Below are 232464 nucleotides of genomic sequence, written 5' to 3' on the forward strand. Positions count from 1 at the left end.
CCTTAAGGATTAAAAAAGTTTCTATAGGTAGAAACCTGTATAATTGTAGGATAATGAAGCTCCAAATACACATAATTTGTTTCTTCCTCTTTTTTTTTTTTTTTTTTTCTTTTTCTCTCAAAGGAAATATGTATCCTCATCCAGTGCTTTGCCTGTCTTCTAAATTATAAATGATAATTACCTTTTGGTTAGGTTTTTTACCTGCATATATGCCCATGCACATGTTCACATCTATACATAAACACACATACCAGAGATACCAGCTCCTGTTTGTTTTTACATCTCATGCTTTCACAGAAAGCCATACCTTCTTCATGTGCAATGCAGTGACTCAGCAGTGGTCCCATCCTTTGCTGTGCTGGTCCAGCATGTCTTAGGAAGACTTCCAGGATGCATTCTCAATGAGAGAGTGAACTTACACAGGACTACAATGCCTGCTCCACAGGGGCAGTCCTTAGAGTCCTCCCCTGTTGTATGGGTGGCTTTGCTCTGTATACCAGGGACAGCCCTATCACACTGAAAACTTCTGTGTGGCAAAAGTGCCAAAATGTGAGAGGACGTGGGAGTCACACAGCTTGCTATGCCTTCTCTTAGTGCTAGCTTTTGGGTTCATTTTGCAAGGAAGAGATTAATACTGAGAAGGCAAGAAGTCAGGAGTCTGAAGTTCTTTTAGCTCTGCCGCAGATTCACTTTCCAATCCTCAGTTGGCTACTTCATATCCCACATCTCAGCTCCAGCATAGATAAGAGGGGCAATTATAGCCACATCACAGCAGAAGCTTTGGGACTTCACATCTACAGAGGTCTTTGCAAATGTAAACTGCACAAAAATGCAAGTTCCTTTCTGTAACCCTTCAAAATAAAATATACAGAAACTGGTAATTCCTCCGTTTCTCTGCTGTCAGGGAGTAGCTTCAGTGGCACAACGTTGAGTCTATGATTTATGGTCTCAGCCAAGCAAAATTCAGCAGTTTAATGAGATACTGCAAGTTAGTGAACCATTTCATTGCTTTTGGCTCCTCAGAAGTGTCTAGGCATTGATAACAATCACATAGTGTAAATAATTCTTGTTTGTAACTCCTCGTGTGTTTGAACTCTGATGCTGGCATTCCCATGCCATACCGTGTTAGACATTCAGACAACTGTGCTGATCACATTATTTCCTCTTACTTTAATAGGCCTTTCAGGAATGAACAAGCATTCCCTTGTATACTACTATGGTTCCCATCACTTGATGGTCACACTTAATTAAGCACTATTTTAGCAGAGAGCTGGTTACACTTCATTTCATTAAGTGATTTCATGATCACCAGAGGTACACTGACAGCTCTTTTAGCTGCAGCTATATGAAAAGGGGCAGCAGAGACAACAGTAACATTTTGGAGCACTTCCTGATGAGTGATTTTCTAGGCACTACTCTTGCAGAGCACAGCTACATTGCCATTAGCATTTAAATTTTTGGCTCAAGGCTATCTGAGCCTTGAGGTATGATAGACCATATCATATTACCATATCAAATTACCAGACCAACCTTTAGCAATGTTGGTCCCTGAATCCTTAAAGTTATCATTTTTATATAAAGTAGATAGAAAGTAATTTCTTCATCTGTCTTCCCTCCTTTAGGTTTTTCTGTTCATAGTCAGCAAATAAATGTGATTAAAGGACAAAATCCTGTTTATAAAATGTAAGAAGGAGTCAGTTGTAAAACAATGTTGAAAGGTTCTCCAGTGTGATAAACCAGGCAGTTTAAAAACACTGGACAATTAACTCTAAAGTGTGTAAGTGTCACATGACAGGAAAAACATGACCAATGTTACATAATGGATATTGCATATACCTGTAAAACCATACGTTGAAGCCACATGCTAGAAAAAACTTTTCACAACAGTTTATGTTCTCTTATAGGGATATGTAATGCATGGATGGTTTAGTGTTTCTATTATGAAGGCAATTTTCGTAATTGAATTGAGAATTTTGCACAACTGTACTTCAGTCCTAGATCTAAAGTTCGGTCTGCCTGTGCATAAGACACATTTAAGAGGGAAAGAATGGTTAGGAAAACATCATCGTCATGGAGAGCGAGATGAAAGATACAGATACGTAGTAAAAGCCAGGAATAATGCCAAAGACTTGAATTCTGTTATGAAGCCATTTGTCACAGAAGTTTGGGTTAAAAAATGTGAAAATTGATAAACTGTATCTTATATAAAATAGCATCTTTACTCTAGCTAGTCTTTAGTTCAAAATATGTGAAGAAATAGCTGAACATTCACTGTACACTAAAGCAGACAAAAAGAAAAAAGTATCTTGTGCTTGAGTCAAATGATATGGCTACTTGTTACTGTGATTCCTTAGAGACCTGTTCTATATAGGGATCATGAGAATGACATATCAATGACAAATTAATTGCTACCAATTTAATCTGTTCATACTTTCCTGTATGTATTAGGCTATAATAAATTGTGATGAGTTTGTCACTGAAGTCCAGAATATAAAGGAGCCACTCCTTTCAGTCCTGGGAGGAATTCTCTTTTGTGTGTCTTCACAAACACATATACATATATACATTACAAAAAAACAAAACAAAAACCAAACCAAACCAACCAAACCAAACCAAAGAAACCATCATCTAGCAATGAAACTAGATACATAATAATGTATGGAAAAATGCAGCTTGCTATGCCCCACCCAGTTCACAACACAGTTATGAGAAGTTCCATGTAAATTGTGTGAACTTTTGCTTAGAAATTACACTTTACTAAAAGAGAAAAAAGTAAAAAAAAAAAAAAAACAACCCCACTATGATTTTTACAACAGGACAGCCCAAAATATTATTATAAATAGTTTCTATTCCTATAATATCTTTCACACATATACTCTTCACGGTACTTATGGTGGATTCACATCACTGTTCCAAATTTAAAGGCAGAGGAAATGATATGCCAAGCATTTAAGTGACCGGTTCAAAGTTGTGCAACAAGTTACTGTTATCCTGGCTGTCTCAAGCTCTCATACGCTGCAAACTACACCCCAACTACAATTTGCACTGAGTCATTTAGCCACAGACTTGCTAAGCAAAAAAAAATTACATTACTCAGGTCTTAGAAAGGTGATACTCTGTGTACTCAATAAATCAAGGAAAAGGAAATCAGCAATGGGCTTTGAACCAAAAATGCAAATTCATGACAAGGTTACTCAGATTTCAGAATCCCAGAGTCACACAGAATAAGCTCAGTTGGAAGGGACCCACAAAGATCATCAAGTCCAGCTCCCGGCCCCGCACTGCACCATACCCAAGGGTCACATCATGTTCCCAAGAGTAGTTTTGGTTATCAAGAAAAGATAGTCTCACTGTTTTAAGAGGAAATCACCAGGGGTTTCTTGATAGTTCTGCTATCACACAAACCCTAATTCCTTCAAAAAGAACTTGGCATTTTCCAGGTAGGTGAGGCGTGGCTCAGTAATGACAATGACTCTGCTACTAATGAGCAAAAGATTATGAACTGTAACAGGATCTAAATAAACATCCATGTCCATTGTCTCTTAGATGGATGATTTGCAGAGCATTTCTCATCCTGCTTCTGACATATTTTAAATGGCCATTTAAAAAGCCTGTCTCATGTGACTTTGAGCATTTTTGGGCTGCCAGTTATATGCTTTAACTGGACTCTTCCGTTTTAAAGCGCTGTGCATTTTCTGTGGTGCTACAAAAACAACATTATAATAAAGACAAATTCCTAAAGGGAAAACTAGAGAACATCCAACAAATCTTTGATTTATAGGAGAGTCAGAGCTGCATGATTCAAATACCAGAAATTCACTTTCAGGAATTTTGGCAAGTTTTTATAACCAATAAATTATAACTAGTTTTCCTTGGTATTCAATATAACATTAATAGTGTGGATTCCTTCATACATGTTTGGTTTTAATGTCCAAATATGTGGGAATCCCTCTGGTATTTAACAGAACAAAATTTAACATCAAAATCATAAGAGGAAATCTAAAACATTTTCATTTTTAATAGGCAGATACTCAGAGATTGAAGATTTAGTCTTCACTGAAAAACTTCTTGTCTCACAAGCATTTATATTAATGAATTTTGCAGTCACCAAGCAGCTGAAGGAACACATCTCTGGAGCTACAATCTCTCATGTCAAGATACTACACCTTTTAAGCATGTTTTCTCTGGAAGGAATCAAGTGGAAAAGCTCTGATTATGTTTTCCTGAAGAACATGGGCTTGAAAACAAGTGACAAGTCCTAAGAAAGCATGCATGGCCTTGAATCGGGCTGTTCACTGGTATCAGGCCTCTGTGGTGCCAGCTGGAGCCTGAGCCTCCCCTCCAGTAGGAAATGCATCAAGTCTTTCCTGCTGATCACCCCAAGCACTTGGTTCTGCAGGTTCTACAGGATCCAGTAAGAACATGGATTCTCTCCCTGCTCCACATCCTCAATTATACCTAAAACATCAGGAAATACCATAGTAAAAGAACAACTTAAGTTTTTTGGTAAACCATAAGGTTCAGTCTAAGTAAACTATTATGACTGGAATGTACTCAAATTTTAAAGACTGGAAAAGCAAAGTTGAGGTCCACTTTCTAAATCTAAGACTTTTCTGGTCTAAGATTTTACTTGAGAATAGTCAGTAACCCCAATGTTTATTAAGTTTTAAAATTTTTATTGCTGCTATCTCATTACACAACCATTTATGACATTCTATAATATTTTGTAGTACATGCTTATAAAAATCAATTCACGTAGAAACATAGGCTTCAAGGAAGAGAAACAATCACATGGGTGTGAGAAGAGGGCCTAACAGTAGTAAACTCTGTTGACTGAAAATTATGAGGTCTTTAATGTTTTCTTGATAGCAACAGAGCTAAAGATCACTTTGTTGCCAACCAAGCTGGTCTTTATAGAGCATGTAGTTGTTTACTAAGACTTTATTTTTCCCATAATTCTACAGCATTATTCCTGTGACTTGGCCAGTTCTGCCAAAGAAGGTGTATTGTGCTTCCCAATTGTATGCTTCCCCAGACAGAGGAAGATTGAAACAAAGACATGATAAAACAACTTAAATAAATGCACAGCATAGAAGGGCACATCTCTTTTCCATCTCTCATTTACAGAACATACAAGACATTCAAAGACATAAGGAGGAAAACAAAAGTAAAGAGGTTTCCTCTTTCTATACCACATATAATTTTGCTGTGAAAATCACCAACATGGGAAATCCTTGTACCCAGGAAATTCACAATGGCTATTTATGTGGATATCAGAAACTGAGCTTTCATGAGTGGTAATAACAATTTGTTGAAAGGAATACAGAACTTGTTGCTTTGGGGATCACATCAGGTACCAATATGAAATGTAATTAAGTTCCATAATAGGATTCCACAATAAAAAAGTTGTGTGGCCCAATGGCACAAGCATTGGACTGGGCCTCAGCTTGAGCTGGCTTCTACTTCTATGTATGACCTCCTCTTGAACTTTGGAAAGCCATTTGTCCTCTCTTCACCGCAGTTTCTCATCTATTAAAAGGAAACTCTTAAACCAAACTAGATAATGTATATTAGGAGTATTGTGGGTTTTGTAAATCTTCCCTCCTTCTAGCTATTCTCAAAGCAAGGGATTTAGACCAGATGGATATCAAATGAAGTGTCATCATCTTTACACATGAATAAAGGAGAGCAGATTTTTTATCTTTTTAAAGAAAACCCGACTAAATTAGGCCTCTGACCTGGACTTCTCAGTGTCACCCATCTCAGTTTCAATGACTGGAAATTCACTGAGGCAGAAACCGCATTTATTTTGTTTATAATATATTTATTTTAGGCTTACTCTGTATACCAAACTTATTATTGCTTTTGGACACAGTATTTTAGTACAGTATTTAGGAAATAAATGTGGCGATGTCATAGCAGGGATTTTAAAAAAAAAGGAAAGGAAAAGAAATATAGTTTTATTTATAAGTTGATGTATAGGCACTGTACTGTAATGGAGTCTAAATCTCAAAAGTGTTGCTTTATATTTGCTTTATAGGACTATAAGAGCCAAATAATGACATTTAAATGATCTATTCCATTAACATTGTATCATTTTGTCAATCTGGAATGTATTTTAATCAAAAGCCCCCTTGAAATGGTCTCCTTTGTTGTATTTTCTTTTTGGCTCATTTTATCAACATCTGTTATGTTTATACAATATGAATTAAAACTTCGGAATGCTGTTTGTACTCAGCTACTTTTGTTGAGAATGTAACGTCCCAGGATTGGCAGTGTTTATGTAAATCAGTGCAGCTGACACAGCCATCATAAACAAATGAGAAAATATAACAAACACATTGTTCATGGAGGAAATGTTTGTTTTTAGAGTTGGCTTCAGTCTTACCAGATTGATGAAGAGTTGCTGATACCAGGGATCTGTAGTGCAGCAATTCAGCAGCATGGTTGGGTGCGACAGATTGGGCAGCTTCTCCACTGTTATCTGGAAAAGGCAAGAACTCATTTCTCTTTACTTCTATGCAGCATATTAGAACCCAAGGTTCAGAAGATTCCCGGTTTGACTCCTAACAAAAAGACTCTTAGCAGAGCTGCAGCGGCAGAACTTGTCCAAACTTTATAAATGCTTTTGCCAGTAAGACTTAAATTAGCAGCTGAAATTAGAGCACTCTTTAGTTTCAAAATTTTGTTTTCCTTTACTGTAACTCTATCTCTTTTAAGACAATGTCAGTTGTATTGGCTCAGGGGTGAGGTTTTTAATGCTGTTAAAATTCATGCACTAAATGGTAATTACATGATAGCATAGTGCAGAAAAATGCAGCAGAACTGGTATCAGCCATCAGCTGAGCTTCAGCCATTTTCCACAGGAATACCTATTTGTATAAATAAATATAAAAATGAGTGTACACTATTTATGTACTGCCACCTCATCACACATAACTGCCCTGCTCCTTCTTAACATTATTTTGCCAGCCACATTCCCATGTGCAGACCAAATTTCAGTAATACATGATGACTTTCCAGTTGGGCCTGTATAAACTCCTAAAACTGCATTACTAATCTTTCCTTAGTAACTCACAATTTTCTTCCACTATGCTTAATGTTTACTATTCCTAAAAAATCTTTTGGTCATCTATCAAGAGGAAGATTGCTACATACTTTTCAAGTTTGAAAGCTTTTATAAATAATCATCATTCAGAGAGGTGCTATCTCAAACTGAATTAAATATTATAACAATTCTGCTATCTGTAGAGAATTTGAGAGAGAACTGGAATGGCCTATCTGAACAAAGAAATTCTTTACCAGCAGTCTTGCACAACTTCCAGACTCTGAGTGGCATTATATTTTATGAGATCTGTCCCTGTAAGGTCTCTGGTCATCCTTAAATTTAAATTGCACCTGATCACTTCTTTATCTCAACCACATATGTTACATAATCTCTTCATTCATGGTGTACTCATCCTAAATCACCCAAATATGCTTATTAAACAAGGAAAGAACTGAAAGAAAAGAGGTTACCTTCTCATAGGAGAGCAGATGAGACGGGGAGAAAGACTCACCATTTGTCTCCTGTTCAAAGATGTGCTTATTCTCCAGGAGCATGCACAGTCTTAACCCAAAGTTAGAGCAGATGGACTACATTTATTATAATGGGAAAATTTTAAACAGCAAATACACAATGCTTTAGCATCAGAGATATGATGACACCACCAGTACTATGTGAAGGTTTGGTTCCTTGATGTAAGAAGGACATCAAACTATTGGACTGTGTCCAGGGGAGGGCAACCAGTATGGTAAAAGGCCTCAAGGATAAGATGTAGGACAGTGGCTGAGGCTGCTTGTTTTGTTTAGCTTGGAGAAAAGAAGGCTGAGGGGTGGACCCATTATAGTCTACAACTTCCCTAAGGACAGCAGCGGAGCAGGAGGTGCTGATCTGCTCTCTGATGGCCAGCAGTAGGACATGAGGAAATGGAATGAAGCTGCATCAGGAGAGTTAGGAAAAGATTCTTCCCTGAAAAAGTGTTTGGTCACTGGAACAGGCTGCCAAGGGAAGTGGTCATGGCAGAGTTCAAGAGCATTTGGAAGTTGCACTTAACCATATTGTTCATTTTTAGGTAGCCCTGAGAGGAACAGGGAATTGGACTTGATAATCCTTATGGGTCCCTTCCAACTTGAGATATTCTCTGATACTAAAGTATTAGTGGGCTGACCACACATTTGACTTCCCTAAATATCCAGCAGCAGCAGCAGCATCACACTGATGTTTTCTGATTTAGGTTTGGCATGTTAGATTAAAAAAAGCATCTGTCCTACATTCCTAACTTCTCCTTGACCTTGTCCTTAGCATGACCAGCTCATGAAGTGTCTAGTTTGCACCCAACAAGACAATACCTGTAATAAGTAAATACAATTATCTACATGTATGTAGACTGTTGTTGCTTCCCTCATCCTTCCTAACATCTACATTAAAACAAGATCTGCCAAAAAATTATGTCTTATTTTAAATCCTCAGTGAAACCTTTGTTCACAGTACTGTACTCTAGAATTAACATCTAATATTATTGCTAACTTAGTAATGTTAAAATGGAAATCTTTATAAGTTATATAATTTCAAACCTCTCTTCAGAGTTCTATCTTTCTACATAACACAGATAAAGCCTTGACAAGCAATATATTTAAAATTGCCATTTTTATCTTAGTATTTACTGCACTCACACGCATGCACACACTCTATTCATACTATCCAATTCTCAGCTTTGTCTTATATTTTGATTATAGACACCTTGGAGACCTCCATGAAACTTTTTGGTTTGTAGCATACTTAACATTGTGCTAGCCCTATTCTGTGATTACAACTAGGAGCTAGGAGTTAATTCAGAAGTACAAAGTTGTGCAACACACTGCTAAATTAGTGCTTGATGAACTCAGATGAGAATAGACACCTAATCTTCATTAGGGCATCAGAAAAAATATAAATGACATACTAAGTGGCTTTTGTGACTGGATCACCAAGTATAAGCTGGGAATTTTTCAACTGAATTTTTCTGTGTCCAAAAATATTGTCTTATTCAAACCAAAATATGTGATAGGGATTTAGTAGTTTTAACATAAATGTCTCCTAGGAAAGATTAGTCTGCTTCAAGATGTTGTAAGCACTCCACAGCAGAAAATTTACATGGAGGTCTTTAGGAACTTTAATGATTCCATGACTCTATGATTTTAAGAAAACATGCCTGCCTGATCCAAAAGAACCTAAGGACTGGATATGGAAGAACTAGGTTCAAGTGGTTTATTATGAAATGCCATTTAAAGAAAGATATTCTGTGAGAATCTACCTCTGCATTTTTGTACAGATTTGGAACACACATTTGAAGAAAACTATCACCTCCACCTCCCCCGAGTTAACATTGGAGAGAAGACCCCTTTTTCCTGAAATGGTCAGCTGTTTTACTATGCAGTCTTAAAATCTGCATTTTTTCAATGACTTTGGACTCTCATCTAAGGTTCTGTAGGGGATTTTTTTAAATAAGTATGCCTGTGCAACAATAAGCTGTGGAAAAACATTAATTCTGAAGGAAATTTGTGGCACAGCCAGAAACTCGAGGAGTCTGTCACCTGCTCCCAACTTTAAAGCACATCCCATTCACAGGACAAAAAATGAACTGGGTATTCTTCCTAACTATTGAAATTTTAGTTGTCTCAATTTAATATCTGGCTGGCTTTGGTTTTAATAGAATCTCTTTCACATTACTAAGATGAGTGCAACACTGCAGCAGAGCTGATGGCTGAGCAAACACTTTGCTCTGGGCTCACATCTCCCCTCCTGGGAAAGTCACTGATCTTCCCTAAGCCTCCCACCACATGCATGCCAGTACATGGGCATGTAGCATAGACAATTAATGGACTTGGTTTTGAGGACAATGGTGAGAACACACTAAAAAGACATGCTACTACAGGCAAAACCTATTCCATTCAGACTACATTTGGAGGAGGAAACAGAGAAAAACACGATATATTCAGTATGTGTTCACTGCAGCAGGAGGGTGTAGAGAAGAAACTAATTCAGTCATTCCCTATGAATTGCCTTTTACACGTCACACACACATTACACATTTACACACTTTGTTTTGTGGGACTCTAAAGGTTCATATCTACAGTCTTTCACAAAAAAGGTCTGTAATCATTCTAAGAGACATAAATACACAGTTCTAAATTCTGCTCCGAGATCATCGTGGACAGTTCCAAGAAGTCTACTTCAAGAATGATCACTGGGCCAGGAATACTCCCAAGACTTTAATCCTAACATATATAGACAGCAAGTGTGAAAGTTATGATCCACCCTGATCCTCAGCCAGACTCTGTATGCTCAGGTCCAAAACACTGTTCAGGTCTGTCTGTAGTCCAGACTTCACCATTTTCCACTTGAACATGATGCTGGAATTGAGAAAACAGTAACATTCACCATGAGCTGAAAGAGCAGAAACATTTGCTCATCACTGGTGGTTTGTTGGCTGGTTTTGGCAGCTTGCAGTTTGCTCGGCACCGCTCTTAACTAAACCCAGCAGGGAGTCACTTAACAAAACTTTGAAAAGTGTGAGAGAAATTTGGATAGTCAAAAAAAAGCACACACAAACACAATGAAGGAAATCGTTGGAACATTTCTGATAAGATTCCAAGCCTATTAAAAACTGCCATATTCTGGAGAAAAATGAACATACATTATTTCACTTGGACTTCCAGAAGTCAGGCTTCAGAGGTATAACAACATCATTCTTTGATGTTACATACAACATCCTTTCTATCACATCATCAAGCCTTAGAAAGCAGACCAAACATGTTTCTTGCACTATTTTGTGAGGTTTAACAGGAAGTGCTAGGATTCAGACTTGGACTCTGTGATTGTTCGTTTACTCTTTATTTATTTAAGAAGGAGGAAAACTCTTAAGTAGGGAATCTCATTTCAAAGATACCCTGGCAAGGAATTGCAGTAGTTTCATATGCTCTATCTGTTATAAAGCATGCATCATGAAGATACACCTAATTAAGATAACACATTATTATCCCAATATCCACATGTCAGTTTTGGCATGGAAGTCAGGAATGAAAAGTATCTGACAGGTGATTGTGTCACTCTTCTTGTCAAGATGGCCAATTATCTGAGGAAACTACAAATTCTAAATATTGGGTGAGTGACATAAAAGGAACTACAGCTCCAAAGTAGTTGCAAATGTACAGAAGGAACATTAAAAGGTGATGCAACTGGCAAAAGCATTCAGGGCAGGACACTCCTAAACTGAATGGATAAAACGGTATACAAAGGGACAAGGGGAGGAAGGAGGATTAAAGAGCATAAAGGATAATTTTTTGTTTACTTTTAGAAAACTTTAGGCTTATTTCTCCCATATTAATCCACCAAAAGTACTTGCTTTTTTTTTTCTTTTCTTTTTTTTCTTTTTTCTTTTTTAGCTGATTTTATCTGTTGTTTTGGCCAATATCCAAAGCAATCATTTGCCTGACTTCAAATAGTGTTATGCTTTTTTAAACTTGTAAAAAAGAATATTCTGCATATGGTGAGCTAGACAGTAGATAAGGACTAGGTCATCACATATCAGGAACTGTTTTAAATTAACCAAGTCTTCATCTTACACAATAAAATTTCAGGGTTGCAGGGTTGTTTCAGGTTAGGCAGACTAAATCATTACTGTTCACTTAATATTCTGTTCTTCAAATGAAGAGGGAGCATTGCATGAATTTTTGGCATTTTACCTAAAAGATAATAAAAAGGTCACTATCAAGTACTAGGCTGAGGTTTTCCAGAGCAGAGGTCAAATTCTGTCTATGCTACAGCTTTTAAAAGGACACTGAACAAATATTTAATATCTGCACCTCAGTTTTCAAATGTACAATACAGAGATTTCTTCTATGTCAGAGCTATGTTTTGAAGTTAATACTCATTATTACTTAAGTTGCCAGTTGTCAAGTTTTATAGGCAATGTCATCAGTGTGAATGAGCAGACAGCAAGACCACAGCCTCAACATGAAAATGCAAAGGCAGCTGATAATAAATTGCAAATGCTAACTATTTTTCAGACCTGCAGAAGGGCTAGATTTTAGAAATGTATGAAGACTCAAAATCAGATTTGTATTTCCCTACAAGCTGGCTTGCTACTAGGCAGATTTTCAATTTCAGAGGAGCCTACCACACATTTAAATGGCAGGACAAGTATGTGATCAGTCTTTCCATTCACACACCAGTTTTCTCCATGCCTATATTTGATTTCGACATTTAACAACGCTCTGCACTTGCCTAAAAGCCACCCACATGCTGCAGTGCGGCTGCATACGTTTTTAATTTGGCTTTTTGGGTTAGCACACAGCCTCTGCAACACTCCAGTTTTCCCTGCAAAGGGCTCCATCACAAAATTCCTACAGCACCTGCACTATTATTTGTAAGGCCAAACAGACCTACTTACTTAAAAGTATCAAATAATGTTGTTCTTTGGAAGAAACTTTTCGCACTTCGGATATGAAATAAAACCACTGCCACAGACTCTATAAACCTTCCTCCATCTGTGTTATTCATGAGCTACAGTGCCCCAGGACCCTGACAATGCATGGGAGGATCATAACATCCCGGGCTTTTGTTGAAAGTACTGAATTCCATTTATTTAAATAGGCAAGATTTCTGTATAGTGTACCATTGAAATTAACTAGAGCAGCTCTTCAAAAGCAGGAGGCTGGACAGTAAAAACAATCAATGGGCTGACAGACTCTACCCTCTAACATGAAAACCAAGTAATTACAAAGGCACTTTGGTATTGCTGTCAGATATTGCTGTCAGCTCCCTAGTCTGCACACCTAAAAATAGTTTTCAAGTCCTTAATGTGCTTCCCCTCTCCTTTTTTCTTCATTGCTTGCTGAGTTCAGACAAAACCTTCAAACCACTGCCAAAGGTGTTTCTAGCTTTGATCAGACCTGATAGAATCACCCAGAGCTTACAGCAAAGGCACATTGAAAAGGAAGGGGGGAAGTTGACCGTGATCCTCTGGTAAGAGACAAAACTCCATTTTTATCTCCATTTATTGAATGAACATAGCAGACTTCTGTGTTTGATTGAGTAACTTTGCATTCTTGTGATCTAAACTTAGCGATGTCTCCACAACAGTGCCAGAAGGAGAAGGCTCTCCAACAATCTCTCAAACCCATATCAGTTATTTTGAAAGTGCCAGCACCAAGGCTCTCACAATATTAAGGTAGATATCACTAGTTCAGTAATCAATTTATGAATTAAATATTTTGGGTCTCCATTCATTTTTAACTTTCATTTCTCTAAGCTGTTGCGCCACATCACTACTGAAGGCAAGTACCTTTCCTCTTGCTAAGGAAAATAAAAGTATTACCTTATTAAAACAGTGTGTGAGGACTCTCTGAGCACATGTGCACACACACGCCTTGAGAGCAGTGTTTCATTAGTCCCAGCTGGGAGTGCAGATTAAAGAAAAATGCCAGAAACCATACCTACAGTCTGACATATCTATGATATGTTGCAATGCCTGATATGTTCTGTGGGAAAGGAGATCTATATGCTATACTCTGTTTCACTGAAGTACTTGGCAGAAAGCATTCCTGACTCACAACAGTGTCTGTGCACTGGACTGGCCAGAGGGGAGTCGTACCTAATAAACTGCCATAAAATACACATACACACTCCACTCTGGATCATTGATTTCACTGCTAAAGGATGTTACTGTGTATTACAGCTTTAAGTTTTCAACTTTGTCATATTTTCTAAACTCTGATCTCTTCAATTTACTTTCAGTTATGTGACATTCCCCTTTAGCAGAGCGAAAGCATGCATTAGCTAAACAATGTGGTTTGGATTTAGCGTTCCCATGCATCATTGTGAAAATGTTTGTCTCAGCAATAGTGTCATAATTGTTACTGGGAACAGCTGCTCTACTATGTCTTCTGATTGAGGAGAGCAGAGTATCTCCCTTCCCGTATCACCTCACAAGCAGGGAATCTAAAGCAGGACCATTGAGTAGAAGTAGTTCATGAGCGCACACTATTCTGTACCTGGCTTCCTCCTACCACAAAGGGAGCAGAAAGTTCAGGAGCACAGCAAAACATCAGCAAAATAAATATTGCCAACAGAAATGAAGTTTGGCTCCCTCCTCTGGCAGTTCCTCTGGATCTGCACCAGGGACTAACCTGAGGCAGAAATCCTCCTCGCTCAGGTGCAGCTTTCTGGCAGTTCAGCTCCATTAGACATGACATCCTTTGAGCGAGAATTGGAGCAGGGAGTTTGCTGCTGATCAAGCGGATGTTTAATATCTCCCTTGAGTTTCTGAAGTGGAAAGATGTAACTCTCAGCATTCTTGCCAGCGCTCCCAGCCCCACTGAAGTCAGTTTCCACATCCAGATCTACAAGAGTTCTGGAGTCCCGCTGGGTTCGCTGGGAGCATCCCGGCGGCAATGCTGTGCTCTGCAGGCCTGTGCAGCTTGGCTCAGGCCAGCTGGACATTTTTAAGGAAAGCTTACAAAACACATTTGTGTGATTACACAGAATAGCAAGCTTTAACTCACCTTTCAGAACAAGACCTTCAGAGGTAATTAGGTTTTATTTTAAGATGGATTGAATCTGTTTTCCAGGGTATTAGACCTTTTGAAATTCTTTGGATGGGAAGCCATGTTTTCAGTCAATACAGTCTTGCATATAAGATGTACATACATAACGAACAATCATAAAACCATAGCATGGTTTGGACTGCAAGAGACTTTAAACATAATCTAATTCCAGCCCTGCATAGGCACGGATATCTCCCATCTTTGGGAGATTTGGTCCAAGACCCATCCATCCTAGCCTTAAATGTTTCTAGGGATGGGGCATCCAACCATGATTAAATAGTTTGAACAAACATGGTAAAATACAAGGATTTTTGACAACTTTACCTTCAATATTTTATTTAAATTTCTTTTTGGCTTCAAAGTACCTATTTCAATCAACCACAAATGCTGAAGTTTCAGTAAAATTGATGGGTGGGAAAAGATGGGGTTTCCTAGGTGAAAAAATACACAAAAAATGCAAGCACAATGCCAAAAATGTCACATCCCCTACAGAAGTAGCATAAAACCAAGTTTTATCCATTTATGCTTAGACAGTTTTATTCCATACAGTCTGCTTACCATCAGAGATATTGTGGTTTCTGCATAATTACTTTATCCTAGTCAAATTAAATCAAGGAAAAAAAAAGTTTTCTTTCAGCTAAAAGATAGACAAACAGAATGCAGAGTAATGGCTAACAGCTGTGTAGGTAAGAGTACAGAGGCAAGCACAGGGAATCCAACCCTCAGCCTGACAGGAGGAGAGATACGTATGGTACAGACCTGAGAGCCTCAGGCGTGAACAAAATGGCTTATTTGTTATGGTAAAATTCCCAAACAGGCTACTCAGTGGTATTTGTCAGCCTAGTAGTTTCTCCAGGAAAATTGTCTCCCAGCTGTGTTCAAGGCAGAAATTAAGATTGCTGGGCAGCATTCCAGCTTTTGACTCTCTTCACCATTTTTCCTCAAAGGACATAGAGGGGACAGATCCTGGTCTAACAGGACACCAGTGTGCACCTGTTTTACTTCAATGGACACCAGGAGGATTGAACCACAGTACGGAAAAGCTGCTCCCTAATTTTCCTTGGCAAAAGTGAAGGCAAAGACAAAAAATGGCCACCAACACCAGAACAATCCCTGGGAGGAACATGGTATTCATCAGTCACAAATATGCAGGAAAAATACTTGAAACAAGGAATAAACAGCATCCCAGAAAAAAAGCACCTAGGTAGAGAGCACATTGTCATCCATTACACATGCCTGTAGAGGGAAGCAATCAGAGGATGCAAAGCATGGCAACAAAGATGTTGCTGCTGACCATGGAGTATCATCACCCTCCTGTTATGTCCCAGACGTGTCCACAGACAGGGAAAAGAAATTCATTACCTACAGTTTTTCTCCTCAAATCCTCCACGTCTTCTGGTTTTACTGTGCTTTACATTATGAAGTAAACCTCTGGCAAAGAAGATGGAGAAGCAAAACACAAGTGATGATATGTTTAATCTCTTCATCATGTCAGAGAACCACTTCATTGCCCCACAATGGCCCTGCACCAGTACATTGTAACATATGTGGAAATGAAAAAATAGCTCTTTTTTTCAGATTTGGTCTCATAGAAATTAGGCAGAAGCATAACTCTTATCTTTTCCCACTGGAGGAGGATCTGGAGCCACAGTCTAGAGCAGCCAAGACAAAAGAGAGCCAAGGGACCTCCCGACAACTCCTCAATATGCATTTACAGCCTCATACTGTTTCTCTGGCAGAAACGGCCTGGGAAGGGAGGCAGTGGTCCTATCCTCAGGTCACTCTGAAGAATGAATTCCACCTAGCCAGGAGGGCATGTCATTGAAGGCATGACATTTATAGCTCTCAGCAGACTCAGGGCTAACACATTCATAACAGCTCAGCTCAGCTGCAGTCACTGGGGGGCAACAGGGGAGGCATTTCAGCTGCAGTGCAAAAGAATAGCCTGTTTTGTTCTGATGTGCAAGTATCATTACTACTGTGGGAGAAATGAAGGGGGCCAGCCAGTCCCTCAACCCACTGCACTGCACACAGTAAGTTGATCATCCCCATCAATGCATCAAGTTCAACAGCCACACGTTCCTCAAACTGAACTCTGCAAGGGTTTCCCAGGCATGCACAGACCTCTGACTGTGGCAAAGTGTCAAATGTATTACTCTAAGGAGATCTTTGTTTTGGAAACTTGCTTCTCAGCTACAGATTGCTTCCTCTTTAACAATTTTAAAGCCAAGAAGTTTTCTTTAGTAGTTGATTTTGTTCTTATTTTCTACTGCTTGCTCAGCTGGGGAAGATAACAGCTTCAGATTTAGGTCACCCATGGAAAAATGTGTTTGGTGATCTCATTTTGATCTCCAGTGGGTAAACATCCAGATCACAAAGAGCAGGAGAAAAATCTAGCCCCACTAGGCAGATCTGGAAGAGAGGGGGAGGCATGTCTGTGATTTTATTAATAAAATTGGAAAATCTGTGTGCTACAGGCCAACACTAAGGTGCATTTGTAGGCCCATGCAAATTCCAGCCAACATCACTTGGCCACCGTCCTTGCTTTTGTAAGAACTGGCACTGACCTTTTCTTTTCAAAGGGTCAGAATCATTCATATGTGTTATGAAACATAACAACGATTCATCCATGTGCAGCAACTTTCATTGTTACCAAGTGTGGCCAGGTACTGAATAACTTCTACATTTGGACCAAATTTACAGCGTTTTATCCATTCTTATTTCATGAGAAAAAAATGGTACAAAAGAACATAAAAATGAGAATCATTAAAAAATTATGAGCTGCCACTGCCTTCATGCAAGCTTAGCAGATTGTTTCTTTCCCTTCATTAACTTGTTACTCCATTCTTTTTAATAACAATATTTTAGTTCCAGAGGGAAAAAAAAATCCAGCAACCGTATTTGAGAATCAATAATTACATCCAAGGCAACTCTCAACAAAAACATCAAGGCAATTAATTTTTACATCTTCCCCAAGACACCCTTTTAAGATATGTCAGGCAAACCACATATACTCCACTTTAACATTATTGATGTACAAAATGGGTAAATAACTTGCCATTTTCATGCTGTGGTCATGTCATGCCCGTATGGGATTTCCTTGGGTCTCATAGGGTAAGAGGTTGAACAGCACCCTTCTCCTTAAAGGAGTTCACAGCATTTGTCATCGTGGTCTTAAGAGTTACGTGCTGCAAGAGCTGTAATTTTATGAGTAAGATGGAAAACCTAAACCCTAACTGCTTCTGGTCATGAATACACAAATTCCATGACACATTACTGGAGATTTGTTTCAGAGGATGACTGCAGGGCATTCCATTCCCAGTGTTGGTGAGAACAGCAGAACAGCAAAGTCACCTGTGGTCCCTGCTGGGGACGAGGCAGTCAGAATTCATCATGAAAGTCCTCAAGCCACTAGGCAAACACTGGAGCAAGAAGGGGTGTTGTCAGAGCGCCCCAGAACACAATCCTTGCTCCCAGACAACCTCTTCGTATGTGTTTCACTGGAGTGAGGTACCAACTAGCCAAAAAAGCTGTTTGATTCTTCTTTGTCAACCATTTATAATACTATCTTGGTTTTATTCAAAACAGTCTAACAACAGCTCATTTATGCTGTGACAGGGAAACAAACTTCTTCCTTCATCTCTTTAAAATGCTCCAGCAGAATGTATCATGGAAGAGCTCTGAGGCTTGAGAAAACCACAAGCCTAACAGAATTTTCAGGGAGCATCAGCATTTCTCTACAGGCATCTCTCTTTGGAGTGTCCTAGTATCAGCCTTCCTTTCCCCCTTTCTGCTTCCTCCAACACCAATTTGCTCTGCATTATAAAGCACAACAGTATTTACATGAACTCTGCATATGCCTCAGCAGCCTGGGCCTGTAAAGTGAATTTTAAAGGAACTTTAGCTGTAGCTGTTGCTAGTGTGCTTTCTAGTTTTATTGCTGTGAACAGCTGAGAACTAAAAAATCACACTAGTTTATGCTCTGTAATATCTTCAGACTGGTACACACTGCAGACTATCACTCAGAAATTTAGGTTTTAGGGCCTTAGCACATTTTGTATTCATTATGTTTATGATAACATCACTGTGAGGAAACAAGTATAATGCATCATACACAAGTATACAATACTGCACTTACTGATGTCATTACTCCTCCAGGCCACTGAAACCCGAACAATTCCCACTGTACAATTCTCATTGCAAGCAGATATTTGTCTTCCTAAAAGGTTTATACAAACTGTTTCACTTGTCACTGAAGCAAGTTCACAGTTTTTGTTAAATATTCACTCAGCTGCTGTTAGTTCATCCTTGAAAATTTGTTAAAAAGTAGGCAAATGGGCAAGTCCTAATCAAATCTCCACCAATGATGCACAGGTAGTTTTTTCCACCATCCACAATGACAGAAAAAAATACTTTTATCCTTATTTGCTGACAGGTAGGTCCAAGTGTCATGCAGTTAAGGTGATAAAACAAGTGGATAAAAAAAGAACTCTGTACAAGAAAAGATGTAGAATACTACAGCCATTCAGGACAAATGAAACCATGAAAATTATGGAAAATTATAATATTACAAAACAAAACTGTCCATGTGTTTTTACTACATGTGTCCAGTTTTATTGTTGTTGGAAGCTGAATTCATAGGACTTTGCTGTATGAACTCCAATGCAGTAGGAGGTGCATATGCATCTTCTCTTTTCCTCTAGGATACTCAAGGTGGAAATTAAGTCACTGCCTCTCCCACTCATGACCCACCATTCAAAGGACAGTCTTAATATCCCTTCCTAAAAGGATGAATTCACTCTTGCTGTCATATGAAATATAGTACTACAAATACTTCATTTATCAGGAGATTTTATATGCCTTTTGAGTGTGCCCCATATGGCAAGGATTCCTTTAGTCTGATTCTTGTTTACCCTAGCATGTTACTTCCAGTGACTTTGTTGCTTATCTTGTCTGTAATATGATTTATGTTAACTCATTTCCTGTAAAAGCATACACTAATAAAATGAAAAAAAAAAAATGTGGAGAAAGAGCTGGCCAGCTTTGAATTGGCATGGGAAATGTCATGAGTAACTGGATTCAAATCCTTTTAAATTACTGTTTCAGTGAACCTTTAAGGCTCTGAAGGGCATTTTTCCCTTTTTCTGCTGTTCCCAGAAGATCATTTCATAGTTGCTGCTTCCATAAATTTCTGATGCAATAGATGACCTTGTGCTAGAAAGGATCTGGGTCCTTTCTTTAAAGGACACCTGCTTTTCATGCTAAAGGAAAAAAAAGTTTTGTATATATCTCAAATAATCTTCACAAATAGATGCTTAAAGAAAAAAGAAAAGTTGATAAATAGACAGAAGCATCACATGACATCAATTTGCTAGCATTTTTACCTTTTAATAGCTCCCTGGAACACCTCTGCATGTTCTAGCTTGGGCCTGCAAACCACTGGGAGACGGCCATGACTTGTATTTGCAAGAAGTCAAGGTAAGGAGGCAATGTTTTCCTTCAGGTGGAGGGCTCTGACAGCAGGCTCCATGACATCCCTGGCAGAGGACAATTCCAGGTTCAACCTGAAAGACACAAAGCAGACAGCTAAAAGTTTACTTAGTAAACAGGAAATGGCATACTGCGCCACGTTAGCATTTGACGAGTTTATAATGTGTTAGTAAATTACTTCAAGATGGAAATCAATCTGCTTTATTTGCAAATGTAAAAAAAAAAAAAATTAATTACCCAATAAAAGTGCTTATCAAGCACTGCCTTGCTTTGTGTGACATACGTGATAAACTCTACCATATGCATGACTTGGTCATCCTAGGCAGGATGTTGTAAGACCCATTTATCAATTTGCATGACTGTTCATGTTAAAAAAGGGTTTTTAATCTGAGCTGAAATCCTCTGGAATTCTGGATGATATCAAATAGATTAAAGTTAATCACTTTGGAGAAATTCAGGCGTATGCTTATCATTGCAATAGGGTTGGTTTTTTGCAGCGGTAGCAACTAGAAAAATTTCCCTTTCAAAGATAGCTGACAAATCATATACAAATTCTTTCTAACAATTTTCAGGTTCTAGACAAAGTTTCAGGAAATATGAACATACACAACTGAAAAACGTGTACCCACTATTTCTGATACCTGGGTGAAATGGAAAATAAAGATACTTTCTGCAAGATTTAAGAGTAATTTCTATGGAATTATAGTAGGCCAGAATCTTACAACTGAAATCAATGAACTGCTCTAGTTATAAGCTTGTTTTATAGTTTATATTTTTTTAAAAAGCCCATTAATTATTCTGACTATCATCTGGACATACCATAAGCCAGAACCTCCTGGTCAGACACAGGCTGACACAAACCACAGGCAGAGACAACTGGAGCATACATTTGCCCACATCCTGTTTTACCATGGTACCTTTCATCCCTGTGGTAAAAGTAACTCTTTCCATATGTTATTAATTATTGTCCTCCCTCCTGACAGACACGAGGTTGTTTTTTCAAGCCAATTATTCTGATGATTTGTTATATGAGCACCTGCCTAAGAGTAAATGAGCTGAGAAGACAATGCACTTCACACATGGCACCTACAAAACTGAGACAAGCTTCTTCTTCTAAACTGGGATGGATTTAAATGAATCCCAAAAGAGAATAGTCTTATGTGCATCAAAACACGTCATACCCATCCCCAATTATATGAGACAGACTGCAAGCAATGAACATTTGGAACATCTTATTACAGAGCCGGGACCAAGAACACCAATTTATGGAAAAAATGAACCTCTCTGAACTGCATTTTGTTTCTGAGTTAAAATGAGCAAATTACCTTGCAAATCAAAGTGTCTGGGTGCAGAATTTAGTATCAACTACTGAAAATGAAATTTTAAAATCCCCAAGAGATGAGTATTTTTCATTCTTAACCTCACTGAATGCTAACAATTAATGAAGCACAAGTGCTGAAACTCAAAGGGAACCATAGATGCTGACAAGCTGCTGTCAGAACTGTGCCACTGTGGCTGCTTGTTATATAAAACACTCCACCAAAGGAATTTCATTGTTCCTAAATGAGTAGATTCCTGTTCATCCTCTGCCTTTCCATTTCCATAGGCCAGATAAAAATCTGTGTTTGCCTGCCTTAAGCTTTGTCTAGAAATATGATAGACCTAGCATAGTGAACACAATGTGAAAACATGATTAATGATAATAGCTACTTCCTGAGTCACGTGAACTATGTACAAACCCCAAATGGTTTTTAAATAAAAGTAATGTGAGTACTGTTTAATTCCAGCAATTTCTAGAGTGTATTTCTTAGCAGAGTGTAGATTTTCAGTCTTCACAGCTTCACAGTTTTTCTCTATTGCATGGAAAGTAAATATTCTAAGTTACTGCAGGAACTTATGAAATATCCTTATGTTTTGTCAAATCAGCCACTTAAAAAATGTAAGGGATATATCATTATATGCTTCTGTGACCTTGGTTTTGTCTAGGATTATAGAGTGTGTGTATTGCCTACATCCACTATCCACCTTGCATTATCATCAGTGAGCTTTTGCAGAGGTAAGAGCACACTAAGGGCTGTGCTGATTCACTGCTCATCATCAGGGACATTTCTTTCATAAAGTCTTCTGTCTGTCGGTGTCAAGAATAACTTTGCTTTGGGGGTGTAGGAAGCAAGCAGGCGAAAGAGTTGTTTTATGAAAGACTGTTACAAGGGCAAGGAATCTTTAAAAAGAATTGGCTAAAGAAAGCTTTTATCAATATATTGCTTCTCAGGTAAACACCAAGCCAAACTGTAGTTGCACCTATAGGATCATAGGAATCAAGGATTGTTCAAGTCAGAAGGGATCTCAGCAATTCTCTGGACCAGCCTGCTACTGAAGGTGGACTCAACCATGAGCTCAGACAATGTGCTTGGCTGGTTCTGTCAGGTCTCAAAGACTCGCAAAGGATGAAGGCTGTGCAACCACCCCAGGCAGCCAGTGCCACTGTCCTCATGGTGGGAAGGTATTTCCTCATATCCAGTATGAACATCTCATTTCAACTTGTGCCATTTTTCCTTGTCCACCATGCCCCATTGTGGAGACCGTGGCTCCATGTCCTCAGTGATCTCCAGTAGTTATGGGGGTGAGGAGGAGGGGACACACTGTTGGGGGCCTCCAAAGCCACCTCATCTCCACGGTGAGCAAGCCCCAGTTGTGCATCCTCACAGCATGAGTGGTCCTGACCATTCCAGTTTGTCACCATCTACAGTTCTGTTGAAAGCACTCTCCACTGTCTCCTCCAAGTCATTTATGGAAATGTGAAACAGGCCAGTTCTAGTGATAGACCCTGCAGTGTTCCTCTAGTTAGGCCTCCAGACAGTGCACAACCCATTAATCAGCACCCTCTAAAGCAAACCACCCCAACAGGTATTTTACCATCTGGTTGTTCAGCCTCTAGACTGAACACATTGGATACAAGGATATGGTGCAAAACAGTGTCAAAAACCTTGCTAACCTTCACAGTCGCAAGCTTTGACCAAATGCCTCCCAAAGGACACTTTGCTCAGCTGGTGAGTGCCACTGATGCTGCATGCTTGTGTTGATGCAACAAAGCCTTGGTTTCAAAACACAGTTTCAAGCAAGGATATTTCATTTACCATGCTGAAAATGCCTTTGTATGGAATAATGAAGGGTACTTACATTTGGATTTTATCAAGTAGGTCTGTCTTACTTTAATAAATTTACCTCAAACAGAGAACTGTAGCCACACTACAGAAATAGATCCTGTGTAAATTTTTCTTTTATAGGACATGTGAGAACATTTTCTCCCAAAACATAATTCACTATCATAGCATAATGTGTTAAGGTATTAAGGCTATTTCACCAAAGTTATGATACCCAGGTTTCAGGTTGCTTTCAAGACCACATCCATGGGGCTGGATATAACATGGAACAAAGGCAATCTGCCTTATGATCTAACTAAAAGAGTCATTTGGTAAGAAGCCAATATCCCTGAATGGCAAACTGTCTTGAAATGATTCATGAAAATGTAGTTCAGACCCTGCTGCTATTAAATCCAATGGAAGTTTTCCCACTGAAATAAATTGTTAAGGATCTAACCATAACAGATCTAATCATAACATGGAGGTTTCCTTAGACAATCTGCAGTACAAGAGAACTTTTCTTCAAATAGATTTATTCCATATTTTATGTAAGTTTCTAATGAATAAAAGGACTTAAAGGTGGGTGGGAGAGAAGCATAATCCTAATTCAAACACATGACAAGGATTAAGGTACATGAGAACACAGGCAATGCTGCTTGCTTGGAATTATTCACAGACTTGCCTTCATCTGCTTTAGGCTGTTTCTCCCCTTTTTTTCTTTCTGCTCTGAGAATGTTTACCCATTGACTCGCCACAGGCCATCCTGCTCAGGACAGCCCTAGGCTTTATTTGGGCTTCTTGTAAACCACTGTTTTACTGCCCTGACTGACCACTGCATCTTGTATAAATAGTTCTCAGGAGGATGTTTTGGGGGTTGCTTAATACTTGTGGTTTTTTGTCTGAGTATGGTCAGAAGTTTGAGCAATAAAGAGGACTGGCTCATTAGCTAGGGGGAACATCTCAGGTTGGAGGACGGTAAAATTGCTAATCTGTGTTATGAACATTGGCAAGTATTAGAGTTATTCTGTTCTAGTCTCCACTATTCATGCATTTTCTGAGACTAGAAAGTTGTTTGTTTTTTAATACATTTCATTTTGCTGGAAAAATGGAGAATTCATTCTAATATTGAACAAGCCACACTGCTATGATGACCTGTAGCTGCTACTACATTATAAATATAGTTTATTTATTTATATTAGCTTTCTTACTATCTATCACCTTTAAGGTTACCCCACTGTGAACAAACTCACATCACAGGAAATTGCTTACATTTAAATACAAATTCTTTTCTTCCTTGCCTAAAAGTCATAAAAAAGATTTCTACATACTTGTCACAGGCCCTCCAATTTTCTTTTCAACGGGACATTTAGTGAAAACAAACTATGAAAAAGCTTATCCAAAAATTACATGCCAGTATGGATCTTGCTGTGTTACAGAATAGTACATATGTACTGCAAAAATGTTAATCATGTGCAGATGACTGAATTCAGTATTTTTGCAAGTAAGTTGTGTGAAAAAAAAAAAAAAGGGTTTTTTAACATGTTCATAGAATACCACTGAGATCAATAACGGGAAACAGAAAGGCCTATACATTTTCCTTACATTGGAAAAGAACACCACTTTAATTAAATTTAAAATTGATTTACTCCACTCAGTGCTAGCCCATGAAATGGACACATTTAAGCTGATTTAAAGTTAAATTAAGCCTATAAAATCTCTGTGTGCTTTGATGTAAGTGCATGCATGCTACTGATGCGCTTTTGTTTAATTAGCTCTATTGAAAATCACTCTTCACTGGAACTTTGCACGGCAGACCAAGCCTATGACTCCTTGCTGTCTGTATTTCAGTTGAACACTAAACTAAGTGAGAAATCCTTATGGTTAATTCAGGAGCCAGAAGTTTTGCAGGGTTCAGACTCCCTTCAGAATATCTACAAATATTTACATTGACTGTAAGACAACAAGCTTCCCAGCATCCCCTGATGCTGGCTCCCTCAATATCCTTAAATGAGGGGACATTTAGCTATTCAGTCTAAAGGCCTTTTGGTTTAACAGCACTTACTGTGAAATGTGTTGTTTGGGTTAGCTGAATGTCTCCCTGACACTTACTTCCCAGAGAGGATTTGAAAGTTATATATGTCTAGCAACTACCGTACACTAAAGAAAAATGGATTTCCACCAGGTCTCATAATCTGCTGGTAAATTGTCTATTTCTAATGCTTAAAAAATAGCAGAACAAAACAGAAACAGAAGTCAGAGATAAAAAGGTCTTTGTGTTTTGGAAAAAGAGATGCACTGGGGCAAGGAGGGGTGAGGGGTGGGAAAGATGGGGAAAATATTGAATGTTTGGAGATTTTCTTCCAAGAGTTTGCTTTTCTGTTCCTTTACCTCTTTTATCCTTCATTCTTATCGTTTTTTCCACCAGCACCATCAGTATAAAATTCTATTAAGTCAAAAGAACAGCAGCTTCTACCTACCTTGTATAGATGCAGTTGTTTATACCAGGGCATTTAGCTACAAATAAATGAATTAGGATGTGCATGTGGCCTTGGGATAAACACACAAAGGATCATGGAAGTGGATCCACATGCTTGCAGCAACTTAACCACTACAGCATCAACTCATCACATGCAAAACCCTAGGTAAAAAAACATAAAAGTCATAGTTCTTGAATCAGTTTTCACACTACAAGTCCAAAAACAAATCACAAATTGTAATTAGCAGCCTTCATTAGCCATGTCAGTATTTAAGGAAGTACAGGCATCTAGGTATTCAGAGCTATCAACAGTGCCTGCTCACTGCTTCCACCCAAACCTGAATGCATCTAAACTCAGTTGGCGTTTCTGTCCAGAACTGGCATTTCTCTGTGTGATTAGTAGCAGGTGTGGAAACATCTCATTTGCAACAAGCAGCTGTCTGGCACACATCTGGTCTCACCAGCTCTGCAAGTCTGATACAAGGAGCTGCACCACGGCCGTTGAAGTGTGGCATCCAGCAGACATCACCTGAAAAAGCCCACTTTTGGACTTCTACACTTTTGGTAGAAACATCAGAGAATCCAAGATGGGTTCTCACTTCAGCTGTGGGGATTATGAGCCCTCACCTTGGATCTCCAAGACAGAGGGGATGATGCAGCACCCAGGCTCTCAGGGGGCCAGGAGCAACCACCCTCCTGCCAAGGCTGCTCAGCTGAATGGTCAGGAGAGAAGGACCCCTGCAAGTAACGCAGAGCCAGCTCAAGAGAAAACACACATGAATGTGTATAAGTGTACACAGAAAGATCCAACGTCAGATTACCTATCTCAATGTCTAATGGGCTAACCCTGGAACACATTACTCGTTATTAATGTATTAAGAATGGCAGCAATTGCATACTATCCTTGTATTTTCCAAGTTATTATCTAAGCCTGTACTAATCCTTTCCAGAAACAAAAGGGTTAAGCTTGTGTTAAATCCATCTGCCCCAGCATTATAATCAGCCAGAGGCAAAGAAAGTAATTTCTCAATATTACGAGCTATCTAAATTCAAAGAAATATTTCAAACAAACTTCCATAGGAATGGAAAAGAGAGAAGTGAGAGAAGCGAGTAAATTGAGTGCTAAAATAAATGCCTCGTGATCTTGCTTATAACCAAACAAACAGGGAAATGCATCTTCTCTGGATGGAGCACTGCAGAGCAATTTTCAAGGGAAACTCACAAAGTACTAAGCTGGTTTGTGCAGTTTGAATGCAAAGACACGATGAGTTTCTTGCATATGTATGCCAAAAAACCTAGTCCAAACTGGAAAGAAGAGAGGAAATCTCCTATGAGACAGTTTTTATAAAGGCTTCATTCAGGGCCTCCACCCTCATGTACTGCACCAGCCACCTTAGATTTTCCACTCTCCCTGGTCCAAGAAAGCACCAACTAGTATATTAAAAGTTCTGGCTTGAAAATGTTTGGGAATGGACAGAGACAGCTGTATAAGTTTTAATAATCAGGCACAGATTATCAGTTGATGTTTTAGTCAAAATGGGTATTGAGATTTAGGTCTAATAGATTACAAAAGAAGTAAACTAAAGTAACACAGATGAAAAAAAATTATGAAAAAAATTTCAAATTTTTCAGTCCCACTGAGAATCAGACACTTTGTAGTGGAAAAGTATAGTCAGGTTATTAAAACACATCATTAGTTACCTAGAGATACAGATTACACCCTGTTTCCAGTCCAGTATATAGAGAGTTTTGACATTTTTAACTAGAATTTCAAGCAAAAGCACTTCTTGCAGCTGTAGAATCAACTTCCTTGGGAAAGGCATTTAATCCCTCAAACTTGAGCATTCCCTTTTCTAAAAGAAATAAATCCCTGTTGTATCTCTTTCACATTAGAAACTATAATTAACTTTTCATAAAAATACTTTGAGCTACAAATTTCTACAAACATTTTTAAAAAGGTCCCTTTAACTAACCCCCCTGCTTTCTACATATCATTCACATGCAGCACATGTGTTTTCCTCAGTTATGACTTAGAGCAAGGACCCTCCACTACAAGTGCAAAATGTGTTAAAAAAATTACCCTGGATGCTGCTGTTACTTTCTGCTCTTCCAGGAAATAAGTGGCTGTCTCTCTGCACCTGATAGTGTATTTATGGTGAGACATGGTCGATATATGCACCCACAATTCTGGGAACAGATTTTTTGTGTGTGTGACTTGCTTTCTCTTTCTCCTTCCTTCTTTCTCCCCAGCACTAGGATTCAGCTTCTTCAGGCTTTTTCTGTCTGATGTGGCTTTTGTGTCCCATTCACCTACTGTCAGAACTCCGTGTATTGAATGGCAGCAGCTAATTAAACTGCACTCATCTCTTTATGGCTTTTCATAAAATTACTCCACTCTGTGGTTTGTTTTTTTTGCCTTATTTCTCTTGTTGCTCTGTGTGCACACGGTGTAGTGAATAAAAAACCTGCCTTGTGATTGTGTGAAATAGCATTTAACACCTTCACAAAACTGGTATTTCTAAAAAGGGTATTTCATTTCTCAAACATGCTGAAATTCCTTGAACTTTTTTGTGCCATCTGTTTTCTTCTTTTTAAATAAATAACTCTTTTCATCATGGCAACCATTATGACAAGCTACCAAAATTTATGAGGACGTAGTAACACTCACAGGAGCAGAAAAAGTGACATATATATGTGAACAGCAAAGAGATTCTATTTCAGTTTAAGGTGAACTTGGAAGGAGTCCCCTGTGCCAGAATGAAGATGATATCCTTACATGCAACTCAGGAACACTGAGGTGTAACTATTACGTCAATGGATGTCTGTATTCCCACATCCAGCAAAGACCCCCAGGGGATTCCCAGCCTGCCTTGAACCAGACCCACCATTTCTTGAAGGAGTTCAAAGGGTTGTTCAATGACATCTTCATGAGATCAGCCGCACAGCTGGCTTTCTGGTGAGGTTGGCCAGCTCTAAGTGGAAACTGTCAGTATCTGCCAAATGGTGGCCAGACACCAGAACAGACTTTCCAATTAGTGGAATACCCCCATTTGATGGCTGGATGTGATTTTCCTGCGTGCGTATGTGCACGCTCCACCTGCGTGCTACCACATCTGAGGGCTGTGGTGATGCCCTTGCAGGGAGCCTGCAGTCCCAGGTGAACCAAAAGGGAGTCAGGCAGTCTCCTCCTCGCTGGGCCAGCAGAAGCCGTTTCAAGTTTCCCACAGCTGAAAATCACTGTGTGCAGGTTTTACGTAAGGGCCTGTTGGAGCCGGAGCGGCTCCCTTGCTGCCCACCAGTGAGCTGTGAAACACAGGTTATTAGTTCCAGATGCTGCTTCAGCGCCTTTCCTTCTGCAGAAAGTGCGCAGAAGTCACTTCTTTTGGTTTCTCAGGACTCCCCAGAAATAGAAAACACCACCAAAAGTCACTGTGGATTTGTTATCCCTCCCTCAACATCAGGCAGAAAGTCTTGTCCGTGAGCCAAAAGGGATCTGTGTTACACTCACCATGGACCTTACAGCCGATTCACAATGGACCTCACAGCAAGAGCCAGAGCCTCACATTAAGTACCAATCCATTGTCACTGCCTGTCTAATACATGCAGCAGGTGTGCCAGCTCCATGACAGTCCCATTCACACTCTAGCAGGAACCTTGTTTTGGACAGAAAAGAGAAGCGCCTCGTGACAGAAACCAGAGGAACACGTCAGCTGCTTCAAAATTCACTATACTTGACCTATGTCTTCATGCCTCCAAACTTCCACCCTAAGGCTTTAAAGAACTGCCTCAAGCCTTACAAACTTCTTATAAGTTGGTTTCTCTCAAAAATCTCTCTACAAAAAAGTAATTTTCTGTCATAGTCATGTCATAGTCATTTTCTATCACTTTTTAATTATAATAGAGGCAAATACTGTAGATGCAGCTTTTTGCCAGTTTATGGTATAACATTCCCTTGTAAATTCAAACCATTCTCTTCTTACCACACTGTGATCATAATCAATACATAATTTTGGTAGAACTCACCATTGACATTCTGCATATTTGGGGGTAAACAGGAATCCAGCTTTAATTGTTCAGGAAAAAAAAATGGGCCAATAGAGAAGCTGAGCCTGCAGTTTTCAGACATATCAGAGAATATAACTTCTTAAAGCCTTCTTAAAAACATTCCAGTGCAAAACATTTTGGGCTCATGGAAAGGTAATTGTGAAAATATACAGGCCCTGTGTAAATATTAAAGTATTTACGAGGTCCTTCAAGGATTTCAATCTGACAGATTGTTGGCTCATCTTCACTATCCCTGTATTCGTAACTTCTATTTTATATCCTTGGTTATGAGGACTGCAGTAAGTACCAGTGCACCTCCAAGGGCAGGAGGTCAGCAGTGTGCTGTAACTCAGCCTCCAGCCCTTCCAGTCAAAGGAGGGTGCTGCTGGCCAGGCCTCCAGCATCCCTGACCTCAGCCAGCTCCACACTTGCTCCTCACCCACCACTCTGTGGAAGCCTGCAGCTCCAAACCTGGAGGGCACAGCGCCAGCTCTCATCCTGGACACTTTAGGAAAGGGAATGGGTAAGATTGGGAAAGGTTTATTTTAGACTGGAGAAAGAGTTATATCTGTTAGTATTTACTCTAGCATGGGAAAGGCAATTTGTTTTATTTGTTCAGAGTCTGCTCTAAAAATAAACAGTAATGCAACTAGAATCTTGGGCTTCTTTTTATGGTTTCACCAATCTAAATAAATAAAATCGTTTTGATTCGTGTCCATACTGCCTTTAGGTAGTAGCTTCATTAAATAGTCAACATGAGAGCAGGTAAAAAACCATCTTCTAGAATTCACAAGAAATTTTTCCTTTACATAAGGCCTTTTGTTTAAGAAATTGACAATACTTGGCAAAGACAACAGACGCTGAGAGCCACATGAGACATGGAGGCATTGTTTTCCCTTTTGTAACTGAGAATATTGAAAAATGAATTGGTTTGGCCAAAGCAATGTGAGAAAATGAGGCAGGCCTGAGAACAGAACTCCTCCTGTTTTCCTCCTTATAGCTTTCCTCTCCCTGTCTTCTTTGAATATTCACAATACTACCATTAAACTGTTTGCATGTGACTTTTTTTCCTAATAGATTTGGACACTGAAATCACTTAATGAAAACTTTGAAATTTGGGGTGAAATTTAACAGTAGAAAACAGTGTATCTGTTCTCTGAGGATTAAAGCTAAAAAGAAAGGCCTGTTAGTTCATCTCTGTAGCTCATTCAGTGTCACTGAGTTTTGGGTTTTTTTTCCAAAACTCCTATAAAGAGAGACAATCAGGCCTGAAAACTACAGAGCTAAGCAGCCTTGTTTACCACCACCTATCAGAAAAGCATGCCTCCATAACATAAATATTTGGGTTTATACCCAGCAGTAACTCTGCCCAGCTGGAAATTTGCCTTCCATTCACATTCAGATTAACCTTCTTCACACAGATTCATGTGCACCAACTCTTCATGTTGTTGCTTTTAGGAGCAGATCTGGATAACCTGGTTGCAAGCACAGTCTGAAAGCTGGTGTCCAGTGAAGCAAGCTGGCATCAGCCCCTGGCCAGGTTAGGATGGTCACTGGACTGTCCCACAGAGAGCTGCTGTAGGCACAGGAGGGAGCAGGGTATCCTTTCACCCATCCCACATGGGCACCACCAACGGCACCGCACTGAAACCGAGCAAGGCTGCACTGCTGCTCTTCTGTGCACATAAAGCAGCACCTGGATATAGTGTACTTGCCACAGTATTTTTGTCAGGGGCTCAATTCCACTGTTCATGGCTCATACAGCTGCTTCTCGGATAATGGGATCACACCAAACTCAAAACCCAGCACAGGAGAATAAGCAAAAAAAAAAAAAAAAAAAAAAGAATTAAAATGGTTCTCTGCCATGTTTTCTTAAACCTGACATGGGCTTAAAGCCCAAATGTAATTTTAACAAATCTCACCCACATCTCAACACCTTCTCCCCATCTTTTCTGTGGTAGCCAGGATTCTCCTGAGACAAAGCATGGCCTTGTTACAGCAGCTCCCTTTTTCCTTTGTGCAGACAGAAAAGGATCCAGCTTCCCCCACAAACACTCTAGAAAAGACGGGCTGGATGCCCTCTGATGCAAAAACTTTGCCAAGTCCACCACCTAATGATGTCTGTCAGTAAGAAAGCACCGAGCAATCATAAAACACACAGCTTCTCAAAGAGGCAAGACAGGATGCAACACATGTTGCACCATGTTGGCAAGCTGTTTTTGAGTGAATACTTGTGTCAGCAAGATGAGAAAGGAATCTTTCTGAGTAGTAGTTGCTAGTGCAGGCTCAAACCAAAAGCATCCTCCCAAAAGTCTAGTGATTTTCAAAATCCAAGGTATCATTTTAAAAAAAAATCACTAATTACCCAAATTTTATTAGAGGCCAAACCAAGACCTTGGATCTCAAATAACCCACAAACATGGGTTGGCTCAAATTCTGGATCCAGTGTCTGCGGTGTGGGCTAAGGCAAAACTAGAAGGGAGAAAGAAAAAAAATCAGCCTTGCTCCATGGATCTTTAATATAGGGCCACCTCTGATATACTTTCAAAAAATATAATGAGACCACTATAATATATATTCCAGCCAAAATTCTTGGCTCCCAAAACCAGCTTTATATGGTATGCAATACAGAAACACCCAGGAGACGCTATAAGAACTTTGACAAGGCTAATATTAAGCTAGAACAAAACAGAACTACTGGCACCAACTCCACTCAGCTCTTAAGTAAACTTGTCCCATTAAAAAGTAGCCTCTAAGATATTTTCTCTCTGAAGTGTATAGTAGCTTATAAAAAGCAGGAAGGGTTGCCAAGTCATAGATGTGTTCAAGTACTCCTTACCCTCATTAAGGAGCATTCCCTGGCAGCCAGCAGCTTTGAGTGTTCCAGTGAACCAGATTTTATAAGGGGGGTGTTTACAGTGGTGAGCAATGTAGCTGGAAATCATAGTGCACTGTAGCAGCCCTGTACTAGATACAGCTGTGCTTGGAGCCTTATCACCCAGAGCACAGAATAAAACAGGCAGAGTGATCAATGAGGTTCCAAAAATATAATGAGTATTAAGAAAACAAATCTTAAGCTTCCCTGCTCCATAGGAAGCAGAGCATCCAGAGATGACAGTGCCTAAATACAAATTAGGCAGTGAAATACCACTGAAGAGCCAGGTCTCACTTCCACCAGTCTTGCATATACCAGTATTTACAGAGATGTCTTCACAGTCAGCATGTAGATAACATAGCTTCTCAGTGTACCCACTGACTTCTGCAGCAGTTAGGAGTCACATTCTTTTGTGGAGCTGGACCTTAATGCTGCCCCCACTCGGTTCACTGAAGGGCTGTTCTCACTTCTCCATTCAGTGTGTAACACATTTTCTGCCTAGGGATATTATCCAGACTTGTAAGAGGAATCAACAAGATGATCAAACACAGAAGGTTATATCATCCTTAACACTGAGGAAGAACTAAGAGAAGGTCCACACTTTGACTGTACCAGTGCTGAGGACCTAAAATCACGTGTTCTCTTGAGTCTGTTACTTTTCCTCTCTGCTACTAAGCAGGTGCTGTTTACCAAAGGTTTTTCAGTTTCCACTGAAGAAGGATCCAAATTTATGTGGCATTTAAGCAAGCTGTTAGTTATCTGAATCTTTCACTTTGCATACACAAATATAATTTATCACCTGTTTATAAATACATGCTTGCTACCAGTTCCTACATAGCTGACCTCTGTCCCTGTTTTGAATTTGGGAATCCAGCAATGCAAAGTTTATACATTTTGTGATCTTTCAGAATAATGTTGAACAAATAATATGCAGAACCAGGCACAAATGTAACTGTGTCACTCACACTTCCCCAGAGCAGCAAACCCTCAACCAAGCTGACACAACCAGAGGAAGAGGACAGTCTCTGCAAAATGACATCTGGGTGTAGGCATTTGAAGATAAAAATACTACTGAAGTGTAGCAAATAAGTAGAACTTAAAAACAGCAGAGCTTTACATAAACTGTGGTCACTGAGATAAAAGACTAAAGAAGCAAATAGGCAGGCTCCCACAGCAGCTTGTTAGTTGCAGGATCAGCCAGAGAGAAAAAAAAAGAGAAACCTTGGTCCACGGGGAAAACACATAGGAAGAAAAGTTCATTGCCAGACACCCTTCTGTGGAATATCTGCTCAAGAACTTCTAAAGTTTCAAGGATGCTCAGAAGCAATGAGGAAAGAGAGATAAGGTAACATGTAAAGAAACTGATTTTTTTTGCTATCTTGTCTAAATCTGAGTATTTCCCGTGCTGGGTGAAGTAACAAGATCTAGGGCTTGGAATTCTTACAAAGACTTCATATTAGGCCTCATAATTTGTTTCAATTATTGTATTTTTACTTTAAGAGGCAGACCAGAAATCCCTTGAGTCACTATTCAGAGTTTGGGATGCCCACGCTATAAGAGAGCTGGGGACCAGTCCAAATTCCAGAGGTCTAAGGTGGCTGAATGGTGAAGCTTCATTTGTTTGAGAGGATAACAAAATAATCCAAGAAGTATGCTGGAGAGATGGTACCTGTAGAATGGTCTGGCCAGAACAGCCCTTAAAGATCATCTTCTAGTGGAAGGGTCCCATGGGAAGGACACCTTCCACTAGACCAGGTAGCTCCATCCAACCTGGCCTTGAGCACTGCTAGGGATGAGGCAGTCTTATCATAATAAATATCTTTCTTATGTCCAATCTAAACCTATTCTCTTTTAGTTTAACTGTTGACCTTTACCATATCACTACAGGCCCTGATAAAAAGTCTCTCCCCATCTTTCCTATAAGCCTCTTTAAGTATTAAAAAGCTGAAACAAGGTGTCCCCAGAGCATTCTTTTTTCCAGGCTGAACAACCACAACTCTTTCAGCCTTTCTTCACAGGAGAGGTGTACCAGCCATCTGATCATTTTTGTGGACCTGCTCCAAGAGATCCATGTGTTGAGGGATCCAGAACTGGATGCAGTGTGCCAGCTGGGGTCTCACAAGAGCAGAGTAAACCTGCTGGTCACACTTCTTTTTACGCAGTACAGGATACAACTGGATTTCTGGGCTGCAATTGCACATTGCTAGCTCATATCTGCTTTTTTGTCAACCAGCATCCCCAAGTCTGCAGGGCTGCTCTCAGTCCATTCATTACCTTGTCTTTACTGGTGCCAGAGATTGCCCCAGCACAGGTGCAGGACTTGAATGAATGTCATGAGTTCCATGGCCCACTCCTCCTGCCAAGGCCCCCATGATGACATCCTTTCCTTCAAGCAGATGAACAGCACAACTCAGATTTTCATCATCCACAAACTTGCTGAGTCCCACTGTCTGTGATAGTTTCTGGGGTCTGCCTTTTTATCCTTCTTAAAAACAGTTATGAAGTTTCCCTTTTTCCAGGCACTGAAGACTTCACCTAACTGTCATGACTTTTTGAATATGATAGAGAGCAGCTTAGTAACTACATCTGCTCTTTGAGATATATATCAACCTATTCAGGCTATGTCTAAGAGGATTTAGGCTAAAACTTGGCAGTCTGTAAAGTGTCTAGCTATAAAATCCTTACCAAGTTGTGTTGCTATGTATTTTGATTTAGAGTATTGGTATAGTCTGTGATCAGGTTATCCAGAAAATTTCTTTAATGTGCTTGGAGAGAAAAAAAGGAGTGGGAGGAAAATGAAATTTTATATATATATATATATATATAAATGTATATATATATATGTCCTTCAAGTGAATAGGACCTCACTCTGAACCAAGAAAGCAGTTATAATTCTTTCCATGGGCTTGTCATCTAATTGGAATACCACGGAAACTTTATGGCTTCTTCCCCTCTGTTTTATCTGCCGTGGTACATATAGAAGTCATCCATAATGTCACAGATTGTTTTTATTTCCTCCTACTGCATTGCTGGCAATTTTTCCTCTCATGATTAATACAGTTAGATTATACCCAGCATTCAATGTGCTTGTTAAAACCTTTCAGACATGGCTGCATTTGGAAGAAAATGTGGACAGAGTGAGTCGCCAACATTTTATTTTTCTAGAGGGTCATTTGAAGCTAAAAGATTGTCCAGCAGACCTCAACACTAGGAGAAAAGTGAAAGGATAGGTTGAACATGTCACCAGCCATCCTGTCCAGCATGACAGCCAGCACTGTCAGTGGGGAGGACTGGACATCATTTTGAACTCTCCCTAGGGAAAAAATGGAACAAAGGAATTTGCATTTTTTTCGTATACCTGGAGATGAAGGCACAGGACTACCTGCTTCTTTCACAAGAGGATGGAAAGAAACTCAGTCCACTGAAAAGGGAAGGGTGCTCCCCTCCTTTCCCAGATATAGGTCATCAATCAGCGCTTCCACCAGAGAATCTTGGCTGGTTCAGTGACATTTCCCACTCCCATCCCTGTCAGTTTGAAGCATGGCTCTTACATTAAAAATCACATCTGATTCCCATATTTCAGGTGGCTTGTGATAATTCTGATGTAGAAGAGGATAGTAAGTAGAGATGAAGTAGCTAGATTGCTTAAAATAGCTTGGCATCGTGACAAATATTTAAAAATGCAAACAAATCCAAATATTTTTGCTTTCTTGCTGAGCTCAGGAGATATAAAATTGTTTTCCCTTACCCCTGCTTTCTGACAGAATAAATTCCTTGTACAAACATTGTCTTGAAGGATGCCAGAAAAGAGATGAAGCAGCTTCCAACAGAAGCCCATTTCAGGAGACCAAGCAGCAGGAACATCAGTTACCATGCAGAACAATGTTGGGCAGTACAAGGCATGGTGCAGGCATCCTTGTCCCCACAATCACAAACCTATGAATTGGCATGAAGTTCTGGTTGTAGAAAATCATGTGCACAAACTATGCTACCTCACCCAAAACACCTCTTCTAAGTATACTTGTCCTTTCTTCCTATGTAGTGACTGTATGTTCAGATGAGTGGTGAGGTATGTAGTATGTTTTAATACTTTATTACCCTTGAGCTAATTGGTTTTACCCTCATGGCTGCATATAATCACTATAACTAAGCACAAAGCTAGACCAAGTTCACCTGACCTGCTACTGCAAATGTCTAACACCTGTGTTGGAAGCCACTTAAAGCACACCAATACAACTGCCTTTGAATAAAGGATTCGAGTGAATCCTCCTACACAAAATAGAGAGTAATGTGAATGTAATTATTGTTGTTTAGACCCACAGTAAAGTGGGTCTCACACTCAAAATCAAGTCAAATATTTTGCATGGTGAAAACCACTGCACAGAAATAGTCTCCTCACAATACCTTACTAAGGCTTTTTAGTAAATATTGCCATCTCCTTTCACATCCCACTATTTCCCCTATTATTGCATCCCCTTAAACAGGTTAGTGTAATTCATTAGCAATTACCCTGGGACTAAATTTGCAACCCTTCCTCATAAGACTAAGAGGCTTTTGCTCAGGAACTTTTCTCCAATTCAGACAAAGTGAATTACAGCACATGGCTATTTAATAGACCTCATCAGTTGGGGATTGTCAAGCACTCCAAAAACCTACATTCAAAGAATGCCAATAAACACATTTCTGCATGATAAGCTGTAGGAAATTTATCCAGACTTAAATTTTCACCCTCCTTTTGTCTCTGTTCTGGTTTGAAAAGATAACATTCGGGATGATTTAAAGCATATCCCAACAAGGGACTCATATGGCATAGTCAGTCATGTACAACAGAGTCATGCAACTGTCCTTTCTGCTTGGACATAGCCAGAGATTTCCAATAATACCACAGCATTCTTTGAATTTCTCTTTAAACCTAGCATTCAACTGTTTTATTAAAAAGCAGGAACATGTCAGTTGAAAGGAAAACAGCAACTGTGGGATTTTTAAGAATTGTTTCATCGTATCTGCTGCAACTCATTCACACAGATGGATTCTCCTTTATTGTGGATTCCTTTAAAGGTTTTTTAAAGTATCTTGCTACAGGAAACTCTCCTGGAATAAAACCAACAGTAAAAATCACTATAAAAAGCTATAAAAGCACTCTGAAACTTTAAATATAAAAACTCTTGAAACTTAAACTCTAAAAAATCACTTCCAAGTGATTGTTTTAACCTATACAGAATATCTTCAGAGCAGCAAGAACCAGAACCTGGCTCTCCAGTCATCTCTTCTTGCTTTTCATCCCATTTTATCCCTTCTTCCTACCCTTCTGTCCTCTAGGAGGAACAGTCAAGCTGACCTGGCCCAGACCCTCCTCCTTTATTGTCAGAAACATTCAGCCAGCATTTTACATCTGTGACTGAGAAACCCTGAGGCTTGTGCATATTTTCCCCAGCCCTGCAGCCTTCCTGAGCACTGGGACCTGGAGGGAGGATGGCTCCTCTCTACAACAGCACTCTGAATGCTTGGAGCAAGTGCCTCAGCATTCAGCATTGGACTTCACTTCCTCCAAGGGTTAATGCCTGCCGAGCAGAAATGCTGTTTATCTTTGGCAGACTAGGATGGCTGAGGTCATTTTTAAAAAGACATGTTAAAAGCATTTTGAGCAATATCTTTTGTACGTAAGTAAATTTAAATTTTGGCCACGGTAGTGCCGGTGGAGTTCTGAACTCTCACTATAGATGGAAATTGGAGAGGCAATTTCTGTGATACAAAATTTTCTTGGATACAGGCAATACTGGAGCAAAAACATAAAGAAAATGTACAGATGACTTAGAAATCAATGATATAGTTGAAGCATAAGCATAAAAACCAGATAAAATCATTTATAAAATTTCAAGAAAACTTTGCATGAAAATTTAACCTATTATGTGATCTTAAGATAAAGTGAAGTTGTACACTACTTATAGATCAACTTATTTATGAACCCCAGCCTAAAGCAAAGTCTTACCTGAAAATTGACTTGATTTCACATCCAATTACTTAGAGACCTAGAGAAAACCATTAATTGAGAGTTCAAATACATTCTGAGAAAGGGAATTGCACCAAAGAGTCACACACAAAAGATGCAGTCATTCATATAATAAAAAGTACGCTGTCTTAGTGCTGAAGAAGAAGGGAGAAATGATCAAAACCTGCAGCTAAAACCCCAGTCTATTAATGACAAGGACGATGGCAATTCAGCAGCAAAGTTCTCCTTAGGGTATCTTAACAAAAATCACAGAAGCAGAAGTTAACCCAAGAACTGTGATAGATTGAAGTCATCCCATACAAGCACATGGACAGGCACGAATCTTCATGCAGACATATCTGTGCTCTTCATAAGGCTTTATTGGTATTCCCTGTTTAGAGAAGGGCCATCTGCTCCCTGCTGAGAGAGACAAAATGCAGAGCCTCGGGATTTGGCTGCATGAGGAAGTTCATGCTCAGTGAGCTTGGGTGTGAGTTTACTGCATATTAGCTACTCTGCACTAACTGCCCATTTGGGTACCCTTGGTGCTTGGGAAGTGAAAAACAGCATATTTCACCTTCAAAAAGGAGCCTGCCTAACTCACACAAAAGCACTCTTGATGCTAACCTGCACAAAAGCACTCTTAGTGGGTACTAGAATCATCCACCCAAGGAAATTAGTGCCAACTAGCAGGCTGTAAATCCCTACTGGAGCTCCCTGCATGTTAATTCTCCCAGCAGATAGGCCCTTGTGAGCCCAGAGCAGCAGCCAAGCAAGCCCAGCCACAGCCCAGCACTATCAGGAGCCCATGTGGTCCAGGGCTGGAAGCTTATACACCCTCTGCTTTAAAAATACCTGAATACAAACCAGTTCCTAAAGATCCTCAGAAAGGAACAGGTTATGCAGATGATTACAAAAGAAGAGAGAAAATATAGGTGACAAAAGCAGAGAAAGGAGGGAGGGAAATTGGGAGCAATCACAAAACACCTACAACTCTTCAGCCATAAAGCATGATGTTTCATTTATCGATATTCATTCCAAGACTGCATTCTAGGGGCTGCTCTTTAGGATGCAATTTGCTCTCAGTACATATTGCCAGATTATTTTTTTTGTTGTTTTTTTGTTCCTTTTGATCCTACGGGTGAGACAGGCTGTGCCAAAAATGTCTTTGCCTAGGGCACCCATCTATGCAAAGCCAGCAGCTCTAATAGGCGCTGGAAGCACTCAGCGCTGACACTTCATACATCAGCAGCCTAGTAAATTGTACCTATTTTTTTTTTTAATAATCTCTCTATATACAAAATCCTGAAAAATGTCATTTACACACAAAGAGACCACAATTAATTTATCAGCATAGTTATTCAAACCTCTTTAGACATCATCTTTGTCACCAGAGGAACTTTTCAACAACCCCCAATAGTCTTTCGTTTCTCAGGCCTCCACATCATTATAATCTATTAGGCACCTTCATGTTAGCTCTGTTTTATTATATAACACATAATTATGCATTTCATTAACAGCATCACCAGGCACAGTACATCAAAGAGAGAAATGCAGCTGCCCAGGAAATTCAAAAAGATGCAGTTTACTTAAAGCTCACTGTTAAAAACCTCCCCCACTTTCAGTTAAATTGTGACTAACATGTTTCAAAGATTTTACTCTGGCTCAGAGAGCAGAGTCCAAACAACCTCATTAGACACAAGGCTGCTGACACAGTGAATATTCCCTGAAGCCTTGATATTTCCAATAATGCAAATGAAAAAAAAATCATCAGCTAGCTACATAGTGCAAATCAATTTTCTTTCTTCTACTGAAAACCCACTTAGCCAGAGATCTCTCTTGCTACTTGCAGTCTACAAGGAGAAATGCAGAAGTCAGGGCCCATCAAAAAGACAAAACATATATATTTATTTTGTATTTTAATTAATTTTTCATTATATTATATGTTCAAATAGAAGAGATGTCTGGCCAACTGAACAAAGGAAAGGCAAAATCTTCTTCCTTCAGAAAATATAAAAATCATCATCCTTGGAAGAAGTAAACACCCCAGAAGAAATAATTTTGTCATTTTTCACAAGGTTACACTAAACTAAAAAGCTTGGAATTAAGAAAACATTTAGGAAAAAAAAAAACAAGTAGCTGCAGGACAAAGGTACAAGACAGTACATATGGGAGAGCAAGTTTAAAAAGGGGGTGGATGGGAAAGGACATGAAGTCTCGGTACCACCAGCCAAATCAAATAGTTTTGGAGTTGAGGCTGCAGCTGGCACGATACACTACCTCTGAGCACCGTTTCCCAGTCTTCTCCCAGATTTTGTGGAAGAGTACACACTCCCCCTGGAAAGCACCTTTCAGTTCTCGAGCATACCAACCAGAAGTTCCCTCATTGGAAATTTTTGCTCCTATTTATAAAAGACACCAAGAAAAAATTCTTCATGGTCAAGAGAACATTTCCAAAGGGTGGAGGGCTTGTAGCAAACAGAAAACTTTTGATCATTCTTCTCTTGGAGAAAAAACGAAGAAAGCTGCAAGCTAATCATTTGATGTAAAGAATGGAAGGAGACTACTATTCCCTATTCACAGAAGTTAAAAGAGCTGTGCATGCAGCTTTCTTGAGAATAGGAGTTTATGGAAATAACATCAAATAGGATTAAGTTACTTGTATTGTCACAACCATTTCATAGACAATGTAGATCTGCATTTCAATTTCTTTAATCTCGGTCTTATCATCTGCTGGCCCTCAGAAACCTGAGTGTTGGAACACTTGAGTCACTTTAATTGCCACTTAATAATGTCCTGACAAACTATGAATTAAAATGCCGTTATCATGATCCACTATTTCCATCTGGGATTATGCCAAAAGAGGCACCTTCTTCACATATCGATACAACTGAATACTCCCTTCCTGAACTTGCATTAATCTCTCTCTTTAAAACAAAGTGAAAAATATTCCTTTCCTGTGCACTTCACCTTTAAAGAAATCCTTTATAGTCTTAGGACTACATTCATTAACTCAACTTGCTTTACTGTCTCCTTATCACTCACCACCATCACCGCTAAAAATTTTTGGAAAAGTGGGATGCTGCATTACAGTAAACATAAATCTCCTGAAAAGTCACAATTGTCATGCTAGCCTGAAAAGTCATGCACTGAAGTTCCCTCACCCTGCTGAAAATGATTATTTCTTGCAGCCTGAGGCACACGAAGCTGTGCATCACACTCTACAAAGGGCGGCACACCCAGCGTAGGTTCACTGTGAGGACGTCCTGCCAAACCCTAGTGCCAGGAGGATTGCACAATTAGTGGGATTCTTCCTCTTCCAGAACTCAACACCATTAACTATTCCAAGCCATTACAAGGAGTAGGCAGCCTCTAGTACCCTAGAGTTTAACTGCTGCCAAGACAGAGCACGAAAAAATATCTCAGTGCAAAGGCACATACTTTTTAAGGGAAGTAGTTCTAATGAATCACACTGGTGCACTACTTCTTAATTTAACTTAATTTGTAGTGTTAAGTAAGCTCTCATGCCAGTTTTCTCTGATGTGAATTTAAATATTTTTGTGAGTTTTCCTGAAGCCAACCAGCATTTTGTTGACGATTGTGTTGGTAGAAGAGAGAACATTTTTTAAAGAACTAGTACAGAAGTGGGACATTGACTGCTAAAAAGAACACAAAAATACTCAGCACAGCTAAGTAATCCCTGGAAACATATCAAAATCCTTTGAGTTTCAGTCCTTGGGAACTTGATGGAAAATGCTATGCAAATGCTTGATTTCTCATTTCAGTCCCTCAAGGCCTATAAATACACCTGTTTTGACAGGTTGTGGCAATGGATGCAAGTGATATCAGAAACAGCGTTGGTGATAGCAGTGACTCCTGCCAAGATCCCCTGGAAAGACATCTATCAGTGATTTTTTTCTGTAATCTGGCTCTTCACCTTATGTACACAGCAGACATGAAACCCCGAAAGGAGGTTTGAAAGCTGTCTAAATCTGTGTCGGAAAGGTAACACTGCTGCGTGTTGTGTCAAGTGAACTTTCTATTAATAAAAAGAGCAGCATTGTGTATGTGTGTTGCTGAATATGCCCGAACATTCAGCAGGCTCACATATTAAATCTTTTCAGAACAAGCTCTGTACTGTGTAACAACCCAGATAAGCAACCTGTTACTTTTTTAACTGACAGTATTGCAGAATGCTTTTAATTATGATTCATGACCATTTTTTTAAATAAAGTAGACAACTGCAGTGCATCTCTGTCATATTTAAGGGAAGCTAAAACCAACATCTTCAGAATGCCAGAATTCTTAATGTCCCCAGCTCCTGAGGTCTAGAAAAGGCTGGAGAAGAAAGAGACACTTGACTACAGACAACTGCAGACTATTTTGATAAACACTCTACACCACAGGCTGAGAAATGCATTTCAACTTTAACTTCACTGGGAGATCCAACCTTAAATAACAGAAAACTTGCAAAATCTTATTGTTGCCTAAATGAGCATAGGTATTCATTCACTGCCAGTTTCTTAAAGAACTGCATTACAAAACCTGAGGTCCCGAAACCATTCCCCATCCCCTTCTCTGTGAGAATAGTTTCACTTATTTCATTTTCCAGAAAAGCTACTGCCAAAAAACACACAGTGCTCTTCCCCTAGTTGGAGTAAATTCAACAGAAAATAGTAGGACCTGGTGTATTGAACAGTTTGCTGGTTGCACGTTGTTACTCCAATTATTTTGGCATTAATTTGAATAAGACTAGAATCTGTACCACACTTCATCTCCTCTTTGTAAAAAGTTTGCTATCTGAAAAAGTGTTAAACATACCACTGGGCACCTCACAACAGGCAGTGGAAGGAGAGCAAACACTTACCCTGTTAGGAATATCTGCCGGCTTGAAGATTTTGAAAAATTGTTTTACTAGGGTTTAATCTTTTCATTAGAAAAAATATCAGGCAGCTCAGTAACAGAAAGCTAGGCCCTGTCAAAACAACTTCTGTGAACCATCTCAGGTGTAATCAGAAACAGTAAGTGATCTCTAAACTGTTTAAGTGTGACAGGCTGATGCATTAAACAGCCTAGCACTGGGAAGAACCTGCCAAATTATTTTCCAAATAATTATGTGCTTCCTCTGCCTTCTATACGGAAACATGATGTGAAAAATCTTGAATACTACTCATTTGTCCCAGCTTCTACAAAAGATTTTCCTTTCCTCACCAAAATCAGATGTAAAAGCAGCCTTGTGGCATTCTTTCATGAGGAGTTAAATGAAGACTGTGGCCATGGAGAGAATCCAAAGCTAAATTCGCTATTGAGTAATCCTGCTGGAGTAACAAAATTAAGGCACCTATTTCTGAACTATTTTTAAGCAACTAAGGAGGAGAAAATCTGAACTTGCCTGTTGGGTGGGCACATATGCCTTCCTGCCCTTCCAGTAAGGACTCTGTAGCACATGCCTTGTTAGCCAGCAGTGAAAAAAATAGCTCCCTGATCCAGAGCATGCACATGTGTACTCATTCTAAAACAAGGGTCAGAACATTCTCTCATCTACACCTATGTAGCACAACATGACCTGTCATGAGCCTCTACTGCATTCTCACGCAGCAGTGCCTCTCCTGGCAGAGGGTGTGCTCCCTATCATTTTTGCTCCACATCTGCTCCAGGAGCACAGTGTCCCTTCCACGCCCTTCCATCTTGAGCAAGTCACAGGAAGGCACAATCAGAAATCTCCCAAGGTCTGTGCTGCCAAAACGTGCCGTGAGGATGCAGTCATTTGTTACAGCCAGTTCTCCCTTCGTCTGTTGCCTCCTGAGTGTTGCATACACTCTGCTAAACAAGTGGGAGAAAGGGAAAAGTATGACTCAAGCCTTCCAAATAAATTATCTTTTCTTTAAACAAGGGTCAGACTGAGGAACAGGGTGAAATGGGAGCAGTATAACTAGAGTGACTTGATGTCAACCATTTGCTATATGATCTAAAGCACAAGACAACACAACTCCAATCATCTTCACAGTCTGTGCAACTTTGTCCTCTCTAAAGTCAGGCACTGCTGCTTCACACATTGCACCAGCAACTGCAGAAACCACCTGCTGCTGCACAACTCACCAGTGGATAACAACCTGGCTGGCCACCGCCAGTTTGGGGTGTTAGTGGAATGTCACCCTGAGAATTAAAACTTCTGATCTTGTTTTCATAGTTTCTAGCCACTTTCCCAGGAAAGTGACTATAAACATAGATGTTTATACATTCCATTAAAGAAACGTCTTTTGATGGACATTTCTCACGACCAGTGTGATTGGGAAGGTGGTAACCTAATTATCTGGTAGTTGCCAAGAATCTATAAATACTGAAACAACAAAATAAATCACTCTCTTTTTTCTGTCACACACACTGAGTTGTGTCTGTGTGAATCATTTCATGTCCAACAGTGACAGTGGGGTTTTGTTCTAGAGATACAAGAAAAGAGGTCAGATCTGGCTCTGCAGGCTTGCCCGAGACGCATCCATCAGGCACTCAAGACTTTTTCCATCATCACTCTTTCATATTTCACAATGAGAGAAGAGCTGTCATTAGGACAGATCCCACTGGATGCCATTTATGCTCCTCTTTTCCTCAGTGCTTCTACTTTTCCACGTTCTTTCATGGATTCCCTTTGATGCCCATCGCCATTCAGTCTTGTTCACAACAGCAGCACACCTTTCACCCGGGTTCACCACCATCACCATGTGTCCCAAACCCAGTCTTATTCCTCTTCCAAAAGAACAGAGGTCATGTAGAAACTAGCAACAAAACCTGTTGCTCTGCCCAAGAGAGGCCCATAGTCCTTCCTTACAGATTTACCTCTCTCAGGAGGTAAATGAGATGAATAACAAATGAGAGGTAAATGAGATGAATAAATGGTAGGAGCCTCCATCCCACCAACACACCGTTGCTGGCCAGCCCAGCAGCTGCTGTATTGTGTAACCACTGGCTCCTGTTTCAGCAGGGTCCAATATTCAAATGGCCCCAAGCCCCCATTCATCAGAGCACCCAGTTACATGGGAAGTTTCAGTCAAAATTATTATGAACCCCTCGGGCCAGAAAGAGAAGAGAAAAAAAAAAAAGGTTTATTGTGGTAGCTTTTGTTCCAGGGACAAACAATTTTCTCAGAATTTGTCAAAAACACTCTTGGCAACATTATGAAGGTTTTAAAGTTAAAAATATAACAAAATCTAATGGTTTCAGATGCTTTTCATGTCAATGTAATTGGAAAATACCTTTAATATGGAAACAAATTAAATTTGGCAAAGAATTAGTACTTAAGACATCCCAATTGCATTTTGTAATTCAAAAAAGCTGAAAACAGATAAGATACTGTGAATTAAAAATAACCTCTGCATGTTAAATTCTCGTGAATTTTCATTAAGGTTTATGTTACATGTCCCAAATGTACCATTGTATGTTGTAATACACTACATCCCTTTATTTATAAAATGCTTTCAAAGCTACTGATAGCTAGAGCCAGAAAAATGACTATATAAAAACGTTATCTTCTCAAATTACAACTTCATTTCCAATGTATGTATTTAAAAGAGAGATGCAATCTCAATTTCAGTATTTCAGATGCACAACTGAACTTTCAGTGCCAGTTGAATCCATGTACAATTCACTTGTGTCTGTTTATTTTACTGATAAAACCTGGTACCAAAGCTGACACTGCTATGTTAGAGATTGAGCCGGATTCTCTTCTAATTTGTTAATTACCTGCAGGCTAACCAAATGTCCCATAGTTGCAGTTCTTCTTTACAGATGATAAATGAAGGAATCAGAGGGGACTTGTTCTGACCTTCTTGAGCTGGGTTCACAAGGCTACCATCCAGAAAGAAAAAACGGGGTTCACTTCATTTTCCCTACAAGCATACATCTTTTATAAAATGATCCAGTGACCCTAGAAATTGTTTATCATCCCTGTAGAGCAGTATTTTTCAGGTTAGAACCCAAGAAGCTTTCATTTGAAATGCTGTATTGTCATCTCTTGAGAATTTTAAAATTGGATTTGGCTTGGCCTCTCAGATCAAACTACATCTCCCACGATGCACCGTGTATTAGGCCTCCTTCTTGAACATACCAAGAAAGTTTCTTTGGTGTTTCATGACAAATATTTAATTCCTTAAAGAAAAATATTAACGTGGAACAACAAAGTCTGTAGCAAGACAAGTTTGGTTTTTTTGGTTTGCATTTTTCAGATGCTCAGCTTTCTGATGAAATGTCCAAGGTTTTTGTCAAGAAAAAAAAAATCTGAAGTCCTCATTTTTGGTCAAAAATAGAGGAGAAGCAAATTTTTTGAAATCATTCTAAACCAGGTGGTGGTGAAAAAAACAAGCTCTTGCAGACTTCAGTGTTTACCATCACTCAAACCACTGAGTTATTTTACTACCTTTGACCATAAGATCATATTAATCTTAATAAGATCTTTCACATGAACAAGAAATTCATGTATTTCAAACCAGCCTGTTCTCCTGCATCCTGAGGAGAGAATTTTTCTCCTCACACCTCAGCAAGCTGTAATCCTTATCAAGGGGAGGGTCACACTTTGGATGGCACTATGAGTTTGGAAGGGAAGTCTCTTCTCTTCAACTAGCCAGATGTAACACCATGTTTTATGTGCTGAAAACAAGACTGGTTTCTTTTAAAACCAAAAGGACTGATTAAATAATTTAGTTTGACATCTTGCAAAATATACTGCTTCCTGTAATTATTCATGCCATAAGACCTGCCCTGGAAACTTGTCATGGACCAAGATCCAATAGTCCCCATTTTCTGAGTCTCACAGCACAGCTGTGGCACAACTCTTGAACCCCAGCACATCAGGGCCAGCTACTACTCCATTTGCAAGAACATAAAGGCACTGGTACAGAAGCCCAGCTTTGTGCAAGCACTCACTTTGACTATTTAATAATTTACAAAAAAAAAAAAAAAACAAAAACAGGCTTAAAACAAAGTGGGTGGAAATTATGCATTACAGAAAGGCACCTGCACTCTAGTTGAGTCTAAAGTCAGCCTTTGAAAGAGTTTTTTTTATTGCTTCCTTCATGGAATCATAGAACTGTTTGGACTGGAAGTGTTCTTAAAGATCATCCAGTTCCAAACCCCTTGCCATGGGCAGGGACACCTTCAACTGGACCAGGTTGCTCAAAGCCCCATCCAACCCCATCCAGTCTCACCATAGCAAGTTCTAAGGCAGCAAGTGCATGAACAAGACTCACATAAGACATAGTTTGCACTGAAAACCTTCTGCACCTCCAAGTCTGTCCAGCTCTGCCAGAGCACCTCCTGGAGTAGGATCCTTTTCAGGCTCTCCTCATTACCTACATAACACAGCAAGTACCATCAGACATTATAACCCAGGGAGGGACAAGCCATTTCATACTGTGAGCTGCTTTCATCCTTACTTTCCAGCTCAATGAGGGGACAGGAAGAGGGAAAAACAGGAGGTCAAGGTGGCAGAAACAGCCCCCAACCAAATGGAGGTAGGGGCTGCTCAAGGCAAGCAGGCACTACTGTTCCATGGAATGAGGAATCACAGAATATCCTGAGCTGAAAGGGACCCACAACGACCCTCAAAGGCACAGCTATACAGACTTTTGCTAGCATCCCATTTGTCAAGAAGAAACCCAAGAACTTACACTCAATTAATATTCACATCTAATCCAAGCCTGATACATATCGCTATTTTGTTGTCCAGTTAATGTACAATTTATCTATCTTTGCATGCAGAACAGAGCTGACATCCATTAGATCTGGACTCCCTCAAGAGAAATTTGATTTAAGTCAATGAAGATTCTTGGCCTCCTGGCGGTCGCTTTAGCAGCCAGAGAGTTTTCACTGTTTGGTCTTCAAACATTAGCTATGCCCTATTACCTTACTCGACTTAAGAAGAAAAGACTGGGAATTTATATTTGTGTTAGCATTTGGGAATTATATTTGTGTTAGCATTTGTGTTAGTATATTTGTGTCAGCATTTTCAAAACCATCCTTTCTGCTTGCATCATCATCACTGCAAAGGGTTTCAAATGCAGTATCTTGCATCCTAGAACCACTGAGCAGCTGCCTGTTGAAAAACTTGCACTGGTACCAGGCATATTTAAGAGACATTTTAGAAGTTTTGTGCTTATTTTTCTAACATCTTTTATCACCAGTATGATTTTGTTATAACTTCCCTCCTTCCCCTAGTTACCTGGATCGGGTGTATTCTCATATACCTGTGCTGTATCCTCATGTCACATCTGCAAAACAATGTCCCACTAAAATTTCTTGTGAAGGAACTTAAGCTCCTTGAGAGTCACTGTCAGATGAACTGAGAAGGGTAACTCAAGAATTAGCAACAATGCATCAGGTAATTACATTTTGCCTAAATTAGAAGTACTGAATAATTTCAGGTAAGTACATTTTGCCTAAATTAGAAGTACTGAAGGAATACACAGAGAGGGGAGAGGTAAGGATTTAGTTGTTACTACATGCTGTCAGAGCTATTTCATCACACTTACTCCAGATGACCTGTGGCAATACTGTGGAACATGTCAGAAGTATACATTACAAGTGAGGTATTCAAATTTTAAAAAAAAAGTTCATTTTCATTTACTAATGGAATTTATATAACAAATACCTATCAAATTTCCTAACTGTAGGACAGCCATCACTTACAGCACCATAGTTTATTATATACAGTGCTCTGCCTGTTTTAATGTAAGCATCAAACAACAGAAAGCATGAACAAGCCTCATTTCTGAGCCTTCATTACTGTCTTAAGAACCAGGTGATTTTACATACAGCTTTTTATTTCTGCCATATTGCAGACTCAGACATTAACAAGCAACTTCTTGTAATGGTCTGGGCCCCATAGATCAGATAGTCATATTTCAGTACCAACATCAGGCCCACCAGCACAACCTGTTCATTCACAGCAGCCACACCCACCATTCACAGGAGACTCTGGGACAGTCTCTCTTGGCCAGTCTCCCCTGAGGAGATTTCTCTTTGGTTTATATGACGTTGCATTTCCACTTCCAAATCCTAAGAAATATTCTCTTTTCTCCTGTCAAAAGCTTGATATTCCAGTGTTTCACACTCAGAGAAGGGGTTAGAGTCTTAACCTTTTCAGAATTAATTGCATTTCCCATATCCATCAGAACAGATTTCTTGGAGAAATATATTTGGCCAATAAAGTGATATGCTGCTTTAATTCAGTTTGAATAGAATGGACAAGAAAGGGTTGAGAGTCACGGTTACTTTCTAGCATGTGTAGTAGAAAGAAAAATAATTCATAGGACAAAGGATCCTAATTGGTGCAAATGAAACTTCTCTCAGCTTGCACATAAGAAACATCAACAGTACTGGACATGGACATTAATACTAGGCTAGCCCAGAGCCACCTTTCCTCTTTAACACTTGTGAGACATGTTTATCGAGACGTAAAGATAAAAGGAATGTTAAAAATACAGAATTAGCCAGAGAGCAAACACACTGTGGAAAGATGCTATTCCTCTTCCACATCTAGGGCACCCTGAGGCCTGCAAGCTCAGGACACATGACACTTAAAAAGACATGGGAAACAGAAGCCTGTGGGAAGGCAAGTCATAAGGCTATTCCTTGTACTTGCCAAAAAAAATGTCACCACACCAACCCTTTGCCACAAAAAGCTGAGGATGAGGGTCAAGTGTCAGCATGGGGGGTAGAAACAGGCAGCCAAGAAAGAAGAGGTGGGCAGATGCCTGTGGGGTCTGACATGAGGGGGGGGAAAAAAAAAGCATCTTACAAACCTGTTCACTACAAGTCCCACATTCATAACTGCTTCCAAATGGAAGGCTGTGAAAAGCCAAAACAAACATTCCCAATTCTTTTTGAACCCATCAGACAATATAGGAAAAATATGTGCATTTTATGGTTTGAGGGCACAACCTTTTAATTATGTGTTTGCATTGTCATGTCCAAGACCTTTTTTCTCCTCAAAAATTAATATTTCCTCAAGCAATGCAGCTATTTATCTTGGATGAAGATAAATTGAAACAGAATCTGCCCATGCAGAGAGAGGCACAGAAGGGTTAGAACATGACACCTAGGGGAATTCAGAACGCACTGCAATGCAATCCTCGTCATTTTTTCTAGGGCCTTTTCAACTCAGTTCCCTACAGTTCTGAAGAGTTTCCAGATACTGTTTTGCATACGCTGTATGTGCATGTGCAGAGGCACTTAGAAAACAGAGAACAAGTATAGGTAGTGGGGAAGGTAGGGAGAAATTGAAGAAAAGAAAATGTAGAATTTTTTTCTGTACTGGAGCTGAATGAAAAAGCAGCTCCTGGCATTTAAGAGCAGCAAGCATGCTGGCATATAATCACCTCTCGTTTCTCTGTGATAAAGCACAGCCTCATGAGCTGAGGAAAATGTCAATCAACTGCTTTTTGCCCTAAAGACTTATACCAGCAGAAAGATTAATGGTTTACAAATGACACTGAAATTAAAATATATTGAGGCATTACGAGAAAATCCAGGCCTACTTTGGAAAAGACATACATAATTTGGGCTCTCAGAAAGCTTACATCTAGTGTTCAGGCACCAACTTTCCCCCCTTCAAGTCTTACAGTCTTAGTTGGCCAAGAATTGACACAGTAACTTCCAAAATATGCATAACAGCAATAACAGAAGCAGAAATAGCAGAGTTCACTTTTACTTAATTACTTAATGGATAAGTAAGTGCTAAAGTATCAAGTGGACGCTGAAGTAGGACTTTTTCCATAATCAATCTAATTATTATTTCACAGCAGAAAAGTTTTTTTGCACATGCAACACTTTTCAAGCTGGAACATTAAAAAAAAATAAAGAAAGAAAAAAATAAAGTGCCTCCTACACAATTTACACAACCTACCACTAACATGGACCCAGTTTGGTTTGAGTGCCAATGAACAGCTACCTTATCGAGCACCGTGCAACAGTGTACTAGGAGGGAAAATCCAGGCTTAGTCACTCCGTGTGAATTCTGACATCTGTGAAGATTTCAGTGAGATACTTTTGGGCAAAACCAGCTGGGCAGCCAAGTCTGGGTTTAGTCATGGGTGAAATTTCCACACACACCAACACTCACAGGACTTGAATGTCCAGCTGTGGAAGGGTGAAAACTTCCCCCCTGCGACCTCAACTTCACTTCTCTGTTGATGAAGCTGAATTTCAGCTGTGCCTTACAGCTCACTGTCCCCAGGTGTTGCAATCAGGGGGATTTGCAATCAGCAAAGAACAGCCTCTCTAAGTAATATAATATTATTTGCAAATACTTCAGCTTTCAGAAGTTTGCCTGGAAAGTATTGTAATGCAGACTCAAGATGTTCTGTGATGAAAGGAGGGGGAAACAGAAATGTGAAGTGTGTTCCAAATGAATCCCAAAATTTTGAAATCTATGAGGCATAACTTGACCAGGGAGATCTGTGAGGTTTCCCATTAGATCACTTCCCTATACTCTAAATCCTTCACTTACTCCATCCAGGAGGCCATACTCAACCCCAGCATTAAAAGGTGAGTAAAAGGCCCTCATCTCCCACAGAAATGAATTCACAAGGCAAGCAGTGAGACCTATAACTGTTTTGTAACCCAGCAGAAGCGTTCCTTTTCTTCTTTGTAAACCACTGATGGCATTACCATTTCTGTAATCTCAAAAAAAAATTTAAAATAGGAAGAGACAGATTTCTCAGTCAAAGTGTTGCTTCCAAACTTACAATCCACAAGTAAAAGTTCCCAGATAAAACAAAACAAAACGAAACCTCTTTGGGTAAACCAGAAACAGACAGGCCAATAATTTATTTCTCTCTGGTTCAATGTGCACAGGGTACCAGTGCTTTATTTAGCTGCAGCAGAAAAAGTTCAACTCAACCTTGGCCACAAAAATACTTGAAAACTCTACATACTTACCATTATCACAGTGAGGGGGGTGGTTAGTCTAAAAACACCTCTGAAAAATGAGGCAGCTCCGATGGCAGCAGAGACCTGTATCAATCCAAACTCCATATTCCTTAGTTTGAATAAAAGAAAAAAGGATCAATCCCATCATCCTGCCAACAAAGCCCCTCTGCACCTGTACACAAGAAAAAGAGCAATCTTTTTGCCAGTGATGGCATTTTCTGGAAATGCTTTAACCTTCTTTTCATCCCAGATTAATTTTGTCCTGTTCTGTAGTGACTCCTTTCCCACAAAAAGCTCTAGAAACCTTCCTTAGTATGACCATTTACTTAATGCCAATCATAAGCACGAAGCTGCCAGATTTACCACACCCTGAAGAAAAAGTACTAACAGCATGTCTGTCATCATGTACTTCCAAGCACAATGAGAATTAACCTTATAGCAAAAGTCAAAATTACAGGTCACAGAAATACCCCCAGGATATTTCAGATTAAAAGGCCACACTTCTACAACTCCAGACTTATATAATTTCTCAAAATTAAGTCTGCATTTGGCCCATAAACCTGACAAGTAAAATAATAAACAGGTAAAAAGGAGTAACAGGTATTAATGACCTGGCCAAAACTAACCAGGAATGAAGTTGTGAAGAGAAGCCAGGAGTCCTCAAACCAACCTACACTGAAGAGCTAAACCAAATTGTAACACAGTTGTGCAGGTTATTGCTGATAACAATGTTGTGTTGTGATACACAACACTCCATCCCATATGCAAGGAATTAGATATACAGACTCAAGTGTCAGACAATGAACGGGATTTGTATATTCACTTCCCAGAAATCATGAATTATTATTATTATTATTATTATTAATACAATAGTAATTTTGATGATATATATTATATAGTTATTTTTTTTCTGACTGTGCAAGGGTGGGGAATTAGCTCAAATGGTAGAGCGCTCGCTTAGCATGCGAGAGGTAGCGGGATCGATGCCCGCATTCTCCAGCGTCGCATTTTGCTGAACAAGGGGTTGGAGAGCAGCACTGCAGAAAGGGCCCCCAGGGATGGGTGGCAAGTTGAAGATGAGCCAGCAGTGCCCTGGCAGCCAGGAGGGCCAAGCGTGTCCTGGGGGACATCAGGCACAACATGGCCAGAAGGGCAAGGGAGGGGATTGTCCCGCTCTGCTCTGCGCTGAGGCAGCCTCACCTCAAGTGCTGGGGGCAGTTTTGGGCACCACAATATAAAAAAGGCATTAAGCTCTTAGAGAGCATCCACAGGAGGGCCACAAGGGTGGTGAAGGGTCTGAAGAGGAAGCCTTATGAGGAGTAGCTGAGGTCACTCGATCTGCTCAGACTTGAGGAGTCTGAGGGGAGACCTCATTGCAGTCTGAAACTTTCTTGTGAGGGAAAGAGGAGGGGCAGGCACTGATCTCTTCACTGTGTGCCCAGTGACAGGACCTGAGAGAATGGCCTGAAGCTGTGACAGGAGAGGTTCAGGTTGGATATTAGGAAAATGTTCTTCCCTCAGAGGGTGGTTGGGCACTGGAACAGGCTCCCCAGGGAAGTGCTCACAGCACCAAGCCTGACAGAGTTCACGAAGCATTTGGAAAACGCTCTCAGGCACATGGTATGACTCTTGGAGTGTCCTGTCCAGGAGGTGGACTTTGATGACCTTAGTGGGTCCCTTCTAGCTCAGAATGTTCTATGATTCTGATTTGAGGAGCATCATCTCGCACCATTACACAACTTTTACCCGTTTATTCATACAACTATGAATTTGATTGATGGATACAGTTCTGGAATGGTTTTTAAAACTCTATGTAGATCTAGACTGGTTATAAAAATTAGGTTATTGGGTCAAAAACATGAGTGCTGACTGATAGACTTGACTGTCTATTCAGCCAAGTACACCATGTTTCTGCAAACACTGCATATTAAAAATTGAATTAGACAAAATTTTGGGGAGGGCAGGAGGTGAATACACAGGGGTAGGGCAAAGGCAGGAGGTTGTGCACACAACCAATTATTTTTATATTTTTTTGGTATTTTTGAATAGCATTATGCACTCTCCAGCCATGACCCCTTGCTTGCTGAACATTAATCCTCTCAGCATTACTGCAAGAACCTTGCTGTAGTTCACAACAGCTTTCTAAAAACTACGACAAAGACCCAGCTGCAGTTTCCTCCAAAGTTCAGGGTGTTATGTCCAAGATTATGGTTCAGACTATTGCATACATAAGAAACAGATGAACAGTCTGGATCTGAACCCACAGTCCTACAGCTACAGAGATGAAGCCAGAAGCTGAGTCTCTTTCTGGATCCCCAGAAGATTCAAATGATCTACGCTTGGAAAGTCCACAGTTCTGGCTATGATCCTTCCACAGCTATTCTCAGATGATATTTCTTCATTCTTTTTTCCAATTTTAGCATCTCCTTCCAAGTAACCCATCCTGTTCTACCTATACAGCTTACTCCAAGCACTTGGTGCTTTGCTATTGCCAAGTTTCAACCTACAATTCAGATTGCTGCTACTTGTCACAGACCTTTCGTACAGGAAGCACAAATCAGGACTGAAGTGAAGCATAGGAATAACCAGGCCACTGGCAAGCCCAGAACCTGCTGTTCAGCAGCTAAGGATGAAATAAAATGCCAAAGCAATGCAAAGGGATGTGCATCCAGATTCTTTATGAGTTAAAAAAGCTGTGTGATTCCTTGCTTCCCACCTTCAACTGGAAACACAGCATCTGCAACACAGAGGAAGAGACATGCAGAGATACAAAACATTAAAAGGTCCTCTTACAAAAATGCAGCTTGCAGTAGTTTTCATTTGCCTTAACCTTATTTTTCAAAAGCGAGGAGTTTACATGACAGCTTCAGCATCTGGGGCACTTCCAGGAAAACAAGTTCTCTCCAGTCCGGTCTGTGTGATGTTAATCCTGATCTAAATAAGGTGAAGCTGCAGCAATTTAAGATGAAGAAAGGTAACTGGACTACCTGAGCAGGACTCCTTTCCCCCTTCCTTTCAGAGGCAGCAACTCAGGATCTTCCCAGCATATTTGTCTCAGTTAGTTCTGATATCATAAGGGAGCATTAAATTACTTTAAAGAAAACTTGCCTTATGGGTGAATACATTTCAATATACCCTCTAGTTACTTAAGTTTCTTCTCAAGTATCAATCACATAACTCCTCTTACCTTGATTGAAGGCTTGATTAAAATATCTGACTCCATCTGGATGAATCCATGCACTTGATGAACAGCTTGTCTCTGAAATTTTCCTCTGGAGCTGATTTATGCTTAAATATTAAAAGCAAAACAAAAACATTATTAAATGGGTGAATATAACTTGCCTTGCTGCCTGTACAGAATGTGCCAATTTACACAAAAAGCCAACTTTCCCTTATGTATCCCAATGAAGTTGTTTTGTTTACTAATAAATCTAGTTTACTAGTTCAGTTTGTTATTTATTCTACTAACCTATCTGGTTTATTAATGCTTATATTTCTCTGCATAAACTTCTGGCAGCTGAAACCCTGGATTCCCAAAACCAGGAATTACTTTATGCTGTCTAAACACAGAAAACAGGAAAAAGAGATATTAAAATGCATAGCCTGGCCTTGGTGGCTTGGCCCACACAACATTGTAACTCTATCAAATGGGATTATCTGACCAAGAATGTGTCGTTCCTGAGGAGCACTTCAGTGGATAAGCACAGCACTTGGAGCTGATGGATGCATTTTCAATCAGAAAGCTTTGCACTGGAGAGCACCATGGAGAGCTGGGAGGATTTAGAGGTTTCTTCTTCAACAGCAGCACAGGCTATACTCAAACCACACCTCAAAGATGTCTGTCCCACTCTTTCTTAAAGCTCTCCTTTGGTAAACACTGGCACCAGTTATTTCAACATTTTGCAGCTTAGACTTGCCAGTTATCATGCTGGCCACAACCAGACTTTCTGTACAGCTCTGCTATTCCTGGATCAATCTCTGTCATCCGGAACAACTGAACTCTGCAAGCAGGTACAACTTCCTTCTTCCAGTCTGGAAAGCAGCCGGCATGTTTTGGACATCACCACAACTAAGACAGTAACAATATGAACTTTGTTCCTGGAACAAAGAACAGGAGATCTGTGGTGCTTGACCCACCTGATCCCTGCTCAGAACTCCAAGGAAAAATTAAAATCTAGCCAACATGCAAGAAAGTGCAAGAAAATTTCTTCCAGACCCCAGGTTGGCAACCAAAGGGACACAAGATACTTCCCAATCTTGTATTTGCTTTTTACATTATTCCAACCTCTTCTCAAACAAGAAAATATTCCAAATTCATAATGGTCAATAAAAGAAGAAAATCCTGATTACTCTGGCCTGGTTTCGAAGCCATATGATTGTGTAACTCACTTATATCAAAACCTCAAGTTCTATACATATATCTTTGCTACCAGTAAAGGAATGCACACTCAAAAAGCAGCACATCTGAGAAGTAATTCAAAGCTTGCAGCAATGCCAAAATAACTGAGAGAGGAACAACAGAAGAAAGTGGGTTTTTACAATTACAGTACAAATGGTTGAGCCAGAAGAACAAAGCTCAGAGAGTGGAGATGTAGGGCTTGTTTAGACACAGGGTTTTGTACCACTAACTCTTCCTGCTGGAAATCAATGCATTTGGTGGAGATAGATTTCTCCTGGCACACTGATAGATAGGTGGATATGGAGATACGGAGATAGATGCTCTGCCACACTGCAGGGATACATGTTCAGTACTGAGACTTGCTGATGGAAAAAACCCATTGCTTCTTGGCCCCCCACCCCTTGCCTTCCCACAACCTCCTATTCCTCCTTCTCCAAGGAATATCCATGCCTGCTGGAAGAGCTACAGAACACTGCTGAAGTTCAGTGTAAATGTGTGAGGAGAAGCTATGATAGAAGGAAGTGCTTTCATGCTGGCATAGCCACATACAGCCCCATCTGGAGCTGCAATCTCTCACTATCACAGTTTAAAAGCAAAACCATACACTTGACTGAGTTGGATCAGTACAGAAGACAAAAATCAGCATCTTACAATTTCTTTGTCATTCGGTTCTTATTGGATCTCTTAAAGTGGCAAAGGTGCTTATTATTGATCTGTTGGATCTCAAAAGGGTAATTATATTTATCTGCTTCTGGAGCACTGACTGATAAGCTCACATCACACTGAGATGAGCCAAATTTAAATGATCCTAACTAAAGTCTTATAGCTGCAATCATAATTCCCTTTTTTCAATTCTTAAGAAAAAGAGAAGAGTGAACAAGCTTCTTTTTCACATTTAGTCTTATTAGAAGCTCATTAGAGACAGCACTACCTTCAGCATGTGCATGACCTTACAAAGTCCAGAACAATTTGATGCTTAATTCCTTTCAGATCTATCCAGTTTTAACATGACGTACTCTTTATAACTTGTAGCTACCCAAATGAAAAATTGGCACTAAGACCATCCAGCCTTTGACTATTTTTGATTCAGAGAGAGACAAAAAAAATTGTTGTGGTTTCAGATGTTTTTCCTTAACAGCAAAAAATAGTTTTGTTTTGAAAAATAATATTTTGCAAGCATTTCGTCCATAAAGGGGAAAAAAAAAAAAAAGGATGTCAGAAAGAGGGAAAAGGCTTTTCCTGTAGCAACCCAAATAGCCATAGATACCAAGTCCTGGTACTAAGTGACAAAGGCTGCTTTTATAAAGAAAATGTAAATATATCTTATAGAAAACAGCCCTGAATCAAGTATTGCAAGTCAAATAGTGGACTAGAATTGGTGGCAAGCATGGGAGAGCATGTATGCTTTCTATATACTTAAATAAGCTGTTCAAAATTGTCCTGGTTCCAGCCCAGATCAGTTGGACAGTTGTGGTGAAGACCTTGTGGAATTCAATATTATTTTACATCAGGGACATCTGAAAAGCCAGGGACAGAGGAAAGGGGCTCTTTTTCTTCCAAGGAGGAGTAAGCATGGAAGGTGTGGGGTCTGTCCACCATTGTTTTTCACTGACTCGGGCTTTGTGAGCATTTGGCATGTAAATCGCCTTCTCTTTGTATATTTTTGTTATTACTATAGTTGCTGTTATTGTTTGTTTCCTTATCTCAGTGTTATTTCCAGTAAATTGCTATTATCTCAATCTGTGATTTCTGCTTTTTTCTCCCACCAGAGAGGGAAGAGGAGTGGCTTGTGGTTTTTAATAGGCGTACTAAATTGGGGAATACCATTCCTAAACCATGAAATTAATCCAGCCGCTAATGGCAAGCTAGTCAGTATTTATAGTTTGTTTTATGCAATGTGTATATGATGCTGCCCACATGGAAGGACAAATAAATACATTTTACAAATTTATGAATCTGCAAAACTAGAAGTTGGGAGTGGCTTGTGAAATCAAGCTGTCATTTAACCTCAGTCTGAACAAGTCTTTTTCTACTTCCTCTGGATTCCTCATATGAATTTCTTAAGAAATATACTTGTACTGCAAAGCCTGTATCAGATTCAAGGATCTCTTCAGCTGTTTAACCACAAAATCCCAAGCCATTCAGACACATATTTCCTGCCTTTCTATTGACACAGAATCACAGAATCACTGGGTTGGAAGAGACCTTCAAGATCATCAAGTCCAACCCATGCCCGAACACCTCAACTAAACCATGGCACCGAGGGCTATATCCAGTCTTTGTTTAAACACATGCAGGGATGGTGACTCCACCACCACACAATACTTGCAACATGATACTTGCCATTTTAAATTCCTGGGTTACAGTTTGTGCTGGGTTACCTATTCGTGTGCCCACAAAGGACATATCAAATCGTGTCCCACAGCCAGCTGGAGCTGAGAATAACAAAAATTTTTCATCAATTTCCAGTTCCAGATTTCCAGTTCAAGCACACCCTGTCTGTTATAGATTTATATACCTATCTACAAGGCCTTCACATTTTGTAAAGCAGAATTAGAATTCCAAATTGAAGAAGAACTTGTGTTCTTACACATACATACAGCCACGTTTCATGCTCTTTTACATGTTTAGCTCCTCTTCCTTCCTTCCTTCCTTCCTTCCTTCCTTCCTTCCTTCCTTCCTTCCTTCCTTCCTTCCTTCCTTCCTTCCTTCCTTCCTTCCTTCCTTCCTTCCTTCCTTCCTTCCTTCCTTCCTTCCTTCCTTCCTTCCTTCCTTCCTTCCTTCCTTCCTTCCTTCCTTCCTTCCTTCCTTCCTTCCTTCCTTCCTTCCTTCCTTCCTTCCTTCCTTCCTTCCTTCCTTCCTTCCTTCCTTCCTTCCTTCCTTCCTTCCTTCCTTCCTTCCTTCCTTCCTTCCTTCCTTCCTTCCTTCCTTCCTTCCTTCCTTCCTTCCTTCCTTCCTTCCTTCCTTCCTTTTTTCCCCCCTCATTTTGATATGTCAGCAAATGTCTCTCACTGGAAAAGTTTAAGTGTGATTAAATATCAGTGATTAGAAGATTAAGTGTGACTTTTGTCTCTACATTAATTCATTTTAAATACTCAGGTCAGACACACCTTTGAGTTTTTTCCACCTGAAATCTTTGGAACAGCTAACTGGAAGAAATGGTTAATAACTTTATTCACATAGATATGTCCATGGTGATCTTCCCCACTTGTGTTTCTGAGTTGTTTCTCATGTGGCAATTTCTCACACTCAAGACCAGAGTACAAGGAAAGAAATACAGTAAATATACTGTAGGAGTTGTCATACACACCTGCAAGCATTAAGTCAAGAGTCCATTGTGAGATGTTAGGATGGACCAAAACAAAGAAAGAAAAGAAAGTTTACTACTTTGTAACTAATACCATCACTTCCCACAAGAAAATTGCCCTTTTGTCCCGCCCATGTATCTCACATTTGCTCATAAGGAATGAGTAAGGCTGAGATTCATCCAATCTGACTTCAGGGATGCCACTGTTGCAACCAGGTAACTGGACTCCAACCCTGGGGCCAGCAGAGAGCACTGGTACTTCCAGAAGGATTTGGAGCACATGAAATGCTCTACACACAGCCAGCCTGCCCACCCTGCACTGTGGCAGATGGGGGAGATGCAGCCAGGCCAGGTTCTCTGCAGGCTGTACTTGTGCACAGCAGGGACTCAGGATCTGTGCATCTTTCATTAAGGTTTTTTTCCACTGGTACTTAAAAATTATGCTATGTGTCAGAAAGGATCCACTGTTTCAACCTGAATTTCTCCCCATTTATGCAAATTTGAAGTCCCTGGTTAGTATGAACCGTTAAAGACTTGTTTCTAACTTGCAAACTTATTGCTTCCCTTCTCTCATGAGGATATTATGAAAGGATTAATACTCAGTTTATCAACAAAAAGGAGTTCCTAGACATCCTAGCTGTACTAGACAGCTATAAATTCTAAAGCTAATTAAATGCTACATGGTAGAGACACAGACATTGCAATCCAATTGGCTGAAAATCCTTTATCAGGTCCTTCTAGTTTTCCATATACTAATTTTGAAGTAAACAGGAATGAAACAGAAAATGTTTGAAATAGAACACAGCAGAAGGGGTTTTCACTGGCTGCTTTGCATTCATCAAAGGCAAAAGGAGCTTTTACATGAGATGACTGCATTGCATTTCAGTGCTGCATTATTATTCATCATAATATTGCTGAGTGTAACAGTTATATTTCATTCAAAACAATGTTCAGAGTTTTATCTTAATTGAGATTAATTTATATTTCTATACAAATGAAGATACACCCAAAATAAAAAAATATTTAGAAAATATATCAGTAGATGTCTGGAGAAAAAATACAGGAACACACAACCAGAGTAATAATGTATTTTCCAAGCACAAGGCTTCATCCCCTCTCTGGATAGCTATTAAGCACCTCAGATAGCACATTTATGGAAACCTTTAAGCTGAGATTCAGCTGTGTGCAGTTGTGACAAGTTGCCAGACAATTGTATCTCAAGCCTTTGTTCCCCTGTATCTCAAAGATTATATTTGTTCCCCTGTATCTCAAAGATTATAAGCTTATGGGCAGAACACATCTAAAACAGATAGATGAAACTGGGAGTAGCTCAGTCTTCACAAAGGTTAGGTCAGGTGTTTTTGAAAACTTGACTCTGGGACAGTTCAAACCCAGGTCATCTTTTGCCAAAACTCCAAAGTCCAAAGGGACAGCTAGCCTGCAGTGGCTGCACATTTAAAGCAGTAGCCTATCTTCACAGCTAGGCAGAAAGGAAAGCAATCCTCTCAAGTATCCCTTTAAAGTTTTGACAGCTTATTTATTAAGTATATATGCATATATCCTTAAATTGTCCACCCTGCCCATGGAAACACTGAGCTTTTGGAACAGAAGCATTAGTCAACGTGATTTAAAAAAAAACTAGAAAAAGATAGCTCTGCCAGATTCTTGGCAAAACATTATCTACATTGTGATTTCCTCACAGAGAGAAAGGTGATGAATTGAGGAGAAGCAAATGCAGGCCAAGGGGCAGTAGGGCACTTAGAAGACAGCTTCGTCTAATCTATGGGTTGAAGATTAGATATTCAATTCCAGTCAAAGGAATGGTACTCTGGGTTATGTTGTGGGTGTGGAAGATACTGTGATGGGTTCTTTCCAAGTTTAAATGCAAACTGGTTTATACAAGATTATTTTTGGTTAAAGTCACTGTGACATAGTTTCTTTCAGCTGCCTCATTATGTGAGTTTATTAAAAAAAAAAAAATTGCATGGTTCTCTCTCAGATCAAACAGTTTCTTTCCTGCCTTTTTCTGCCAAGTTATAATAAAATAAGGACTGTGACCTGAGCAGGATCTTCTAGAACTAACAGAAAAGGAAAAATAGTCTCAATAAGAGTTCATGATACAAAGTTATCATTAAAAAAAAAAAAAAAAAAAAAAAAAAAAAAGCAGAATTAAAATAAAAAGACAGGATTAAGGCAAACATATATGTACAGAAAAGCTCTATAAAGCTCTATAAGCACCACAGCCCTACAGCACACATGCTACTCCATGACACTGTTCTCCCATTTTTAGGTATGAGCTGGCAGGGTGCTAACCACTCCATGAACTTTAGAGTCAGCAAGGCACTGCTTCTTAAACAACATAAAATAACTCTTAGGAGTTTTCTTCGTGTTTTCTTTATGTCTGGTACTGAATCTTTGCTAGATGATCTTATATTTCATCCTAGAGTGTCTTCTAACGTACTGGGTTTTACTGGCTTGTGTTGATGCATGTTTTGGTTTTCATTCCAGAGAGTAATAAGCAGTGTTTTTTATGTGCTGAAGCAGTTTGTGCAAGGTTTCTGTAGCATACCATGAGAAAGCCAACAGCTTCCCAATGGCAGGGGAAATGGCTGTCAAACACAGCACTCCGGCTCCAAATTGTTAAAACTGTCATTGTTACAAACCCCACCTCTTGCTGGCAGAGGTCCTTTGGAAACCATGGCATTTCCACAGGACTAATGGGAGTCACACAGGGGACTCCGCTCCTTGCCCTGCTGGGTTGAAAACTGGATTTTGGTTAAGATGTATCATTGCAGTGCTCAACAGCAAAAAGCCACCAACCTGTAAAGAGATGGGGGAGCAAAGCTGTAGCATAAAGTGAGCAGGCTGGGCAGGGGAAAGGCTCTCCCTAAAGCTGAGGAATCCTGTTTTCCTTACTGACCTTACTCACTGTTTCAAACGTGGAAGCAAAAAGCTTGAAGTGAGCATCATCAGGGTGTGCTACCTCAGTAGACAGTGATCCAACAGCTACCAACAGAAATGCCAGCATCCTGCCACTAAGAGGAGCTGGAATTCAGCGGTCATCAACAGCACGGGCTCCAGCACAGCCCTTTCACCGAGACGACTCCTCCTCCTCTTCCTCCTGCCCAGGTCAGATTTCACCTCTGATGTGCCAACAGAGAGGCCAAGAGTACACTGCTGCTCTGACCAAGAGCAGGACTAGGCAGAGGAGGTGGTGGGCTGCCAGAGCACACACAGAACTTCCAAGAATTAAATGAAATGCACTCTTTCTGACCCTATGGAGATGTAAACCACCGGGAAACGTGCATCTGTACCAGTCTGTGGAGAGTTTGCAGAGATATCTGCCTCAACCTACAGTTATTTACATTTTTAGCTCCAAAAGTTTCCTCTCATATTCAAAATATTGTTTTCCTCACACTATCATGAAGGCTGTCAATGCAAATCAAGGTGATTGCCTTTCCTTGAAACTTTTGTATTTTTGCTGGCTCGGAGTGGAAGCTGCTGAAGGGACATCGGGGCTGATGGAAGGAGAGCATCTCTATAACCAACTCACTGGTCTTCAGCTGAGCAATCCCATCACCAACAGAGAGAGAAAAGAAAGCAGGATATATAAAAACCCAGATATGGCATACATAAAACATACTGGCAAGTCTGCCTGTAAGAGGGCAGAAGAAAGGGGCTTTAGTGTGCACCAGTTTCCCTAAAGATAGGGAAGATCTCAACACTTAAAAAGACTGGAAAACTCCTCAGAAACAATTCCTCAAAATTAATGGAAAAAAAAGGAAACTTATGACAAGTAGGCATTCACTAAAAAAACTTGCAGAGAATATCAAATTTGAACAATTTACTACAAGTGCAGTAGAAAAGTTCTGAAGATTTTCTTTCTTCACATGTAATCATTGAATGGTTTGCATTGAAAGGGACATGAAAAATCATCTAGTTCCAATGGCCCTGCCATGAGCAGGGACACCTTCCACTAGACCAACCTGGCCTTGAGGACTTCCACGGATGGGGAGTACAGGGAGTTCCCTGAGTAACCTTGTCCAGTGTCTCACCACCTTCACATCCAAGAATTTCTTCTAATGTCTAATCTAAACCTGCCCTTTTTAAGCTTGAAACCATTCCCCCTGTTCCATTCCCTGCTGTTTACATGTAGCATGTACACTACATGCTCTTGTAAAAAGTCCCTCTCCAGCCTTTCTGCAGCCTCCTGCAGGTATTGGAAGTCACTCTAAGGCCTCACCAGAGCTTTCTCTGCTCCAGGCTGAACAAACCCAACTCTCTCAGCCTGTCCTTATAGGTTATTAGGGTCATCATGTTCTTCATAACAACATGCTTAAGCTATAACCAAAGCATAAAACTGAAAAGCATTAAAATATTCAAGATACAGGAACCCTTTGCTTATACCCTTTCTTTTCCAATGGCATGACTCTCCCCAAAGACATGTGATACACAAATGGGAACTCCAAAGCCTAGATGTAAAGTGGCCTCATCATATCTTATCAGGACATTTGAGCTCCCCATAGATTTCAAATAAATGCAAAAGCACACCAACACAACTGTTATGTGTCACTAAGCTGATAAAGTATCATCAGAGTAGAAGAGCAGTGGGAGAGTGACTCTACAGGTGAGATACTTCAAGCATAAAAACCAAACCAAACAAAGAAAAAACATCTTCTCTACTCTTATATACATACCAACAACAAATACATATATGCATCTCGAAAATCCATGTTTTCTTTACTGTGTTGCACATTATTAAGTACCAGCAGGCCAGATTCACTTTTCCATCCAGCATTTTGACCTGCCCTCATTAGTCTCTGTAAATGTTATATAATTAAGAGAACCATATTATTAACTTACAAAGATAAGCACAGTCTCCAAAAGGTTGCTCATTTTTCTAAGGGATGATTTTGGAATTGAATTAAAGAACTGCATATGTAATTGATTCATCTTTAAATTTAGGCAAAAAAAGAAAACTCCTAGAAGACCTCTAAACACTCCAAGGAGGATGGTTGGAATGAAGGCCAAGATATTTATGTCCAGCAACTTCTTAATCTGGGTCAAAGAAAGGAGAAAATTGTTCTGAGCATCCTGCCAGTGACATGAATTATTGCATCCTTTCTCACAAAACCTGATACCTCAAAGTCATTTCCATGGAGGAAATAAATCTTTCCTCTTGATTTAGAGAACTCAGCTGAGTTTTCAGCTAATCTCTTCTTGCACACCTCACAGAAGTGGAACCAAGCAGGTAGACACTGGTGTTGGCACACATAGCAGAAAACTATGATGTACTGCCCTTACCACCGGGTCTCAGCACTTCAGACTATATCTAAATAACACAATATAGTGGCTTTAATAAGCACTTCAAAAGACTATGCTGAATCAGAACTTTGCTGAATGTTCATTTCTTAAGTGTCAGTCTGCATCCACGTGCATTGAGATAATTTATAAGTAAATTTATTTAAGTAAAACTGTGTAAATTCAGCTGTTCTAGCTGATCTACAACAACTCACAAAACAACAAATCACAGGCACAGAACATAATCTGGCAGCTGTAATGGTAATTAAATTTTCTGTTTGACTCCTCAACAAGCAGCAAGGGTGAAAGCAATATCACGTTTTAATTTTATCTTCCAGGCAATAAAATGGGTTCAAGAGGTCAGTAATAATCTACTAAAAGCTGTGAGGATTTTATTTCCCTAGCCCAGGTTTAGAGTTACACAGACTTTTGATGAGGACCTGAACAAAGTAAGAGATCATAAAATGTATAAAAAGCTACCTGCCAGGATGCAGGAAGGTCACATGCCATGATTTGCCTGCAAAAAACCCTAAACTGGTGTTATCTTGGGGTCAGTGGATTGGAAAAACTGTCAGCTGTCAGCCTGACTTAAATTGCTTGAGTGTGAGATCCTCTTATTGTTCAAACTCACCATGTGGCTGTACTAAACATGGGTGGTATTTCCTGAAAAGAGAAATGCCAGGGTCAAAATCCAGCCAGGCTTCAAGAGCTGGTCCACAGGGTGCTGCAGACAGAAAAGCTGGGTCTGGAAGAGGGAGAATCCCAGCAGCCATTCCCAGGCACCAGATGCTCAACATCTGCGTGTACAGTCACAGGGAGCAGGGACAGACTTGGATATATCATGCCTTAGAACCAGGATTGCAACAATCACCTATGCAGGTACTCTGTATACTAAGCAAAACTTTAATAATGGTATTTTTACCAACAGCTGTAACAATACCCATCTTTTCCCAAAGGATTTAAAGAGATCTAATATTTAAGGTTAATATCTAATCTAATATTAAGATTGGAATTGAGAGGGAACAAGCTTAATTTGAAGTAGGAAAAAGATCTGGTTTATTTGCTTTAGGACCCAAATATCTTGGATTATATTTTACTTCATTCCAATCCTGCAGTAAAACTGAAAACAGACATACATAATTTTATTGTTTTCCCCCCCTACCTCCATTTTAGCTAGGAAAAAGATATACTGAGATATTTGCTTTTGAGTAAAATATGCACATTACACTGTATGTGTGTGGCAGTAAAGTCAAGAGAGTATTCCACAGGCTGGAAATGAAAGGTGGCATAGCATACTCTTTGTTTTTGTTGTAATATAAACCCCAAGCTTTGACCAGTCATCAAGAAAAATAAAATGGTACCTACAGAGCAAGTTTCACCTTTAGAATTAATCCTATGGCCTATGTAAAAATAAAGTGAAGTTTCCTGAAAATCTCATGCTCCAGAGTACAATAAAATCCCCTGGTAACATTATGCTAGGTAGAATGAAGCTAAAAAAACCAAATAATTTCTTGAGAAACATAACCCACATGCTTTCAACTCAGTTTATTCACTGTAAACTGTGTTTCGTTTATGCCACAAAATATACAAGAAACAAAATTTCCCCTGAGCCTCATGTTCAGTGAAATGAAAATGCTTCTGCTTATCTGTATCACATTAAGAGTCAAAAACTTATTGAACCCTGCCAGAAGTTATGTTGTTAATAATTTTAACTAACTTTTCCCTCTAGTAATGCTAAGAGAAGATAGGAGGAGACAGGATCCACTTCTCTTTTCAGAAAACATCCTCAACTGAGTGTTAAAAGAGCAAAGCTTATTGTAAAATAGTATCAGAAGTGAATCCACTTTCCCCTTGGCATGCAGCTGTTCATTACATGATACTTTGGTTTCAGCAGTGAATCTGGCTTCAGAAGGCTTGACCTCTTCCCTGCCCATGTGGCCTCACCTTTCTGCCACAGATTTTCATCTTCTTGGTGTGTAACTGCAGCTGTTTGGGAACCTGCACTGTGGGTTGCTCCACAAAAAGGATTTGGGTGGAAACCCAATGTCTTCTCCTCTTTCCCCTGCTAAACTTGTGATAATGCAAATGTGTCAGGGAGCATGCATGCAAGAAACATTGTCCATTTTCCCATGTAGGTATAGCTACATGTGGAAAATGCCATGATCTTTAGTTTCTGTGTTGCTAGAGGGATACAAGCCAGAAGACATTCAGAGATCAATGAAAGTGATTTGGCAATTGCTTTAGGAAAAATTTACCTATAGTAAAAAGAAGCAGAAAGTGGATTGGGATTCAGGATACCAGGAGTTTATTTCTAGCTCACCAATTGATCTCCAAGTCAAATACAAAGAAGGGTATTCCTTCCAGAAGGCTGGAAGAAATTAAGATCCTGAGACTTGCACATCACTTTTGAATCATTATCATGAGCAATAAGAATGAATGAAAGACATGAAAATAAAAGCAGCTACTTTTAGGTGGACATAAGGTAAATGGTTGTTCCATGCTGGAAGGAATAAAGCAAAGGCAGCTGAGGCTGAAGGTCACCTCCATTTTGCAACTAGGAACAAACAGTGATTGCATCCTTTCAAATGTTTATTCTGTAAGCACCAAGGAACAGGGACACAGTACAGCAATGCCTGCAACAACAACAGAGTGCTTGAGCCAACTACAGAAGGGGAGGACAGTCTATTTAAGAGCTTCTCTGCTTTTTCCTTTACTGGAAGGAAAGTACTTTTTACTTACCTTCTATTCAGCACCAGCACAGAAAACTATCTTATCAATAGCTAATAAGCAAAGAGTAGATGTTTTGTCTGTTCACTGTAATTTAGAACAAAACACTCTGTGTTGTATTTAAGTGATTTCCAGATGTAAAGTGTGAAGGCTTCCATAACCCACTGATCTGACAACTGTCTGTATCCCAGCTTTCCCCCTTCTCAGTCTCCTCTTCTCCAATACTCCCCCAGCAAAAGCACTGAAAGAGACAAACCTAAATCCTTGCATCTACTTCCTCCCACACCCACACTGTACCTACCCATAACAGAACTCTTTTCTCTGCTTCAAAAAATCAAAAATGACCCCCATAAACAAACCCACAGAGAAAAGAGAATAGTAAATGCATGGTGAAAGTGGCCACAAAACATCAGCAGCAGGTTTGCCAGGCCATCTTGATGTCCCACTTCTTCTAAGAAGAGCAAGAGTCTGCTGATGACAGCACAAAACACCAAAGCTATGCCTGCTCATGTACCAGTTGTAATGAAATTGTGCCTGCAGCAGGTGGAAGAGACAAAACATGGGTAAAAACACAAAACAAAAAAAAAAAGGGTAAAAAAAGATAAACAAAAACCACCACAATTTCCTCACACAGCCTGCTGGTATATTTTGGGGTTATTACAGTGCCTTGCATCTCCAGGATGTGAGTTCAGACATGTTTGCCTTGACAAAACCCTCAGCCCTACAGCACCATTTGGGTACCACAGGTCTCATGTGACAGTGATGCTGCTGAACTAGCACCAAACAGCCCAAAACCAGGCAGATGTGCCACTTCCCATCCTGGAATAGTGCCCTCCCAGGACTGAGACACTGCAGTGAAAAAATGGTAAGACAGCTTGGGATTCACTAGAGGATAAGAGTACAGTCCTGGAGCCTGAAGGCTCAACATGCTGCCTCAGTCTGTAAATGCCTGAGAAGCCCACATGGAATATATATGCTTTGTCTCCCTCCCCATAAAGGTGGAGCCCACATATGCCCCAAGGAGCATCTCCATTGCTGTAAGCAGCACTAGGAACTCAAATAGCAGAGATCTGCACTGTGAGCCAGTTCCAGTAAAGGGAGGGGAAAAAAAAACAGGAGGAAAAATAGGGGAGGAAAATAATTATAGTATTATAAAAAAAGCATTAATGGAAAGTATTCCTTATAAATTTATATTTTCCCACACATGACATAATTTTCTTTTCAAAACACCCATTTTGTTCTATTCTGCATCAGACAAATGTTACATTTTTAAAGGAGGCCACAGTGTGCAAAACAGAGAGAGGGATTTAAAAGAAGGAAATAAAATTATGCTTGAATTCTGTCTTAGAAAAATAGACTCAAGTCCAGCCTTTGCAGGGGCTACTGGAGTGATGCTGATACATCTAATGAACTAATCAATACTGCTCAAAAGCTTATAAAACTTGCATCCTCTGGATGTGCTACTTGACACCTTTGGGGTAATTTGTAGACATGCTGAGCGTTCGGTACCAGCTGAAGTCAATGAGTGTAAAAAACACTTGAGTATTTGAAATAGTAACAAATGGCAAATTCTCAGGAAAAAAAAAAATGGGAGTCATGTCTTAATGTCATCTGGAAGCCCTTTTAACTTCTCTGTAGTGTTCACAAGTTTTATCAGTACAAAGACAGGTAAGAGTGAAGATAATGGAGAGAAAGTAAGGGAAAAAATTAAAGAGGTCACGTCAAAGCCCTTAGCAAAGCTCACAAAGCTACAAAGTCACACAGGTAACTTCATGTCTGATTTCCCAACTGACAAATGTTAAGACACTTTTGTGCATGGATTTTTACTTACATGTGGTACTTTCCCAGTGACATTGTTTCCAGGAGAAGGGAACTCAAGAGGTACAGCATGTCTCAGCAGTAGCTGGGCAGGCTTTCCTTGGTCATCCCCAACTTCTTGCTCCAGCCACCTGTACATGCTATGTGTCCCACCAGTGGTATCAACAATGAAACTGGACCTTCCCAACACATCCAGTAGAGCTCTCTGCTGGTGGAATGCCTAAAGTGTCTTCAACAGCCTAATGCTTGCTGAGTTACTGCTCTGCTTGTGACTATACCTGGAGTGGGTACCTCTCTTGAGCCTGTTCAGCACCAGAAGGCACCAGGAGAGACGGAGTTTGTCAGCCTGGTCTTTGTAAAGAAGTGAAGTCTCACTTAGGCTGGCATTTGTCTCTGCTACTCACCAACAGCCCTCTCTGTGAAGGAGACTTCCATACAACCTGCTTCCTCAGGATGGTTCCTAACTGAAAGCTAGTGCTTCCTCCTCATTAACTGGATCCTGCAGAGAAAAACAAACATTTTCTCCACTTTTCTTACCACAATTGCTGATTTCTCCCATGAGTAACATTTTGTTTAACCAGCACATCTCAGATATATTTAAATGACCAGTCTTAAAATGCTAAAGGTAAATGACATCCCATTATCTTCCCTATGATGCTTTTTGATTTATTTTTAAGCTTCAGATAGTTCACTAGTGACTGCTCATTTGAATTCTATTTTTTGAGGAAATTAACACACAGGATTCTTTTCTTTTATCCTTACTTTAGAAAACCAAACAAGGTTTTATACATTAGCATGACAATAAATATCATCCAGATGTCATAAAGCGGTTGCAATTTCTTTTCCTGGAAACTAATGTGATTAATTTCAGTAGCACTGTTCAAAAGAGAGAGTTTACCAGCATTATCTCACAGAGACACATGAGCAGAGAAGAGCCAGACTAAAAAAGTGTCACAAACAATTTACTTCTTCAAAACTCAAAATATAAAGCAAAGACCCCCTGTGAACATTGGGCAATCTCCATAATCTCTTTTTTCCTGGGACAGCATTATTAATTTAAGGATGAAGTAAATGTGTAAACATCCTGCTTTTTCTCCCTCCTTATATAACCCAGAAAGCAATGAAAAATGTCTTTTGTATTAATGTATTAAACAACTTGTGAACTTTCTTTTAATTAAACAACTTCAAAGTTGTTTAATTAAACAAATTTCTTCTAATGAGAGTGCGTGGCTTTTTCCCCCTTCCAAAGTGACAAACAGCAGGAATGCTGAAAGATTGCTGGTGCAACACCTCTGTTTCCCTTCCAGATGCAATGGGCTCACCAGTGACTCACCAGGCACCCCTGGGGCATTGAGGGCAGGGGTGGGGTGGCCCTCACAGAGCCTCACATCTCTGCCCATCACTTCCTTATCAGCTGATAGATCAGGAGGTGGATGCCAATGGTGTCCATGGCTCAGGCCACAGCCCAGGAGAGAACTAAAGTTATGTTGTATAATTGAGAGCACTCTTTTGATAAATTATTCATAAACCAGTTAAAGGCAGAGGAGGACTTAGCCAGCATGCAGCAGCAAAGCCAGATTGGTTTCAACAGATTTAAACATGGAAAATGCTGAACATGTCTTTTAAATATGCAAAGTCCCATTGACATAAAGGAGGAAGCTACTAAAGACTATCAGGTTCTTGACTCAGAGATTTAAATGTCTCTTTTGCAAAGATGATGGTAGTCTATGAAATGCCTGTGAAGAATTGCATGTTAATGTCTGCCCAAGTGTGGTGACACATCAGACTAGAGCCCATCATTTCAATCATCCATTCCCAGGTTAACAACCACGGCAGCCAGAACAGCCCTATTTCTAACAGAAGACGTGTGATGATTTAAATTATTACAGTGTGTTCCCAGGCAGCACTTCAAATTACATTTAAATGGGGAAAAAAAAATCCAAACCCTTAGTGGAATGAAAAATCTATTCATTGTATAATCTTGGAAGACTTCTCTACAAGACTTAAATTAGGAGCCTTAATAAATCTCTCAGAGGCTTTTAGCAACTTACGTTGTGTTTATGTTTAATAAAAATGGTGGAGGGTTCCAACTAAATTAAATTAAACTAGCTCTTAATTCCTGTGTTTTGAAAAGGCATCACACTGATACTGTGATGACTTTATTCATGGAAATATGATTCAACTCTTTGGCTCACAAATCACTGTTACCAACCCAGTACGAAGGAAAAAAAGAAATCCCAGCTGTAGCCTCTGAGCTCCTGGAGACAAATGTCTGAAAGCAAAGAAAACAAAAGAAACCAAAAGGGAGAGCTAACCCTTGGGATCATTGTCTAGAAGGTTTGTGGCCACCTCTGACTAACCATGCACTCCTTTTTTGAACATCTGAGTCATCCCCTAGGGTGCTGCACCTCTGTGCAAGTAAATGAATAAGTATAAACCCAGAGAGCAATAGAAAATGTGAATGTTTGGTGTGGAGGAACACGTTTGGTCAGGGTGGTGAAGAGGGGAGAACAAACCTCAAGAATGAATACTTTCCAACCCCAAAATGGATCAGAAATAAAACAACAAAACAGCCAACAAATACAACAAACAATCTATATCCTTTTAGCAGAGACCAATTTTATCATCTCTGCTCAAAATACACTTCCAGATAGATAATGAAGTGCAGCAGGATTCTCCTCTGACTGATGAATAAATGAAATTATGTCACTTTCCAAAACAAACAAAAAAACCCAAAATCTGGCCCGCAGTTACCAAGTTTGATTGTATTGCAACACAGTAAATTTTAAGATCCTCTCTGATCTACACAGGAGGACCAGGCAAGCCTCCTCTATCCCCCTCACAGGGCCAAGGACATCAGCAGGGTGATGGGGATTCTCTTCCTTTGTATGCAAGAAGATGGCATAAAAATATTATCCTTCAGAAAGATTATAAATTCTACTTGTCCCCACCTAGAAATATAGTGTAGCACTACTGCATGAAAAACAAGCAGCTCCAACCCAACTTGCAATCTCCACCTGGTTCCTTGAGGCTGCCCTCAGCAGGCACTGGTGGCTGCTGTGTTCCCAGCTGGGAACACAGACCCCATCAGCCTGCACTTCGCACAGGGCCCTTCTGCAGGTGGCTTTAAAATTACTGTCCCTGTTGTGTGAAGCCACTTGACACTAGCTTTTTTTATACACAGACTTTGCACAGGTAAAAGCACTTACACGAGATGTAAAGCTGTGTGGCAGGTGGCTTTTCAGAAACAACACTAACTGCAGTTATCCAGGTAACTGAGCATCACTCAGGGAATCAAACCAGGGAACCAAGCCAGTGTTTAAAACACACAGCAAACAATTATTTTCCTTCACTGCATGGCATGAATAGCTGTGCTAATGAAAAAGGGATGGGGAAGAGCACAGGTGGAAAGAGCAAATTGTGCAAGGTATTTTTTAAGCCAGTGCTACTAAGACAGATGTTGCAAAGCCATACCCTCATCCTGGTAGTTTTAACATTGAGAATTGCTATTTCTCACCCCAAATGGATCATGGGACCTTCTGGCTCACAGCCAGCTACAACCAGCATGCATGACAGAAATGTCCCTAAAAATGTCTTGATGTTAAAATGATATTGAATAGAAGTGCCATTCAAACTACCCAATGATTTTTGGCAAGGCAGATGGAGAAGCTGCTGGCAAAAGAACTACAAAGGGAAAAAAAACCAGAAACTGTCAACAATTATTAGAAGTTGATGTGTTAGATGTGTCTATAGACAACTTTTCAGTGTGACCCTCACCCTGCTCTGTGCACAAACAAACTTTCCCAGAACTAGCAGACAACACAGATGCCCATATAGCTTCTGGCAATGTACAAAAACTGAAGCTCCTGACAGTGTTGCTATACACATACTGGGGCTAATGAGAGAGGAAAATGACTGACAAGGGCCCCTGTCCCAAATCCCAGCCTCCATCCTGATGCCTAAAGCCCATCAGCCTCTGGTCTTTGCACAGGCTGTCTGTGGGGCAAGGTGTACATGTGAACCTCTGTGATTTGTCCAGTCTTTAGAAACAGTCTTTAAGCTTTTAGAGCTTAAACCTGCTCGGTTATCGTATGCATAAATGCAAACTCCCTTTTCCTACTGTTGGTGGATTACGGGGTAAGTCTAGTAAAATATTCACTTTTTCTCTCACCTATGCTGTTAATCACCTGTCTATAATTAAATTGAGCACAGCAGGACAGTAAATGACACCTTTGGTGCCTCATAAAGTACTAACCTGGGCCACGTGCAATACCCACATAGCACAGCTAAATGATCAATCTAAAACCAACAGGAACTTTTATATGGATGGTCTTTGGCTTAGACCCCTTCCAAACACTGAGTTTTCATGAGTTATACCAGCTGCCATTTGTATTTATTTTATAAACACCACATGCTAAGTGTAAATTGCATCACCACCACCACTGATTTCACCCCAGACACTTTTATACAAGTTATGGGTGGTGGAATCTAGGTTTAGGCTAAAGGCCAAGAAAGACTCTCCAATGGGGTTGTATAATTGAGGCTACTTTTTTTTTTTTTTTTTTTTCTTTTAATAAAATAGTGAAACAACAAGTATATGGAAGAGTAAGATATGTGGTTTATCGCCGTGTTACTGACTTGTTGCATAGGACATCTAACACTTGCCAGCATAGAACCCAGAGAGAGAACCACCAGCCCAGACAGAAGCTCATAACCAGATCATCAGCACCCACAGACCAGGTCCTGTTTTTCAGTCATCTTTTGTACTCCAAATTTCTGCAGGCAGAAGATACATGATAGGAAAAAACCAAAACAAGCAATGCAGGCTCTTCAGAAGGAAGGGAGTGAATAAGGGTAAGGTGAATGATGACTTTCAGAGTCAATTCATGGGGTTTTTTTCCAGGACTTCCTGCCCATCTCTAAAAACACTAGAAAGGAAACTCTGAACCTTCAGGTCAGAAGGAGGGTTCAAATACCATAAGAATAAGCACAAAAACACTCTCTGGTGTCTTCAGGCATTTTACTTGAATGGAGCCTTCAAAGTCTTAGATCAGTAATTACCTTAATGAATTTGCAGCTATTATTAGTAGACAGAACATAAGTGAGCAAGCTGTTTCCTGCTTTTATTTTAACCAGAAGGACATCTCTCACACTGAACATTCTCACATTCAAAATACATCTTTTGGTCACCCTAGGTTATTTGGTTTGTTTGCTTGTTTGCTTATGTTCGGGCTGACCACAGGCGTGCTGTCTCCAGACTTCCTCAACTCCCACACACTTTGTTGCCTTCCACAGAGCTCAGCTGTGACATGTTGTGGGTGCAGGTCAAGCACATCCCTGGCACTGCTGGGAAGGCTGTAACTCTGTGACCTCAGAAACCCATCAAGTGTTCTGTTAGCGCATTGTGCAGCACGGACAAACAGCAAAGCAAAGTGCACAAAAAAAGCTTTGCTCATCTGCAGCCAAAGGAGATATTCAGATGGGAAAATCTTCCAGGCCAGGAATTGCATGTTTGTACTGATGTCAGAGCTTACCTCCTGCCCTTCTGTATTAATAATACAATAGGACAGATTATACAACATAACAGGACCAAGAATGTAACAGTTGTTGTGATGACCTGGAGTCAAAGTGTGGTTTCTTTCTATGTATTATTTACTTATACTTTAGTGTGTATATATGTATGCTTGTATATACATACAAATGCATATATACACATTTGCATGTGTATTTATCCACTGTTTATATATTTTATAAACATACACGTAGTTTGTATATATAAAAAAAAGGGAAATAATATTCCAAGAGGATTATATATGCTTTCCTCATGGAAAACCTAAACTTGTTCATTCTTCTAATATTTCCTCTGATATATCCAGCTTCCATCTGTTCTGCAGAATAACTTTTCCCTTGCATTTCTGTGAAGTGATTGAGATCTATCCTTCAGTACCTGGCAGTATTATTCCATTATTTGAGTTCACAAAATACTGGAGGACACATCCATGTCTCCACTGCACTGGAGAGCCAGAACTGGGCCCAGTACTCCAGATGTGGCCTCACCAAATGCTGAAGAGAGGGAAATTATCACTTCCCTCAGCCTGCTGATAACAGTCTGAATGCAGCCCAGGAGGCTATTGGCTTCAGTTGTGGTCTATCAAGCACTGCTCCCTTTTGTTTTAAATTTTGTCTGCAAGTTTGCTGAGGGTGCACCAAAATATTATCCTATGATCTAGATCATTAATGAAAATATCCAACAGTATTTGACCCCAGGACTGACCCCTGGGGTATACCCTTGAGGACCAGTCTCTGGCTGGACTTTGTGTCACTGATCATAATGCTTCGAGCCCAGCAGTTTTGCCAGGTGAATCCATCTCACTGCCCAAACATCCAATCCATACACCATTAGTTTGTCTATGAGACTATTATGGGAGACAGTGATGAAAGCCTAGCTAAAGCTGAAATAAAGAACAGCCACTGTTCCAGTCATGTCATCATAGAAAGTTGTTGTCCAGTGTAAATCCATGATTTTGCTTGATTTGCTCATTGGAATGGATGGTTCCTCATCATGGATGAGTGAGTGGTCCTCTTGTACCCCGGTTCTCTCCAGGACGATCTCCTCTGGGATTCTTCCACGCAAATCCCTGAACAGACCAAAGTGCTCTCTTGAAGTCCAGTCCTTCACCTTTTCCCCCTCATCTCAGGATCCCATACACCCCAATCTCATGATTACTGCTGCCCTCAACCCTCACATCCCGGATCAACCTTTCCTTCTCTGCAAGTACAAAGTCCAGCAGAGTATGTCCCCTCATTTGCTTCTTGATCACCTTATCAGGAAATTGCTATCAATGCACCCCAGAAACCTTGTGGATTGCTTGTACCCTGATGCCTTGTCCTTCCAGCATGTATTGAGTTGTTTGGCTAGACTCCCACAAGGATCTGGGCCAGTGATCACAAGACCTCTTCCAAATATCTGAAGACAGCTTTGTCTAATTCCTCACAGTTTACAGCAGACATCCACAACACCACCCCACGTGTTGGTGTGCCCTCTAACACAGATCTGCAAGCTCTCAGATGACTCTCATTTCTCCCAAAACAGAGCTCCAACCTTTCCCACTTGTAACTATGGTGTGGCCTTCCCAAAGAGCCTCTATCCAGCCCCTGCAGTGCTACAATCCAATAGCAGTGTCAGCTATCCCACCACATCTGTGCAGACAAGGAGTTCATCTGCCTTGCTCCAGCCTCAGTGAGAGATTCCCAGCCCCAAATCTGCAGAGCTTCACCCTCCTCAGCTGTTTGCTCTGGGCTATGGCCCTTGCTGAGTCAGGAAGCCAGGGGTAATTTCTCCACCGAGTGCTGGGACCACTTCTGGCAACTCCTTGCCACTGCTGCTGAGCACTAAAGCACTGCCAGCACAGACCTGGCCTCCTCCTGCACAAAGTGTGCTGGCTGCATGCCATGACTGATGCTTGTACAGGCTCCCCCCAGCACCAGCTGTCAGGATTCCTGACCCTGCCTGGTCAGGATTCAGCTGGAAAAAAAGGTCAAAATCCCCTTCTCACAAGAAACTCTTCAATATTTATACCATCTACTACAGATATCACAAGCCAAGTGAAAATTTTACCATCTGCTTCCTTCTACAGATGAGGAAAAGCAAGCAGTCGGGGTCAGAGATGCCTTAACACTTACATTGGTTTTACCCATTCAGTGATTTTTACCACCACCATTCCAGTTATCACAGAGCTAATGATAGCCATCAAGGACAAATTAATAATTCTACAATAATCTATTACTGAAAATATAGTTGACCCAGACATAGAGTGAAATAATATGTCTGATACCAGGTCCACACTCACTAAGTACCTTAATGAAAGTTAATCCCTTCCCTTGGATATCACCCAGACCTAAAGCACCACATGCCTCTGGCATACAAGGTGGAAGGCCACAGCATTTTAAAGACTGCTTTCATCAATCCCATAACAAGAACAAAATCAGATATTTTACTGTACTCTAGGCCAAGTTGTAGCAAAGGACACCAGCGTGTGTGTACACAAAGGACCACAAAGGGATCTGATCTCCACACTCACCTCCACAGGCAGCACCTTCAGGCAGTTAAAACTTGACACTGTGCATTTTCTAATAAACTAACACAGAAAATGTCACTCTGACTTCCTCTTGCTCATCTGCAGGTAATTTTCCACCAGGTTCCATTTCAGTTTGATGAGAGACATAATTATCTGCTGAATCAAAAACCCAGCAACCTCACTGCTGTTCCAATTAGCCCCATCAGCAGCCATCGATCCTGATCTTTTCTAGAAACAGGAAGACACAGTTAGTTCTCAGAGCACAACACAGGATTATTTGCCATGCTGTCTCTCACAAAGACACAAATTCCATTTTTAGAGCATTTTGATTATTACCTGTGACTGCCTGAGCGACAGGCTGATGTTGCCAATATCTCTTTTAAAAGTTACAGTTAACAAAGATTTTCCTTCAGGTGAAAGCCACTTTCATTTGGGTAAGGAATACAGTTGGATTTTTTGGTTTTGGATTAGGGTTTTTTTTAATACAGAAGTCTGGTCTCTGATGTTGAATGCTTGATGTCATATCAAAATCAATTATATGAGCCAGTAATGAAACATTTGGTAGAGCACTCTGAACACATTTCAAAGTAATCCCTGTTTCCTTCGACTGCAATAATGCACTGAGCACATATCATGTAAATGTGCACTTTTACTTCCAGTTTCTGTCTTTCCTAAACTTACACCTCTCTAATAACTGTGCACCAGTAATAATGACAGATATATTTTGATATCACCTAGGACTAGAGCAGGCCTAGTGAGATTCAAACACCATGGTTCCTACAGATTATGCCGAGAGAAAAAAAAAATTAATTACTTTTAATAGTAATTTTAAAAATTAATTCTAATTTTAAAACTAATTATAATTAATTTCAAGAAGTCTCAGTAAAAGAACATTTTCCCAAACCACTGAAAAGTCTCTTCCTTTTAAGGTGTATACATTGAGAGGTTAATAATTTCATTCTTTTTTGTATATTCAGTAAATTGTGAAGAGCAAAGACATAAGCACTTACAAAATATGCTTTTAATCCCTTGGCCCACTTCTACATTCAAAACATTTTCCTGTATACAGAAACAATAAAAAACATTTTTTTAATTCCTTCTGCCACCAGGCATCTCCCTGGAGTGTCCAAATTACACATAGCTTTAGAGGTAACTTAACACTATTTAAGGTAAGTTTACCTGTATGTTTTCTCTTGCAGCCACTTCTCACAAAAGAAATTTTTTTGTGTGAAGGCAAATAATCCAGACTTTCATGGGCTAGCAGGCATTCTCTCTACCAAAGCTACTACAGCTCAGATGCTTTATCCAAGGCAGTTTGCAAGTTGGCAGCTTGGAGAGGGGAAAAAGACCCAATGCATGTCAAATGTTTACTGTAAATCAAAATCAGCAACATTCTGTGTGTTTTCCACCTCCAAGACATGACTTTGGTAATCAAAGAAAGAGTACAAATGGATTTCTGCTGCTTTCCACCAACTGGAATTTGGACCAATTTGGCAGGGTCTCATCTTGAATAATCGTAGAATCACAGGATGGTTTGGGTTGGAAGGGACCTTAAAGATCATCTAGTGCCAACCCCTCTGCCTTGGACAGGGACACCTTCCACTAGACCAGGTTGCTCAGACACTAGACCATCCAACCTGACCTTGAGCACTTCCACAGATGGGGCACCTATAACTTATCTAGGCAACCTGTTCCAGTGCCTTACCACCCTCACAGTGAAAAATTTCTTCCTGATATCCAGTCTAAACCTATCCTCTGGCAATTTGAAGCCATTCTGCCTTGTCCTGTCACTATATGCCCTTGTAAACAGTCTGTTCTTCTTGTAGGCTCCCTTCAGGTACTGGCAACTGGGTCATCCCAAAGCCTTCTCTTTCCCAGGCAATGAAGAAATACAAATAGTTCGTGGCAGTGAATTAGTGAGTACTAAAGGGCAAGAGAGAAGAAAAGTTCTTTACACAAGTCACATGCAAATTACCCAAAATAAAGTCTTTTGGACCTATGGTTTTGCAACACTGAAAGTTTCCTTGTAGCCCACTACTCACACTTCTCAAACATAACAACGCACAGCCAAGAAGGAAATACTGCCCAAGGCAGTGCATCCGTGTCAGGATATAGCAATGGCCTAAGTCAAATTTCTTACACCATGACTGGGGATTTTTGCCAGCTCAATCAGGCATTTCATTCTAGACACTTCAAAAGTACTATGCAAATTGCAGACCTGGCAACAACCAATCTGACAAAAATGAGAATGAGTTGAAGGGAATTGATCTAGGTGGAAATCAAAGACTGCAGAAAATAATTGCTGCCAGAAGCTGTGTGAATAGCTCTGAGCAACAGTAAATACATTAGAAAAGTTACCTTCCTTCAGATATGGGGAAATAAATCTATCTGCCACCAATACCTCCATAGTGAAGTTATCTGACAACAAATACACATTGTGTGATCAATTTAATCCCTCCAGTCAAAGGTGAATTAAGGAATAGCAGGTGTGTCTGACTGATTATGTACACTAATAATATAAAAAGTGGTAAGCACTTCATAAACAGAAGTTCAGACCTTAGTTTTGTGTTTAAGTACAAAAATGAGATTAGACTGCTAACTTCTGCTTGCACAAAAACTGTGTTTAACTACTCCTATTCTAAGTTTAAAATGGCACAGAAGAAAGCAGAAGCAAAGCAAGAAAAGCAAGCACCTAAGCAGAGCTCCTGGCTGGGATCCCATCACCATTTCATTCAGGTATGCCAGACTGGCTACCCCAAGGGCTGCATTTAGCCCATTTATTTCTGGAACATGGGAATTTGTATGATGCTATTTTCCAGTTCTGTAAGACCAAATGGTATATGTGAATAGATCTGGATATTATAAAGATTGCAGCACAAACCAAAATAAAAAAATCCACTGAACAATACAGATGGGGAATGGGAGAGGAACACTGAAGCTAAAGCTACACTTCTAGGGGAAACAGATGATGCAAAGTCACACTGCTCACAGATGACACAGATATTCCTCATTCCATGTCACAATGACTTGTTACAGAAACAGGATAGCTTTTTTTTACCCAAACAGGAATATCATTCTCATCTGTAACAGCACACCTGAGCATTTGCCTTTGCTGTCCCCAGTTGCCAGAAAAACAAAGCTGCAACTCCTCTTCCACCAGACTTGGTCTCTGCAGCAGTGGCTCAGATGTACTTCAAATTCTCACAAACACCCATTTGCAATCTCATGCATTCAAATTTTAAAAAACAAAATAGAGAAAGAATGTGTTTTTGAACTTTGACCCCTAATTATTTGTTCCCCATGGACTCCTCTGTAGTCAACTTAAACCCATCAGTATACCCACTTATCTGAAATATATTTCATGAACCTCTGAGAAGCAGTGCACAAATGGCCAAGGTTAAAAAGCTAAATGGTGAAAAAAGAAGATTTGAGATTGCAGGGGGGCATTGTTGCATCCCTAAGATGCAGGAGTTGAGGCAACTCTCCAAAGGACAGACAAGGCCTTACAAAACACATACATACATGGAGCTTTGTTCATTTATGATGAAACCTGAAGACTGAGAGACATGCAGACTGTGGGGCTGTAAAAGCTTCTGCACCAGACATTCCTCTCCTAAGAATACATACTGCTTAATTAGCCCGAAAGAATTTGACCCAAAACCTATGCATTTTGGCTGTCACTCTTACATACACTGACACCTCCCAGTGCAGAACATGTCTTCATCTTTCCTTTGAAAAGTATTTCAGATTATGTATTTTCAGTTCTGTGAAGTTTGCATATGGATTGTCCTGCTTTCTGCAATGCTTTTATCATGCTTTTATCTCCAAACATCACACAAGGATCTTTCTGCTTATTCAAGAGCTTATAAAACTCAAGCTTTGCCATGGATAAAGAAATTCAGAGGCAATGATGAAAAAATACCTTCTCAATACTGGAACATAAAATGTCCTCCCCTATGTAAGGAGACCTGAGAATCCAGGCTGCAACAAGTTCCCAGGTTTTTCAATAATTTCTGGCCTCTGCAAGGCATGCTACCTGACTTAAAAGTGTTCTTACCTCATCACAGCCTAATTGGAAATGGCTGCTTTGGAGACAAGGAGAGAAAGAAGGAATCTGTGTTCATCACCACTAAAAGCTACCTACACACTTCTTTGCGTAAATGCTTTGAGAAGTTATAAATTGAATTTTACTCAGTTAGGAAAGAGTTTTGAAAGGCCAGTGTGGGGAGAACCCATGCTTTTAAGCTGTCAAGACCCCATTTGGGAACTACAGAGTGGTTGCTCCACTCCTGAGCAGCTTCCATGTAGGCCATGGGACTCTGCAAAAGGGCAATGGCCTTACAAATAAAATAAATAAAAATAAAGAGGGTGGGCAGACACTGGCACAGTTCTCTCTTCCTTCGTTAACCTAAGTGTGTTGAGCCAGGCTGCCTTCAGTTAGGACTGGGAAAGTAGCTCCCTTGAAACTAGAAAGACCAGAAAAAAATTTGAGCTCTGCTACTTGATGACCTGGGTGATAGGCAAGATGTGTCACCACACCAGAAATGCAACTACCACATATCAGCAGCTGGCCATTCCAAATACAAAGTTTTAGGCTAGCTCATCTAACTCCTCTCCCAAACAACTGAGAAGAAGGAAGAACACATTTTAATTTGCCTAAATGCTTTGTAAGTGTATGTGTGTGCATGCATTACATGTGTTCTTTATCCTTTAAAAGACCAGGATGGAATAACCTCAACTAATACTATGAAAGTACATAGTTGCTAAATTAGAAGCCAGAGCAAATAAAAGCTACCCACCAAATGGCAGTAGAGATACAGCATGAATTTAATACTAACACATTTTGCCACTTGTCTTTAAATAGTACAGACGTAAATCAGATTCCAGCTACTACACACAAAAGCACCTACCACAGAACTCTAATTCTTGCTGTAGTTGTACTAAAACCCTCCTACCTGAGCATAAGTTACTTGTCACCCCTCTATCTAGACAGCTCTATAATGTAATTTTAACTCTGTAGTGGCAAGCATGTAAAAAATCAGGCAAATACTTAGTTGGCATCTCAGTTTTAAGTAGACAGAGAACCATGTGCTCTTTAAATGGTGTCAGGAGTTGTATGCACTTAATGATAATAATTTCTTCCCTCTCCAGTGCCCTTCTGTCTTCAGACACAGGCTCTTTTATATGATCTGCCCATCTGTCAAGTAAAGCAGTGAACCATTTTTGTTGGCTTCAGTTTTAATACTAGAATCATACAGATATTATGCGATCATACAATCAGAGAAGTACAATAAAGGATTAGAGACTGAGAGTTAATGCTGTTAACACTGCCTGAGTAACACATCAATTCCAAACAAACCTGAAGGTAACAGTGAGAAGGTTTTGAAATGTCAGAAGAAATAGTTTCTACTGTAAAGAACACGAGCATTTCAGAATATATTTTTCAACAGATTGAAAGCATAGTGGTAGAAAGAAGAGCTTCTGAAGCAGTACTCTGTTCACAGCATCCCACTCCAAAGATCAAAAACCATTACACTACTAATTGAGGTGACACTCAAAGACTTCAAATAATGAGTGTTTAATGTGCAATCTGAGTGACAGCTCAAGGAAGCAAATAATTATCACAGTCATTGAACAGAGATATAAAGACACCGTTAACTAGAAACGTCATGGCTATCAACTTTCATATTATTTCAGTATTTCAAAGTTACAGCATTTAAGGAATGAAAGTATATTACTAACATGGCATGGGAATTTTTCTATAAATGCAACAACTCATACATATGATGCTGACTTAAAGGTCATAGATGTTGAAACATTTTCTGATAACGCTGTAATAAATCTCACATAGCGCAACAGGTTAGTAGTATCATACGATATAGTAAAATTTAATCTGCAAATCTTCAGACAGAAAAACAACGTACATATGACGAGAAATCACTTCAGAAAACACAACCCAAAATGACTATGACCATCTCCACAAATCCTCAAATTGTGATGTTGTGGCGAGAAGTTATTTTAAATTTCTCAGAAGCAGGCAGTCCCAGAGTTCAAAGTGCAACATACCTCCCAGAAATGGGAAATAATGCTCTCTCCCAAAACTGCAGTCGCACAAACAACAAACACTGGAGGAATCCATCAGCCAGAAAAGGTCAGGGCTGTTGGCAATTTGCCCAATACCATTACAAAAGCAGAGCTTTTAGTACAGGCTTTTCTCAGTAATAGTATAGACTTTTCTCAGAATAGTATTGACTTTCTTAACTACATGCACACATTTAAACACAAAACTGCTGATCACCAACCACTTAGATGAATGTGGAAACTAAAGAGTCGGTTTTCACAACCACACACTTCCATGCTTCTGGTTTACACAGCTCCTCACTGTAGCAAGTTTTGCCAAAACTTAAAGAGAAACAAAGTCATCTCAACCTCCTGTGTCCACTGCAATGTTTTAACAATTGTATGCAGGAATATTCTATCTTTAAGAAGTGAAGGAGATGAAGAGAATTGGGTTAAGACCTGTGAGGCTGACTTTAGGGAGTTCCAAACACAACATCATTTCCCACAGCCATTCTATGAAATGAACCCTCACTCCTATATTAACCCAATTTTCATGATGCTGGAAGATCTTCTAGAAACACCCTCTTCCGTATCTTCATGACAACTTTACAGCTCTGTTTGAGCTGCTCTCATCCTAATTGAAACAGCTCTTATTTCTATGATAATTGGAAAAAATACAGAAAATTCTTCATGTGCTATTTTCAAGTCAAGGTAATTTCAGTAAGGGGTGTGTTTACCAGGTTTCTTCTTTCCTTGATAGTTTTTTAGTAGAAATTGCAGAAGGAAATCAAACCCTTCCCCCTTTCACTTGTCATTCCCGCATGCTTAAAAATAATAATAATACAATATAATAATAACAGTAATATTTAAATTGAAATAGCCAATGTGTTAAATCAGCATACCTACACACCTGTGATAATCAGCAGGGAGGAGAGTGAAAACAAGTACAAACCAGCTTAGGAAAACCTTCACAGTATGACTGCACAGCCATTCCTTCGGTACTTCTGATTTGACAAATATACAGATTGGGGTTTTCTAACCTAAACTACATAGTTTATAGATTACAAAACCATGTCTACATTTAATCTGTACTGCTTATATTAGAAGCAGAAGCATCAGCAATTGAGACAGGGACAACTGACTGGTGATCAGAATCTGAATTTACTGTGGGCTACATATGCTTATACACTATCTAGGAAGGCTAGTAATTTTTTACTGCAATGATTTGGTTAAACAGCATACAAACAAGCTTATACATTTTTGCAACTTCTTTTCTACTTGTAGAAATTGACTCAATCTTCTTCCCTGCTGCCAGTCTGATTTAATCTTCTTGCAATCTTCAGAGCTCTGTTTATTTTTGCTAAGGCATCTTGACTATCAAATCTTTTATGCTAATCAAGTCTAAAGTACTTTCTGTCTTTGCAAAAACACAGAAGGTTGGGATGCTGCTGTTAAGAAATGATGAAAAGTCATAAATTAGTATAGAAAGCACAAATTTTATCAAGAGATCTAAAACACTGGTTATGTGTGCATTATCTCAACATCTTCCATTAAGTTATCAATTTATACCGTTTGTTGCTTATATAAATAATATTTTTAATATTTATCACTGTTTTAAAATGGTAAAGACTAAAAAACTTTATAGAACTGCTTAAATATGGAAATGCTACTTGACAGTTAGCTTACATGTATTTTAAAGAATAGAATTGACTGTACATAAACTTACAGCTCTTTACAAATTAAGCTGAAAGTATACATCCATTTATTAAAAAAAAAAAAAAAAAAAAAAAAAAAGAAAAAACCCACACAATTATAAACCACTATGACTACTATGACAGTAACACTATGGTAATGTAAGAAGTTATTTTCTGTGGAGTTTTTTAAAGCATCAAGTATGTTATACTTCCAGCTTTACATTCTTCATACTTTAGCCCATGATCAGTTGGGTCTTCAACAGAAAATGTACAGCACATTGATTCAGGGAATAAGGCAATCAGCAGAACAAGAAACAGAAAAAACATCTCCCACAATTATTTCAACAGAGAGAGTTAAAACAGATGGATTAACAAGTTTTAAAGCTTTTTCCTTTTTTTAATTTATTATCATTATTATTAAATAAAGACTACAGACAGACAAGTTCCTCCAATACCTCCCCACTTCATAAATCTTTCAAGCTTCACAAAAGAGTTCTGAACACATTATTTGGAAACATTGACGAGAAACATATTTTGTCTCACTGCTTCAGATCTATCTGGAATTTTACTCACATAAAAGACCAACAGGAGTTTTAAGTCATCTTTCTTTGGTACAGTAACACATACTCAGACTTGTTTAGTACCAGTTTGCTCCTCCTCTAGCAGCAGAAATTAGCCATATCAGGGAAATCTGGCTGAGTTTTCATAAACTAGAGGCCAGAATTGAAGCAAGTAGTAGTCAGACATCCTGCTTCTGATACAGGACAATTATCTGGTGGCCTACCAAGTGTCTTCTGCATCAAAAGAAAGCATAAGAGAAGTGTAACAAATATTTTTAGACCTTGAGTTATTGTCCCAAAAGCTACTAAATAACTACAAACTAACTATATGAGTAACCATGTAAAACACAAACACTTGTCTAATTATACAGTTGTTACCATTATAGATGATCACCTTTCATAATATGCACTAAAGTTTTTATTTAGGTATCCCCTATACAGTAACAAACATTTAGGAGGAATGTGCATTACACATTTATTTGATAACAGTTGAGGGATGCACTGCTGACTCTGTCTTCCTTGGTGAAAAGTATCCTCAGCTTGCGTTTAGGAAGAGAGCAATCAAGGCCATTGGTAGCTTCACACCTTGCAACGTTTTCTGTACTTTATTATCTATGAGTAAGGCACATGATTTGTAATGTGGCTACTTCCATAGGCTTGCCCATTGTATTTTAAGGTTTAACAAAGTATGAATCATACCATCTTTGGCATTTTTTCTTTGCTTCACAGAAAACGTATCCCTGCCTCAAAAAAACAAAACACAAGAACTTTGGCAATGCTTCAAAGTAGAAAGCTGGTTTAAATCCCAGCCAGTGACCATCAACACAAAAAGATGTGTTTAGAGATTTTCCACTTTGTCCCTTACTCAGTTGGTTTAAAATGATGCTCTGCTTTGCGAGATGTTCAAATATGGGTTTGAAAAGGAAAAAAAAAAAAAATACACATTTGGTAGCAACGGCAAATTCAAATATTGCCAAAATAATATAACACAAATCAAATACTCGTGAGAGGGAAATGAATATACTGTCATCTAAGTAGGCTAGCTAAGGAGACCATAAGAATATGAGAAAGCAAATTTGAAGTAAACATTGATCAGACATAGACACTTGCAAAACAACTTTTCTGGAGGAGAGTAAGCACAGTGCTTCAAAATCTTCTTCAGGTAGTAGTAGAGTTTTGAGGAGGCTCTGAACTTTATGCAGTAGTTGAAGACATTTTAAAATTTCATAATGAATTACACTTCAGACTTGTCCCAGTGTGAGCAAAATGGAAAACCAACACACCTAAGATCACTGCAGGAATATTTTTATAGTCATCGGTGTATTACATACTCCAGTGTCAGAGATCAGCTCAAATCCCTCCAGAACCAATTTTTCCTTCTGCAAAATGCATCTGTTTAGAGCTGGATATGCAGATTCTCAGCTATACAAATGGACAGACTATTACAGGATCACCTTGCACCACACACAACCATGCAACAACAGGCTCTTCTTGATGCTCTGTGAATAAGCCAGTCTCTTAAATTATGTTATCAAGTAATAGTCTACAAGCATTCGCTCAACAGTTTACGTTATCTTCCCAAAAATTCACATCTCAGAACTGTACAGTTCCATTATTTTAATTAATTATAGTTTAGCAGTGTTAGTGTCAGAAGGAAGATTAAATGGCATCAAAATCATTCAAATTAAAACAAGGGAAAAAAAATGTTGCAATGCACTTCAGCCAAACCATCACAAATGATATATAAATACAGACATGAGGTAGCTGGCAGCTATAAATCCACCAATTCTGGAAGTGCCCAATTTGTCTAAAAAGCATAAATTGACAAATCTCAATCAACCCCTTCACTTAAAAAAAAAAAAAAAATACCTAGTTTATTGCTTTTCATTGTTTACATCAGAAACAAAGTCTTATCAAAGAAAGTTACCTAGATGTTGATGGCTTTTGCTTATATCCACTTTTTCAAAAGAACCACTAAATAAAACTTTGAATGCAAACAGCTGACTCACTCTCAATGTTACATATTCTCACCAAAATGAACAAAGGTTTGTGTTCTCCAAGGTGAGGGGCAGGGAAAGAAGGTGTAATATCCACAAGAACAGCATTAACTACTTGCCTTTGAGAAATGAGTAACAGAAATAAAACCAGTGTTCCCACCAGACAGAATACACTGAAAAAACATACTAATGACTGCAGGAAAGGCAGAAAGCTTCTAGCTACAAACAGTGGCATCACAACAAATGATTCATGTTAAGCAGATGGAAATATGATGATCTGTAGCACAGGTGTGATTTTTAGTAAAGCTTCCTGAAGTTTCTTTTTTGTGTGTTTCAGAAAAGGCAAAAGCAGAACAGACAAGAAAAAAAGGCAAGTAACATTAAAGAGGAAAAGATGCAAGAAAGCAAGACAAAGGACTGAGAAGTAGGACAAACTTCAGCAATGTGATCTGAAAACTGCTTAGAGGTCAAGTAAGCAAAGTGAAAGTTATGCTCATTTCTTGAAAGAATCTGGAGGGAAACTAAAGGGAAAATGAGTAGGCAAGTGAGTTTTGTTTGTTTTTATTTTGGGGTTGGTTTGGTGTTTGGGTTCTTTTTTTAACTATTTTATATACACACACACAGAGTGCAAGTTTGTCTAAAGAAGTGATACTACAGATAACAGAACTTACTCCCCTGCAACATATGGAATATCTTGACCTCTCAAGTAAACTAACGATACAAAAGTGATAAGAACAAAAGGTGCACGTAACACCAGCAGCAATATTGTGTTTGGCTTTCCACTACTTCAGCCAGTTACTGTACATATATTACATGACTATTATAGAAATGGCACAGCCTCAGACACTTTCCACATTTTATTTACATTTTAAGACTAACTTTAATCTCAATCACATATCCATACATTTCCTTTGTTTCACTAAAACTTAAATGCATGGTTTATTAGAACAAAGACTGTAAACAAATATTTGCCATGTCCCATACATGTAACACAGGAGCTGCTTAACAGAAATTAATCCCCCCATTTTATAAATACAGGTATGAAAACAATCCTGAACATACTTTGTGACACTACTAGTAGTCGGCACCCACACCCTTGCAAAATTAAACAAGATGAGCAACGGTATTCACTGTACCTGCTACCTCAAAACAAATTTAACTGCAGCTCTTTTACTAAGCAAGATGGATAAAGCATGCCATTTATATTTTGCCTTCTCCAGAAATTATTTTCAGTAACATATATTATTCCACAGCAATCTGACACTTTCTGTCATGCTTTCATCTTGTAAAACCTGAATTCCAATTATAGGCTATTTCAGGCTTACGCTTAAATGACAGTGCCTCAATAAGAGAAAAAAAATAATTGTGCTGCCTTTTTCTCCCATAGTGCCTGAAAACATATTGGGCATACATATATTATATATATTCTTACAAATGTCCAGGTCATGTATACCAGCTGAAATTCTTTAATGTGTGGGTGTTTGCATTGTGAGATTTAATCAAGACATTACATGAGTAGAAGGTTGTTGTTTTAAGACAGAAGTTTGAGAATCAGCTAAAATTAATTATTGTAAGTTTGTCCCTCTGGAGGTTGTGGAAGCTTCATATTTTCTTTGGACATCATTAGACGTCTTAGCTCTTGAAGTACAACTTTAATGCTATATGAATTTTGCCATTTTGCTAAGACTGGTATGCTCCGTGCATCCACCTGGAAAAAGAAGAGAGAAATCTAATTTAAGATGGAACGCAAAATCTCTACATAAATAACTGTTATCGACCTAATTGCTCTATGAAACGGTCTAAGCATTCCCTGACACCTTCTCTGTGGCATGAAGTCCCTGTGATCCTAAATTATTTTAAGGAAAACCACTACATACTTACACACAGATACAGATTCTGCAATAAAATCCATGCAGGTGGACCCTTCCATCTGTGCTGCTACTTATATTAGTGAGAAGGAAAGGAGGAGGGGAGGAGGACATCAGCAAACTGTTCACTGCAAAACTGGAGCTGCTATCTCGCAAAATTTATAGTTTTTTTCAAATTACCCCCAAAAAAGAAACAAGTGATCACCTTCACTACACTAATATATGCACCTGGATGTTTCTCAGTTCTTTAAAAGAACCTGCCACACAAGAGTCCATAGTACACCTTTCTAGAAGAACATTTCCCTTACTAGTTCTTTGCTACAAGTATTGTTAGTGATTTCTTTCACATTGATATTACACGGTGCTTCTGATACATCTAGAGCCACTACACGTACTAAGAAATGTCTTGAAATACTGAAATAACTGATTTGTAATGCTCAGACATTTCTTAGTTCTTTGCATCCTTCTCACAGTAAGTCATCTTACGGAGCCGTGAAGATTACTGTACATCACTTACCAACTGGAATATGAACTGAAAGGAAAGGACATGGGACTTCTCCTATGCGTTTATAAAACCTGTGGGACAATTTACACAATTATATTATAACGGGGAGGTTTCCATAGGAAAGTCAGCAATTGAAAGTCATCCTGGGAATTGTTTTGGCAGCAGGTTAAGTTCCAGCCTCTGCATGAAGAAACCTAACACAGAGGGGCCTACAGCTGTGCAACTGCAAAGCAGGCCCTGGGGCAGGAATAGGGCTATTGCATGCTACTGGATTCCTTTGGTAGAGTTGCAGCCCACATGGCTACAAGAGTGCTGGAAACCATTGTTTTATGATTTAGGCAGCATAAAACATCAAGAAGTTTCTTATCCCATCTTAATTAGGGCAAGCTGAAAGAAAAAAAAACCTGGAATCAGAAATAAGAATGTTAACACAGATGTTTTTTTTCTAGATTATTTGAAGTGAGACTATTTTCAGAACACCAGATGAGACTAAACCTTTTTGTAGGAGGAAACTGAGGCCAAGGTTTAACACCATGCTGGCTTGGGCAGCAATACTATCCCAAGAAACTTCTGTTCCCTCTCTTGTTCCTTTTACAGTGCTACTGCCTATCGGCTCAGGTAAACTATGTACAGGGAAATATTTTCTGAACTGAACTGACAGAATCCACACAGCTTAAAACAACCCCTTGGAAAGAAGTCCCTAAGCAGGATCCTTGACCTTATTTACAGCTCAGCACTTAAAGGCATTTCTTTTAACGCAATGTTCTGCTTCAACTGACACCCTGCCAACAACAGTGTATCATGAAGCTACAGTATGAATGGCAGTTAGGTTACTTAATAATTATTGCAAGCATTTGATAAAAAAGAAAAACAGCATCAAAAGAAAAGCTCTATTATGCAGCAACATCGTGCCAGTTCAAAATACATGAATGTAGAAGCTAATACAGAAAGGTTTTTAAAGTTAGCACTGGTGAAATCATCACTGTAATTCCTGTATTATTACTACTTTTTTAAAAGGGGATTTGGCTTAACGTGGTAGATGGGAGGCAAAATGGCTGACAAGGACTCTGGGACTACAGAAATGAACATCTATCTTCAGTCTGGAAATTCTGCTTTCACACTATTTTCCTTCTCCTTGCTTCTCAATTTTGCCTTTGTCAGCTCCCTCAGGTCAGGATGTGTGCCTCAGTTACAGCACACAGTAGCCAGTCACCACTGCTGTTCAAAGAATTCAGTTCTACAAAGACTGGAACACGAGAGCTGATCACTTAAGAGTAGGCTCCTCTTGCTTTTCTTTTTTGCTGTGAATTTGCAACAAAAAAACCTCACAGACTGCAAACTCTACTTTAATATTGCTATGAATGTTTTCTGACTAAAGACTGCTGCAACATGACATTTTTGTTGTTTGTTTATCTCAAGTCTCTTTTCTGCAAGTCACCAACTTCTTCTGTAACATCTTGCAGCAGTAAAGATTTTGGCTCAGGTTCTGTTTTCTGTCTTGAAGAATTAATTTCCAAGCTAGTGCATAATAAACTGACTTTATGAAGAACAATGATAAGACATTTAAGAGAGTGACACAAACTATGTTCAAATCACACAAAAGCATTAGGTAATTTTCAAAAGCACACCCTGGAACACAGAGGGAGACATTTCAAGGTCACATAAAAGCTAATAAAACTGCAAACTGCAATCTGAAGACCATTTTATTTAGAATATTTTATTGGGTGGGTACACCACAGTAGAACCTTGAAAAACAGCAAGAGATGCAATACATAAAATGCATTATTTTTTTCTAAACAGTTGAAAATAAAACAAATTATTTTACACAATGATGCAAAGTATTCAGTGTTTATCATGTTCCAAGTAACTTCAACAAGTAGCAAATGTCTACAGTGAACATACTCAAAGCAGTAACTGGACAGCTTACAGATTTACAGCTGAGAGTCCGAAGTGATGTAAAATTAAACAAGTACTTCCAGCTGTAAAGGGTATCTAAATAAACAGAAGTGATTGCAAATCCTGCAAGATAGACTGATGTGGAACACTATCACAGATGCAAAAATCAGACAACCTCAAAAGAAAAGAGGAAAACAAACAGCACAATAGAATGCAACCTGTGTTTTATCAACATGTGGTACCTAAGCCCCCAAGAGAAAAGACCCTGTAGCATTAAGAATGACAATCTACAGTTTTACAACTGTGATGACATTAGCACATAAAAGCATTTTGTCCAGCTCTACACCAGTACTTGGAATGGTTTTTCTGACCTTAGTAATCTAATTCTGTATACAAATATAGAAGGTCCATAGGTAAATTAAAAAGAAAAAACCCATAAAAAACTAACTTGCAGATAAGAAAATTCAATTTAACATGGTGCCTGAGAGCATCTAAGTCTTTTAAATATTCCTGAATTAGTTCTCTCCTTTCCTGCACTAAATTTACCGAACAGTGATTCCTGAAGATACACTGCTGGCAGAAAAGTTACTTACAAACTCTTCTCTCACAGAATAATCAACCAGGAAGTCAATAAAGTTGTATCTGTCAGTATTGATAAATTCTTTACATACATGTCATTTTCATGCAAAGTGTAAAGGGATTTTTAAGCCAAGAAAGTTGAGAACCACTGCCCACAGGGCAGTATGAGAATAGTTTCTTAGACCCCTAGTAACTGCACTGATCCATCTTTTCCCTCCACCACTCACACTCTAACTCAACAGAAATTATCACCCTCTAAAACTCCCAGTGTTGGCCCTACTTTTCCACAGATGTTAACTGCCATACAAGCCCACCTTAACAACATTACAAACATTTTGAGCATAATCTGCTAAAATAAAACAATTTCAGCTGCTGTTTGTCTCACGTCTCTTTTCAGCAAGCCACAACTTCTTCCTGACATCTACAAGCAATGTGACCAAAAGCTGGCCACATGTCAAAACCCAGGGTGCATGCAGAAGCATGGACAGAACAGGAAGTCTGCAGATGAATGCAGCAAGCCACTTATGATCTATTAAATGAAAGATGACCAGAAAACAGGAGAACAGCTTGGAGGAAACATGAAGGAATTATCATGAAGCAGCAATATTAACTGCTCCAGGATGCTGAACATGCCCCCACTGTTTATTTCACCATTTCTTTAATGACTACAAAGACAAAATAAAATGCAAGACACTGGGACAATGGCCGCATTAAAAATTACATAATAAATGTGTTTTAAATTCATAACCTATGAAAATTCTTTTAATTAAAAATACTATTTATTCCTATTTAAATCCATTAGAAAAAGAAGTTTTATATTTGCATAGCAAATTCTTCATAAGATACACAAGTTTATGTTTTGGGGAGAACAATTAATGATGGTTTGATGCAAGCTTATTAACTCATTCAAATCAAATTTTCCTGGAACAATGGCTCAATTTGAACAGTACTTTTAAAATGACCAGGCAGATTTCCTGTCACAGTAGCCACCTTGTTTGTCAGCAAGCTGAGCAAGTGTAGACTTCTCCAAATGAAAGCTCAAACTTACTGGCTTCAGTAAATATGAGCCTTCAGGCTCTGCTAGTCTAAGCTCCTGCTTCTGAAAACAAACACCTATATCTTGGGGTATGCAGAGATGAAGCCATGAGAGTCATGAGAGCATAGCTCTTCACTGAATCACAATAATACATGTTCCTATTGTCCTACAAAGAGGTATGAAAATCATCTTCCAAACATACTACAAGCAGCTTCTGCTTCTCACAGCTTCTCAATAAACACACACCCTTAGACAACAAGCCACAGCTGTGATTAAGGGCATGAGCCAATTTGCAGATAGCAATTTAACAGGATCTTCAGGTAGAGTAAGATTGTTAGCTACATAAAAGTATTTTCAGAGTAATTTTAGATTATTTCTGAAGTATTAGTGCACTAGCTTTAGATGACCAACCAGAACACTACTCTACAACCTACAACAGCTCAAAAGATCCCCTGAGAACCTCTTTCCCGGCTACAGTTATTGAGACACTTGAGCTTCACAGCTCAGTACTGTTAATTACAGAAATGCAAGTCCATCTTTCTTTTAAATCTTACAAATTATTTAAAATCCAAAGATGCTATCGCAGCTTTAGGTATTACCTTAACCCAATTACTCTGCATTCGCTAAAGACAAATGCACACACAGATGTGATTGTGTTTCCTGCTGACACACACACACACACACACACACACACACACACACACACACCACTGAAAACGCAAGCCAGTTCACACCTCCTCTCTCTGAGCAAGGGGGCACCTCACTTGCTCACAGTATTTAAGTATCTGGTAAGTAACAGAGTAACAAACTTGCTTGAGCTGCTGCCACAGTTGACATCTCTGAACTCATTCCACCCTAACTGCAGGATCAGTGAAAGCAATTCATTGCAAATTGATCTTTAAAATGCAAGTGATTACCAGTTATTCAAAAGGTTTTAAGACCAAAGTTCGGAATCACCTTGGATTTGAATAAATCCAGTACAAAGGAAACAAGAGTATAAATACACCAGTTTATTACAGGTGAGTTAATATACCCAGAATGAGTCTCATCAGGAATAACCTCCATTTTTAATTAGTGGAAACATCAGAGAGAGTTTGTAATACTCCTGATACAATAAGAAACTAATACCCCTTTTATAAGAGTATTATAAAGGAAATACCTACACACAGCTTAAACACTTACTGTTCTCCTGTTCAAAACTAAAACCTTCATCTTCATTTAAAAGAAACAACTGTCTCAATATAAATAATGTTTGTCTAATTGGTAAGCCACAAAAAGCCAAAAATATTTAAAGCAGTAGGCCACCAAAATTCAATTTAAATCTGTATTATAAAAATTAAATACAAAATCCCTGTCCAACAACCATATTCCTCACCTGATTTTCATGGAAATACTTTTTAGTATAAATTAACAATATAGTTGATCTTACCATTTCAACTTACCATTCCATTGGAATTATTTATTCCATTCATATTAATTTTAGTTACAAATCTAACTGTAGGAGGTGCTTCTGGGTATTTAGGTCCACACTCTACTTTCAGACTGTATATTCTGTTTTCATAGTTTGTCTAGAAAGCAAAAAGACACACTAATGCATTTCACTGAAAGCTAAATATTAAGAATTTTTTTTAAACAGAACAAAGGCAAGAAATATGAAATAAATACAAATTTGTTACCATCATGTACCAACTGAAGGTCTTGGATTACTGACTGATTTTCACTGTTTAGGTTATATTGATTACTTCATGATTATGCATAAATTACACTGCTTATTGACTATACCATACACAAGTTTTAATACAATTCTGTTTTTAATTCACATTTACTCTCATCCTTTCTATTCACTTGCATCCTCAAAACAACAGTGGCACAATACAGGATTAGGAGAAATCAATTAGCTTTAGTAAAATCACCACCTTCCCCTATAATGAAATACCTAGCACCGAAAAAAAATTGGAAACGGAGAATGATGGAGGTGCCAATAAGTCAACAGTTAAGATACAACCAAAAACAAAGTAAAAATATAACCTGTAAAAGAAACATACTCTGAAAGTAGTTATCACTACAGAAAATATCTGAAATTTCTGTAGGTGAGAATTACTTGGTTTATTGGAGGATTTATGAGCTTGGACAGTAAAATGACTGTTGGTTTGCAGATGTCATTTTAAAGTGACCATGGTACATACAACTCTAAATGAAAGTATACTTTGAGAAAGCCACATTAGAACTATTTATTTTAATCTTATCAAGTAGGCCATGCCAAGGATCAGTGCTTTGCTGGTCACTGACGCACGTTTCTCTGATCCAAAAGGAACATGAACTCCATTTCTACACCTGACTTCGAACTGGCACAACAGATAGAGGCAACATGAACAAAAAAGTAGTAACATGCCTGTCAGCTTTCCAGAAGTAGCATCTTTAACCTGCATCAGTCAGCTGTCACTCTCCAAGCAGAAATATCAACCACACAGACAAGTTATAAAACAAGAGTCTAGTCTGTGGTTAATTAAAATGCAAAGTGAAACAGGACTAGTGAAGCACCCTGTGTACCATAATTTTTGAACAGGCACAGAGACTGAACAGCAAGCGGGTCAGAAAGAAACAAAGCAAAATGAAAGGTTTGCTGTTATTCTTTCCCATTACTGTGAGTGTAATTAGGCACTGGACAAGGTTGCCCAGGGAAGTTGCAGATGCTTCAACCCTGGCAGTGTCCAAGGCCAGATTAGATGAGGTCTTGAGCAACCTGGTCTAGTGGGAGGTGTCCCTGGCAGGGGGTGTTGGGACAAGATGATCTTTAAGGTCCGTTCCAACCCTTAACATTCTGATTCTATGATTAAAAGCTCAAGGCCAAATAAAAGTCATCTTGTCCTGCTACAGGTAATGTAGCTGGTACCACAGCAAGAAAACACAGTGATTAAAATTCTCATTATTCATTCAGCCAAAACAATTTACTTCCCCAGAGAGGGATGCTGTCAGTTATAGTGAAAATAGGCCAAAATGTATATAACTCTGCTCACAACTCTGGAAAATCCCAAGAACAGCACTCATTCTCATTCTGTTACTCCTATGCAGGAGACTTTTCAATTTTGCTCAATTTATCAAGTCATTGTTTTACTGCAAGCCAGGCATCCCATGCCAGCTTCCCAAAAAAAACTAAAATCCCATTTTCCGGAAGTCAGAAAAATGTTTCCGTTAACCCAAAACAAATCTTGCCCTCCTCTCTTGCTGTTGGTCACCTTTCAAATGAAGCAAGAAAAAAAAACTGATAAGCAAATTTTTTGCACAACTGTAGAGACACCATGTATGAGAAGAATTTCACTGACAATACTAGCAACTTTCTCCATGTTTTGCCTAACTGCATCATCTACTTAATTCAGGCAATTCCAAAAAACACATCTTCTGCAGACCCTGAAATTAGATATGCAATTCTTCTCAAGGTGCTGTCACTGGCTTGGGAACTGGTGGCTTCCACTCTCTACAGTCACTAAATATTGCAAGTCATTCTATCTGCAAGGCTGCATGTCTCTGAAATAGCACAAGACATATTATTTGCATGCAGTCTTTATGATAAAGAAAATAAAATCACAGAACTACAAATTGCCCAGGACTAAAAGTGTATCCCAAGCCGGGTGGAGTAATTTTATTATTTTTTTAAAACACATGGGACCTTACATAACAGTATTATAAGCATAGTATTATGCACATCATAAACTCTTCTCAAAGATGTGTAGTAGTCTACCTTAGGTTGAACAAGAAAGCAGTCACAGGCAGTTCTGGAGGGCTTTTGGAGAGCCAGGGAGACCCTATGACAGCTAGGTCAAATTTTTAAGTTTTTATCCCAACACATTAGACTACAAACTTTCTTCAAAATGTACTCAAACACTGATTCCACAGAAGCTAATATCCAAAGCATACAGTCATTATGATTATATTTTAAACCCATCCTCTCCCAACTGCACCCAAATCTTAAGAGCTCAGCAAAGTCATTCAGGTGTTCAAAGCAGTCTACTGTAAGTGGCAGTGGACCTCCAAAAGAAAGTTGAATTACACTGAATCTATCTCTGGACTCTGCTACTTTGGAAGATGTTATTTTCACTGAGGCAGAGTTCTGATCTCTTAGACAGTTCATTCCATAAGCCCTGCAGCACCAAGGGACATACACGACAGTTCTCATTCTAGCAGTGGAAGACATGCTCATTTAAAGGTCTCAGTTACACACTGATCTTCTGAATCACATCGTAACTTAGGAGAAAGTGTGCAATAAATCAAGATGTCTCCATTGATGTGGCTGATACACAAAAGAGGTGATTACTTCTCTTGCAAGTTGTATCAGTCTAAATAACATTCTGAAGAACTTCAAAGGTCAGAAAGATTAGAGGTAATTAAAAGCTGCTAGTCTTTAGGTATGATTCAACCGAAATTCTAACACTTATACTGAGAGAGAATTTGATAAAACTTGTGGAAGCTAAAAATATATTGCCAGTTTACTACAAAACTGAAATTACCAGGCACATATGACAAAATGGGGAAAGACAGTTACCTGTTTATCCTACTATCAGTGTACACTTATGTTCAGTAACAGTGGAAATACAGGAATGAATATACTCTTAACTCAGTAAAATGGGTCTCAGATCACAACTGTCTTACAGACAGCTGCAGAAACAGGGCAGACTAGCCTGAAAACATATGCCAGAAAGTGAGGAATTATACACTACTACAATTTCATACATTGAATTTTAACTAATTCCTTTACACTGTAGAACATTTTTTTGCAGCTTGAATTGCCCAAAAACTTAACAAAAATGTTTTATTTCATCACACTTACCCTTGGTGGCCCAATAATCATTCCTGTCCATCTGGTGAGCGTCATATCTTCATCATCTTCAAGGCCCCAGCTTACTGTACCATCACCTACTCCCTTCTGCCCTTCTTCAAGTTCTTCCAACAAGCGAAAATTACGAGGTACTTTAACTAGAGAAAATGGAAAAATGCAATTAATACTGCTCACATTAAGGAAAAGTTAAACAATTTTGTTGCTTTTATATGTTACACACCGGCAACTGCTGAATGTATTTTCCAAGTCAAACAAATATTACCTGCACAAATTTATTTAGCAGTCTAATTGCCTTGAAGCAAATAACTGCTTCACTGGAAGTTAATTACCACCAAGTAATACCAATACAAGCCATAAAACAGAAAATAGAAGAACCCTCTTTAGTCTAAGATGGCTTAGTTCAGATTCTCTTTTCCAAGCACAATACTGCTTAGATCCAGTACATTTCAAAATCAATTGACTGTCGAGTTCTAATCAACCAGAATCCACATAAAGTCAATACGGCAAATTTACTCAAACACATAATTAAAGAATGTAACATTTAGCATGGATATATAATAAATATATAGACATATATAATAACAGATAATCAATGCCAACTGTAAGATTGAAATATTTTCACTTGATTTCACTTGTTTTTAAAAAAACCCAACAATAAACTAATATCTGAAAACAAATTGAAAATCAAGTCTTTTTTAATCCAGTAATTAATACTGCTACTTGCCAGAGAAAGAAGCATTGATTAAATTGTTAGAGATAAAGATATATTCACACCACAATATAAAAATTAACTGCCTTTAGAGAGTACCAACTAAAAGTCACTAACCAAACTATCATTACAGGATTTTTATTATTATTCATGGAAAAAAGGCAGATATTGATAGATATTAAACAACTGGATGTTCAATTGCTTTACAGCATCAAAGCTACAATGGTACTTCAGCACTGAGGGAAGAAAGGTAATTAACATTTGTGCATGCAATCATGAAATGCTTTTACTTTCAAATAAAATACGCACCATGATGTAGTAACAATATCATAATACCAGAAAACTTCCACTTACTTACAGCTGCTTATGGTTATTTATTTTTTCTTATAGCTTCTTACAACTATAGCATTATCCATTATATTCACTAGAGATCCTTTCCTGAACTGTAAGAATCCAAGTGCTCCATAAAACTAAAAATTAAGACCGGATACACACAATGTTATTAGCAAGCTTGAAAAAGATGAAGGTCAAAGAAAACCATTTTGCATATCAGCTATTCAGGTTTACATATCACTGTGATTTCAGGTTTTACATTACCCTAGTTTGTACTCGAAGCAGTCTCTATGTAAGAAACAAGGAGTTTGAATATACTATATTATTATTTAGTCAGACAATAGATGCAGATATATGGACCAGTATAGAAACACATACCTTTTAGCAACTCTTCAAGTAACTTATCTTGCAGAACTGTAACTTCCCTTAAGGAGCATTTAAAACTATTTTTATAGTAACATAGACTAGGGAGAGGCTTCTAAAAACTGCAGAAACTATTGTCTCCAAGTTCTCCAAATTCCCAGGGAAAAGCATTATGGGTATAGTATCAGGACAGTGGAAGGAAATTAAGTCATTCATGTATGGCCTCACCTTCCGTCCTGCCTTGGTACTGCCACTCATCTGAGCTCATACTGAGCTACCTCCACTTGTTAACTGAGCAGAAAATTATACATTTTGGCCAGTCTTCTCACAGCTTAACAAACCAGCCCAGCAAGCACACGTACTGAAAGCACCAGCAGAGTACATCAAGAAGCAGATCACATCTCAATTTTTTGACATAGAGCCTTTTAAAAACCTGCATTGAAATACATTTTCCCATTCCTCTGGTCCCATTCTGATTTGTGATAAACATTAAGTCTGTATATTTACGTATCTAATTCTGACTAGAGATGAGAACTGGCAATCACACTTCAACCACAAAGTTTTTACTCCACATTCATACATGGAGTTGAGTCTGCCAAACCAGAATGATAAACTTCTACTTTGCATCACATGACTGAATAGATTCTGATTGGTATGTGCAGTCTCAAATAAAAAAAAAAGCAAAAACCACAACAACCTCCACCCACAAACCCCATGTACTTTAGCATTCACACATTACTTTAGGCTTCCCCAGTAGCTTAAATCAACCATTTCTCAGAACCCCTGCTATGACTGCAGAATTTCTGAATCACAGTTTAGCTCTTTAAAAAGAACATAAAAGATGATACCTAACAGGATTTAAGTTTATTTCTGATTACATGCTATCACCTTTCAGCACCACTGAGATGACCCAACTGCTCCTGGTTCTGATGTTCCATGCCTTCTCCCAGAGCTTTGTTGCTCTTACACTAACCAGGCTCCTCTATCAGCCAAATTGTCACACTAATTTAGCAAAAAGGCTATTTTTCCTTCAGGCAAAAATCAAATCCAACCAGTTAATCAACTGAATTGACTCAGGAAAAAAGAACAACAAATGCCAGAGCTGACTGCTGTGTCTCTCAGTGCCTTCCTTTGCAAAGCGATGGGTATGAGGATAAAGGAGCTTTTTGTGACAAAGAGCCACTGCACTGATTCAGCTGTATCATAAAATTATACCCAACACATTAAACTGTGGGAGATGACACTTACTAGGAAATAACAACCCCTTATGATGAACTGACCTGTGTTCACATATTTTCCATCATATTATCTGCGTTCACTGGTTCCCATATCTGCCCAAGGGGAGCAGTGAAGGACTTGGGAAACCTCCAGAACATCTCCAAAAAATAATTTAGATCTGCTCTGAAAAGAGACATTTGAGAGCAAGTGCCAGGCTCCCCATACTAACATTCTTATCACTGCTAGAACTAAGTAGCAAAACACTACTTTCTCTTATTTTATGGAAGTATGAGAGTCTACTTTCATAAAATAAGAGCAAAAACACCTGTGTTAAAAAAAAATACACAATAACCCCCACAAAAAACCCAACACACATGCACACAAAACCCTGTCAATAAAAACAAAACTCTCCCTCCCAAAACCCACTAACATATATGGTTAAAGTTTTATCATCAATACTTCAAACTTTAATTGAAGTAATTACTGAATGTTTTAGTAGAAAACAATTATTGCTAGATTTCTGACAAGTGACACAGGATACCTTAAAAATTAGCACAGTGTATTTAAAAAAACAAACAACAAAAAACAACCTCTTACTATGAATTATAAATAAAGACTTAGAAATCTCCAGCAAAATTAACTGGAATTAAATACTGTCTTGAGCATCCACTCCTGCCCTTGTGCACACTATTGCACTCAACGTGCTTGCCTTGATCATGCTATATAACATTTGCACAAAACAAAATCACCTAGCTTGAAGAACAGAACTCATGCACGAGATTGTGCCATCTTCCCAGTAAAAAACAACAAGAACTTCTGTCTACAAGTCCAGTCAAGTCCAGGATGATTTGGATTTTCCAAAAATTAAGTTTGCTCCTAGTATAAATAGAAAGTAAAAAAATTCTTCTTCTTGCTATTTCAGGTATTTCAGAAGGCACACTTTAAACTGCATGTTGATAGTGCATACATAACTTGCAGTTTTATCTCTAATTCAGACAATGCAATTCACCAAATATTTGCTAAAAACTTTGAAATATTCCTGACTGAATCTGAGTAAGAATCGTTATTTCATTTACAGAATCTGGACAATGAAACATCTTTCTGTTCTCATGTGCAGCTGATTAGCAGTACGAAATTACAGAAACCAGCACCATTCTTCAGCTGGCTGCCAGACCTCAGGTGTTCTCCCCAGTGCCACTTGCTGATGGGATCACTAAGCAGCTTCAGACTGGCACAGACAGGTTGGTTTTACCCTCTGTAACTCCTCAGCTAAAACCTTGCACTTCCAAGTGAAGGGGATTAAAGCTGTCGATTTAAACACGGGCAGAGCTATAGGCATGGTAAATTCCCCTCAGCAGGCTGATTTACAGCTCAATACAACACTGCATTCAGCACAGCCCTTGGCAATGATGGACAAAGGCTCTGCGTGTGAAAACATAGATGGGCTCATCCAGATTAATGAAACAAAAAGCGAAAGCAACACTCAACCCACCAACCTCTCTTGACTTTATCTACAAAGATCACCTCACTGTGGATTTTACTTACAAAAAGTACTCCTGTACTCCTGACACCCCTGCCCAAAAACTGTCACAGGAACTGCCAAACAATTTTTACCAAATTCTCACAAATAGTTGAACTAAATATATTTCACTTAAACAAACAAACAAAATATCACTCATGCTTACATATACCAATACTTTTTCATTTAAAAATTTAATTGTGAAACTGGGCTACAGAAATCTGTGGAATTATCAGTGAATTTAATATTCTGGAATTAGAAGAGAATGAAAGTAAACTCAGTAAACAATGCCTGTAATTTAAGCATGAGAGTCTACTTTCATATATATGGAGCCACTTCAGACATTATATTCTAAATCACCAAGTTAATAAAAATAAAAAACACACTACCACAAAGGACGAGTCAGGAAAAAAATTATAGCTAAGCTTTTAACTGCATAATCTGGAAAAAAAAAATCAGGAAAGAAAATAAAAAGGAGTCTTCAGTGTCCATTAGTAGCACCAACAACTTTCACTAGAGTAACAAATGAGAATTGCCTGGATGAAGCAGTTCTAGACAGAGTTTCACAGCTGGAAATGTCAGATCACTCAGTAATACAATTATTTAATCAGCGCCAAGACACAACACACAGTCGCATTTATGTACACTTATGTCTGATTTGACAGAGCTCACTGGATACATTAAATCACATTTTTAAACAACTCACATGGGCATACTCCTGCAAATAGTTGGCAGTCCAAGCTCCTCACACATCAAATCATTATTTGTTGTGTAACAGGCAAGGGTGGGATAACCTACACTCTGCTCTTGTCCCTGCAGGTTACGAAAGTGAACCATCACCCAAATTTTTAACAGATTGGCTCACAGCCTAAAGTGCAAAGTTTTCTGTTAGACCCAAAACTATCTAATTGTCCATAACAATATCCATACCAATATTTGGTTTCCTTTAAAATCTCCCTTAGTTCTTAACTTCAATCACTCCTGAAAGTTACATCAGTACCAGGAGCACTTTTACTATAGTTAAACCAGCACACCCCATACCATACTACCAACACTCCCATAGACAGCTCTAGAAACAAATCCTAATATGCAAGCAAGAACAAGTGCTATCAAAAAATCTTACATTAACACAGTCAGATATGTCAGGGATGCTGTTCTTCCTAATTGAGATAGCTATGTCAGGGAGCCTGTAATACGAAATAATATGAATTTTTAATATATGAGTTAGCTCTTATAGCCAGTTAGCCCACTGACTTCCAGCAAAAGAGAAATTGAAAAGTATGTTCAGCTTGGTAACAAAGAGAAAAACCTCTCAAACTCCATTTATCAGCTTCAGGCTCGCAGCAAAGTAAGTATTTCCTAAGGACAGGGAAAGGGGGGAAGGACGTCAGTCTTGCAAATTTCAAGCCCTAATACAATTTCTCCTGGGGCAGGGAGAGGAAGAAAAAAAATACAAAGAGAAACACAGAGAAAACAACTTGTTCCTTTCCGTTTCTGAGCAATTCATCTTGCTCTGGACAAAATGAAGTAAAAACCTGAAATGCTGCACTAAAAACAACGGTCTACACACCCACAAAAAGAGCACAAAACAACCAAAGCCTTAAATGGGCCCTGAAATGGCCAATACATTAAAAACAAAACAAACAAAAATAAATTAAGCAGAGAGGAAAGAGGGTCAGGGCATGTTAAATAGTAACATATTCTATTCTGGCTGCAGAAGGTATTCCTCTGAAAAAAGCTTTTTTTTTTTGTAAACTTGATGTGTATTCTCATTTGCCAGTTACCCTGCTCACATCACATACTCTTTAGCCTAGTAAATATTCTGAAAATACACACAAGAAAAGCCTTACTAACAGGAACCTACTACCAGGTGTATTCCCAAGTGTACTGTAATGATTTTGCAGTTATGTGAGGTTGATCACTGTAACCAGGCTCCAAAACCCTGAAATATTTTGTGTAACTTGCCTATTTACTACAACAACTAAGTTGGACATGATGGTTTTGTCTGTAATGGAACTCCACTGCTGGCATTAGTAGTGGAATGCAGCAATTCAATAATGGACTTTGCTATCTTGTTCTTGTTTTAAAATCACATTACTACACACATAGTAAAATCACTGTTTCAAATAACCAAGGAAATAACCAGGAAAGTTTCAATACATTTCAGTAAAATTCAAATTCATAATTCTTTGTATCAGTCATAAAGCTGCATTTTTTGCAACTTTAAAGTTGCATTACTCTACGGTATTTTTCTCTACCTTTCTCCAACAAGTGTGTCCCAAAGCAACAAAATTCAAGCAACAGAATATTCTGTATTAACAGTTTTGAGTTTAAATTGGGGAAGTCCTATACTATGTTAACTTAAATGGTGAAACCAAGGTATTTAGCAGCAATGGGTGGTCCATGCACATTGATCAGGATGAGGAATAAGGTACTAATCAAATCTACACCTCACAGAGCTGTAAGCAACACCAGTTTAGGTTAGTCTTAATGAATTTGCAGATTTAACTATGCTTACCTATGGAAATTTTCTAGGAATAGAAGTTCAAGAACAAAATCAGGTAAAAATTAATTTTCACATAGAAAGAAATTATTCATCCCAAAAGAAAGAACCAAGACAACTAACTTGAAGAATTAGTAAGAGATGAGTAGAAGGTAAGACTCCACAGCTCAATTAAGCAGATGTACATCAATGAACACTATAGAGCAGAAGGCCATTTATTCACTGTGTTCAATGTTCACTGTTATTCAGAGCCAGTTTTGCTACAATGCTGAACAGGTATGAATTGGTAAGGACTAAGTGGGTTATTTCATGTCTTTGCAGGACTAAAACTATATATATATATATATGGATATGGATATATTTATATAAAACACTACGTAGGAGCCCTGTAACTGGTAAACCTCTTTTCCTTTAATAATATTTGAAATTAAATAAGTTGAAAGCACACAGATTTCAAGGAAGAGGTGCAATTCTAGGAACCATGCACACTGAAGTTAAAGTATGCATTTCATCAGGTTTTGGGTTTTGGTTTTTTTCATATAAAGATATGTCACTTGCTGAGTAACATTTCCCAGCATGAGCCAATAAAGAGCCACAACAGTGTGAAAGCTATAACCCTTTATCTTAAAACCTCATTTTTGGTTAAAGCTAAGTAAAGTAATAATTGTTTTCAGAATTATATTGGTGAAAATTTCTATTAATTTCATGTAAGTGAAATCCTACATTTGGTAGTATTTTAATAGGCACAGTCCAGAACTTAAGTTAGGCTGCCTGAAAATAACTTTCATAGGAATTTCTTTCTAGTCCAGTCCAGCCATAGCCATAAACATTCTAAATATGGCTTATATTAAGAAGGCAGCTAATGAGAAACTGTTAATAGAGCAAAAGACTTGGTCATTAACTGCAACTCAGTATTCAGATTTTGGTGGAGGGAAAAAGGGCTGGACAGATATAAACGTATTTATTTCTTTAGGGCAGTGCACTAACACTATTTAAAAAAAAAAAAAAAAAATTACATAGATTTACAGATGCAGGTTTTTTTCACCTGGATTTCTACTTCATATGCATACTCATAACATAGACACTATCAATTACCTACTAGCAACAATAATTGAAAATGATAAATTCTACACAGAATGATATTTTCAGTGCTAGCTTTAGTTTCACTGGGGTGGGAAGAAATTAATTTCTAGACAGCTATCCATTAGTAGCTGGATTTGCAGACACATACCTGATTTACAAACACGTTAAAATGGTTTAAAACACAAATCTTGATGCTGGAGTAAGAGATCTCAGCAGATCAAAACTGCAAAAGCAACATCAATTTATTCAATATGGTTTCACACTACAAATGATGAGACCTCAAACTTGAGTTCTCCAGCAAAGTTCGTATTCCAAACACAAAACTTCTTAGGGAAAAGTTTCTACAATTTGAGGTTTTATTAATTATATTTTAAAGTGTGAGAAATTACTAGCAGAACAAATAGCCAAGTCACCAAGGCATCACCTAGGTCTTCCCTTCTTTTATCTTGCCTCCCAAATAACCAAAAGGAAGTGAGTTAACTCCTTCTAGTAACTTTGATTTCTACCAATTCTGTTCTATAATCCACTGGATAATTTCCGGAAGGCAGCCCTGTGGACACAACTCTTCCTGTGATGGTCAGTATCTCCCAGGAAAACACATCATATATCTGTTTAGTTTTTATTCACTTCTAACCATGCTCACGGTCATTCCTCTCTCCCCTCTCTCCCTGCTCCCCACTGCCACCCCTTTCCCCTTATGTACCTTTTTCAGAGAAGAAGCAATCGGAGGTGCAGCTGCTATTAGCTACCTGATTCATCAGAGCTGCTCCAACCTCTGACCAGCACCCATGAAGGAGCCAATCTCTCAAAAATTCCATCAAGTTTTCCTCATTCTCCACCATCTCTCCTTACCAAGGTTCATGCCTCACTGAAAACCTGCATTCCGCAACTCCTGCAGCCCAACTTGCAAATGTCCTCTCCACTCCCAATTTGTTATGGAGCAACAATACCCTACACACCCTAAAGTTGCACAAGGTACAGCAGTAAATGAGAGCAAGAATCTTCATATGCACATCAGTGAGAAGAAGCACAGAGCAGTCAAGTATATGCACACACAAAATATAGTCCAGACTGAGAGCAACTCCAGCTGAACTCAGCTTTATTAGCAAGGATGCAACAACATCACTCTGTCTGTATGCTTTCATACAAACACGATCATCTTGAGCACTGCTACTGGCATGGAATGACTAATGGTGCTCATAAAAATTACACTAATGAAGAAGCTTGCTTCACTACAGATACAAATGTTGTGAAGACTACATAACAGAGAAGGCATAAGCAAGCTCATAGGAAAAACAAAGGGGGGGGAGAAAGAAAAATAGAAAAACAACCCAAACCTTCAGAAATTCCCACAAATGTTTTAAGTAATTAAAATACCTTATCCAAACAAACTTCTTAAAACAGTTACCACAACAAAAGAAAACCATAAAACTCACTAAACTGGACTGGAATCCCAAAAGAAAACTGGTGCAAATTGCTTAAAAGTAATTTTACAAATTCGCACCAATATTAGTGGCATTTCTTTATCAATGTGTATTATATCTAAGTACATTTTTTTTGTTAAAAACAAGACCACTATTAACTCAGACACTGCATGACCAGTGGTGACTCACACTGTTAAGAAAAACCATACAGGTACTAAACAGTTAAATCACTAAATAACTCATTAATTGACATCCGGGCTGTTTGGGTGAAGGGTGGAAATGCACAAGCTGACTACAGTTTAAAACTTAACTCTTTATAGTCAACCACTGAATGAAACACATGAGATATTAAATAATTCCACCACCTTCCCATACGTTTTAGTGTATGAAATGATAGATAATGAGAAGTGACAGGTTGTGATGCTTAGCAAATTGAGAATTACTATTTCAATTTTGTACAAAACAATGTAAGGCAGGAAGCCAGCAAACAGAAGTTAGAAAATATATCTGTCACTTCAAAAACCACCAGCAATATCAACTGTGATTTAATAGTCTAGGGAATCAAGATTTTACAAGTCAAAGAAATCTTTCCAATTTTTACCTTCAGAAGTTAAAAACTAACCCCCAAACTTGTTTAGTACAAATTACCCCATTTTTAAAAGCACAAAGCTAAATAATGACAAGAAAAAAAATAATGAAAGTTAAAATGGCTCATTTTTGAAAGTTGCATTTTAAACCTGACTTTGTGTTGGCAGAGAGAAAAAAATATTTGAAACATAGACTTTTTAAGTTACCTTTTAAATTACAATGACATAGAAACTTTTTTTTTTCCAGATAAAGGGACAGGAGGAGCAGGAGACTACAGGAACCCAGCAGAGCCAAGTATCCCATCATCAAACAGCTTTCCCAGGGTCTGCTTTAAAAGTTAAAAGTACAATGTGTGACCCAGATAACATGAGTAGCATCAAGGATTTAGTCTAGTAAAGCTGTAAAGCTGTCTTAAACGGTTTATAAGTCATTGATTAGCAAACAGTTGTTCTAACATTTGCAGGAAGGTCTTTTCCAACATGACTCAGCACCTATCCACAGTCCAAAACACAGTTCCTTTATCTATATAAAAGAAATAATGTTATTCTTTCAGTTACACACGTAAGCATACACTTACGGATATAATCAGCAAATGCACCAATCACCACATATTTAGTAAAAAGAACTGCTATTAAATTATTTTCCTACATTATTTTTGTGAGTCATACTTCAGCCTGCTATTTTCTATATGCTGTGGTACTCAAAAGTTCAAATTATTTAATATTTACATGATCACACATTCCATTTCAAGGAGAAGAAAGAAAATTTAAATTTCCTTTTCTGGAAAAATTTTAAGTTATATGAATAAAATTGGACATTTTACTGTGAATGTACTGAATAAAGGACATTCCTTTTATATGTATTGGGCAAAATGTTTTGATTTACTCAAGCAAATTGCAAACATGCTTATGAATATTATGCTTTATGAATAGTCACAAACACAATGGAGGGAAGTGATCTTTTTCTCTATGCTGTTAAATATGCCTAATGCAAGAATTCTTTAAAAGAGCATACTGAATGTATTATTTTTCTGACTATTTTTTAAATCTAGTTGAAGCATCTCATCCTTCCAAAATAAAGACTGTAGAGCTCTGAAGTTCTAAGTGTTGAAGATTCCACTCCTTCCAAAATGCTAACTAGAAATGGTTTAGAGCCACAGACTTAAATTATCACACATTTTTGAAAATGCTGTAAACCAGAAGCTCATGTTATTCAGAACCAGTCTGACAGCTTCACAATCATAAGTTTCTGCAGTGATTCAATTCAAAATATTGTTTGAATTATATCTCATTAGTGTATTCAAATGACAAATACAAAGAAAAACATTCTTTGGGCAGGACAGTGTATAGTAAAACCCTTCCAAATACTTAAATCAAGGCTACTTTAAACACTTTCCCCACAGCACTTTCTTGTCATTCCATGGTCTGTGCTGAGGTTCCCACAAGATAACTGAGACAAGGCAACAAAATTTAACAGGAATAGCTGATGTAGTACTTTACATTCAGTTTCAGTCAAGATGAAATATGAGCTATAGTATAGATAAAAAGAGTTAGTAGTGCAGATAATAATAAAAGATAACAGAAGAGATAATAGTAGATAAAAAGAACAGGGACGAGAGAGAGGAAAGGTCTGTTAACAAAAAGAGGCTGAACAGTTTCACAGCATGTATTTAACACTGCCTCTGGAAAAATCTTCCATAAGGCAAAACACAAACACTAACAAATATGTATGTAATTCAATTCCACCAACTACTCATAAGACTTGGAAATCTAATTCTTAGATGAGAACTCTTCTCATGCATGCTTAGGTTTATAGTATGGACCATCTGCCTCCAACTGCTGAAAGGCATAGCTTCCTGAAACTCTGCTGTACCTTTATGCAGGCTAAACTTTTCCAGAATAGTTTAGGTAATAGGCTTCAATACTATGTCTGATAACATCCCTGAATTTCAAACAAGCTCTTAAACAAACAGATTACAAAGTAGGCCACTTTTTTATTGCAGAGGAAGTTGCTTTGCTGTGAGAACACTCTTACACAGCTATTGTGGCAGCAAGACATAAGTAGGTTTGTATTTAAAGACAAAGTTATAAAACGCCAGAAACAAAGACAGGAAAACAATACAGGCAAAGCTCTAAGAAACAGAGAATCTTGCCTATATATGCCCCAAAGTTGGAAAGAACTGATAGTCTATATATAGTTTAAAAGTCATTTGTAATCTAAACTTTTCTCAACCCAGCTGAATTTATCTGTGGTTTGTCAAGATGCTTTTAAGGAGGCAGAACAATCATAGTTACAATTCCTTGTGCATAGGACAGGATGGAAAAATGCTCCACACAGAGTACTTGCTGCCTCATGGAACACAGTATTTTACTTCTTTTGTTTTGTTTGATTACTTGCATCTTCAAGAAGTCTGTGCTTACAGAGCTAACACAGAACAAACTTTGAGGCCTGTAAAATTCTAAAAAGCTCTTAAATTGATTTCTTGGGCCAGTTCTGGATAAATGAACAATATGGTGGTGGCATAAAAAAGAAAATGAGAGGGAGTCGTATATCCTTCAAGGTAGAACACAATGGATAGAAAACAGACAACTATTTCCTCAACAAGGAGAAAAAAGAGTAAGGAAACGAACATTCAACAGGTCAGAGGAAAAGAGAAGCCCACCTGTGCAGAGTTTTCTAGACACTAAGTTTAAATTATATCACATCTCCTACATGGAAAAAATGGTCTTTAAATCATTGCTTCTACAACCCACTGATGAATGTATCCCCTTATTACTGCTCTGAATGGCTCCTAATATCTAGGTCTCTCCTATACAGGATATAAATCTTTACCCTACTAAGCACAGAACAGACAGACATCAGCTCAATTTGGAACGAAAAGAAGTGTTTCAAGGCATTTAAGAGAAAGTATTGCAAAATATCTCACATTATAGAATATCTTACAATTGAGAATTTTAAGAGAGGAAGAAAAAAAATCTCAGCTTTCAAAGCAAAATAAATGAAAACCAACAACAACAATGGCCCCATCCATTAGGAATTGCACACCTCAGGGAGTCTAGAACACACTCAAGACCACTTCCAGCCCATCACTTTTAATACCAGCTTCCTTACTGCAGGTCATGCACACTTAGGACTGCTTTCACAACCACCAAATGTTTGCAAATAGAAGTAAAAAACAAAGTTATAAAAATAAGGCACTGACATGCATTGTGCCACTTCTACTCACAGAATCAATCATCTATAAAATCAAAGGGAAGGACATTTTTGCATGGGCAACTTAGGTTACACAATGAAGCCGTTTCATCCTTACAGAGTATAATAACAGGATATTAAATTATGGATTTTCCAGGAAAAAATATTTCACAGGGATCTAGCCACAGAGGTTCAAACATACTTTCAAAAAAGCTTGCTCAAAACTACATACTAGAAGTAAATCAGTAATCTCATATAATTTTGACTGCAGATCAGTCAATTTTTCTTCCCTGAGCACCCAGTTTCAGCAAACTAAGGGCAATTTTCATTAACTCAGCCCTATCTACCCTCCCCCAAGCTACTGAAGCTCTCAGTTGAAGAGGAAGGAGACAAAAGCATTAGCAGCCCATAGTTACAGCAGCATATTTGATACTGCTGCCTTAATTCTCATATTTTCCCACATAAATTCTAACCACTTAGTGACATCATCAATACCTTTAGGAAACATTCGCTTTTTAGATAGATGTATAGCCTTCTATATAAGGTAGTATTAAGTGAAACACAAATTTTCAAAATGCAGAAATTAACTCCTGAATTTACTCCTTATAATGATGTTTTTTATCTGTTTCTTTTTCTCGAGATACACAAGAGATGTTTAAATGGTATGCCTGAGTGAACTATTTCTCTTAACTTGAAACTGTGTTTATTTACATCTTCTACTATGTATTTTCAAACACATTAACAGACTGAATCTCTAGCTAAGCAATATGAAACTGGATGATTATGTATTATATATAGGTGCTCTCTTCTCTGGTGCAGGTCTGGAGTTAAAATTGACTTGTTTAGCTCCAGACATGAAGCAGAACCCACACAAATAATCTAGATCCAGCTTCAGCTCCAGAAGGTGTTGCACTTTCAGATCAAATGGCAGCTTACAAATATCCATTTCTAGCACATGCAGTATCTACATGTAAAATTTACTCATTACAAGTGATTTTAGAAAGCAGGTAAGATACTTATTGAACAGTAATGTAACACTGATATATATACAAGTTCTTTGGCACACATTAAAGAAGAGCAATTTTCAAACTAAATTCTCTGCTGTTAAATGCACATCATTTGTTACATGTTTGGTACAGAATTAGCAAGCCCAGGAAAGGAATTTCTGGGATAAAACAGTTGACCTTAGTAAAAGTTTTGCTGTTGACTTCCTTGGGGCTAGAATTTCATTCCTGGACTTCATGCAATCAAAACATTTCTATTTTTTTTCTGAAATAAATAATTATGAAGTTGAACTTTATAGAAAGAGCAGAATAAAGTCATAGAGCTAGACAGATTTAAATCTTATGTCTACAACAAAGTTAAGTCTATAGCAAACCATTCCCTTCCCTCCTCCACAGATGATTGTAACACAGGTTCCTGGCAAGAGCAGTTCTGGGTGAAGTCTGAATTTTTGCATACTATGTGGAAAGAACAAAACAAACACCCCCCCACCCCATGTGTGTACCAATAAAAAGTCACAGTATTTCCTCCACAAGGATATGTTGTTTTAGAAGCCTGACTAATTTTCCCAGCAGTTTTGTTGATGATTCAGCCTGCTTGCTGCATTTTACTACAACAAATTAGTTTAATTTAATTTCTTCAACAAGGCATACATGCAGTACTGGCCCTTTACATTGTTTGGAGCAGTCACACATATTAAAAGTTTCCTACATCTCCTGCTCTTTATGAACTTTAAGTGTGGCTGCATTTCTGAGTCAAAGACAACCCCCCTAACTAACTATATATGAGATTTTAAAATAACTCTTTGTATGACTGCAAAGAACACTTACAGTAGTGAAACCATCAAAGTTCAATCAAAAATATTTATTCTTGTAGGGTTGAAGTAGGAAGAAAATATCTTTTTTCACTACAAAAAGTTTTAGTAACTGATATTCTACATTAGCCAAGTTGAATGCCAAGTGCCAGTACTCAATACATGACCTAAACCAACTTTACCTCTTAGTGTATTACAGGAAATCTCCAGTGAAAGCCCAGACATAAGATGAAGTCTTTCAGTGCTGCTCCAAAATAAAACCCTTTCAAATTTAGACAACAGGAAAAAAGGTAAAAAAGAATCCTAGAAAAATAAAATTCAGTACTTCCCAGATGAGCAAATACTTGGGTTTCCCTAATATATATAACATATATCCATTCTAGCTGTGTTTATCATATGCAACAGCTATCTTTTTGGACTGCTCTTCCACATAGCTGCAAAAGCTACTTCATAACTCAGTTTGTTGCAACTTTATCATAATTCCATTCTGGAGATCCCACCTCCCCAAATGTATGACCAACTGGAGATGACTCTCCCTCCTCTAAAAAAAATCCCAAACCTGCCCAAGCTTTCCTCACAGAATCAACAGCAAAGTACCAAGACCAGTTTAAATATACAGATGCTTCTTATGTTTTGTTATAGTCCCAATCTCTCAATGATCCAGTGGATTGGCAGCAGAAATAAATTAGTGGCCAACATTCATCCTAGACTAGCTGCTGAAATCAATTAATTCCCCTATCCTGAGGTCCATCAATCCCACTTATAAAGTCTCAGGGGTGACAGAAGAGGAAACAAGCCCCTGAAGACTTCATGCTTTAACACGGGGAGAAAGGCCTTTTTGTATTTCAAGCCTCTCATGAAATGAAACAGAGACAGTATAACTGTGCTTCTACATTTAGTACTTGAAGCAATATTCTTGTCCTTTCCTTTGCCACCACTTTCCACAGTGTTCTGCCATACCAATGCTCTGCACAGAGTGTGATGGTTTGAGATGGGCTTTGTGGGATTCCTGCCAGCCCTTTCTCCTGAATTTGCCTATAAGAGAGACCCTTTGGCTCAAATTGATGCCATAGGGAGGAGAGCTCCACTCCTCCTTCCCACTATGCTACCAAAGTGAAGTACCTTTGTCCCAAAACACAGCACAGGACTAAGCCCCTCTCTCCCGAATAAAAAGGGGACACAGACAATCCTTTATTTTATATACCACTATACCACGTCCTCTATGTTCACCCAGTGGTATACTGAGACAAATCTTCAGTACAAATCTTTCTTTCCTGCAGCGTTTTTGCCAGGCTAACAACCTCTCCTCCCTTCCTCACGTACACCAGCATCTGTCCATCCATTGCTTTCTCCTGGCAGGTCAGTTCTTCCCTCCCCCGGCACTCGGAGCCCTGTCTCCCATCACGCAGCCCCAGGCCGGGCTCTCACAAGGATGTCGCTGCCCCACGGAAGGAAGGGATCGGCCCCGGGGCATAAGTGAATTAGGAGGAATTTCTTCACGTTAGACATTGGAAGGGGCTGCCCAGGGAGGTGGTGGAGTCACCGTCTAGAGGTGCTTCAGGAAAGACTGGACGTGGCACTCGGTGCTGTGGTCTAATTGACAAGGTGCTGTTCGGTCACAGGTTGGACTCGATGATCTCAGAGGTCTCTTCCAACCTAAGTGAACCTGGGATTCTGTGATAACCTGTCCCGGCGCCCCTGCAGCTTCCCTTTCCCCCCTGTCAGAAGACAACTCCTCCCCGCTCGGGGCTCTCCCGTCGGAGGCAGCTCTCCCTCCCATCCCGGAGAAAGGAGACCCGCCCCGGGCCCTTGCGGGGGCGCCTCCCCAGCACGAGCCCAGCGCGCCGTTCTCCCGCTCTCCCGGGCCCACCGAGCCCCCCCTCACAGACCTGTGGATCCGGCCATCTTGTCCGAGCCCCCCCCACACCGGTCCGGGCCCGCACGCCTCGCGCGTCACTTCCCTCGGAGCGGCTCCGTCACTTCCCGCCAGGAAGGACGAGGCGCATCCCTGGAGCGCGGGAGCGCGCGGGGCAGGGCGGGGCAGGGCGGGGCAGGGGGCGGGGCCGGCAGCCGAGGCGCGCCCCCGGCCCGGGAGCCAGCCCAGGAGCCAGCCCGGGTCTGCTCCCCCAGGAGCCCTCGGCAGCGAGCTGACCTCTCTGTATCCTCCTCGCCAGCCCCTGTCCATGCGCGTCTCTCTCCAGGCACCCGCTGTGTCTGTTCCCGTGCGGGCTGACACCTGGGAAGCAATTTCACGTGGCTGCATCCCTACCCTGCCACCTCCGCTCAGCCTGCACCCCAACATCTAGAAATAAGGAAGTAGGCACACAGCAATGAAGCTTCACTTAATTTTTTTTTGTTTTCTCAGATTGGCCTTAAACAAGACACTTAGATTCGGAAGGGTCTTTGGAGAAAAAAAAAAAAAATAATAAAAAAAAGAAAAGTGCCAAAGGCATAAAAGGAAAGAATACAGATAAAACTTTAAAAACCACAGAAATGCCAGAATCAAAGAGGTGCTTATTAGAGTTAACTCCTCAAAATGATATGATAGTTTCAAAGGCTGAAATATTTGACACTCAGTAGCGTAAGAACTGGAAAATTAATACCACAAATGTCTAGCCATGTTGCCTAATGTTTCTTCACATGCAGAAGTCAATTACAAAACTCAAGTCCCAGGCCCTTCCCCAGGAGCCAATGCCGAGCTCAGCTGAAGGCGGCCGCTGCGGTAGCACCTTGCACATCCTACCTGGGAACCACAACCTGCGCCGGGCCAGGGACCCATAGGCAGGTAGGAGAAGGCAGCTCCCCTGGCAGAGTGCTGGAACAGCCCTTGCAGCAGGCTCAGAACAATCCTAAAGGGCCCTGGCAGCATTCATGTGGACATGAGGGAAATGCACACCAAAACAACCTGCAGGCGAATACATCTGAAAGGGGACACATCCCAAAACCTGCGCCAGGGTCACTGCAATGTGGGATTCCCAGCAGGACTTGCAGCCCGAGCACAGGGCTGCTGCTAGCAGCAGTCTCTAACAGAATATCACACACACACCTTGCTAACCGCTGACAACCCCCACATCCTGTTCTTGACATTCTATTTTATAAATAACACTTAGCTTTTTTCCTTTACAGCTTGTAGAGTTAAACTCATTCACAAGCTTCTGATACAGATCAGAAAGAGCCACGATGCAAGATGTTTTTCTTCCAGCTAACCTGAAATCTCTTCCCCAGTGAGGACTCAAATCACAAGAATATGTTGAGTTGGAAGGGACCCACAAGGACCACGGAGTCCAACTCCTGGCCCTGCACAGCACAATACCCACCCTCATACATAAAATGCTCTGCCTCCCTGCATTTATGCTTTGTTCATTTTAGCCTAATACTGTTTTTGCTATCTCTGCATACATGGAAATTATAAATCTACAATAGTTTTTAGTTCTTCCATTTTTTTCTATTTTCTTTTATCAAGTTACTAGTTTTGACCAGTGTTTTTTAACAATAGAAATAAGCAGGAGTTTCAATATTTGCACCAAAATAATTAGAAGTAAACTTTTCCAACACAATGAAACTGTTCCTTGAGCTGTATTTCAATGATCTGTGGAGTTTTCTGTTGTCAACAAGCTGATTATAGGGATTTTCTTGTGTAGCCTATTTCAGTATTTTTGTCAAAGTAGCAACAATACTGAAAAAAAAGAATATTTTGAAAAATTCTCTCCTACTATAGCATCACTGTAGTAAAAAAAAAAAAAAAAAAGTTGTTCTCCTGTTTTTTGGAACCAAAAGCAAGTGCAGGAGGGCTGTTAGAGACCACTACACAAGCCTTGTCCACTGTGGTCTATCCATAATGTAACCAGGCTGTGCTCCTACTTGCATTAAGATAAAACCTGCTCAACTCTAAGGTCAGAAAGAAGCACAGTGGCCACCCAATGCCTGTGCATTTATTTTTTTTTAATGATTAATATTTCTTTTTTTAGGTGATTCTGTGCCAACATTTTTATTTAATGATTAATCCTTCTTTTTTTAGGTTATTCTGTGCTAACAATGAACAGCACACCTGCATGTCTTGAGACATGACAGAAATAGAGCCATAGGCTCACCAAACCAAAGCCCACTTGTATTCCATGAGTCTCACAGTAGTCCATCTGTGTCCAGACCCATCCACTAGATGTCAACACTTCCATTTAGCAGTAACAAATTACTGCAATACTTACTGTAACCACAGGAAATAAAACATGGCCCAAAATGTAAAATAGGCATAAGGTCGCTGGCCTAGGTAATGACACCTCTGCTCAATGACTCTAAAAATTATTTTATTTCACTCTTCTTATATTGGGCAAAGTTTACTAGGAAAAAATGTAATTTTTTTCAACAGTGAATTTGAGAGGAAAAATACTGACAACTGGAAGCTGAACACATTTTAAAGGTGTAACTTCCTTTCCTTTCAAACAGGATGAGAGATCTGGGGTTGTTCAGCCTACAGAAAAGGTGGCCCCAGCAAAAGCAGCTTCCCACTCTCTAAAAAAGGGCCTAGAAAAAAGCTGGAGAGTGACTTTTCACAAGGGCGTGCAGTCATAGCACAGGGGGTACAGCCTTAAACTGAGACAGGGTAGGTTTAGGTTCAGTATTAGCAAGAGATTCTTTACTGTGGGGGTGGTGAGGCAGTGGAACAGGTTGCCCAGAGAAGCTGTGACAAAGCTTGGATGTGATGGTGCTTAGAGCTACCTACCTCCTTTGGAAGAATGTGTCCCTGCCCATGGCAGAAGGGCTGGAACAAGATGATTTTCAAGGTCCTGGCCAACACAAACAATGGTTTGTGTTTCATGGTTCTGAGTGCTTTCACACGGTACTGAACTCACCTCTCACTCTCCAAAAAGAGTTCAAAATACCACTTCTGATTACAACTTGGTCAAAATAAGGTACTGGTAGTCATTTCAGAAAAAAACTTTCATAAATTTTATTGTCAAATATCACACTTTACCCATCAAGAGAAAAATCAGAATAGCAGTGTCCTCAGCTCAGAAAACATATGTTCCACAATCATGTTGTGAAATAGTTTTATTTAAGAGTTTCACAGAGTTGTGATTGCTGAGTGCAGATTCTGCAGATGGCCCTCATGTTGTCCAACACTGCCTCCAGAGTTGCCATATGACAGTGCCCAAGCTCCACCTCAGCCTAAAGATTTTCTAAGTAGTATCTGGAGCAAGGTATTGATAAAAGACAACTAAGGAATAATTATTTCCTATTTGCAGACTACAAAAAACAAAGACATAGCAATATCTTCCAGCAAGTTTAATACAAATTATTATTCAGAATTAATAACTACCTTGTGTAACTGATTCAAGCATGATATTACAGAGGACCATAGTGTAAAGTATGAGTGGTAATAGTAATAAGAATAATAAAAAATCAAATAAACCTCAATTCCCTCATGGTTCTTTACACAGAATATCTCTATGCAATTTCTGACTCAGAAAGCACAGGCAGACCCAGAGTGGTGACTCCTTTGACATGGGGCTCTGGGAAATACTTACCCAATAACAAATAGTATACTTCCACAGGTAGGAGTTCTTCTGAGAGCCAGGACCCTTGTGTCTCTCAATCCTGTAAATTCTTCACAGGATAGTTTACCTAAAAAATAAAGACATAAAACACCACATGGGATGAGCAAAAACTTCTTACTTCTATTCATATTTACACCAAAAAAAATAGAAGTAAGCTTTTCCAGTGTTTACAAGCCCTAATAGACAGAAGCGCTCCAATGTAGGACGCTGGGCATAAATGTAATGAAAAGTCATTAGTCCTGAGAGCTTTCAGCTTTTCAAGTGATTGCAGACTGCACCTGAAAAGAGCCCCACCAAATTCCCTTATTCCATCAGTGCACAACTTGCATTGGATCAGCCAAGAAGAACAATATAATTCATTCCCTTTAAAAGTATAGAAAGTGTCAGGTATTATGCAGCAACAGAAACACAGAAAACACAGAAGCAATAATAATCACACAGAAGACTACTGAATAGTCTCATTCCAAGCAAACAGGCATTTAAATTATTATCTGAGTCCAAAAGGGACTCGTGACAAGACCATAATGCTTTTCTCTCCATTAGACTTAATTTTAAGAGACATCAAGCAGCCTCACAGTCACAGTTCCTCTTTGTTCTCCAGTACTTGGAGAATACAAGAGAAATAAGCAAATGCAATTTCTATCCCATTCTATCCAGAAGTTAATTCCTTTATTGTCATGGTCTTGTCATGTCAAAGGAAGATCTTCCTTACTTTCTTCACAGGTGCTACTTGTACATCCATGCAGCAGGCTTTCTCCTCCTCCCTTAACATGGAGCCTAATTAATAACTTTTGGTTCCTGTTTCTGTGCACTCCCAAGATCCTAACTGCACAAATTCACAAATTCATGCTGTGTAAAAAGCACATTCTGCTCATTTCCTCATGCTATCTCAAACTGGAAGTACAAGTAATATATCTCAATGAGCAAGTAAGAAAATAAAATCAGAATTTAAAAAAAACCAAAAACAAATAAACCACTAAACAAACAAAAAAACCCACCCTCATGAAGCATGAAAATGTGCAAGCATAGATTTGGAGAGATAATTTCCATGGTATTTCAGAGCTGTGAAAATTCACAAGCAAAAGGCACTACCTTGCCACCAGGTGCAAAAGAACTATAAAATGTTCTAGCCCACTCTTTCTAATAACCAGCCTATACAACCAAAATAGAGCAGAAACAATGAGTCTTATTCAAAGCATGAATACAAAATTTTGTTCACTACACACTATTACATATATATATATATAATATATATAATAGTTAACTAACAAATGAAATCATTAACCAAATACTTAAGGACCTGTCAAAAAACTCTTCATTTCCTTTTCTCAATAATTTTTAGATGTCATTTTTTTATTATATTAAGAGGTCAGTAAATTTGATTATTTCATGCCAAGATTATATTTTTTTTTACTTCCTCTATGCAAAAGAACATCGGATTTTGAAATTAAAAACTGAAATACTTAAATCAATATGCTTTTTTTTTTTAAATTTACAGTTCTTTCAGGCTTCTGTACACTATTATACAAAAAAAATTAAGTGTAAGTAGGAAAATAATTTTAAAGGCTGCTGTGTGGTTTATAATGACATCAGTACTGAAAACACTGGAGAATGCGGGCATCGATCCCGCTACCTCTCGCATGCTAAGCGAGCGCTCTACCATTTGAGCTAATTCCCCACCTGAAAAAAAAAAATTCACAACTTGGACATCCACACTCCAAACTTAAAAAAAAACACAATACAGCTATATTTGATTATGAATTCGTTGTTTCTTGCTGAGTCATTCTTTCTACTCACCAACAACTGACTGCAGCCCAGAGTTGCAATCATGGGACACGTCCTTCGGCATGTACGCTACCAGAATAATCTTATTCATCCTTTTATGACACAAGCCTTTGTTATTTAGCTGGCTGCATACAAGAAGCTCTCAGAAAGATCAAGTTTCTTAAAAGAAACCAAATGTGTATTTTTAGGGAAAAATCAACCAAAAAAAGCCCTACTTTTATTGAGCAACTGTTCCAAATTCAACAAAGAAGCCCACATTCTTTTCAATTTTCAGGGCATGCACATGTAAAGACTGGTTCAGCAAACACTTAATGAAGGGAAAAAAATGTTACATGGATATGAATGAAACAGAGTTTTATAGTCAAAACTTACACATATGTGTGGGTGCATATATAAATATATATATATATATGCACACACACATCCTGTCATATAAATACGTATGTAGGCACACATACATCTTTTTGGAACGTGTCTGGCTTCTCTGAGGAGAGAGTGTCAAGCGAAAATAAAGCAGATCTGTATTTTTCTTATTTATTACCTCGCCAAATGCACTTCCCTATAATTAATACATTACTTTTAACAGCCTTAAAACACTGTTTTTTTGAGAAATGAACCCACTGGTGCTCACGTGACTTGATACGCAGCATAAAGTTTATGTCGTAGGCAGGACCGTGATGATGTACAGCCCCCCCAAACTGCACCCACAGCCCCTGGGGGCCGGTCCTTATCTCCCCCCCCCCCCCCCCCCCCCCCCCCCCCAAACTGCACCCACAGCCCTGGGGGTCGGTCCTTATTCCCCCAGACTGCACCCACAGCCCTGAGGGCCGGTCTTTATCCCCCCCAAACTGCACCCACAGCCCCTGGTGGCAGGTCCTTATCCCTCCACCCAAACTGCACCCACAGCCCCCGCCCCAGACAGCACCCAAACCCCCGGGGCCCGGCCCCCGCCCCGCCAGGGAGCAGCGATGGCGCGGCCTCCCCGGAGCTGCGGTGCCCCGGCTGCAGCGGCCTCCCCGCGCCCGTTCCCCGAGCTCCCGTCGTGGCCCCTGCAGCTGCGCTCCCTCACGGACCCTGGGCCTCGGCTCCTCGCGTTTGCTTCCCTGCTTCCTCGGGACAGCCCTCTCTACTTCCACAGACCCATTCCCATGGCCTTCCAAAATCCCCTGCCACCGGCTGCGTGCTCTTCCATCATTTCCTTCCCCCAGCCTCCTCGCTTCTGCTTCACAGAATCACGGGATCAATTAGGTGGGAAAAGACCTCAGAGATCATCGACTTTAATTTCTGCCTTTAACACCACCGCCATGTTAGCTAGACCATGGCATTAAGTGCTACATCCAGTCTTTCCTTAAACACCCCCAGGGTCAGTGACTCCACCACCTCCCTGAGCAGCCCATTCCAATTCTTCACTCTTCTGTGAAGAAATTCTTTATGATGTCCAAACTAAAACTCCCCTGGCATATCTTACGACTGCGTCCTCTTGTCCTGTCCCTAGATGCATGGGGGAAGAGTCTGACCCTCATCTGGCTACAGCCTTCTTTCAGGTGGTTGTGGAGAGTGATAAGGTCTTCCCTGAGCCTCCTCTTCTCCATGACTGCAGCTCCCTCAGCTGCTCCTCAGTAGAAAATGTGCTCCAGACCCTTCACTCTATTCCAGCTCTATTGTCTTCCTCTGGACACACCCCAGCACCTCAATATCCTTCTCGAAGTGAGGGACCCAGAGCTGAACATGGCACTCAAGGTGAGGCCTCACTAGTGCTCAGTACAGGGTGACAATCACTGCCATGGTCTTGCTGGCCACTCTATTTCTGATACTAAAATAATGTGAACACACCTGTAACAACTTTCACATACACATAACTTGATCAACACAGGTTTTTTGAGCTGAACCAAAGTGGCTGAGCTCCACTTTACATCTTTTCCCCACTTATTTTAACCATAGAGGCCACTCAGGTATCTCTTTGAAACATAAAGTGATACACCAAGCAAGAGAACTGGGTTTGGCTCTAGCTTTCTGTAGGGTGAACAGAATTTATGAACTTCACCTGATTTGCCACAGCAGTGTTCCCTTGTGCTCTTCTCCATAAGCTCTCTCTGCTCTTGCACATACAGACAAATTATATAACCCATAATCTGCCACCCAGAGATTTTTCTGACTGTTGCTTGAACATCTTCATTTACAGAGGAGATTGTTCCTTCACTATGTCAGCACTATACCAGACAATGGCTCCTTGCTAAGCCAGGCCGCATTTCTCACTCCACAGATGGTAGAAGTTACTCATCCATCAAGTTTAAGCCAGGCCAAGAAGAAATTAAATCAGAACATGAGTGGAGGTAAGATCACCACCTGACTGGTTTCTAACCGGCCTGGCTTGTTTTTACATCATTTACTGGCTTTTGGAGATGCTGAATCATTTTATGTACCTTAGCCCTGACATGTGATGAATGGCTTGGAGATGTACATGTACATCCAGTTGTTCCTGGAGCTGGATTCTTTGGCAGGAGGAAAGACAGACTAGGAATAACTGAAACTAAGACACTGTCTTTATGTGGCAGTATTCACTTTGTGCTTCACAAGCTTCAGCATTGATTTGCTACAATTTTTTGACAGTACCAATCACAAGAAAATAGGAAGGGGAAAAAAAAGAATAATGGTATTCAGGAAAGAATATAGCTGTCAGTTCTAAGAGCACTAATGGTACTAGTGAGAGTAATAATCAGGTATCAAGTTACCCTGGATTTATGGCCAGCTGTATGTTTAAGCTATACCTTATTTTTTGATTGGTTGGTTAGTTGGGGTTTTTTTTGTTTCTTTAAAATACTAAAGCTAGTCCTGTCAGAGTTAAAGCCTAGATTTTTTAGGGGAGGAGAGACTGATTGATAAACTGTGTATAGTTTTTCAGTATTTCTAGAATGCTAAAAAAATTAAAAGCAGTGTGAAAATGATGTAACACTTGTGAAGTAAGGAGAGATCTTTGCCATGTAAATAATTCAATTTTCTGTGTCAGCTTCTAGAACATCCACCGGCACTTCAGCAGGTTTTCTATTGAAACCACTAGGTGGAAAACTACAAAATTCAACTGAAGTCAGGCACTTTTTTTTTTTTTTTCCCCATGATCTTATTTATGCAGCATGAACCACCTTGGATGCTCATCTGGGCCTATAAGCACCTGCTTACTTGATCATCTCTAGGAATTTAGAGTGAGTTAGCTAACCAACACTCATTATTGCATTATATTAGCTGTGATGACAAGGAACATATTTAGACCAGGCATTCCTGAGAAACTTCCTGGTCAAGTCTTTGGATTAAAAAAAAAAAAAAACCCTAAAAAAACCCCTTTATTTTTGTCTTTATCTTCAGAGAAAATAAAGCTTTCTTCAGAGGAAGTTGCCTAGAGATGACTTCTAACAATTCAAATGCTGCTATGATCCTAAAGGACTGGTAAACAACCCAAGATTCTGCACTGATCTTGTTTTAAGTTGTCTAACGCTATTAACATTTTTTCATAGCTTTTTACTTACTTGAGAAGTGTTGAAGCAGCTGTAATTTTTCTAACATTTAGCAAAAGAAGAACTCAAAAGCTACATAAAAATAGCTCAGCTCATGTTGAAAGAAATCAATTATTTTCTGTTTTTTCCTTATTTTACTTTTTTCAGGAAAAGTATCTAGCAATGCACAAAAATAGCAAGGTTATAAACACACAGGAGATGGGTTATTGCCAAAACTTCAGAGACTCCACGGAACTGAGGAAGAGCACATTAGCCTACACAGTTTCACCAAGGCTGCTGGCTGGGTAAACCAAAGGTGGCTTTTACCATTTACTGCTAAAACTGCCTTTTCTTGCTAACAGTTAACCTGACGCTTGGTGTCAAAAGTGCAGAAGCTGAAATTGTTAACAAGACAGAAATAGCTTTTACAGTTGCAAATAGCCCTTATGTTCTATAATCTCCTTAAAAAAAACCCAAACAAACAAAAAACTCAGAAAGTGACAGAGAAAGATATATTGCATACCCAAATTATTCAGAAGTCGCGTTCTCAGCTGTTACAAACTATCAGGAATTTGGTTGGAAAATGGAAATTCTGTCCTCCTTAAATGTGTATTATGTACATCTTTTAGAATTATTTTTCAACCTCCACCCTCAAAGCAATGCCTAGGAAAATGCATGAGCACAAACCTAATCATGAATTTACATTATGAAAACAATATTTTAGTCCATTTAAAGGTGTACATACTCAGCTGATAATTCCTGCTACTTACAGCCACTGCATTGGGAAAACTAGGATAAAAATCTGCTCTTTCCAGCATTTTCTTTTCCCCCTGGAGATACAGAAGGCAGCTTCAGGGACAGAAGAGCTGACCACCGGGCAAGTTGGTGGCTTTTCTTTAGAACACTTACCTGCCATCCCAACAGCTGCCTCATGCATCAGGAGGAGACCCAGCTACAGCATTTCCCTGTTCACAGGATGACAAACCTCCCAGCCATCTATAAAGGAGTAAAAGGAGGGCAGCAGCTGCCCTGGGGGAGAGAGTTGCCATTGGGGTGGATGGAAACACGCCTTCGCAGAGGGTTCTAGTACAGGGCAGGGCACGCTTAGTGCCTGGGAGGGGCAGAGCAGAAGCCCAGTCCTAAGAGGCCGGGAAGGTGGGAGCATGCGGGAAGGGAAGCGGTGTGCGCTGCGTTGTCACCTGGGGCGAGCCCGGGCTGAGAGCGTCGAAGGACAGAGCAGGCGGAGGAGGTTTGTGCACAGCCTTTTACCCAAGGGCTTTCTGGTCGTGGTGGCTGTCTTACTGGCTCTCACAAAATCTAGTTTTGGAGTCATGGGGGTGCTTGTTTGAAGGAGGAGGTGCAGGTGGGCAGTGCGGCTCCTCAGCAGAGCGGGTGGTTTTGTGGGTTCTCGTGGGGTTCCTATTCCTGTGCTGCTCTGCCATGACTCAGGCTTCAGCCCTCCTTCAGTTGTTCTCAACACCTACAACCTCACTAATCCCACACTGCATTAGGAAATTTTAATAGCTGTTGTTTTCTTCTCATACTGCTCCTCCAGAGTTCGCTTACCGTGTAACATTGAGCCTAGGAGAGAGGTGGAAGACTCACATCAGAGGATAACTTGGACTGAAGAACTTGTTGAAGTGGGTGCTATCCTAAACTTTTTTGTGGTCTTAATTCAGCATGCTTGTGATGTTTTGAAAACACTGTAAGCGGGTAGCTTCATCAGTGAATGCTTTAATGATAAGTCTGGTTTCCATGCTTACTTTAAAATTATTGTATATCATGGTGGTGCATAAATTTAAGAAAGGAAAGCTCTCAGATTTTCACATGGACCTAAGTAATCAGATGTTAAACATACACTGTAAATATACATATATATAACTTAAGTGAGTTCTTAACCCTCTAGTATTGGAACATTGCAGCTAAATACATTTTTCAGTTTATTCCATATAACCAGTTCCTTGGGGCTTTTTATAAATGGTTAGTTTATTTATTTGGATGAGGTTATTGTTCTTAAAACTACTCTATTATTCTGGAAAAACTCTCTTTTAGTGAGTCCTTAGTAAAAGCCATGGAATATAGGGACCTGAATCTTCTTAAGTCTTTTAAGCTATGAAAAAAATCTTCATTCTCACCCCTGTTAACTTTGGTGCGAAAAGTGAAAGATGGATAAAAATCAAAAATATAAAGAAATTGTTTATTATTCTGTGGACATCCATGGCTTTGAAGAGACACTAAATGACCATGAGGAAAATCTTGTATGTGGTGGCTAGTGATAGCTGATTAGCCAGGTGGCCTAGGCATAGCTAGCCCACAATCTCTACTTCATGAAATTATAGGGAATGTAGACAAAATTTAGATTCTTAGAGAGGGGATTTAGAAGACAACAGTTGCAGATCCAGTGGGATTCAGGCACAGTCAATCTCACTACTTTTGTAACAACCTTGTTTATTGCTATTAGCTATTAAACAGTTTGTTTTGTATGTAAAATTAGTAACACAGTTTTTCTACATTGTCATCATGTTTGTTTCAAGGAGGGCATTGTACATGTAGTATGATGTTGAAACTTTTTTAAACACTCATTAAGTTAGTAAGGTTGCAAGGTCTTCCAGAAAAATTTGGAGTAGGTTGTGATGTGAATCTAGTCATTTTCCTAGGAAAAAACCTAAATGCATAACCATGTTAATGTATGACTTCCTGTTTCTCCATCTGAAAACAGAATGAATTCTTTGCCAATCTGGAATCCATATGATAACCTAGGTGGAAATCAAAAATGCATGGATCCTTTTAGAAAAGGAGAATGGTAACTTGTATGTTTTCTTAGTATTTCAACTCTTTGATAGAGATTTTAGAGGTTGAAATAATAAGGGTGATTTTTGTATTGGTCCCCAGGGAGATGACAGAGTAGCATAAAATGATCTTGCTCAGAGCTGTGCTCTGAGATCACCATCTTCTTATTAGTGCACAGAGAGCACAGTGCTAACCTAAATGCTAATCTGATAAATATACACAAAAAAACATTTTGGTGTCATACATCTTACAAAAGCAGTATATTTAATATGAATTATTTTGGCTTTTAAAAGTTTCTCTTGTGACTGCTAATGGTAACTGAAGTTACTTAGGATGCCTGGCTAAGCTGATTCTTTGACCAATATTACACAATTTTGTACTAGTGCATAACCTCCCAGATGGACTATACTGATTTTCCTCAAAGGTGGTAGCTGCAGTAGCAAATTCTATTAAAAGTAGCAAATCATTCTAAGGTTTATTATGTTTTGAGTTAGTTTTTGTTTTTGGTTTTTTTCTTTTTGGTTGGTTCTTATGTTTTGGGATTTCTTTAGCATGTTTATGTCTTGCACTTTGGGCATGAATCAATGAATAGTGGTAAAATGGAGGCAAAATTTTATGAACAAGCAATAACATCTTCATCAACAAATCAAATGTTACTCTCATTGTGGCCATTAAAAACAGAAACAGGGATTCTGGGATGTTTCCTCTTACTGATGGCATGTCTCCTGTGTTGCTTTTTATCTGATTTACAGTGCATTTGGTGAGGTGCTGTCTGTTGGAGTTTGAGGTTTTTGTTCGTGGGGTTTTTCCCTCCAGAGGATGGTGTGAATTTTGCAGTCCGATTCCATATTTTGATACTGCTTTTCAGTAAAATTATCCCTGAGATCCAAAACACATTTCATTCAATGCTTTAAAATACAGCTTTTCCTTCAGTGCTTTAATTATGGGATAAATACTGGATACAGAACTGGAGACATACTTGCTTCATTTTAGTGTGGTATCTATCGATTTGAAGGTTAGGCTATTTAACAGAATGAACTGACTATTCTATAACTGTCCTTACTCATTTTGTCACTGCTTAATTTATAGTTCATTCTGAGTTTTGCTTGATTTTAACTAAATTTTACTCTACCTGCTGTGTTAAAGCCTTAAGGCTGTCAGTGCCTAGTCACAAATTGAAAGTTTCAGTTTGTGTGCAGTTGTAAGCCTGCTTGGGGATTCCCTTAATTAAAACAATGATGTGCTGTACCTTTTAAAATCTGGTGTGATGAAACCATGGTCTTGCTTGGGCTATGTTCTTACAAGCCTGATACAGACACAACTAGAAGAGTTCTGTTTGGTTGCTTGTTAGTTTTATAGCATAGGTGTTTTTGAGACTTAAATGGGTTTTGTTCAGGAGGAATACTAAGAAAAATGTGAAACATCCTCAAACAGAAGGAGCAGCAACCTTCCTTACTTGGTCAGGCACACTGACCTGTGGGGCTTTCAGTCAGCCAGTTGCTTACATGTCAGTGGTATCTGCAGCATAAATCCAGCAGTTAAAACTTAATTACCTCCTGCAAATTAAATTCAGATGCTTCTTTCTACATTGATTGAATAGGAGAGGGAGAAATATTTTTTTGGCAAAGCCAGTTGTTTCAATCAGAGTGAAGGAGTAGGTGGGAAGACACTGGAATTTTGTTAATGGTAGAATGTGCACAGGACTACTAGTATACAGCTTTAGGGCTAGACCAAAGACTGAAATTTTGTTATTTTATTTTCTGAAATCACTAAGTCATTGAAGAGCAGAGATTTGAAAGATCTTTATATGTCAGTGTGATTCATGTGTCTTAAAGCATCCTGGGGAAATCAAGAGCTGTTTGCGTAGTTATTTAATAAATTTCATTTCAGATATTCCTTTTATGTTCAGAAAGGTATATTATTTAATATTTTAAGTGTAACAAAAATTCACAATTCTCTCTTGCTGTCTGTGAAGCCAGTAAACAGAATTTTCACTGCTGTATCATTTTAGTAAAAATTTTTATTTTTTATATTTTAGTCGTATAATTTTGATTTTATATGTATTTGTCTGTGTGAGTGTGCTTGTCTATCTGGTGATAGCATCACAACTTAAAAATGCCTGAGAGATGTAAGTAAATAATGTGAACTATTACTTTGTTTCCTGGTGTTCCATTTGGTGCTTTTTTTCATTGTTTTCAAGAACCCTTGTTCCATGGGTGCTTTTTTTTTTTTTGCCCCTTTTTTATAACATGAACCTAGCCTCTATTGCCACAAGAAAAAAAAATTAGAAGAACTCTACCTATTCAGTCATATGTATTTTATATTGTAAAATGTGGAGAAGGGTAAAGTCATTTAGCCGATTGTCTTCCACCGAGAGATTACAAATAGGAAAAACCTGTTTTAGAAAAAAAAATACTGCATTTAAATATACCCAGATTTCTCTTAAGCGGCAATAACTGTTTGGTGCGAACGTAAGTCTGCAATTTCTGGAAACACAAGCCCGGATGTTATCCAGATGCAGCTCCGCTGAACAAAGCGTCTGCTGTTCCCTCGAGGAGTCCTGGTATTATATTAGGCAAAATTCCCACTACGGCTGTCACAGGCAGTGCGCTTGCAGGAAGACTTAATTGTTTCTGCGTTTCACGGGAGGGCTGTGCGCTGTTATTGCCTACCCGTGACTTGGGGAGGGGATTAGAAGGGCTCGGAGCGCCCAGCTACCGGCGCCTGGGGGAGGCAGTCGGCTTTGTGTGGGAGCGCGGCGTGCGGCAGCGGGGGAAGCGGGAATGGCCAGAGAAGGGGGCGGGCAGCCGGAGGCAGGGGGAATTAGCTCAAATGGTAGAGCGCTCGCTTAGCATGCGAGAGGTAGCGGGATCGATGCCCGCATTCTCCATTTGCTGTGCCACCTGTTTTGAAGCCAGATGCGTGTTCCCGGAGCGCTTTCGTAAGGATTTAAAGTGAATCAGTGTGGGGACGCGTTTGCATAGCGTGAAGTGTTTAAGTTTTTAATGTTGATCAGAGCTGATCTTTGGTTTTTTTTTCAGGTGCCAATTAATTTCTTCTCACGGCTAGAGGAAGACATTAAATGATACTGTGGGAGACCGAATATCACTTGAAACTCACATTAGGAACAGGCATGCCCTTCCCATCCTACAGCGAGTGCAAAGTAGCTGGAGAGACACTAATTCTGTGGTGAGCTGATGGTATATATAGACAACTACAGACTTTTGCATTTTCGGAGAGACAATGTCAGTAACTTTCCACATCATTAAAAAGTAATCGTAAATTCTAACATTCGGTGCAGTGGTAAGGGACGGAAATGGCTATTTTTTTTTCCCCTGTGTCACAGAGTAACAGCGGTAGTTTAGATGGGTATGTGAAGAAATTGTTTCTCAGAGAGTGCATAAGTGTAATCCTTACAACTAACATTTCTTCTCCCCTTTTATTTGCCGTGTGAGTCGGTCTCTATTACCGGCTGTGCATTTTCCACCACAAAAACCGGGACATTTCATGGAAGAAAAATCTTTTCCCACCGCGGCGCCACAGCTGACCAAAACACTGGAGAATGCGGGCATCGATCCCGCTACCTCTCGCATGCTAAGCGAGCGCTCTACCATTTGAGCTAATTCCCCTTGCCGCAGGCAGGGCGGGGCGGCTGCACTCCTGCTCAGCCGATGGCTGAAAAGCCAGGTTACGTTCTTGACCTATGCGGAGCATTTTCTGCTGTGTTCCTTGGATAAAACAATTCGTTTTCCTGAGCAGTGCATCCTCTAGCGTTTATTCAAGGAGAGAGAACTCGTTTTTTTACAGTGCACCTACAAAAAGGCTTATAAATCTAGAAAGACTACTCTTAGAAGTCACTCAAGTACAGTGAGATTTTTCTTCTCCTTTTTTTCCCAAGACTTTAGCTCCTTTTCCAACTTTATTTTCTAATTAAACATACATAAATGATAAATACAATGGTTTAAAAGTTTATGTTTAGTTTCTGGAGAGGAAATATTCATTCATAAATTCTTATGCTATTCTAGGAATTATTTGTATTTCTACCTTTATTTATTGACTTTGATAATTCTGTCCAAATAGTATTGCATCTTAAATATATGGGGTTATTAAGCACATGTCTTAAATAGAAAAATTCTCCTGTAGTCATACTAACTGACTTTGCAGTAGGAAGTGCATTGCTAAACCTCTGTTCACTGGCTGTTAAATCAAAGAATGCTTTCTGGATTTCAGGAAGGAAAATGTAGTTTACAATGAGACTGGATACACTGATATGCTCCCTTTAAATGCAGAGGCCTAAGTCCTGCTAGTAAACTGAAGTGTGTGCAGTAATCCAACAATATATGTACTGGTGGTTTTCTCTGAAGGATTTAACTCACGGGATGGCAGAACAAAATAAATTTCAAAACTGAGCATCAGTAAGTTACAACTTGTCCTAGGTAATGTAGTACTCCAAATCTGTTACAATCCAGATTCAGGTCTAGATGTGGAACTACAACTACAGTGTTGCTGCAAGCATTCTCTTAAAGTTCTAATTCTCTCCTGCCTAACTTCAGTCTCTGCACAATAAAAAAAAATAAAATTTATCCTTAACACTTCTTGCATTATATTGGAGATGATTTTATATAACTCACTTGTGTAGACTTGAGGGGGAAATATGCAAAAGCATTTTCAGTCCTTCTCACAAGCGTATGTGTATCTTAGGCTCATTGATGGCCCCCTGCATGCCTGTGGCCAGGATCTCTCCCATATCGTATTTCACAAGGTTCAGCTCTAAGAACAGTTTTCTTTATCAACTCTGTGCAGTTCGAGTCATTATGCAAAATGCAGGTTACCTCTTCCTGTTTTTCACCATAATCTCTCACTCTGCTGCCACTGACAGGGCCTAAAGCTTCACCCATTCGGCTCACAGAAAAACGGTTTATTTAATGCCCGGATAAGGGAGAGGGGAGATCACTGCATTATTCTCAATTATGAAAACATGTATTTTATATAATTGACAGAACTGTTTTGTGATAATGAATTTGTTCTGAGTGTTGCTAAGTTTTCATGTAAGATGGCATGTAAAATGTTCTAATTTCATAACCTGGTTGGGAAAACTTCCTTATCTATGTCTGAAAATAGCCCAACCTTCTTAATTCCATTAAAAAAAAAAACCAACAAATTTAGGGTGTTTCAGTTTTGAAGCCTTTGTGTCCGCATGCTTTCATTTAAGATTGCTTCAGTCCATCTTCTTGTCAGTGATGATGGAAACTGAGGTAAGTTAATTTAATCAGGCTTAAATTTTGCTTTCTAGATGGTCTCCCAAGGGGACATCAGGGCAAATGCGAGTTCTGAATTATCCTCAAGCTGCTTCACTGTGTCGTGTCTGATGTGATTTCCCTGAGTGTAGGAGAAGGACAAATCCAGCGTGTGGCAGGTGGCACTGAAAGGCTGCAGGGCACGAGTTTGTGGTGCACGTCAGCGTGAAGTGCCTTATCACATTACTCGGCCTTATCACCTTAGTTTTTTCGTCATCTCGGGCAAAACGGTGGGCGGCTCCAGGTCAGGCGGTAGTTAAATGTTCTGAACAGCTGCCCTGGGGTTATTCCTCGTGGTGAAAAAGCAGAGTATAGGTGGAAGATGAGTTTGTAGTTGTAGCTGTTGAGGTCTAAAGTTACAGGATGTAGCTATTGGGAACAGGGGGAATTAGCTCAAATGGTAGAGCGCTCGCTTAGCATGCGAGAGGTAGCGGGATCGATGCCCGCATTCTCCAGTGCCTGTTTTCTTCCCCGGGGGAGTCGAAATACTTCATTCTGACTATTTAAAAAAATACTTCAATAAAGGCTGACGCGTATAGCAAGAAAGCGGAATGTCATAACGCACTTTCTTTCGTGATCGGCGAGTAACAAACAGGTTATTTTTTATTCTTACATACATACAGCTGGAAAACACGTCTGTTCCAGTTTGTCTTGCGTCTTGCTTCCTGATTTGGAAATGCTAAATGAAATACTACACACGTATGATTTTGGAATCGAAGTTGGACGTGTTTTCGTTTGTGAGCAGAGAAAGCAGAGCAAGAGGGAAAACCATTCCACGTGTGGAGCTGCGGGTTGAGAGGGTCCTAGAGGAGCAGAGTCCTGTAATCCCCGGAGTGGCCTCAAGGGGGGGAATTAGCTCAAATGGTAGAGCGCTCGCTTAGCATGCGAGAGGTAGCGGGATCGATGCCCGCATTCTCCAGTGTTTTTGCCAGACAGAAACTGATCCACACTATCAAACAAAAATGTGTAACTTTGTTCGGTAAAATATTACTTTTGTTTTAATTGGCTTTAAACTGATTTTTTTCTTTGCTCCTTTTCTTTCTCTGCCCTTACTACCTAAATCAGGCTTACATAACTGTATAGGTCAATCCTCTGTTGTAATAGTTGACAGCGTAAGCTAAATCAAGCGGGAAGAGAATTCTGCAGTGTGACATTTTCCCATGCTTAATGAAAAACAACATATCATGGTTAAACCCCAGCCAGTCACCAAGCCCCACACAGTTGCTCGCTCACTCCCCCACCTCCCCTGTAGGGAGACAATTAGAAGTGTAAAAGATGGAGAATTCAGTGGTTGAAATAAAGGCAGTTTAATAGGGAAAGCAAAAGCCATGTACACAAACCAAGCAAAACAAGGAATTAACTCACTGCTTGCCATGGGCAGGCAGGCGTCCAGCCATCCCCAGGAAAGCAGGATTCTATCATATGTAATGGCTACTTGGGAAGACAAATTACATCACATCAAATGTCCCTCCCTTCCTCCTTCTTCCCCCTGTCATTATATACTGGGCATGTTGTCATATGGTCTGGAATATCCCTTAGGTCACGTGGAGTCACCTGTCCTGGCTGTCTCCTTCCTACCTCCCATGCAAACACAGCAATATGAGAAGCAGAAAAGGCCTTGGCTCTGTGAAAGCCCTGCTCAGCAATAATAGACACATCTCTGTATTATCAACCCTGTGTTCAGCACAAATATAAAATACAGCCCCACAACAGCCACTGTGAAGAAAATTAACAGCACCCAAAATCAGCACACAATGGATGAATGTTGGATGGAGACCTGAATTAATGTGTCTTGATCACACAGTGGAATTAATTTAGGAATGCCTGTTATTCCCCAGCTGTCCATTGTGATCCCTGCCCAGATATGTAGGATCTTCTTTCATTAATGATCTTTATGAAGCTGTAGTATGAACTGGATCAGTCAATTTAAGTTTACAGCTAAAAGCTGTCACCTCTTTCCTCCCAAGTCTGTGTCCTGGAAAGTACAATACAGCATCCATATCTTTTAGCTATGGCCTGTGTGCAGGCTGCAATTGAGCTCCTCAGACTTCTCTCCTACTTCCATTTTGCAGAGGTGCCTTTAAAGCACCTCTAGCATATCTGAAAGCATACTTGTTTTAGAGCCTCAGAGATAACCTTGACCATGTGATTCACTGACTTCCCCCAAAATCTCACTAATTTCTTCTAGTCCTACTCCAGACATTATGTGTTTCATTATGAGGCACTATCCCCTGACCCTTCCAGGAGCTGCACAGCAAGTGCAGCTTTTTAGACCTCAGCCACCAGTTATGTTGTGTCTTGAATGTTAACAGAGCACCTCACAGTGTGCAAAAAGGCCTTATCAGTCTGTTCATGGATGAGGAAGAAAATGTGCGTGAAATCAGCAAAATTTATTCTGTTTCTTGGTGTGTCTCTGGAGGCCAAAATCCTAACCACCCCTTGAACACTCAGGCATAGCTGAAAATTCATAGCATACCCAAATGTGACTACTTTCAGTATGATCAGTAGGTAGAAGATGCCTAGAATGGTCATACTAAATCCCATTGTTCTGAAAAGTTTAGAGCATCTTTATGGCTGCTGTGTAGGCACTTATTTTCAGCAAAGTTTTTCTCAGTTCACAATGTGTTGCCACTGGGTTCTTCTCCCCATAGCATCCTGTTAAAAAAAATCTATGTCTGATCATTATCTTGGATATGTAATTTTTTTACTGCATCAACTGTAAGCAGTGTAGGCAATGGTAACATAGACATCTGTCTCAGGAAATGTCTAATAATTAGAGAAAGACTCCATTCTTTTAGGATGAACACGGTATAATCCAAGATCACTTCAAGTAAGTAAATAGATGTATTCATTTTTTTCCCTCTTCATGAAGTGAAGGCAGAGTACAGTTTGGAATATTTCTCAGTAATATCCAATTTCAAGTTTGGCTGAAACAGGCAACCTGCTCATTGCACTTAAATAAAAAAGACCACATAAAGCAATCATGCTGCTTTGTACAGCATAGCATTGTATTTTTCTATTAAAAAATCACCCATACCTGGCCCTTGGGAATATAATTGTAAACAAGCTGCAAGACCTTGTTCTTTCAGGACTGATTATATGTCATTACACCAAAGGTAGGCATCTTAATTTATCCAGTCATACTTAAAATTGAAGTAAAGAAACGTGGTTTCAAGTAGAATCTATCTATCTATCTATCTATCTATCTATCTATCTATCTATCTATCTATCTATCTTTATTAGGTAGGTTGATTTAGGATACTTCCACAATACAGTCAGGTCAAACAAAACAAGCCAACCAAAAAGTCTTTGATACTCTCACCGAGCTTCCAAAAAAATGCAGAATTCTAGACTGAAAAGTGCTCAGCACAGGATATGGTGATTTGTACTTGAAATGAACATGAAAGAGTCCTTTTAAGTCAAATACTTTTATTTCCGTTTACAGCAATACGAACAGTAAAAATTTCAGTTACTAAAAAGTAATTTAAGATGATTTTTTACAATTCAATTGGAAATACAGGCAATATTGTCACCATGCTCTAAAAACCTCAAAAAAACAGAAAGCCCTTGCTGTATTAGTAATTACATTAAGCTAAAATGTAAATAGCATTATTGACATGAGGATTTTCATAACGTAATGACAGTGTAATGTAATCACTTAATCATGACTACCCTTGTCATAGCAAATGATAGCCCAAGCTGTGAAAATCTTGCAGTGGCAATACAGTAAGGCAGAGTGAAGCCATGACGGGTGGTTGGCAGGGAAAGGCTACGCCTGTCATAGCAGATGATAGTCCCAAATCTCAAAGATCTTGCAGACTGACACTATCTTGAGTAAGGCAAAGTACAAGTCGTGACAGTGGGCTCTGAAGCACAGGATAACTCACAGCAGTCTCACAGTCTTTCCAGTCACAGTCAGGAAGTCCTCATCAGCCAAAGCACGAAGTGCTTCTTCAAACATTTCCTTTGTGACAGCCTTAAAGAAAAGGAGCAAATCAAATAAAGATGGGGAAAATACTTCAAACATAGTAAAAATGCTATACTTTCTACCAATTTTCTAACAAACTTTATTGGAAGTTTTCATTTGTTCTATGTGAAAGTTGAAGCCTGGCCTGGAACCCTGAAGCTGAGTTTGCTAATTCCAGAAGCCAGAATAAACTAAGGTACAGTAGATTCAACTCATTTGTCTGTAAAAGAATTGGCTTTCTAGTCACGTTTCTATTTCCTTCAATATTATGATTTGAAGACAAGAATGTTTATTTGGAAAAAAATGCTTTTGAACATAAATGAAAATGTAAAAATAAAGCAGGAAACTTACTATATCAGACTGTGCTCGGAGATCGTCCAAAAGCTGTTGGTACTTCAAGGATGGTGCTTTACCCTTGGATTGGATGAGCTTCCGCAAGGCTTGGGCTAATTCCTCTTTCCGCTTACGAGCTGTTGCGCTCATTCCTGATAAAAGGAAAGCAAATACCTTTTAGCAATCAGCCAAGGAAGACAGGTCAAGTTACATTTTAAAAATCACAAAATCCCAACAGCGGCCCTGCTTTAACAGTACGGAAGCACAAACCTGTTGTGAGAATGGATATGTCCACAATTCCGGTCTTTGGATCAGTAGCAGATTGTTTCAGTGCTTCCCGATGGAGGCGTTTTGCTTCCTCCACGTCAATTGCTTCAACCCTCTCAGAGAAGCGCACCTTGGCGTGCGCCTCCGCCAGCCGGATCAGAGACTCCAGCTGCCGGGGGTACGCGGAAACCATTCCCCTGCCACTGCCAATCTTCCTCATGTCCACGTATGCCTGAGAGGGAGACACTTGGTACATATCTCACTGCATATTAATTCTTTTTCAGTCCCCTGCATCCCCCACCTCTTACTTCAGAATACGAGCAATTCTGGCAAGCCCTTTCAAATACTCTATTTCTGCCCACACGCTTTCATGGTTCGTCTGCAGTGATGAATAACCACATCAAATAAATTCTTTTCCATTATAAAACAATTAAACCAGGGTAATGAATCAAGTTTTGAACCACTTTAGAATTCTGGATTAGTCTTCTATAGCGGTACTTGTGTCTGTGATGACACATTTTGCTTTGCCAGACTTTAATGTGCTTTATGTGATGGAATCATATCATTCAACATATCTGAAATCTAAATATTAGAATGCAGAATGACTTATCTGATCCCTCTTTCCATTAGAGAGCTTTTTTTTTTTTTTCAAGGATCTTACAGAAGGTTGTTATGTAGATAGAGACTGTATGAACGAGGGAATTCCACCACTTCTGACAAGTCAGGAAGGACTCTGAACATTCCCAGCAGCAATTCCTTTACCTCAATGAGGGCTTGGCTTGCTTCTTCACCTAATCTGGGATTTACATAACTACGAGCATATGCAATGTAATCCCTCAACACTGCCATATCCACATATTCCTCCTCCATATTTTCTTCACTTCGGTAGTACAGTGAAACCAAATGGCGAGCAAGGCGTCTGTCATAAGCTTCATCACGTGGATCCAGCATCAAAAAGATCAAGTCAAATCTGAACAAGATATGATCCAGTATTAGTGTGCATAATTTCTTGTCATTTAGGTACTTGGCTTAGAAGGATTTGACATAATAAATACAGGTAGGAGTTACCAGACTCTGAGTTCCTACCCTCAGTAGAAATTGCTTTCTTACACCAGAAAAAAAAAATTCATATAGAAAAACACAATTTGCTTACACCCTATGGACTTGAAGTTTTGAAAGCAAGGTACATTCTGCAAAATTCAGATGCCTTGTTCAAGGCTGACAAATTTTGTTTCCTTAAAAAACCCACACCCCACACACCCTGCCCAAAGAAAGTTTCAACCACTACAGACAAAAATTCCACACACGTAACAAATGCACAGAACTTACTGCTAAAGATACTGCCCTGAAATACAACAGAAAAAAAATGTAACTAAATAAATTACAAATTATTCAAAAAGCACTTGCAGTTTAATCCTGGAGAAAATGGTTTATAATTTTACAAACAATATATTAAAGTAGTCTCAACTATAAGCAGACGTGGATAATACATTTTTAGCTAGCCAGTAATTTATTTTTGTAGGTTTAAATCTAATAGTGGAACTGAGATGCTGTTCAAACCTAGCAGCTTTTAATTTAAATTAAAGCCGTAAGTGTTCTCAAGATATTCAGTATACCATCAGTGTACTTCGAACTTCCAGTTACTGTGGAAATTCTTAACAAGATGCAATCCCAGCACAGTTTAATTTTCTGTCAGCAAGCAATAAATGTGGCTCTAACAGCAAATGATAAGAACAAATGTCTAACCAGCACTGCTACTTCCACAGGTGAATTTTATGAAGCAGCATGAAGCAGGCACAGATCTGATGATCTCCCTGATCATCAGTGTTTCACTTTAGCAGCTTTATGGAGATAAGAAAAGGATCCTGAGTTTTTGTTGAATAATTGTTGAAGTTACCAATATATTACATTTCAGAACAGCTCTTTTCTAGGAAATGATTACAAAACAACATAGAATTAAACGAGAGATCCTATAGATCTTAGCACACTTGCTCTTCAAGGTCAATGTGTAAATACTAAAAGACACTTCTGTGCTCACACAGATATTTTAAGGACAGCATTTAAAGTATGTGCTATAAAAGTTTTCCATTAGGTCATGAACAACACAATAGTTCTATTCTACTATATGTAATAATTTTATATTTAAATAAAGTATCTTATTATTTTAATATGTAATAATAATAAGAGGAAGTGTAACATCCCTTAAAAATGAGACGTGCAGTGCAGTTCAGTACCTTGACAGCAGCGTATGAGGAAGCTGAATGTTCTCAATAGTAGTCTTTTTTGGATTCCACTGTGATTCTATAGGATTAGCTGCTGCTAGGATAGATGTACGAGCATTCAATTGGCAAATAATTCCAGCCTGTCAAAGGGAAAAACATTTCTGAAACCAGCTGCAGCTGTGCCACCAAAACCTCCCCCCAATTTCATGAGATCACCAATGTTATTAGATGGATTCTGTAGTCAAAAACTGCATTGTGAAAGCCTCCAAGTAAAGCAAGAGCAAAAGCTCTAGGAATAACTTCAGTTTCATTTACCTTTGCAATGGAGAGTGTCTGTTGTTCCATTACTTCATGTAGAACTGACCTTGTGCTTTCATTCATTTTATCAAACTCATCAATGCAGCAAATGCCATTGTCACTAAGTACTAGAGCTCCTGTCTGAAGAACCAGCTGACGTGTTTCTGGATCCTTCATCACGTATGCAGTAAGACCAACTGCACTTGAGCCTTTGCCAGAAGTATACTGGCCTCGAGGAACCAGGTTATACACATACTGGAGCAGCTGGGATTTGCTAGTCCCAGGATCACCACAGAGAAGAATGTTGATCTCTGCACGAAAACTCCCTCTTCCCGTGTGAGTAAAATCCTTTCTTGATCCGCCAAAAAGCTGAAGCAGAATACCCTGTAAAAATGGAAACATCACTTTGTATAGAGATGTAACAGAGCAAATCCAATGGTTCAACTGAAACACCTGAAAAACAAGGACTGCTAAAGTTAACACAACTCAATGCATCTGGGTTTCAAGCATTAAATGACAGAAATTTTGTATGTCGTTGTAACCAGATTTTGGTTGGAACCTGAAGAATTCCCTTTGATGAAAGGTCCTTAGTTTTCCTCAACTCCACCCCCTAGACTAGATGTGCCTTTATTAGCATGCTGAGAAGGTAATAACAAAAGGAACTATTACTGTGTTCCCATTTCATAAGAAAATCATTGTGTGGTTTTGAATTATACTTTCAGTAACCTGTGAACTATGATAATGTATAAATCTATTAAAAAAAACCCTCAAAGGAATACTTTTAGGAGTGTTTAATGTCTAACAATACCTTGAGACCTGCTACTAATTGCAGTTTTCACAATGCTCTAGTACCTCAGTTGACACTTTATTGGAACAGTCCCTTCTTGGATACATCCAAGTGCTTTGATACTTCAAAATTTAGTCAACCAAATGTCATTTTGAAGCTTTTCTTTTCTTCTGGATGCCTCTTCTCAGCAAGCACAGTAACTATGTTTGTTACATGTACTTACTTTCCTTTTCTTATCAGAAATCTTAACTTCCAAGAAATGTCCAAAACGCATCCTGTAATTAAGTTTTCCCAGTTCTGCTGCCTTCCTACCTTTTCAGTTACATTCTCTCTAATTAACAGCTAATTAATAATAGCTAATTAATAGCTTGAAAAGAATTATGATACACTTTAAAACTAACTCCATCTTGACAGGACCGTGACATTTTAAGATCGCTCAAGAGAACAGTTTTTTGAATTTTTAAGTTTCAAGATCAATTAATAACAAACAGGAACTATAAATATATACACATAAAAGTACATGTCTTACAAGAGAAATACAGAACTTTTCACCTTTTTGATATCTTCATGCTCATAGATACTTGGAGCCAATGCTAAAGCAAGCCTCTCATATATGTCTGCTTTTTTAGAAAGCTCTTTGAGCATTTCCACACGTTCCTCTGTAAACCTCTTTTGCTCAGTTTCCTCATCAACACAGTGCAGGCGTGTGGAGTCTGTCTTGCGATAGTGTATCACGTCAATGTGGGTCTTATACACGGAGTTTACGCTGCTGACGCGGGGATTAACTCGAATGGGGACTGCCCTGTAGATACCTAAATACAAATTCCAATCACAGCATTAGATGTGGAGAAACATGCTCATTCCAAACACTAAAAATTTTACAAGGTCCCAGGAAGAGTAGAGCTTTTCTAAACAGCCTAAATACTTTGACATCTAATTACTCACTGTAAGTCATGTAGAAGCCATATCTAAGTTACCTAGACCCATTTTTGCAGATAGACATATATGTTTTCCATTCGTGCCACAAGTGTTCTCAACAATGAAAGCATTTTTCAAAAACAATTAAGGCTTGATGCTTTTGAAATTCCCATTCCAGTCAGCCTTTCCCCCTCTTTTTAAGTGCTAAGCTTAGTAACAGCTTTCTAATGCATTTCAAACAGCTTGTTTTTTTTACTGCAGTTGTTTTAAAACAAAGTGTTTTGTTTATAATATGTTGCTGTAGTATCACAAGATTCAGTCTACATTATCACTCTCCCAACTGCAGACACTATTTAAGATACTGTCTCTTTTTCAGCTAAAGCTTCAGAATGAAGGAATCAAGGTCAGACAGCTTGGCGATGTCTACTCCAATCATGGGGTCAAACTGGAGTCAGCTGGAGTCCACTGGTTGCTAAAGGCTATGTCCCATCACGTTTTGAATATCTCTAAGGGCAAAGACTCCACACAGCCTTGCCAGTCAACCTATGATGAGGCTTGACCACACAAACAGTAAAAAAGTTCTTATTTTTAACCAGAATTATCTCAGTTTGTGCCCTCTGTGTGCCACTGGGCATCATTAAGCAGTCTGGTTTGCCTTCTTGACACTAGCACCCCTCCACCCACACCAAATCAGGTGTTTCTAAACATGCTGCTAAAATTCCCCCAAGCCTTCTGTTCTCTAGGCTGAGCAGTCACAGTTTTCTCAGCCTTTCCATGTACTACCAAGACTTCTGTTACTGTAGCCCTTCACTGAATTCACTCCTTTATGTTCATGCCTTCCTTGCCCTAGGAGACCCTACAACTGGACCCAGTAACTCCCCTAACCTCCTGGCAACACTCCTAATACAACCCTGGAGAATGCTGGCACCACAGCCATGGTCTATCAAGCACTGCTTCCCTCCAGTTTTGTTTTTTATTCTGCAAGTTTGCTGAGGGTTTAGAATACTGTCCCAGTCAGCAAAGGTTTCCAGGATTATTGGCTCTCTCACCTTTCCCAGGGCTCAAGTTGAAGCTGAATGGCCTGCAGTTCCCCAGGTCTCCTCCTCACCATACGTAGGGAGTACGATTGGTTTTTTCCCCTAGTATTTTAGCCAGTCACCATGACTTTTCAAAGATAACTGAGACTTGCAAAGAAAGTGTCCAGCTCCCTCAGCACTTGGAAGTCTATCCCATCACATCCCTTCACCCACAGTTAAGATCAAGCCAAATTTTACCTGTGACATTAACTCTGTCACCTGGCTGAACTTTATCAACAAGGTCATTGTGAGCATAGAGTGCCACCGTATGTGGGGTCTGTCCAGCTGGCATATCTTCAGGAGACTCCTGCAGTTTGATCTAGCAAAAACAACCACTTAAGTTTCAGTTGCAAAAAAGCAGAGCTTTTCCACAGAGTATACAACAGGATTTTGTATTAATACAGCCTTCAGTGTCATTTGCTCATGGACAAACTATCCCCAAACAGCAAAACTGATTTAAAGAGATTATGAATATGAGAATTCTGCTGACTGCTATTGGCACGGATAAAATGTTGCTACAAACTAGGCTCACCTAGTCTAGACAGAAGTGGGCATACTTTATATAAAGGGGCTTCCATACAGAAACATTAAGAGGTATACATACTTCATTTCATCCTCCTAATGTATTTCTTCTCCAAAGTACACTTAACTTTCACAAAGTTGTTTTACCCATTTCCATGTTTCAAAACACTTTCTCTTTTCATAGCATTCGATCACAAGATACATAACTGATACAGTTCATGATTTTAGGAGGGTAGGGGAGCAAAAACTAGCACACTCTTTCCTTTTAGCCACTACCTAAGCCAACATACCATTTGTTTGTCAGAGAACATGGATCTATTGTGAATCAGCGCCATACTGTGCGTTGTGTTGCAGTTCTTACACACTGATGGTTCAGCAATCCTGCCACGGTCGATTTCCACTCTGGTGGTGAAAGCACAAACCTGGCACCTAAAAAATGCTTCCTGCATCTCAGGAATTAACTGTGAGCTTCTTATGACCATGCCACTGATGGTGATGAGTTGATCAATGTCTACAAAAATATAGAGACTCATGTCATGACCTCATACTCTTAAAATTTAAAAAACCTTCAGAATTTCACGTTACAATAGTTTTTAGGCAGAAGGTAGACAGGTTACTACTATTTTGTTTAAGCAAAAAGAATCAAAAATGCATAATACAAATATTCTAATTTATATAACATATATACAAAAGAATCATTTGCATCTGCAGGACAAAGAACACAAGTAGCTGATGATAGGAGAGATTTCCTTTATGGATAGTTATTCTGCATTTGGGCTCTAAAGCATTTGCTTCTGAAACAGACATCAATGGAAGACATTGGTCTAGACCACAAATACAGTTTTATAGCCTTAATGTAATCTTATGTTAGTACTCACTAAGTTTATGAAAATCTTTAAGATTCTTTTCTAACATGGTAAGCAAAAAGTTTACCTTCAGGGTTTAGATTTCTCATATTCCTGGTCTTCAGTGCGTTATATGGCCTTACTTGAATTTGATGCTCTAGTATTGAATCAGGGTAACGATCAAAAAAGATCTCATTGGCAGCCATGTCAAATGTTGGGATAACTTCCTGTGTTAGAAACACTTACAAGTTAAATCACAGAATGAAGTAATTATGCATAAAGCATTTTATGTGCTGCTGATCAGCAAGTAATTACTAAAGTTACACCATCTGAACGTTTTCCTATGTAACACAAAACCTGCTGTTTGGATCAGATTTATTCATTCACTTGTGTATTTTAAGGGGTGGAAGTACAAAACTCTGGACCTTGCAGTTCACCAGCAAACTTTGCATGCAAGAGGTACTCTCTGTTCCTATGATCATCTACTATGAAACAAGACATTTTATATTCAGTAAAATAAAATAGCCACTGAGATTGCACTAAACGCACACAGTATACACCGTATTTAGACAAGCATTTTAAAATCCAGAAATAGGAAAGAGCCACCTGAAAGCCAAAAAACAAGTGTACTACTTCACCTGAGGATAGCAGATCAGTTGCCTGTAGAGATTTTCATCAAATGATCTTAGATGGTCACAATTTACGTTCAGGAACGGTTCCCCAACCATATTAATCTGCAAGGGAGTTAGGAAATCTTTAGCTTGATGGCATGCAAGACTGAAAAGGGAAAAGCTGAATTACGAATTACTGCATTACAAGTACCTCATGAAGTCGTTGCATATAGCGTGGCTCGTTAAGGTCCAGGCCAACGTCTTCATCCTCTTTATCCACCGGATCAATAAAGCGCTGGAGAAATCTCTGAATGTTAGAGGTAAAAGAAAGACAGGAAAAATGAGAATTTAGCAGTACAAAAACCTCCTTTTTGTATCAGATTCGACTAATACATATTTAAATCAAACTAGCTTTTCATTTGCAAAAAAGGAAGAAAACCCACCTGGAATTTTTCTTTGCAGGAGGCCACGTTAACATCTGTTCCCCAAATAACAAGCTTTTGTCCAAGAGATTGCTCGGTTGCTGCTATATCCTCAGCCAGCTGCATGGAAACAAATTTAGCATATACAAATATTCATGTATTTTAAAAGAAGTTGTCAGATACAAGAGGTGAGACATCCACCTACCCCATCTGAGTGTAAATCCACTTGTCTGGCTTTACGGACAGACCCGAGATCCGGCCTCTGCCTGACTGGAGTTCCTCGTACACCACTTCGTGGGGTACCCTCTACCCTGGAGCTGGGTGTACCGTAAGTCAGAGGTGAACTGATGTCAAAGTCAAGAGGAATGGCTATAAAATAAAGTGTTTTGTAATGATTATTGAGACATTTTACATCTAACGCAGACTAAATTCAGCCTCTGCATTTGTGTCATTGTTCCTTCAACTCCATAATAAAATGAGTGATACCAGTCAAGCCCCGTGTTTTGTCAAAGCACACAATAAAGATGTTGTCAGTCTCCCTAGAAGATTTTTTTTCTTTGTATTAACAGTTCTTCTCAAACATCCCAAATTTGAATAAAGCCTCCCTAGGAAACTTAACAGCCGTACTACATTTTAAAACTACACTGGAGTTCAAGTACAAAAACATACAAAACATTAGATTAAACTTTTTTTTTGTATTTTGGGGGTGGTAGAGCAAGTGACACAACAGCTATTGGAACTAAAACCAATCCTATATATAACAGCAAGAAAGGCTTTGTATGGCAAACAACCTACTTTCTTCTGTTTTAGTAGTTTTACTGTTCTATAAGTATTTTTTTTAATTAATGTATTTTCTCTGATACATATTGCTGTGCTAACTGGAAGCTACGACAGAGATGTGCACCGCAGACACTGCCTGCAGTCCTCTAGAGTTCACTATACTAAATTGAAATTATAAACATGAGACAATGCTCATTTTTCCCTCGAGCGTTTTTCAGCCGGATCTGGCCCAAGGCCCCCGGGCTGCATCCCCAGCTGTGTTACACTCTGTTACCGGAGTGCCGGAACTGCGGCGGGCTGGAGAACAGCGCATCCGCCGCGCCGGGGCTCTGCACGTCGGCGGGCGGGGACGTGGGCATGGGCTGCAGGTCCCCGGTGGAGGTGGAATCGTCTGTCCGACGCTTCTGGGAAGGAGGAGAGCGAGCATCTTGTGCTGCAAGACAGAAGCGGACCCGGAGCCGGCGTTACAATGGCCAGGCCGCCGCAGCATGCGGACCGAGGCGGGGGCTGGGAAAACACCCCCGGGGCGGAGGGCCCATCCCGCCGCAGCACTTACGAGTCGGGGGGTTGCTGCCCCGGCCGCGCTTGCCCCGTCGGCGGCTGGGAGTGGAGGCTGGCGACGACATGGCGCTGCTGCGGCTCCAGCGGCGGTCCTACCTGGGGGTAGGGGGTCGGCGAGAAGAATGAGCGCGGCGGGCGCTCCGCCACCGGCCGAGCCCCGACCGGCGGGTTGCGGTGCCTTTCCGCCCCTCGGCAGCCGCGACCCCCGCCCGCTGCCCCCACCCACCTGTACAGCCGCACGAACCCCACCGCGCTCCGCGCCAAAGCTAGCGGCGTGCGCGCGCTCTCCCGGGCTTTCTGGCCAATGGCGAGGCGCGATCGTAACGGGAGCGCCCAACGGAGGCAGGAAGGGGGGGGACACGGAACCGAAAGGGAAAGGAGGAAGGAGATTAATCCTCTGGAACCCCGAAGTGAGGGTCGCGCCCCGCTCGACCTGCTGCAGTAGGGAAAGAATTATAATGCAGTTACTAGTTATGCAAGTTACTACTTGTGGTACGAGACAGAGGCTGTCCTCACTAATGACACATCGCCTCTCCCCCCGCAACCTAGCGTGGAGCCGCCCTCACAGTACCGAATTTCGCGGCAAAACTAGGGCTGCAGGGAGGCGTGGGGAGGCTGGAGCAGCCCATTCTCTGAGGAGGGGGGGGAACCACTGCTGCATCCAGCGTTACTGTCCAGTTGTGAGCTCCTTGGTACAAGAGACCTGGAGCTCATGGAGCGGGTCCAGCGAAGGGCAATAAAGATGATCAAGGGACTGGAGCATCTCTCTGATGAGGAAACCCTGAGGGAGCTGGGCGTGTACAGTCTTGAGAAGAGGCGACTGAGAGGGGACCTCTCTCTCTATCAGTATCAACGTCTATCAGCATCCACAGCGAAGGTGCCAAGAGGGTGGAGCCAGGCTCTTCTCGGTGGTGTCAAGCAATAGGACAAGAGGGAACGAGCAGAAACTGATGCACAGGGAGTTCCATCTGAATGTGAGGAAGAACTTCTTTACTCTGCAGCGACCGAGCGCTGGCATAGTTTGCCCAGGCAGGGTGTGGAATCTCTTACTGGAGATATTGAAGCACTGTCTGGATGCAACGGTGTGCCTGTTTGAGCAGGGAGGTTGGAGCAGATGTTCTACTGTGGTCCCTTCCAACCTGATTCATTCATTCTGTCATTCCGCGTGCGCGTGTCCTGAGCCTGTCTTGCGACGAGAGACATAAAAGCCCCGCAAAGCTTTTATGTCTCCCGCAAAGCCTGCCGGCGGCCCTGACTCGGCTGGGAAGGGTCCGGCGGAGCGCTTTCCCTGCCCGCGCTCAGCAGCGCGTCCCCCCGGCTGCCGTTGGATGCGGCGGGAGGCGGGCCCTTCCCGCCCGCTTCCTCGCCGCCGGCCGCGGGGCGCCGGGGCAGCATGGCTGGGGTGCAGCAGTGCCTGCTGCAGCTGCAGCGCTGCCTGCAGCCCGGCGATGCCGCCGGCAGCGCCCTGCACGGATACAGCCTGCTCCGCAGCCTGGCCGAGACCTGCGTGGCCAGCCTGGCCAGCGGCGAGCAGGGTGCGCCCGCGGGCCCGGCCCCGGCGGGGTGGCGAAGGGGGAAGTTGAGCGGGCCCGGGGAGCGCTCGGTGGCGGCGGGACACCCGCACCGGGCCGGTGCTTCTGTGGGGCGGCTCCCTCCGTGCTGCGCTCCACGCTTTGTGTCACTGGTGATTCTGAGGGAGGGGCGTCTCCTGCCCCAGATAGGCATTCACCGGGGTAAAAGCGCTTGGGTGCGGGCCCCTCCGTGCTGAGCTGGCCCTCGGTTGGCTTTCCCTCGGCCCTGAGCAGGGGCAGGCTCCGGTGCGGGGGCAGGGGCTCAGGCCGTGGGGCAGGTCAGTAGCGCCCAGGCTTTGTTGTGGTTTTTCTGGTGCCGAGCGTGCCCGGGGTGACAGGTGTCCCTTCTGCAGCAGGGGATGGGCTGGGTGCTGTGCATGGAGCCAAACACCTGATGGTTCCTCTGCCTCCCTGCAGCGCTGCACCTGTCCCTGGTGTTTTCCCAAGACCATGGCTTACTCGTCTTTATCCACAAATCCCTCCCCATCGAGGAGGTAAGTTGGAGAACTTTAGTGTTCAAATAGTGCTGTACGCACAACGTGTTACACCCTTCAATTTTATTTTTTAAAAATTTTTTTTTTTTTGTTTTTAACTTTTCAGTTTCGAGATTGCAGGGAAGAAGCACTGAAGTTTCTTTGTGTCTTTATGGAAAAAGTTGGTGACAAAATTCATCCTTATGCCTGTAATATTAAGGTAGGTAAATGAAAATTATTTCCTAAAAGTGTTTTTGCCAGATAGTTGAAACTAGTTGAAAGTAGTGAGGTGGGCGTAATGTCATAACATTCATAGCTATACTTCACCCCTCCCAGTCAGCCTTGCCCATCTCTAGCATTCTTGTTAGCGCTGAAATAATTTTGTTTGATGTAATTCATACCACACAGCAGCATGTAATTGTTTGTTCAGCTGTAGACTTAATTTTATTAACTTTTCTTTATGGAACATAGTAGGTACTGGCTCTGTAAATTAGTTATTTTCACTGGAAATAGTAGCTGGAACTTCTAATTTATACAAACTGAAGTTGCTATTTAAGTGTAAAATTTTAAAAGGGTTAATTTTAATTACCATTTAAAAAAAAAAAAACACCTGAGAAGTTATTACTTTTGCAATATATACAGAAATTGGTGGTAACTACAGTCCTTACTTATTGTAAGGACTGATAGTACTGAGGAAGAAAATTTGCTCTGTGCAAATTTTACTGAAGAAACGGCAATTTCTTTGCTTTTGTTGGGGTTTGTTATTTTGTCAGACAGTACTGCAGTATTGACAGTAAAGCCATTTCCAGGACTAGATGACATTTTAGTCTTTTTAAAAAATTTTAGGCTTGTAAGTAACAGATATTTCAGAGGCAGAAGAATATGTTATCTTTGAATTTCCATCTTTGCTTATAAGTATTGTTATCTTAATTTTCTTTTCTGGGTAGCAAACTTGTCTTAGTGTCTATACAAAAGAAAGAGCAGCAAAATGTAAAATCTCAGCACTGGAACTTCTGATTAAGGTAAACTGCATTTTAAATCTCTCTTGTTTCTATAAAAGAAGTAGAAAATCTGATGTATTGCTATAGTTACACTATATCATGCAGAAAATCTGTATCACAGAGTCACAGAATAAGCTGAGTTGGAAAGGATTCAAAAGAATCATCGAGTCCAACTCCCAGACCTGCACATCACCATCCACAAAAGTCACACCACATGCCTGAGAGCATTGTCCAAACGTTTCCTGAAGCGTTGTCAGGTGTGGTGCTGTGACCATTTCCCTGAGGAGCCCATTCCAGTGCCCAACCACCCTTTGGGTGGAGAACTGTTTTCTGACACCCAACCTAAACTTCCCCTGACACAGCTTCAGGCCATTCCCTTTGGTCCTGTCACTGGGCACCAGATCAGTGTCTGCCCCTTCTCTTCCCCTCACAACAAAGTTGTAGTCTGCAGTAGCAAGAGAACAGTGATAGCTAATATTGAGATGTTAAAAAAAACCAAAACAATGTTTTAACAACAGATTGTCTTCAGTATTCTCCAGAAGGTTGCTTAGATGGGACATGTCATTCCTTCATCTGTTAGAGTAAGACACGGTTGTTTTGGGGGCAGTTGCAGATCTCTCTCAGTTTATTATGATTATATAAGGAGAAATTTTGCTGTTCAATTGCTTTAAAATACTATGTATTATATATACTACTATAATATAAGAGAAAGTATTTGAAAATTGTGGAGGAGGAGGACTTCTTTTCCCAGAAATTTAGCCGTTGGATGAGACAGTAGTTCCTTTGAGTGCATTTAGACCCTTTTGTAAATGTCTTTGTGCCTACTTAGGTTTGTTTATGAGAAACAGAACTCCCTTCTGAGTTACTCTGAGTCAGTTTTTTGAATTGGATTGGCTTTATACTAGCAGGGAGAGAAATACAGTATGATAAAAGTTGCTGCAGACTTGCTAAAGGTGTGCTTAGCAGAGTTTATATATGCATATGTATAAATCATACAATGTATAGGTTTCATGTATATGATTTATATATGTTATGTATATGATAAAAGTTTTAAGTTTTGTATTTATGTGTATCTAGGAAGATAGTTTGTAGCTAAAGCAGATTGCATACCATTACTCTTCTTTGGATAAGTCACCTTAGATCTCTTTCATTGAATACTTGTTTACTTAAGCTGAACTTACATGCATGAACTGTGGTTTCTTTTATTTAGACCATGTACTACTGGAGTATTGATCTTAATGTTTTTCTTTTTTATTTTTAATCCATTTTAGTTGCTTCACAGTTTACAACGTTCCTGTTTGATGGAAGAAATGAAAATTAGAGAGATATTTAATAAATTTTATGGGGAGCTTGCTGCAAAAAGTAAAATTACTGATACAGGTAGGCCTTAGCTTTTCTTCAATTGTCCACCTGTACTCAGCACTGGTGAGGCTGCACCTTGAATCTTGTGTTCAGTTCTGTGCCCCTCACCACAAAGAAGGACACTGAGGGGCTGGAGCAAGTCCAGAGAAAGGCAACGAAGTTGGGGAAGGGTCTGGAGCACAAGTCCTGTGAGGAGCAGCTGAGGGAGCTGGGATTTTTATCTGGGAGAAAAGGAGGCTCAGGAAAGACCTTATTGCTCTCTACAACCGCCTGAAAGGAGGCTGTAGGTTGGTCTCTTCTCCTAGGTAACAAGTGACAGGACAAGAGGAAAAGACTTCTCAGTTGCACCAGGGGAGTTTTAGATTGGATATTAGGAACAATTTCTTCATGGAAGGGGCTGTCAATCATTGGAACACTTCCATGGAAGTGGTGGAGTCACCATTACTGGACATGTTTAAAAGATGTGTAGATGAGGCACTTTGGAACTTGTTTCAGTGGTGAGACTTGGCAGTGTGGGGTTAATGGTTGAACTTGATGATCTTAAAGGTCTATTCCAACCTAAACAATTCTATGATTCTAAAGCTCTTTGTAATCTTATTCTAAGCCTGGCTAGTGTTATCCTCAAAGCTACAGTTTTAGTGTGATAGTTCCTGCATTGGTTACCTGTAATGTGAGCTCATCTGTTCTGCCTTGCCTGATTATATTATATATGACATATTACTATGAGCTCCAGTTTGGTCATTATGACTAGTTACTGCTGAAATCTCAACATTACAGGTCTACTTCTCATAAAATTTGTTGTGCCTACATAGAATCCTTCAGTCTGAATTCAAGCTAGAAACTTCTGCTAGCTGTTTGCCTTAACAAGTGCTTCCTCAGTACATGTAGCCTTAAATTAGTTTTCTGAGCCCTGTTTAAAAATAGTAAATGTTTATCTTACTGATGTGAGAGGAGGATGCATTTTACATTGTATATATATGCATTTTACATTGTGTATATATATATATATATATACATATGCACACATATATATATGTATGTGTGCATATGTATATATATATAAAGATGTTTGCTCCATACTTTAATCAGCAATCATACTGTCAGGGATGGTTTTCTCATGGTTGCAAGTTAATAGGAATTGCACTAGAGATGACAAAGCAATGATTTCAGTAATTAAGATTTAACAATATGAAAAATTACTTTCTAGTATTGGAAAAGATTTATGAACTTTTGGGAGTTTTGGCAGAAGTCCAGCCTAGTGACATGATTAACAACTCTGAAAAACTGTTCCGAGCTTATTTGGGAGAGCTTAGAACACAGGTATGATTGGAATTTCTTTTCATTCTTTGTTTTTTTTTGCATTGCTTTGGTTTTGGGTTGTTTCTTTTTCCTTTGAAGTGTATAACACTGGCTGTTGGAATACCACTGTAGCTACTACAATTTGTAGGGATCTAACAGGACAATCATAAATGCTTTCTGAAGGACTGTTTAAATTGTGTTCTCTGGCTTGGAGAAGGTTTCAAAGTGAAAATTCAAGGCCATCAATAACAGCAAATTAACCAATTCACTGTGTGAAAAGATGGCATGTGATGATCATTCCCCAAGAAATGTTACCTTGTCATGCAGTGGTAGTTTCTGATTTGTTCTGTAATGGCTGCAAAGTTCTTGCATGTGAGGTAAACATCACGTTTCTGCTGAACTTTCATATATTCTGAATTTTTAAGTACTTCTAAGACATTAGTGCATTTTATCTAAGTTTTGGTATGGTTGGTCTTGGTGGAACATTTCCATGTTTTTCAAATGATCTCTTGTGCTTCCCTCCCAACGGTGTGACACTTGGGAGTAAAGGTGTTTCTGTGGAGTTATTTCATAGAGTTGGATCCTGATATAACTATTAGGTTGAAATAAGTTCTTTACCTACACTTTTAGGAGCTGGGAAGCCTTGGTGTAAATTTATCTTAGCTTGAGGGTATTTTATTGTTTTCAGATGACATCTGCTATACGGGGGCCCAAGCTACCTCTTGTGGCAGGATGTCTGAGGGGACTGGTGGCACTCATGTACAACTTCACCAAGTCTGTGGATGAAGGTATGTTCTTTTATTATGTGAAAGCAGTGACACATTTTGATACAGTTTTACAGACTCTGTTGTACATTTAATTATTACACAGCCAAAAAGTAGCGATATTTCTGTGTGTAAACTCAGAATCAAAATTTCCCTGTTAGTAGCTGGTTTATGCAAAATACAGTCACACAGTAATCTGTCTTTGTGTGTAGTGGCTTCATCATCATTTTTCTATGTGTAAATCTTTGAAGTGCTGTTTTCTGACCACATATTGGGCAGCTGTGAGAGTCACATTGAAGCTGGAATACAGTTTGTATGGAGATGTATTTCTCTTAAGAGTCTGCTTAAACACGGGTATTCAGAAAAATCAGCTAATATGGATGTACAATTTTTCTTCAAATTTAAGAGTATTTCAGGGAAAAAATATCTCTGTCTCTTAAAATGAGATATAAGGCTGCAATATCATTTTCTTCATACCAAGCTCACTCTGCTTACTTTATGTCAGTAGTGAAATACTGACTATTGAATTGTTTCACAGATCCTCAGACTGCAAAGGAGATTTTTGATTTTGCAATGAAGGCAATCAACCCACAGGTAAATCTGCTATGTGCTAATTGTTCTGCATAAACAAATTAGCCCTGGTGAAGAATAAATTGTAGTGACAAACCTTTTCTGATATTACAGATTGATCAGAAGCGATACGCAGTACCTCTAGGTAAGATGTAAATTATTTCCGTTCATGCTGAGGTGGGTACTGTCTTTTGTCTGGAATTATTTATTCTTTACTGGATCTGTTCAGATGTCTTTAATCTTCTAAGCTGGCTGGGGGAAAAGCTGCTATACTTCAAATTGGAATATTGAGTTTAACGTGTATTTGGTTAAACTAGTCAATGTCTAATCAGGTTATGAATAGCAGCATTATACTTGATGGCATTTTCCCCTCGGGAGTAGTACAGAACTGTGATGAGAGAAAGGAATGGTAGAAATAAGAGGAGTGTAATTAGGAGAGGAATGTAAAGAGGAGTTAATTAGGAGAAAAGAGGTGACATGGATTGAGTTAAAAGAAAAAACAAGGAGAAAAGTTTCACTGCAGGAAGGGGGAAAAAATCGGAAGACTAGAAATTGGCCTGTGAAATGAGTGGCTTATGCAGAAACTGCAAAAATGCAAGGTTTCAGTATTAGGCCCATGGTTACTGTGAGGAGTAAAACCCTCTTTAAAGATATCTTCCTCCTATCTTCCCCCTAGTTAATTCATTAAGGATCTTGAGATTCCATTTATGCTTATTTGGAATAGTGAAATTACCTATAATCTGAGTTCTGTATTTGTCTGTGTTACAGTTTGGCAGAGGAGGTGACTTGTGGACTCCTGACAGCACAAATCAGATCCTTCTAAATTGTGCAATCAAGTATTCATATTTGTAACCACTGAAGTCCCTTTCTTTTTTAATATTAATGTAAATTACATCTGAACACAGCTGTGCATTCCATAATGTTGTACATTTAAAAAGAGTATTTTGGAGGGTTGTTTTATGCTGAAGTTCTTAATGTTTGGGTACTGATACTGCAGAGTATCAGTAGAGGCTAGAGGAATACATTTTATACCCTCCAGTCATGGTGGGTCTGCCCATCTAAAGTCCTAATGTGGACTTTCACAGTCTGGGCTGGTTGTGTAAAATGTGAGTCTGGTCTTTAATGAGAATTGTTTTTAAATTGCAGCTGGGTTACAGTTGTTCAGCTGGCACTCTGCTCAGTTTGGAGCCTTGCTCCTGGACAACTATGTGTCCCTCTATGAAGTGATGTGCAAATGGTGTGCCCACACGCATCAGGAGCTGAAGAAAGCCAGTTATTCTGCACTAGATTCGTTCCTCAAGCAGGTGTGGTAACTTCACTGGGATCTCCAAGTCTAAAGCAAAATTAAATTTCTTGAAATAGTGGGAATATTTGGTGCTTGGAAGTTCAATGAATCTATTTAATGAATAATTATTTAGTTTGGAGTGCTTTGTTTACTTTTATTTCTATTTATTTATTTATTTACTTCCTTTACAAGCTAAATATCTTCTAAGACTTACTGTAATTTTTTGTGAAATGCTGGAATGTTTATATCTGCTTTACAGATTTCTTTAATGGTGGCTAAAGATGCAGAGCTACACAAGAGCAAGTTGCAGTTCTTCATGGAGCAGTTCTATGGAATCATCAGGAAGATGGATTCGAGCAGCAAAGAATTGTCCATTGCCATTCGCGGATATGGGCTTTTCGCAGCAGTATGTGCAAAGGAGTTATTCTGATGAGGGAGCTTACTGAAAGCATGATTCATAATCATAATGTAATACAAAGATAGGATAGTACTGCAAATTTTAACGAATTTAATGCTCCAGTACCTATGAATCTGTAATATGTGAAGACACACTAATAGTTGTTTCTGTGTTTAGGTTAAATCTTGGCCAAGCATCAGATACTGGGTTGTGAGGAAGTAGTCTTGGTGATGCTGCAAGTTGTAGCACTGAACTTGTGTTAATGCTTGGTTCAGTTTCAGAGCAGAATATTTCTTTAATTGCTAAAATAATCTTAAAATAATACTTGAAATTATGCAAGTGATAAATGGATAGTCTTAATTTTGTCAGCATGTTTTTAGACTGACTAGATTCAACCTTTAGTCTAACAGCCATATTTCACTGTTATGTAAAGCAATGGTCAGTTCCCAACCACAGTTCTTGCTTCTGACCTGGTTCCTGTCCACAAACACTGTTTTTTGACCTAGTTCATGCTATGAGTTACAAACCATTCTATAGAAATTTGTAAGCTTTGTTACAAACCCTCTGTTACCCTTTGGATACTTTCAACTTGTTTGTTAGTTTAGGAGTAGTCTCTATAGGTTCTGTTTGTACAGGACCTATAACGATAGAAGTTCAGAAATTGGACTGTTTGCTTAAGTGTTTGATAGTAGTGACCTGACTACTAATGATAGTACTAGTGATAGTACTAGTGATAATCAGTTAAGTTACATTAAGGTAAGCCCCTTATTACTTTAATGCAGCTAATACAAAATATAAGTTAATTTAAGCATCCATAATGCCATATTTAAGGTATTTACAGCCAAACTCCGATGTTTTTCAGGCTGAATATGAATTCATGTCACTGAAAGTTCAGGTACTTTTACAGTAAATTACACTGCATTAGTGAACTATTGTTGTAGCCCATGTCAGGTACTGTGTTTCTCATATGTGTAGCAAGTACTTGAAGTTAGTTTATTCAGACGTATTGAGTTTCTGGAAGAACTTCAAATATTATTTCTGTTATGGTTCAGTGAAGACGTGGCTGGGTTTTACTGCTACAGCATGCATTTATTTGCTCAGCTCTACAAAATTGCCAAACCAGGTTTTTATTTTCTCTCTGTAAGCCCTGTAAAGCTATACATTCTGAGGATGTGGACAACATGTATGTGGAGCTCCTTCAGCGTTGTAAGCAAATGTTCCTCACAGAAGCAGAAACAATAGATGAACATCTGTATCAACTACCAAGTTTCCTGCAGTCCATTGCAAGTGTAATATTCCATATAGACACGGTAAGTGGAGTATTTAAAGTACCACCTAATTCTTTTATGCAGTTGCAGATGTGTGAGGAACTGTGTACTTACCTATGATAAAAGGTGTTTATTTAACTGAAGTGTGATGACATCTAGCCCCTAGGGGATGGGAAGAATATCAAGAGAATGCTGTAATGGATTTTATTTGAATACAGAAAATGCACTGAATATGCTAAATAAAATGCTACAGTGCACTGAAATGAAAACCATCATAGGCAAATGTGAATATATTTTAATTTATTTTATGTTCTTTATTTGGATGAAGCCATAACCTTTCTGTGTTTATACCAGTCTGCTGCTGCTTTGTCTTTTGGTAGTGATACTTAGAAAGTTCTTTGAGACTGATATTTTGATTCTGCTGTGATGTTATGCTGTCCGTTTTAATGAGGGCTTTCTGGATATTACCTGGAGCTGTGAAGTAAGATTGGGGCATACATTTTTTATTCAGATGATTATGGATAATCAGATTATAATGCTGTTACTGTTTAACTACACTTTTCTAGTAAGCTTAAAAGTAAATTCACTGAAGCATTAATCTGTTCAGGAGCTACTTTCCATTGTATGGTCCAGGAAACTTTCTTACTCTGTTTGTTTAGTTCTGTTTGGGGAGAATTTCGTAGTTGCTTTTTGTTTGTTTCTTTCTTTGGGGTTTTTGTATGTCTAAGATGAATTCACCTGTTAAGTCTTGTTCTCACAGCAGATCATGATGCAAGCTCTTGCAACAAAATAACATGCTGAAATAATTTCACATAATTTGCATAATGGATATTTTGTCTTTCTTTATTCTAGGTTCCTGAGGTATACACTCCAGTTCTTGAACATCTAGTTGTGCTGCAGATCAACAGCTTTCCACAGTACAGTGAAAAAATGCAGCCAGTCTGTTGCAGATCTATAATAAAGGTGTTTCTTTCTCTCTCAGGAAAAGGTCCAGTTCTCTGGAGCTTTATTAGCACTGTGGGTGAGTCTGTGATACTAACTTCGTTGGAGTTTTTTGAGGTCATGGGTTTCTTTTCCTTTGGTTGTTTTTTTTTTTCCCTTAATTGTTTAACTGATTCTAGGAGAGAAATGTAGAATAGCCATTCAGGATTAAAAATGAAGCTTGTCCTTGGACATTGAGTGTTTTTATGGTGATATTTTTCAATATCCACTGTTAAAAAACATCAGGAATGCATTTAACAATCATTTTGGATAATAAAGTGGATATCATTTAGGGCAGGAGAATACATGTCTGTGATAAGACTTGCATTTCTGCTCTGAAGAATTATGGGAATAAAGAGATTTCATAGAAAAGTGTACAAAAATCTATTCAATGTCCTTTTAGTTACCACTACAAAATAGCACAGAAAGTAAGGGTGAGTGTTATCTTTATTAGAAAAGTAATTTTTTCATGCTCTGGAACTTTTAAATAGTAAAAGTCCAAATATGGAAGTTAGTCAGGTATAGTTCTATGAATGCAATACTGAATGTGTCAGCAGTGGTAACTGACAGTCTCAAGCATGCTGACATTTCTTTTCAATGATTTTCAGAAATTATTTTTGATTTCTTTCAACTATTTATTGTGGCTTTTCTCTATTGCTAGGGCATTTTCATTGTTTCCAATGTTCTTGAGTTGGGAAGTGGTACACCCAAGTATCACATTGATCCTAAGTCCCTGAAAATCATTGGGGGTTGTTGGCTTTTCAATAAGAGCATTGTGGGTGATGCCTTGGTCATCCATTCAGAATCAGGAAAAAGTCAAAGCAGTATTGAGAAAAAGTAGTAAGAAGCAAGTTCAGAATTGGTGGAACCTGTGGAACATCCTAGAGTCAGGGCCCTGATTTGGGCTATTTTGTCCTTAAAGCAAAAAATCTGTGTTCTTTTGCCTCTCCCTTACCATGACAGAATATAGAAAACTGATTTATTTCATTGTTAGTGTGATGAATGATGTGAATGCCATGCTTTTTAAGTCTATTCAGGCAATTTGGTTTTTTGTTTGTTTCAGTGCATCAGGGATTAATCAGAATTTTCTCCAAGCCAATCACATTTTCGAAGGTAAAATAACTGTTTAAACGTATTTATTTAATTTGGATTCCTAGAGCATACATTGCATTCCAGTTCTTGACAACCTAACCCAGCAAACAAGGGAAGGCCCAAAGAAGCAAAAACTGTCCATTTTGTTATTAGTCTACTAGTGTTACTAGATATTGGCTCATTTGTTCTTAGTCTCTCATCGTCACCTCTGCTCAGCACAGTGTGAATGTGCCATTTCTGCTGAATAGAGAAAATTACATGAAATACGCTTCTCTTTGGTCAAGTTATCTGTAATGAAGTAGGTTGTAAGTCAAGTCATCCAGCTTTCTTCCAGGTTAAATTCTGGGCATTTTAAGCATTACTAAATTCTTGTGTTAAGCAAGGATGTTAAAGCTTTTTAATCCTGTGCAGCAGAGTAACTATAGAATTTTTCAAATAACTAAGCATAGGAGGACAACCTTAGAGTTTTTTTTTTTGTTTGTTTTGTGCTTTTTTCAGATTTATAGAGAAAGCTAAACATTTCATGTTTCTACCAGCAGCAGTAATGTTATATTGTGTTGCGTGGGTCAGGTAGTTCTATAGGTAGTTGTACTGGGATTTGACTGAGATGGAGTTAATTTTTCCCACAGCAGCCCTCATGGAGCTGTGCTTGTATTTGTAACTGAAAATGTGTTGATGACACACCAATATCTGGCTACTGCTGAGCAGCACTGGCACAGCATCAAGATTGGCTCCACAACATTTTCCCCTCACCAACAGACCTGGGGGACAAGATCTTGGGAGGGGACAGAGCCAGGACAGCTGACCAAACTGATTAAAGGGATATTCCATGCCATATGGTGTCTGGTCATCAATAAAAGCTGGCAGAAAAGAGGAGGTGGATAGCATTGGTTAAGCTGTTTGCCTTCTGGTACTTCTGCTCCACGTACCAAAACCCTACTTCCAAGGAAGTGGCTGGACATTGCCTGCTGATGGCAAGTAGAGAATAAATCTTTTGTCATCCTTCGCCACTAAACTGCTTTTATCTTGACCCATGAGTTTTTTCAATCTCATTTTCCCCTTCCCAATCCTGGTGGGGAGGAGAGTGGTAGAATGGCCTGATGGGTACCTGCCATGCACCCAAGGCCAAACCACCAGAGCAATGTGTCTGACAGATATTGTGTCCCTTCAGGATTTTTTTGGCAAAGATACTTCTGGATCAGAAGAAGCCTTTGAAGCTGGAGAAGGTGGGACACGAAGATCGAAAGTACCAACTTATAAGGATTACCTGTACCTCTTTAGAAGTCTTCTGAGCTGTGATGCAATGAAGGTAAAGCATAGTTAACATGGAAATACAAAATGAAATGGAAAATGAAAAACAATCCTGAGTCTTGTTGTCCTATTACTGCTTTTTTAACTTTGGATTTTTTCCAAATGTCATGCTGTAGAAGGGCTATTTTCTGGTTTTAGTTGGAATTTATGGCTGATAAATTAATTGAACAGGGATTAATTTATGCTTTCATAGCTGAGAAACATCTAAAACTGGATTCTCTGGATCATGTAAATGTTAGTGTGTATATTAAAGAATTAATTTTCATTTGTGTTTTGAAATATGAACATTTTTGTCCTACGAAGGAATGTGTTTTTGAAGATGCAAACTTTCTTACTGAAAATGCACAACTGCAATCCCTGAGTCGCATCCTGTATGATGAGCTTATAAAATCTATTTTGAAGATTATTGAGAAATTGGACCTGACTGTTCAGAAACTGGATATTAGTGAACAGGTGAGACCTGAAGACCTATCCATAAACTCCTGCTGTTGTAGGGGAACCAAAATCATATCCTTTGTTTTGTTTTCTTTATGCCTAGATAACATGCGCTAGTGTCCTTGAAGTAACATTTATTCTAGATAAAATATTTTGTTTAATATTTTTGAACACTGCATTGCAGTGTTAGGAGATTGAAACATCAGAATCAATAGAAGTTCACAGAATCTGTTATTTTAGACTTTCTACTCTAGAATCTGTTATTCATTTTTCAGCTGGCTTTCTCCTTAGAAGCAGGCATCTCTTATTCTTCCTTTGACTTACTGATGCGTCAGTGGTTAGTCCTTCATCTGCCAGAGTACCTAGGAACAGCTAGAAAAAGACAGACTCTTAATGTGGACAAAAAAGTGTAAAAGGTTTCTGTGTTGTCACAGATCTGGTGTTCTTTCTTCAATATTTATTTCCAGGATGAAAATGTAGGTGACGGTGCTTTGGTTGGGCCTTCTTCTGACCCTGCTTCAAACCTTCAGCCAACAAGGCCAATAGATTATATGGCCTTTATAAATCTCGTGGAATTCTGCAGGTATTGATATGTTTTTGTGTAATTTGAAAGTTACAAAATGGCTGGAAGGAGTTTGAGGTGAAATGTGTGTAAGATGCTTGTTTGTGAGTTAATTTGATAGATCATATTTCAAAATGCACAAGGAGATTAGGAGGGAGATAGAAAGTGTTTTTCAGACACCTGGGCCATAGGTAAACACGTGCAAGCTTGTCAGCTCAGTTTTTTTAAAAGAGTGTAAGAGACATTCATCAGCATTCACTTTTGTTATTTGTGTCTAGTTGTCTTTCATTATATGTTGTAGATTATCCTGACCATGTATCCTAAATATTTAAGAGACCAGAGATACAGTCTTCAGAGACTAGTAAGGGGCATTAAGTGAAAGGTACAGCATTAGTTGCCTGTGGAGGTCCAGTAATGAAATGTGATATGTGAGAATGTGTGTTTGTATAAATTCAATAATGAGATATGATAAGGGATAAATGGCTTGGCCTTCTAAAACAAAACGAAAATCTTCCTGTGCTTGACTGAGAAGGCAGCATGTATTTATTCTCCATCTTTGGAGCTGCTCTGTTACAGCAATATTTTTCTTGTACAGACATGAAAGTTTATAAAAAATGAAACATTGTATTTCATTTCTTTCTTTTTTTTTCCTCCTGTGTTTTCTGTTCATTGGTTTTAGAGAGATACTTCCAGAGAAACATGTGGAATACTTTCACCCTTGGGCATATTCCTTTTCTTATGAGCTTATTATACATTCAACAAAACTACCTCTTATTAGTGGATTCTACAAGCTGCTCTCAGTTGCAATGAAGATTGCCAAGAGGATAAAATACTTTGAGGTGAGGTCTTTTGCCCAGTGGAGGAGTAACTTGTTATGTTAACGACTGTCCCATTCTTTATGTATTGTATTTTATTCCCTATGAAAAATAGTTCATTGAAGCTGTGAGTTGTTTCAAATGTTCATAGTTTCCTATGGCTCCATAATTAAAAGCTCATTAAAAGTCAAAATTTAGACTAGAAGCCCAGTTCCTGAAGAGACACCATCCACATATCATCACAGAATCTCCAGATTGTTAGGGTTGGAAGGGACCTCTGGAATTCATCCAGTCCAATCCCCTCTGCCAAGGTAGTGTCACCTAGAGAAGGTGACACAGGAACTCCTCAAGGTGGGTTTTGCAATGTCTTCAGAGAGGGAGAATCTGCAACCTCTCTGGGCAGCCTGTTCCCAGTGCTTTTTCCAAAATCCTGAGCTGGGTGAACAGAGAGATGGGAGGTACACTTGCAGTGCAGGTGGTATGATAGGTATTTTGGATAGAAACAATCTAATCAGAACAGCAGGGTCATGTATGGGTTAATTACTCAGCTTCTGGCATATACTCCTATTCCACTCACTGATTTCCACAGGGAATGTGATAACTCTATTGGTGGATGCACTGTTTGTGGTATAGAAGCTATTGGGCTAAAGCATGTGGGTGTGTAGCCCAACACAGAGCCCATAGCTGTCCCTGCCACTGCTGCTGATGGCACCAAGTGAAACACATTTGGAAACTCATTGGTGTAGATGCTTGTAATGTGGATGCTGTTATAAATGGTTTTCTTATTACACCAGCCTTCTTGCCACCTGAGCATCCACTATTAGGCAAGTTTTGGTTTTTCTGGTTTGTTGTATGAGAGGAGAAAATTAAACCATTGAAAAATGACTTTGCAGTCAGGTATCTCTTATTTGTATAATATGTAATATATTCCAAAAAGTTGACCTTCAGTGAACCATATTAATATTAATTTTCTAACTAACCTTTGAAAGATCAACAATACATTTCAAGTTTTCACTGATGCCAGTTTCATATTGGACAGTATGATGTTTGTATTCTTAGTTGAACTTGTGGTTCATGTATGTACTATGTGTTTTTAATAGCATTGACATGTGGTTTCTGTTTGGTAGGGTGTCAGTCCCAGGAGCCTCAGAAGATGTCCTGAAGATCCAGAAAAGAGTTCTTGCTTTGCTCTCTTTGTAAAGTTTGGAAAAGAGGTAAGGAATTTTGCTCACTAACTTTCTTAGTCTGAATATAAACATACGTGATTCAATCAAAATTTTATCTTCTGAGGAATCTTACATAAACAGTAGATGTATTTTGAGCTTTTTGAGCTGTGCAACATAGTGGGGTTTTAAGATCTTTTCCTGTCTCTTTTTTTTACTTAATGTCAGAAGAGGTGTATTGGTTACCAGTTTGTATACAGTTGAGAAATAACAGTATAAATACTTCTGGTAACTGTCTGCAGGTGAATGAGATTCCAGTATTGGTTTCGGCTTGTTTATTTTACATGTGTATTAATACAGTTAAGTCAAGATTTCAAAAGGTTTACGTTTTGTTCTCAATCTGTTTATCTGAATTTTAGGTTGCAGCAAAAATGAAGCAGTATAAAGATGAGTTATTGGCGTCTTGTCTGATTTTTTTGCTCTCTTTACCACATGACATCATCATGCTTGATATCAAAGTATATATTCCTGCAATGCAGGTGAGTCAGAGTGATGTACAGCTAACACTTTTTATCCCTAAGATATGTACAAACATTCTGTACCAATGTCAGTATTAAGGTAGCTATTAAGCTCTCTACAGTCTTCAGTAAGATAGAATACAAATGACTTGACTCTATGGATAAAAGATAAATTGTTGGAATTTGCTTTTGCACTGAGCAGACTTTCTTAATGCCTGTGTAGCAATATAAACGTATCTCCTGTGCTGATCTTGAGTGAGATGCTAAACAGAGAAAATTGCTGCAAGGGGAGATATACACTAAATGCTTTTAAATTTGTCTCTTTTACCATTAAGTAACACTGGTCAATAAATGTAAAATGCTGATAGTTTTGTATTTGACACTTAGAATGCATTTAAGCTGGGCCTTAGCTGTACCCCCATGGCTGATCTGGGTCTGGATGCTTTGGAAGACTGGTCAGCTCACATCCCCAGACATATAATGCAACCCTATTACAAGGATGTCTTGCCTCTTCTTGATGGTTATTTGAAAAGCTCTACATCTGCAGGTACATATGTACTAAAAAATTGCTAGTCTTAAGGAAGAAGAAAATGCTTTTTTTTTTGTAAAGATGTGGACATGCCATACTTTTTGTTTGTATTGTGCACTTTCTGTGTTTGGAACAACATGACTTTCCTTGCACACCAAAATGCACTTTTTTCTCAAACTAGGATTTACTTGCTTCTGTTGAACAATCAATTATCATTGCCATTTTATTTATTGTTTTTGTATATGTTCTTTTTCCACTTAAATTGCTTAGTTTTAGTAAAAGAATTAATTTCCTTAATAAAGATTTTAAATGAAAGAATAATTGTCACATTTTTAAAATAAAAATGGGCAAAACAAGAGTAGGTTTTTTTAAAATGAAACTATTAGTAGGTGCATGAGATGCTTGTACCATAAACTGGTGTTGATATGCTGGTTTTTTTGTTCATCAGTTGAATCCCAGAGTAACTGGGAAGTAAGGAAACTTTCTCAAGCAGCCCAGAAAGGACGTAATAAAGTTGTGATACAGCGTATAAGAAAAGCAAAAACATTTTCAGTGGTAAGAACCCTCTTTCATTTTAGAATTAAATGTTAATCCTTTCTTCCCACTGCTTCTTTTCCTCTCTTGCATGCATACTTTTTTTTTTTCCTGTGGGCTAGTTCTACCTTAGAAGAGTTTAATGAATTCCATTCTAAGAGTGTGGCTCTATAAGCTGTTATATCAGCACAGCTGGAAAGATGACATATTCCAGGGTGAGGATGGGAATTAAGCAGGGAAAGGGGACTGAAGAAATCCTGTAAATGAGTATCACTGCTAGACCAATACATTATGGCAACAAAAATTTAACTCCAGCACACAAAATCAGGTCCCAGCTTAGCAACTTTGCAGTATGCAGTACGGTTTTGTGAATGTTTAAGTGTTTGGGGGATTTCTAATTGTCTTGTGGATAGGCTTACAATCTTTAGAGGCCAACATATGTATTACTTTGTCTAGTGGCCTCTCAAGCGTAAGTGTAGTTTTATTTGTATATTCCAGTACACAGACTAACTTGGAATAAACCTCTCTTTAGGTGTGACATTTTTAGTTACTCCTATACATAGAACTCTTTCCAACCTGATTGGTTAAATGTGAGGCTCCTGGAGTGAGTCCAGTGGAGAGCTACAAAGGTAATTAGAGGACTGGAGCATCTCTTATGAGGAAAGGCTGAGGGATCTCAGCTTGTTTAACCTGGAGAAGTGAAGACTTAGAGGAGACCTCATCAATATCTATCAGTATCTGAAGGGAAGGTGTCAAGAGGATGGAGCCAGGCTCTTCTCAGTAGTGCCAAGCAATAGGACAAGAGGCAATGGGCAGAAACTGATGCACAGGAAGTTCCATCTAATATGAGGAAGAACTTCTTTACTGTGCAGTGACCAGGCATTGGGACAGATTTCTGAGAGAAGTTATGGAGTCTCCCTCACTGGAGATATTCCAGAACTGTCTGGATGCAGTCCTGTGCATGGGCTCTAGGATGACCCTGCTTGAGAAAGGAGGTTGGAGCAGATGATCTCCAGCAGCCCCTTCCAACCTTGATAATTCTGTGAAACAAAATGAGTTAATTTTATATTCCACACCGTCTGCTTCTGAAAATCAGTTGCCTGATAGATGCACTGTTTAGTCTGGAGAAAGGAGGCTCAGGGGAGACTTTATCGCTCTTTACAACTATCTGAAAGGAGCCTGTAGCCATGTGGGGATCAGTCTGCAAGTGGCCCCAGGTTATGCTAGAGGAGGTTTAAATTGGACATTTGGAAAAATATCTTCATGAAGGAGATTGTCAAGCATAGGAACAGGCTACACAGGTAAGAAGTAGAATCTCCATCCCTGAAGTGTTGGAAAATGTGGGTGTGGCACTGGTGGACATGGTTTAGTGATGAGCCTGGGTTAGTGGTTGGACTTGATGACTTTAGAGGTCTTTTCTAATCTAAATGATCCTGTGATTCTCTACAGGTACAAGATCTAAACTTTAGATTCTAGAGTTAAAGCAAGTGAAAAGAGAAATTTTTGCTTCAGATTTATTTCTGCTTTTTACATTGTTATGTCATTCTGTAGGTATGTGTTATCTGTGATGATAAAATTTTACTTGAGAAATGGTAATTGAAGGCTCACAAAATGCAGTGAAAATGCTTTCAAGTCTTGCCCTCTTTTGTTTACTAAACCAAAGCTCTTCTCTTGTTCGATGCAATTCTTTCCCTCAGGGTTTCATTTTACCTTCTTCATCTGTATTTAATATAAGCCATAAGACCTTTATTTATGCTGTAAATCAAATTACTTCTATATAGAAGTAACTGTTCTTTCACTAATATTAATCTGTTAAATTATTTAGGATAGTAGTCCCTCCTTGGAAGCAGTAAGGACTAGAGTGGCACGCCTTCTTGGATCTTTGGGAGGACAGATTAACCACAACTTAATTACAGGTGAGTATCCTGTCAAAAATATGTCTCTGCTGTCTCTCTTGAAAGTAGATTTCATTAAGGCCTCAACACTACTTTAGTATACCTGTTTTTTGGTTGCTGTCGTTTAAACAAAATTACTTTTATTCCGTTTTGGAGTTTAGTAGAGCAAAAATATTCACCAACTTAATATGGAGCAGGGAAAGTGTTTAGGAAACCACAGTTGAAAGCAAAAAATTATGCATCTTAGTAGATGGTTTTATTTATTCCACCCTTCACCCTCTGGCTGCAAAGCAATTTTAAAACTTTGCCCCAATTTGTAGCTCCTTAATACTTATTTCTAACTCTAATACAGGTCTCAGTGTTTAAGAACTGCAGTCATGAATTACGTAAATCTCAGCAAGCTTACTTTCTCACTTGTGAGTTTAAAGTACATCATGCCTTTAATATGTGTGGGTAGTAGAGTTCCATTTGGATGCTCCTCAAAAAAGAGACAATGTTTTCTCCATTTCTCTGTTCAGTCCATCAGCAAGTTTTATAATTTAAATATTATACCGTCTAATAAAAATGAAAAGCAATAGTGTAAGGCCCCCATGAGATTCAAGGGATAAATTCAGCACAAAATATAGTTAATCTAAAAATTCATGTCATATTATGCATTTTTTTCCTTCTTTGCATGCTTATGTTTGTTTTTTTCTGCCTTTACAATCAATTTTCTTTCTGCCTAGTACTTCTCTGCTACTTACTCAAAAATACTGGGGGAAAGTAGCCTTATTCTCTGGAAATTAAATACAAAGTGTGGTCAGATATTGTTAACCAAATTTACAAATATGGGAATATAGGGAGAGAAGGGAATAAGTATGCCAGTTTTCCTTGGAGGAAATAGCTATAAATGGCTGTAAATAGAGTCCTTTTCTGTGGGATTGCAGGAGTCAGTATGTTGGATCTTTTTGTCTGATTGACCTTCAAGAATTTCCTGTACCATTGAAGACAAATGCATTATATTGGATGTCTTACAGAAATGTTTTAAATCAAGTGTGATTCTATGTCTTCTGGATTTATTTGTTTCCAAACTTAACCTGTGTTGAAACTGGAGACTGCTGCAACTCTCACCTGAAACATTGCCTACAATTTTTTCAGTAATTTATAAAGCATTAACATTGCGTGGCAATCTAACTGAAGTTGGAAGGTTACAGATTTTTTTGACTGAACTAAGTAAATACTTGCTCTATGCATATTGTATTAAGCTTGTTTTCATCTTTCAAATGCATCAGCTACCTCTGCAGAAGAGATGATAAAGAAATGTGTATCCTGGGACACTGAGAAGCGCCTGAGCTTTGCTGTACCATTTGCAGATATGAAGCCTGTCATCTACTTGGATTTATTTTTGCCTCATGTGACTGAACTGGCTCTTTCTGCAAGTGACAGGCAAACAAAAGTATTGATTTATTTTTCTACATCTTGTTTTATGCGAGCTGATAAAATTGCATAAAATAATGTCTTCCTTGTTACTACAGACCTGTTTTAATTAATTCATAGGTAGCAGTGTGCTTCTTTGGTGCCCTTTCATATTACACTATTCTGAGTGTTTAGAAGCTAAAGAGAAGAAGTTGCTGTAAGCTCTGCCAGACAGCATTTTCCTTGATTTAACATAAAAATTAATGTTTTAAACTAGTGGGTCTTTTTAAACTAGTGTTGTTTAGCCTCCTTCTCATACCCAGCTTACGAACTTTTGAGCTCAGTCCAGCAGAGCACTTAAGCAAATATTTTGGTGCTGTGCTAGATTGGGATTTTGATACCCAAAGAAAGTCCAGACTGGAGATATCTTTGAAGACACCATGGGTGACTTACCTGATGATGAACTTTCTCCAGCTGTTATGTGACTGCCCATCACAGAGACTAAAACACTGGGAAAAAGGCTATTTAAAATGTGTGTAAATTATTTCCATGGTCATGATCCATTCCTGGAATGGTGATTTAGCATAGGTGTGATTTCTCAAGTACACCCTTTCATGTGACTCATTCTCTCCTGCCCACAATTTTGTCTTCTCTGTGAAAGTAATGGATGCATAACCAAAGGGATTTCTAAATTTCAGGTTGCAGCGTGTGAGCTGCTACATGGCATAGTTACATATATGTTGGGGAAAGCCTCTCAGATGCCAGAAGGACATCAAGGTCCCCCACCTATGTACCATTTACATAAGCGAGTATTTCCAGTACTGCTTCGTCTTGCTTGTGACATAGACCAGGTAAGCAGATTTTTTTTATGTGAATTTTAGCTTGTTCATGTACCTTTAAATGTGAGAATTAATTAATAACTTTATTTAGAAGTTTTCTAACATGCTGTTTTGGTTTTTTTTCCCAAATGAAGAGTATTTTGTAGGCTGAAATTCTATTCTAGGGATGGATTGTCCAGATTTTGGGAGTGGGGTTGAAACTTTTTCAAATACTGGTTTCAAATACTTCTATAATGCAGTGTAGTTCAGAGTACCTCAGAAGAGTGTACAAGAGAGATTCAAGTTTCACGGTTCACTCAGGGAGTTTGTGGCAGTAACCGTCTTTATCACCATATTTAATTTCTGTAGTCTTTCAGTAAGAAGTTAATTGGAGGTGAAGTTGATTATGTTGATATTGAGTGTCTGCAAAGCTACAGTCATAGTAAAAGCATTTGGGAAAGAATCTGTAGCTGCCTCTTTGATACCTACAGATGATATATTTCATTCAGACATTTGAACTTGATATTTCTCCTCCTTTGCACAAAACAGAACAGACACATAGGTTCGTCTCCACTGAAATGACAGGTTTTCATGCCTTTTGAGACTGCTGTTTAGACCCTGGCATCCATATCTATTTTTAGATCAAAGGGATTTTGTGTTCTGTTAAAATAGACAGGAAGCTGTGCTACCAGTTTAGGTGAAACCTCTTTTGTTGGTGTGTGGCTGAACATAAACCATAGGTAAATGATGTCTGGATTTATCCAAGCCACAGGCACTGCACTTGAAGCATGTGTATATGCATAAATAAGTGTATTTAGTGTTTCTTCCCTTCATGCTATAGTGTGACAGTACTCAATCAGGTTGACTTACAGGTAGAATTGTTGAAATCCAGGAAGATAGATTTTTAGATCTAAATATGGGTTAAGAAACTAACATCCTTGTTTCCCTGACTGTGTTTTGGCACATCAGTCTGTGGCATGCAGTGTTCTTTGTCTCAAAGGATATTACAGAGGAAAGCTTGGAGGTCGTTGAGACTAGCTGAATAGAAAGTATATAACCCATTCTAATTGTCTGAGGTTTTTTGGTCCTTGATATGGTAATGTAATATGCAATTGGTTATTCATTTCATAGACCCTTTTTGAAACTACTGTTTTTTATTCTTACATATTAATAGCAAAGTAGCACAGAAATGTATTAATCCTAGAAACGCAGTTAATGTTTGCTGTTTTCAGGTAGCAAGACAGTTGTATGCGCCTTTAGTCATGCAACTCATTCACTGGTTTACCAACAACAAAAAATTTGAGAGTCAAGATACAGTGGCATTCCTGGAAGCTATCCTGGTAGGTCTTAAGTTTTTCCTCTCTTTTCTCTGTGCCATGTGACTTTATTTTTAACTAGCATCATTTTACTGCTGAAGAGATAGAATAACCCCTTAACTATTTGAAAAAAAAAAAAAGGTTGCTTTATTTATTTATATTCTAATAACCCTTTAATGTTTCTTAACTGAGATTTTGATGATGGATTTCTCATTCTTTGGCATTCTCAAAATGCAGGTATATCATCTTCAGATGAATGAAAAACTCTTTATCATCAGTGTAAGCCAGGAACAACTGAAGCACATTCACCATTCATCCCCCTAATGCCTTTGTTGTGTGCTTAGTTTTTCTCTAAGTATCTTTTCCTTCACCAGGTGCAAAAGTTTTGCATTTAAAACTAGCTTTTGCACTGAACTGAAGTGGTTGGAGGCAAGACAGGTCAAGAGGATTGGAGTACTTTTTCTTAATGGAAGTCTGTGTTGTCATACCACTTCTTACACAGAGCAAACACACCCATCAGAAAATGAAGTGACTTAGACAAGACTCCTACGCTGATAGCTGAGACAGGAATAGAAATCCAGATCTTTGAGCTGTAATTCAGTACTATGAAGGCTGAATGTTCTGTCCCTCCCTTGAGCAGTAGCAATTTTGAACTTTGTTAATTTCTGGTAAACTGTGAGTACAGGTTTTTAATTTTCAAATCATGCAATGTAGATAAGCTCCTATAATACTGCACAGAGACAATGGCGGGTTTTTTTCTCATTCTTGAGATGAAATAACCTTGTGTAATTTCAGAGTGGCATAGTGGATCCAGTTGACAGCACTTTGAGAGATTTCTGTGGTCAGTGCATACGAGAATTTTTGAAATGGTCTATCAAGCAGACAACACCGAGACAGCAGGAGGAAAGCCCAGCAAACACCAAGTCTCTTTTTAAACGGTTGTACAGTCTTGCTCTTCACCCCAGTGCTTTCAAGAGGCTAGGTGCAGCACTTGCTTTTAACAGTATCTACAGAGAATTTAGGTGAGCAAGCAGAGCTTGAAACAGTAACTAACTTGGCCAGGAGGTTCAGTGAGATAAAGAATACAGCTCAAATAGTCATCCCCTGACACGCCTTCTATTAATGTATATGATGGTGTAAAATTCACTTACTCAGGTTATTTTTATAATAATTGTGTTGTTTGGGCTTTCTGTCTGTGTGAAATGTATAAAAATAAATTTACATCGCAAGTTTATAAGAAGTTTTTTTATGCCTTTTCAGGATGCTCAGGAAATTTTACTGCTATTTTTTTAATTCATTTAGATGTATTTTTTTTTGTGTAAACATCTTTTGCAGTCTATCTCAACAATATTTACTTTGGTTGTTTTTAATTAGGATTTTACATTTAGTGCTTCTTCTACTCATGGATCTCATTAAATTTTTTCCTGATTTTTTTAAAGGGAAGAAAATTCTCTGGTGGAGCAGTTTGTATTTGAAGCACTGGTTGTTTTTCTGGAAAGCCTAGCTTTAGCCCATACAGATGAGAAGTCATTAGGTGAGCTACAGATAATTAAATGTGGAATGAAGAAAAAAGCTACCCTGTTGAATCTTGGGTTAAAAAAGAAAAACTGTAACTGTAAGAAAAGTACATTTGCTTACTTTTGCAACAAAGGAAGAATTATTTTTCATTATCAGTAGAGAGGTCATTTGATATCCAGTTAGGAACTCCTTGAATCAACTCCTTGCGATGTATGAAGGTGGAGTATTTTGAGCCCAGGAGAGAGAACCTTTTAATATTTACAATTATTTACAGTTTTGTAATAACACTAAAAAGGCTGCTGGTGCTTCAGACTTGAGTTGTGGTTTTGCAGTTACATGGTGTAAAAAAATGTAGCTTGATGAGAATCAGTCTATTCTTATATAACAAACAAATGCTCCAAAAATTGTAATTTTGATATATTCAATGGAATATTTCCACTATTTTGTGACACCTTTTCCTCAATGTCTTGTCATTCTTTACAACAGTATGTAGTTGTGTGAAGAATCTGTGACCTCTTTCACAGTACTAACGATTCTAAATCTACTTTTCTCAGTCTTTTTTTTTCCATGATCTTTCATGAATTAATAGTAATTAGAACATAAAGCCAAAGGATGGTGTAACAAAACTTAATTTCTTTCAGAGGAAGAGTTCAGCATATGGTAGAAGTGTCCCTAGAAGAATTACTCACATGGGAAAATTTTAGTTCCTCTAAGCATGATCACAGAAAGTGGAATGGAGTTTTACACCAAAGGCCTCAGGCTTGGCTCAGGCCAAGCTGTCCTGTCTGGTGTTTCTGTGATTTTTCTTCTGCACCTTTGAAAAATTTACTGTAGAAGCACAGAGTAGTGGAGCTGGTAGACATTATCATGTGTTACAGATTCTCTTGCACCATGTCTACAGTGCTACCTCAAATCAAATTACTGGCATTTTTTTAGAGATGTCAATTTTCTGTCTCCAACAGGTACTGCCCAGCAGTGCTGTGATGCTGTTAATCACCTGAAGCGCATAATCAAGCATAAAGCACCTTCTCTGAACAAAGAAGGAAAACGGCGGGTACCACGGTCAGCTATTTGCATTTATTTTCATATTGTGTTTTAATGAACATTATCAGTAGTTCCATTAAGAGCTTGGGATTCTGAAAGAGGATTTCATCTGATGATGATTGCTGATACAGACCTCCTGATGTGTCTGTTCAACCACTGGTGGGAAAACACTGGACATAATATGAAAGGAGCATGATTCTTTATTCCAGCATGGTGAACTTGATACAGTTTAGCAAGAAGAGGCAGAAAAGAAGAGCATGTTTCCCTCACAGCAGTGTGTATAATAGCATTAACACTGGTGCTATAAAGCACTTGGAGGCAACTGCTCTAAAGTCTTTCTTACTGTTGTTAAATGTCACCAGAAGCAGGACAAACTGCAACAGGATGATCAGCAATTAAAGAAGGGAAGCAAGAAAGGTAAAAGAAGCAAAAAAGGATTCAGTATCAGGATGGATGAAGCTCTGAGTCACTTAGCTGACCCTGATTTGGTGAGGAGATTGGACTAGAGACCTCCTTAGTTCCCTTTTTAACAAAATTACCATGTGATCTTAAAGAAACTGGCAGGTGGAGTTTAGATTTGGGTCACTGGTGTGACATTTGATAAGTTATGAGACTGGATGATTATAGGGATGGAGAAAAACTGTGCAGGCTTATTTAATCTCCCTTTTTCCTCTTTGAGTTTACAAAAGAGAAGGAAAGATACCTGCTTCTGCATTTAAAATTGCCACAAGGATTATGCTTTGGGGATCTCAAGTAGAGTGAGGAAAAAGGAAAGCAGTGCCAGACATGATGGTGGAAGAACTCTTTCTTGTAGCACAGATGGGTTGTGGTTAGATAGATAACAGGGATTCATAGTGCTCATGATTTATTTTTTTCAACTGAAAGACTATTGCTTCTTGGTAGATGTCAAGAGGACTGTTATTCCCTAATATTTTTCTGCAGGGGATTCCCAGGTACTAAATCTGTGTGTCTTCAGGACATTGTCATGTGGCTCTTAGTGCAGTGTGGACGACCTCAGACAGAGTGCCGGCATAAGGCCATGGAGCTCTTCTATGAATTTGTTCCTTTATTACCAGGTATTTTAAGTCACAGTGCACTATTATCTTTGCTTCCTATATTCTCTGCATGCCTTCCCTCTGTGTTTTCTATGCATGGTAGTAATTACAAGTATCTGTTCATTCAGCGCTGTTAAATAGAAACTGAGTTGTTGCTTATATTGTAAATTGGGTACTATGAGAACCTCAGGGTTTGAGGGATGTTTTGGGGCATAGAAGAGGCTTTTATTGCAGATTTAATTCCAGCCCAAAACTGCTGTTGTGTATCCAGCTAAAAAGGGCAAAATTTGTTGATGGGGAACTGTGAATGTCTTAAAAATTAGCCTCTTCTTATGGAAGGAAGAGATATGTGGGAATTTTAGGGATGTGACTAAGGATAAAGCAGAACCAATACCTTCTCTGCTAGAAGACACAATTTAAATCACAAAGTTGTTAGTTTCCTTGCCTCTAGTTCCTTGCTATTTTGAAATGTGTTTTTCCTAAAAAATTTATATTTCTGTTTCTGTCAGGAAGCAAGTCTCCATCTTCTTGGCTGGCTGATACTCTAAAAAACAGAGGTGTTTCTTTCCTCATTACCAAATTTGAAGGAGGTGGCACCGATGCCAAGAGTCCATCTGGGATCCTTTCTCAGCCAACTCTCGGTGGCATGCAGGAACCCTTCAGTTTACAGGCTGTCATGCAGTGGATGGACATGTTCTTAGCAGCACTGGATTGCTACAATACATTCTTTGAGCTGCAGATGATCAAACCTTCTGAAGTACTGGGTGAGTGATTAACTGTTGCGTTAGTTTCATTCATGTGTGTTACACAAAGCCCACCCAAGATGATTTCTGACCTTGGAACTTAAGCCCTTTTCTCAGATGTTGAATACATGGTTTTACAAACTCTCACAAAGTTTTCCAATGACAGTTGTAAAGGGATGGGGATATTTTTATGAAGTACTGTGTATCTTAAAATGTTTCCTTTTAGCTCTAGAAATACATATTTGCATTTCTGAGTCATCCACTTACCAGCAACTTCTTTTACTCTATCTCATCTTCCAAAATTATTCTGTTCAGCTAATTTCCCACTGCACAGAAAAGCAATAGATTTTTTTTCATGTTTTTCTTGAAGTCCTTCTAAAGCTTTTTACCCTCTCTTTATTAATATCTGGAAGAACCTATCAGAAAACAATGAAATAAGGCACTTTTTCACTTCAAGTCCCATACATGCTACCTTTCTCCAGTTCCTGATGCATCAACTGCATCAGGTCCAAAAACCATGTTTGAATTTTGGTCAGATAAAATAACAACACCTTGTGTAGACACTGGATCTCCCAAAAGGTTTTTATTTCAATTACCCTTGCAAGCCTGTACAAAATGCTTTTGTTCAGCAATAGTACACTTTCATAGTCTTGTGCAAGTTTCAGGTGGTCTGTCTGTCAGTGTTACAAAACAACATTGTAAGATCATTGTTGGATGCAGCTAGCATAGGGCTAAGTCATTTGAAACTAGTGATTTAAAATTTTTATCCATTTTATTCCATAAGCCTAAATCATCAGCAGCATTGTTAATAAGTGGTTGTAGTGGTCAGTTGCTGGAGTGATCACTAAGTACAATGCTGTCCTGCTATTCTAAGCAGGTACAATGCTATTGCCCAGAATGGTAGTATTTAGAACTGACATAGAGCTTTCAGAAAACATTGATGTGAATGTGCCTCTTTCTGTTTGTCATCTCAGTTTGACTGTGTTCTTCCAAGCATGAAACAATATATTTTTTTTTAATTGAGAGTTGTTGTATCATTTCAACCTAACGTAATTCCTTCTTTCTAGGTGTAAATGAAAGTTCCTTGTTCTTGGAAGCTGTGCAGTTCTTCCTTGACACTCTTGCTTTGCATGATATCCATGCAGCAGAGCAGTGCTTTGACTGCAGCTCAAAAGGCAGCATGTTCAGTCCTCAGGAAAGGGACATGTACAACTACAGCAAGTGTACCATTATAATCCGGATCATGGAGTTCGTCACAGTCATCCTGGAAATGTGCCAGCAGGACTTCTGGAAGGTAGGCTCTGAGATCTGTAGTGGATAAAATATATAAATTTTATATGTAGTTAAATATACGTGCTCTGTATATGGAGTACTTGCAATGAATATTTCCTGTGTGATTCCTGATGGCATTAAATGTGTGGAGATGGTAGCTGCTTGAAAAGCAGAAAGAACTGACACAATCTGCCTTTCTTGAATTCAGGACAGGTATTCAGATTTCTCTATTTGCCTTTCTCTATTTGTCTCTCTATTGGTCTCTCTGTTTGATGCAATGCAAGTCATATTTAACTATATAAAGTATAATACTTATGAGATTCTTAGGAAGTTTACACTGCCAGATTTAGTTCTGAGACTGTGATTGTCTCATCAGCAAATCTCTGAGAGTGTGTACAGAAATGTGTATCAGGATTTACAGGTGTACAGTCAAGACTGAAACAGGCCTATGTGCTTTAGAAGATGTAAATCCTATGTCTGTGTTTACAGATACCTAATTTCTGTGCATTAGCATAAACAATTGAAAGTCAGACATTTCAACAGAGAAAATCAGCAAGAATAGGTACTGTTTCATGTTTGGTTTCATTTGAGATAGGATTGATGGTAAGTTATGAAGAATTAAATAGAGAAATCTGAATGAATTTTTCATTCTGAAATGAAATCTGAATTCTCAAATCTGAATGAAAGTTTTTTTGTTTAATTTTTTTTTTTTTTCTTCCTAGCTGCTTGAGAAGCAACTGCTAAATGCAAGCTTTATAGAGCTTGTGGTGATGACAGTGTGTGATCCATCACACATAGGCTTTAACACAGCTGATGTGCAGGTTGTGAAAAACCTCCCAGATATCTCAGTAAGACTGATGAAAGCTCTGATGAAATCTCCGTATCAGAAATCTTTGATACTGTGCATAAAAAAAAGAATCACACCACAAAGGTAAGTAGGAGCTTTCTGGTAAGAATGAGTCCAGAACAAACCCTCACCATGAGAAATGGAAAGTAAATAATGTTGTCTATGGATGCACTAATGTGACATTATTGCTTCTCTCTCCTCTCTAGCCTTGAGGATCTTTGTTCTGTTGATGTGTTTAATTCAGAGGCACGTTTGGATCAAGTTAGGTTTAGCGTTACTCTTTCTGCCTGCAAGCAGCTCCAGAAATCTGGCCTGCTTCATTCTGTTCTTCATGGTCAGGTAATTGTTAATACAGAAAATAATAGTGAACATTTGTGCATTGTTAGGAGCTTTTCCTGTGTAAAACACCAGGATAAAAACAGAACAGATCAGATGAAGTTGTTTAAAATGAGATCAACAGCGAAGAGCTAGTGTTGAATGGGATCAAAAATAAATGTTTTATGGTTATTCTACAAATCTGAGTAGCACAATACTGAGACTTGAACAACCTTTATAATTATGTTAGTCTTTCTCTGGTTGGCTCCAGACACTGGAAATCAGAATGTAAATTCTCTAACTTCCTTTAAGTGAGCTTCACAAGAGTAAAAACTTAATCCTTTATAGGATTAACTATCCTATAAAGAAGGCTTTTTTTTAAACAATTTTTACACAGAAACCATTCAAAGTGATGAGGGAAATTAGAAAAGGAGTATTTCCTGACTGATAAAAAGCAATATAATGGGTCTAAGTTGCAGGAAAACAGGATAGAGATGTCTGAAGTGAGAGGATGTAGCCTATATTACTCAAATTCCTTCCACTAAGTTTCTGATTGTAGTAAATCTATACTTTGGGCAATTGAAGGAATAGGTTATACAAGAGCCACAAAGAGAATTTGTGAATGAGACTGTAACAAGGCCTGAGTGAAGCTAGCAAGTAACAAAATTTTTAATTTCTGTGTGCTATCCATTCTCTGTATCAACAGAATCTAGGCCTGTGGTTGCAGTATATTGATAATCAAAGTGCTGTGTGGTTTACAATTTGAGTCCCACCCATCCTGACTTAGCTGTTCATTTTACTTCTGTAGTCAAGTAAACCTGAAGAGGTGGAGGAGGATAAGAATATTTGGAACATTTTAAAGTTACATTTGTACACAATAGGGTTGTCTAATTTAAAATCTTGTGCTTGACTTAGAAAGGTGTCTTGTCATGGCATATTTGCATTGCTGCATAAGGAAATTATCTGGAGTTCAAGTGTTTTAATTAACTATACAGATGAATTGGAAGCCTTTTTTTCAGGCTTTATTGATTGTCACTCTTTTGTTGGTTTCCATAGGATGAAGGGCCTCATTTCTCAGTTGGCTCCAAGCTTCTTTCAGTTGTTTATAAAGGCATTGCACCTGGGAGTGAAAGGGCCTCTCTTCCATCCTTAGACATCAGCAGGAAGCGATTAGCTGATAGTCTTCTGCAGCTATCCTTTGCTATTGATGAGCAGGTAGGATGTGGTTCTCCAGTTACAATCCTTAAAATAAAATAAGCAAAAGAAAAGGTTTGGGATGGGAGCTTGGGAAAAAAAAATTGTTTGCTTTTCTAAGAAATTTCTAAGTGAAATGTGATGTCCTTGAAATAACTCTTATCTCCATACCTTGATTTTCAGTGTGAGGAGCTAGTAAGTCTGCTGTTGAACACAGTAGTGTTGTCTGTGCCACTATCAGGAGCATCCCAGAACCAGCTGATTAATTTGTCTCATGGACAGTATTTCTACAGCCTGTTCTCAGAAGCCATCAACCAACAGCTACTGAAAAACCTGGATGTGATCATAGTCCGTCTTATGGAATCATCTGTCAGCAACCCTCAAATGGTACTGGATTTACTGGACTTGGTGACAAGGCCAAAAGGGAGTGTTAGGAGTAACAATTTTATTATTGTTTTTAGAGGTGGAGTGTGTAGTAGGGGATAAAGTGCATTGGGTTGAATTTCAGGCAGCAGTGCATAGTTTTTGGTTTGAGTTTTGGAGGTTTTTTTGTCTTGACCTACTGGTGCCACCATCTTGATCTCTAGCAACCTGACATTACTCTGTGATCTCAGATCAAATGGAGTGGATATTACCTATCCTGAAATCTATGTATTTCAGGAAGTCTTTGCATAGTACTTCAGATCAAAAATAATCTTTCAGAGGAGGGACCCATTTACTGTGCTTTGCTTTTCATTGCAGAATGGTCCCAGAATATGTGATTTGGATTTGTTTTGGATAAAACTAAACTGAAAAACAAACTCCAACTACTAATGGGGCATTTAGTCCACAGGACTAGGGTAGAGCTAGACCACAGTATTAAAAAGAGAGACATATGCATGCACAACCCTCCTGAACTGAAATAAATATGGGATACTTTCTCATATCTCAGCACTGCTTGTTTGGCTCAACAGACTTCTTCGTGTTTGTCTAGAGCACTTACAGAACTCACTGCCATGAAGGAAGCTTAGAAGTCTTCCTTCTGTGCTTCTGAAAAACAGAAGGGTCAAAAATATCAAAAGTCTGCTTTTCCTTTTGAATATAAAGATGCTCAGCAAAGTAGAATCATCCTTCAAAAATAATTGGCTGTTTCCTAATCCAAAATGTTATGCTTAGACATGCTGCATCCAAGTAGTAGTTTAAAAGACTTATTTTTGGTGATACCAAAAATTGTTTAATTAAGCTGTAGAGGAGTGTTTATGTTCTAATAGGCGATGATGATTCTAATAATCTGGTGATGATTATCTAGTGTTTCCTCTACTGAGCATGTTTTCATTAATTACATACATTAATTCTTTTAAGTGTATCTGGTAGATGACAGTGACTATTAGTTTTTGAAGAAAAGATATTTCAAGTATACTGAGTTCATACCTGCTATGCAAGGATTATTTTTCTTTTCAAAATGGATGCCAATAAGTTATCATGGGTGCTATTTTTCAACTTCACACTAACTAAAATTATCAACTACTGATCTTTATTCTGGATTATAATTTATTTTTCCATATATACACACAAAAGGCATCAGAACTAATTTCTGCATTGTACTCTGAAACAGGAGTAATTTGGAGAGATGTCTTTTTTTTTTTTTCAGAAGGGAGTGTTTTTAATTTCCTGCAGAGACCTTTCTTCTACATCCTTTTGAGATTTAAATCTAGCATTGCTTTGTGATGCTTCTCTTTAACGACTACCCATACCAGTGAAGTGATCCTATCATCCTTTCATTTGAGGTGCAGGAATCTTACCTGTTACTTTTGGTTCCAGGTTGGGAGCATTTTGAATGGCATGTTAGATCAGAGCTTTAGGGACCGTGCTGTGCGCAAGCAGCAAGGAGCAAAACTGGTGACAGCTGTACTAAGAAACTGGGAGAAACTGGACAGCTGGTGGGCCAAAGGTTCACCTGCTGAGAGCAAAATGGCAATCCTGACCCTGCTGGCAAAAGTTCTGCAGGTATGTACTGCTTTATAAAATTCAGGTAACTTTTCTCGTTCTGTAGGCATTGCGTTGTCTCTTCAAGAAATGCTGTTCAAGTCAAATGTTTTATGTTTGGGGAAAAAAGGAAGAAATTGGACAATGTTAGAATCTGGGTGTTTTTATTAGCAAAGTACAAAAAAATTTGGGGCAGGTAGAAATTACTAGATATTGCTCTTCTTCCCCCATACCACCTATTTTATTTGTTTTTTTTAATTGTTCTCATGTTTTAGCTGCCGTTTTCCTTTTGGAGAACTGATACAAGTACAGAGAGTGAACTCTGAGTAGCCTCTGGTAACACTCTTTCCCAGGATGGCATCCAGAAAGTCACAGGGGAGGAGTTCTACCCACACTAACAAACTTTAGAATCACCTTTACTTTAAACACTTAATTTCTGTGACATTGAAATTTTGGTCTGTTTTTTTTCCTCTATTTTGAAAATGTAATTATCTACTTATCCCTTTGGGATTTTTGTAGGAACTTGTAAAAGTACTTGACAAGGTAGTTGTACACAAATATGTACTCAAGGATCAACTGTTGAGCATAACTTTTAATTTTATAATTAATCGTTTTAAACTTGAATTGTTTTAAAGGTATGTGTTAGGACACAGAATGTGAACTGTATTGCTGTATTAGCTAGCACTGAAATGATCAGTAGGAAATTTTGCTTTCAGAAGGAGATAATTTTTTTTTTTTTAATTGAAAAATACCTCACATATGATTTTGTTCATACTGTGTAGGAGCTTCTTTAGTTCTTTTAAAACCAAAATCATTCTGTATGTGCTTTCTGTTAATTCAGTGTATTTTTGGAAATAAATAATTCTATAGCTCAAGGGCTTTTTATTATTCTTCAGTACAAATCTCATTAACTAATTAAAAAAACCCAAACTAATTTTTTTATTTCTTCTGCCTTTCCAGATAGACTCTTCAGTTTCTTTCAATACCAATCATGAAGCCTTTACAGCTGTTTTTAATACCTATACCAGTCTACTTACTGATCAGAATTTAGGCTTAAATCTTAAGGTAAATTGCTCACTTCAATAGCTTCCCTACCCTCCCCAGATTAGAATGTTAGTTGTTCATGGAATTCTCTGTTATTTGGATTAATTTTTATCACAGACTTCTGGATTTTTGTTCTTCTGCTCAACATCCTAAAACTTGTAAATTATCCTTTCTGTTCTTCTGTTCAGACAGAAGCTACTATCACAAATGTCATGCTTTGGTTTAAGGTGCTCTTTTTTTTCCCTTGCTCAGAAGAAAGGAATGTAATTAATTGCTAGGAAAAAAAAAATAGCATCAGTTGTAAGTCATCTTGAACTCCCAAGTGTTCATTGGGGAAATGACAGCTAATCAGGCTTTTAACAAGGAGTGGCATTTCCTACAGGTCCAATTATGAACATCTGTCATGATTTTAGCATCCATGTCTGCAAGTATGAGACCAGTATTAGTGGGAGTAGCTGCTATATGCAGCTTGGTCAGGAGAGGGAGATAAAGTACTGCAGACTGAAAGTGGGAGTTAAAAAAGATGCTGGTTGAATTAGAATAATAACCAATTTTGTCCTTCTGAAAGTTTTGTGTAGTTGCTTCTCAGCCAGCCTGCCTTTAGTTAGGCAGAGTTTTTTACTTTCCTATGCATTCAAAATAAAGGTTGGGATTTTGCTTTAGCTACAAGGTGATTCATCAAATTAGTTGTGTGAGAATGAATGCTTGCTTAAAAGAACAATGAGATATTTTTCATAGCCATGCCAGCCATGAGATATTAATTAGCTTTAACTCTCACTCAGCAGTGACATGAGAGTTAAAAGCTGTTTTCTGATCCAGCAGCTGGAAAGAAGAGCAGCTATATAACATAATTTTATTAATACACTGAGCCATTCAATCAGTAAGAAAAGCCACTGGAATAGAAAAATGAAATAGGAATTCATCTGGCTTTATAGTTAGGGAATAACTTATTGTTTAGTGTAAAACTGTATCTCTTATGTTCTCATTTTTTTTATTCAGGGCCAAGCAGTGATAATCCTCCCATTCTTCACTAATTTGACAGAAGAAAAGCTTAATGACCTTAAGCATGCTCTGGATCAGCTTGTAGCTTTCAATTTTCCCATGAGGTCTGATGAGTTTCCCCAAGGAACCTTGAAGCACAATAACTATGTAGACTGCACTAAGAAGGTCAGTGTTTTTAACAAATACATAATTAGAAGTCAAGGTGAACTATGTCTGGAAACAGTGTTTCACAGGATCAGGAATTAAAGAGAGATTCTTTGTTCACATGAGATCAGCTTTCATGTTCCTGGGTTATGTCTTCGTCCCAAAATTGAATCTACATAAGCACATTAAAGAAGCACACTTGTGCATCTGTTTCTGATCAGCATTAAAAAAACAATTACATCATTAGATTGAAGTGATTTGATCCAGTGTGGCTTTTCATGTTACATGTTGCTTCTTCTTCAGTTTTTAGATGCGTTAGAATTGTCTCAGAGTCCAATGTTGTTGCAACTGATGACAGAAATCCTCTGTAGGGACCACAGACATTTCATGGAGGACTTATTTCAAGCCAGCTTCAAAAGAATTTCCAGAAGGTGGGTTTAGTCCACTGGATTTTGTTCCTGTTCTCATTGAATTTTTGCTAAAGCAAATGTGCTTCTTGCATTTTATTGTCCTTACAATAGTGGTGATTTACACTATAAAGTTTTATGTAATGGTTTAAATTCAGATTTTGCTTTTGTCATCACATTTTCAAAGTATTTCCAAAGTTTGAACAAGTGACATCTGTTTCCAGATTACACTTCTAGTGCCTGTGCAAATTTGGAAAGCCTTCTGTAAATAAGCTTGTTCTGAGAGAATCCAGTTGACAATAGTATTTGTTTGTTATATATAACCACATGATCACTTAAGTTGATAGTACTTAAATTGACGGTGTATTAATTTGTTCAACCCCTTTGAAAATACAACAATGCACTTATTTAATTAATTCATCCATTCCAGGGTGGTTATTTGTACAATCAAACATGCTCTGTCCACAAAAGAAGTATTCAGTATCTCTTCCAAAACCAATATTCCAGTTTTTGATGGGCTGTTGAGTAATGACTATTGTGTAATTTCCTGGACAGAATCATTTACCTTATGACCATATACCGTTTTTGAAAGTTTAGCTTTAATAAAATTATTCAGAATAGCAGATCATCTAGTAGTTGAACTACTAGATAGTTTTTGTGTTTGATAGCCACAGCTCTTTTTTTCCTTTTCTCTCACATATACTCAATAATTTTATTTATTTTTAGGTTGTTCAGTAAAAAGGAAGTGAGGAAGTTAATGTTTGCTGTAGGATTAAATTATTAGAGATACACAAGTTTGCCATCTCTTGCAGACTAAGAAGCTGAGGTGGGCTTTTTTTGAGAGCTTCATAATACTTGGTTGTTCAACCAAGATCTTGCATGTCTTGTAGGATAATGCAAGAGGGCATGAATGCAGTCAGTAAAAAATTTAAATGTCCTAAGGATGTGAGGCATAAGTGAAGTCTGGTAAAAGAAGTTTTCATCTTTAGATTTCCCTCTTGTTTAGGAGCACCACTGACAAACAAGTGATGCTGTTGGACACTGTTCACAAAATGTTCCGAAGTGAAGAACTTCTTTCAAATGCTGCTCGCCAAGCATTTGTGGATCGCTCCCTCCTCACTCTTTTGTGGCACTGCAGCTTGGATGCACTGAGAGTGTTCTTTGGCAAGATTATAGTAGAGGCTATGAATACACTTAATTCCAGGTTTACAAAGGTATGAATTACTATTTTTTTTTTAGGGTTAGGGAAGGCCTAAGAAAATGTTGATGTTGGTATGTTAATTTTGCTTAACTTTCAATGAAACACTGATAAAAACAGTTTGATTTTCTAGTTTTGTGTATCCTGGAACAGAAGCGTCTGCCAGTTATAGAATTTGATTATTACTGATAAACTTTTCTTTATTCCCCAACACAGTGTTCCTTTGGAGTTAATGCATGTTTGCATATCTACTGCATATATAAAAATAGGAGTTGAAATTAAAGCCCTGAAATTAGGTACATTGCTTCTAGAGAAAGAAATACACCTGTAATCATTGCAAAGGTTCTTCAGCAAGGGATTAGGAGCACAGATCTTCCTTTCTCTATTTGCAGCCTGTCTTCCAATTTAAGAGTATAGTTGCATGCCATGATCTTGTTGCTAGTGGAGGTCTCTGCTCTTGGTATAGTTCTTTAGTCTCATGGTTTTGCTGGTGCAGATGTTCATAGGCAGCAGGACAAGCAAGATGCTGAAATCACCACAGTTTAGTAATAGTTATTGAAACAAAATGCTAAAACTTAAGATCTGTGTAGAGTCACCCACACGATGTTCCTGTTGCTATAAATGTAGGCATCAAAGTGAGGTGCATAAAGAAACTCATGAATGACACCAAGGATGATAACAGGTTTGTGTTTTGCCTACGTGAGGCTGAGTTGTCACTTGGTACTGGGCTTACTTTCCTCCAGTATCCTTATGATAATTTTGGCCAATTGTAGTTAAGAGAGCTCACCAGACAAGCATGGGTCAACACAGCTTTAATAAATGTACTACACAGGAACTCAGAATCTGTCAGTCTTTTATTATCATTAGCTCTTTTCTCTGTTTTAGAAGGTAGAAGTAAGCTGAAGGCTGTCTAAGTTTCAAGTAACTGTGGAACTATTTAGAAAGGATGTTTTAGTCAGGAAATTTCCTTCTGAGATTCTGCTTATTTGTTTCTAGTCCCATGAATATACTTTTGATACACAAGTCACCAAGAAAATGGGGTATTACAAGCTGCTAGAGGTGATGTACGTGCGTCTTTCAAAAGAGGAGGTTTACTCCAAGGACTCTAAAATTAACCAAGCTTACCATGGCTCCATAAGTGTAGAAGGAAATGAACTTACCAAGACTCTAATAAAGTAAGACCATTGTTTATTTTATTTACTTTATATTTCTGATAAGGTTTTGACCAGATATGCTTCTTTAAGTTGGCCATATGAAGCAAAAAATAGATTTATTCAAGGGTAAATATGATCTCTTACTTAGCTTGTGATTTTAAATGAAATACACAACATTGAGTTTGCACTGATAGAATTATCTGTAGTGTAAACTACAATCCTGTGTTAAGATAACCTTTGCCTCCTGCTTTTATACTTTTTTTAAATTTGTTAAGCTTGTACATTTATTTTACCTTTTCAGTATGATTCTTGGCCTTTAATTCGTGTTTTCACAACTTCAGTTTCAGTGTACTCACACTTCTATGTAGAGTACTCCTCTGTATTGCAAAACTGATATTTATGATTGATGAGAAGATGGGATGGATTTTCATTTACATTTCATAATACAGCAGCACACCCAGTAGGAGTAGTTGGCTTGATCATCACTGCAAAGGGGGAAAAAAGAGAAATCCTGAATATATATGTTAATTAGTATTGTTTAGTTTGTTTAATATTCAGAGAAAAGAATAAGATGCCTGAATTGCTGTTTGTTTTGTTTTGATTTTTGTTTTACAATACTATGTTCTATGAGGACTTCAGAGTTTCTTGGCTATGATTTGCAGATTTATAATTAGCTTTGAGCCAAAGACCTTTAAAAGTCACATCTGAACTATTTTTTCTAATCCATAAATACCTTCTCATGCATGTTCATTCATAATTTTTTGGCAAAGGACCATGAGAGAAATTTATGTATGCATCAAAACAAATAATCATCTTATCTGAACATTACCTGTCATCACATTTCTGACATTAAGGAGTCCTGTGTAAGTACTTGGGGAAGTTTTCTTTGTCATTGCTGAATGGTTCCAATTTGGTTTCATTTATCTGCAGGATACTTGAAGAAGTCTGAGATGGTTTAATTGGATACTGCTTCCTTAAAGTTCTTTTCCATTTGCTGGTCTCTGATTGGAACCCTTCTTGTACTGCTTAATAAAAGATTTCTGATGGTATTTTCTTGCCTGTTTGTATTTAAGGTCATGCTATGATGCATTTACAGAAAACATGTCAGGAGAGAGTCAGCTGCTGGAGAAGAGGAGACAGTATCACTGTGCAGCATATAACTGTGCTATTGCTGTCATCAGTTGTGTCTTCACTGAAACTAAATTTTATCAAGGCTTTCTTTTTTCAGAAAAATCAGAAAAGGTGAGAAGCTTTTGTTGCTGTTAGAAGGCTTCCAGAGCATGAGACACAAAGTGATTTTACCTGATGGCAATAAATCAAAGAATGAAACCTGAATGACACACAATTATACTAACTACCCAGTGAGGCAATAGAAGGAGTGGTAGCTGATGAAAGTTTTACCAGCTGTTTGGGAATGGGTGAAGTAGTGATACTGTTTTGTTTCCACTCCCAATCAATTTTCTAAAATAGGAGGAAAAAGCCCCTATTGTTTAACTTCTCCAATGCTTGGAATGTACCTGAATAAGAGAGACCTTTTTACAGAGCACATTCTGTGCTATGAATTATTGAGTAGTTAAGTAGCAAAATTCTCTTGGGAGTACTGATGTAGAAGAGAAGACATGGCACACTTTCCATGTTATACATTGATCTGCTGAATTTTTTTAAAGAAATAAAATATATTCAAAGCAATTGTGACTGTGTGCAGCATTATAATTTTGCTATTTCCAAACGTGCTTTGGTTTGCAGAACTTGCTGATTTTTGAAAATCTGATAGACCTGAAGCGTCAGTATACATTTCCTGTTGAAATTGAGGTGAGTGGAATTTCTGGCCTTAAGTGTTTCTAAGTAAAAACAGGATATGACTATAACAGTGTAGTTACTGAAGACAAGGTCAATTCTCACATATGGAGGAAGAGGATACAAAAAATGGAGTAGCAAATACAAAAAACTGAGTATTCCTCTAATGGTTTAAAATACATTTTTCTGAGAGAAATTCAGACTTGAAATTTAGAACATACCTATAATGCACATAACTTTTAACATAGTTTTAGTGTACTTACTTTGATAGTGAACAGCTGTAGGAATAAAAAAATTCTGTTGTTTTTCTGTAGCATCAATAATAATCATTTACAACATGAGATCTCCATTTGTGTCAAATGGTTTAAATAATTTTTTTGTATATCTGTAAATAAAAAAGTGTAAATAATCTGTAATTTTTTTAAAAACTAATCAAATATTTTTTTAAAATTAAGTAATTAGAACTTCATTTCTTGCTGTTTAGGTGCCTCTGGAAAGGAAGAAGCGGTACATTGCTATTAGGAAGGAGGCCAGGGATGCAGGGAATAGCAGCCAGGGTATGAAAGTCATTTATGGTGATGAAAAAAATGCTTTCTGACCTGTCATACAGTGTTTCTTGATGTGTTCTTCACATCACTGGCTTCTACAGTAGTAGGAACAAATAAAAATGTTCAATGTATTTCATCTAACAGTCAATTCCCACCTACCCTTAAGTTTTACTGGGCAGTAAAGGCTTGTTTCTTGTAATTACCTTGATTAATGTACTGTTCTTCTTTCCTGTCTAGATGAACCCAAGTATTTAGCTTCTTCATCATACATGATGGATAGCAGTTTGAGCGAGGAAATGAGTCAGTTTGATTTTTCTACTGGAGTCCAAGGTTTTTCTTATAGCTCCCAAGATGTTACAGCTAGCAGCACTCGTTTCAGGAGAAAGGTAATTTAGTGACTTATATACTGTGAGAAAGGAAATTTTTATGCTTTTGAGGAATTGCATACATTTATTGGGGTTGAGAAAGAGAAATTTCTAATCTTGTATATTTGTTGTACCTGACTGAGAATAGGTTTCTTCAGAAGATGAGAGAGGGGACTTGAGCGGTTTTCTCTCACATTTTTCCTCTCTCCACTGTCTACAGTTCAAGAAAAATAATGCCCTATCGGGTTTCTAAAACTTTGTAATGTGAGTGAAGTGCAGCCTGAGTTGTAAAAAGATAGCTTGTGACTGCACTCAGGCACACCCCTGATGATTATGTTTTGCTGTTAGGCATCTGTTCTCCTCATTTCCCTCTTCTTTTGGTCTGTGACAGAACTGGCTGCATCAATTGGATAGAATAAATAAACAATTGTTTTTGTTGTTATGTTGTGGCACCTTGTATTTAACTGTTGCTCTTGGGAGATACTAAATGCTGTTCTTGAAGTGAAGACTTGAAGTTGTGTTCCTTCTGCAATCAAAAGACGTCTCACCAGCAGTAATGCTGATAGAATAAGTATCTGCTATGAAACAGAAAGCTTGTAATCAATATCATACACACTGAAGACACAATCTGTCAAAATAACTGTTAACATTGCTGAAGATAAACTGTTTCCATGTTTTGGAACCAGGAGATGTTTTAGCTGCATGGAAGTTAAGCAAGATGGAAAGTATGCTTCTTGATTGCCTAGTAATGTTGTAATTTCTAACTAAACAATTTTATTTTGTGATTTACTCTGTAGCAAAAGAGCTGCTATAGATGCTGGTCAGTGTGAAACAACGCATCCATAAAATAGAGGTGTTACTATATTCTTTGAGCTATGAAATTAGATAATTTCTTTGAGGTTCAGCTTATCTCCTCCTGCTTTCAGCATTTGCCACACCTGTCCTGGCAGGTAGGAGAGTCAGAGTAGCATAAAGGTGGCATCTGTTGGCACAGAAAATAAAGAATGTGCAGATCTGGTGCATGCATTTGGGAGGTGTCTGTTTGAACAACACATTTGATGTATTCCCAGTTGCACACACTGAGTATGTAGTCAAATCTAAGCACAGATAAGATCAGAATGATTCACAGCATTATTAGGATTGTAAAGAAAATACAGTGTTGTTGTTAACCATAGTAACACCTTTTTTTTTTTTTTTTTTCCCAGGAGCCCACAGAATACAAGGTTTTAAACGATGAGATGGAACTGGAAATGGATGAATTCAACCAACATGAATGTATGGCTTCTATGACCACTCTGATTAAACATATGCAGAGGAACCAGATCACACCCAAAGTAGAGGAGGCCAGTATTAACTAAAAAGTTGTCATTTTTCTATTAATGCTACCAAGAAAAGAGAAAAGAGTCCCTTAATTTATTAATTTTCATGGCTGTTTTATAGTAATATATTACTGTGTGTTTTGTGCTTGGGGCTTTTTGGCTTGGTAAGCCTGTTGGGTGCAATAAGTGATTTCATTTCTGCTCATCCCTTCTAAATTTCAGGGGGCAGTTCTAGTAGATCTTCCTCTTTGGATGAAATTTCTTCATGGCAAATTAGGAAACCCATCAGTACCGTTAAATATTCGCCTCTTCATAGCAAAACTTATTGTTAATACTGAGGATGTGAGTAATTTTTATTCATAATATCAAATGTGTAACTCTTGCAGGGTAAAATATGTCATCAGCTGAGACGTTAGGGGCATTCAAATTGGGGAGTGCATTTATGGCCCAAAATTCCAGATAATGCAAGTATTTTGAATGCATTATTAATCCTTTTCTCACAAATTCTACTTCTATAAGTAGAGGGTGTCCAAAATATGTGTCTTCTGGAAACCACAAGTAATGTAGTCTCCAGAATATGATACTAGGCAAAAAAAAGAAAATTATGCTAGACAAGAGGTGGGACTGAATATATTTTCCATCTTCACAGGAACAAATACAATGTTTTATTAGTGGACATGGATGAGTCTTGTAGAAACACTTTGAGCTAAATGGTGTTCTTAATGCAGAAAGACACTAAAATAGCATAAGGTGTGTTTGCTTGAGAAGCAACATTTTCTAACTCTCATTCTTGGCTAAAACATTCTCAGCCTAATTCATACAATGTTTTTAAAGTAAAATGGTTCTGTCTGCAGTATTCCGAATCCAAAAATGCTGAATTTCAGAATTAATTCAAGAATCTTTACATTCATTTAATGCTACTTTCTTAGTAAACCTTTCTGAAACGGAAGGGTAGATGAATGGCATACTCTTCTAAATGCAGATATTCTATGTGGGAGCCTTATTGTCTGTGCTCTAGTGAAATAATTCACTTTCCGTGGCTAAAGGTTGCTAAGCAAAAGTGAGAAATGTAGTTATGGATACTTCCTTATTTTTAAATTCTTATGGTTGTTCCCTTGGGGGTTGAGCAAAGTGCTAAAGAGGTTGGTTTAGCAGTCTTACCAGTAATGTTTGTTGAACATTAGGTTGCTAAATAGTTGGGTAATTTGAACTTTGTCATTGATTCTCCATAGGTATTCCGGCCTTATGCAAAGCACTGGCTTGGTCCATTGCTGCAACTTGTTGTTTCTGGAAATAATGGAGGTGAAGGGATTCATTACATGGTAGTGGAAATAGTAGTTACAATCCTTTCCTGGACAAGTGTAGCCACTCCCAAAGTAAGGAAATATGAAATTCATTTTTATTGCTGTTGTGACTGTTTGGTAAAGAACAACTGAGTTTTTATGCTCTTAAGTAATTTTATACATCAGTACACGTTTACATTTTACAATTCTTTGACATATTAACTTCAAACATAACCTGTTTACTTTCTTGCTTTCATAAAACAATATATGTCTTCTCAGACTCACTATGTTTATTTTTGGTCCTGGTTTTTGTAGGGGAATATTAAGGATGAGATTTTGGCTAACAGATTGCTTGAATTCTTGATGAAGAATGCATTTCATCCAAAACGAGTTGTGTTCAGACACAATCTGGAAATCATAAAGACGGTTATAGAGTGTTGGAAGAACTGTCTCTCCATACCTTACAGGTAAACATTTGGACAATTGATTTCTTTTATTAGTGTTTCAAAAATATAAGCGAAGGGTCTCAAAGGACATGGGAAGGTAAATTCAGCTGTGATAGTAAAATTTTTGTCCTTACACTGAACAGTAGAACTTCAGAACCAAATTCTCCAAAGATTGTAAATTAATTTGAAAAGCAACAAGGAGAGAGAAGTGGGAAAACATGTCAAGGATTATAGCAGCAGCAACAAAAGCAGGAGTAATCTTTGCAAAGACATTTTTTATTTGAAGTTTTGAATATTATCACTGAATAGTGGTGCACTGTTATTAAGACTTATGCTATCTGCCATGCTTGTGACCATGTCAAGCATTCATTTGGGCTTACAATATCTTTTCAGTTGTTTTGGTGTGGGTTTCTTTGCAAAAACTTCTTCATTGAAGCTAAATAGCTACTGCTTTCTGACAATATCCCTATGATGGGTTGTACATGTGCATATACATCCCTGTATACAACGACAGTGAGTTATTTACAGTGTGTCTGTTTTGGGGTTTTCATGTATATAATTCCTTTGTGTTTTTATCCAACAGTTTAATATTTGAAAAGTTTTCTAGTGGAGACCCTGATACAAAGGATAATTCAGTGGGAATTCAGCTGCTGGGAATTGTTCTTGCTAACAATTTGCCACCCTTTGACCCAAAGTGTGAAATTGATCGTGTCAGGTGAGAAATGCAGTTTTTTGTAAATGATCTAGAAAAAAATCTTAAGCCAAAGAGAGCATGTTAAATTTGTCAGTAGGAAGTATGGGAGCTTGTTCTTTGGAATCCTTTGTCCCATCATCCCTTTGCTATCATCTGTCAGATGTAATACTTTTCTAGCTACAAATTGCAGACATTTATTTCAGAAAGTATCTAGAAGGTTCTATGCTTTTTTAAAGTGGGCCCCAGGGTTGCAGTTTTGTGGAAATTCATAGATTCAGGAATTGCTGAAGTAGAGATTTGAGACACTGCAAGTGGAAAATGCATGTTTTACTTTATTCAGTTCTTCAGAAAGCAGTCACTTTTACTCTAGGCAGCTCAGATGAATTTTTTGCTTCAGTTTAAATTTGTGTGCTGGAGTAGTGGCTTATCTTTTGTGGTAGGTATTTTCAAGCTTTGACCAGCAACATGGGCTTACTAAAGTACAAAGAGGTTTATGCAGCTGCAGCAGAAGTTCTGGGACTTGCTCTTCAATACATTGCTGAGAGAGAAAATGTAAGTGAACTGTATTTTGTGTTTGACCTTTCCTGTTTTAATTTTATATTCATCTTTTATATAACTACTCAATTCAGATCCAAAAATGAATGTATTTAAAACTCAGCAGTCTTTATCCAACAGATTAATTAAAGATTGAAACTACTAGGAAAAGAATTTGAGGGCAGACTAAGTGCAGAATTTTTACCTTGCACTTTTGGAGCTGACACTGAGTGATTTCTTTCTGAGGCTTTCTTCAGCTTTTGCCAGCCAGCAACACTAGCACAGTATGTTTTAAAGTTTTGGGGGGGTTTAAGAGGAAAAGAGAAGTAAGTTGGGAGGTTTGGAACTACCTTTTGAATCCCTGTATCCAGTTATTTTATAGGTAGTGGATAAGGTGAATGCAAAACTTACCAAATCCTACAGTGCTAGAACTAAAGGATTAAGCTTGATGATCACAAAAGTCAGTTTGAGATATATGCTAGAAGTAATTCTTTACACAATAGTTCAGGAACTTTTGCAGTTTGGTTCCAGAAGAGGTTCTAGGGGTAAGCAGATCAGCAGGTTCAAAGGGAAATTAGGTAAATTCATGCACAAAAAAATGTCATGGACAGGTTCTAAATACAACAGACAGCAATGTGCACTCAAAGATCCTTAATCTAATGACAAATGTGTGTATAAGAGAAAGAGGACAAAAGGCAGCCAGGATCATGTGTTTCCCCCTAAATATAATTCTGTAACTGCTATGAGACAAAAAATACCAAGTTGTTGGCTAAGTGGAGTATTAGCCTGACCTTCTAAGTTATTCTTCCTTATCATCCTTGCTTCTTTCCCCATTTAAGTGCATTCTGGTTGTTCTTTCACAGTTTGTAGAGCATATTTCATAAATCTTTGTTAAGTCTTTCTCAGTCTTTCAAGTTCCTTTATATGCAGTATTTTGAATAAATGAGAAAAGATGGTGTAAATTTTTTCCTGAACAAGGCTTGTTCCTTTGATGTTAGTTACAGGTTGATGGTTGTTTTTTACCTTTTTACTAAAAATGTCTCATTTTTTTACATTCTTTGGTTGGACATCTTCTATACTGAATGAGAAGTAGCTTATTATCTACGTTAGTACACTAAGCAACTTGTACTACAAAGTTAAGGTATTGATTCCAAACCAGTCAAAGGAAGATCACAAATATATATTTTTTTAGGCAGCAGTCACATGTTTTAGCCAGGCAAAGCTGTTCAGGACCTATGAGGAACCATAAAGTTTAAGATGAGTTGTCTGGATCTTGCCTAGTGAAATGCACAATACTCAAACAGTATAGCAGCAAAACTGTGTTTCATTAAGGTGGTTATGATTTTCATGGGTATCCTTGTCTTACTGTCTTTCTCTTTTTCAGATATTTGAAGATCCAGTTTATGACTGTGTCATAAAACAATTAAAGCATCATCAGAACACACAACATGATAAGTTTATTCAATGCTTGAATAAAGTTGTTAAGAATTTTCCACCTCTTGCTGACAGGTATGTCATGATTTATGTGGTATGTTGACTGAAAATTTAGAGGAATAAGAGAATAACTTGCTTTTCTTTGTGGGCTCCTGGTTATGTTAAGGTTTATGAATGCAGTATTCTTTTTGATACCCAAACTTCATGGTGTGATGAAAACCTATTGTCTGGAAGTAATAATGTGCCGGGCGGAAGAGGTTCCTGATCTCCACTTGCAGTTAAAGAGTAAAGACTTTACCCAGATCATGAATCATAGGTAAGTAGTCGTGTGATTATGGCAGATAGTTCAGGCTTCATTTTCTATGCTGCCCACAACCTTTTTGCCTTCAGAAGCATTTATAATTCACCTTCACTTCTTGGTCATTGTTCTCCAAATTTGAGCTAATGTAATCTGGGAATTAAGATGGTTAGCTCATTGTGAAAAATGAACAAGCACCCCTAAAATAGCCTTAGGGTGAAACACCAGTGAGATGTCAGTTTCTGTAGTTTGTATTAGTTTGCTTTTATTCTTACTCTTAGATTGAGTCCAAAAGTATTTACTTAAAGCCCTTTATGCAAAACCAAATATTGTTGCTAAAATGTAAACTAATCTGGTTCTGTGTGTAGCAGTGATGAGAAAAGCAATGTAACTGTTTTGTTTTTCCCCTCTTCTTCTAGGGATGATGAAAGACAAAGGGTTTGTTTGGATATAGTGTACAAGATGCTATCTAAATTAAAACCACTAGAACTTAAAGAACTTCTGCCTGGAGTGACAGGGTTCATTTCTCACCCCTCTGTAATATGTCGACAGCGCATGTATGATATTCTGATGTGGATTTATGATAATTACAGGTGTGTGTTCACTGCAGATACTGTCTTTCAGTGGTTTGTCACAGGCAGAATGAAAGTGTTTGTAACAGTCTTCCAACTTCATGTCCCTCAGAGAAGAATTTTTCCAGTTGTTAGAAGAATAGAGTCAGTGATTTGCCTAACTGGCTCTGGCCTTTGGTGACAATTTTATCACTTCCAGTAAAGGATAAATACTTGAACCAGAACTAGGATGTTGCATCACCACTGCAGGATGGCATGAGAGGTCTTAACTTTGATGCTTCAGCGTTTTTTCCTTGTTGCTGGAATTTGTAATTAGTGAAAATTATACATTTAAGAAATTTGCTTGTAGGTAGAAGATACATTAAGGCACATGGGCATGATCTGGATCTCTTCAATCTGGTATTATAAAGATGATCTTTCTGTTTGACCCCTTAGAATAGGGAACAGGCACATAGTTTAACAAGTAGGTTGTCATTGAATTATCTAATTTAGTTATCATGTGCTTTTTCCCACGATAACTCTTTGAATGGACAATTATTGGGAAGAAAAAGTACAGTCAGCTTTTACTTCAGCATCACTTGTGAAAAGCATTCTCTGCTTGTTTTTTTCAGATTCAACCTTGCAAACTTCATAATAAATACTAACATATTAATTAGCTTATTAGATGATTTATTTTTTAAGTAGTGGAGATACAAGGCATTTTTGGCAAGGAAGACCTCATGTTATGTTGTCATGCCAAGTTGAGATTTTTATCAGAGGGCATATTCCTCCTTTTTGTCCCACCATCCTCATCCTCTTATTTTGCTATGGATTGTTTGAGAGAAGTCATTAAGAGATATTTTTCTCCTACCGTCAGTGATCCAGAAAGTCGAGCAGATGATGATTCTCAGGAGATACTCAAAATGGCAAAAGAAATACTGCTTCAAGGACTGATTGATGAAAATGCTGAACTGCAGTGAGTAAAGAGTGTTGTGATAACTGTCTGAAATAAAAATACCTCAATTTCTCTTACTTCGTTTATAGCAAAAGAGTTGGTCCTTAGAGGATTTTTAAGTATTTCAATATAAAAGAGTGACACTGAGATAATACCATTTTTTTTTTCTTCCAATATGTTAATTTGTAAAATTGTGTCCCATGGTGTTACACCAAGTGCAAGTGAAGCATCTGAGCGAGCTTCTAAGCCGTGGGAAGGTTGTTTCACTATGTTAAATCTACTTCTGCATTAATGTTCAAGAGTTCTTGAACAAGGAGGACAAAAGGCTATACACAAACACACAACAGTAGATTAAATGTTGGATTTTTAGAATTTCTTTTGGTGAAGCAAAAGAAAAAAGAGGAGATCTTTGTGCTTTTTCACCCATAGCACTTCTCAAGAGGAAAAAACTTGACAGAAATAATTTTTTCGCAGTAAACCTTTTTATGAGGTACAGAACATGGTAGATGAAGGAGGAATTTGGTGGAAGATTAATGGCATGAAAATGATAGTTTAAGGCCTTGACATCATATTGTTTTGGAGTTTTCTGTTGATTTTGGTGTTTTTTTCCCTTTTTAACTTGGCTTTTTTAGAAGGCAGGGGAGGTGGGTTCTGTTTGAAGATGACCAAGAATAACTTTATTCTTTGCCTTTACAGATTAATTGTTAGGAATTTTTGGAGTCATGAGACAAGGTTGCCAACAAATACTCTTGAACGCATGCTGTCATTGTTAAGTTCTTTATATTCCACCAAGATTGAAGCACAGTACTTGAGTCTAATCACAAATTTTCTGCTTGAAATGACTAGCAAGAGCCCGGATTATTCCAGAAGAATATTTGAGCATCCACTGTCTGAATGCAAATTTCAGGTGAATTGTACTGTGTTGTCCTGAATGCAACTATGTGACAAGTTCTACTCCTTAATGTTGTTACAGTCTAGAAAAGAATGGCATCATGAAGGAAATTTTTCAATGTGTTTTTTGCTCCAATGTTAATAGGTGCAGCAGTTATGAGTTGTGCATAGTATCAGACGTTTGATGATTTTGTGGGGACAATAATTGTACTTGCTTTTAAAAAATCTATATTTAATTAAAATAGTATACCAAGTACAGCTGATTTGTAGAGTACTGAAATACTAAAAAAGAGGGTAGCAGAGAGAAGCACCATCAACTGGAGAAATATTGTCAAGAAACAAGTATACTGGTGAAAGAGCTGTAAATTAGTCCTCCGCTGACCAATCTAAATTAGTGAGCTTTTTTACTGAGCTGTGGAGAACTTCTACATGTTTATGGTTTGTTGGGTTTTTTTTTTTACATATGGTCAAGTTCTGCCCCTGTACCTGGGAGGGTGTTTTGATTTCTGCTGTCCTGCTCAATGAAGAAATGCAGAAAGCCTCTATCATTACTGTTCTACTTAAAATCTTTCTTTGTTCATAGGACTTTGTAGTTGATTCCAGCTGGCGTTACCGAAGTACTGTGCTCACACCAATGTTTGTGGAGACTCAGGCTTCTCCAAGTATCCACAGGAATTTGTCACAGGAAAGATCCCTATCTCCTTCTGGGTCAGTCAGTGGGCAAGTGAGGGCTACCCAAAGGCAGTATGAATTTACACCTACACAGTATGGCAGTAAGTCCAGACCAGTGTTTTCTGAAATGTTCTTTTTTGCTGTAGGAATGATGTAATTCCTGTTGCATGTGATTTTTTTAATATAAAAGTATAAATATGTTTAGTATATTGTTATCAAGGACTTTTTTTTTTTGTGTATGGTATAAAAAAAAAAAATCACATTTTTATTAGTCTCATACATATTTTATGTTCTTCCTAATTTAAAAGTAGCACTATGTTATCTAGCAGTAATCTGTTCTTACCTTAAACACTAGGAAATTATATTTTTGGGAGGGGAAAAAATACCTGCCTCATAGATGTTTTCACTTTATTTATATCTGAGTATGTTACAGCTTTTTGGCAATTTCTTGTTACAGGTGGTAGAAGTTCTTTTAATTGGCTAACTGGAAGTAGCATTGACACATTGGCAGAGTATGCAGTTCCTTCATCCTCTGAATCCTTGTCTTCATCCATGCTGTTGGTTAGCAAAAGGAGTGAGAAGTTTAAACAAGCAACCTTTAAACCAGTGGGGCCAGATTTTGGGAAAAAAAGGTTAAGTTTGCCTGGAGATGAAGTGGACAGCAAAACTAAAGGTCTGTAAGCCTTACTGTGTAAATTCTATGCAATTAGTACACTTTTATAAACCATCCTTGTCAGTTATTTGGCTGGCAGTGCATTTTTTTTGAGACAGTCCAATTGAGGTTAACCTTGAGGGATTTTGTTTCTGGGAGTGTGTGATGATATAACATGTGACAAAAAGCTAGGATTGTGCTAGGAATTGTAAAATTATATGTTGCTCATTGAAAGAGCTGACTGGATGAGAAACCAGTCAGTGTGAACTCTGCATTCCTGCCTCTCCCTAAGAGGATCACAGCATGAGTATCAGACAGTTCTGACCCTTCTGTTTTAAATTTAACTCTTTAAAGGAGAGACCTCTTTAAATGTATTTTCTAAACCATTTCAGCTGTGCTGACATGATCTACAACATTTTGCAATCTGTCATTAGCAGTCCTCACTTTTTTCTGAGAATGCTCCTTCCACCCAGTCAATAAGTGAAAAATATCAGTATTGCTCTGAAGTGATTCAGGATCCTTCTCCCTCTTTAATGCTTGTCTACTTTGTCATTAAAGTTTTGACCAAAAGGATGGCATTAGGAGTTCAGGCATAGAGCTATTAAGATCAACCTTTTCAGTACCTGAGAGGTGTTTCAGGGCAGTTATGAATAATGGACTGTGGTTCATGCAGAACTACAGAAATAGAGATCAGTCTACCTTTTATTTAGCCCCTGGAAGATACCAGTTACAGTGGTATGTTTTCATTTGCTCATTCTCCTTTTCTAGGAAATGGACTGATCTGACAGTCAGTTAAGTGGCCTTTCCCCATGACTGTCCTGAGCAGGAGTGATCCAGTGGCAGATCAGTAATCGTACCTTAAAAAATACAGTACATTATTCTTGCTACACAATATTTTAATATCCTCTAGCGCATCTTTTATTTAGGGAGTTACATACTTTCTGGGATATAGTGCAAATGCCATACATGCCTTTGAAAACTTAAAATGTCTGGCATATGAGGCATATTTGTTCAGGAGTTTTAGTGTCTTTCCCTGTAGAATAGTTTGATCTTTACACTTCATCCATGCACTTGAAGTCTCTTAATAAATGCTTATTACCTCTTCTCCTAAGAGCAGCCTAATTTGTTATCATTGGCTAGCTTGTTGAAAGGCCTTGCATTCTTTGCTAGGAAGTTTAGTGGACTAGCTGGTAAACTAGTAAATGCAAAGATGATGTTTGTTTTTATATGATGCTTTGGCCTTAAATCTGAAAGGAAAAGCTGTGGACATGATCATATGTTCCCTAGGTATAGAAGAGCGAGCAGAAATTCTAAGACTGCGGAAACGTTTCTTGAAGGACCAAGACAAACTCAGTCTGATTTATGCCAGAAAAAGTCTGGCTGAACAGAAAAGAGAAAAGGTTTGTCAATCCAAATGGGTTTCAAGCTTTGTCTCGATGCCATTTTCAGTCTTGTACTTCATCTCTTATAGTAATTTTGTGAAGAAAGGGTAGGTGTAAGGTACTGGTCGCTACTTTAAGAGCTTTAGAAGGTTTAATTTGGAAATAATGCTATTTATGGCCTTAAAGCTAAATGGTGTTATTTAGCATAGGTGAGAAAAGAGCTGGATGATAACACTTCTAGTCCACCACTTAAAATACTTGAAACGATTCTGTTTGGTGGGAGCCCCGAACAGCTATTGGGAAGCCCTTTACAGTTGTCATTCTTGAAATTAGGAGCCTTAGAGCTGCAATACACTGCAGAAATAGTTGGAGAACATTATCCAGTGTCTGAAGGTGAACTCAAAAACAGCTGATGGACTAGCTAGAACTGGTTTGAACTTTTAACCTGAAGGAATGTCAGTAATAATTTGCTGAGCGTTTATCAAGGCCAGAAACATACTACTTTGTGGGTTTCCTGGCTGTGTTATGTACTTACAATAAATCTAAGTGTTTTTAAACTCTGTAGCAGTCTTTCAGAGGTTCCTGTTACTAAAAATAGCACACATTATCCCCAGAAAATGATAGCATTTGGTCCCAAGAGCAAAGGAACCCAGGACTGAGAGCTACCAGTTTGAGACACTCCCTTAATACTCTGCAGATGCAGACAACTGTGTAAACAAGACTTATGTCTGGAAGAACCACACAAACACCTATTTTAGCCCATTTATGTTTACTTGCAGGCTAAAGCTACCATTTCCTCCCATCCTACAAGAGAGAACCTGTAAATGTGTTCTGTATGGCAGTCCAAAATACAACCAACAAAACCTCCTGTCTTTTAAACACCTCCAGTGGTGGTGTTACCTCCACTTCTGTGGGGGGCTTGTTTCAATGCCTGACCACTCCTTCAGTGAAAATTTTTCATAATACCTGATTTAAACCTCTCATAGCACAGCTTGAGGCCATTTCCTAATTATTTTTTAACATGATTAATACATTTCAGGAGATGAAATCTGAGCTGAAGATGAAGTATGATGCCCAGGTTACTTTGTACAGAAGTTACCGAGTGGGAGACCTTCCTGACATCCAGATTGAATACTGCAGTCTCATTGCCCCTCTGCAGGGCCTTGCTCAGGTCTGTCTGCTTTTCAAAGGTCACTTGTGAAGTTTTCTGGTCCTGTAGGGAAAGTGTCATGTAGCTGGGCAGCCACTTTGAAAATTGATTTGTAGTTTTGCAGTCAGCCACATTTAAAGACACTGTTTTGAGGGAGTGTTTCTCCACCCCTGTACTGGTGCAGTATTTAAAGAGGTTTTGTTGCTTGCCTCACCTGAGCAGTTGAGGACTGGATATATCAGCTGCTGTTCATTTCCTGCAGGTTCCTCTGCTTGAGAAACAGATGGTGGTCTCTGCAGATATTATTGGAAAGGACATCTATCTGTTCAGTAACAAAACAGCCATTTCTCTTCTATTGTATGTCTGTAATAGACTTGTAAAAATACAAATTAACTAAGTGTCACTAAGACTGGGCTCAGACTGCTCAGTAAAGCTGATTGAATATTCCTTTTCCTACATGAGAGTGGTGGAAACTATAGACTGAACTGAATGGTAGACTGAATCCCATTTTACAGTCTTTGGGAAGTCTCAGTCTTCCTGACTACCTTCATATTTCATTACTTTTGATAGTCCCTTATCTCTCTGTAAAGAATGGAAGTAGCACACTCACCGGTTCTCTAAATAGCCTTAGATAAAGAGTTAGACCAAATTCCAGACCCATGATAGATCAAGATACATAGGATTATGTTACACACACAGATGTGTTTCTGGATTGGAAAAATGCCTTTAAATCTCAGATGAAGCTGTCTGTACAGACAGTTTGTCTCTCTGTTAGCTGCCTCAATTTATAGGACCAGGTCTCCTTACACATTGATGTCTTTTTTTCCTGAAACTCACTTCATGAACTGTGGTGTCCCTAATATGATATTGGGTGTCTGGTTCCTGTAATGGGAGTTGTGAGTATGTGAAAATTACAAATTCCACCCACTCCACTAACACTCTGGCCTGAAAACCTGCATTGCCTTGGAGTTTCTTTAAGTAGAAGAATTAAAATGGGAGTTGAGTGGGTTGTATAGGAATTCCCAGCACAGGTGAGATGCATGCCAGACTAAATAGTTCAATTCCAAAGAGTGTCTGTGGATTAAGTACAGGTCATATATTTTAATTTTATTTAATAGTCTATTGTGTCACAGCAAAATTCAGTGACCTTACCATTTTTATCATAATTTACAGAAAGATCCAACATTTGCCAAGCAGCTTTTCAGCAGTTTGTTTAGTGGAATTTTTTGTGAAGTAAAAAAATCTAAAAACCCTTCTGAGAAAAACGCCATTGTCCAGAAGCTGCTGAACGACTTCAATAATTTCCTCAGTATGAGCCTGACATACTTTCCACCGTTCATTGCGTGCATCCAGGTAAATGTAAATGTCATGAAAATAACTGGATATAGTGTCTCTGTCTCAATATGTGATAAACACAGTTGTAGGGAAGGTCAAATACTGTCACTGAAGTTCAGACAGAGATGGAAGGAGAATTGTTAACCATATGGGTATTTCAAGTGACACTTAAGGTGCACAAGGTAGTTCATACCTCTGAACTGATTCTTCAAGGTTTCTACTATTCCTGATCTCTAGAGTTTGAGTCACCTTTTAATGTTTTAATTGCATCAGTAACAAAAAGACGTTTAGTTACAAATGAAAGCTATTTCAACTGAAGTGGGAACTGAGAACAATTGAAAGGGTTATGTAGGTATCTGCTTATCTTCCTGTTTCTGGGAAGTACTTACTGAGGAATTCTTTGATGTCTTGAGGATATCAGTAGCTGTCAGACCGTTTGTTGTTAGCCTCTCTTGTTTATTTTTTTCAACTTAGTCCCCTGAAGAAGTTGTCTGGAGGTTTTCAGTAATGAAGGAAGGGCTCACCAGAGGATGAGTGGGTGCACCACAGTTGTTCCACTGGAAAGGAAACACGAGCCTTTCTGTTGTGAGAATACACTGACGTGGAATAGATTGTGAATTTCATCTTTTAACCCAGTTTTTAGGGAGATAAAAAAAAAACTTGTCCCAGCACCTGTTACATACCCATTGTCACTGTATTTAATGATACTTATCAACTGTACTGATGTTGTGTCCAATCTCTCAAAAGAATCTTTTTTCAGTGGCAGATAAGGGTTTCTTTCTTGTTAAGGAAATTTAAATACTCTGTGACAGTAGGTGTCATTCCACATATGGGAGAACCATCTATTTTGAACTAGCTTTGTAAACAGAGAGAAACTTTGCTTCTTAGTACTTGTAATTACACATCTGAAAAAATGTAATTTCTTGTTTACTTTTTTCTGTGCAGCTGCATAAAAGGTCAAATACTATGGGGATTTATCTGGGCTGTCTTGGTATTTTTTGAGCCAGCATCTCACAATAGCTATCTGTTAATATTCCCTCTTGACATTGCATTTGTTGGTTCTCTGTCTTGATGATATTATTTGTGTTGAATTATGCTGTCTAGACCCTGCTAATAACACTGTTGCATTAGGCTTTTTTTTTTTTTTCTGAATAGACATAAAATGAAGCCTCTAGAAGCAGGTAAATTCAATTTCATGAAAAATACAGACTTTGTAAGAGGAATGAGAGTATCTGCTTGCCATCCTCATCAATAACTGAAGTACAATACCATGAAGTATCAAACAGTCTGCAAGCAGTGAGAGGAAGTTTTTTTCCCAGTAGGGAATTGAGTTCACATTGATCAAGGGAGCAAGCTGGGAGAGTATGAGGAAGAACACAGCACTGTCAGGTCTTTCATCTGGCTCACAAAAAGCTATCCTAGTGGCTTGGCCATTTGGAAGTACAGCTTTTCTTTCCTGTACACCAACAGCGTAATAAAAATACTGGCTGGTTTCAGAAAGGCTTCTTACTTTACTGCTGTTTCCTGCTGTTTGTTTGACTTTTTAATCTTCTATAGGTTCATGTCCCATCAGGGGAGTAACATGGTCGGTTAAAAGAGCTGGTTTTGTCTACATGTATAGTGTTAAAATTTACTGTGAAGCTCTGGGATTCACTTTCAGGGCTGATTAAGAACCAGCTGAAATACTAAAAGAGGTTAACTCTGTGACAAAAGTTTACATAGCCTCCAGAGAGATGCTTGGCCTCTGGAGATCACACAATTGCCTGAGAAATGTTTTAGCTGCCAGGCCAGCTTGGATGTCATTCTCCCTAATCTTTGAACATATGGTGCAAGTAGACAGTGCTTGTTGCATATGGAGCAGGGAACATTCCCTCTGCTTTGAGAAGATAAGTGATCAAATAGTCACCAAAACACACTAAATAGAAAGATACCTCCTTTGATGTGGAATAATGTCTGTAAATTTTAAGCTTGGGAGGATATTCATTCTTGGCACATATACTTACATTTGCATAGTTCTTATGATTTTTCCTGTGCTATGAGAAAGGGCTTTTGGTCTTACCTTAGCAAAGTTGTTCTTAAGGTTTTAGATTGTGCAGTTGTCACTGTGCTCCTGACACAACCCCTAAAAGCTGGCAGTCAAGGAATGTGTCTGGGGCATGTGTGAGGCTAATTGAACTTGTCTTAATTGTAGTTGCAATATACATGCTAACCCCTCCTTGGGATCTGCCCAGTCTGTAATTCAGGAACCTACAAGATGCTGTGTTTTTTTGCCTCTTTCTTTATGTAGCACAAATTTATTAGTGTGAGTCCTGACTCTACAAATTTTGTCATGAGTTTGAGCACTTATGCCAAGTGCTTCTTCTGTAGTTTTTGTGGTGTTGTCATTTATCAAAGAAGTGTAACTTGGTTGTTCTCAGTCTTCTGTTACAATTTCCAAACAGTGGTTTCTTTTCGCTTAGTAATCTTGAACATGCTGTGTTGCAAGAATCTGATTTTAATTTCTGTTCTAAAAGGAGGTGGTGTTTCTTGTAATGAAAGCTATACTGCACCTCTTTCGTGATGTGAATTTTTTCTTGTATTTATTTAAGATACTATTGCAACTTTTCTTTAGTGGAAAATAAAGCAAAGGAAAAACATAATGTTAATAAACATGCTGCTTTCCTGATTTATTCACCTGTATTTAGAATAGTGATTTAAGTATTTTTACAAAAAAAAAAAAACCTAGCAAGGATGTTTATCCCTGAAGAAGAGATTATTCTGTAGTTGGACTAATGTTAAATATAATAAAGAGAAGTATTGTCATGTCTTTAAATCAGGCATGAGTAGATGAATACAGCACAAGAGGAGTCTAACAGGAAGGCATGATGTGCTAAAACTGGCTGTGTGTAGATAGAAAACCTCCAGCTCAGTGAAGACTTGGTGGTAAATTGTGCCTTTGGCTTATGGCAGGAATGCACCACTGAAGAGGCTGAGTGAAGCACAGCTGCTGTGTAGCAGGCAAAATCCTGCCAACAAACCAAAGGAAAAGTTCAGGCTGTCAATGTCTCCATCTACCTCTCCTCTACTTTCCTTGTGATTCTGTCCAGAGAGTTGTCCCATGTCCTGGAGCCAAAGTGTATGGGGTTAGTCTGTACTGTTCTCTGTCCAAAGATCAACAGCACAGAAGGAAAGGATTCCAGTTTTCCCCAGGTTGGGAACTTCTGGAGGCCTAATGGCTTATTTCCAAAGCTTGCACTATTAGAATGCCAAATAAGTGATCTGTACGGTTTTACACCAAGTAGACACCTGTTGTTTTATTTTATAGGAAATGAGTTACCAGCACAGAGAACTACTGGAACTGGAGTCAGCTAATGTGAGCACAAGCTGCCTTGCAAGTTTGCAGCAGCCAGTGGGCATCCTTCTTCTGGAGCGTGCCCTGATGGCTCTGTCCCCTGCAGAGGAGCCCCCGTCCAAAAGGATGCGTGGGAGGACAGAGCTGCCCCCAGATGTGATCAGATGGATTGAACTTGCTAAGTAAATTCTTGAGACAATTTACTCCCACTTAGGTTTGCCTTGTGAAGAACTCTGCTTTTATGGCTTGTGGCATTTCTTTTTTAGTCTTTTTGTCTTTTAGAATTAGATACTCTTTTAATTTCTTCTCAGTTAATACTGTCAGTGGGAACAGTTAGACTTCAAAACTGTGCGCTCTTATAATTCTGTCAGACTGCTGAAAAATATCTTGTTCATCGCATTTCAACTGCAGCAGTTTCCATAGTTCAGCTGTTACTGTACAAGACGAAGTTTATGTAGTAAAGTATGTATTTCTGATCTTACATAAGAAATGCTTCCTAAAAATTTACCATTTCAAGATGGTAGCATTACTGCTTATTGGATTTTTTATTTTTTTTTAGCTAGCTTCTGTTTGCATTGATATTCATCTGCTGAACTACTTAAAAGATTTCTCTTTTCGACTTTACTAGGCTCTACAGATCCCTTGGGGATTATGATGCCCTTCGTGGCATTTTCAGTGGTAAGATTGGGACTAAGGAAATCACGCAGAAAGCTTTGTTGGCAGAAGCAAGGAATGATTATGCTGAAGCAGCTCAATATTATGATAAGGTAAAATTACAAGAAGATATTTTTGTTTCATAAATCTCTCATGACTTAAAACTAATCAAATTAGAAAAAAGTGCAATTATCTAGACAGACAAGTAAAAACACATGGGCATACTGGAACTCTGAGAGAGCAAATTGCATGTGTTCATGGCATGAGTTGCAGTGGGTAAAAACTTAGACAGAGCTCTAAATTACTTTTAAAATGTTTACTCTTCAATAATGCAGGTTTATTGAAGACAGCTACCTGAAATTAATTTATGTATAAACACTACCAAGCTTGAATTTTCTGCGTTTAATGTTGCTGTCACACTCTGGTCAATGGATAGATATGTTTATGAGACAATGAATTACAGTTAAGTGCTGGTGACTTAGAATTGAAACAGGTTCTTGGCTGGAATCTGGCACTATTCTCCCCTCCAAATTCATTCCCTAGGCACTCTCCCAAGAAGACTGGCAAGATGGAGAGCCAACAGAAGCAGAGAAGGACTTCTGGGAACTTGCATCTCTGGAATGCTATGACCACCTCACAATGTGGAAGTCTCTGGAGTATTGTGCTACTGTTAATATTGATAGTGGAAAACCTCCAGACCTAAGCAAAATATGGAATGATCCATTTTTTCAGGTTTTTAGAAATTATTTGATACTACACTGTTTTTATCTCTGCAGGGATGTCCTACAGTACTGAGATTATGGGTGAAATACCTATTGCATTGTGGTTACTTTATTATGGAAATGAGTGAAAAGTCTGATGTATTTTAAATATTGAAACAATTACTTCTGCTGGTTCTTTTTAATGTTTAATTTTTACCTCAAGTCTATGGCAGATCCCTTAGGACCAACTTTATCATCTCCTTCTTCCTTTTGCAAGTCTTTTTTGTTGCTTTTCTTGCTCATATTTGTTTCCTGTTTTAAGAGTTACCAAACCATGCATTTTGAAACTGGTAGAATTTACTAACAACTCCTTGAGCTATAGGAAAAGGCTGCTGTGATTTGTTAGCAAATAGGAATTTGTCTAAAGGGAAAATTATATTTTAAAAAAAATCAAAATGTTTTTGTATTTATTTGAATTGCCACTGATAATAAAAAATTTGATCATCTAATATCCCATTCCTAGAAATAAAGGCTGTGCTCTCACTCTGTAGGAAACATATCTGCCCTATATAATACGCAGTAAGTTGAAGTTATTGCTCAGTGGGGAGAATGACCAGACTTTGCTGACCTTTATTGATGAGGCAATGAAGACAGAACAGAAGAAAACTATTATAGAAATGCACTACAGCCAAGAGCTTAGTCTCCTGTACATCCTGCAAGATGATTTTGACAGAGCCAAATACTACATTAGCAATGGCATGCAGATCTTCATGCAGGTAATAATGTCTTCTATCTCTGGTATGTTTTTTTGTGTAAACTGGAACAATGAAACTGCTGTTGCTATTACTTCTGCTAGATTATACTCTCAAGAGAAACACTCATTCAAATGCAATGAAATTTAGGTGCCTTCCTCCATATCATGTGACAAAATTTCTTTTAAATTCACTGCTTGCAGTGATGAAAGATGAGTGAGCCAGTGGAGTGCACCCTCCTGTTTTAGTTTCTTTTGTTTTGCTGATTTAATCTTTTATAGATTTTTCAGAGTAATTGTTCGTGCAGACAATAAAAAATTTATTTTGTTCATCTTTTCAGGGGCCTCCTGTACCCAGACCAAGCTTGCAAAGAGCATTGCATTGAGAAGTTACAAATTCCATCCATTACCAAGTTTTGATTAGACTGTAGGACTTTGCTAAAACCTAGGCTAGGAATGGCAGCTAGAATATACCTCTGTGCTTGTCCAAAGCAGAGCTGCTCTCTGGCTATTAAATTACTTGTAAGAGGCTGGGTTCTAAAGCATAACATAAAGCAGCATCAGATCAGTAATTTGTAGAGGACTGAAGAGAACCATGCTTTAAATTCTGTCTTTGATTCTCTCCCTTTTTTTCAGAGCTACTCCAGTATTGATTCCTTGTTATATCAAAGTCGAATGACCAAACTGCAGTCTGTACAAGCTTTGACAGAAATACAGGATTTCATCAATTTTATGACCAAGAGAAGTAAAGATTTTTTTTTCCTCAAGCAATTATCCTTTTGTATTCAGTAATTGTGGTTTCCTGAACTTTGAATTTCTGAACTGCTGTTTGAAGCAGCATAACTGGAACTACTTCTTACTGTCTTCTTGACAGGAAGACCTCTTACAGTTTTGTAAGATAGGATTGAACATAACTTTGTGTTTTACTGCCAAGTTTAATTAGCATAACTCTTGTGATAAGAGTTAATCATCTCTTTTGAAAGTGTCAGTTAAAGTTTTAATCTAAGATTTTTTTGTTGCAGTAACTTTTTGGTAGTAAATAGCAGTTAGCAGAGATGAAAAAATCGATGTGGTAGATGAATTGCACCTACTGGCATAGGCCTGAAGTACACATTTATGTACATAAACCAAATTAGGTATTAAATTTAGTTAACAGTTGCACTATACTCCAGCATATTCATATATAGAAAGGAAACTACCAGGTGGTGATTCCCACTGGTAGTTGCCACAGATGTCCTTATGGAATCCCATGTGCTTCAACAATAAACAAAATTAATATGAAGATCACTGAGTAGTGTTTATAGTGCAAGCCCAGAAATGCAAATGGGTTGCTTAATTGCAGTTTTCTGATTTGAATGTTAGACCGTATTTTGTTTAGCCCGTTTTCATGCTGTTTGGCTTCAGACGCATTTAAAATGTCCTTAATTGATTTCTAGGTAACTTAGCTTCAGAGGCTTCCCTTAAGAGACTTCTCAGAACTTGGACAAGCAGATATCCAGATGCTAAAATGGATCCTATGAACATCTGGGATGATATCATTACAAATCGGTAAAATTGCATTCTTGGGTTAGCTTAAGTTCTGTCTGCCTGTTGAGTTCCAGGAAGTGCTTTTTCTAATGCTGCTTGTTTTCATATGGGAGGGTTTTGATCCAGTGTATGCCTTCTTCTTTTTTTCTTTTTTAACTGTGATACTAGCTTTCTCAATATTAACTGGGAAGTTTGTGTGACTAACTTGTGGTGAGGAGCAAAAGGCCAGGCCAGGGAATAAATTAATTTTAATAGGGAAACATAGATGTTAGTTTAGTCATTTTCTTGCATCAGTGACTACATGCACTGTGTAAGCCGACCCATTTCAGCATCCCTTAAACATATTCACATGTAATTGAGTAGATTAGCTGCATTTAGCTCAATGAAACACCACCCAAAAGGCCAATCAGTTATGAATAAAAATACTTGCCTACTTTGTAGGCAGTTCTAAAATGAGGGAGCATGCAAAACAAGCCTAGCCCTGTCACTGTCAGTGCTTCACCTGTTTATGGGAAAGTTAATGACCACTACTTTAATTGGAGACTTTTGTTGTGCAACTGTTGCTAGAAAGAACAAAGGCTCTCTGGAGACTCCTTTGGATAAGCTCTGAAGAAACTGGAATGCTTCCGTGAAATTTGAAAGTTTTCTGTCCTTGCCATGGTGTCTGTCCCAATTCATTCTTCCAGTGAAAATCCAGATTAATCCTCCCTTCCTCTGTGATAACTTGTTCAGTAGCTCTGCTGATACATACTGTGCTCTGTGATTTATTTTGTTATCTCTTGGTGTCAGGAAAGCATGGCTACAGAAGAGCTTATTGCAGTTCAATATTAGGCAGAATACATGGCATGACTTACTTCTGAAAAAAGTCTCGAAAAATTATGACTTGAAGGGTTGTTGTGGTTTTAAACACTTTATGTGCTTTTAGAAAACCTTTGTCTCAAATTAGTAGCAAAGGATGTGCCAAGTGCCACTACTACAACAGTGTGGTGCTGTCCTCTGCTTTGTGTAACAGTCTACATGAGATGTGCTATTAAATTAGATAGGACTAGTTGTGGAGTAACAGGATTCAGCATTGATTTGTGGCAATTCCCTTTGAAAAGGTGAGTATGGTTGCTGATTTGCCCTGCAACACAGATTTTGATGTTGGCATGTGTTGATGTGGTAAGCATTTGAGTAGCAGGTTGACATTAAATACAGCCTGGCACTCACGTTAAATAATTGAGACTCCTGTTTGTTTGCACATCTGTGAAGCTGGAATGCGAGTTATGGTCTGGTGTGCTTAGGAACTGAAGCTTGCACAAAGTAGCCACACTAACCAATAATCCCACTCTATAATGGACATGTTCTAATACTAATCTTGTCAGTTCAAGATCCTGAATGCTCTCGGGGTCAACCTGATCCCTGTTAGGTGTGTTTAGCCCTGCTAAAGATGATAGCTATTGTTTGACATTTTTTATCAGCTTTGTTTGCTGTTAGGCAGATCAAGACTTTTGAACACATTTCCTTGAAGGTATTACCAGAGTGATTTATACCCCTGTTGTTGTGCAGGTGTTTCTTCCTTGACAAACTGCAGGAGAAACTTCCCTCTGATCAGGCCGATGACAGTATGGAGGTGGATGGAGACTACGGTGCTGGAATGGAAGTGGATCAACAGAGTGAAAACATTCACTCAATGATTAAAAGCTGCAAATTTAATATGAAAATGAAGATGATAGAGAGTGCCAGGAAACAGGTGAGTATACTGTCTGATAGCTTCTAATTTGCTGAGAAAATACATAGAAAAAGCTGGAAAAACCTTTTAGGTGGTCTCTGGTACTCTTCTGCCAGGGCAAACCTTGTCTCTTTTTGACCCTGCTGTCCAGGACATTTTGAAAGTTCAAGGAAGTCAGTTCCACAGTGAAAAGACAAAAGAATAAGTGTTAATTACAAAGTTGATGATAATTTGTCATTACTGGAAATGTGCCTGAAGTCCCCTTTGATCCACAGATGGTTTTGGACACTCTAAAAGGCAGATAAGATATCTGAAATGTTTCAGTCTTTAATAGAAGGGATGCTTGCAATCAAGCATTATGCTTTTTATTTACAAATAATCTCTTCTGTAGAATAAAACAAATCAAATTCTGATTGAATTAGTATCATTTACTTCAATCAGCAGTGCTGAATTTCTTTTTTTTTTTCACAGTTTTCATTAGTGCTGTTAGTTAACACTAACAAAGAACTAAAGTTAGAAATTTTGGGTTGAATCTGGCTATTGAAATGACTGAAACAGCCTTTTTGATGATGGGCCTTTGGTGTTTCAAGTTTGCAACAAGATGAATCATTAAGTCAAGGTCCCCCATCTTCTGAGATGCTGCAGAAATCTGCAGTCATTTTAACAGGAGTTTATTTTAAGCAATCTGATAAGCAAATATAACATTGCTTTGTTGACTATACACTCCTGAAGGAGTAAGTGAAAAATAAGATTTCCTTTAATGTTACTTCTATGAAACTTCTCGTCAAAACAAAAACATAAGTGATTTTCTCAATGATATCTTAAGTTGTGTTTCCCACATGTTTGTACTACAGAGCAGTTAAATGCTTCATGCAGGTGGAATTATTTTCTCAGGTTTTTAAGCCTTTGTTCTTCTCTTCTGCTATTCAAACTTCATCGTTAGCGCAAATATGATTCTGAATATGAGACCCAGCAAGCAGTGAACAACTCTTTGCCTTACTGCAACTTTACTTGTGTTACTTAAATCTTCTCACCTCTAATTTGGTTGTGGGCAGGTTTTAGTTCCTCTTCAGATACATGGTCTGAAAATTCTCTTAATCTGAATACAGAACAGCTTTGCAGTGGCCAAGAAGCTCCTGAAGGACTTGCGCAAAGAAGCCAGAACGAGGGAGGACTGGCTGGTGAGGTGGAATCATGCCTATTGCCGCTTCACTCACAGTAGCAGCCGCAGCCTGAGCTGTCCTGAACGTGTGCTCTCAGTGTTGAAAACCATCTCCCTGCTTGGTAAGAGCCTTTGCTTCGCCTTGTTTATTTTACAAAGTTGCTTTGTTGTCCAGTTACTTAATAACTTTTGTTTTTGAATTCCAACAGAAGATACCAAATCTGACTATCTCAGCAAGAACGTAATGGCCTTCCGGAACCAGAATCTTCTTCTGGGTACTACGTATCACGTCATGGCCAATGCTCTTAGTCAGGATCCAAGATGTCTTGAGCAAATTGAGAAAGAAAAGGCTGGAAAGATATCACTAATATCAGGAGAAAGCCTTGAGAACCCTAAAAAGGTAAATAGGAGGGGAAGATCTTTTGGCAATTTCATTGTCATTATTACAGACTACTACTTCAGTAGGTAGTGATGGCTATGGGTAGATACAGAACATGTGAAACCTGTCTGCTATTAGTGGTGATTTGTCCAGCAGCACCAGATAGAGAAAGAAAAAGGGGGAAAAAAAAAAAAAAAAGGCTGTGGTTGGTGTTTCTTCCAGCTTTTGTTCTCCTGGAGTTCTGCATCACTCAAACCTTTGTAAATAGGGGAATGTTCTTGTGTTTCTCTGTACCTGCATTTTGAGTGGAGGGGGAAGACACAGTCACAGCATCTGCATGCACAGTGGCCAGACAAGGCTTGGAATCCTCAAAGAATGCTTTGATTTCAGCTGGGCATGTGTGACCTGCTTCATGCTCCCAGACTGTTCTCTTTGATAAAGAAATACATATAATAGTGATACACTTACTTTAAGTAATTTATGCACTTACTTTAAGTAATTTTAATGTAAGAGAGAAGAGGAATTTTTTAAGACAAAGTATATGCAGGTTGTCTTTGCCTGTTTTGGGTAGATGTGCATTTGAAGAATACAGTACTATACTGTGCTGCAACTAAAATTATATTTGCTGTCAGTTGTCCCAGATACTGTGGCATTGATTTCTTGTCTGTCAAATGGATTAAGAATTTCAAGTACCACTGCTGACTTATTTCTACTAATTTCTAAAGCCACCATGAAGACCCTTACATATGTATTCTTACATATAGAATCATAGAATGGTTTGGGTTGAAAGGGACCTTAAAGATCATTTAGTTCCACCATCCCTTGCCAAGGACACCTTTCACTAGACCAGGTTGCTCAGAGCTCCACCAAGCTTGGCCTTGAACACATCCAGGGATGGCAACGTGTTCCAGTGGCTCACCACCCTCATAGCAAAGAGCTTCCTCCTAATATCTAAGCTAAACCTTCTCCCTTTCAATTTGAAACAATTGCTCATTGTCCTGTCACTACATGCTCTTGTAAAAACTATCTCCATCTTTCTTGCAGGATCACTTCAGAGAATATGAACCGTATGAGCATTAAAAAAAAAAAAAGCTCTTAATTTATGTTTTATGGTTGTTAAAAGTAAAGCAGATCTAGAAGAAATTCCTGCAAAAAAAGGTTTTAAATTTTCAGGTGTGTAGAAACTTAAGCAAAAGCTTGAGCTTCATTTATTAGCTAACTCTTAAGAGCATTCTTTAGGGATTAAAGATGAGCATAAAAGTTCTTCTGTGTCAGATGGGCAAGATTGCCATACCAGGGATTTCTGTAACATTAAGAAGCTTAGCCTTATTTTAGCTTGGTATTAAGCAGCACTCTGACCCTGGTTGGTTCCTTCTACCTACCTGACTATTTAATTTCAGTTACAGCATTTGGTGTGGCCAGAAGGGCCAGGGAAGTGTTTGTCCTGCTGTGATTAGTAGTGGTGAGGCTTCACCTTGAATCTTATGTTCAGTTCTGCGCCCCTCACCACAAAGAAGGACATTGAAGGGCTAGAGCATGTCCAGAGAAAGGCAACGGAGTTGGGGAAGGGTCTGGAACACAAGTCCTGTGAGGAGCAGCTGAGGGAGCTGGGATTTTTTAGCCTGGAGAAAAGGAGGCTTGGGGAAGACCTCATTGATCTCTACAGCTACTCTTCTGCTATGTTCCAAGTGAGAGGGTGAGATGAAATGGCCTTAAGTTGTGCCAGTTAGGTTCAGATTTGATATTCAGTTGTTTTTGGTGGTTTGTTTTTTTCTAATGAAAGAGTGGTCAGGCATTTGGGTAAGTTGTCCAGGGCAGTGGTGGAGTCACCATCTCTGGAAGAGTTCAAGAAGCGTCTGGATGTGGCACTTTTGGGTATGGATTAGGAGTAATTGTGGTGGTGCTGGGTTGATAGTTGGACAGATGATCTTGAAGGTCTCTTTCAACTTTTTGTGATTCTGTAAAGAATCCTGTCAAGTTACCCATTGAATGAGCTGCATTAGAAAGGTATGGTGAATATTACTATATATATACTACTATATTTATAACAGGGAAAAAGGCATCAAATTCAAAATAGTTTGATGCATTCTTTCTTTTAACACAAATTCCAAGTGTAACTGTTATGCAGATGTTGTAGATACATCTTAATAGGAAAAAATCCTAAAAGTTTTATTATATTTTCTGTTATCTCTTTCCAGAATCTCCACTAATGTTAACTTTTTTGCGGTGACAAAAATTCCACTTAACCTGTCCAAAGACTAATTTAAGTTTATATGCTTCCATTGAAAATTGTGGAAAATAAAGTTCCAGAAACCACTGCTAGAAATAGCATCCCAGTTTTTTTCCTTTATATCAGCTGCTCAGAACATCTTAAAACAGTTAAAGTTTTATCTACTCAAGACTTGCAACAGTTTCAGAAAGGATTGTTCAATGCTACTTGCTAATTGTGTATTTTTTTCCTCTTTTGGTTGGATTTCAGGTGCTGGCAGGTCTGGACAAGAAGGCTTTTCAGTGTTTCAGCTGTGCTGTAAGGAAGTCAGAAGAGGAGGTGCAGTCCCACCCCATGGACCATGTGGACATGGTGGGAGTTGTGGATGCATATATGACTTTGATCAGCTTCTGTGACGAGTATCTGCGCAGGGAAGAGGAAGGCTTGCTTGGTTAGTCAGGATTTCTCCTAAGCTTGTGAGGTGTATTAATGTGTGATCCGTGAGCTTTTGCTGTACCCAGGAGATCCCCGTGAGCAGCACAGCTTGAATTTAAATGGGGCAGTTTGACCTCCAGTTCAGCAGTATTTGTATTCCTTTTTTTACCTCCACTGTTACTGCTAGTTTTGGTCCTGGTGGATCATTTGTAGTCTTGCTTTTACTTGTGAGAAATATATCACATCCAGCAGATGCTTCCCTTGTTCCTTCCCAGACCACAGCAGCCTTGTATTTAAAGCAGGCAAGATACCAGCAGCGATGCAGCTTCCTGATAAAGCTAATCCTTACAGTCCCCAAGTACATGTGTTGCAGATGTGTGCAGTTCAAACAGATGGGAAGGAGAACAAAGTAAAAATACTAAATAAATGCTTAAAAAAAAATACCAAATTGTAAAGATGAATGTTTCAGATGATCAAAGGCATGGAACAAGTGATGGTGTTTCTGATAATTCTCGTTTAATGTCTCTTGGCAGAAATTAGCACTGTGGATCTGCAGCAGTTCCCAGCTATTGTGGTGGAGAAAATTATAAAAGCTTTAAAACTGAATTCCAGAGAAGCCAGGCTGAGATTTCCTAGACTGCTCCAAATAATTGAAAGATATCCAGCAGAGACATTGGGTCTAGTGACACAAGAGGTTAGTTGCTTCAATTTTTCTGGCAGCAAATGTTGCTGTAAATCAAATTTTAAAGGTGGGGGTGGAGGTGGAGGTTGGATACATAGAGAGGTTAGACTGGTAAGTTTTGCTTCAGGGAAATCAGATAAATTTTATCCCATCATTGTTCCTTGTCTTTTCTGTAACTTACTGAGTCTAATCCATGTGGACAGAAATTTTTTCTTAGAAATATAACTTTTTATAATTATTCTGATTCCAAATGTTTGTTTGAGAGTTGCTAGAGAACAACTGTGGTACATGTTCTTTTTTTTTTTCCCCTTCAGAACAATCTAAATGGGCTAACAAAGGTGGTTAGCATTAGAGTGAGAAATGTATCTTAGTCCTGTAGACTGAGTTTCCTGTATGCAGGAAGCCAGCAGCTTTTCCAGACTCATTTCATGTCACCCACCTTTCCCTGTCCTTCTTCACTTCAGAGGTTACTACAGCTTTGTCTTCCTTTGCATTTCTCCCTTCCTTACTTCCTTCTACAACCTGTCTTTCCATTGCCATTCCATGAGACCACGAGCCTTCCTTGCTGCTGTGGCACAGATAAGCTGAGACCTTCTCTGTGACTCATGCCTGTTCCTGCCTTGGCCTGCCTGCCTTTTCAAGCCCATGTCATTGTGCTGCTGCTCCCAGAGCAACAGGCCCTTTCAGAGAAGGAACTCAAGTGAGGCAGAAACTCAGGTTAGTTTTCCCAAGGAGCTGAGAAAATAGCAGAAATGGCTGAGGTGCAGAAGGTGTGGCCACAGAGAAAGACCAATAGTTCAAACAGAACCTAACACCAGCTGACAAATCTCATCCAGAAAGGAAGTTCACCAGGCATTTATTTATCCTATACTCTGTCTTTCTGTGAAATAAATACTGGCAATCTGATCTTAAATTCTATTGGAAATGCTTAAAGACGAACAAAAGACAAAACTATGGTAGGAGTTTCAGTGTTCTCCTTCCTGGCATTTTTTACTCAGGTCAAGACGTAAATCCAATGGTGTTGGAACTGATTTCCTTCAGATTATTTAGTTATTTGTATGTGGTGATCAAAAATTATTGTAATGCATCCAGAGACAAAGGCCACAAGTTTGAGTGTAAAGCCTCATATTGATCAACAGGCCGCAAATCTTTATAATGGAAAACTTATTAAGGAGCAGTGGTGATGGTTGTAGTAGTGATAGTAATAATTAAATTTGTGCTTCACTGGGGGATGTTTGCACACTAGTTGACATTCTCTGTTTCCTTTTCACATTTCTCTGTCAGGCTTCACCACGGAGCAGTTTTGTTTGTTTGCTATGTCTGGTGTTTTCGAGGAGGGCCAAAGATGAAAGCAGTGTCTGTGTTTTTGCAGCTTTCTTCGATTCCCTGTTGGCAGTTCATTGGTTGGATTAGCCAGATGATGGCACTACTTGACAAGGATGAAGCAGTAGCTGTACAACATACTGTTGAAGAGATTGCAAATGCCTACCCCCAGGCACTCATCTACCCTTTCATGATCAGCAGTGAAAGTTACTGCTTCAAAGATACTGTAGCTGGCTGCAAGAACAAGGACTTTGTAGAAAGGTGAATTTGCAATCGGAGTAGCTCTTTTGTATGTTTTTCATTCAGGAGTGGACAGATTAATTTATTTTTCCTACACAAACCCTTTTCTTTAGCAAGCATGAAAAATATTAGAGGGTAGTCTTGAGGTTTCATTTAAAGGCACAGAGAAATGTAGTACATCAGCTCTGTCAGTGTCATACATACTCAGGTTAGTGGCATGACACTTCATGAAGTGTTGGGTATACATAGTCCCCAGGCTGTTGAAAGTGAAAAGTTTTCCCAAGATAAAACAAAAAGACCACAGAGAGGCAACCCCTTTTCCCTTGTAATTCTGTGGTATTGAACATTTATCATCTTTCTAATACCAAGAAGGAGCAGCTATGTTTAAATAGAATAGATGTTCATACCAGACTTTAGAGAGGGCAGTGAAACGGATGCATGTTATCTTAGGAATGACAGCTCTTGGCTGTGGTGTTCTCTGCTTATTGAGTGTGCACCATGCAGTTTCTTACAAGCCTTCCCTTGTCCCTTTTGGCATGCAGTAACACTTGAGTTAGTCCCCAAGCAAAAATCAGTTTCCATCACACAGTGCTGTAGAACCACTCTTAAAATTTTGGGTGTCTTTTTGTCTTTTTTCAAATTTGGTACATTTGCTGAATAAATTTTTGCTTAAAATGAACATACAAAGTCATGTGTTTTGCAGACAGTGTCACCCTTCAGTAACTGTCCTGACAGGGCATATGGTAGGGCCAATGCCTGTGTGTTTCAAGCATGCTTTCCACTCACCCACCAAGTTCCTATTTTCATAGTGGGACATATAATTTAAAAATGGGGATCTGTGTGGCGTGTTTAGTCAGCATATAAAGAGTCATGCAGTCTAAGAGGGAATTCTGAGGGAGTCTTACCTACTTACACCTGAATTATTTTACCAGATTCTTTTTATTTTATATAGCAGATTCTTTACATTTTATTTAGCAGAGAGTCTAGATCATTGTTTATCTGCAGGTGAGGTGGTGATGGTAGTTCCTGTTGCATTGTGATGTATTTTTCTCTTCTTTTAAAGGATCAAGAATAAGTTGGATAGAGGAGGAGTAGTTCAAGATTTTGTTCACTCCCTGGAGCAGCTCTCTAATCCTGTAATGATTTTCAAGGTAAAGTGTATATTTCTCCCCTTCCCCTTCATTCCTTTCCCTCTGTTCAGAAGAGTAAGTGCTGGGTGGAGTCTGACGCAGTTCAGTTGACACCACAGCCACAGGAAGTGGTTCAACCCAGCACCAACTCGTGATGATGATGATGATGTTGGGGTGCTGTCAGCAGCTTTCACTGGTGATGGACTCCTTCCCTTGTGCCAGCTGGATGTTCTGCTCCAGCTCTTTTCAGCTTTTCCCTTCAGGGTCTGTGCCCTGCCCTGCAGTCAGTCTTCCTTAATCATTCTGAAACCCTTACAGAATTATCATTTGTGACCATCTTTATAATCTTGGACTACTTGTGTTCAACTACTTGCGTTCTTATGCCCTTTCCCTGCTGGGCATTCCTGTCTGTGTTCTGTGGTTGTTCGTCCAAAGGATTCTTGTCCTGTGTTTGGTGCCACTCCTGGCCCCACAATGGCTTTCTTAGCACTAAACACTATGGTAGTAAACATAATTATCATAATAAAGTAGAAACATTTTATCAAGACACAGAATGAAAGGAAAATATTTCCGCGGTCTTTTGGTTGCTTTTTTTTTTTGGTCAAAAGACAAATAATAGTTGACTATTAGTAAATACAGTAACCACAGTGCAATTTGAGTGGCCTACTGAAGAGCAAGGGTCAGTAAATCTTTTCTCAGGACTCATCTGTTTTCTTCTTTTTACAGGATTGGGCTGAGGATGTCAGAAATGAGTTGTCAAAACCTCAGAGAAACAAAAAGAAGCTTAAGGAAATGTATGAAGGAATGTACAAGAATTTGGGAAACTTGGAGGCTCCTGGCCTTGGACTGATGAGGAAAAGGTTTATTCAGGTATATGTGGTTACAGAGTAGTATGGGCATCATGGCTTTTCTAGAAGGCAACAGAAAGTCAAAAGAGGGAACTAGATCACAGCTTTTACAGGTGCTGCAGGACTTGATGAGACTTGATCTAGTCAGGAGTACAGGACTGGGATTTCTTTGCTAGAAGCCATGGACTTAACATAGTTCACTTTCCTCTTCTAACTGCCCTGCAGGGATAGATGTTCTGTCTTACACAGCTTCTACCTCTCCTGTCCTGCATGTTGCCAGGTTCTTAGGACCTGAGCCTCTAATCATCTGTGGGAATCTGGCCTTGGTTTTTGTTCCTTGCTGCCAAGGATTTATGAGCACCTTAGGGAATTTTGCTGTATTTTACTACTGAAATTTGCTGCCGACATGAAGTTACTTAAACAGAAGAGTTAAAACTATGAAGAATTAAAGAAAAGACTTTACAAAACTGACTGAATTCCAAAGTGGTGAAAATCAGCATAGAAAATGAAATGACACATGTGGCAAGAAAATGTAATTACCCTAGTAGCATATAGAAATTCTGTGTATTTTAGCTGACTATTGCAGTTCAAGAACAAAGTCTTGATTTGTGGTGGTTCTTTGAAAATAGCAGCTGTGAAAACTCAAGGGCAGTCAGGAAAGAAAAGTGAATGTTCATCATTATTAAGACAGAGAACTAAACATGGATTTGTAAATTGGCATAGCAGCCTTCTCTGACTCTTGCTCCTTGAACATTCTAGTCCTCATCTGCAGTATTCTCGGCACAGGTAAAGTAAAATTGGATGAGGTTCAAAGTGGCAAGAATAATCAGAGGTACAGAGTAACCACTGCACAAGCAACTTTAGCATTCCTCCAGCTGGAAAAAATGCAATGGTGCCAGATACAGTAAAGCTCTTAACATCAGTCCCATGGTTGGACTTGGTGAACTTAAAGGTCTTTTCCAATTCTAGCAATTCTATGATTCTATCAGGAGTGCCAAACATGAAGTAAATACTCTATGGAAGTGGCAGGTTCAGGCAAGTAAGAAGTGTTTCCTCATTCAGCGCACGCTTAGGTGCTGAACTCCTGCTGCAGGGTATTAGGTGCTTTCATGGGTTCAAATAGCAAGCAGGCAATAGAGAGGGAGCAATTCTTTGAGAGCTTTTACATATAAATGCACACTCCCTGTTCCAGGAATCCCTGAGCTGCAAATTGCTGAGGCCAGGAGCTGATACTCCTGTAGAAGGAGTCCTGACTGTATGCTTGTACTGTATGTGCATAGCCCCGTGGCCAGGGCGGGGTGCATCCAGCTCTCTCCCATTGTGGCCATCCTTATGTCACATTAGCCTTAGATAAACTAACCTGGGTGTCTGTAGGGAGATTCCTTCCCCATGAGTGGGAAAGGTGGAGGATGAGAGTAAGGTGGAGTCGGGAGGAGGTGAGGTGATAATGAAGCAGAAAGGGTAATTGGGAGTTTGGGGGCACAGTAGCCCTCTGAATGTGTTGCTGTAAGATAAGGTGGGTCTTTGATGATAATGACTCTAAACTTAAAGAGTGAGGGATAAGAATGTGTCAGGAGTGGGGGTAGGGAGAGGGGAGCAGCTATAAAGTGTACATGAACATTAAGGGACATAGCAGACATAAGCACAAAGGCTGTTTAGATTACTTGTGTGCCCACACAACATAAAAATTAAAAATCTATGTCTCTTTAAAATGCTGAAATGTGCAGTATTAGAGGATAGAGAGAGAAGAGCAGAGGAGATGCTGAAGAGGGATATCAGGGTTGTTTCCCCTCTGTCAAAGGGGAGAGGGAGAGCAGAGAGTAGCTGCAGAAGAGTCAAGGTGATGGTGCACAGGCTCTGAATTCTTTGCATTTACGATGGATTATTATGAAGAAACAAAGTGTGAATGCTACTGTGTCATTCTATGAAAATGACTGTATCATTTCTAGTGTCCTTGCTGGGGAAGAAAAAAAAAAAGTTGTCTCTCTTGACTGACACATAAAATTGCTCTATTATATGGAGTACTTCAGTCTCATAATCTGGAAATAGATCTACTGATAAGGATGTTCTTGACTGTAGCAGTCTCCTCAAAAAGGAAAATGTTTTTTGTGTTTTCATTTACAACATTTACATGTAGTTTAATTTACTACTGAAATAGCTGTGTCTTCATAGCACAGTAGAAAAATGATCAGGCATTAAAAAAAAAAGTCTTTCCAAGCCATTAATATGAAGTCCAAGAAGGAACATTTGGTTTTTCTAGAACCTTGAATTATGAACACAGGAAGTCAATTCAGTTAACTATTTGTAGATAGTACTTACTTTGTTCATTAAATGGATCCATGTCCAAAACTTTGCTCTTTTTCTTTATCAGGATGTTTAAAATACTTTAAACTATGGGTTTATACATTTTATAATGCAAAATTATTGCTAGGCAGTAATAAATCCACAAATAATAAATCCAGTAGTAAATAAAACATATGTAACATTTCATAGTTACAGAATGATTTGGGTTGGAAGGGACCTTAAAAATCATCTGGTTCTAACACCCCTGCCATGGGCAGGGGCACCTCCCTCTAGACCAGGTTGCTCAGGGCCTCATCCAGCTTGGTCATGAACTCTTCCAGGGATGGGGCATCCTCAACATCTCTAGGCAACCTTTTCTGGTTTATAATAAGAATTTCTTCCTAATATCTAAACAAGCTGTGTGTATAGATAGGAAGGTACCCTTCTGGTGTTCTTGGGTAGTTTCTGGCACTGTGTAAACAGGGTCCCTTTCTTTAAATGATTATTAGGCTTTTGGGAAGGACCTGGATCATCATTTTGGCAGAGGTGGCTCAGAACTGTTGGATATGAAGATTAGTGACTTCAATGCAATTGCAACTACTCTCCATTCAAAAATGAACAAAACCTATAAAGAACCTGGGAACCTCAAAGAATGTTCACCATGGATGAGTGAATTCAAAGCTGAGTTCTTGAGGAATGAACTGGAGGTTCCTGGTAAGTTCCCCTTCAGTGTTTTGATAGTGAATTGTCCCTTATAAGAACATTGCTCTTAAGCTTTATTACTTATATTGGCCGTATGATCCTTCCTTCTGGCCTTAAGCCTCATCTGGCCTTATTTTAAATAATTCTGTTCACTCATTATCTCTTAAATCCTTTCTTAAACTGTGGTCCCATTTTTTAAAATTGTATCTAAGCTTGTATCTCTTACCTCAGAATTTAGTATTTTTCTAAAGGCCTGACTCCAGGAAATCTGATATATAAATCTAATACATGTTAAAATGTAGTTCAAAAAAGGTTGTGTCTTCTGAAAGCATCAAGAACTCTATTCTAACAGCTAAACAAGGAAAAGGTGTCAGTAATTCATAGATAAAATCGTACTCTGTGTATGTTTGATTCTTTTTACACATTTAAAAGTATTTTCTTCATAGTTGTCATTCCACCAGTTTGACAAAACACTTGGATGTGTGTTCTGGTGTTAAACACACTTTAAAATAGCAACAGGGCAAGTACTAATATTTTTTTTCCACTACCACTTTAGGTCAGTACGATGGAAAAGGGAAACCACTGCCAGAGTACCACGCAAAAATCTCTGGATTTGATGAACGGGTATGTTTTTAAGATTGAGTCAAAATGCTGTGTGGTATAAATCTGTGTCCATATACCATTTGAAGAATTTGGTAGTAGTAGGGTCACTGCTTGTTTAGACATCTTGCAGGATACAAATGAAGGGCTGCAAGTGGGCATTTGGTGTTCTGTCATAATTGAGTAACTTGATTATGTCATCTAGGAATGACAGATACACTTAATTCCAGTGATAATTCTGTAAGACCGAGTCTTCTGTCACAAATATTTTTTTTTTCCCTGTCCTTTTCCAAGATAAGCGTGATGGAATCCTTGAGGAAGCCAAAACGTATAACAATCCGAGGCAGTGATGAGCGGGAGTATCCTTTTCTTGTCAAAGGTGGTGAAGACCTGAGACAAGACCAACGCATTGAGCAGCTGTTTGATGTAATGAACATTATCCTTTCCCAAGATGCTGCATGTAGCCAAAGAAATATGCAGTTAAAAACTTACCAGGTCATCCCCATGACAACAAGGTAGGTGTTTATTTTGAAGGGACAGAAATCCTTACGTTAACTACTTTTGGGATGTTGAATGTGAAAGTGAGAATTTTGTTTGCCACATTCAGATTGAGAGTGTTTTGTGCCTTGGCTTAGTGTATTTTTTCCTTTTAAACAATATTTAAATTGCTTTGTCTGGAAACCGTTTTTCAGAGCATATTTAAATTGGTAGCTTTTAACCTACTTCTAACAGGCACTAGAATGTTTTGCTTCCCATTTTGGTGTTCCTTCTAAAGTTCCTCTGAGCTACTTGTTATCTCTTACTCTGTTCCAGACTGGGACTCATCAAGTGGCTGGAAAATACTTGCACATTGAAAGAATTCCTTAAAAATAGCATGTCTGAAGAGGAAGATACCAGCTATTACAGGTGATGCTTGGTATAGCTGTCTGCTCTAATAGAGACTATTACTAATGGTTTTTTGGATAACTGACAGTTTTGTAGCAGGATTTTCTTTTTCCTTTTTTTTTTTTTAATTAAAGAATAAAAGAAAAGCACTTATAAGCAAGAAGGCAGTTTGTACTTCCTGACCCAAATTAGTAATTGGCAACCGTTTGTTTAATGAGTGCCATTGTAGCTGGAATATCCTCCACCCAGCTTGTTTAAACAAGAGGCTTATAATTATAATCATGTGTGACGTCATTATCATCACCATTTCCTTATCAGCAGATTGATTTTACAAGCAGAGGATTTTGATCTCTTGATTTGATCAGGCAGGAAATGGACTTAGGTCAATGGGGGGCAGGGGAAGGGAGTAGAGACAGAGCTGTTCAGAGCCTGGGTTCAGCAGTGAGTCAGTGATGGGGGATGGAAATTGGCAGCAAATGCACAGAACACAACTGTAAGAGAGCAGTCTCTCTGTCTTGATACAAATGCAGGGTTTGAATAAGTTATATTGCTTTCTCATGATTGTAATTGCACGTTGAATATTTGTAAAATTGATTTAATTCTGGCATTTCAACCTGGTTCTGTCCTGGAATTTAGAAATGTGGTTTAATTTACAAACGTGGTTCTTAGTTACATAATCTCTGTTTGGGTTTGTCTGAGTGTTGTTGTCACCATTTATTTTTACTAGTTAACATTTATGGGGCGGGTTGGAGCAAACTCCAGAATGGAGGTTGGACTCCAAAGAGTCTTTATTTCTATGGTTATTTGATTTGTGAGCAGTTCAGGAACTGCTAGAGCTCCTGCATTACTGCGGTCTGATTCACTGTTGTGAACAGCAGTGGTATTATGTTGATCTCAATTCACTGAGTGGGAAAGTGAAGGAGGATTCACATGGAATCATCTAGTGAGGGGAGGAAATCTATAATATGCTCAATGTAGAAGATCAGTGTCCTTCTAAAAGAAGGTCAAAATTTATTAAAAAAAACCCAAAACTTTGCTTTATTGTGTATATACACTTTAATATTTTCCTATATGTTATTCAATCAAGATGAGACATTTTATATTGAGCTATGGTTAAGTGAGAGCACTCACAATGGGAAATTTTGGTTGAGGTGGGGGGAACAACTTTCTGAATTTTTGAAATCCTGTTCTTTACCTCAAAGTGATGGGCTACAGTCTATAACTGAAAAATGCTTCTTAAATGGAAATGGCATTCTCTATCTCAAAACATAGAAGGAGGAGAGAAGGTGGTTGCTCTGCTAAGTTGCTGCCTCTCTGGAATACAAGTTTAAGGTCTGATACATTTAGAAAAATATCAGATTATTTCATAAGCAGTGCAATTAATGAATACTGGCTTCTTATGGATTAATACCCAAAGCTCAAGCACCCACTTCTCCTCTCTGGCACATGCTGAGGATATACCAAACTGCTTTCCTGCATTCCCTGCCCATTTGGAAAAACAGAGGACAGCATGTACTGTGGTGGACTACATCCTGCTTCTCAAAGGCTACAAGACTGTCAAAAATACCTTTCCCTCCCTCCAGAAATTATTTTGGACCTTTCTTCTGGAGGTACTCACAGTACCTGTTGACAAATTAACACCCTTGAGATGTCTAATCTTCTGTCAGATATGACTGAAGTGTGTGCAAAGCTGGGGCGAAGGAGATTAATGGATCAGCCTATACACTGCATAAACTTCATTTCCATAGCAAGGCTAAAATTAATGTAGGTTGTATCTTCCTGACTTTTCCTTTGCATAAAAAACTCATGGGTCAGAGCAGCACACAGCCGGTGGATAATCAGAGAGTGATGAGATCATACAGGGAAATCATAGGTGCTTTTCTTCTTTTTTTGTCCCTAGCCCAAGAGGACCTCGTGCTACCTATTCTGAGTGGCTGTCCAGGATGGGTGGGGAAGCACAGGGCATCTCTAGATACCATGCTATGTACAGGTAGGTTTCAAAAGAGAGCTGCGTGTGAAATACAGAAGCTAGAGTGTGCACATATGCAGAGATGTAGAAATTCCAGGAAAAACACACCATCTCCATTATAATATGATGGCTAGATCTGATTTTTTGCTCATTTTACTGCTTTGTCTTCCTGGAGATGCTCTGCAAAATTCCTCTTGCCAAAAATCCTACCAGAGTACAGGAATGCTTCCAGAAGCTTGCTCACTTCCTTTAGAAAGTGTCTAGAAGCAGATGCTGCTCTTCAACTTTATTTTCTAGGCATCTTGTTCCTGATTATGCAGTTAGGTAGGCTGCCTCAGAGCCCAAGCATCTGCTGGAGTTGGACAGAGAAAATCACCATGATTCACTGAGAATATTTGATGGTTTAGGTCCTGACTTGAGCATCCTCTCAGAGGAATTTCCACACCTACCTAGATCTAGCACTGTGGGTGGTAAAGTGAAGTGTCCAGAGCATTTCTTACAAGATCATATCCTGCTTAAGCAAGTATCTTGCTTTTTAAAGGAAAGCTTTGACTTGTTTAACTGTGTTAATACTTGTATTCAGACCCAAAATGTGCTTTTGAAGTGATTCTCAATCACCCCCACTCATCTTCAGTCTGCTGCATCAAAGAGCTGTTCTCTGTTTCTCAGCTCTGCTCCTTTCAGAGGGAAGTAGACTGGAAGGAAAGCACCAGGCACATTTCAGCTCTCGCATTCACTACTGGATATGGGCTAGGACAAAGCCTCCTTCCCCAAATCTGCATGGCATGAGTGCCCTCAGCACCAGTTCTTCAGTTTTGTTGCTTCTCCTCTGCTGCACTACCTTCTAGTGTCAGTATAACCTCAGCCTGCTGCTGAGACATGTAACTGGGGCCTTAATTCCTCTGCTTGGAAGAGCCTGTCCAGACAGAAAGAACATGATAGTATTGCTTTATTAAAACTTAACCCATTAACTTAATTTGGAGGAAAATACACAAAACCACACACTCTTCTGTATTTAGAAACATCAGTCTTGGAAATAACTGTTGGAATGAAGAGGGAGGATGGGGCACTTCTCATATCAGATAAAGTTTGGGGGATGAACCCTTTGTGGCTTGCTGTACTGTTTACTGGAGTAAGCACAGTGGAGTAAGCACCACATGCTGCTGCTGTCACTAGTGTATCAAGACTTTGAACATCCAGCTGCTTCTCCACTACTTTGCAGAAATGCCAGCCGTACAGAAGCAGTCTCATCCTTCAGAAGCAGGGAGAGCAGCGTTCCAGAAGACCTGCTGCGGTAAGAGCTGCTGATGGCTGCACATTGTAAAAGAAATGTTGGTGTTTCTCTGCATTCAACGAGTTCTGTTTTGTTAAGGCGAGCCTTTGTGAAGATGAGCACATCTCCCGAGGCCTTCCTGGCCCTGCGCTCCCACTTTGCCAGCTCACACGCCCTGATGTGCATCAGCCACTGGATACTTGGGATTGGGGACCGGCATCTATCCAACTTCATGATTAACAAGGAGACAGGTGGCATGGTGGGAATAGACTTTGGATATGCTTTTGGTGCAGCCACGCAGGTATTTGTTTTCAACTAATAGGTTACAGCTTTTGTAGTTGTTACACGTGATTACATGTACATTCTCAGTACTAAATTTGATGCTTTTCAGTTGCCATTGTTCTGGTGCAAAATAATCTTTACAAGTTATTTCTAGTCAATTGAATAAAATATCAGAGTCCAGATACTCTCAGACAAGCAGTGAGCTATAGAACTCCACAGAGTCAATATGGTGGTGTTTTACATAGTTCAGCCATGGCTCAGTCACTATCACTGAATACTCATGACTAGAGATTTGATGTCACAACTTGGTTCAGTTCTACTTTTGCACGTTATTTTCAGTGAAGTGACAAAGAGGCTTTCAAAGCTTAAAAAGAATAAAATATTCCAGTCTAATCCTTCAGTTCCAAGACTTCTTACTTTTTGTTTTCTTTTGACTGTCCTTCCCCTTGGCTAGTTTTTGAGTGTGCCGGAGTTGATGCCCTTTCGCTTGACTCGCCAGTTCATTAATCTGATGATGCCAGTGAGAGAGTGGGGACTCATTTACAGTGTGATGGTGCATGCCCTGAGGGCTTATCGTTCAGATCCAGACCTCCTCATCAGCACCATGGATGTGTTTGTAAAAGAGCCTTCTTTGGACTGGAAGGTGGGGTTTTGTCCTCTTTCATTTTTCTTCATGTGAAAATTCTTAAACTGTAATAAGAGTAAAACTGATTAAAAAGGAAGCATTCCTTGAAGCTCACTCTCAGTACCTTCATATACTCACAGTGATACCTCAGTATCTTTGTTTTATTAAGTTCTCAGAGAAATGGAACTTAAAAGTATTTAAAATGACAGGATTCTGTACTGATGCACAAAAAAATAGTAGCATGTATCTGTGTTACCAGTGTACTGTTCTTTATCTTTCATGATAATCCTAAGGATGTGGATAACTCCTGATCGCGTTATGCACCAGCGTAAATATTTTCAACTTTCTGCATTCAACCTCTTAAATTTACATAATAGCACTGTATATATCAAACTAATAGTTACAGAGAAAAAAAATCTGAAACTAGTTGCACTTCAGCTGTAAATTAAAGTCAGAGGCAAGCTAGGTATTATCTCACTGCTTTGTCCTTCACTGCATCAGCAGTTAAGATACTGGCTTGACTTGCTATGATCTGCGGCTTAAAAGCCTTTTTCAAGTGTGTGATTTATGATAAATAGGACAAATGTGTTTTCTCCTTAGAACTTTGAACAAAGACAGCTAAAAAAAGGAGGCACATGGATTAAGGAAATAAACACATCTGAAGTAAACTGGTACCCTTTGCAAAAAGTCAGCTTTGTCAGAAGAAAGCTCACAGGTGCCAATCCAGCCATAATCACTTGGTAAGATGCTCTCCTTTTGCTTTAAGCTGCTCCAACTAAGAGCTTTGGAAGGCTCCTGTGTCTGATTTTTCTCCCTTTGGATAGAATGGTGGCTAGGAAAAGAAAAGACACAGGGCAAAACTTCAGCAAACCTTCTGTCAGAATCATTTTGGTCCATATACAAGCTCTCTGAATCACCCTGCCAGCCAAAACACCAGATATCTCCCTGTGAGTTTTCTTGCTCCAGCTCAGGCCTTCTGAGCAGTTTTACTGCTCCTGGCAGCACATGCCTCTCCTCCCTGTCAAGGCTGCTTAATCTCATACTCCTCAGTCCCACTGTTCTTTATGTTTGTCTCCACTGCTTTTAGGGTAGGGTGTATGCTTCTGATGGAGGATTGATTGAAATGGAACCTGTACCAGCTGTAGGGGAGGCATGGAGGAAAGCTGCTTATGAGAAACATCAAATTCAAATCTGGTGACATTCTCAGGTTATTTATGTCAGTCTAGTCAAGTCTGGCTCAAGCCAGAATGTCTTTAAAGTTCACTTAAAAGTACAATTAATCCCTTCCATCCTCTCTTAAAAAGTCATTTTGGATTAATCAGGGGAAAGACAGAAAAGCAAAGAAAGCAAGACTGTTTTAAAACCATACAAATATTGAGAAGTGCAGGACTTGGGAGGAGTCCCTTTTGCGGTCAAGGCTGAACTGGAAAAGGCAGGAAAATATTTGTTATAGGCACAAATCAGGAGAGCAGGTAAAGAGATCAACAGCTTGGATGTGAACTGCTGGATCCTTCTTTCATCTGGAGACCTTTGATAAGATTGGCATATTCATGGTAAATACCCATTAGTAAAGGACCCCTGAAACCACCAGTCTTCGCTGGCCAAGCCCTTTACAGCTCTTGAACAGCCTCCACATCTTGATCTCAATTCAAGCTTTATTTTTCAAGTGCTGCTTTGTATTTAAAAATCTGAGATTTTTTGCTTGTTTCTTTTAGTCAGAGCTTATTTTTGTGTTCTCAATTTCAGTGATGAGCTGCGCCTGGGCCATGAGAAGTCGCCGGCTTATAATGATTTTGCAGCTGTGGCTCGTGGTAGCTCTAATCATGATATCAGAGCCAAAGAGCCAGAGGATGGACTTTCAGAGGAGACCCAAGTGAGATGCCTCATCGATCAAGCAACAGACCCCAATATTCTTGGCAGAGTCTGGGAAGGATGGGAACCCTGGATGTGAGGAACCCTGTCTGCCAAGAGACCTGTACCCTAAAGCACAGCTGCAACCAGATTAGAATTCTAAGGCCAAAAAGGAAAAAAAACTCTTTAACTATTTTTATCACCACTTAACTTGACTAATAGAGAAAATATTTTTTTTGTATTAAAGCTGTATTCAAACAGTGATTTTTGTGTCTTTTTTTTAAATTATTTTTCTTGTGTGTGGTTCTGTAACAAAGCAGCTTTATTGTCTTTGTGTTAAAATTCAATGTAGAAAAATCTGGAGATGCTACAGAGCTTAAAAGATTTATTTGACAAGCACTGAGATACCTCAGTGGAAAGCACAAATTCATACCCCACAAACTTGTGGGCATCAGTGTAGTGATGTAGTGAGTCTGTGCTTTTTTTTTGCAGAGACCTTGATGACAATCAACTGAAACCATTCTGCAGCCACATACTATTTGTAGTTAAAGCTTGTCCTTATCAGTAGTATCAGTGGACCACATGGTGAAATTAAACAGAAAAGTGCTCTTAGCTCTAGATAACACCTAAAGTATCTCAACAGCTTTTTCATTACTGGATAACGAGATAGCAATGATGAGACTGGTTTTAGCAATTAGAGGTTATACCCTGTTATCTTTGTCCTTTGGAAGTCTGCACTGCTAACATCGTGTTATTTCCAAATTATTGTTTGCAACAAACCAGAAGTAGTCACTGCCACCAGACCTGAGCACAGTGAGCTTCTTGCCATAACTGCAGCACCGCACTGGAATGTCTACTGCACTTTGGAATTTGCTTGTGCCAACCCGTGGAGGTTGTGCCACTCTTAGTCTCCAGCAGCCAGTTCTCAGGTGTGCTGGGTTTGGCTGGGGTTGAGTTCATTTTCTTCAGAGTAGCTGGAGTGGGGCTGTGGTTTGGATTTGTGCTGGAAACTGTTGATGGCACAGGGATGTTCCATTATTGTTGAGACAAGGCCTCTTCTGCCTCTCACACCATGAGGAGTCCAGGGGTTGACTCCAGCTGACCCAGGGGCTATCCCATACCACGGGGTGTCATGCTCAGCATGTGGAGCTGAGGGAAGAAGGAGAACGAGGGAGATGTTCAGAGTGATGGTGTTTGTCTTCCCAAGTCACTGTCATCCCAACTTTCCTGAGGAGGGCTGACCACCAGCCTGCCTATGGGAAGTGGTGAATTAATTCCTTGTTTTGCTTTGCTTGTGTGCGCTGCTTTTGCTTTAACCTATTCCCTGTCTTGACCTCAGCCCCAAAGTTTTCTCACTTTCCAATTCCCTCTGGGGAGATTGAGGAGCAGCTCTGGGGGGCTGAGCTCCCAGCTGAGGTTAAACTGCAGCACAAGCAGTGAGGGAGAAAGAATTCTCTCAAACACTGCTGTTGCTTATTACCCAGATTTACTGTAGGATATAGATTTAATTGAGGCTTTTAATAATTATCATAAAGGGTGTAATAAAAATGAGTCTTTGCCCTTTCACTGCCTACAAGATCGCCCTTCTGTCTTGGTGGCAGTGGGGTAGTTCTGGTCCCACTGAGGGCCACGTCTGCTGCTGGCACCAGTCTCAAATCAATCTGTCAGCTGGAGAGTAGAGAAATCTGTCCTCTGCATACAACTCCATGAAAAACTCACAATATGGAAGATTCCTGAGGCCTAAAGAATGAGGAAGGAGCTTTTCTGCTTCAAATACCTTCCAACAACAATTACTATTTGTTACCTTTCTTCTTAATAAACATACTCAATGGTTTGTGTCAATAGTGTTATAAATCAAGAAATCAAATAATTTTTATCACTTTATTAATTAAAAATATTGTTTGGATGTATTTTTGTAGAGGAAACATTTAAAAATAAAAATAAACTTTCAGCTGCATACTTCATTTCAGAAGTTAATTTAGGGCACTTTAATCACAAAAAGCTTCTGCATTTACCCATTTGTAGAAATGATAATTACTGGACAGTAAGGTGGGGGGGCATTTTGTAAAGGTTTGATACAGTCTGATTTTATATACACTTAAGTAAGATGTCATGATGTTTTGTTCTTTTGATCCCTGCTAATAATTAGGACTGCAATCTCATGACTAAAACTTGGTCAGGTGAGGTACCCTGGCTTTCATGCTGTCACTCTACAAATAAAAGAAAGTTTAAAGCACAATAAAAAAGGCAACATGAAAAGGCAGGGGACATTTAGAAATTAAGTGGCTGGGTGTACGAGGTGTTTAATGGCACTTCTGGCACATACCTCAGATAGTTATTGGGTACTTTGACCTGCCCTGCAGAGGACAAAGTTTAAGTTTATACTTTAACGAGGCTCTTCTGGTAGGACTTTTGATATCCTCAGCACCAGCAGATGTTTGTGCACAGCAGGCCTCCCTCCTTGGCCTTTGGGGAGGAGAGTTAGAGTGCAGGTTGGCCCTTCCTGGGGAAGGGGGCTGGTGGTCACCACTCAGCGCTCTCTGCTCCCTGAGGTCCATGGCAAACGGCCCTTGGGCTGGGGGTGAAGGCCTGGGAGACAAACGTGATACGGGCTCAGAACATGTTCTTGACAATTCACATAGTGAAAAGCTCCATCTTAGCCCTAAAATAAGTGCAATAATGGGGAGCCTCAGGTGCATCAGCCCTTATTAGTCATGTGTTTGTCCAGCTTATGTGTCAGCTGAGGTGCAAAGCACGAGGCTGCTGGGTCTTCAGCGCAGAGATACATCTTGTGCAAAGCAGGTGGATTTTCCCTTTCTTTAGGGAGCTTTCACTGTGAAGCTGAATGGTCCTGGAAATACCCTCCAACACATGCAAATGGCAGCTGCTGTCCCCAGCCCTGGCTGCTCTCAGGAAGATGCAGCAGCTAAATGGAAAGGCTGGAACCAGCCTGTGAAGCAAATGCAAACCTCATGTCGCTGGGCTCGGTGTTTACAGAGCGGGTTTATTTGGCTCCCAGAAAAGAGTTAAGATGATGTGAAGATCAGAGTCAGGTCTCATGATGCAAAACAAAACTTGGGAACTGTTCACAAGTACAGCAGAGTATTTCCTTCTCAGATTAAATAACCAGATGGATGGGCACCATATCTGGAAATTCATTAGTTGTATCTAAAAAGTTATGTAAGACATTAGCATATATTCTCACTAGGTTTTTCTTAGAGTATAGAATGATGTCGTGTTTAAGCTAATCCTTACCATGCCTGCCAATCTTATAATTTCCCCCTCTAGCTAAGAATAACAGTACTGCTGAATCCAGAGGAAAGCTCTGGAACTGCCACCTGCTGTCTCCTTTCCTGGCTGATACAGAGGCTCCTGCGTGCTGCTGCTTGTGCTCAGGATTTTCCCCCTTAGTCCCCACCACTGCCCCCCAGTTTAAATGTTATCTTCTTAAGGTCTCCGTGGCTGAGAGGAGCCACATTTGGGCACAGGCAGGAGCCTATGAGCCTTCCACAAAAACAATGAATTGGGCTTGTATTCAGACATGGAATAAGGAATTTCCTACAGCTTTTCTGGTCTCACACTTAAGGGTTTGGCCAGCTGCTTCCAAAAGTAGCATCTATATATAGAGACACTTCTCCCCAAAATTCTTTTCAAAATTCTTTTTCAAAATCAAGGATAAGGATTTATTACCTCTCCTTTAAATCTTTTTTTTTTTTTTTTTTTTTTTCTCTAGGCTAGGGGTCTGCTGAGTCATTTTATTAATACTGTGCCTCATTTGGAAATTACATGGGCTTTAAAATTTTCATTTTTAAGTTATGCTGCCTGTAAGAAATGGCACCTACGCAGGAAGCTCA

General features: G+C 39.0%; 4 protein-coding genes, 1 long non-coding RNA gene, 6 other non-coding genes and 1 pseudogene across 19 annotated transcripts; 6 read left to right on the forward strand and 6 right to left on the reverse strand.

Annotated features, from left to right (window-relative positions):
* Positions 1 to 4213: 4213 nt before the first annotated feature.
* LOC147655457 (chloride channel protein B-like) lies at positions 4214 to 80602 on the reverse strand (annotated as a pseudogene).
* On the forward strand, positions 53492 to 53564 carry TRNAA-AGC (transfer RNA alanine (anticodon AGC)). The gene has a single exon. It is a non-coding gene; the product is annotated as a tRNA-Ala (tRNA).
* An 8746-nt stretch (positions 80603 to 89348) lies between the features above and the next one.
* UBE2V2 (ubiquitin conjugating enzyme E2 V2) lies at positions 89349 to 116019 on the reverse strand. The gene is made up of 4 exons (XM_023921148.2): positions 115862 to 116019; positions 99216 to 99361; positions 95833 to 95958; positions 89349 to 90214 (listed from the first exon to the last, which is right to left on the reverse strand). The coding sequence occupies exons 1-4, from the start codon at positions 115875 to 115877 to the stop codon at positions 90068 to 90070; spliced, it is 435 nt and encodes a 144-aa protein (XP_023776916.1). The 5' UTR covers positions 115878 to 116019; the 3' UTR covers positions 89349 to 90067.
* A 2876-nt stretch (positions 116020 to 118895) lies between these two features.
* Positions 118896 to 122169, reverse strand: LOC111944885 (uncharacterized). The gene is made up of 4 exons (XR_002871440.2): positions 121934 to 122169; positions 121325 to 121471; positions 119498 to 119594; positions 118896 to 119160 (listed from the first exon to the last, which is right to left on the reverse strand). It is a non-coding gene; the product is annotated as an uncharacterized LOC111944885 (long non-coding RNA).
* Positions 121133 to 121205, reverse strand: TRNAA-AGC (transfer RNA alanine (anticodon AGC)). The gene has a single exon. It is a non-coding gene; the product is annotated as a tRNA-Ala (tRNA).
* LOC147655458 (uncharacterized) lies at positions 122137 to 134800 on the forward strand. Of its 7 annotated transcripts, XR_015286747.1 has the most exons (6): positions 122137 to 123052; positions 123495 to 123645; positions 124673 to 124753; positions 124969 to 125116; positions 126356 to 126440; positions 127520 to 129742. XR_015286747.1 is itself a non-coding variant. In XM_086888595.1 (4 exons), exons 1-4 carry the CDS (start codon positions 122812 to 122814, stop codon positions 124979 to 124981), a joined length of 405 nt encoding a protein of 134 aa, XP_086744721.1. In that variant the 5' UTR covers positions 122352 to 122811; the 3' UTR covers positions 124982 to 125116. The 7 variants fall into 7 exon arrangements, 3 of the variants coding, with proteins under 3 accessions (XP_086744732.1, XP_086744710.1, XP_086744721.1); XR_015286755.1 differs by lacking the exons at positions 124673 to 124753; positions 127520 to 129742 and adding an exon at positions 130632 to 132180 and having other exon boundaries at positions 122271 to 123052; positions 124969 to 125685; XM_086888595.1 differs by lacking the exons at positions 126356 to 126440; positions 127520 to 129742 and having other exon boundaries at positions 122352 to 123052; positions 123576 to 123645.
* Positions 130408 to 130480, forward strand: TRNAA-AGC (transfer RNA alanine (anticodon AGC)). The gene has a single exon. It is a non-coding gene; the product is annotated as a tRNA-Ala (tRNA).
* TRNAA-AGC (transfer RNA alanine (anticodon AGC)) lies at positions 131147 to 131219 on the reverse strand. The gene has a single exon. It is a non-coding gene; the product is annotated as a tRNA-Ala (tRNA).
* Positions 133270 to 133342, forward strand: TRNAA-AGC (transfer RNA alanine (anticodon AGC)). Its single transcript has one exon. It is a non-coding gene; the product is annotated as a tRNA-Ala (tRNA).
* Positions 133734 to 133806, forward strand: TRNAA-AGC (transfer RNA alanine (anticodon AGC)). The gene has a single exon. It is a non-coding gene; the product is annotated as a tRNA-Ala (tRNA).
* A 1499-nt stretch (positions 134801 to 136299) lies between the features above and the next one.
* On the reverse strand, positions 136300 to 147860 carry MCM4 (minichromosome maintenance complex component 4). Of its 3 annotated transcripts, none has more exons than XM_086888561.1 (18): positions 147546 to 147860; positions 146722 to 146931; positions 146491 to 146591; positions 146209 to 146367; positions 145360 to 145523; positions 145176 to 145274; positions 144944 to 145039; positions 144760 to 144855; positions 144210 to 144348; positions 143567 to 143787; positions 142953 to 143073; positions 141313 to 141572; positions 139992 to 140357; positions 139689 to 139816; positions 138217 to 138424; positions 137458 to 137686; positions 137206 to 137339; positions 136300 to 136863 (listed from the first exon to the last, which is right to left on the reverse strand). In XM_086888561.1, exons 3-18 carry the CDS (start codon positions 146558 to 146560, stop codon positions 136771 to 136773), a joined length of 2583 nt encoding a protein of 860 aa, XP_086744687.1. In that variant the 5' UTR covers positions 146561 to 146591; positions 146722 to 146931; positions 147546 to 147860; the 3' UTR covers positions 136300 to 136770. The 3 variants fall into 3 exon arrangements, with proteins under 3 accessions (XP_086744687.1, XP_086744692.1, XP_086744680.1); XM_086888566.1 differs by having other exon boundaries at positions 147067 to 147830; XM_086888554.1 differs by having other exon boundaries at positions 146722 to 147860.
* Positions 147805 to 228874, forward strand: PRKDC (protein kinase, DNA-activated, catalytic subunit). Its single transcript, XM_086888522.1, has 86 exons — positions 147805 to 148030; positions 148484 to 148560; positions 148667 to 148759; positions 149487 to 149561; positions 150812 to 150920; positions 152110 to 152222; positions 152890 to 152989; positions 153504 to 153559; positions 153650 to 153680; positions 154682 to 154839; positions 155080 to 155226; positions 156363 to 156527; positions 157338 to 157506; positions 158530 to 158579; positions 159730 to 159867; positions 160173 to 160322; positions 160772 to 160887; positions 161546 to 161705; positions 162809 to 162895; positions 163264 to 163383; positions 163750 to 163909; positions 164340 to 164446; positions 166251 to 166341; positions 167592 to 167755; positions 168414 to 168566; positions 169766 to 169873; positions 170645 to 170871; positions 171289 to 171383; positions 172330 to 172429; positions 173354 to 173487; positions 173976 to 174230; positions 175277 to 175503; positions 176204 to 176412; positions 176535 to 176667; positions 177700 to 177858; positions 178021 to 178224; positions 179638 to 179823; positions 180763 to 180867; positions 181846 to 182013; positions 182296 to 182423; positions 183406 to 183613; positions 184594 to 184772; positions 185825 to 185993; positions 186498 to 186563; positions 187033 to 187105; positions 187334 to 187482; positions 188667 to 188804; positions 189003 to 189122; positions 190013 to 190156; positions 190379 to 190530; positions 191093 to 191224; positions 191644 to 191755; positions 193122 to 193246; positions 193338 to 193487; positions 193889 to 194062; positions 194898 to 194996; positions 195672 to 195882; positions 196450 to 196639; positions 196996 to 197211; positions 198478 to 198590; positions 199612 to 199743; positions 200896 to 201075; positions 204362 to 204570; positions 205017 to 205155; positions 205586 to 205774; positions 206295 to 206519; positions 207131 to 207239; positions 207931 to 208042; positions 209570 to 209753; positions 210842 to 211016; positions 211104 to 211294; positions 213753 to 213933; positions 214451 to 214611; positions 215972 to 216183; positions 217226 to 217313; positions 218019 to 218162; positions 220933 to 221137; positions 221682 to 221749; positions 222020 to 222240; positions 222539 to 222631; positions 224511 to 224600; positions 225802 to 225873; positions 225952 to 226153; positions 226589 to 226777; positions 227360 to 227499; positions 228506 to 228874. The coding sequence occupies exons 1-86, from the start codon at positions 147889 to 147891 to the stop codon at positions 228708 to 228710; spliced, it is 12405 nt and encodes a 4134-aa protein (XP_086744648.1). The 5' UTR covers positions 147805 to 147888; the 3' UTR covers positions 228711 to 228874.
* The last annotated feature ends 3590 nt before the right edge of the window (positions 228875 to 232464 follow it).

Source organism: Cyanistes caeruleus, chromosome 1 (genome assembly GCF_971803275.1).
Source record: "Cyanistes caeruleus chromosome 1, bCyaCae1.hap1.1, whole genome shotgun sequence".
Taxonomy (NCBI): Eukaryota; Metazoa; Chordata; class Aves; order Passeriformes; family Paridae; genus Cyanistes; species Cyanistes caeruleus.

Bases quoted from the DNA above. Each gene is read 5' to 3' on its own strand.
- UBE2V2 (XM_023921148.2), bottom strand. The intron at 95,959-99,215 runs GTAAGTGTGATG...TTTGCTTTCTAG, and splicing joins TGATTATTGGGCCACCAAGG to ACAAACTATGAAAACAGAAT. The intron at 90,215-95,832 runs GTAAGTTGAAAT...TTCTTTTTCCAG, and splicing joins TAAATAATTCCAATGGAATG to GTGGATGCACGGAGCATACC.
- LOC147655458 (XM_086888584.1), top strand. From the start codon at position 122,281: ATGGCGCGGCCTCCCCGGAGCTGCGGTGCCCCGGCTGCAGCGGCCTCC. The intron at 122,561-123,494 runs GTGGGAAAAGAC...CTTCATTTACAG, and splicing joins AGAATCACGGGATCAATTAG to AGGAGATTGTTCCTTCACTA.
- MCM4 (XM_086888561.1), bottom strand. From the start codon at position 146,560: ATGTCGTCGCCAGCCTCCACTCCCAGCCGCCGACGGGGCAAGCGCGGC. The intron at 143,788-144,209 runs GTAAACTTTTTG...ATATTTTTGTAG, and splicing joins GAGAAATCTAAACCCTGAAG to ACATTGATCAACTCATCACC. The intron at 137,340-137,457 runs GTTTGTGCTTCC...TCCTTTTATCAG, and splicing joins CATATCCATTCTCACAACAG to GAATGAGCGCAACAGCTCGT.
- PRKDC (XM_086888522.1), top strand. From the start codon at position 147,889: ATGGCTGGGGTGCAGCAGTGCCTGCTGCAGCTGCAGCGCTGCCTGCAG. The intron at 191,756-193,121 runs GTAAGTGAACTG...TCTCTTTTTCAG, and splicing joins ACATTGCTGAGAGAGAAAAT to ATATTTGAAGATCCAGTTTA. The intron at 217,314-218,018 runs GTAAAGTGTATA...TTCTTTTTACAG, and splicing joins ATCCTGTAATGATTTTCAAG to GATTGGGCTGAGGATGTCAG.